The 254,670-nt window shown below is 51.1% G+C and overlaps 19 protein-coding genes, 1 long non-coding RNA gene and 1 other non-coding gene across 35 annotated transcripts; 11 read left to right on the top strand and 10 right to left on the bottom strand.

Annotated features, from left to right (window-relative positions):
* Positions 1 to 8,561: 8,561 nt before the first annotated feature.
* NOXO1 (NADPH oxidase organizer 1) lies at positions 8,562 to 12,632 on the top strand. Its single transcript, XM_040574399.1, has 8 exons — positions 8,562 to 8,680; positions 9,127 to 9,207; positions 9,310 to 9,385; positions 9,909 to 10,080; positions 10,340 to 10,530; positions 10,972 to 11,085; positions 11,299 to 11,416; positions 11,681 to 12,632. Exons 1-8 carry the CDS (start codon positions 8,621 to 8,623, stop codon positions 12,297 to 12,299), a joined length of 1,431 nt encoding a protein of 476 aa, XP_040430333.1. The 5' UTR covers positions 8,562 to 8,620; the 3' UTR covers positions 12,300 to 12,632.
* Positions 12,633 to 13,465: 833 nt separating this feature from the next.
* Positions 13,466 to 24,164, bottom strand: TBL3 (transducin beta like 3). The gene is made up of 22 exons (XM_040574398.1): positions 24,062 to 24,164; positions 23,914 to 23,965; positions 23,741 to 23,836; positions 23,486 to 23,533; positions 22,770 to 22,911; positions 22,172 to 22,256; positions 21,539 to 21,709; positions 21,081 to 21,156; positions 20,797 to 20,893; positions 20,277 to 20,482; positions 19,784 to 19,925; positions 19,250 to 19,308; positions 18,900 to 19,003; positions 18,081 to 18,231; positions 17,714 to 17,944; positions 17,004 to 17,074; positions 16,320 to 16,476; positions 15,832 to 15,890; positions 15,247 to 15,350; positions 14,788 to 14,859; positions 14,068 to 14,226; positions 13,466 to 13,688 (listed from the first exon to the last, which is right to left on the bottom strand). Exons 1-22 carry the CDS (start codon positions 24,094 to 24,096, stop codon positions 13,576 to 13,578), a joined length of 2,430 nt encoding a protein of 809 aa, XP_040430332.1. The 5' UTR covers positions 24,097 to 24,164; the 3' UTR covers positions 13,466 to 13,575.
* Positions 24,165 to 24,693: 529 nt separating this feature from the next.
* On the bottom strand, positions 24,694 to 24,820 carry LOC121078799. The gene has a single exon (XR_005824753.1). It is a non-coding gene; the product is annotated as a small nucleolar RNA ACA64 (small nucleolar RNA).
* Positions 24,821 to 25,130: 310 nt separating this feature from the next.
* On the top strand, positions 25,131 to 28,586 carry RPS2 (ribosomal protein S2). Its single transcript, XM_040574403.1, has 8 exons — positions 25,131 to 25,290; positions 25,491 to 25,649; positions 25,827 to 25,916; positions 26,360 to 26,467; positions 27,032 to 27,205; positions 27,280 to 27,439; positions 27,903 to 27,994; positions 28,463 to 28,586. The coding sequence occupies exons 2-8, from the start codon at positions 25,494 to 25,496 to the stop codon at positions 28,541 to 28,543; spliced, it is 861 nt and encodes a 286-aa protein (XP_040430337.1). The 5' UTR covers positions 25,131 to 25,290; positions 25,491 to 25,493; the 3' UTR covers positions 28,544 to 28,586.
* Positions 28,587 to 29,031: 445 nt separating this feature from the next.
* On the bottom strand, positions 29,032 to 30,732 carry NDUFB10 (NADH:ubiquinone oxidoreductase subunit B10). The gene is made up of 4 exons (XM_040574404.1): positions 30,514 to 30,732; positions 30,093 to 30,231; positions 29,597 to 29,736; positions 29,032 to 29,236 (listed from the first exon to the last, which is right to left on the bottom strand). Exons 1-4 carry the CDS (start codon positions 30,659 to 30,661, stop codon positions 29,139 to 29,141), a joined length of 525 nt encoding a protein of 174 aa, XP_040430338.1. The 5' UTR covers positions 30,662 to 30,732; the 3' UTR covers positions 29,032 to 29,138.
* Positions 30,711 to 40,088, top strand: RPL3L (ribosomal protein L3 like). Of its 2 annotated transcripts, none has more exons than XM_040574400.1 (10): positions 30,711 to 30,768; positions 32,363 to 32,555; positions 33,158 to 33,326; positions 34,210 to 34,345; positions 35,340 to 35,526; positions 36,060 to 36,220; positions 36,483 to 36,584; positions 37,223 to 37,318; positions 37,824 to 37,943; positions 39,447 to 40,088. In XM_040574400.1, the coding sequence occupies exons 1-10, from the start codon at positions 30,751 to 30,753 to the stop codon at positions 39,501 to 39,503; spliced, it is 1,239 nt and encodes a 412-aa protein (XP_040430334.1). In that variant the 5' UTR covers positions 30,711 to 30,750; the 3' UTR covers positions 39,504 to 40,088. The 2 variants fall into 2 exon arrangements, with proteins under 2 accessions (XP_040430334.1, XP_040430335.1); XM_040574401.1 differs by lacking the exon at positions 30,711 to 30,768 and adding an exon at positions 30,841 to 31,750.
* Positions 40,083 to 49,072, bottom strand: LOC121078651 (testis-expressed protein 2-like). Its single transcript, XM_040575039.1, has 14 exons — positions 48,993 to 49,072; positions 48,250 to 48,644; positions 45,770 to 45,910; positions 44,132 to 45,012; positions 43,816 to 44,016; positions 43,428 to 43,731; positions 42,933 to 43,150; positions 42,581 to 42,727; positions 42,361 to 42,460; positions 42,059 to 42,191; positions 41,816 to 41,953; positions 41,403 to 41,615; positions 41,184 to 41,304; positions 40,083 to 40,725 (listed from the first exon to the last, which is right to left on the bottom strand). The coding sequence occupies exons 1-14, from the start codon at positions 49,070 to 49,072 to the stop codon at positions 40,600 to 40,602; spliced, it is 3,198 nt and encodes a 1,065-aa protein (XP_040430973.1). The 3' UTR covers positions 40,083 to 40,599.
* Positions 49,025 to 51,784, top strand: MSRB1 (methionine sulfoxide reductase B1). Its single transcript, XM_040574397.1, has 4 exons — positions 49,025 to 49,125; positions 49,499 to 49,641; positions 49,745 to 49,859; positions 50,460 to 51,784. Exons 1-4 carry the CDS (start codon positions 49,071 to 49,073, stop codon positions 50,489 to 50,491), a joined length of 345 nt encoding a protein of 114 aa, XP_040430331.1. The 5' UTR covers positions 49,025 to 49,070; the 3' UTR covers positions 50,492 to 51,784.
* A 19,784-nt stretch (positions 51,785 to 71,568) lies between these two features.
* Positions 71,569 to 101,856, top strand: HS3ST6 (heparan sulfate-glucosamine 3-sulfotransferase 6). Its single transcript, XM_040574854.1, has 2 exons — positions 71,569 to 71,968; positions 101,109 to 101,856. The coding sequence occupies exons 1-2, from the start codon at positions 71,598 to 71,600 to the stop codon at positions 101,725 to 101,727; spliced, it is 990 nt and encodes a 329-aa protein (XP_040430788.1). The 5' UTR covers positions 71,569 to 71,597; the 3' UTR covers positions 101,728 to 101,856.
* A 14,471-nt stretch (positions 101,857 to 116,327) lies between these two features.
* MEIOB (meiosis specific with OB-fold) lies at positions 116,328 to 134,352 on the top strand. Of its 6 annotated transcripts, XM_040575047.1 has the most exons (16): positions 120,590 to 120,750; positions 120,891 to 120,987; positions 121,081 to 121,189; positions 122,279 to 122,351; positions 125,445 to 125,502; positions 126,853 to 126,984; positions 127,738 to 127,810; positions 128,544 to 128,739; positions 129,047 to 129,147; positions 130,828 to 130,880; positions 130,967 to 131,062; positions 131,443 to 131,544; positions 132,023 to 132,176; positions 132,515 to 132,698; positions 133,215 to 133,301; positions 133,851 to 134,352. In XM_040575047.1, the coding sequence occupies exons 4-16, from the start codon at positions 122,283 to 122,285 to the stop codon at positions 133,959 to 133,961; spliced, it is 1,416 nt and encodes a 471-aa protein (XP_040430981.1). In that variant the 5' UTR covers positions 120,590 to 120,750; positions 120,891 to 120,987; positions 121,081 to 121,189; positions 122,279 to 122,282; the 3' UTR covers positions 133,962 to 134,352. The 6 variants fall into 6 exon arrangements, with proteins under 6 accessions (XP_040430983.1, XP_040430986.1, XP_040430981.1 ...); XM_040575049.1 differs by lacking the exons at positions 120,590 to 120,750; positions 120,891 to 120,987 and adding an exon at positions 116,328 to 116,539; XM_040575052.1 differs by lacking the exon at positions 131,443 to 131,544 and having other exon boundaries at positions 120,589 to 120,750.
* A 2,599-nt stretch (positions 134,353 to 136,951) lies between these two features.
* Positions 136,952 to 138,196, bottom strand: FAHD1 (fumarylacetoacetate hydrolase domain containing 1). The gene has a single exon (XM_040574212.1). The coding sequence runs from the start codon at positions 138,035 to 138,037 to the stop codon at positions 137,366 to 137,368; it is 672 nt and encodes a 223-aa protein (XP_040430146.1). The 5' UTR covers positions 138,038 to 138,196; the 3' UTR covers positions 136,952 to 137,365.
* A 165-nt stretch (positions 138,197 to 138,361) lies between these two features.
* On the top strand, positions 138,362 to 149,071 carry LOC121078257 (hydroxyacylglutathione hydrolase, mitochondrial). 5 transcript variants are annotated; one of them, XM_040574208.1, is made up of 10 exons: positions 138,461 to 138,559; positions 138,873 to 138,914; positions 142,048 to 142,229; positions 142,682 to 142,746; positions 144,305 to 144,422; positions 145,473 to 145,581; positions 146,232 to 146,335; positions 146,806 to 146,907; positions 147,394 to 147,473; positions 148,025 to 149,071. In XM_040574208.1, the coding sequence occupies exons 3-10, from the start codon at positions 142,125 to 142,127 to the stop codon at positions 148,122 to 148,124; spliced, it is 783 nt and encodes a 260-aa protein (XP_040430142.1). In that variant the 5' UTR covers positions 138,461 to 138,559; positions 138,873 to 138,914; positions 142,048 to 142,124; the 3' UTR covers positions 148,125 to 149,071. The 5 variants fall into 5 exon arrangements, with proteins under 5 accessions (XP_040430139.1, XP_040430140.1, XP_040430142.1 ...); XM_040574209.1 differs by lacking the exon at positions 138,461 to 138,559 and adding an exon at positions 140,590 to 140,620; XM_040574205.1 differs by lacking the exon at positions 138,873 to 138,914 and having other exon boundaries at positions 138,362 to 138,473.
* Positions 149,072 to 150,179: 1,108 nt separating this feature from the next.
* Positions 150,180 to 153,393, top strand: LOC121078258 (hydroxyacylglutathione hydrolase-like protein). Of its 2 annotated transcripts, XM_040574211.1 has the most exons (8): positions 150,180 to 150,373; positions 151,119 to 151,183; positions 151,285 to 151,402; positions 151,680 to 151,788; positions 151,917 to 152,020; positions 152,181 to 152,282; positions 152,367 to 152,446; positions 152,795 to 153,393. In XM_040574211.1, the coding sequence occupies exons 1-8, from the start codon at positions 150,269 to 150,271 to the stop codon at positions 152,958 to 152,960; spliced, it is 849 nt and encodes a 282-aa protein (XP_040430145.1). In that variant the 5' UTR covers positions 150,180 to 150,268; the 3' UTR covers positions 152,961 to 153,393. The 2 variants fall into 2 exon arrangements, with proteins under 2 accessions (XP_040430145.1, XP_040430144.1); XM_040574210.1 differs by having other exon boundaries at positions 150,185 to 150,373; positions 152,181 to 152,446.
* Positions 153,394 to 153,521: 128 nt separating this feature from the next.
* Positions 153,522 to 168,946, bottom strand: CIAO3 (cytosolic iron-sulfur assembly component 3). Of its 2 annotated transcripts, none has more exons than XM_040574203.1 (11): positions 168,794 to 168,946; positions 167,361 to 167,456; positions 165,860 to 166,003; positions 165,395 to 165,527; positions 164,896 to 165,030; positions 164,418 to 164,536; positions 163,238 to 163,367; positions 162,955 to 163,027; positions 159,035 to 159,172; positions 157,824 to 157,981; positions 153,522 to 157,179 (listed from the first exon to the last, which is right to left on the bottom strand). In XM_040574203.1, exons 1-11 carry the CDS (start codon positions 168,857 to 168,859, stop codon positions 156,941 to 156,943), a joined length of 1,431 nt encoding a protein of 476 aa, XP_040430137.1. In that variant the 5' UTR covers positions 168,860 to 168,946; the 3' UTR covers positions 153,522 to 156,940. The 2 variants fall into 2 exon arrangements, with proteins under 2 accessions (XP_040430137.1, XP_040430138.1); XM_040574204.1 differs by lacking the exon at positions 168,794 to 168,946 and adding an exon at positions 167,648 to 167,818.
* LOC121078262 lies at positions 159,179 to 162,375 on the top strand. Its single transcript, XR_005824514.1, has 2 exons — positions 159,179 to 160,129; positions 161,745 to 162,375. It is a non-coding gene; the product is annotated as an uncharacterized LOC121078262 (long non-coding RNA).
* On the top strand, positions 168,236 to 193,556 carry LOC121078260 (mesothelin-like). Its single transcript, XM_040574213.1, is given in 28 exon segments — positions 168,236 to 168,372; positions 176,495 to 176,964; positions 178,008 to 178,113; positions 178,404 to 178,489; positions 180,688 to 180,728; positions 181,320 to 181,341; positions 181,454 to 181,481; positions 182,330 to 182,501; positions 182,836 to 183,051; positions 183,157 to 183,327; positions 184,351 to 184,494; positions 184,648 to 184,697; positions 185,514 to 185,634; positions 185,949 to 186,034; positions 186,592 to 186,721; position 186,761; positions 186,853 to 187,042; positions 187,800 to 187,890; positions 188,393 to 188,504; positions 188,749 to 188,817; positions 188,820 to 188,932; positions 189,728 to 189,748; positions 189,751 to 189,848; positions 190,061 to 190,240; positions 190,820 to 190,947; positions 191,568 to 191,662; positions 192,260 to 192,449; positions 193,007 to 193,556. Coding segments are annotated over 25 exon segments (2,634 nt in total). The 5' UTR covers positions 168,236 to 168,372; positions 176,495 to 176,964; positions 178,008 to 178,113; positions 178,404 to 178,419; the 3' UTR covers positions 193,102 to 193,556.
* An 800-nt stretch (positions 193,557 to 194,356) lies between these two features.
* On the bottom strand, positions 194,357 to 202,776 carry LOC121078655 (mesothelin-like protein). Of its 3 annotated transcripts, none has more exons than XM_040575045.1 (17): positions 202,633 to 202,776; positions 202,122 to 202,357; positions 201,821 to 201,852; positions 201,394 to 201,443; positions 200,654 to 200,774; positions 200,487 to 200,572; positions 199,954 to 200,080; positions 199,673 to 199,863; positions 199,489 to 199,579; positions 199,264 to 199,408; positions 198,552 to 198,736; positions 197,989 to 198,144; positions 197,701 to 197,834; positions 197,332 to 197,462; positions 197,060 to 197,154; positions 195,801 to 196,836; positions 194,357 to 195,059 (listed from the first exon to the last, which is right to left on the bottom strand). In XM_040575045.1, exons 2-17 carry the CDS (start codon positions 202,165 to 202,167, stop codon positions 194,977 to 194,979), a joined length of 2,709 nt encoding a protein of 902 aa, XP_040430979.1. In that variant the 5' UTR covers positions 202,168 to 202,357; positions 202,633 to 202,776; the 3' UTR covers positions 194,357 to 194,976. The 3 variants fall into 3 exon arrangements, with proteins under 3 accessions (XP_040430979.1, XP_040430978.1, XP_040430977.1); XM_040575044.1 differs by having other exon boundaries at positions 202,122 to 202,325; positions 202,624 to 202,765; XM_040575043.1 differs by having other exon boundaries at positions 202,624 to 202,763.
* Positions 202,777 to 205,015: 2,239 nt separating this feature from the next.
* RPUSD1 (RNA pseudouridine synthase domain containing 1) lies at positions 205,016 to 208,947 on the bottom strand. Its single transcript, XM_040574805.1, has 6 exons — positions 208,862 to 208,947; positions 208,518 to 208,709; positions 208,317 to 208,440; positions 208,068 to 208,170; positions 207,886 to 207,987; positions 205,016 to 207,608 (listed from the first exon to the last, which is right to left on the bottom strand). The coding sequence occupies exons 2-6, from the start codon at positions 208,697 to 208,699 to the stop codon at positions 207,208 to 207,210; spliced, it is 912 nt and encodes a 303-aa protein (XP_040430739.1). The 5' UTR covers positions 208,700 to 208,709; positions 208,862 to 208,947; the 3' UTR covers positions 205,016 to 207,207.
* A 112-nt stretch (positions 208,948 to 209,059) lies between these two features.
* On the top strand, positions 209,060 to 219,961 carry CHTF18 (chromosome transmission fidelity factor 18). Its single transcript, XM_040574881.1, has 22 exons — positions 209,060 to 209,214; positions 209,510 to 209,662; positions 209,798 to 209,939; positions 210,061 to 210,256; positions 210,389 to 210,478; positions 210,571 to 210,623; positions 210,785 to 210,920; positions 211,113 to 211,325; positions 212,026 to 212,123; positions 212,215 to 212,338; positions 212,491 to 212,618; positions 213,245 to 213,338; positions 213,415 to 213,513; positions 213,806 to 213,936; positions 214,214 to 214,376; positions 214,511 to 214,735; positions 214,846 to 214,995; positions 215,543 to 215,673; positions 217,130 to 217,274; positions 218,553 to 218,669; positions 219,262 to 219,319; positions 219,683 to 219,961. Exons 1-22 carry the CDS (start codon positions 209,109 to 209,111, stop codon positions 219,817 to 219,819), a joined length of 2,889 nt encoding a protein of 962 aa, XP_040430815.1. The 5' UTR covers positions 209,060 to 209,108; the 3' UTR covers positions 219,820 to 219,961.
* Positions 219,962 to 220,034: 73 nt separating this feature from the next.
* Positions 220,035 to 222,769, bottom strand: GNG13 (G protein subunit gamma 13). Its single transcript, XM_040574683.1, has 3 exons — positions 222,522 to 222,769; positions 221,231 to 221,371; positions 220,035 to 220,548 (listed from the first exon to the last, which is right to left on the bottom strand). The coding sequence occupies exons 2-3, from the start codon at positions 221,326 to 221,328 to the stop codon at positions 220,443 to 220,445; spliced, it is 204 nt and encodes a 67-aa protein (XP_040430617.1). The 5' UTR covers positions 221,329 to 221,371; positions 222,522 to 222,769; the 3' UTR covers positions 220,035 to 220,442.
* A 5,584-nt stretch (positions 222,770 to 228,353) lies between these two features.
* Positions 228,354 to 243,301, bottom strand: LOC121078480. The gene is made up of 20 exons (XM_040574726.1): positions 243,232 to 243,301; positions 242,710 to 242,841; positions 242,336 to 242,465; positions 242,081 to 242,174; positions 241,065 to 241,215; positions 240,505 to 240,667; positions 239,887 to 240,012; positions 238,627 to 238,689; positions 237,128 to 237,250; positions 236,638 to 236,793; positions 235,864 to 235,917; positions 235,391 to 235,608; positions 235,019 to 235,095; positions 234,197 to 234,307; positions 233,533 to 233,619; positions 232,557 to 232,664; positions 232,249 to 232,370; positions 230,969 to 231,091; positions 229,557 to 229,599; positions 228,354 to 229,383 (listed from the first exon to the last, which is right to left on the bottom strand). Exons 2-20 carry the CDS (start codon positions 242,810 to 242,812, stop codon positions 229,306 to 229,308), a joined length of 2,130 nt encoding a protein of 709 aa, XP_040430660.1. The 5' UTR covers positions 242,813 to 242,841; positions 243,232 to 243,301; the 3' UTR covers positions 228,354 to 229,305.
* Positions 243,302 to 254,670: the final 11,369 nt, after the last annotated feature.

The raw sequence follows: 254,670 nt of genomic DNA, 5'->3' as shown, positions 1-254,670 counted from the left end.
AAATGCAGAAATGTCTGTAAGACAAAGCAATGTCTTTGAATAGCTGTTAACAGTCTGTTTGCTTCCTCCACCATGATTTCATTTATATACTTAATTAAAATATAAGCAAGATTGATGTTTATTTGAAAGTAAATAGTTCATAAACTGGAAAGAAGCTGTTGCTTAAGGTGGGATTGGTACTCGATGTTGCTCCACCTGCATCTTTTCTGGTCAGCTATAAGAGCAGACCTGGCTCTCTAGGAAAAGCTGCTTCCAGTTTTCTGTGTTTAGCATCATCTCATCCAGAGCTGAAGAGGAAAAGCATGGAGAGATGCTCACACTCAGATCACAGCAAGGAAATCCACTCTCCTGTCTGACTGAATCCAGGTGCAGAGCCTGATCTGCCTTCCTTCACGGAGCGGCTGGGCCATCCCCTGCCCTGCCCTGCGGCCCCTTTTCGTGGGGTGGCTCTGTGCTGTTCTGTGAGGTGGCTCCTGGGCTGACCAAGGGGGCTGCATCCAGCTGGGGCTGCGGCACAGCTCGAGGAGCTCCTTTTGGAGGACTCCTACTCCAGATCTAGTGCAGACCTTGCTGACACTTGTCACATCTCCGCAGTGAGCCTCGGCAGGCTGAGATGGTGCATATTCCCACCTAGCACTTTGACTGAGGAGCTGGCGGTGTAATAAAGCCTGCTGCCAAGAATGTGTCTAAAAAGCCCCCTCCTAAGAGCAGTGGTCTCCTGCGACAAGGACGGAAGCATTGCCACGTGCTGCCTGCCTGAGGCTTCCTCACTCTGGCACCTGGTGCCTCTGGGCACTCCTGGGTGGGACTCTGCTAACAGTGCCCCTATGTTTTATTTAATGTAATTGTATCTGCAAGACAGGGCTCACCGAGGCCTACCAGACAGGTACCTCTTCTGAACAGCTGCCTGATCCGTGGCTGGAATAGGGTAACGTGCAGGGCTGTAACGACACTAATTACCAGGAAGCATTGGTAAACCCTGAACTTGAGAAAATGTGAAGGGTATGTTTGTGTTTCTCAGAGGAAGACTGCTGTTTGATGTTCTGCCCTTATCTCTGGCGGCCGCTAAACAAGAGCTTGTGAACTGGCAGCTGATGGTGCGTGCATGGGGGAGGAAGAAAAAACGGGAGATGATCTGTGCCTGAGGCCAGGCACGGAGCCCACTGCTCGCCCTCGAGCCAGCCAGGACTGGGCACCTCCAAGCCCTGCCATACAGCGGCAGCTCCCGGAGTGCAGGGGAGCAGGGTCTGAGAGCAGCGGCAAGGCAGGCAGGAGCACAGGAGGGGAGGCCCCAAGGAGGGGAGGCCCCAAGGAGTCTCCAGGCAGTTCTTCTTCCAGCAGCTGGACTCTTAGCAGTGTGCACGTGCGTGTGGGTATGGTTATGTCTACAGAAAAGCTGCTGATTTTTGTGGATAACTAGCACAATTAACAGAGAGATGAATCTCTGCTACCCTTATGGCCCATTTTCTAGGATGCAACAGGGTTGTATGGAAAGGTAACACCCAGCCCAGGCCACCTGCTGCCCTGCGCTTCTCTCTGTTGCTGTGCTTGGAAGTCAGGTTGTGACCAGAGAACAAGGAGTGATGACTGCAAAGGCTTTTGCTTCATCTGGGAATCTAAACAGCATCGACTTTTCATGAATTTATTTAGAGTGCTTTGGAAAATTTTCACAGACTGGTTGAGGTTGGCAGGGACCTCCGGGTCCATCTGGTGCAACCCCTGGTCCAGCAGGGCCACCCAGAGCTGGTGCCCAGCACCACGTCCAGGCAGCTTTGGGAGATCTCCAAGGAGGAGACTCCGCAACCTCTCTGGGCAGCCCTATGCCTCTCAGGATTTACCCCATATCTCTCAGGATTGTTACTGTGGTTTTTCTGTGATGGTTTATGGATACTTCCTGTTGAATATAACTGTTGCCCTCACCAGGGTGATATACTGCCAGGAAGCTGACATCTATGTACAGGTAAGGAAGTGAGCTTAAAGTCCAACCGGTTAGAAAGTCGACAACCTTAGGAATTCGTCATATAGTTTCATGTGAAAGTACGGTGAACTAGGAAATAGCAGCAGAAAATCATAATGTATATTTCCAGGTACATGAATCATTTATATCGATCAGCTTTGTTTGTATACAAGAAATGCATCACTTGCAGAATTTCCCAAGGCACGAATCTCGCTGTTATCAGGAAGGAGCCTGCTGCTGTGCTGGGACGCTTCAGTGCCAGGAATGGCAGAGCTGCCATAGGGCACGCATTTACAAGGGCGGGGATAGGGAGAAAAGTAAAAATTATTTTAAGCAAGTCAATACAGCCTTTCCTCTGATTCCTCGGTGTCACGCTCCATTCTTTGTCTCCTACATCCCAGGCTCTCCGTGGAATTAATTCTTGCATTCTGAGCACAAACACAAGCAAGTCTGGGGTTTTTATTTTGTGTTCTTGAAAAAGAATAAAACTCAAAACCTTCAGCAGGCAGCTTCCACTGCTCTCAGCGTCACTGCAAGGAGACTGGCCCAGCTGCTCTCTGTGAATGCCAGGAGAGCTCTGGGCCAGGCTGCAGCACAGGCATGGGCTTCTGTACCTGAACACACTCATTTTAGCAAGAAGATGCTATTTGAAGATAATTTTAAAATGTACATCTCTGGTACCATGCTGTTTTCCATGTGGATTTTGAGGGACCTTCCTTATCAGAGACTCCCTTTTTTTGCCTCCTAAAACTAACGATCCTTTTGTTACAAGAGCTGTGCTTTTAGAATAGCTTGCACCACGCAGGACAGGGGTACATGGGGTTCTGTCCTCTTCCTCACCTTTATGCAGCTCTCCCTGACTTACAGGTGATTCCTTTTTCTAGAAGCAGCTCAAAGCAAGTAAGTTTCAACTGGTGGTGGAGAAAGAGATTTTTCTCCGCCAACAATTGCTGTGAGAGTGTACTGACTTGCTAAGAATTAAACATTGCTGAAGCAACAGTTGGCCTTCCATACCACTCTTCTCTCTGCCAGGCTGTTGGCTAAGGATTAAATATTGTTTTTCCTGTTTGATGATGGGGAATGGGAACACGAAGACACTGTCTTCACTTTGAAATAAAGGTGAATTTTTAACTTAGGCTACCAGTGCTGGTAGAAACCCCAAGGAGATAAGGCACTTTGCGTATTCTGTTTATCGGTGGCAGTGGGGAATGAGGAAAAGAAAAGAGTGGGATGAGCACTTCTGACTAATCTGTGAAGATCACAACTGTCTTGCATGTGAGCAGATTTTATCATAGTCAGTGTGAAATAAGAATAGATTTTGCGGACACAAAACCAGTATTTCTGCCTATTTGCTCTGTTTCCCACTGGCCTTTTGGGATGGATTCCTGAGGGTTTCCCCGGAGGATGCCCAAGCATGCCGCCCGCCGCGCGGTGCCGAGGTGCAGCCTCCACTGCTTGGTCCCCGCGCGTACACACGCTGTGCTGGCCTCGCACCACAAAAAGCAGTCACCGAACACCTTTTGTCTCTTTGCTCTCTTTGCTCTAGGAAACCATGCAGGAAACTTTCTCTTGCACTGGCGTTAAGTTTCATTCTCATCCTTCCTGGAAGTTTTGTTCTTGAATCATGCCCTCGCCCTCTGCATAACCTCAGAAAAACAAGCAACTTTTACAAAGGAGCTGTGAAATTGTTGCCCCGGGGTGGTTGGTAAACGGCTGGGGGGTGTTTTACAGGCCACTAGGACACTTGAAAAAAAGCTGCTTTCTCCCCTGGGCTTGGCAGCTGGATCCCACAAGCATTTAAAGGGAAAACCAACCACTAAGCTCTGCTGCTGTCACCCTCCCAGCTGGCAGATGCGAGGTTTGGGGGCTTGCTGTGCTGCAATGTTTTATTTTTACTAGTTGCCTGACTGGGGCCCTGCTGCCAGCATACTGGGAGGGAACAGGACCCCAGTGCATGGGGGCAACAACCGAGGTGTCCCCAGCTCCAGCCCGTGGCAGGAGATCAGCCGGGACCAGGGGCTGGCAGTGGTGGAGGAAACCCTGTGGGGAAACAGAAGCGGGCTGCGAGGAGAAAGAGCCTTGCGGTGAGGAACAAGCCCAGTCTCAGGGCATCTCAGTCTCTGTAGCAGGAAGAAACTGCTATAACCTGAAGCAGTTTGCTGGAATCCAAAGGAAAACTCCGCGTATGGGTACCGAAAGCACTGGCACTGAGGAGGGATGTATATTTTCTGCAGCTCCCAAAATGCAGCCGGTCTTGGGGATGGAGAAGTGAGGCATTGTGCACAAAGTGCTTCTGAATCGGATTCTGCTGCCCACTGAAAAAAAAAATCCCTTATTTTGTGCAGCAGCTGCTCAAGTTAGAAGGAAATTAAATACCTTCCTCTAGATTAAATACTGTAAAATCTTTCATCCCAGCCTATGTGAATGTTCAACGGCTGAGTTTGTTTATGAGATGAAGGATATTTTTGTCAACTCCAGTGTTTGATTTTTTTTTTTCTTTTGATCAGGGCCTGTTTCTCTTTTTAATGGAAGTCTAAAACCTCTTTGTATTCTTAAAATCAGCTTTTAGCAGCTGGCCTTTTCATTAAAGGTGCTGATAGGTTATGTACTATCGCAGGTGACCTTCAAGAACAGCAAAGGGCAGGTTTTGATCCTGAAGGTGATGCTGGGAGGAGATTAAGGTCTCATGCAGGTGGCTTACCAGGCAAGGGCCCCCCTCTGCCATGCCCATGGCCCAGCAGCTTCGTTTCGCTATCCCTGCCTCGCAGCTGCAATATCTCAAGGGTGGCTTCAGGGCTTTTTCTCTCTGCCTTTCCCCAGCAAATTTGCAAGAGGTCAGTGAGTCAAACCAGCAGCAGCTCCTCCTGTGCTGGATGTAAAATGAGAAAGGCATGAGTTTGAGTCCCCCACACCTGCAGCCATGACCAACCCTTGCCTAAATCCTGTATGTGGTAGAGGATGCTCGTAACATGGCCCTTTCTCTTTTTTTTGTGTGTGTGTGTGAAACAAAAAGAAAATCATACCCTTAGTGTTTATTTGTCATGGACATTGTACATGTGGTGGAGGGAAGCTGCTCTTGTGATCGAAATAGGGCAGGGGGAAGCCCAGGAGGCCTGGGGCTTCGTGCGGCTCTGCTGTGCCTTGAAGGCACTGAATGATCTCTGTCTTTTCAGACCAAGGGCTCTCTGGGGCAGGTGCCCTGGTTCAGCTCCCCATGCCTGTACCTGGGGCCCGAACCCTTTCTCCTACACAATGCACTCAAAGCAGCTGTGCCGTGGCGGTAGCAATGTTTCCCACCTCTGCAAGGCACACGTGGGTTTCTGGAAGGGGGCTACAAAGCAGGCAGGGACAGAAGTTATTACTGAGAAAAACTTGTAATTGTGTTTTGCCTTCTCAAAGCAGGACAGCCCACTCCTAATATATATTTAATAATATTTAATATTAATAATATAATAATATTTGATAAATTAACAGGTAATATATTTACCGGTTAATTTATGATCTCTTTTGTACCCTATAAAATGATTAAAGAAAAAAAAAGTTAATGCTGTATCTCAAAATTTGTGTAAATAAATACTGATGAGGTAATCTGAGCACCCAGCAATGCTTGGACTCGATACTCTTCTTCCTGGCAGACCGCTCCTAGCCTTCCGTTAATAATTACCCACGGACAGGTACCAATCAGCGGCAGGATTATGTGGAGGTAGCGGAAGACACAAAACAAACACGACTTACTGTCAGGGAAATGGCTTTACTTTTTGAAGTGTGCCCGGAGGTCTCTGACACAGCAGTGGAGTTAATGGCTTCTGACCAGTTCTCCACCCGTCCCGCCAGCCACGGCACCAACCTGCGGCGCTTTTCCGGCCGCGGGGCAGTGCTGCTGGTGCTGGTGCTGATGCAGCCCGGCACAGCCCCTCCTGCTGTTTCTCGGATTTAGTCACTCCAGCCTACGTGACACACTAGGCGCATCTCCTGAGCGGACAGTTTCTTGACATCAGGCTCGACAATGACAACAAGGCAGTGATACTTCTACAACAAGTGCAGAGCCCGGAGTGGTGGGATGGCTCCAGAAACACTCGGTTATCCCCGGGTTCTGTCTGACCGCATCCCTTCCTCATATTGCTGCTCGATGTCGCAGTGACCTTAGCTTCTGCAGTACGTTTTCTCAAGAACTAGTCACTGAATTTGCAGTAGTTTTGCTCATGCTTTGCTCTGAGACCCCTGCCACCAAGCAGTCTCTTCCCAGGACACCAGCTCTCCAAACGGTCTGGCTGGATCGTCAGCCCCAGCTGACTGGCAAACCTCCACATGATCTCACCTTGCTGTTCTAGCAGTTGGTTGTATTTTCTTGTCTCACTTGTGCTTTGTAGCCACCCCTTCTGCACGATTTTCCTGAGAACTCTGAAATATAGCAAGGCTTTTGGAATTAGCAAGTGTCAAAACCGAGGCTATGTCCTACTCTTCTTCCTTTACTGGCATTTGCAGTGTTTGCAGACATGGAATGAAATGATGCGTGAGCTGCTTCTGCCCACTTTGCATGCACATAGAGATTTCGCTTCTTCTGAAGACTTCAATTGTGTTTTTTTTTCCATTCAGGGGAAACATTTTCAAACCTTTACGCTCTTGGAAATACATTGTGGTTTGTGTTTGCTCTGAGATGGGAGACCAACACGCTGTGCTTTGTTTAGAGTCCTGGCTCCAGCTCTTCCTGAGGGCCCCGTGCCAGCACAAGCACACGGAGCGTGGCCCCATCGAGGCAGCTGCCACGGCAGCGTGGCCATGCTGGCAGGAGGCGGAGGAGCATTTTGCCACCCCCTAGACTGTTGGCTTCCAGACATCAGCATCGTGAAGAAGAAGCTCTCTGGAGGCAGTGATTTCCCCCCTCTCCAAAAAAAGCCAGCCAGATTTAACAGCACGTGCTTTAGCTGGTCCCTTTGTGAACGGGGACGGAGGGTCTGATGCTGCTGGGGGTGCTCAGCGCAGCGAGCCCACGCTGTGGCGACTTTTGTGCAGCAGTTCCCGTGTCATTTTGTCAGCCAGGAAGTGCCCCGGGGATGGCACTGAAGGGGTTTTCCCAACTAATGCGGGCATGGCTCTGAAGCGCTCGCTGGATAACATTTCCTTCCCAAAGGAGAACCAGGATCCAGCAGCAATAGATCGAACTGCACTGAGAACACCTTTGTCTGCCGTCCTGCTGTGCAGGAGCAGCCTCACGTATTTTCATTAAATGCAAGCCAAGGCCCTAATCACTGTCTTTTCTAGCTGCTCAGAAGTAATCTTGTCTGGCTTCCTATTGGGATTCTGTTTTTTTTTTTCTTTTTTTTTCTTTTGTTTTTTGATAGATGAAAAGTCATCTGCACCTGTTGCTGAGGGTTTTAAGAAGCCCAGTGTAATTGGAAAATGAAAGGGAAGGCCGGGCTGAGCAATTTGGGCTCCAGTAATGATAATGATTCAATTCAGGCTTCATCAAAGAGGGGGAAGGAGGACAGAGAAGGCAGTCTGATCACACAGATGCCCATCGGCCTGGTTATAACCTGAGGCATGCCTCAGGCCAGCAGTTCAGGGAAAGGACAGCCTTCCCAGGGCTGTAATTACCAGTCACGCCATGCCTTGGGGCAGCAAGGAGCCAGTTTGCCGAAATGAAGCAATTCCTTCTCCTGGCTCTGCTTTTCCCCTGTGCAGGCTGTGCTGCGCAGCACCGCGCAGACCCGCTTCTGGATGGACACACAGCTCCGCTCCTCCCCGTGTCAGCCTTTGTGTCTGAGCCACGTCCCAGGAGCTCCCGGGGGTCTCCCAGCTGGGGTTCTCCATCTCCCTGCTCATCACCTTGGGTGGAGGTGGGCGCCCAGGCTTGATGTAGGACAGAGCACAAGGTACTCCGAGCTCAGTCTCTGTTGCATTTTCACACGTGAAAAGCTCTGGGACATTTCCAGTTACACCTGTGGGGATGTGTTCATCCTTTGCTCTGGCAGCGTTGGCATCAACACCTCCCATTTCTTTCTGAGAGCATGCGAATGTTGGTATAGCTACCAGAACTCCTTTTAAAGTCAAGTTCCTTTCACTTATCAAACGGGAATAATCAATAAAGAGAGATTTTTAACAGCTGGCACACACATGAAATCACGCCTGATTTCTGCTCTACAGCTGGCCATGTTGGTGAGCAGTTTTGGGGACTGATATGATCGCAGCCCAAGCTGTTATGGCTGCAGGCAGCTTTGATAGGGATGTTGGTGCAATGGAGCCATAAACACGTGCATCCCTGGAAGTGCTCTTCGCTTCCTGAGCCGCTGCTGCCCCAGGGGATTCCACTGACACCCAGAGATGAACTGCCCACAAGGCAGGGCTCCTTCCCAGCACTACTCTACCAAGCATGTGATAAGATAAGGCTCTTTTCCCCAACCATCTGAACTATGCCCCCGCCAGCTGCTCTCGGTAGTAGTTGCTTGTTACAGGCAGGCGCGCAGGTAAAAGGCACGCGGTAGCTTGCAAAATTAGGGAATTTCTCCTCGAGCTGCTGGGCGGAGGAGGAAGCGGGGAAGGCAGCGCACGTGTGTGTGTGCCCTCCCTCGGCCCCAGCATATTTAAGCTGCTGGAGGCTGTGCCTGGAGCTGTGCCTCTGCCAACCTCCAGCCACCAGCTGCAGGAGAAGCAGGTGTTGGGAAGATGAGCCGGTTCCCAGTGGATGTGAAAGCTGTAGGCTTGATGCAATGCAGAAAGCAGAAGGTATTTTAACCTGATTTTTTTTCTTCTTTTTCCTTAAATACTATTTACAAATCAGGAAACTAGAAAGCTTTTTGAGTTACTCTTACAGGAATACATTTGCTCATTTTCCTGCATCATTGGAACTAAAGCATTATTATCTAGGACAGGGGTCTCAGACGTGTTTTTGATGGTCCATCTCATAAGAAAATGATATCATGGACTTGCTCTCTTCCTCTTCATAACTTAAGAACTTCTTTCTGGTTTTAACAATAATTACTCATTTGGGACCCTAAAATTAAGGAAATATTTTTGTAGGTCTAGTCCTTAATTTCATTTTTCAGCTGACAGTCTTGCAGCCTGAAACCAGAACTAAACCACAGGTCCTGGCAAATGCTCATTGCTTGAAAGCATCCAATATTGAACATCGTGATAAAAAAATGCATTTCTTTTCCCTTTTATTTTTTCAGAAGTACATGATGTTTGTGTCCTGGTCAGATCAAAACAACATTCTCATCTACCGGACATTTGAAGAATTTAAGAGGCTCCACGTAAGTGAACAGCTCCCTGGAAATAATATCCACCTCCTGGGGAGGGAAAGGAGGAGCTCAGCCTTGTGAGCACCGTTATTCACTCCTTTGTTTCACTTCTAGAAAGAGCTGAAGAGAAAATTCCCCATTGAGAGTGGATCACTCAGGAGATCTGACAGGACTATACCCAAGTTTAAAGGTAAGGAGGAAAAATCTTTGATTTTTTTCAAAGATTGTGTGACAAACACGACGGAGCTGCTGGGAACAGCTGTAACTGGTGATGTAGGCTTTAGTCACTGAGTCTGACCTCCCTCTGGGACAGATCAACAGACAGCTCCCGCTGGGGGCATGGTTCAGCTGGGTTACATCAATGTGCTCGGCTCTATCACCGACTTAAAATAACCTAGAAACATTTTATTTTTTTGGTAAACAAATGCACTTGGTAAATTAATTTTACATTTTAAGTATTGGCTTAGGGTTCCTTGCAACATCTGAACAAAGACAAATGTTAGATATGTAAAAATTCTATCGGGAGCTATTTAAAATAGCAGCGAGGCAGAAGCAGCTGCTGTCTCAGCTACTTACAGCCCGGTTCCCTGCAGGGGAGGGTGGTAGGTGCGGGCCTGCTGTGCTCAGGCAAAAGGTGCTGCTCTGGAGGCATCCAGATCTGTTATTGTCTTGCATCAACTTTGCTTTTTTTTTTTTTTATTATTATTTTAAAGATGCAAATGTGAAGCAGAGGAAGATGAACAAGTTCCTGGAGAGACTGAAATTGCTGGAAACGTACTCCCAGGAACTGCTGAAAACGGATGCTAAGATCTCCCAGAGTGAAGATCTGATTCAGTTTTTCAGGGCGCAAACCCAAGACCTAGATCCTTGCTTTCCTGAAGACAGGTATGAAATCATATTTGTATTTTTTTGTTTGTGTATCTCTTCAAGAAACAGAAATGTTATAGAATATGGACAGAAGAGAAACATAAGTTAGTTTTTTGGGTAGCAGAACAGGAATGTTCTACTGAAAGCTTCAATGTGTAGTTTTTGATGCCTAAGCTTTCCTTAGCCTCATAAATAGACATGATTTTACTGAAATTAACACTAGACCCAACCTTTCATGGGAGTTCTCAGTAAATGGATATTAAACTTTGCTTTTCAGTGTTGTGATCATGCCTTCAGAAATTGGAGGGGAAAAGAAAAAGCAAGTGCAGCAGCAGCTCTCTATTACACACCCCCAGGCATCTCAGAGCTACAGATGCATCGAAACCTTTGAAACCAAAGACACAAAGAACCAGGCTTTCAAAGTCGCTCAGAAGGAAATTGTTGAAGTGTTACTCAAGGACATGACTGGTATGCTTGATAAGGATTTTCCAGTTTTGGGGATGGATGCTGTGAGATTTCTAGATCGATTTATGGCTTGGCAAATGCTACATCTGTAGCATCGGGCGTGTGGGTGATGTTTGAGCATGTGGGGCGCCCACCTGGATTTAGATGGGAGGAAAGAACAAGTGGTCTGGCCTTTTCTAATCAAGGGAGGCAAAAGTCTGAGCTGAGACCTGGGGCCTTATTTGTGGCCCAAGCAAAAAGCTTTTCACATTTTGCTTTGTGGACCCCAACACACTTGCATGGTGCAAACATGGGTCTAGATGGGACTCTGCCGGAGTGTCAGCACTGAGCTGGTCTGCAAAATGTCTCTCCTGTCTTACAGCTCTGGCTGCCCCTGCATCGGGATTTTATGATCACCTCTTTGCCTCTCGTAGGTTATAAACTCTCTTTTGCTGTTTGCTGCAGGTTGGTGGCTGGTGGAAAATGCAGACAAGCAGTTAGCCTGGTTCCCAGCCTCGTACCTGGAGGAGATCGACGTCCACGAGGACATCCAGGATGCCTTGAGCTCGAACGAGGAGGGTAAGTCTGCTTGTGCCCCCGGACCCAAGCAGCAGCTCTGGGTTCAGGACCACACCACATTCCTCCTTCAAAAAATGGGCCCTGAAAAGTCTCCCCCAGCCTCGGGTTGTGCTTCCACTCAGCAGATGGGCGAAGTTCGGGCCCACCTTCCTTGTGCGCTTGCCACAGCTTTCTCTCCAGAAGGCACTAACATCCTTCCCCCTCTCTCTCCAGGCAGCCTCTATTTCGTTATGCGGGCCTACGAGTCGCAGAAGGCAGACGAGCTCTCTCTCAACAGCGGGGTGGTCGTGGAGGTGGTCAGGAAGTCCGACAACGGCTGGTGGCTGATCCGGTAAGGAGGCCTCTCTGTGGCTCTCGTTTAGCGCTCCCAAGGCAGCCAGGTGCCTGCTGCAGGTGCTTCTCGCCTGGTAACTCTCCCCTGGCAGTGTGTGAGGAGCCCTCGCTGAGATAACCACCCCGTGGCCCTTCCTTACACCCTGCATGTGGCACTGCCGAGTCCTCCCCTGCTTCCACCCCACGCGCTGCCCCCTGCCCTTGGTCCAAGCTGGGAGAAGAGCCCCTCAGCTCAGTGCTTCTTTCCCCCCTTTCCCCTCAGATACAACGGGCGGACCGGCTACATGCCCTCCATGTGCCTCCAGCCCTACAAGAACCCTCACCACAGGCTGCAGACCATCATGAACTGCGGCCTCAACATCTCCACGCCCAACCTCTGCTCCTCCCCGCCGGCCCCCCAGCCCCAGGGCAAGGCGAGGGGAGGCAGCGTGGTGCGGGACCGCGCTTCCCAGGACCGGAGCGATGAGGACGTGAGCTCTTTGAGAAGCAGATCGAGATCCACGCCGGACCTGGAGTCGGACAGCTCCTCGCTCAGCTCGGGCAGCGGGCTGAGCTGGAAGCCCGACTTGTCACGGTCTCTGCCCGAGGTGGAGCAGGCCAGGAGCCCCCGCCTGGGGAACACCTCGGCCACGCACAGCAGCAAATCTCCACACCTCACCCACAAGGACAGGAACGATTCTGGCTTTGTGGAGCCATCTGCCGCCGATCTCAGTTGCTCCTTCGCTGACTCAGACACAGCTGCTGGCACCCCCAAGGTGCCCGTGCGCCCCTCGGCCCGCGAGATCCTCCAGAGGTGCAGCACGGTCACAAAGCGAGCCCTGCAGCAGTCCGCCCCCCGGCCAGCCCTCCAGGCCTTGTACCCGCTCCCCAATGTGCGCTAGCAGGGCCCCGGACCCCAATGGACCCTTGCCCAGTCCTGCAGGAACCACATCAGTGCTGGGGACCACCACGTTTCAAGGACACTGCTAGGTCCCGACGGAGCAGGCTTGCAGCCACTGCTTCACTAGGTTACCACTGGCTCATGCTGCAGCACAGGAGGGCCAGGATCAAGCGGTTTAACTAGGGCATGCCGCTGCTACCAGGAGAGCCACAGCAGCTGGGGTACCAGCACCTCCTGTGTAACTCAGGTCACTTTGGACTGAGGTAGTTCTCCCTCAGGCACGTATTTATCCTCCAGCATGGTTTGTGAAAATGTCATGATTTTCTTTCTTTATTCCCCACAACGCAGCTATGCAGCAGAGCGCTGCAGGGGAATGGAGTGAAACTCATAAAATCCATAGCTACTTATTTCTATTGGGTAGGGATGGGGTGATTCAGCCATGTGAATGTCATTTACCTGAATCCCTTTTTTTTTTTAATTGCATTTTTTGCTTTACAGTTAAATGAATTTGGGTAGTGGGGAAGTGGCTATCATGTATCTGAATGGGCTAGAGCCTCTGAACAACTGAGAGAACAAAACTGAGTTAGAAAACCTAGGACTTTTGTCTAGATTGCTACCTTTTAGTTAGTCTCCCATGTATGATTTTCTTTTTTGATGAAGGCAGTGTGTAAGGATTTGTGTTGTTCTAAGTTCTGTAGTTCTAAGTTTAATATATTTCTTTCTCTGAAATAAAATGCAGATAAAAATCTATAAAGGCTGCGTGGTTTTTATACTCTAAAGACTTTCTTGTTGGGTGATTAAAGTTGCACTCAGCTGCCAGGCAGCAGGCACAGGCGATACAGGACTTGGCCCAGGCTGCATTTTGTCCAAGCAGAGAGAATATTCAGTGCTTAGACAACACTGATCTACATACAGAACCTAGCTGGACTTTGGGATATGATACTACTGGCCATGTTGTATCTCCCACCTTTGTAGCCTTTAACTTGTACAGACAAACAGCTTGTTCACAGCCAGACTCCGTCTTATCTCTAAACTAAGCAATCTTAGCATCCAGGCCTCAAAATTCAGGGTGTGAAAATACAAAAGGGACACAGGGCTTGCCTAAGGGAATGGACCCTTCCTCTCATTAAGCTCCAAAGAGACTGAACAGTGGACTTGTTTTAAAAATTCAACTTTTAAAAATTTATTCTAAAATACAGGAATATTCCAGTTGCCATATCTGGTGGGAAAGCAGCCCAGATGGTCCCCTCAGGAAACAGCAGCTGGTGGGAGAAGGGTCACAAAGTCACATCTTCCTGCTGTGATGCATCGGCCAGCCTCATGTTTTGCCACATGAAGTCAATGAACATGGAGGCTTGCAGTAATCGGCTCAGTCTCTGAAAGTGGCGCTCTGCAAAGGAAGAAAACTGATGGTTGACATCAGAAGATGGAAAGTTCACCAAAAATGGGTACAAAATCTCTCTTCTATTTAGACCAAGGCAGAGAGGGAGCATTCACAACACAAGAGACTTCACAGACACACGGATTGTGAAAAGCTTTTTGTCCAGGCTGGTAACAAGAGGCCAGGAAGCACCAACATTCACATAACACCAGGATCCAGAGCACAAACCTGACAGAGCTCAGATCTCGAAGGAGCAGAGGGCAGCTGAGACTGTACAGTGAAATGCTGAGCACATCACCACCACAGGCACCTCCCAACAGCTCTATCTCAGACTAATCCACCCACACTAATCCACCCACTGCCCAAACATGCCCACACCACCACTCACCAGTGTAAGGCAGCAGGGATTCCACAGCAGATTTAATGCCCGAGTATTGCAAAAGGCTGTCTGGTGCTTCGTGCTTCAGGAGGGTTTCAATGACAGCTTGAGCCTCATGGCAGTTTCGAGAGTTCGTGTTCCATGTCACCAAGAATGCTAACACTGCCTCTAGGGAAGAAGGACATTTATACACACTGGCTGTTCAGCAGATGCTGAGTTAGAAAGTATCTCATCTCAGAGAAGTTCAGTTCCCACACAGCACTACTAACAAACCTAGAAAGGGCAGAACAACCACACATAGAATGGTTTCTCATCACAGGGACATCTTAAACAAGAGGGTGGTAAGACCAGGCAAGCCCCCCGCCCCCTCCGGGCAGTGGTAACTGAAGGAAATCAGACTGGGGAGGGACAAAGTCCTGGCATGGCCACTGGCTCAGTGCACTTGTCTCCCAGCTGCTGGATGGGCTCAGGGCATGCAGTAAGAGTGCCAAGTAGTACCAAGTAGCCCTGAAAGCCAGAGGCTGATGACTTCAAATAAGCTCAGAGCAGCTGCTGGTGAGCATGAGTAGCACAACAAAGAAGTTGGCCCAGGGCAGCAGTCCTGCTCAAGGCTGGTGGGAGCTCACTGGTAAAGACTGGGTCTAAGGAAACTCTTCTCCCTTTAATTTCAGTTAAGAAAACAAGCCCCAGATCTGAAAGGTTTTAGCACTAAACTATGTCACAACAAACCTTTCTGATCCTTCCTCAGCCGAACAATGTTCTCTTCCAAGTGCTTCCTCCCATCACTTTCCTTGAGGATGGCTGCAAAAGAAAGAAATGAAGAATTAGGGAGAGGAAAAAAAATAATTTCAAGAGAAATATCCATGTCTTCCTCCTACACTGAGGATTCTGTTGAAAATAACATCCCTTATGGCAGTTCCAAACCTGTAAGTTTCAATGTGATCTCATCCCTTCCAAAGTGCACCCATGGGCTAAGAGCAGGGAGACTATTTGTCATCAGCTCTGATTTCACTTAGGAAAATGGGAGTGATAAGAGAAGGGTAAAATAGAGGCTTTCAGACAATTTTACTTCATTAACTTTATTTTACTATGTAAAGACTTCAGACTATAGCCTGTGTCTACCTGGAAGAGATGCTCTGGAAAGCAGAGGGGGCAGAAAAACACCTTCAGAGTGTAACATGAACTCACCTTTAATGACTGTCAACACTGTGTGTGGGCGATCCAGAGAGATTGCCAACCCTAGTGCTTTGAGGTATCTTTTCTCATGAAGCAGGTTAGAAAGCTCTTGCTCTCTGAAAAACAGATCAAGAGAGTGAAACATATGTGGTTGGTGGAACAAAATCTTGTACAGAAAACAATGGATTTGGCAATAATGGTGTGCAGAGGTTTAATGCCAAGTGAATACTGCCTGGCAGTGAATGCCTCAGTGCCCTCATTGTGCAGATAATTTCCTTGGCACATTCAAGGACTCCCTGAACTAGTCGGTGCTGGCTGAAGCATGAGGGAATGAAAGTAGGTTTCAGCAGTTTGATGTGACTTATCTTGGTAGTATATAAACACAAAACTAATCCATTATCAGGCTGACAATATTACAGCAAGGATTTGCTTTAACTAAACATAAACCACAAAGTAGAAGACTACTGTGCCTTGACAACATCTAAATAGCTAAGTGACGTATACTTCAGAGTAGGTGGACCTGGATGGCTCTAGATGTGCAGTTTCACTGGACAGAACTCGCCTTTTACAGCCCACTACTGCCCAGGATCAACTTACTTCATAATCTGCTCCTCCTGTTTAGCTTGTGCTTCTTCCTGTTCAATTTCAGTGACATCCTATAACAAACCAAAACATGACCATCAAATCTTGCTTTAATACACATGATTTTTTATTCAGCCAACAAGTGAACAGAAGATCAGTTTCTGCAGTAAGATCTCCAGGTCAAATAATTTACACATTAAATCCAGCAACTCACAATTGCCCTCCCAGCCCCCCTTTAGAACACTAGCACTAGGCAGGCCAGTTAAAGCCCATCTCCTATTCCTTTTATAACATTAGCTACGAAAATTCAGTGTGGTCAAAAAACCAACCCAAACACACACAAACCAAAGAAAAGATATGCCTTACTGATGCGATTTCAAGTTGAAAAAATAAGGAGAGCATGTGTCATGTTGTAATGAGGAACAACCACCGGGATCCTCATCTCTGCAACTGCGTTCTGATCACTAACCCAGAGAGGGAAACAGAGAAACTCTGCATCATACCTTCCATAGCGTGATGGAGGAGTCACTGGATGCCGTCACAACCATGTCATCTTGCTTATTAGAGTGAAGACCCCAGATTTTATCTTCATGACCATCTAATGTTTTCACACACTCATTTGTTTTAATTGTCCATAGTTTTAAGAGACCATCAGAACCACTTTTGGAAGAGAAAAACAACAAACTTAACTCAGAGAATCACTGGATAGATCCATTCTTGCTCTGCCCCACCTGAAATACCGGATGAACTCATCCCATTCCAATGCCTGTCAAGCAGGAGCAGAATTAACCAAAAATCTTGAGAGCTTAAAAATTCCATTCTGCTCCCGGTACTACTAGCATCCCCTCAGGTGGCTCCATCATGGAAAGCCCTGTTACCTACATTTCCTCATACTCTCTAGTGGTATTCCCAGTCTCTTACATTTCAGCCTTTCGGTAAGAAAGGGTGATTCAAGAGAAAATGCATTCTTTCCTGCTACTAGCTGGAGAAACCCTTTGCAGGTACCAGTAACTGTTTAGCTCTGGCCAGTCTAGCCTCAAAGGCAGCAGGGTGAAAGGCACCCTTAGCTCTGCCCTGTGGCATATATCACTAACCCACCAGTGTCAATGTTTGCTGCCACCAGCTAAGAGATTTGTTCTCTGATGAGTTTCGGCATCTTTCTCTATGATTCTGATGTAAGCACTTACCTGCTGAGCAGCTGTGTTCCTTGGCTTACAAAAATGACTTTCAGTACAGAGGCGTCATGACCTTCAAAGGTCTGGAAAATGGAAAGGAAGCTCAGAAGTGTTAGAGCTGTTGCTAGGCCTTCAGAGAATCTTCTTTCAAGAGAATATTTACTCCCAAAGCCCAGGTAGGTAAATTCCAGAAAACAGCTTCTACCCTCAGGACTTTCTCTTAGTGCAGATTGAAGGGGCAATAGGAAATGACTGGCAGAAATAGCATTTCTTCCAACAAGCTGCTTGCTTGGACTTGTTGCCCAAGGTCAATTGCAAATGGCATGAACACAGAGACCAATGATTTAGCCATCTTCCAAAAGGCTAACACGCTTTAAGTGGCAGAACATGGGACAGAATTAGCAACTGCCTTCTCACTGTTTTAGCGAGACTATTGAGCCAGAAAAATAATTCTTGTATGAAGACTGGGCCTGAAATTTAAACTTGATTTTTTTTCATTCATGGCCACAGCTGTGTCAGACAAAGGCAACTTTTTTTCAATTACCTGAATGTTTTTCCCTTACAGTGAACCATACCAATCACTGGATAGCTAGAAAAGATCACCTTTTGCCCTGGAGTTTTGCATGCAGCTCATACATCCAATATCCTGGAGAATAAAGCTAGACCTAGCTAAATTTCACCTCTATTAACACTTTTTGTAGGCAGCTTTAATTCCACATTACCTTTAAACAGCTGAAGTCCTGAAGACCCCAAAGCTTTAGGGTCCCATCTGCCGAAGAGGTGGCCAGGATCTGATCCACTGGGGAGAACTGTACACACCAGATTCCACGCTTATGTCCAGTGAAGACACCCAGCAAAGAGCAATCTGAACAAGACCACAGCTTGGCCAGCCGATCCTGTGAGCCTGTGGCAATGAGCTTGTCATTCGGAGAAACTGCCACACTGTTTATGTCCTAGAAAAGTCACAAATACAGAGAGCACAAAGCAGTTTAAGCCTTTGCTTTCGCTTTGAGACAGCCATTATATGTAAGGTACAAAACAGGAGAGGATTTAAGTACTAAAAATATCTCACATGAGGTGGAGCTTTACCTTGTCATGACCCCTCTCAGTCACTTGTGCATGAAGGGTTTCTGGACTGGAGATCAAGGCTGCTTTTGCTTTGGAAGTGAGAGATTCCGGGATATTCCAGACCTTTATCGTGCAGTCCTGGCTGCTGGTCACTACGAAGCTTTCTTTCATTCTGAAAGGGAAAAAAGTGAAAAAGTGTCAACTGTGAGAAAGCAAAACAGTGGCTTCCCCTGCACCAGAAAAGGGCCCTCTCCTCGCCCCCATCGGAATTTATCCACATTGTCACACTGCTGTCATGCTAAACAGAGTGCTTTAATGGCTTCCAAACTGTCTTTCCATTTTACTCAAGTCACTGGGATAGCCCGCAGCAACTCAGGCATTAGCCAAGAGCACTGCTAGCTCTCTTCATTTATACATTAAGGTACATTGCATCTTTTGAACAAGCAAGTTGGGTTTCCAGACCGTTAGGCAGAATGAAGAAAGGAGAAAGGCTGATAAAACAGATTTGCTACTTAAGCAAACACCTTCATAGACCCATTCCCTCCATTCCCCAACCCTTCTCTCTAAATCAGTTGAGCTTATTTGGCAACTTATGCAGCTGCTGCTCTTTAAGGCAAAGAAGTAGACTGACAAAGAAATGCAAGCTTCACAACTTATGGATAGACTAATATGCATTCAAGAAAATTCTTCCTTCAAACTCAGAGCACCATGACAAATTGGAATCAAAAACGACAAAACATTGCTCAGAGGCAGGCATTCACCAAAACATTCACTCTGAGGATTAGCAAAGTAGCCATGCCTCATGTTTGCAAAGGTAAATCTTTGTCCAGTTTTTATTACCTTGAGCAAGAGACAGCGCCTACCCCACGTGCGTGACCCAGTCCTTGGGCCACACAGATCACCCTTCTGTCTTTGTTCATCCGCCACACCCGAATGCTTTTGTCCTGTAAAGGTAGAGGACATAAGCGATCAGTCTTCCACACATTTACCACATAAATAAGCCTGGCTATTTGCTGCTTTTTAAGCTTGAACATTTGCCTGCATTCATCAGAGCAGGGGAGCAATGTTAAAAACAAATCGTGGAAGAACCTTGCATTTTGGGGGTGTAGCAGTCAAGAACTGCATCTTACCAAAAGCCCTTTCTGGAGCACTATGAAGATCACTAACAATGAAGAAAAAGGTTTACGCACCTTAGCACAGCTTACAAACATCAGGCCTTTTCTGAAGACATCCAAAGCAAGAATCGTTTCTAAACAGAGGAAGAAAAAACAGCTGGATGCAAAGGAATACTGAAATCAGACAACAGAAATGCATGAATTAGTACGGAGTCCAACGCTTACTGACTTGGGGACAGGTCTTAGAGGCTCAGGAACACATCCACTCATTACTAGTGACTGCCCGCTTACGGCATTGGTGCAGGTCTGTCACTTCCAGCCACAAAATGGCATTCAGAGCTAGCACTCCCATACCTAGATATTTAACTCCATTTTTAATTGATCTCACTGCTAGTGAGAGGGACTGAACTGACAAACCCGGAAAAACGAAACTAGCATTTGGAAAATCAGGACTGCATAAATACACTTTTTCCACACAACTCAAAATATTGTGATGCTGCCCCAGACAAAACTCAAGCACTCCACTCTCCACATAAGAGTTGTGATTGAAGCTGGATAAAGAAATACCTTCACATCTTCCACCCACCCACATCAGAGCTGACCACGCACCTGTGTGACCATAGAGGATCTGGCAGTGTGATGTTGCCAGTTCAAACACTTTCAGCTGAGGGCTGTTGGTAGCCACAACGATGTGAGAATCACCAGGCCCAAGGAACTTCGCATCCAGAACCTCATCATTGTAACCTGTAAGCTGAGGACAGCAGAACAGGAACAGTTTAACAAGGAGAAGCCAACTGGTTAGAGAAGTACCCAGCGAAGCTGCATTCCTGTTACCTTTCACTTAATACTGCATGCAAAAAATCTTGTTAATCTGGAACGGACAGGATTTCTGGCTAGGTCTATTCTGCTTTCCTTTTGCCTGCATTTCTGTGCAACCTCTCTCCAAACAATCCCATGAGTTAAACTGGCTTTCTGGCTTGTAACCAAGGTACAGGTCAAGAACAGGAAGGAGAAGAACTCCTGGACTAAGCTTTCACCAGAAGCAGAGGTGATCCTAAAACACAGATAAAGGAAGAGGAAAGGGCATGCTGAAGGTTGTTACCTGCTTCCTGAGCTGAAGAGTCTGAGCATCATATAAAACAATATTGTGCTCCACAGACACTGTGACAACCTCGTTTCTCTCAGGCACAAGCATGCACTGGGTCAGACCGTGCTCACTGGCCTCTTCCTTCGACTCCACGGGCTCAAAGGGCACAGGCTGGGTATATACACAAGCAGCTGTGGCAACTTCCCAGACTTTCAGGACACCTAACACAAACAAATTTTCTGTCAGAGCCACTACTTTGGACCAACTGAAGTGGCATGTAGGGACCACAAGGCTTTTCTTCAGTTCAAACCACACTTTTTTTGCAGTTTGAAAACATGCATAGTCAAAACTCCACAGCAGGCCTGATCGGTTCTGCTCATCCATGACTGTCAGATGAACTCAGGAGACAGCTCTGCATCCCCCATGAGTTCATCCCAAGGCTTCTGCCACACAAATCATAATGCGCATCCCAGGAATAACAGCAACAGTCCTTTCTCAACCTCTAAATCCAGCAGCAACATGCCAAAACACTCACCTTTACTGCCAGCCGTGAGGAAGTGCAGCCCTTGTTTCTTCACACCCAGTTGAGAGAAGTCTCCTTTCTCAGGTAACAAGATGGCAGCTTCCACGCTCTGCAAGGATTGGCCAAACATCAGCTGAGCAGAAGGGACTGGCATCCCATTTTAGCAGACAGCTGAGTAACAGTCCACCAGCACTAACAAGCACCCACACCACACTCTGCTGCCTATGAAAAGCACTGAAACCATGACTACAAACAACAAAGGACCTCAAAGGAGTAAAAAAAAAAATGAACTTTACCTCGTAGACAGGAACAGTTCTTTTACTTTCTCTGGTTTCCAGGTTCCACACCATGCAGATTTTATCACGGCCGGAACTGCGAGTTAAAAAGAGCAGTTTCAATGCTAAAGCCATTCAACTCAGGCTCTGAATTCAGATTTAGAATTGCAGGAGTTGGACTCGACGATCCTTATGGGTCCCTTCCAACTTGGGATATTCTGTGATTCTAAGAGTTCAACACCTCTCTGAAGAGACCCATAACGAAAGAAGGCACCAGCCTAACTACAGCAGCACAGCATACTGCCCTGAACAGAGGTGCTAAAACCCTCAGTCAGCTCCTTGCACTGTCAAGCTGAGATTGAACGCTTTCTAGCGGTCCCTCGCCCCACAGGACAAACTTCCCAGACCTCACACAAGCACCCAGTCTGTCAGGGGCAGGGTAAACAGGAGAGAAAAGCTAAGCCTCTCTAGACCTGTACCTAATGAGCGTGTTCCCATCTGCAGCAAACGCCAGGGAGGTAACAGCACTGAAGTGGCCATCCAACACAGCGACACACTTGCTGGAATTCAGGTCCCAGATGCGGATTTTGTAGTCCATTGAGGAGGAGAGGAGTTGCAGACGGGAGATATCAGGGTGGAACTCAACAAGGCTAGAGGGAAGGAGATACACCTGAATGAGGCAGGAACATAATGTCTGGCACCCCCTCAGCATTAGCCCAACATTTCAATGAACTTTTATGTTCTACACCACAAATTTGACAGATCAATTGAGCTGAACTTACACTATGGCTTTCTTCATTCATATGGCAAGACTTCATTCCTCTTCCACCCACCAGGAAAATTTATAACTGGTCTTTGCCAGTCTTATATGTTCTTGAAATGCATCAAGAAGCACAGATATTTCACTTAAATCCCAAGACTTCCTGAACAAATCGTTTCCTCCCTGGGCTAAAGTCAATTACAGTCCTGCTCCTTCACAAAGTATTTCAAAAATCAGGAAACAAGAACCTGAATCCAAACAATCCTTTACATTCCATTAACTCAAGACATTTCACACCAGTCTCAGCATCCAAACAGCACGCTAACACCAGTGACTGCAAACATGTACTCACTGTACAACTCCTGACGATCCTTTCAGGTTGTGTGTGCAGTACTGTTTGATCATATCCCAGATCTTAATGGTGCTGTCGCATCCACCTTGGAGAAGGGTACATAAGAACGAACGACAGAGACACAAGAGGCCTAACATACCAGCGACTGTAAAATTTCATGGGTTGCAAAGGCAGCAAAAGAAAAATGAACCCAGTAACAGCCACCCACACCAAGAGAACTTCACGGAGCACCCTACAGTTCCAGAGAGCTGGGAAAAACCTGACTACTCGCAGACAAGAATCTTGAAGCACACTTAATAAGTTACAGTTCATGCCTGTCCTCCTCTAGAGTCCCAGGTGTACACTGGGATAACTGTGCCACATGTCTCACAGATCCCAGATATTTATGTGCACTTTACTACGTGTATTTTAGAACACTGGAAAAATTCTTATTAGTCCATTATCACCTTACTTCTATGTATGCATAACTACTTCTAGTTTTACCTGGATTCAGGAGATCACTACCACCCCAGACTGCATCAAGCTGGTGCAGTTTATTCAGAAGCAGAAGGACCACTCAGTACCATTCCCACTGTGGGAGAGCGAAGCAGGATCTTACCTGAGGCTAACAACGTTGAAGTAGAATCAAAGGCCATGCTAGCAACGGGTGCTACATGCACTGCTTTCCACGTGCGCACACACTTGTTCTCTCGCCAATTCCACTGCTTCAGCAGCAGGGCTCGGCTTCCTGTCACGAGAATCTGTGCAGAAGCAAGGCAAAAGAAAGCAAAATCAACAATTAGACTTTTGTTTCCTTCAGTGCCCAGACACAAAAAAAACAAGTATCAGTCACCATGACATTCCTGAAGCTCCATCTCTCAAAATTAATTCACAAGACTGTGTCTAACACCATAGCATAATAGAATAAACATTGGATTTTTAACAGACGTGCACAAAATCTTCTTCTAGGCTGACAAGCAATAGAAACAGCAGCAATTCTCTCCCAGAGCCTCTGACCTTCAGTGCTTAAGTGCATGGATGCATGAAAGCAGCCAGAAATAACTCTGGATTTAAATGAAACGTCAATTATTACAGTCCCTGCATATAGACAGAATAGATTAAAATACATTCCTGTTATCCCTGGATTTGTCCTTAGCTCCAAAAAGCCATCAGACAGCAACGGTTGCTATGTCTGACTCGAACACAGAAGAGGCGAGACCGCAGAGAGATCTCTGGAAGCATGGCGTACACCCAAGCAGAACAGCCTTCAGTCTTCACCAGGTTTGTCAGGAAGCCCAAGAGAGATTAACGTGAAGCAAACAGCCTGAGACGTACCTCATCGTCAGGGCTAAGAGCAAACGAGGTGACATCCTCTTGGTCGTCCTTCAGGAACGAAAGGAATAATCGCAGTTAGGCTGTTGGTGCGGTGCGTCAGTGCTCTCCATTCCCTGCAGCTGCTGCCGGGGGGGGATCACGCCCAGCAGCCCCCAGCTGCAGGGACAGACCCCGCGCAACCCCGCCGCGCTCCCGGTTGCCAGCCCCGTCCCCAGAGCTTCAGAGCAGCGCCCCGGGGCCCCGCCACGACCTCACCTGCTCGAGGCTGTGGAGCCGAGCCCCCGTCCCCAGGTCGATGACGTTGAGCCGGGCGCCGCAGGGGCAGAACATGGCGGTGCCGTCGCGGCTGACCTGGGGGCGAGAGAAGGAGCGGGGCTGCCGCGGGGGGAGCAGCAAGGCCCCGGCGGCGGGGGGCGGCCCACCCTTACCTGCACGCGGCCGCCCGTGTAGAAGGGCTCCATCCTCCTGGACACGGCGTAGCTGGAAGGGAAAGGGGAGAGGAAGAGAGGGACGTGGGGCCGGGCAGTCACGGCGAGGCCCCGCGCCAGGCCCCGCGCCCGCCCGCCCGCCGCTCACTTGCTCTTGAAGCGCAGGGGCCCGGCCGCCGCCATGCTGCCGGCCTTCCTCGTGCCGCCCGCCGGAGCGCGTCACTTCCGGCGCGTGCCGGGGACGTCACGAGGGCAAAGGAAGCCGGGAGCGCCACGGCGGCTATGGGCGGTGCGGCCCCGCTGGACGGAGCGGCTTCAAAGCGCCCGGCGCGGCACCGCAGCGTTCCCAGCGTCCCACCCCCCCCCGGGAGAGCCACCTGGGCTGTTTGGGCTACGCAAAGTACAAATGAGGGGACTGCAGTATGAACTCAAGCAGTTAAATCTTTATTGAAAAGACAGAACTCCAGAAGTACACGTATATCCCTCTGAGGATTCCTCAGAAACTCCAAAGCATTCCAGGTTTAAGTATGTCATGCTCTCCATGATGCAATTATTTGTCTTCTAAGGCTCATCTATAAGAGAAACATCAGCAAGATTTAAAAACTCCACTGAAGTTAGAGATAAGGACACTACTACACTACAGCTGGAAGCTCTCCCTCACGAAGGAGCAGAGGGCATCGTGCAGCAGGTACAGATCAGCCCCCCTAGAAACGCGAGGTGCCTAGGACTGTGTCACCGCACCTGCGGGCACAACCAGCCCCCAGCGGTTCTCGTTTGGCTGCTTGTAGGAACATGGGTTTCACTCCCCACACATCGTCACCGTGGGCAATAAGCTTAATGCTCCCCATGCTGTCGGCACAGTTACCTCACCAGGGCCACAGGAGAGCGGAGGTGACTTTCAGACCGTGCCAGGCGCTCCCAGACCCAGGCGCTCCCAGACCCAGGCGCACCCTCCCGGGCCCTCACCGGTAAGCCCACCACGGCCACCCAGCACCAGCGCGGACAGCAACACGAACGCAACAACCCCAGGTCACACTTAAAACCTCCACAAGCCCAAAAACAAAGGAAGCAAGACAGAACCCCACCGCTCGCTCCGCACACGAGACACCCCCCGCCCCACCTCACCTCTCCCCTCACACTGAGCGCACCCCCGCCACGTGCGCGCCTTTTATACCACGCGCTCCCGGCGCATGCGCACGGCCGCCTGCGGCCCGCCCGCCCCGCGCCCTGTATAACTGGTCAGGCGCCGCCCCCGCCCCCGGCGGCGCGTCCCGCATTCAGCGCGCGGGGCCGGCGGGGCGGGAGGAGCTCTCGCGAGACCTGGCTGGGTATAAATAGCGGGCGGCGCGACGGTGGGGCCTTCTACCCTGAGATCACGTAAGGCAGCTGTCGTGGCGGCGGGGCGGGATGGTGGCGGGGCGGCTTCCGCTCCATCCGCCGCCATCGGGGCCGCCGCTGGCTCGGGGGCAGCCGTACTTGGCCGATTGGGTGCCCGCCGGGCCCCGTCGCCTCGCCGCGCCGCCATTTCTCTTGGGGCGGCGGTGCCGGGGCTGAGATGCCTCTCTCTTGTGTTGTAGCAAATGGCGGACGACGCCGGTGCTGCGGGAGGGCCAGGAGCCGCCCGAGGGGGCTTCCGCGGAGGCTTCGGGACCGGGCTGCGGGGCCGCGGGCGCGGCAGAGGCAGAGGCCGAGGCAGAGGCCGTGGAGCCCGCGGAGGCAAGGCGGAGGATAAGGAAGTAAGGCCGGGAAGGGGGCTGCAGGGGGCTGGCCTGGGGGCAACGGCAGGGCTGGAGTCTGCGGGCACGGCCCCCAGCCGGTGTGAGGGGACCCCCTGGTGTCTCCCTGAGGGATGGGGCACGGGGCGCTGGCTCCTGGGGCGGCTGGTGAGCCGTTGTTGCTGCTTTTCTCCGTAGTGGATTCCTGTCACCAAACTTGGTCGCCTGGTCAAGGATATGAAGATCAAGTCTCTTGAGGAGATCTATCTCTTCTCGCTTCCCATCAAGGTAAGGCTTTGTGAATGCTGGTGAGCGGTAGAATCTTAATCTCAGCTCTGTAGCTTAGTTCAAGTACTATGTTTATCGTTCATAAAGCTCTTGTTAAGTGTGTTGTGATTTAAGGTGCAAATCAGTAGACGTTGTGGACTGCATTTATTTATTGTGAGGAGTAGCGAGATCTGTGTTGCCTTTTGTATTGTGTGCAGATGGTAGCACACTAGTCAAATGATTCTGATAGTTTAGCGATGGAAAAATAAAATTTTAGCTATATTATTGGACTGTCTGGCAAGGTAGAATAAGCTAATGCCCACAAAGCTGTGTGTATTTAAGCATTTATTGGCTAAATTGTGCTTATGTAGTTGACTTTAGTTTGTAGGGGTCTTGCTGGTTGCATTTAGGTGTGGTTGAAAAGTGTGGCTTTGTGTGATGAGTTAAACGATTGATTCTTGCAGGAGTCAGAGATCATTGATTTCTTCCTGGGGTCTTCTCTGAAAGATGAGGTTTTGAAGATTATGCCTGTCCAGAAACAGACTCGTGCTGGTCAGCGTACAAGGTTTAAGGTAACCTTTTCTGTTGTATTTTTTATCAACAACTTAGTTTTGGTTGTTGCTTTTTTGGGTGTCCTATTGATAAATGAGTCTGAATGCTTTGATATCCTTCTGTAGTATATAATATTATGTGACTGCAATTTTTTAGGTTATTGTATTAATTTTAAAACTATATTAGCATCTTTAAGCGTTATATTGTAACAGCCCTAGCACAAAATCCAGTTGCACACCTGCTGTGATGTTGGGCTTTTGGGGGTTGTGGTAGGTGAAGAGTTCTTCCCTGTGGACAGGGAATGCTCGTTGAAAACTGCTGGGATTTTGATGACTGTGGCTGTAGCAGGAGTCTAAATCCCATGTTTTGTTTCTGATCTATAGGACAAGTTTTAAGGGGAAAAATAGGCTTAAAACATATGAACTGTAAGTTTTAGGAGTTGTTCTAAAATGCGTGCATTTGGATGAGCCGTGACTTAACTGCTGAGCACGCACCTGGGGTTAGCTTTGGTCAGACCCTGATAGATTGTGGTCTGAGAGAATGTTCCCGCACAGCCACCAGTGACAACTTTTCTTCAACCGCAGGCTTTTGTCGCTATTGGAGACTACAATGGCCACGTTGGTCTTGGCGTGAAATGTTCTAAAGAAGTTGCCACTGCTATTCGTGGGGCCATCATTTTGGCCAAATTATCCATCGTACCAGTACGACGAGGCTATTGGGGGAACAAGATTGGCAAGCCCCACACTGTGCCTTGCAAGGTAAGAACAACTCGTGTGTTGTCTCAGTGCTGCGTGCGGTGTGTTGTGAGTTGTAACTGGGTGTCTTTGCGCAGGTTACTGGTCGGTGCGGATCTGTCCTGGTGCGGCTGATCCCAGCCCCTCGTGGCACAGGAATCGTGTCTGCCCCTGTTCCCAAGAAGCTGCTGATGATGGCTGGTATTGATGACTGTTATACCTCTGCCAGGGGCTGTACCGCCACACTGGGCAACTTCGGTAAGTGCTAGGCTGCTGCTTAATGGGTTAGATGTGTACGTATTGCCATTTTTCTGTTGCTGACAGAAAAATAATTTCTGTAGTATTTTTGAAACCTGTTGAATCAAAAGCTTCTAGTATTCAAGCAGGAATGCAGCCTTCTGCTGGTACCTTCTGTAATGCGGGCTACTCCTTTACTCCTGCTGTAGCTGATGCTGAAGTTCTACGAAGCTAATTATAAAATCCCATGTGCGTTGATGTAAAAAAAAGAAATCTCCCAATCTGCGCGGTTGCACTTGGTTGAAGTAGTGTAATTGTCGTAAATGGAGAGAGAAAGAAACTTGAATTTGGAATGTATAACAGAGGAACCCTGTTATGGTCTCCCTGTTTCTTCTGAAATTCTACACTTCTGGAGCTGCATAGGTGGGTGCAGGGGAGCAGTTTGCTGTAACCGTGATGTGCACTGTTTGCCTTCTGTCAATAGCCAAAGCCACCTTTGATGCCATCTCCAAGACCTACAGTTACCTGACTCCTGACCTCTGGAAAGAGACTGTGTTCACCAAGTCTCCTTACCAGGTAAGAGTACAGAATTTCTGCGGGCCAGGCACTGGAATGTGTTGCCCAGATTAGAGTCCATTCCTTGGAGATATCAGAACTTGACGGGATGTGGTCCTGGGCAGCCTGCTCCAGTTGACCCTGCTTGATGGGGGGGTCGAGTAGATAATTTCCGGAGCTGAAGTCCTTTCCAGCCTCAGCAATTCTGTGAACCAGCCTTATGCAACTGTACCTGTGGGCCTCCTGCTGCTAATGGCAGTTACCAGCCCCGTAGCAGAGGCGCAGCCCCTCTTCCCTGACTTGTTCTCCCACCTGAAATCCCCAGGCAGCAGGACCTCAGTCTGAGGTGTTACTCATACTCAGCACTTCAAAAACAAGCTGTATCTGAACACCCCCTCCTGCCCAATGCATGCACCTCGTTGAAAAGGGATGCAGTATTGAAGATGCTGTGATGGTGGTTTACAAAAACTAACCTTTTTTTTTTTGCAGGAGTTCACTGATCATCTGGCGAAGACCCACACCAGAGTCTCAGTGCAGAGAACCCAGGCAGCTGCTGTGGCAACTACCTAAGTGGTTTTTGTATGAGACAATAAAATGATCAGTGGACAAGAAATGGATTGGTTTGAATGCTTGGTGCGTTGGGCATGCAGATTAAATTTCTGCTGGGGATTTGAGTAGGCTTAAGTGGACTTTCTGTGGACTGGAATCGAAACATCTGTTGAATGAAATTGAATGTTACATTACACTAATCCTTGTTAATTATGTATTAATCCTAAATAGGGTCTAGAACCAGCTCTGAAGATGAAGGAATGTAACAGGCCTTTATACTGTCCTTCCACAGCACAATTTTCACTCTGAGGGAGGTCCCTACGAGGGCTGGGTAGAGCAGAACTGTGTCGCTTCATGGCAGCAGGGGAAGGGTCTGGCAGGGAAATGCTGGGTAACAGCTGGGGTGCCCATAGCCAGGGGCTGACCTGAGCGTGGCAGCAACCAATTAAGAGATGAATGCAGACCTGGAAATAGCTTTGCAAAGAATGAGACTAGTTGTAGGGCACATGTCTGGGTTGTACATTTATTGTAGAGGTCAATAGCATCACAGTTCAAAGACGCAACACAGTATTCAATGAGCACCAAGGAGGAGGTGCTAACCATTCTGTACCCAGAGCTAAGATGCGTTTGCTTGTGCCTTCCTCTCCTCGATCATCCTGTGCTTCTGCTTCATCAGGCATGTCCTGGCATTTCCATGGACACCGAGATCACCATCTAGAAAGAGATAATCAAGTGAAGGTCTGAAGCGTGTTCCTCACCTGTAAGGAACTAAGCTCCATGTGAATGCCTGGCACTTGAGCATCAGGGCAGTGAAAGCTGCAGTGCAGAGGCAGATGCACGCAGACCTGATGGCTTTGGCAGCAGCAGGAGTGGCAAACTACTCTGTGCTGCGCTTATTTAATGTCGCTGCCCAGGCCTAGTGGCTCCAGCACAGCTAAGCACCAAGCCCAGCCCTGCAGCATTTACCAAGAGGGAGTTTTTATCGCAAAGATTCCAAGCATGAATCTTGGTTCTGAACCTTTCCTCAGTGTCACAGCCCCACAGCAGGTGTGCGCGGGCTGGTGCCATACTCACATCTGTCCTGGTAGGCCTTGGTGACCTGTGTGAGCTGCTCCATCTCTTTGGCACAGTTCTGAAACTGGTTTGGACCTTCCCTCTGCTTGCATGCACCGAGCCTTTCCCGGACTATCTCCACAATTTGCTGGTCCACCATCCTGCGCAGGAGATGAGTATGAATGCAACCATAGCCAAATGGTCACAAGAGCTGAGCAAAGGTGTGATGATACCAGGTGGAAGTTCAGCTCTGGGTTTTTACAGTGTCCTGCATTGGCTCTGCAGGAGAACATCTGATGCCACCCTGCCCAGCCTAAGCAAGGTGCAGGGGACAGCAGAACTATGAACACCAATGTTCTGTAAGAAGGCGGGTGTGATTTAAGTGTACTAGGAAAACATTCAATGCCCCAAAATCCACTAAAATGGATTTTGGGTGAGTGAATTCCAGCCAGCCACTGCAGTCCCTGGGGCTGCCAGAGCGCTGTGGCTACCCAGCAGAGGCACCCCAGTGCCGTACCTGTCCCTCCTCCACTGCGCTTCAGCCTCGAAGAAGCAGAGGTGGTCGCCCTCCATGCACTCGCTCAGGTCGGGCACGCGGGGAAACTTCTGGTGGTAGTAGTAGAATTTGTTCTTGGCCTGACGGCTCTCGATCCACTCTGCGACGGCAGCGGGCAACGGCAGGGGTCAGGCACCCCCGTCCCAGCGTGCCCCCGTGTGTGTCTGTCTGTACCTCGGTGTGTCCGTCCCAGTGCCACCGTCCCCGTGCAGCCGTCCCAACGCCCGTGCCGTGCCCTTGCCTGTGCCCCCCCCCGTGTCGCGGCACCTCCGGTGCCCCCCGAGGCCCCCCTCCATCCCTGCCCCGTGCTCCCGGCCCTTTGCCCCAGGCCCCCTCAGCCCCGTCCCCGCTCCCGGGGCGGCCCGGCCCGGCCCGGCCGTACCGCGCACGAAGGTAACGGGCGCGTCGACGACATAGCTGAAGACGGCCTGGAAGAAGGTGACCGGGTTGGGCACCGCCGTCGTCCTGTCCGCCACGGGCGTGCGGGGCGGCGGCTCCGTGTACACGTCGCGGTCCCGGCCCTCCGCCATGGTGCCGCGGGCGGCGGGGACGCGCACAAAATGGCGGCGCCCTACACAGCGCCGGCGGACGGCGGCGGTCGGAGGGCGCCGCTCTGCGCATGCTCCGCCCGAGCCCGGTGCGTGCTGGGAGTTGTAGTCTCATCGGGGCTCGGGCGGGTGGGCGTGCTGCTGAAATGGCGGCTTGTTGTGGGGCGTTTTAGCCAGCTGGGGCAGCTCGGCTGGGATGGGAGATGGCCCTGTCTCTCCACTGGGCGTCTTCGTGCCGGGCCTGAGGTCACAGCCCTCAGCCTGGAGCGGCTGGGTTCACACTGTCAGCAGTGCCTGATGCTGTGAGCATCCTTGGTGCTGTGGCACTGGCTGGCTCGTTCACCCCTGAGCCTGCCACATGCAGTGTTGGCTTCACCTCCAAGCAGAATCACCAAGTCTTTATTGTCTATGCTGATGCATTTATTATTATTATTATTATTATTTTTAATCTGTCCCTATCCAAGAGCAGCCTGCTCAATGCACCAAATCTGGCTACTGGCTGTGCCCCGAGGGAGCTTTCCCAGCTTTGACTGAGTTGTGTCGTGGCTGGGAACCATTGTGATCGATTCCATTCACGTTCAAGTTGTTTAGGAGGGTGAGCAGTAAACTGAGACACCAGCAATTGACCTTTACCACATCCCAACTGTTAGAGTCAAACCTGCCAGCTTTGCTGAGTATGAAATGAATATAGCACCGAATGAAGCTAGTGGCTAAATTTGTGTCTTCAGACTGATAAACATCCCAAGTATTAGGCAGGGGAGGCACTTAGCGATAGCCTCTTCCCGCTGCTGACTTGGGCTGAAGACATCCCATGGTTTGTAAAGCTCGGCACGGCTACCTTTGGGATTGCATGGAGAGGGACAGCGAACAGGGCTGGGTTATTGGTTAAGTTAGCACAGCTGAAGTAGGGCTGGACCCAGCATAACTCCACTTGGGCTGGAAAATAAACTTGGTGGAAAGTGCAGCCAGGTACTGGAACTGGGCTCAGCAAGAAGGGAGCTGCAGCAGGCTAAGATCTAACTCCTCAGTGCTTGGAGTGACCCCCTAGCTTCCTGCCTTGATGCCAGTGCTGTAAGAATTTGTCCATGTCTCTCTAAAGTGCTGTTGCTTTTCTCTGTCTGGCACAACATGACCTTGGGATTGGGGTTTATGTATTTAGCTCTTCTAATTTGGTTTTCAAGGTAAATATTTAACCTGTGCATGTTATTGCTGATTCCTTTGGGCATCCTTTCTGGTTTCTTCGGATTGTTAGCTGTGCCTGTTCAGTGCCGTTTGCCTTGATGACACAAAGCATTGAACATGCCCCTGTGAATTGTGAGCAGGCCCTTTTGGTGCTTCTGAATATAAAATTAATAATTATAATTAACATCACAGTAGAGAAGACCTATTAAAGAACATACTTCTTGAAAGTCCTCAAGCAGAAAGGGGAGGTTAAGTTTTCAGTTAGTTTGCATCATTTGTCCAGAATCTTACTGATTTCTTTGATGCACGTGCTGGAAGCTTAAAGAGAAGCCCATGCTACTGCAAGTTATTTTTCTCAAGTTGGAAAGAAGGAAAAGCCCCAAATCCTTCCAGTGCTCACTTATGTTAAAGGGGAGATTTTCCATTGTTCTTTGGGCTTGGTTCCTTTGATGTCTTCCGGGGCAGAGTGAGGCTGATCGTCTTTGTTCTTCCTCTCCACAGTCCCACCGCAAGTTCTCTGCTCCCAGGCATGGCCACCTGGGCTTCCTCCCCCACAAGAGAAGCCGCCGCCACCGAGGGAAGGTGAAGACGTGGCCTAAGGATGATCCCAGCAAACCGGTCCACCTGACAGCTTTCCTGGGCTACAAAGCTGGCATGACGCATACCCTGCGGGAGGTGCACAGGCCCGGGCTCAGTAAGGCTTGGCTGAAGGAGGGGGGTCACATCCCGGAGGAGAGGGCATGGGCTTGTTGGTGGAAAGGCTGCTCATGGAAATAGGTGGCAGAGCACATAGCTTGTAGCCTATCTCCTGTAATGCTGTCCAGATCTTTGATGGCCAAAGGCCATAAAGGAGGTTCTGGGGAAGTCCCCACGCTAGTATGGTGGCTGGCGGTTTGTTGGACCCTGCTGGCAGAAGGACCCTGCAGACTAATTACCTGACAGATCCTGGGCACTGTGGAGCACCTTGATGGGGAGGTTTATAATGTTACTTTGTGGTATGCCCCTGGGATGGGAGCCAAACTTCAGGGCATCCAGCGTACTGCTCCCACCAACCTGGAGAAGATGTTAAAAGTGTGCTGGGCCGTAGGATCTAACCTAGTGGGTGCCTGGTGGTTGAACCTGTGTGGCCCTACTGTGGGGGCTTGTGGTGCTGGGAGACTGGAAGGGCTGAGGCTGGCCTTTAGACTGGAGTGTGATCTTGCCCTCAGCATATTCCTTGCTGAGTGGGCCACAGGGACAGGCCACGGATGGCTCTCAGGTGATGATCTGATTCCATTTCCCTTTGCTATCCCGCAGAGGTCTCCAAGAGGGAGGAGGTGGAGGCCGTGACCATCATTGAGACCCCCCCGATGGTGGTGGTGGGAGTCGTGGGATATGTAGAAACACCAAAGGGCTTGAGGAATTTCAAGACTGTTTTTGCTGAGCACATCAGCGATGAGTGCAGACGGCGTTTCTACAAGAACTGGTATGTGCCTCCCTGGCTGCGGTGGGTCACTGGGGTCCCCTGCACGTGGGGAGTCCCTTGCAGGCCTTTCCCCCAGGCTCTCTGTGGTGCCTAGCCATTGCAGACAGCTCAGCTACCGGCAGCTGGCTCTGGGGTGGAGTGAAACAACTATTCAGTCATGCACAGAGATACTGCAAACAGCTTGATGCTAGGAATCAGCATATGCATATGTAAATTTATTTTAGTAGTTGAACTATGTTAGCACTCTCCATGATATCATACGCAGTGTGTGCTGCAGGTCCGTTTCTCTTTGTGTAGGTTGGAACCATCTACTCCCCATTAAACTGGAATGTTTGAGCTTAGGTACCAAGCGAAGGGAGTAAAAACAGATTTTTCAGGGGGAATATCGATGCAGAATGTGACCCCTGTCCCTTGTAAACAGCAACACCGCAAATCCCACACTGGCAGAGAGGAAAATGGAAACACGAAATTTCATAACCATAGGAATCGTGTCTCCTGCAAAAGCGCCTGTTGGCCGTCAGATCCACCCACCACATGCCTCCGATCCCTGGTGGAGGCTGTTCTCCTTTCTCCACTAAGCTCCGATTTTGCGCTTGTATTTTGATGGCACTGAGCCAGTCAGTGGGAGACAACTGGATTCTTCATGCAGAAAGGTCTGAATTACCAGCCCTTTTTGCAGCTCATTACTCGCTTTCCTCTTCCCACCTCGGAGCCCCCTCTCATGGGGCAGGCAGCCAGGTATGGTGCAGGTACCCGCAGGTACCTGGTGCCTCCAGGAAGGTGCCTGGTGAGGTGATCTGTTCCTGTGCTGGTCTGTCTGCAGGGCACGGTGAAGAAACGCTTCACTGTTCAGCTCGATAGCTATTAAACACTTCTGTCGTAGGCACAAGAGCAAGAAGAAGGCTTTCACCAAGTACTGCAAAAAATGGCAGGATGAGGATGGCAAAAAACAGCTGGAGAAGGATTTTACAGCTATGAAAAAGTACTGCAAGGTCATTCGTGTCATTGTGCACACGCAGGTCAGAGCCTTACCCAGGGCAGTGGGCGAGGGGGCCTTGGGGTCTTCCTCAGAGTGTGGTTAGGGGCTGGGAGCCTGGAGCATGGGGGTGTCCTGGTGGGGTCACAGGAGACTGAGCAGCCACAGGCTGGTCAAAGGGTGTGGGACGGAGCATGCAGACGGTGGGGGGTGCTGGCTGACCTTTCCAGCTACCTCCTGACACCAGCCCCGTCCGTGTGAGCCAGGCTCAGCACAGCTCCCTGCCCAGAGATCAACGCAGGGTGAGCCCTGTGTCAGCAGTGGACCTCAGGCCTCATGATCACCTCAAATTAGCAACTGGTGTCAAGTGCTGGGGAAAAAAATAACCCACTGGCAGACACAGTTTTGCCAGATGCAGATTGCTGGATACACAGGGCCCATTTTCATACTGATCCCTGGAGTTAACAACTGCATCGGAGCCTGAGGCAGAGCTAAGCTGGCTTCATTTCTCTTGTGGCTGGTGCAGCCTTCAGAGAAAGTCCCACTGTGGGAATTTGGTGGAGGCTTTGCACAGGGAACTGGGACTGGGAGGGAGCGAGGGCACCTTGTGGCTGAAACTAGAAGTAATCGCTCAGTCTGGAAGCGGAGAGGGAGCATGACCAAAGGAGAGGGACTGACTCTGTTGCTTGTAGTGCAGAGCTGCATCCTGGCACGATGTTCAGCCCCAGATGTGTTCTGGTGATGGACACCTGTGGGGCATTTACCATGAGGGTGAGCTGGGGCTGGCTGGCCCCTGGACTAGCTGGCAAGAATGGGAGCAATTTAGCTTAAGAACAAGGTATGGGCTCCAAAAGATTCCAGATACCTGGGCTTGCAGACCCAGGTCCCTGACTGTCATAAAAGAGGTGGACAGTGTGATGGGGAGCTGGCCCCTGCTCACCCCCTGCACCTCTCACAGGTGGTGGGTGTTGCAGCCCTGCATGCGTGCTCACAGGGTGAGGGGCAACATTTTGCCCTAATGCACTGTTTTAACACAGATGAAGCTGCTCCCCCTGCGGCAGAAGAAGGCCCATGTGATGGAGATCCAGCTGAATGGTGGGACAGTGGCTGACAAGGTTGACTGGGTCCGTGAGAGGCTGGAGAAGCAGGTCTCCGTGCACAGCGTCTTCAGCCAGAATGAGATGATTGATGTCATTGGCGTGACCAAGGGGCATGGGATGAAAGGTACGGAGTAGGGGGACCCTTGTCGGGGGCTTGGCTCTGTCCTTCTCAGCTGATGCTGCCCATAAGGGAATGTTGGGGGCAGTGGAGTGTGAGCCACGCTGAGAATCCACCAACTTTTTGCAGAATTTGTAGCAAAGAGCCTCTTTACCTCAGCCATCATGTGCAGAGCTTGATGTCCTTTATGTCATATCGGTCATGCTGTCTGCCATGCCCAGAGCCCTCCCAGGCGGCTCAGGGGTGTCGCAGGGATGTAAAGGCATCGCACTTCTCACCAGCCCCACGTGTGCAGAGATGTGGGTGTTTGTGTGTGTGTGGATGTGCTCCACAGGAACATATCACAGTGATCAGATTCATGGGAAGTGAGAACAGTTCCATGCTCTGGGCCCTCGCTGTGGTGGCAGCTCTTGGTCTCCTTCCAACGCGGTGTCTTCTGAGAACCTCAGAAGGATGAAGAGGCTCTCTCCCCCCCTCGCATCTCCCCCCCTCGCATCTCCCCCCAGTGCTCAGGCGCCAGCCCTAAATCTCAATTGCAGGGGTGACGAGCCGATGGCACTCCAAGAAGCTCCCCAGGAAGACACACAAGGGCTTGCGTAAAGTTGCCTGCATCGGAGCCTGGCACCCAGCCCGGGTTGGCTACTCCATTGCTCGTGCTGGCCAGAAGGGCTACCACCACCGCACGGAGCTCAACAAGAAGGTATGGCCCAGCACCACTGCGCCTTCCTGCCTTCCTCCTGTGCTGCCTCCATCCTTTGCACAGTGGCCTCAGTTCCCTCGAGCTCCTCTGATGTTTCCATAGCGATCTGCAGGGCTGTCATTCCGCACGTCTCTGCAGGTGCTTGTTTCCTGCTCAAGAGGCACATCACAGGGGGACACATCTCAGTGACAAGCATGTTGTTCCTGCCATGTACATCAGTGTGGGGCCAGGAAAGTCACCGTCTCCATTTCCTTTCTTTTAGATTTACCGCATTGGCCATGGGATCCATGTGGAAGATGGCAAAGTGGTGAAGAACAATGCCTCAACGAACTACGATGTCACAGAAAAGACCATTACACCTCTGGTAAGGGGTGACAGAGCTGTGATGGCCTGATGTTACCCCACAGCAAGTGGCCCTGGCTGCAGCAATCTGGGCCAGGGAAGTAATTCTTTGACTGGACACAGTTGCATAGGAAATTATTTGAATTCCACTGAAGGAAATGCAGTAATTCCCTTTCTCTTGTTCTGGACATGGAAAAATATCTCTATGAGCATTTTTTAGGCCCACCATTTCACTTCCAGCTGATACCCTGGGCAGGAACTGAGACCATTGCTTAAAAAAAAGAACAGTACAAATGACATTTAAAAAATATACTCAACGGAGAAATGTTTGTTATTTGGTTAAAAAAATTCCCTTTAAAAAATCCCTTTTACATGTAAAATCTGCTAACTCAGGAGTCTGTCCAGCTCTGCTCTCTCTTTACCCACATCCTCCAGCAGGGTTCCTGCTTCCCCAACAATTACTGGGTGCTGCTTGGCTGAGATCATGCAGTCAGTGTGGCTCTGGTGATGCTGGGCAGGTGTCCTGAAGGGTGCAGAGCATCGTTAGCTGGAAGGACTGTCGGTCACTACCCTCTGCTTCCCTAGAAAATGTCACCAGTTTGTCACGCCTGCTCCCACCCAGCTCTGCTGCCTGCCAACCCTCTCTGCCTCTCCCCACAGGGCGGCTTTCCCCACTATGGGGAGGTCAACAACGACTTCCTCATGCTGAAGGGCTGCGTCGTGGGCACCAAGAAGCGTGTGCTCACCCTCCGGAAGGTGAGAGCGCAGCTGGTGCTGGGGAGGGACTGGCCGTAGCTCTCCACTAACAGATTCAGCACAGGGAGAACGCCGCTGCCCCAGGTGCTGGCAGGGAGATCGGTCAGGTCCTGATGCTGGGGAGCAGCGGGCATGTGGCACATGAGCACGGTGCTCAGTGAGAGCATTTGCAGCTAGGCTGATAGTGGCAGTGTGCAGGCAAATGTAGATGTGCTCTCTCTGGAGACAGAACCTGCGAGCCTTTGAGGTGGTGGGCCTGTGGGCGAAAACCTTGACCATGAGCAGATTGTGAGGAAATGAAAGAGCAGGCTCATTCAGGGCTGCCCTACAAGCCAAGGCATCACCTGCCAGCTGAGCGCCAGGGTGTTCCTCTGAGAAAGCAGATTTTCGTGGAGATAGTTATCTAATGGATGCACCTAGGATATTTCAACCCTGCTTCTGTCAGAGCAGATATCCAGATTTTCTGTAAATGTAAGCCTGATGCGTTGTGACTTCTCCCTTTCAGTCCCTTCTGGTGCATACCAGCCGGCGGGCTCAGGAAGCCATTGAACTCAAATTCATTGATACCACGTCCAAGTTTGGCCATGGCTGCTTCCAGACAGCTCAGGAGAAGCGGGCTTTCATGGTGAGTTACGCTTTGCACCGGGCCACGCTTGCAGCTGGGGCTAAAGCAACCGATTGAGTCCAGCCAAGCATCTGCTTCTAGATATAACAGCGGCCAAACGAGTGATCAGGACCATCTCGCATAAAAGACAGGCATGAATTCAACTCACACAGCAGATACTATGCTAAGGAAGAACACGATGGTCATGTGAGTGATCCAAGACAAGGCAGCTAGCAAATAATATACCACCATATGGCCAAACAGCTTCCATTCACCATGGGATGTTTTAAACAAGCAGTTACCTTGGCAGGCACTGTGCTGGACATATGGTCCCTTTCACCCGTAATTGTGCACTTCTTTGATTTGTTTGGAATGATTTATAACTTTAATGTTCTTAAGAGGAAAAGGTTGAGTCAAATTCAGCCACAAACTTGTGATTTTTCTGTCAGGAAGCTCCCAAAAAGGCCAAGCAGGATATTTTTCTCAAACCCAGGGCAGAAAAAAAAATCATCTAAATAAATCCAAAACAAATGGAGCTTCTTGAATAGTTCTGCAGCCTACACCAGGCTGGTGCCTAAGTCTGAGTGAGAAATGGAGGAAGTGCTTGGTGAGCTGGGCCTTCAGCTAGCAGCAAGGAACACAACTGCCTACATTCCCTGCCTGCCAGCCAGAAATCCCCTGTGAAACTAGCTAAGCCTCCTTAGCCCCCGGAAGGGGGATTGGTTATGCAGTGTCTTTGCAGGGCTCTTTTAGAGGTTAAGCCGTTTTCCTTTAGCTCAGCGTCAGGAGCTTGCTCTGCAGCGAGAGCGACGTGCGTGTCCTGCTTGTCTGCTGCTCTAAGTCCTGAGTAACCGTGGCAGGGACTTTAGGGACGGGCCATGGCTTTACCTGCTTGTGGAGGCTTTATTAGCCGTTTTCTCCATGGGGTGAGAGGTTCCCCCACATACAACGTGCTAAAACTTCACATTTGGCTAGGAGTATTTTGCCATGGAAGTAATTCTTGCGGCCTGTTCTCTCGGACTTAGTCCAAGAAAACCCCATTTCCTAGCTGGCAGGAACTCCTCAGGCTCGTTGAGCTGGCTGATGAGACTCTGTGCCTCTGGTCGCGGGAGGCCTCGCCTCGTCCAGGGCTCGTACAGCAGCCGGGGAGCTGCTCCCCATGGGGGGCTCCTGGCAGCGTTCGCCAGCACAATTACTGCTCCCCCCGGCATGCCTCGGGTGCAGGCCGGCCTGGCTCAGAGGTTGGTCGCTGCTGCTCTCTGGCAATGTCTGGTCCTGATAAACAAACCCTTTGTGCAAGGACCCTGATGTTCTGCTCCTGATGCCTTCGTGGCTAGGGAGGCCCCAGGGCTTGCTGGTGAATGGCAGCACAGGGCTACCAGATGGGGAGGAGGGACCAGGGCAGCCTTGTGAAGCAGAAAGGGGCCAGAGCTGCAGTTCTGCTCCACACAGCTCACATGCAGCCTTGAAAGCCATCTTTGTGTGTCACTAACAGCGAGACCTCTCCTTTCTGCTCTCTTGTAGGGCCCTCAGAAGAAACACTTGGTGAAAGGGAAGCCAGGTGTGCAAGAAGAGTCATAAGGGCTGCGATACACAAGGCTTCCTAATCGGGCACCTTCAATAAAGGGGTTTCAAACCGTGCCTGTTGCCTGTCTTCCTTCTGGAGGAGTGTCCCGCCTGTGTTCGGTGCCACCTGTGTGCAGCAGCGTGTCCTCGAGGCACCTCGCAGCTGGGGATGGGGCAGGTAACGCTCAGGACAGGCCCGTATGGAGGGGATTAACTGGGACAGCCAAGTGTCTGCTCTGTCCTGTGGATCCTCCCTTTTTGAATGATTTTTTTTCACTGCCTGTGAAAAAAAATCATTCTGCCAATCTGCCATCTTCACCTGAACCACGGTGAAGGGCTCTCCTTCCTCTTCCAGAGCAGAGCAGGTACCAAACAGCATTTCTGCCCAGTTGCTGCTGGGAGCACGGGGCCTCCCTGCTACCTGCCTCTGCCCAGCCTCACTGCCCAGCTCTCCCCTGACCATCTCTCGCGTGCACACCCCAGCACTTCTCCTGCCAAGCTGGAAGCACGATCCATGGCTTTCTCTCTCCAGGAACCCCACATGTGGCATCCATCCAGCCGTGGGAACGTGTGCGCAATAAGATGGCTGCTAGGTAAGACTGGGCAGTGACGGGTTTATTCAGGTTTTGGACTCGTTTCCCGCCCATGTTTTCCTTGCAGCCCAGCTGCCAGCGGGAAGGGTGTGATGTGTCCTGGAGTTGTGATGCCTTGGGTCAGTGGTGATCACAACTCCTTGACTGTGGAAGCTGTCTTTGCATCCTGCACCCTCTTTGGGAACCAGGCAGGGGAAAACCTGGCCCTCTGCTGGTCTGGAGCTGCCCTCTTGGCCAGAAGGAGTCCTGAGATGCTGGTGGGAGATACATGAAGTTCTTGGGTCTCCAGCAAACCCCTTTCCCCGGGGTCTGGTTCAGCTCCAAACATGTGCTTGCAATATTGAAGGAGGCGGCTCATCCGTGCAGGAGCAGGATGTTGAGGATGAGATGAACCAAGAAGCCCAGACCCCACGGCGTCGCACTGGGTGCTATCAGTGGCCAGGCCCCAGCTAACTCTGCATCCCAGCAAGGTCCCCGAGCCCTGTGCAGTGTCTCTGCCCTGCCCACGGGGCTGCACCTCAGAGCCTCCTCTCTCCCTTGGCCAGTAGGTCCCTGGGCAGCTCCCCAGCGGGTGGCTGAGGATCCAGGCCGGAGTTCATGATGGGAATGATGAGATCATCCATGTTAGGCATCACCAAAATTTTCTGTAAAGAGGAATCCAGAAAAACAAGAAAGTGGTTTTAAGTTCCACTACCTGAGTGCTGATGCTCTGGCCTGGAAGTGGCCGTGGCAGGAGCCACAGGAGCTTGGGGCAGAGATCAGGGCTGAGCACAGGGCCTGGGTTCCCATCCCCTCAGCAGCAGTGACCATGCCTGGCCCTAGAGAATTACCAGCTCCGGATATCTCTGGGTAGGAACAAGCAGGAGCAGTTTATCTTTGGGCAGCTCACCTGTATGGAGGGCTTCAGGAGTGGTTGTGGCAGAGGGCAGTGACAAGTGCCTTGAGGATATTCAAAGGGGTACTCTCTAGGGGCATTTGGGTACCTGAACATCTATGGGGAACCTTCTGTTCTTTGACCAGAGATCTCAAAGGTGAGAAGCAGAAAATAAACCAGCAGGGTTTGCTCAGCCCTTTAACAAACCCAGCCCTTTGGGACAGGCACCTGAAATTCATGCTGCAGCTTCTTCTCGATCCACTCGGTGACATGGAGGAACGTCACCTCCCGCTCACCCAGCTTGGGGCGCACCTTCAGCTCCAGCTGGGGTGGGACACGGAAGCTGTACCTGCGAGGGGAGAGGACAGCAGCAGAAAGCATCAAGCATCACGTCCCATGCACGTGGCACAGCTTGTGGACCCCCCCGGGAGGAAGGAGGGCAGGTACCAGACACGGTCTGTCGGCGGCGGGGGCACGTTCACGGCCAAGGTGCCCACCAGCTCCTGCACCTCCACCGTCAGCAGCAGCGGCGTGTTGGAAACTTCCTCGATCTTCTTTTTGATGAACTCATTTTCGGTGGCCTTCTGGAAGTACTTGGACTTGGCGATCTTATCCACAAAGCGCAGGATCTTCCGGCCTGTGCTGTTCCCACTGACGTGGCTAAAGTAAGGGTGGGCTTAAAGTAAGCCACAGGGTGAGACCCGGAACCGTGCTGGGGCCCGGCACCCCCCGCCACCTGCCACCAGCACCCCCCAGGGGTGGGACACCCTTGCCAAGGGCTGCCACGAAGCACCAGGGCCCCTGCCTGTGCCTCCCCCAGCACCTCCCTTTCTGCCCAGCGGCCCCGAGCAGCCCCTCACCCCTCGGTGCCGGGTGGGGGCACCCGCTCTCCCAGGGCTCCTGCGGGCTCTGCAGCAGCGATGTCCTCCTCGTCGGAGGAGCCGGCGCTGGACGACTCCGCGTCGCTGTCTGCCAGCAGGATCAGCCGAGGCCTGGCCCTGTGAGCCCCGGGCTGCATCAGTGGGTGCCCTGGCACCAGCACCCTCTCGCCTCACTCAGGTGGGAGGATGCGGATGCCGCCCAGCCATGCACGGTCACCTTACCCCTCTCCTCCTGCCTCCGCCGGGCCGCTGTCCTCTGCAGCACCCTCCTTCCCCAGCTTGCAGAGGTTCATCTTCGTCTCAAGGGTCATCTGCAAGGAGCCGCTGTAGGTGACCTCCATGTCCACCCAGAGCCCTGCTGGGGAGGGAAGGGGCGAGCCCCTGTCAATGCCACAGGGGCTGAGGGCTGCTCACGTGCCCACCGAAACCTCCCTGCTTTGGGGACGGGGCTGGCACCTCAGTAACAGCTGCTGTGGAGCCAGCCCTGGCATCCCTGCCGCTCTGCGAGGCTGCAGGGTTCGTACCTCGGTCGTTGATGGTGGGCTTGGAGGTGCTGAGGATGGAGGGGATGGACGTGCCCATGTCCAACTCTGTCAGCGTCAGCTCGTTCATGAAATATGGGAGCTGATGGAGGGAAACCACACGGGGATCGTCACCACAGCCTGGCACCCACCGTCGGGACAGGACGGGGCGCTCCTTGGTGCTGCCATCCCCCGTGACACCGGGGCCGTTCCTGTTTCTCACCTTGATCTTGCTTAACTTCTTCTGGATCTTGCTGGCCACCTGCTCGGCCCAGTACCGCTCCCGGAGGAAGTCCCAGAAGATGCGCCCCACCAGCGCGTTCACCCAGGCCGTGCACCCCTCGCCGCGCCCGGCCGCGTCCTCGCCGAGCTGCGGATGGGGAGAAGCCACGAGTGCCTGGAGCAGGGTGGGACCTGCAGGCTGGGGCTCTGCTCCCCAGCACCGCGGCTCGGCCGCTCAAACCGTGGTGCTGGGAGGGAGGAGATGAACAACAGGACCGGGAGGCACCAGCGCCTGTGCTTCATCGCCTCCGCTCAGCCTGGCCAGCTCCGAGGGCTGGATCTGCCCCACTCACCTTCACGAGCACGGGGCTGCTCAGCACGCTGTGAGGGGGGCTCTGCTCCGGGCTGCCCCCCGCCTCTGCCGGCACGAATCGGGCCATGTAGGTGCTGTAATCCAGAAAAATCTTCTGTCGGACATTTCCAGCCAGGTCCTTGGGTCTGATGGCAGAGGGGATGTCCTCGGTGCTCCCTCCACTGCTGCTGGCAGCGCTCTGTGGAGCTGGTCCCATCCCTGGGGACAAGGGGACGTGACCGGGCTGGCTGCAGCGAGGGGTGACATGGTGCCCAGCCACAATGCACGCACGGTGACGTGCCACCCACCCTCTGCCAGAGAAAGGGGATCCTCCAAGCTCCCCCTGCTGCTGCACAAACTCTAGGCTGCTGAGCCCTGTCCCAGCTCCTCCACCTCCCTCCCCGCTCCCAGCTGCCTACCCAGAGCCTGTCCTCCTGCAATGGGGCAGCTCCTAGCCCTGGATCGGTCCCGGTGCGGAGCAGTGGCCGCATCTCACCTGGCCTGGCTTCACCGCGGCTGCTGCTCGGGGTCCCGTGGCAGGCTCGCAGGAGGTGCTGGTACCACTCCTCCTTCTCCCTCCCCGTCCGTCCGAAGAGGTACAGGCACCTTTCCCTGCAGTCCCCCGGGACTTCCTGGATGGGCACCTGCGGCTTCTTCGTCCCTTCGTCCCCCTGCAGCTCTGTGCCATGTTCATCACTGCTCCTGTGCTCCGTGTCTGCGCGATCCGGGAAGAGGATGCAGATGGGGTATTTCTTGTTCCACAGCCGCTTTCGGGCTAGGCAGGGGGGGCAGAGGAAGACCTGCGACACCAAGAGTGACCGTGAGGCGCTGGGGATCCCTGCGAGGGGAGAGCCCCCCAGTCCCAAGAGCAGCTCCGCAGTCACCTTGGCATCGGTCATGTTGTAGCAGCGATGGCTGATGAAGGTGGCATCGAGGATTTCCTCCGCAAAGGTGGCCCGGCGCGGGATGTTGTTCTTGGGGTAGGAGAGCTTGAGGGTGGCCCCATCCAGAGTGGCCAGCACCGAGTGCGTGAGCGATGGGTGGTAGAGCTCGGGGTCGTAGACGTGCAGCTGGTTCAGCCAGCCCTGGAGGGGAGAGGATCTGGCTGCTCCGTGGTGCTGTGCAGGTTTGGGCAGCCCCAGCACTCAGCTCCTAGCACCCAGCCCCAGCACCCAGTGCCCGTGGCTGTCCCTCTCCTACCTGGAGGCCATGGGCTCCCCGCGGGCCCCCCGGGAGCAGCTCAGGGCGCAGGCGGCCCCGCGGCGGCGGAGGCTTCAGCAGGAGGAGCAGGATGGCGAGGAAGCCCAGCAGCAGCCCGCAGGTGAGCCCCAGGCAGAGGCCGGCGGCGTAGGGCGGCAGCGGCAGGACCAAGTAGCCGTAGGCGAGGAGCGCGACGCAGGCCAGGGCCCTGCCCGGCACCGAGCCCCCCGGGCGGGCTGCTGGCGGCTGCTCCGGGTGCTCGGCCTCCTGCTGCACGACCTCCACCACCTGGATGACGTCCCCGTAGGAGCAGATCTCGTAGCGGCAGTTCAGGCTGGGCTCCCAGGGGCTCCAGTCCCGCACCCGGCGGCCCCCAGTCCCTCGGCCCCCCGGCTCCCCTCGCCCGGGGCTGCCCCCTGCCTTCCCCCGTGCCGTGGGGCTGCTCTCCTCGGCCATGAGCCGGCTCAGCCGGCTGAGGGGCTCCTGCACGGCCTCCGACAGCCTCCTCTTGGTGTCCTCCAGCCTGGCCTCCCGCAGCCGGAGCAGGGCGGCGCGGCTCTCCGACGGGGAGACGCTGGGCGAGGACGGGGCCGTGCGGGACTTGGCCAGGCTCAGCCGTGGCTGCGGCCCCCGTGGGATGTCGGCCAGGAGCATCCCCGCGGGCTGGGGCGAAGGGAGAGGCTTCGTGTCCCCGTCCATGGGGAAAACGATCCCGCAGCCGTCCCGGCCGCCGCTGTCCTCCCTGGTGCTGGCGGGATGAGACTTCGTCCCATCGGCGTCCCTGTGCCAAGGAGAGCCTGGGGATGGTGCCAGGGCTGGGGAGGCGTCCGCTGCTGCCACAGCCTGCTCTGCCATCGCACGCATCGCCGGCGGTGCCGGTGCTGCCGAGGGAATGGGAGGGAGCAGCTCAGCCTGGCGCCACGTCGGGGCACAGCGACAGACGCGGGGCTGCCTGAACCCCTGAGCATGTGCGTGGTGTCAGGAGGAAGGATGGCAGCTGCAGGCCAGGCTCTCAGGACCATCGTGGGGCTGAGCCCAGCACCCAGAGCATGGGGCTGAGCACAGGGAGCTCGTCCTCCGCCCCCACCCCTCCTCTCACAGCGTCCCCACGGCAGGAGCGGCGCTGAGCAGGTCCCGGCTGCAGGTGGGTGCTGCCCCTCGGGCTGCCTCGTGCCTGGGATGAGCCTCACCCGGGATCTTCAAAGCACTTTCCTACCACGAATTAATTACAGGCTGCGTCGCAGCTGCCTCCAGCTCCATTTATGTAATCTCATGCTTTGCGGCTTTTGCTTTGCTTCTGATTTACACGCGCCAACTGTTAACCCCAAATAATCTGGGGGGATGCCCCGGGCTGGGGGGGAAGGGAGAGATCACAGCAGGTCCTGGGGCTGGCAGCCCACGGGGAGCGGTGCTGGGGAGCACCTTCCCTCGCCTGCAGCGATGCTCAGGCAGGATCTGCCCCTCTCAAGGGCGCGCTCCTCGCATTTACTCGGCAAACCCAGCACCAGGCTGGCACCACCCAGGGCTCCGGCACCCCCAACGCACCCGGAGCCTGGTGGCTCAGTGCCACAGCTGTCCCCAGTGCCACAGCTGTCCCCAGTGCTGTCCGTGGCCCCCCCCAGCCATGGCCGTGCCTACCAGAAAGCCCCAGTGCTGATCCGTGGCCCCGTTGGCTCAGGGGCTCAGCAGCTCCCCTGCGCGTGGCACGGGCTCGGTGCTCCGCTGCGCCGTGCCTGGCGTTTTGGTTACCTCTGCTCCGGTATTCCTGGGTTTTAAAAGCTAAAAAAAAAAAAAAAAAAAAGGGAAAAGAAAAAGTCTGTTTCCTGAGAGACCATTAGCAGAGTGGAAGACTGAGATAATAATAGCCTGGGTTTATATGGGAGTTTTCATCTGGCAGGGACACCAAGTACAGCGGGGGCTACGTGTACGCTGCTGAGATGCAGCCACCTCTGGGGAGCGTGGGTGGCCGGGGGGGTGCGGAGCGGGGGACAGACCCTGCTGGGTCCCACAGCGGGGCCACCAGCACCCTGAGACAGAGCAGTGGGGGCTCCGTGCGGGGCAGCCCCGGTGAAGGTCTCGGTGATGGTTTAGGGCTCAGAAAGCAAATATTGAGCCTGGAGGTGTCTCTGGAGACAGCTTCGGAGTCTTCTAATTTCTCTCTTTCTGGCTCAGGTGCAGGATCCTGACTTGACGTGGTGCAGAAGGAGACACAAGCACAGCCTGGACAGGGCGGTGTCCCCGAGCACCTCCCCATTGAACACCCCCTTCGCACGCACAAGGCAGCAAAAGTGTTCCTGCCGTGCTTCGCTGCCCGGCGCTGGCTCACGCCAACGAATGATACCTACACCCTCCCAGGTGGGCCATTGCCAAAATGGTGTTTGCTTTTGATGTAAAAACAAGGAGAGTTAATTGAAAAATTAATCTCCAGCAGCCCTCTGCAGCTAATGAGAGCTGCCGGTGGCTGCTGGAGGCGGGCTGGCACCGCTAGCGGGGATTGTGGCAGAGCTCTGCCTCCTCTCAGAGAGGTTTTTATCACCCAGCCAAACAAGTTGGAAATCCCTCGTCTAATTATCTTCACAACATACCGCTACAGAAACCAAATTGCTGTGGTTACGAGTGCTGTAGCTGGAGAGCTCCCTGCATTATCCTGTGATTAAGGAGCGCAGGGCTTTGAAGAAAGTCTCACTGCAACCTAAGGACATAAATTTTCTGCGTACTGCCATCTGACAAACGCAGACTGCTTCTAGGCAAAAACCGAGAGCTTTTAGTGCAGGCACGGCTTCACCTCCTGAAAAGGCTTCGGCTAGCAGAACAGGGGCTGGGTGGGTGATGCTGCCGCCACGCAGGGTCCCGGGGGCTGCTGCGGCTGCTCCCGGAGCCTGCCTGCTTTAGGCTGGCTGAAAACCTGCGCCTGGAACGCGTACGTGGTGCTGCAGCCTGCTTGGAGCCCTCCCCGGTGCCCCACTCGTTTGGTCTCAGTGGATCAGGAGAGGCACCTTCACGACCGCACGGCGCCCGCTCCCCGCACAGCACCACGGAGCGTCCTCGGCTCCCCGCCGCCCCAGCCCCAGGCTCGTCCTCCCTGCGCCTGCCACGAGCCATCAATCCCCTGGGCTCGAGCGGGAGCGCGGCTGAGCCCGCGACGCACGCCTGACCTAATTTAAAACGGCAGCATCCAGAGGGCAGGAGCAGTGGCCCGGCGCGGGGGGCTCCACGTGCCGGGCAGCTGCAGCCCCCCCGACAGCAGCCCCGGGGCTCTGCTCCGGGCCGAGGGACGTGGACGTGTCGCCGTCAGGAGGGACCGGAGCCCCTCTAAGCGCTCTGCTCCGGGCCTCGGGGCTCCTGCAGCTCCGTGGGACGGTCACCCACGTTTGCCTGAAGGGCCCCAGCTTTTTTCGCTCTTGCACCGAGGAGGGCGCAATCTGAGCGAGAGCCCGCAGACTGCATCATCCCGGAGTCCTCAGGTGAAGCGAGTGGGAAAGAGCCTCGTGGTGGTGCCTGGTGCTCCTGTAGGAAAGCTCATCGCCCCCCCCCGGGCCTGCCAAGGAGCCGGCTGGCTCCTGCTGCCTGCGGTTCACCTTCACAGCAAAGCTGTTACCTTGCAGCACGCCGGGCCGCTGCCGCCTCCTCCTCCGGGAGCCCCCGCGCTCCACGTACCCCACGGGGGGACACAGCTCACATCCCACACCACTTCCCCACGCCAACCCCACAGACCCAGGCCCAGCAGGGACGGTCCCCACAGGGGCTGCTGGAACCTGGGTGTCCCTTTGTCCCCCGCTCTTGGGGTGGCGGGACGGACCACCGTCCCCGCTGAGCCTGCAGCCCACAGCGACCCCCACTTTCTGCCCCGTGGTGCCCGCAGCGTGTCCCGCACCCCTCCCGCAGCGTGCAGGGCTCCCCGGGGGTGCCTGTTCCCCTGTCCCCCTGTCCCCCCGTCCCCCTGACCCCCCGTCCCCTCCGCTCTGGCCCGAGCCCTCCCCGGAGCCGCTCGCCGAGCCCCAGCCCACGGGGGAGCCCCCAGCCCCGTGCCGATCGCCGCCCGGCCTCCAGCACCGCTCCGGGCACCGGGGCTGCCCCCGGCCGCTCCCTGCGGGGCCCCGCTCCCGCAGCGCCCGTACCTGGCCCGGACTGCCGGGAAGGGTCGGTCCTGGGGCCGGGGGGCCGGGCTGGTGCCGGTACCGGGGGAGATCGGGGCCGGTGCCGGGGGAGGGGGCGGGCGGGGGGCAGCGCCGGTGCCGGTACCGAAGGGCTGATGCCGGTGGCGGTGCCGGTGCCGGAGGTGAGGGCTCGGCTGTGGTCCCGGTGCGGGGTCTGGGTGCCCGGTGCGGGGCCGGAGCTCGCCCCGCTCCCGCCGCCGGGGCCGGAGCATCCGCAGGACCGCGCCGGGCCCCGCTCCGCCCCGCCGAGCTCCGCCCCGGGGCCGGTCTCGGGGCCGGCTCCGTTCCGCTCAGCCGGCCCCGGTGCGGCGCCGGCGGTGCGAGGGGGGTGGGGGGGCACAGCCGGGACCCCCGTCCTGAGCCCGCACCGGGGCCGGTGCGGGCGGTGCCGCGGAGCCCCGGCAGGAGCCGCCCCCTCCCCTCTCCCGGGCCTTCGCGGCCCCGGGGAGGGGGGGGGGGGGCGGGCACCGGGGGTCGGGCCCGGGAGCACACGGGGGGGGGAACGGGGCCGGGCCCGCAGCACCGGAGCGGCCCCAAAACACCCCAGCACCGCGGGACGGGGCGGGGGGAGCGGCGGGGACCGGGGGAGATCCCTCGGTGGGACCCCCCCCCCCGGTGGCCCCGGGGCTCCGCGGCGGCTGCAGCGGCACGGGGCGGGCGGAGGGGGGGGGGCCTGGGGGGGGGGCGGGACAAGTGGGCGGGGCGTCAGGGGGCGTGGCAGGTGGGCGTGGTACGGGGAGGGGGGCGTGGTCAGTGGGCGGGGCGGCGGCGGGGGCTCCGCCATGTCGTTCTGCGCCTTCCTGGGGGGCGAGGCGTTCCGCGACCACTTCGAGCCGGGTGAGCGCGGCCGGGGGCGACCCGGGGGGCCGGGGGGGGAGGCCGGAGGGGTCGGGGGAGCCGCTTGTAAAGGGGATCGGGGGGGGGGGGGGGGGTGTGCAGCGCGTCCGGGGGGCTCCATCCTGCGGGGCTGGGCTGGGGGCGAGCCCCGGGGGGCCGGGGAGGTCCCGCTTCGGGTCGGGGGGAGGTTGGAGGGTCCGGGGGCGCTGGGCCGGGGGCGAGCCCAAAGCTCCCTCTCGGTGCCCGGCCCTGTGCTGTCGGCTGCGCCAAGGGGTAGAGCCCGAGTGCGCGGGTGTCCCGGGGCAGCTGCCGCGGCCCCGGGGCTGCTCGGGGGTCTCAGCGCTGAGCACCCCCCTGCCATCCCCCCCCCCAGGCATCTACGCCTGCGCCCGGTGCGGCTACGAGCTGTTCTCCAGCCGCACCAAGTACGAGCACTCCTCGCCCTGGCCGGCCTTCACCGAGACCATCCACGAGGACAGCGTGGCCAAGCGCAAGGAGCGCCCGGGGGCCTTCAAGGTGACGGTTCCGAAACTCTCGGGAAGGGGCAAAAAAAGCCCGTTTCTCATAGCAGGGCCCGTGCTGATGAAGGCCCCTTGTGACCCCCTCCTTGTGTTGCCAGGTGTCCTGTGGCAAGTGCGGCAACGGGCTGGGCCATGAGTTCCTCAATGACGGGCCCAAGAGGGGGCAGTCCCGTTTCTGAATATTCAGCAGCTCGCTGAAATTTATCCCGAAAGGTAAGGGCTGCGCCTCACCGGGCTGGCTCCGACCTCGTGGTTATTTGGGGGCCGCTGCCAGCCTGGCTGCACGGTGAGGGATGTGGTAAGCCCACAGCCACCCAGGCCCCCAGCAAATCCCACACGCCTCAGCCTGGTCTGTGGGTGGCTCTGTGGGGGCTCTGGGGGCTCTCTGACCTTGCACGGTGGAACGTGGGGCGTGCTGGAGGTGCCCCAGGTCCCCGTGTGTCAGGGGAGCAGCTGAACCGTGGAGGCATTCTGCTGGCGGTGCAGAGCCAGGGCAGGATGGCGCTGAGTTTGCTGGCTCGCTCCCCACAGTAGTCACGTGTGAGGTCTGAACGTTGCCTCTACTTTATGGTAGGGGAAGGCCAGTTCTTTCTCCTGGGGTTATTGTGTAGTTTGCTTCCCCAATGTCAGAAAAAGGCTTTGGGAGGCTGTGTCTGACCTCGGGGCAGCACCCCAGCCGTGTCTTGCTGTTCTGATTGTCCGACTGCGATGCTCGTGAAGCACGAGCTGTGTGTAGCAAAGTAACTATAAACTGGGCTGGGGGGTCTGGAGCAAGACACATGGGCCCTGATTTCTTTCCACCCCCTCTTCCAGGCAAAGCAGACAAGGACCCAAAGGAGAAGTAAGCGAGCTGCTCTACACGACATGCTGCTGGGGGCTGATCCTGTGTTCACATCTTGGGGTGCACTGGGAGCAAAAGGCCCCCCGACAAAGCTCCTGGTTCCCCCAGGCCGGCTCCATGCTCCAAGACATTTCCATTCTGGGTGCTGGGAGGGAGCTGGGAGGGGAGGGGGGGCTGCGGCGGCACTGCACTTGCCGGGGGCCGGGTTGCATGACCCGTGCCTGAGGTTATTTTGCACAGATTGAGCTGAAGGCTGCAGCTCTTCGTTTTACCTTCCCTTTCCCCCTCCCCGACCATCCCTTCCCCCAGACATCCCTGCCTCTGCCAGCAGCTGCCGCTGAGTCCTTTCTGCTTTGCCCACCGCAGCAGCACGTGTGCCTGCAGCCCTGCCTCTGCTGGGCGCTGGGGCAGTTCTGCTGGTGACCGGCAGAGCCGGGGCTGCCTCAGCGCCGTGGCCAAGATGGGCAGGCTCTGCCTTGCCACCGCTGCCACCCAGAGCCGCTCCGCTGACATCTCGGGGGGGCGGCGCTGGATTAGCGGGGAGCAGAGCCTGGGTTAATCTCTGGTGCTATTCTGGGCTGGGATCATGGTATGAATTGCCCTCTGTAAACCCTTCCAGGATGCTGGGGCAAGGATGTTCTGATGACCCTGCTGGACAACACCCAGGTGTTTCACCCCTTGACCCACCTTGCAGGCAGCAGAGGTGGTTCTGCATTTGCTGTGTCCTCTGGGCCTGGCTCTGGCTCTGCCTCGCAGCAGACCTATTATTACTGTGTTGTAACCCTCGCGGTGTTAACGGTTCCTCCTTGCTTTACGCTGCTGTAAGGGAGGCCAGAACCAGGCTCACCGACTGCACCTTGCACAACTCAGGCTTTAGGAGTCACGTTCGCGTTCTCTCTGCACTTAGAAGGGCTCTGACACTGATCTCTCCTTAATTCAGGGTCTGATTCGTGGCCTTCCCTCACTGTCCCACTTTGCTCACTGCCCAGAAACCAAATCCTCCTCTTTGGAATCGGTACAGCAGGGTTTCTGGGCATGGCAAACCTTTGACCCGTGGGTCCGGTGGTGTAACTGGTGCAGCACGTGAGCGGGGTGGTGCAGCCACGCTGCAGCGTTATGGTTCGGCTGCGCTCAGGGCTCTTTGGGGGCTTTTCTCCATGTGCTTTTGCCTCCTCAGGCCTCCTGGGCTAGAGGGAGCGGCACCGGCCACAAGTGCACTGTGCCAGCTCGTTCCCTGGAGCTCACTGCTCATCTTGTACCTCTTTGAACGCTGAAAATAAACCATTGATTCACTGTGTCAGAAAAATAGCCTTCTTATTTTGTCTTTTAAAAGCATTTCTGCTGGTGCCTGGGGAGCCCACCGTAGGCTTCCTCTCCGGGGGATTTCTTGGTGGTGGTCCCAAGGATGGGGAGGCGCCGGGTAAGGCAGGCTCGGGACACGAAGCACGGACACGTGGGCAGAGCTTGGCCCCTCTGGAAGCCTGGCCAGTGACCTGGGAGTGGGTTGCCCCCGGTGTCCCAGGGGTGCAGGGCTGGTGGCCGAGGTGCAGCACGGAGCAGCCGGGCGCCCGGCCTGCTGGGGGGTCCGCAGCCGGGGTGGTCCCCCTGAGGCTGGGGTGGGTTTGTGTCTTACCCTGGGTTTTGGATGGGAGGATGCGGATGCATTGGAAGTCTTTGGGCTTTGTGAGGGTCAAAACTTTAACCAGGGAAGGCTTTCTTTATCCTTAAATCATCATTTCAGCTCAACTGCAGGCGCTTTTAGGCTGTTTCAGTGTGTTCTTGGTAAATCATGGCCTCTGGCAGGGCGTTCTGGGAAGAAGGGACGAGTTTTAGCAGTGTCTCAGCAGTTTCCCTGTAAGAAGCCATATGTGAGGCTGGAAGCCACAGTTGGTGATGGCAGCTCTGCTGTCCCCTGCTCCCCAAAGGTCTCTTCATCCCGGCTTCATGGAGGCTGAAGGCTGAGCTGGCTTTTGCTGGACCCCTTGGCCCCCCCGGTGCTGCCTCCTGCCCGGTTGTCCCCAGGCGGACCCAGCACCTGACCGGCTCCGTTACGTTAATTGCTAATGAGATCCCGGCACGAGCTCCAAGCCGCTTTTCAGCTAATTAATCCCCCCGATCCGCTGCTATGCCTCCAGCCCGGTGCCCCCGAGCGAGGCCCGGAGGCCGGGGCAGGGCTGGGGCCTTCTCCCAGCGCCCAGGTGCCACCGGGAGGGGACGGGGGGGACATCCCCCTGCAGTTCGGATTGCCTGCAGTTCGGATTGCCTGCAGTTCGGATTGCCTGCAGTTCGGATTGCCTGCAGTTCGGGCCGCGGCCGCGGGAGGGTGCCCGCGGTGTTCCCAAGCCTCTGCTAAAGGCTGGCTCCTCGCCCGGCGGCTTCCCCCGGGGCCTCCCCCAGGGCGCGGGGCACGAGCAGGGGGCAGGCAGCGGCGCGTTCCCCTCGAGCGGGGAGGAGGAAAACCGCCCTGAGCCAAAAGGGGAAAAAAAGTGGGGGGGGAGGAAAAAAGAAGGGGAAAGGGAAGACAATGGGAAAAAGGGGAAAAAAGGGGAAAAAAGAAAAATGGGGAAAAAGGGGGGGAAAAGAAAGAAAAAAGGGAAAAAAAAAAGGGGAAAAAAGGAAAAAAGGGGAAAAGGGGAAAAAAGGAAAAAAGGAAAAAAAAAAAAGGAAAAAAAAAAAAAAAAAAAAAAAAAAAAAAAAGGGGAAAAAAAGGGAAAAAAAGGGGAAAAAGGGGAAAAAAAGGAAAAAAAAAAAAAAGGGGAAAAAAAAGGAAAAAGGGGGAAAAAGGGAAAAAAAAAGGGGAAAAAAAAGGGGAAAAAAAAAAAAAGAAAAAAGAAAAAAATGGGGGAAAAATGGGAAAAAAAAAAGAAAAAAAGGGAAAAAAAAAAAAAAAAAATGGGGAAAAAAGAAAAAAAAAAAAAAAAAAAAAAGGAAAAAAAACTGGGAAAAAACTGGGGAAAAACTGGGGAAAATGGGAAAAAAGGAGGGAAAAAGGGAAAAAGGGGAAAAAGAAGAAAAAAGGGAAAAAAATGGGAAAAAAGGAAAAAAAAGGGAAAAATGGGGAAAAAGGAAAAAAGGGGGAAAAGTGGGGAAAAATGGGCAAAAGGAAAAAAACAAAAGGGAAAAAAAATGAAAGAGGAATAACACCAGGAAAAAAGGGAAAAACTCGGGGAAAAACTGGGGGAAAACCTGGGGAAAATGGAAAAAGAAAAAAAGGGGACAAATGGGGAGAAAACAGGAAAAAAAGGGACAAAAATGGTGGGAAGGAGGAAAAAGGAAAATAAGGGGGAAAAATGGGGAAGGAAAATGGGAAAAAAGGAAAACAAGGGGAAAATGGGGGAAAGAAGCGGGAAGGGAAAAGGAAAAAAAGGGAAAAGGGAAAAAAGGGAAAAAAAGGGGGGAAAGGAAAAAAAGGGAAAAAGGGGGGGGGAAGGGAGAAAAGGGTTAAAGGGGGGGGAAGGAAAAAAAGGAAAAAAAAGGGGAAAAGGGAAAAAAAAAGGAAAAAAGGGAAAAAAGTGGGAAAAAATAATAAATAAATAAATAAAAAGCCCAGGATGCCCTCCCAGGGATGAGATGTTTCCCGACCTCTGGCTGGAGCTGCTGATGCCACAGAGCCTGTCAGGGGAGGCTCGAAGGCTTCAGGCACGGTGCTGTGGGTGCAGGATGTGGCCCACCAGGGACAGATTCCCCCCAAGCCTCCCCAACTCCTCCGGGCACCCCGGGTCCCCCGGCCCCGCAGCGAGGGGATCAGCCCCGGCCGTCCCTGCCTGCACGGCTGGCCTGGAGCAGCCCTTCCCCCGCCATTAATCCTAATTTTATTGTTGCGCTAATAGTCAATTCTGCCTTAATAAGAAGATTTTGCTTAGTTGGGCAAAAGAGGCCCCGTATTGGCGACGTGGGTTTAATGACATAAAGGGCTCTGAAGGCAGAAATTGAATTACGTTAGCAGGCCGACGTAAACTTCCCTGGTTGTTTAAAAAATCATTAATTTCCTCCCCCGTAGCCTCCAGCTGACCTCGCTTTTTAATTTTTTAATTTTTTTATTTGCATGACATGAGGTGGACTTGCCTCTTTGACCCTCCTCAGCATGGCTCCGGTGGAAAGCCGAGCGGCCAGGGCACAGCGAGATTCAGATTAATTCTCCTAATAAAGACGACAAGCCTTATAGAAATTACGTTACGCGAGGAAAAAGAAGATGACCTGGAGGCATTAGGAAGCTCTAATTACCGTTATTCTTTCGAGCAAGTGCCACAGGAAGAACAAGGAGGCTGCCCAGGGAGCCCTCCACCTGCAACGGGTTTCTTTTACCTTAAATTTTCAGTTTTATTTCAGTTTGGCCACTACCAGGTGAAGGGGCTCAGTGCTGCTGTGGGGGCCAAGGCTGGGTTCGGGTTGCCCCTGCAATCCTGATCCTTTGCAGGGTCCCAGCCCACTGGGTACCACGATCTGCAGGCACTTAGGAACACCGCTTCATTTAAAACGAATTGTTCCAATTCCTTGCGGGGCCATAAAACTGCAGTGAGGGCTGGAGCTGGTTTTGTGTCAACTGCAGAAAATAAAGTTATGGGAATTTAAAAAAAAAAAAAAAAAACACGCACCCCGCTGGCTTCCCTGGCACGCAGGGGGCTGTAAGGAGCCGAGGTGCTCCCCCCCAGCTCGCCTGCCAGCGCCCATCCCAAGAGCACACCTGTCAATAGGGCACATCCAGCAACAGCTGGGGAAAATTAAAGGCTTATTTCACTTCGTTTGCCGATAATAACTTCATCTATCTTTATTCCGGGCTGCCTCCCACCCGGCAGCCGTCGCTCGCCTGGTGGGAGGGAATCGCTGACCTATTTCGTGGAGTTTGCTTAATCCCAGTGAACCTTCCCAAGCCATGAGGTGAGGAGATTTGTTTTCAGTTTGCGGTGCGCGTTAATTAGGGAGATAATGACTGGAAACACTCGGAGCGAGTCTGAGCTCGACAGAAAAATGTTTAGCCCAAGGAAAATTTAAATCATTTTTTCTTCTTCCCTGGCTGCTGAGATCTGACTTTTTAAGGCAATTAGCGAGTGTTTATTTGTTAATCAGTCATACTTATACGCTTGCTTTGGGGTCTTATCTCACGCTCCCAAGTGCACATTGCTTCTAATCATAATCCGCATTTTTGATGTGTGAAATACCTGTCCTGGGATGCTGCGCGTGCTGCCGGCTGTGCCAGGATGCGGCGATGGGGCTGCCGCTCATCCTGCCCGGTCCTGTGCCTCCGCCTCTGCTTGCTTCTCCCCACGGAGCACCCAAAGATCCCTGGGCTCCCTCCGCATCCCAAGCGCATCCTGGTTTCTCGGGGGTACCTTTCCCCACATGGGTCTCCCACAGACTCTGCCCGGGCTGTGCCACGTCCCTCCCAGCTCACGGCGGGGCCGTGGGGGTGCAGGGGAGCTGTGGGCATCCTGTGCCCCCGCGTGGAGCTGCCGGAGGAACCCTCCCCAAGGCGCCCAGGAAAGCTGCTCTGGGATGCGCCAGCATCGCTCCAGCACTGCTGGGGGGAGCTTGGAGCAAACCTCCCCCTTCTGCAGGGTCCGGCACAGCCCCACGGCCGCCGCTTTCAGCAGCAGATCCCAAGCCCCCCAGTGACCTCGGCCCACTGAGAAATTTGACTTTTGCCTGAAAACGTGAAGGCAGCCACGCTCGTGCTGCTTTGTGGGGCATGCCGGACATCGGTGGCACTGGGGACCCGTGGAGACACCTTGGATGCAGCAGGACAGGGTTTGGGTGTCCCCCCGGGGGGCACAGGGCTCCCGTGGCGTTTCGGGTGCCCCGGCTGTGCCGTGCCCTGGCTGTGCCGTGCCCCAGAGCCGGCGATGCCGACGCCGGGCTCTCCCCTCTGCCCGGCCATGCGGTGCGCGCTTCTAAGCGCTGCGCTTCACTGTCTGCAGTAATGATTTGTTGCTTGTAAAACCACTGTGATTAACTACGGTTTAGCCTCCTAGTTTCATGTCTTATCATGTTTCATCTCACACAAAAGACATTTACAGTCTATTTTCAACTTCAAAGCAAATGCTTCTTGCGTGAGCATTAAGGAAGGCAAATATTTAAGCAGAACCTGTATGGTATTAGCGTCTCTTGATGTTCCCTGCTGAGCGAGGATTGATGGCTGCCTGAAAAGGCAGGTTTTTCCTATTGTTTTATGCACCAGTGATTAATATTTCATGTTCCCACTGTTACATATTTGCTGGCTGGCACTGGCCTACCCTGACAGTGCTTTCTCCGTGTTTTACATGTCTAGCTTTTATGCTCTTCAATATAGGAAGTGTGACTCTTGGCAGGGTCCCTTGGTCTTATTGAAGCCTCCTGACCAAGTTTTTCGAATTACTATCATCTTGATGGCATTAGGCTGATAGCATGTTTTCTCTTCCCCCTGGTATCTCTGTCCTGTCAGTTTGTGGTGCTCTGCCCCAGCTTTGGGGGTTGTTGTGGGATGGGGACAGCAGCATCTCTCCCTTCCTGGCCATGTGCCACCTTTCCCTGGCAGGGACATCGGGGACGGCACTGGGGCAGGGGCTGTGCCACCCCGCAGGGGTTTGCAGGGCTTGCACTGGACTCACCAACACTTTTGCACTGTGCAACCAAGCCCGCAGGGAAAAAACAAAACAAAACAAAAAAAAAAGCAAGTTCCCGGTCAACCTTGTCAAAGCAGTAGGAAAATAGCCCAGGACCAAATTCCTCTGCTTTGAACACGATGGCACACTGGTGTGCATTTGTCTGAATGCAAAACATATTAAGACCAGGAACTGCGAGGGACGGCTCTGCTTATCATCTAGCTTGGAGTTAATATAATTCAATTAGTATGAGCAGTAAATATAGCTCGTTTTAATTTAGATGGAGGGCTTGCTGCAGTTCTATCCTTTAATTTCAGGAGAGGGGAAGCTGTGGGAGGACTGCCAAGAATTTCTGCAAACCCCACATCGTCTCCAGGGCTGCGGGCGCTTGCTCCGGGTGCGGGGGCCACCTCCGAGTGGGCGCCCATCGAGGGGTCTTCCCCCGGGCCGCTGGAATACGGAGGCTGTAAACTGCACCAGCGTTGGATGCGAAATAGAGACTGGAAAGCCACCAGGAGGAATAAGCGGTGCAGGCTATTTAAAGAGGAAACGATCAGCTCGGGAGAGAGCTGCAGACATGTGTCTTCAGGGCTGTGCTGCATTCTTAGGAGATTATTTTAAATGTGTGCATCTTTTCTGCATCACGGTCTATCTTTGTTCCCCTCTGACGTCTTGAGTCGGGGATGGTATTTTATGGCCACGGCGGTGCCTGCCAGCAGCACGACAGTTCTGCTGGAAATTAACTTCTCCGAGCTTTAAAAACCTCGCAGCCATAAATTCAAGTAAGAGATCAAACCAGTTAAGCTCAGATTAATCTAAGCCACTGGCTCTGGCAGGCCCAGCATCTAAGCTCCGACGGGGGATGAAGTGCTCGGGAAGCGCTCGGCAGCGCCGGAGCAGGTGAGCTGCTGCCCTGCTTCTCGTAGCCACGTCCCGTGTCCGTCTGTCCGTCCGTCCCGGCACAGCATGCTCCCTGCTGTCCGTCCAGATGAGTTAACCCCGACCGTGGTGCTTCCTGCCCACCCACCTCGGACGGTGGGGCAGAAATCAGGTGGCTGGCTCTTTTTTGAGCGGGGTCTGCCTTGAGCTGAGTGGGGCTTGTGGGCGCGGCGTGCACGCGAGTGTGCAAACGTGCACACGGGGCGAGGTCGGTGCTGGGTCAGGGGCTAATGAAGCTCATGAAATACATCCTCCTCTGCTCACTAGGCCAAGTGGAGTGTTTTCTATCATCCCTCCTGACATTACCGCATAACTGAGATTGCACTTAATTAAAATAGCTCATTTAACTGATGGCTCCTCAGATGCAGTACTGGTGGTTGTCCGCTCTTCCTGAGCAGCCCCCGCGCAGCGCGGAGGTGCAATAAGCAGGCACGGCACGATGCACTGCTCCTGCTCCACCATGCTGTAAGGAAGGAACTGCTGCAAATGGCATCTGGGGGGCAATGAAAATGCAAAAATCCAATCCCCAGACCCGTGATTGGTATCGATCCCGGGTACCTGCAGCTTGCTCTGCGTGGGAGCAGCTGCCCAGGAAGGCGTGCAGCCCTGTGCCCCCATCCCATCCAGGGTGCAGGTTTTAGCTGGGTTTAGATGAACATCTCTGCCTGGGTATAGATGAAACAGAGGAAAGTAATGAGAAGCTGTAATTTGCCAATACACGCTGAAGGGCGAGACAGGTCGTGTCTTCAATTACAGCTGCTCACGTGCGTGAGTCGCCAAAATATGCAAGGTATTCATTTAATTTCTCCATTTGAGGCCAGCACGGTATCCTGATACTTATCAAAACAGAGGTTTGGATGTATGCTCTGGGGAGGAAACTTGCTCTTGCAGACAGCCCACGTCAAGCCAAGACACCACTTAAACCTTCACAACTGTGCCTAGATTGAACCTGTATGTGGGTGTGGGCTGGTCTCCTGGCGCGGGATCGTTTTTACCTGGTATTGTGCAGGATCTGAATTTCTCCTTTGCACAGCAGCAGAGATAAGTCCTTCCCGATCCCTTTCCCCAAGCCAGGGCAGTGCCCGTGGGAGCTGTGGCCACCCTAAGCTTGGCTTCCACTGGGCTCAGGAATTTTTCCCCGGCTGTCCCCGGTGCCTGGGGATGGGGCTGCCCCAGTGCTGCGGCTGCGCTGTCCCTGGGGAGACGTGGCAGAGCCACACCGGTGCCCTGCTGGCAGCTCTGGCTGCCGGGCTCCAGCCCACTGGGAAGGGTAAATGACTGCAAAGCCATAAAGAAGTCTGTAAAATTAGCGGCTAATTAGCAGTGACTGTGGTGTGCGCTGCCACGCTGCCGCTCCCTACGAGGGCGGTGCGCGCTGCACAGCTCTGCTCCCCAGACTGAGGCATTTGCATGTGCCTGTAGCCCAGAGCTACCAGTCTGTAATTGCAAAATTAGGACAAAACAAGTGATTTGTTGCTACAAATGATAGGAGCAAACAGAAACACCTCCCATCAGCGCTCTCGCAAGGCTGACATCTGCCTCCAGCCGCCTCCTGTTTCCATAGCTCTGGTCTGCGGGAGGTGACGGGGCGCACAGCAGGAGCAGGGCTGTGCCTCATCCCCCGGGCAGGATGGGCACTGCTTGTTCCAGGTGTCTGCAGAGATCAGCAAGGGTTTGGGTTCCTCTGCTCCCTGCGTGGAACGCAGCATGCAGGGATGGATGGGGGGGCTGGAAGTGGAGCTGGGGGCGGTGATGCGCCATGTGGTCCCCAGCCACATGTGGTCCCCTGCCGTGTTGTCCCCCTGCTGCCACAGCCCCAGTAAAGGCTCTCGCTGCCTCTGGGCCGCTGCTGGTGGTGCTGGCTGGGTATCGGGTTTGTGTCGGGGGATTTGCAGGGTCAGTGCTTTCCCTTCCCTCTGCTTTGCCTGCAGGCAGCCCCGAGCCAGGCAGCCACGGAGGCGAGCTGAACCGAGCACCGCAAAGCATTTGCCATAGAATCTGAAGAATTTGGAGTGAAACCCCCAAAGAAATTAAGCACAGATGGGTTACAGGGGAAAAAAGAAACCCGAATTCCTCCTGCCGCTCGGTGCTGCCTCAAGCACAGCCGCTCGTCCCTGCTGCAGCTCCGTGCTGGCCCTGGGACCGGACAGGCACCGTGCCGGGGTCACCGGCTCCTCCACTGGGGACGGTGCCAGGTGGCTCCCGGGGTGCCCTACAGCAGCCGGGGCTGTCGCTGCTTCCCCAGCCCCACGGGAGCCATCCGGAGCCCCACGCCTCTGCGCATCCGCTTCCCGCCGTCCCTCCCCGCCCTCCTGCCCACACTCTGTGCATTTTCCACCCCGAGCCCCCTGCAGCACGCCATTTCCTGGTGTCTGAATGCAGGGCCAGGCAGCCACAGCTGTCCCGCAGCAATGTGCTGTGTGCTGGCGGGCCCCTGGGTGCCAGCAGGATGGTTTGTCACCTGGAGGGGCGAGGACTGCCCCGCAGGGACTGCAGGTTCCCATCCCGCAGGTTCCCATCCCGCAGCCACACAGGGACTCCCTCCCCAAAGCATTGGCCCTCCAGAGCAGCAAAGCACGGGAGGAAATACGTGACAAGAATTAATCTTTCTTGTCCAATTAACAGCACAAGGAGAGGCCCTGGGGGTGCAGCTGAAGCAAGGTGCAAGGGGTGCTGGCGATCCCAGTCCCACACCAGCATTTCTGGGCCGTAATTACCGGGATTTGGGGCTTTCTGCTTGAGCTGGCGCGCTGCTGGGTGCTCCCCATGCTCCCACACCTGCCTGCTGCCTTCAGCTCCTCACATAGTTCCGACGCACCATCAGGGTTTTCTTTTACAGCAAGCTCAACGCTGTTGATTGTGTTAATGGGTAGAAATGAGGTCGAATTGTTCCTCTGTGTAAAATCCATCGGCAGAATAGCAGCGGCTTGGCTGCGAAGCTCGAGCTGTGGACGGCCACGACCTGATCCACCGTGGCTTCGTTGTGTGCTCACCAACGGAGCAAAGCTCCTCCGGCGAGACGTGACGCCAGGAGGAAGGGGCAGAGGAGGAAGGGCCAGGCCGTGGGGTATTTTTTCTTCTCTGAAGGTGCTGTGGATAATTGCCGTTGTGTCGGGCTGACGTTATTACGGTGCGTTCGGTACGTTCCCATGTGCGTAAACGACATCCAGATGAAGCGAGCGCCGGTGCAGGCTGGGAGCGGGGCCGGGCCGGAGGAAGGAGGAGTGTGCGCGGATGCGGCCCTCCAGATGCAAACAATAAGGCCAACGGGTCTTGATTTCATCTGTCAAGTAATTGGGCTGGAAGTCTGTGCATGCTAATGACTCCACATCAAGCGGCTTGGTGTTCAGATGTGACCCATCCCGCTCCGCGGGGAGCGCGGGGGGCTGCAGCCTGCGGTGGCCCTGATGAATAACCCCCAGATGTTATCCCATAGGGTAAGCGAGCCCCACACGTATGTTGTTAATAATGCCAAAGATCTGAGGTTAAAAATGACCAGGGGGCATCCACACGAGCCCGGGGATGGTGGCTCCCACGGGCTGGCCCTGCTGCGGGGGCGGCTGAGAGGGGCTGGGGCTTGGCCCTGTGCCGGGGCTCCCCGCTCTGGGGTGCCCTCTGGTCCCTGCTGTGCTCGGGCAGGTCAGTGCTACCCTGTGGGCGCTGCTGTTGATGCCTGGGGAGAAGAACTGTCCCTCTGCCCCAGGGTTTAGGGATCATTGGGTCTGTTCCCACCCAACACCTTGAAATCTCCATCCATCTCCCGCTGCATAGTGATATGGAGCACGGAGATTCTGCAGAGGCCTTGGAGATGGCTCCTTCTTGCCTGGCCAGTGACCATCCCAGCGGTGTTTTTAGTTTGATTTCACTGCTCTGGGATGCCTTGGAGCCAGCTGCGATGCTGAGCTGGATGATCCCCTGCACCACTGCTTGCTCAGCCCTGGGTCATGGGGCTGGTATCAGAGCTGAGCAAAGACCTCACCAGGCAGCTCACCCCTGCCCTGGGCTGTATGTCCCATCTGTCCTGCTCTCTGGCCCCACCCTGGCAGCCCAGGATGCAGAAGCAGCACGGGGACACACTTCTCCCAGTGCTGGACTGCTCCAGTCCCCTCCTGGTGCCGCTGCAGGGACCCAGCCCCAGGCGCAGGGAAGGGGGTGCCGGCCAGCCGTGTGTCCAGACTTCTTCCCATGGTGTGGCGCTAAAACCCACTGCCAGCATTTCAGATTTTAGGTTCTCTTGTATTTTTTTAGCCATGCTCAGGAGGTGAGAGTGGGGTGTTGGGGGAGACTCAGAGCAGGGCCATGCATGGCTGTGTGCTGCAGGGAGGGTGGCGGTGCAGCCACTGGCCCTTTTGCACCCACGGGCTGCATTGTGCCATTAGCCGCAGGCAGTAACGAGCTGCTCAGGGATGCTCCTGCACCCCCTCCAACATGAACCCCTTCTCAGGGGAGCACCCAGATATTCGGGTAACACTTTGCAGCCTGCTGTGGGATACTGGTCGATACCAGGAGCCCGCACAGGGCGATGCTGTTCCAGCAGTCCCGTGCTCCTGCGGGTGCCTGCAGAGCGGAGCCCCCCTGCTGCCCCCACTCGCTCACTCCGACGAGCCTCAGGTTACCGGCAGCTCCGGCCCGGCTCCATTTCTCCCAGACGCGCCAGGGCCCCGGTGATTTCCCTGAAAGCTCCTGTCGTCGGCCCGGCTCCAGACAAAGCCCCGCTCCTTCCCAGCGGGGCCGCGAAGCGCCGCGCGCTAACCTGCGTCGTGGGGAGGGGAGAGGGGGCCTGTGGGGTCAGGCAGCACATGTGGGTGCCTGCGCTATAGGAACCAGATGCCCACTGTCACCAGGAAAGGGGATCCTCGCCGAGAGGCTTTTGTCTCTGAACAGAGCCTTTTCCAAGCCTTTTCTCGCCACGTGTGAGGCAGGAGGGGGCCGGGCACCGGGGGCACGATCCAAACGCTACTGAGGCGCGCAGGCAGGCGCACGCAATCCCCCAGCACCTGCACTTTATTGGTGTGAAAGGTATTGCAGCCCGGGGCAGCGGGAGCGCAGGCGTACCCTGCGCCCTCATTTATTTGGAGCCTTTCCAGCCCTCCCCCCCGCCGATTGCTCCAGCATGTGCGTCGCAGATGAGGAGAGACGCACGGCACCGTCCCTTGCCCACCGGGCAGGGCAGGGCAGCCCACGGGGACCCGTGTCCTCTGCACCCAGCGGGCAGCAGGGCTCCCTGCCATGCCTCTCCTTTAGCTTCTTGTCACTCCCAGGTGACACCCAAAATGCCACCAGCAAGGTGGGTCCCTGGGTGCCCACCCGGAGCTCTCCCCTTGGCTCATGGCTCAGGCACAACCCGCCGACTGCCTGGGCTTTGATTTCTGCAGCTGCAATTCCGGAGGCGCATGATGCATGTGGCTATTGAGGGGAACGAGGGTATGAGATCGTTGTGTTCATTACCTGATTCATTAGGTGTTCATTAGCTGTTCTTAATGGTAAAGCATTTTGCTGTCGTAGGGGGTTTACAGAATTAAGGCTGGAATAGGCGATGAAAACGGACAAAGAGAACGCGTTGCCCGCGTGCAGGGCTTAACCACTCTTGAGGTGGCTTCTTGGGAAAAGGGCTCTGTATTGCCAGGGGCTAAAAGTGGGGGCTAAAAGTCAGGTTTCTGACCCAAAGTTTCAGTTGGCTTCTTCTGCTACTACTGAAAAACTACCGAAGTTTAGGCTTTCTCAAATTAAGCTCTGCAATCTGTGTTGCCCGTAGTGTTTTGCTGGGTCTGGGGGTGCAACCGCCAGGGTTGAATCCAGTGGTTACTTTTGCCTCCCCCTTCACCATGTTGTTTTTTTGCCCGTCTCCAAAGGCTGCACACGTGTACCCCAGAACGACACCTGGGAGGCTGTCTGCCCCCTCGCTGACAGCGGGGAATCCTTCCAACGCTGCTTTTTCTCCTCGATGCATTTGAGACATTTCTTTAAAGCTTCATGTTTCGTTATGGCTCAGCTCTGCTCCAGATGTTGCCGTTGTTGGTCCCACACCTTCCTCTCTGTTTGGCCACTGAAAATTTGGCTGAATTAGAGCCAAATGAAAGCTACCCCCCACCTGTGCAAGGAATTAGCAGTGGGCATGCCAGAGTTTCATAGACTCGTAAAATGTGGCCATCTGCACCTTGTGACATTTTGTTTCAAGATGAACAGCAAAACAACCCCCACTTTAAAATTTATTTATTTAATTATTTATTTTTCAAAAAAGAGGAAACTTGTAAACTGATTTGCTTGAAAAAAGCCGGTTCCCGCAGAGGCTGGGCACAGCGGTGTGGGGCTCACCAGCTGGGGCTTGGCGTGAGCAAACTTTGCTTGATGGAGAGCAGCTCTGCGCGCTCACGGGCTGATTTTGCAGGTGGTGAGGGCACAGTCTCCACCTCTACCCCCCAAAACCACAAGTTTTGCTGGTGTTTTATGGCACGGAGGTGCCCGGATGGGATCCAGCCCTCCCATCCTGCCCAAGTTGCTTCCAGAAGTGGTGGTTTTGGGGCTGCCTGGAGCCAAATTCTTGCTGCATCTCCCCCCGCCCCCGACCAAAAGGGGTGATGCCGGTGGTGCAGACCTGCAACAAGCTCCGGGTGCTGAAGCACCCGGCAGAAGGAGTACCTGTGCTCGTGTGCAGATCGATGGCTGCTGAGAGCCTTCTTTGGGATGCTTCCAAGCACATTAGAGATACATCTATCTGGCATGTAATTAACTCTAAATGAGATCGGCAATGAACACATAATTATGGTTCCACTGAGTTATTAAGCTCATAAAGAGCAGGTAAGCAGTTGTCGAGATACCCCCGGCCAGTCAGCAGCCGCTCGCCGTGCGGGCTGACGCAGCAGACAGGCAGAAATAACGGCGGGGGGATGAGGGGGGCTGCTAACAAGGGGCTGACGGTGGGGTGTGAGCCTGACCCTGTGCCAGCCTCGCTTCGTCTGGGAAAGGCAGAGGCGCCACGGGCTCTCCCACAAGTTGTGGCTCTGGGAGACCCATGGGGACTTTGCTGCCTTCCCAGCACCAAGCCCCCCTTGTCCTGAAGCTGTCTGGGCTGCAGATGCCCCGTAATGCCCCACCAGGGTCCCCAGGCACCGTACTGAAGGTCCCACTACGTCTCTGGGCTGCAGCTGGACGCGCTCCCGCACCATCAGCTTTGGCTATAGCAATATTTCCCCTGCAAATACAGTGATATTTCATGGTCTGGCTACATGGCGTCTTCAGGAGGTGACTTTCTCAGCTGGAAATGGCCTTTTGTCAGGCTGGGGCACCCAGCAGTGTGATGGCTGGGTCCTCTGATGAGCTGCCAGCTCCTTTTGGTTGCGTTTTTTCCCCATACATCTCCATAGGATAAAGAAATCCCCCTGCTCACATAGGGGGAGTGTGACCAGATGCTGGGGAACAACAAATCAAACAGAAAAAGCACCTTTGTGCATTATCCTCCCCCAATCCCCGTGTTTGTGCAGTTCCAGCGTGATGTCAAACTGTTGTCGCTGCTGTGTCTTCGCCCAGGAGGGCACCAATAAGGGAGTAATTGCAGTCAGCCCGAGTTTGTTTCTGCATGGAAAAACGAGAAGGAAAATGGGGCCGGGTGGGGCTGGGAAGCTGCGTGGAGGATGTCTGAGGGCTCTGGATGGCACAGTTAATAGCTGGAGTCCTGGGGACAGAGGTTTGGGTAGGAAGGGCTGCGTCTGATACCCTACAGCTCTGCCTACTCTCATAAAACTCGCACATTTCATATATATTATTTTTTTAAATTGAAGCCTTAAAAAAATCAGTGGGTTTTGGCTGCTTTATCCCCTTATTGGGATTATTTAAATCAAAAACAGAAATATGGGGCAGGGTCCCTTTGTAACCGCAGATGGCCCGCAGCCAGCTGCCTCAGTGCTGCTGCGGGCGGGCGGCGGATCCTGGGCGGGCACGGGCACGGCGGGGACCCGGGGATGGGGCCACCCCCCTGGGACCCCCGTCCTGCCCTGCCACCACCCCAAAGGCTATTTTGGAGAGAACAACATGGAGCTGAACCCTGGGCTGTTGGAGGGAGCTGGGACAGCACCGGGGGCTCAGGATAACCCTTCTCCTGCGTTGGGCACGCTGTGAGCAGGCTGTGAACGTTCCCGTTCAGGTTTTAAGGGACCGAACGGGTGGCACGGAGCGTGGCACAGGAGAGGCAGCTTGGGGATGTTTTTGTTGTGTAAACGCTCCCCGAGCGGGGCTGTCTCCAGCTCGCTGGTATTGCTATAGCTACGGGCAATTTTCTGCGTTCAAGTTTTGCAAAACCATATTAAGAAAAATCTCGCCCTGGCGCTGCTGGCTCTCCTCCAGGCTGGAAATTGCATTCCCCTGCTTGAAATTCCTCACGGAGTTTCAGATGGAGAATGTACAACTTCACTTTCCATCTCGAGCTGCTGTCACACATTTTAATAACAGGGGCTGTGCTACACCCCAGAGGTGGCTGCGTGCCAGTATTTTGAAGCGAACCCGTTGGAGCGGTTGCGGTGAAGGCTTGGACGGCGGCGCAGGCGCTGAGCGAACGGTGGAGGAGAAGGAGCCGCGGCTCCAGCCCAGCTCCAGCCGTGTGCCGTGTGGCCCCTTCTGCCTCCCGAGCCCCGCTCAGCCCCTCGAGCGGAGGTCGGAGTTTGCGGGTTATTTTCAGCCTCCCAGTGGCTGCGGTGATGAGCTCCCCACTGTCTCCTTCACCCCAGGTGATGGGACACCCCTGCTCTGGACAGGATCAGATCCGTTTGCTGCACCGTAGCACCCTTGATCCTGGTTAGGAAGAGACATGGTTCTTTCCTCCTTTATCCTCCTGACAGTCCCTGTGCTCACGTCCGTGAAAACAGCGAGGGCCTGGCCCTAATGAGCTCCAAGCTCCTGCAAAGCCATCCCAGGTCTCTCCCTGTAAAAGCTGCCTCTTCCCACAGGGAGGATTAGGGCAAATCCCCCCATGCTGTTATTTCAAGGTCGGGACACCTACAATGCCCAGAGGGCAAACCTCAAAACTCTCCAGGTCCCTGGGGAAAGACTCAGTAATGTCACAGAGTGGCTGAGCCTGGTGACAGGGGTGGCCTTTGCTGGGACCCTGCAGGGGTCCATCCCCAACCTGAACACCCCCAAGGAGACGTAACCCGCCTCCTTAGCTGGCCTGGGCTGCTTTAGGGACGGGCATGGGGCTGCTCTTCTGGGAAACATCACTATTCGCAGGACTCAGCCATCCCCAGCCCCATCCGTATCCGCATCCCGGGGCACAGGTCTGGGCTCTGCCTCCCCGAGCCTCTCCTGGCTGCAGGCACCGCCTCGCCCCTTACCAAGCCCCTTCTCTGGCTTGCTCTTTGAACCCGAGGAGCCGGGTGTATTTGTAAAACACACCGCCGTAATCAGGGAAACAGCCGTCCTAATTGGATTGGAAGGGCCCTGAGTAATTGGCTGTTTGGGAGCAGCCGTTTCGAATCAAGCTGTGCGCTCTTTAATAAGTTTACTCGCCTTTATCAGCTTGACGAACTCCGCTGCGGAGGTGACCTGTTAAATGATCTCCTGTGTTTCTAAAGCGCTTTTTATCCCCGCTGATCCCTTGAGCCATTTTCTTTCTTTCTTTGTAACAACAAACTTCAGGAGACCCACAGCGCCCGCGCTGCAGCTCCCGCCTGCGTGCTGCACGGGCCGGGGAGGTCCCAGGGGAAGGGGCTGGGTGGGGATGCTCCGACCACTATCCGGGACCCCATCCCGCCCAGAGGAGATGGTTCGGGGCTGGGGGAAGGATGGATGAGGGGAGCACCGAGCTCACACAGCGCCGTGCTGATGTTGCTCTGCGTGGACTGTGAAGGACCTCGGCTGCTTGAGTCCAAGGGCTCCAGGGGAGGTTGTAATAAAGGGAAAATGGGGGCGAGGGCTGGTGGAGGGTGCTCCAGGTGAACCCCTGCATGGGGCACAGGCAGTTTTGGGGAATGCTGCCCTGGGAGTTTGCTCTGTCCCGGTGTCAGGATAATCCCTGGTATGCTTCAGGGATGCTGGCAGGTATGGCCATGGGACAGGGCTGCCCAATGCACCTGGTCAGGGGGAGCCCTCCCCTACCCCCCAAAAAAAACAATTCAAACCACACGTATGTGCACCACAATGTCCGGTGGCAGCTCCTGAGCTCGGGGATGTGTCTCCCTCACCTCTTCTGCACTGACAGCCGCTAAAAGCTCCTTCGGCCACGATCCACGGAGCATCTTTGGCCATGCAGATGCACAGCCACTGTGCCACGGCTCACCCCGGCCTGTTGTTAGTCCCCCAGTCCCTGGGGAGCTGCCAAGCCTGCAGTCATCTCCCCTGGGACCCCCGGTTAGTCTGCCTGGCCCCAGGAACGATGACCCTTCCCTTCCTCAGTGCAGCCAGTCATCTCCAGGGCTCGAACACCCCTCGCCCCTGCCAGAGGTTGAGGTAGTGGTGATGTAGTGAGTGCAGCAGCCAGCCCTCGCATCTCATCAATCAGGGCTCGGAAGCGCGGAGGCTCCCTCCACATCCGCAGTGTCTGCACGACGCTCCCCGCGAGCGCTCGCAGCCCATCCATAACGCCGGTGACAGCCCGGAACACTTTCATCTGCATCTGCCAGGGCAGCCGGTGGCTCTCGTGCACCCCAGTGGCCCTGGGGACCGGCTGTGCTCAAGGGGTGCCCGCGGTGGCCCTTGGGGTGTGGAGAGGCTCCCCTCCACCCAGGTTTGGCTCCTTGGGGTGAGCACATCAGTGCCCATCGTGGTGGCATAGCTTGCTCCTGGCAAACGCGGCCCCATCCAGCTGGGCACCCGCGGCAGGGACCTTTCAACACGGTCGGGAAACTCTTGAAAAGCGGCGCTCTCCGGTGGGTTTTGTTATCGGAGCCGCAGATGAAGAAGTGCTAATGGAGGGAGAAGACAGGCAGCGTCCCGGCAGACAAGGTGGCCGGGAGATCAGAGAGGGCCCGGTCCGGATCCCGCATCCCGCTCAGCCTTCTGCGCTGACTGCAGCCACCGCCAGCCAGTGGCACTGCGCACAGGGACGTCGAAGCTGCTCATTTCAGAACAGCCTTTTTTCGGCTGAAGGCTGTGGAAATGCTGGCACCGAGACCCCCGGGCCCTTTCCTGGCTCACTGCCTGCACAGGACTCTGAAAGCGTGTCCCCAAAAATGAAGTGTTTTGTCCTTAAAAAGCTCCTCTACTCGATTTAAAATTATATTGAAATGACAGATTGGGAAGAAATCTCAAAGTGCTGAAAATTGCTACCCACCTATTTTGTTTCGAGTCAATTTGAATGTTCTAATTTTGCTGAAAAAGTTACTCCTGAGTGCTTGTTGCCTTCAGTTGTCTGAGCCTCCCGGCCCCAGCACCGAGCTCCAGGTCACCTTTTAGGCCTTTTCCCCCAGCCTGGCGGGCAGGCAAGGAAAAGGCGCTGCCCTTTGGGCCCTGCCCTGCTGTGCAGCGGGCAGATCGAGCAGTGCCAAGAGGCAGCAGCAAAAGGCAGCACCGCACCATCCTGCTGCACCATCCCCAGCCCGCTGGGATCCTCCCTGGGCTGAGGATGAGGACGGTGCGGGTGCCGCACTCCCCCACCTGCCTTTCCTGAGCCTCCCTGGCTGTGTTTAGACAGAATTTTGTCAAAATGCGTATATTCCTGCCAAACGTTTCCATTTTGACAAATTGGCATTTTCCAACAACAACAATTCCCCCCCCAACCCAAACACGGAGCTGGAAAAATTCCCACCAGCTCTAGCCCCGAGTGAAACAGTTCCTATTTCTAATCACTTACGTAAACTCAACAAGAGCTGGCAAGTGCCGCGCGGAAGATTTTGGATGCGTTTTTATTTATCAAACTGCTCCCGATAACAGATTCACTTCCTCGTCACAGCCTTCCCTTCGCGTTTTTCCCCGGGGAACCTTCCTGTTGTGAATTGGAAGGTTTCTCCGTCGCGCCCGAGCGTTTATTTCCTCTTGTTGAAAAGCTACCGTGCGCGACGGGCCAGGCAGCCCCCGCGCAGCCTCCTGCGAGCGCCAGCCACGAGAGGGCACAAAGCCCCCTCCCGCAGCCGGGCGACCTTGCAGCTTTGCCATTGTGCCACCACCCAACCGTGCTGAAGTGTGCATTCAGGTGCCCGTGGCACCGTGCAGCCTGCCACTTGTGCCACCGCCGCACAGGATTGTCACTGCTTGGTGGCGATGCCGCGGTGTTTGCGGAGCTCCGCACCCTCAGGTCTCGGGCCGTGCTCGCCCCCTCCCCGCAATGCTCTATCTCTTGGAAGACTCGGGGGATCTAATTATAAAAAGAGCTAATTATATTGATAGGTTAATTAAGGCACTGCTGATTTCAGAGAAAAAAAAAAAAAGGCTTTATCACAAGGCTGGAAGTGAGGCTCGGCATTTCAGGTGTGTGCCGGGGCAGATCCTTGGAGCGTTTCAATGAAGCCACAGCCAGGCTGGGGGGACAACGGCCCCCAGGGACACCCCCAGGCCGGGCCTGGGCTGGTTTGTGTCTGCTGCAGGTCCGTGCTGCCAGGAGGGCAGGGGTGAGCGGGACGGTGCCGCTGCTGCTCGCGAGGCCCAGGCCTGGCCAGCAGTGCCCGGGGATGCCACCCGCAGAGCCGCTCGCTGCAGGGTCACCGTGTGCCACCTGCGCTGCAGCACCGCTGGGGTTCACTTGGCACCTTGGTGCTTTGGGATGGGGGAATGGCGTTTCCCCAGCTGCTGCTGCCCCCATCCCACTGCTCATTTCACATGCACATTTTGGGGTGCAACACCTGAGCTGCTGCTTTGGGGCGCATTTCGCCAGGTGCAGGGCTGGCACCCCAGGTTCCTCCCATCCTAACCAAGAACTATACGCGCATGCTGGCTGCCTTTCCACGCTTGCAGCAGAGCCCGTGCAGCCCAATTAGCGCTGCCCCGGGGGTGCCGGCTGCTAATTGCGGGCCTTGGGGCTCCCAGCACGGCGAGCACTGGGTGCGAGTAGCGCAGCCCCCACCGGGACCCCGCTCCCGGGTGTGAGCGGCTGCAGCGCGGCTCCAGAAATGATAAAAGGAGGGGAAAAAAATGAAAAAGGGGAAAGAAAAAAAAAAAAAGGAGAAAGGGAAAAAAAAAGAAAAAGGAAAAAGGGAAAAGGGAAAAAAAAAAAGGAGAAAGGGAAAAAAAAAAGAAAAAGGGAAAAGGGAAAAGGGAAAAAAAAAAGAAAAAAAAAAAGGAAAAAGGGGAAAAAAAAGCAGCGGCTGGGAAATCGCCGCTCCCCGGCGGGGGCTGTCCCGGCGGGGTCTCTGCCCTCCCCGGGGGCTCCCCACGCGTGAGCCCCGTCCCCGGGCGGGGCCGCCCCACGCGCGCTCCCGCCTCCTCCCCGCGGGTGGGCGCGGGGGGCGGTGCGCGGAGGGCGGGAGGGGAGGGCTGGGACGGGCCGGGGGGGCGCGGAGCAGCGCGCAGGGGGGGCGCGGAGCGGAGCGGGGCCGAGCCGAGCCGAGCCGAGCCGTGCCGGGCAGGGCAGGGCAGGGCAGGGCAGGGCAGAGCGGCCGCACGGGATGCGCTGCCCGGCGGGGCGGCGGCGGCGGCGGCGGCGGGGGCGGGCTGCGCCGGGAGCGGCCCCCGATGGGATGTAGCGGGCGGCTGCTGGGACCCGTCGGGGGGCGCCGCGCCTCGCTGCTCCTCACCATGATCCTCTTCTTCACCTACTTCTTCTACTGCCTGCCCGGGCCCTGCGAACCGCTGCCCCCCGCCCTGCTGCTGCCGCCGCCCGCCGCTCTCCCCGACGGAGCGGCCCCGGGGGCGGCGGGGCCCGGGGGTCCGGGGGCGGCGGGCGGCGGCAGCCGGCGGTTCCCGCAGGCCATCATCGTGGGCGTGAAGAAGGGCGGGACGCGGGCGCTGCTGGAGTTCCTGCGGGTGCACCCCGGGGTGCGCGCCGTGGGCGCCGAGCCGCACTTCTTCGACAGGTGCTACGAGAAGGGGCTGCGCTGGTACAGGTAACGGCCCCCCCCCCCCCTTCCCCCGAGCCTCGGGAACGGGGGGGTGCGGAGCTGGCCTCGTGGCCCCCCCCCCTCGGGCAGGTGGCGGAGAGCTGGGCAGCGGGCGCTTGGCTTTTTTTGGTGACCCCCCCCGTTTGCGGTCGTGGCCCTACCGCTTTATTCGCAGCCGTCCCGTGGCTTTCACCCCGCCGACTTCCTCCTTTAGGGAGTTTTTTGGTTTTTTCTTAAATCTCGGTTTCTAAAACTAAAGGGAGCGAGGAGCTCCGCTCGCAGGACCTGGCTTGATCCCGGCGGATTTTGGCATTGAAACCTCGAACTGGCGCGGGAAGGTGAAGGGTAAAAGCGTATCACTTGAATTCCCCGGGCTGCTTGTGTCAAAGGGCAGAGCTGTATTGATTCAAGGGAGTTGTTTAGTTTTGAGGGTTTCAATGGAATTGAGCTCTTCGGGCGATAAAGCATCGGAAGAGCAGCTACCGTGCATGTGTTGTCCATTAAACTCCCGTATCGTGGCCAACTCCAAAGTGGCCAGCCAAACCTAGTCGGAGCGCTAAGCCCCTTGAAGCCAGCGAAAGAATCTGGTCCGTTATTTTGAAGACAGTCCAAGAGTACAGATTTATAAAAGCGCCGCGGTGTTCTCGCGAAACATCTGAAAACAATAAAAGGAGTAGCTCTCCCTGTCCTTCCTGCTCCTCCACCGGGCTCCCTCCAAACCCCGCAGGGATACTCCTTCTTACGTGTGCTTAATGGTTCGTTATGTTTTGGGGAAGGATGCAGCTTAGCAATGCTCGCCAAAATAATAACCTGTGAAAAATAAGCACGCTTAATGGGAAGCGTAATTTTAGTGGTAATTTTACCTGCAGAGTTTCGGCTCTGTAAGACCACATCTGGACTGTAAAGTTATTGACTTAACACACCTTCAAACGCAGTAAGTAGCACGCTTATTTTTATGACTGTATTAATATTGCCGTGATTTATTAGCTCATTTCTCAGTTCCATATGTATGTGCGGCGCACTAGGAACAATAATGATGATAACTAATTTTGGGGGGGTGAGGATTACAAGATAGATCTTGCTTGGCAGGATGGGAGTTTAATGACCGCAAGCACGTAATTAAAGTGTGGAAGATCGAACGCTTTCATATCATTTGCTGTAGTCCGGTGAGGCATTTGCAGGATGGACCATGGCAAGAGAAGAATAAATAAAACTCACTTTGGGATTGCTGCGTAGGGAGTTTTCAGTGCTCTGAGTGCTTGCAGGGAGCCCGGCCTGGAAGCAGCTAGATGATATAAGATGATTCTCTCTGTATGGCTATGGTAAATTTGGAGAAACAGAGCAGGGAACATTTTTGGTGCAGCCAAATGCAATGCAGGGAAGCGTACCGTGTGCTGGGAAGAAGTTGCATCCTTTCTAGTCGGGGGAAAAATTATTAGATGTTTTGGTTTAACTCTGCATAGAGCACGTGTGTTTTCAATCATATGCACAACAATTTTTCAGAGTTTCCTCTTTTCCTTGCCTCTCCTGTTTTGTCTTCTTACAAGATCCTGCTATACTGAGGGGTTTTTTTCCCCTTGAAAGCCAGACAGAGCTAATGTTTAAAGCTGGGGTGTGTTTGGGTGGAGGAAAATAGAAGTTGGACAGAAGTTCAGGTTTTTCCAATGATTATCTCAAAGTGGTGTAAACATTTTTAAAATATTTGAATGTGCTAGGAAACCAAAATTACACCAACTGCTTCTCATGCCAGGATATTTGGCCTGAAGGCACCTGTAGGTCGTTGCTTGTCTTAAGTCAATGTAAGGAGAAAAAAGGGAGAAGAAGGAAAAAACAACAACAACGACAACAAAAACTTAGAAATATTGCCACAGAATTTTCTTTCTTCATAGTTTAATCCCATAGGGATTTTGCTTCTGTGGAAGGAGTATCTTCTTGTGGGTGCCGAGTAGTTTACATTATAATGTAAGTCACTGACTGAAACCATTTGTTCTTACTGGAGCGTTTTATTTTATTTAAATTTGAAATAGCTCAAAACCCTCCTTTCCTTTTTTTTTTTTTTTTTTAAATAGTTCATTTTGCTGGTATGACGAAAATACTCGGTAAAAGCAGCAAGCATCTCATCTGAAATTCCTTGAGTTACTATCAGTTTAGCTAATTATAAGAAGATTAAACACCTTCTCTAGCCTGCAACATAAATTACCTAATGGATAATCCAAGCATGAAGTGAAATTTTATCCTAAAGCAAAACAGTGTTTTAACTTTTTTGGCACTTGGTGCTGCTTAGGGTAAACCCAAATAAAAAGAGAACGGGAGGGATATCCGTGGGCGTGCTCCTCTCCTATGCAGCGGTGCTGGGAGCGCGAGCGTCCTGCCGGGGAAGCTGGCGTGGTGCTGTGCCCCTTGCCGCTGGCTGCCCGCCCCTCCACTTTGTGGCAGCGTGGGCAAAGGCAAATGTAAGAACCGAATCTGAGACGTTTCCTGGTGGTATTTCAAAATTCATCACAAGCATGTGAAGCGGTGCTCGGTGTGATGGCACGGGGCTGATCCTGCCCTTGCTTGCGTGGATATAGAAAAGTTGTGCTCGCAGCGGGCTGAGCGGCTGCAGGCTGCCACGGCCATAAGCCAAGTGGTGCTTGTGGAGGCTGGGGTCGGAGCTGGGGGCATTTTCTCATTGTGGTGCCCATGTCAGGGCACAGCTGGGAACCTCCCACTGCCTTCCCAGTTACCAGAACCAGCCTCATTTCCCACTCGGCCGCCCAATGCGGCTGTGCCCGCAACCAGCATCCGTCTGTCCCGCACCTAACTCAGCGCAGCCTCTGCGGTTCTGGTGCTGCTGGGAAAAGGACGTGAGGAAGGGGGGACAAGAGCAGGCGTGGGGCATGAAGGCGGTGCAGGGAATGGTCTTTGCGGATGTGGTTTTGCATGAAAGGAAGTTTGGGGGAATGCACGTTGCGAGCACTCACTCTGCTGTCGCTCGTACAAAGTTCCCTTGTCTCCGTCCACTGACTCTTTGCAGTGGTAGCAGCTCCATCAGGCAGCTTTGCTCTGTCTTGTACTTCCTTGTATGATTTATGATCTGAGTCCTCTCTTCCCCGTCTCCTCTTCCTGTTTTTACCCAATATCTAAAGAAAGCGCCTCACAGCCGGAGGGCTGGGCCAGGGCTCCCGGTGGCCGTTCGCATCGCTGAGCCCAGCGCGTCGCACGAAAGCGGCCGTTGGCGTTGTGCTCCGCGAAACTGCGCTCTGCGTGATGGTGCATGCTGGATTTCATAGGAATTGCAATTCCTTCCTCATTTTCTTCCACATTGGGGCAGAGGTAATAAATCTATCCAGTGTGGGTTTGCTGGTAACAGTTGGCAAATGCCTCCATGTGAGTGTTAAGGCTCGAGCTCCGCAGCGGCGGCACACAGCTGGGTGGGCATGGCCAGCACTGCCGAGCAGCCCGGCGCTGCGCTCCTCTGCGGCTGGCTGCAACGATTCCTCCTCGGTTTGCCTTTTGACGGGCTGCAGCGCGTGCAGGTCTGCATGCTGGGGGCTGCGGGGGGAGGAACCCTTCATGTGGTTTGTCACGCTCGCGCTGTGCTTCTGTGCATGCATCGAGCAGCCGATGGATGCCGGGCTGCGCAGAGGGCGTCCCAGATTGGGAGCATGTGTGTGCGCCTGGCCGAGGTGGACGGGGAGCAAAAGCTGCCACATGCGATGTTTTCCCCCCTTCGAGCCCATTCATGGAAGCTAATAACGTTCTTGAAAGGCGCCCAGGATTTCTTGAGCCGGACTTTGTTATCTCCGGACCTTGCAGCCTTGGAGCCTTTGAGCGGCAGGGAAGGGACGCGGCTCCGGCGCTGCTCTTTTGACTTTTGCTGTGAGTGTTATTGGCAGCTGAAAAGTAGAGCTAAGTAGATGCCTTGAGGGGGTTTTGTGTGTGTTGTGGTTGTACAGACAGATCAAGACACTCTATAGCACAAGCTGTTGAATAAAACCCGGGCGTGGGGGCTACTCGGGAGTCACCAGGCTGCGTTTTGGCACGAAGCTCGGATCCCCTTCCAGGCAGAGCTTTTCACAGGCACATTTAAGAAACACATAGGTGGCAAGAGACAAAGGGATCTTGCGAGGAGTCAGATGGCGATGCACTGAGAGCTGCTCCGGGACATTATCTTTATTCATTGACGCCAGTTAATCTGCTCTCCTAATGGACTCGCGTTTCAGCACTCTGCGCCTCAAAGTGGCCCTTGTTTTTCCTTCGTGCGTTTGCAGAAACTCAGTCCTGGAGCGCGCTTCTTGGGTTTACTACTCTGATTTTGTGATCTCTCATTTCTTTTTTTGGTTTTCGTTGCAAAACAGGGCCTTTTTGTATCCGCTTCCTCTGTCCTCACCCCCATGTTTAAAAGATTAAGAGCAATCCTAAAATAAAAAGAAAAAAAAATGCAGGAAAGCTGAGGAAAAGCTGCAATTTTCTAACTACAAAGAAGATATTTTAATGCTTTATTTGGCGCAAGATAGTTCAGATTTGTCGTTAGATGGAGAAAAACATGTCCACGTGTACGGGGCTCTGTGTCCCTGCTGTATTGCTGGCTGTTGAGGCAATGCTTCAGCCCCAGCTCTTCGCCAAGAGGAGGGAGCAGGCGCTGTGCTAGCAGCAGGATGGGTCGGCCCCCGCCACCGCGTGCCCCGTCCCACGGCTGCCTGGTTGCAGCAGCGCGTCGCATGCACTGCGTGATACGTGCAGACTTAGGTCTGCTGCAAAGTGCTTTCACGTGGGATTAAAAATAGCTTTTATTGCCACGATGAGGAATTAACATTTGAAAACGTTTAAAGCGCTCGTAGGCAGCCACCACTGAGGGCAGCGGGGCTGGGCTGGGCTCCTGCTGCCTCGGGATCTTCTCCTGGCCCACCCTGCGCTGGGCAAGGAGCAGCAGGGACCCCTGGCTACCAGCTCCAGGCCACCGCTGGCCACCAGCTCAGGGCTTTGCTCCCACCCGCATCCTGCTGGAGCCTGTGTGGTGCTGCTCGCTGGTGCGGGCAGGTCTGAGCATCAGGGTTTGAGGCTGCGAGGCTCAGCTCGGGCTGGCTGCTCCGTGCTGTGGAGATAGCGCCAGGCGCAAGTGATTGAAGCTGCGTGTTAGTCTTGGCCCCGGGTTTTCTGATAGACGCTGTGACTCGTGGAGTGTAACGAGTCGTGGTCTTCCCGACTGAGGAATTCTTTCTCTGGTGCTGTCTCTTTTAAGTAAATGGTGGTTTTATATACATGCTGTGCACTGGAGTGTGTAGAAGTAACCCGAGTTTCTAAAAGATTTCAAGTATGCCAGCGTTGCTGTCCCAGGCTGCTTGAATAAATAGATAGGGCTGGGCACCTAGAAATCCTGGAACTGTTTTAAAAAATGAATATTGTATGAATCAGTGTCTTTGAAAAACACTTCCTCGGTCACGGCCCTTTCCTTGGGTTCCCCAGTTACTCTTTTGTAACCTCAGGGGCTGGACATTTAAGCACATAAATGTGGACATTTTTTATTACCCCCTTGTAACTCCGGAGAACTTTTGAGGCTGAATGTAAGAAATATTCATGGGCAGCAGTGGAAGCGGATGGGTTTCTAGGAGTGCAACTGCCAAGGGGCTGGAAAAGCATTTGTGGCAATGTGAGGGGCTTGGGGTGCTAATGTGGGGCTTTGGCGGCCTTGGCCACGCTCCAGATGAGGCCAGGGGGCTGCAGGGGCAGCCTGTGCAAACACCCCTTGCGGGGGGCTGCTGTGCTTCCTACCCACCCTGCTTGGGACAGGCAGGGTCCCCAGGCCCCCATCTGTATTGCAAATTGTCCCCTGTTTTGGCAACTTTGCATGGAACCCTGTGGCAGCGGCGTGCCCTGCAGCGTGCATCGCGTTGTGCCGACACCCAGCGAAGCCTCGCTCAGCACCACGGGGGTTTCTTCTTAAGAGCATTCTGTTTTTTTTTTCTTCCAGATTATTTTTAGACGCGGATTGTGACAGAAGGTGGAAAAGGCCAGGGGGTTTAGGGTGCTTTTATGCAAGGAGAGACTATTACTTAGGGGTGTTCAAAGCTTTTTACCAAACAGTAATTACCGTCCCTGGAGACGGAAGCGGGCAGCTCGCATCCAGTCGAGGAGGGAGTTACAATAGTTAATTGGCAAATATGCTTAAAAGCTTCTTCCTGACCTTTTAAAAAACTTTTCACTGAAACGGGCTCTGGTAGAGATTGAAAACCTGACTAATGAAAGGCCAGGTTTAATACCAGGACTTAGCTCTAAATGGCTTTTCAAAGGGCTTTGGAAATCCGCCTGCTTACAGAGCTGCTCGGCGGCAGCCCGATGCTCCCGTTTCTTTCCTGCAGGGCCGTGCTCTGCCCCGGAGCGAGAGCCGACACCGGGGACAACGCTCCGCTCCCTGCCCGGGGGTGGCCAAAGGGCTGAGCACCACGGCGGGCTCGGGTTCCTGCAGGCATCCAGCCCCGCAGCAAGAAGCCGGCTGCGGGGTGCCCGGGGTGCTCGCAGCCCTCGCAGCTCCAACGCCACCAGCGCCTGTGCCCGGGGGCGCGGCGAGGGGCTGGCGGTGCTGTGGGAGCCCCTGCTCTCCTCCCACCGCATTTTTCTGGCGCGTTTGTTTATAAATGTATCGAGTGAGGAGAAAAGGGATATTGTGAGCAGCTTTCTGCAGGGCTTTGAAAATCGTGGTGGCTGCACGCGAGAAATACATGGCAGCTGGCTGCAGCTGGGCTCAGAGGAGGAGGCCTGATCCTGCACCGCTCTGTTACTGGGGCTCTGCCCAAACTCGCGGGCATCACGCCTCTGGCCTCCCAGTGTGAGGGGCACTGCCCGTGCTGTGCAGGCAGGGACTGGTTTTGCAGCTGGGGTCCCCAACGCACTCTCTGGTCTCGCAGTGTGGCTGCCCAGGACTCAGCACGCTCTCGGTTGCTCACATTTCACGTGCTCACGTTTTGTGGGGATGGTCCTTGGCGAAAAATTTACAGCAGCTAATTCAATTTGGCCTCCTTCTCCCTCCGGGTGGGGACAGCTCGCAGATCACAGGAGTCTAAGCGTCTTCAAAATTATTCATGCATCTCTTAAGTGAGTCACTCTTGATCTGAAGAGTCATTTGAAATGCAAATGGTGAATATTGCAGTCAATCAGACCACTCTGCTGTCATTGGGGCACGGAGGCAGCGTGTCCAGCTAACCCAGCCTGAACATGCAAGCGATCCCAGTGTACAGGTTGTAAATGCCTGACCCCGAGGACTACTGCTATTTGCGGACCAGAGCGATGACTGTGTGCAGGAAACCCAGGCTTTGCCACGTGCCAGGTGCTGGAGAGCCAGAGACCAAAAAGAGCATCTATCCCTGCTCCAGCGCGCGCTGCTCGCCTGGCAGCCGGGGTTGCCACGCATCGCCCAGCACAGCAGCGCACAAAGCGCTCTGACCAACGCTGCTCACGTCTGAAATGTGGAGCAAAATGTTTGAAATCTGCATCTCCTAACCAGTTGCACTGAACTCCTGCAGCTGGGCTCCTCTCAGAGTGATTTTGCAAAAAATGGCACAGCCCGGCACGGACACGGCTCCGCGTTCCAGCCAGCAGCCCCGCGGTGGCTGGGGGCAGCACGGGGGATCTCAGTGTCAGAAGGAGCTGCGGATTTTAACACAGCAAATTGATTACAGGCAGGAGTGAATTACATTAATACATCCACTTGTCACCGAGGTCTTATTAGTAATCTCCGCTCATTAGTCTGGAGAGAATAAGGATGTGACCTTGTTAAGCATCCTTGCTGCTGGAAGGGCTGGCCACTTTGCTATCGATTTATTGCTCGGTCCCTAAGCAGCGCGAACAGCTCCGTCTTTTCATGCACACCTACGTGCACCCGTGGCTGCACAGGGGGCATTTGGGCGGTCGTGTTGGAGAATTTGTGATCTCGTGCCCGGCCACCACGCGCCCCTTGGGCTGGCCCAGCTGTGAGCTAGCAGCCACTGTCAGCAGGCACCGCGCTGTGCAGGGGAGGGAGCGGGCGCTGAGTGATGGGAACGCACAGGGAACGTGACGGGTCCTGTCCCCAGGGGCCACATCTCAGCTCTGCCTCCTGCCGGGGTGCAGCGGTGCCAGGGCCATGCTGCCGGAGCCCTCCTGCATCTCCCAGCTGCTCCAGAGCCCACAGCATCCCAGAACCTGGTCCTGGGGGCTGAGCTGCCTGCGCCCGGCCGAGGGCAGGACCTGCTGCTGCTGCTGCTGGTAAAATTAAGCCCACAGAGCAAAAGCCATGGCAGAGGAAGGTGGTGACCAGCTGGGGCCCAGGGGGCAGAGTCCCCTTTCCCTGCTCTAAATGAGGGCGGTGGTGCCAGGAGCCTCTTTTTGTTGCCTCTGCCTCTCTGCACCCACAGGGCAGGACACTGAAATATATCTGCTGTGTGTCTGGTCCAATGTGAGAGTTACATATTTTTACGTAGCTCCTTGGATGCTATTTGGCCATGTGCAGCCAGGTTTTGGGCTGGACCCTAAACCAGCAAGAGCAGCTCCAGCATCTCTCCTAACGTTGGAGCACTTTTCCAGCTGCTGGCGGTGCCCTGAAGGTTTCCCTTGCTTTTCCCTCTGGATGCTTTGCGCTGTGTGCCATGCCACTGTTACCAACCTTGCTTGTGCCATTCAGCTCTCCCATAGCTCCGAGTGGCAGCATACCCTGCTGGCACCCTGACGGGGAAAAACATCAATAACAGTGGAGCCGAAGAAATCCTCCAATTACTGGGAGCACTTGGGGCTGCCGTGGCGGCTGAAGGGGCTTCCTTCACTGTGCATTGATCAGGGCTCATCAGCACATCCCTCACTGCTGGCACTTGTCGATAGCTGCCGAGGTCCCCGGCCAGCGCAGCTGGGTGCTGCCGGGGCTGCCAGCGCCGTCCCTCCGAGTGACAGCTCCACGGGGGCTCCGTGCGATTGGCACCAGCCGGGGAGGGATGATTATTCTTCAACAAGAGCATCGGCCGCTTCCTCCGGCTGCCTTTATACTGCAGAAAGTCATGTTCCTAAGCCACACAAGCCATGAGGAAAAATTTCAAAGGGTCGCTGCCAAGTGCTTTGGCCTCAGAGTTTAGGTTTTGTTGAGGGAAGGGATCGTTTGTCTCCATGAAAAGCCTGTTTTGGGGGCCGGAAGGGGGTTGAACGTCCCCCGCGGTGTCAGAGACCCAGTGTGACAACCTGCATCCGCTCAGCTGCCGCTGGGATGTGGAGCTACTGCTGGTGCTGGCCCTTCCCAAAGGGGCTGCCGGGCAGGGTCTGGGCTGCTCCCAGCAGGAGGAGGGAGGGGGGCGTCCCCAGGGCCTGATCCTGCTGCAGGGAGGGTGAGTGGTGCTGCCAGGGCAGCATTCTGCATCAAGGTGAGGGAGGGAAGGGCCTGGCTGGGAGCATCCCAGCGCCTGGTCCGGGCAAGGCAGGACCCAGCTGGTGCCACGGCGCCGAGGTGCCGTTGTTGGAGAGGGGCTGATTGCTTCTCATCCCCAGGCATGAAACGCAGCCTGGTTCTTGCCCGGGCTGTTGGAGACCCCAGGGGCATCCCTGGCCCCAGGAACCCTGGCAGTGGGATGCTGGAGGTGGTGGCTGGCTCCTTGCACCAGCGGGTCCCTGAGCGCTGCCGCCTGATTTCCTGGCACGGAGCTGGGCGCCGTGGAGCCCGGCCGCCTCGTCCTCGCCTGCAGCGCTCTCGGTTTGAGCTGCTCTTGTTCCGTGGGTCACAAGGGACTGCCTTGTTCAGTTCTGGTCTTGTGTATATTCCAAATTAATATTCCTCCACTTCAGAGTGTATTGGGAAGTGTGCAAGGGCAGGACAGACCAGGGCTCTCTCTAAGGTCTCTATCGCATAAAAGGTTTGTAGAACTTGAACTACAGAGTGTGAAACTTGAGCAAGTGATTAATAGCATAAAGCAATTTAGCATAAAACATTCTGTTAGGGCAAGATCTCTTCTAAACCTGTTTCTAGGCAAACGTTAATTAAAATAAAAGGAGCTTAAGGCTGACTTTATGTGCTAGTCGCATCAAGGGCTGCCTTTAGCCCATCTGAAAACAGCCCTCAAAGCTTTGCTTCAAGTGAAGTTGGAGGTAAGTTCATGACAGAAAGAAGTACCATTAAAGCCATAGCTCCTGGAGTCATAGGATGGGGGAGAGCCTCAGTTCTTCCCTGAAGTGTGTCCTGAAGGTGAGAAACACGAGGGCTCAGGAACCAGAAGAAAGCTGTAAAGGACCGTAGTCTGTACGTATGTGCAAACTTGTGTTTGAAGACAATCCCATAAATCTTGGAACATGAGCTGTGATTGAGCTGAAGTTGCTTAGCGTTCTCACCTACAGCAGCACCTCTGCAGTTATTTCATGCAGTTACGAAGCCATCCAGAGACAGCTTACAAGCCCAAGATGAGCGCTAGCGACCAGTGGCTCCACCATGCTTTGTGCCTCTCCGTGGAGCAGGAGCGAGCGGTTCGGAGCAGCACAGTGCTGGATGGTGGTGTAAGGTCCTGAACAGGCCTCGCAGAGGCACACAGCTTCTGCAACTCCTCCTCGTCTCCGGGGTTTGAGGAGGACGCTGGACGCAGAAGGGGGAGGCTGCCGGGGCAGGGGCTGGGTGCTGTGGCCGCGGGCCCTGCACCAGCTGAGCTGCCTCGTCCCCAAAGGCTGTTGGCAAAAGGCACCGCACGTGCTGCACATTAGTTCCCCAAGTCACCGTGCAGGACATAGAGGAACAACTTTAAAGAACAAGTAAAACTGTTGCCACTTCAAAACTAGTCTCAGAATTGATGCCAGGACTCCAACAGACCGATGCTCCTTTATTCTCCTTTTAATTAATTCCTTTGCCTCCAGTGAATTTCCATCTTTTATTTCTGCTGCAATCAAAGGGCTGCAGCAAGGCTCCCATTAGGAACAGACTGATCCAACCTTTTTTTAATCTTCCCGTATCAGTTACTTGTCTCTTTCTTGCGCTGCCACGATGCATCTGAAGCACATATGCCAGGAGATGATTTGCTGAAGGAGAGATGGGGCACGAAAAGCCCCGTAGCTGCAGTTTGCTCCCAGCGGGTCTCCTTTGCTGGCAGTTTTTTTATGGCAGCAAGGAGTGAGAGGCCAGATAAGCTTGCTCGGATACACAAATGAGCAATTACGTGGTCACCTGAGAAGTGCCTGATGATTTATGGTGTTATTAAAAGGTGATGGTAAGAGTAGAAAAGATGTGTAACATCTGCATTGAAACCCCCAGCTCTGACCCTCGCACCCCAGATACCAACATATTAAATATCCAAACAGGCATTCGAGCCTGCAGATCACTCTGACAGAGATCCCTGCACATCTGGTAACACTTGGCCTGATACCCAAGCCCCTGGACAGTGTGTGAGCAAACGTAATTCACTCCTTGCCATGCTGTGGGCTCGAAGAGCACTGTTCCTGCTGGAGGGGTGGCCTTCAGGGAAGCCTCGTGAAGGAGGAATGTGCAGGCACTGCTGGCGTGGCGGTGGCATCCCATGAAGACGAAGAAGTGCTTGGCTGCAGGACAAGAGGCCTGGCGCAGGTGGCAGGAGAGCTGGGGCTGCCGTGCGGGTGTCTGTCAGCAAGCGAGGCCTGGTCTCAGCCAGCAGCTCCATCTCCTTGCTGGGCAGGGAGCAGTGGTGGCTGCAGCTCCAAAACAGCCCCTGTGGCTCGTGGGTCTGAGCAGACGTCCCTGAGCATGCTGTGGGGACTCCTCTTGCCCTCCAAAGACTGTAGTGGCCAGGGCCGCGATGGGCTTGGACAGTGGGAGCCTGCGTTGCTGGCGCTGCCCTGTGGTGCCACAGGCCTCCTTGTCCCTTTCCATCCGTTGTTTGCACTTCTGGCTTCTGATCCCCCTGGACACGTCTTCTGCTTGTTACAGGGAAGAAATCATGGCTGGAAGTGAGAGGTCCAAAGGGTGGGCTGATCAGAGAAGATGTTCTGTGGGACTACACCTAGCAGGGGCGGCCTGGGCACGCTGTTGCACTTGTTAGTGTGCTGCAGGGCCTGCACGTAGGGTGGTTGGGCAGCAGGGCAGTGCGTGTTCGTGCTTTGGCATAAGCAGGCGGTGATGTCCCCCAGGAGAATGGCACAGGAACCTTCATGGGCTCTGCTTCTCTACACCTGCTGCCAGACCTGGTGCTGCGGGCTTCAGGGGGCTGCTGCTGCTTGGCACAAGTGGGGTTTCCAACTCAAAACTCCGTCTCAGGCTGCCAAGGCTGCCTTGTTTTTGTGCAAACATTGATTTTTGGGTACAAGTGGGAGAAATGTGCTGGTGGAAGTGGCTGTGATGGGCATGTTCACTTGTTAGGAGCCCGCACTGTGTGTGGAACGCACAGCCTGTGCTTTGTGCTGTGCTGACAGCGAGCAGGATGGAGGATGCACATGTTTTCAGAGCACAGGGGAGAGCTGGCAGTTGTGGGGATAAAAGCAGCATATGTCTGATTGAATAAATGGAGAAATGCAGGCCAGATGGCTGGAAATGCTAGGAACTGTTTAATAATTTCTAAACTCTTTGCTCTCTAGAGCAAGATTACGGGCACTTGCAGTCTTTTCCTCTCTGCTCAATTTGCCTCCTGTGCTGGCTGCATTACTCTTGGCTTCACGTAGAACATTTAATATTGTTTGTGACCTTCACAAATTTATGGAATTATTATCTGGGGTATAACCTCTGAGCATCTTTCAGGGAGCAGCCAGTGATTTGTGAGGGTGTCTCCTCCGTGCCTGGGAGGTGGAGCTTTGGAAATGCCTCGTGGCTCCCCGATCCCACGTGCATTAACGGGTCCAAAACCAGCTCAGCAGTGCCTGGGGGGCATCCTGCATCCAATTCACGCCGACCTGGCTGGGTTGAAGTCAGGCTCTGGAGCAGCAGCCCCAAACACTGAAGTCGCAGGAGCTGTGCCTGGGACAAGCAGGCGCTGTTCCAGCTGCCGCACGGGAGCAGAGCTGGCTCTGGTACTCGCTGCCTCTCCTCTGGCTCCTACCAAATGCGTGACCCAACAGAGGAGCTTGGCTCAAACCGATCGCATCGCAGCCATCGTCTTTCCTGGGAGAGGGTTGGAAACTGTCTCTTACCAGGTGCCATCTCCCTGGCACTGGCTGAACCACACATTATGTGGGGAAAGGGAGGAGGGGGGATGTGTTTGGAGGGCTTTGGAGATGAAGGTGCTCACTGTGCTCCTGGGGATGGGTCCTCGGGACCCACTGAGTCACTTTCTTACTAGCAGGGGGATGAAGTAGTGCAGGAGGTGGATGGGGTGTGTGTGTGTGTGCAAGGACAGGAACCTGCCTCCTGGTCCCTGCTGTGAGGTTAGCCACTGGTTGGCTCCCTGGGTTTCCAAGTAGATCCTGAGGTGCCAAAATGAGATGGAAAATGCTGACCGAGCAGTATTGCTGGCAGGACCAGGAGAGGAGACGTTGCAGCATGGAGTGGAGCTGTGCTCTGCCACGGGCAGCAGCCAGCTCTACAGGTGGTGGAGCCCTGCGCTGTGCCCTGCGCAGCAGCCCAGGTGTGCTGTTGGTGCTGAGCACAGAAGGGGACCCAGCTTGTCCCCACACATATGCCACCGCAGGTGTGTTTCCCTATGGTGCTGGTCTCCAGGTGAGAGGTGCTGGGGTGAGGCAGGAGCTGCAGGTTCAGTCCGGGTCACTGTACAGTTTGCTTTGTTGTGGTCAAAAGCCCCATTTTCTCCAAAGCAGGATTTTGCTTTTATTTATTTATTTATTTTTGACAAATTAAGAAAGCAAAGAACTTCTGAGGAAAACCTTGAATTTAGTGTTTCAAAACCAGGAAGTTTTTGAGCAGAAATCTGACTTTTGTGTTTCAGGGGAACACTGATCTTTTTACTGCCTCAGTACCTTGTAATCGTCTGCAGGGTTTCTCTGTGGCCACTTGTAAAAGTAGTTGTATTTTTGCTAAAACACTTGTTACTTTGGGCCTGTGGAACTGGTGCAGAGCCCCAGCTTGTCTGCGCAGGGCCAGATCCAGCCCCTGGAAGAGGGGTGTGCTCCTCCCGCTGCAGAGGGGAGAAACTGGGATCGTGGGGTGATGGCGATTTAGAAAATAATAAGTCCTAGTGTTCCATGAGATGAAGAGCATGATAGGAACAGAAACTGCAATTCTAATAAGGTGGAAACCTGAAGTATTCCAAAAATAATGCAGGTTGCAGTTCTTGAAGGAACTTCCTTTCCTTGCGCAACTTGAGGGAGAAAAAAAACAACATATAAACTGTGTTTCAAGGAAAATGAAATGCAAATAAGAAAAAAACAAATTTGAGTTAATTCTTCTTTTTTTTTTTTTTTTTCAAGCACAGCTCCATTCAACATTTTAAAAGTCAAGGGATTTAGGGATCTGGAGAGAGCATCAATGTTTTTTGGTAACAAGTACAAACTGTAGTGGGTTGTAAGACTTCAGAAGCTGTTTCTGATTAGTATCTTTTCTTTTGACAACTTCTTTTCTTTTCAGAAGAAAAAAAAAAAGAAAGGAAAGGGTTTTTGTAACACAGTTGGGTTGGAGATGGGGGAAAATCTGTTTAAAATATGCAGGAACCTGAAAGAAAATCTTGAGTGAATAATAAGTTTAACTGACCTTAAAATATCCCATTGCCATGAGGGATTTGAGAGTAACACTTCAAATGGATTTTTGATGAGGCTCTCTAGGCTGTGGGGAATTGAACGTTTTACCCAACACGTTTCTGAGCTAAATTTTCATGATAACTAAGAGAAACTATTCTGAAATGCCTAAAGAAGTTTTTGTCTTGTTTTGTGTTGCTTTGTGGTGTGTTTTTTTGTTGTTGTTTTGTTTGTATTGTTTTTCCTTTAAAGCTACTGACAGAACAAGGAAAATCAATTTACAGAAAGGCGACTTTTCCGAACTGCTTTTTCACCGGGCTCAGTTTCATGCTGGAGCAGGATGTGTCCCGGCAGTGGGTGCTGTACTGGGTGCATCCTGCTCAGCTCTTAGCCTGGCTTCGCCTCTGAGCCAGGAGCTGCGGGGCTGCAGCTCCGTGCCCAAGGTGCTCTGTCCGGGTCTATCTGTCCGTCCGTCCATCCGAGGACAAAGCAGGGGATGGAAACCTGGAGCTGAGCGACTGCAAACGGGTCTGTCTCGGGGCTGAGCGCTGCGTGTCCCTCTGTCTGTCCGTCTCTCCCTGCAGGCCTTGGCGCTGCGTGTCCTGGGGCTCTGCATGCCCAGCGCTGGGGTACGGGATCGACCTGCATCGGGTTTGTCTGCACTCTCCGTCCCCATGCTGCAAGTCCCAGATTGTGCCCATCCCACGGTGCTGCTGCCACCAGAGCCCAGCACCATCCAAATTGCCCACTGCGAGCCTGCTTTGCCCGGCCCTGAGCCAGGAGGGGCCTCTGGCGCATGAGGATAAATTATTGTCTTTGCTGATAATTATTATCACTGCTGATAAATTGAGGTGTGACAACTGCAGGCTCTGAGCGAAGAGCTGAGCACTTGTGGAGCACCCCGCAGTGCCCGTGCCCCTCCAGCCCTGTCCTGGGGAGATGCCTTATTTACGGGCAGCTCGGATGTTGCAAAAAACAAATAACAAAAAAAAAACAAAAACATAAACAGGGAGGTCAATGTGTGCTGTGTGCTGGCCTTTGGGAAGGTTTTCAAACTTAGAAATAAAAGTCAGCCCCTCGCTTCCTGGAAGCACGTAAAAGTTGATGGCTGGAAGCAGGCCAAGTGAAATGAAATACGCGTTATTGTCCCTGCACCAGTGGAAAAGGCTGGGCAGGATTTGCTCCTCTCCTCTATGGGGGCCAAATGAATAGCAGCTTTCTGCTGTTGACAGCTTGCTGCGCTTCAGCCCTCGCTGCTCCGCTGGCCACCGGCTTCTGAAGGCTTAAGACTGTCTTGAGTACACATGATGGCACATAATAACTCGGGAGCAAATAATGTAGCCTTTGAATTCCTGTGCCGCTGGAGGTTCCCTCTTCCCAAAGCTTTGTGGGCTGTGAAGAAATGCCCTTTCTTTGCTGCTGCTCCTCTGCCCAGGGGTGAGGGCCGGGCGAGTCCATCCTGCTCGCACGTGTTGTCGCTGCTGATGGAGATGGTGTTGTGCCCTGCTGCCAGGTCTGCTCCTGCCCAGGGCTGGTCCCGCAGGGCTGGGCAGAGCTGCGGTGCTCCTGGGGACCGTGACAGCATGAGGACACGGGGCTGGGCGTGCTGGGATGCTCGTCCGTGTCTTGTGCGTGGGATGAGGCCAGCAAAGCGCTTTCCTGGTGGTGTTTTCCTGATGGGGCCGTGCTGGAGCTGCCTTTCCCCGAGCCAAGGGCAGCTGTCAGGGTCATGGCTCCTGCTTGGCTGCAGCTTTTCCTGGAAATGCGTAAAATTCCTAGTTTTGATCCTTCTCCATCAAATCAGATTGGAATGGGCCGGTGGGATCAGACGCGGCCGGGGGAAGACCAGCAGACAGGCGGGCGGATAGGCAGACAGACCGTGTGATTGCTTAAGCCACATTTCCTTAGGAAGCCAGGCTAAAAATAATAAAAATCCAGTCCTTTCCCACAAACAGCTCCGGTTGCCACAAACTGATGCTTTTCCAGTGCCGAAATGCTTTGTGAGAGAATTCCCAGTTGTTCCCGGGGAAGGGAGGACGTGGGGAGGGCCAAGAGTCTGGCTCCACTGCTGGGGTCTGGTGGAGCCCCCAGGCCCCATTGCTGGGCTGGTTTGGGATGGCAGGGGACCTGCAAATAGCCTGGCTGGGAGGGCAGGGATTTCCTGCACTGGGGACCAGCAGGACCCCCCCAGTGCCAGGCGAGAGGGACGGATGCAGCCCGGGGGGCACCAGAGCCACCCCTGTGGGCTTGGCTGCCTTTCTGAGGCTTCTCCAAGGAGGGAGCGGTTGTTGGCACACGTGGGGCGGGCTGCAGGTGGGTGAGAAAAGTCCCATGGATGCAGGGAAGAGGCTCAACTGCTTGCGAGGGAGGGGAGCCCTTGGGCAGCCCCTCGGGGCTGGTTCCCCCTTCCTTTCAGTGGATGCTGCAGATGGGTGATGCGGGATGCCCCTTGTCCCCGGCACGGCCCCGCACGGCACTGCTGAGCTCGGGGCGAAGCTCGCCTGCGCTCCTTGCCAGGAAACGGGGCTTTTTCTGATAGTAAAAAAAAAAAAAAAAAAAAAGAGCTAAATTTGTTTCCCATCTTCCCCGAGGCTGTATTACAAATTTGACACAGATGGGTTTTTTTTTTTGTTGTTGTTTTTTCATTTTTGTGGAAAATTGGATACGTTTTCCATCGCAACAAGAGCTTTTCTGTGGCAGCATGACAACGTTCTGCCCAAGAGCAGCACCAAGCAGCCCGGATGGGATTGTTTGTCGCTGACAGAGGCGGGGAGGGGACACGAGCCCCTCGAGCCCTGAGCTGTTGCGAACCCTCTCACAGGTAGCGCGGGCTCTGCAGGGCACAGGGTCTGCCTGGGTGCAGGGTCAGTGACTGTTACGGGCTGAGGGCTTAACTCAAAGCTTCCCTTGTTGAACCCACAGCCAGGGCCAGAGGCTCCAACCCGCAGCACCGGTGCCCTTCTCACAAACAGGGAGGATGCAGCAGCCACGCCATCGCCTGCTCGAGGTGTCGGGGACATCACTGGGGAGACGCCTCGGGGGGCACCGCCGCATCTCTGTGCACCCCCTGCCTGTGCACAGCTGCGGCATTGCTGTCTCCCCCCATGGGCAAGCAGCCCCGGTTCCCCGCACCGCAGCCGCTCGCGGGGCTGCTCCCACACCTGCTCCGTGCCCCGCCGAGAGCCGGAGCCGCAGCTGGTGCCGCTCACCTGCCAGCTACCGAACCCAGCCTGGCGGTGGGCACGGCGGGCACCCGCGGAGATGTGTGTAACCCAGGTAATTGCACCAATATGGTGCCCTTCCTCCCTTGGGCCGAGTCCTACAGCTCAGGCTCTGGTTTGGGCTGTGGAAGCTGCTGGCAGCAGCACCCGGCTGTTGTGGTGTCCTGGCTTCCTGCCCCGTCCTGCTGCCCGTCGCCGCCGGGGACGGGGGTCCAGTGGCAGATGGGTTTGGGGCACGCGGTCCCTTGTGCGCGGGGATGCTCGCCAGCAAGCTGGGGATGCAGAGGGCCGGGAGACGTGGAAGCACAGGGCAAAGCGAGGCACCAGCTCAGCTTCTGCTTCAAAACCCAACGCAGCGCTCGGTGTTGTTCTCAGGAAGGCCGGGGCGGCTGCCTGCAGGAGATCACCTTCCTGGGGGGATTTGGGTGCTCAGGTACCGGCGATCTCAGTGAGCGTTAGGTTCCCAAATACCTTTGTGGATCTGGCCAAACGAGCTTAAAACTGTCGCGGGAAACTTTCCCGATGGATCCCAAAGGCTTCGCCGCAGACCTCAGGCCTGGCTGCGGTCCAGGAGCGAGGACTGATTTATGTTTTAGTAGGTAGAAACGAGACAGTTCTGGATGCGTTTCAGAATGGCTGGCGGTTAGCTTGAACCTGCAGCTTCGAACAGGACCAGCGCTTGTTCAGCAGCGGGAAGCCAAGCCAGGAAAGCATTTCCGCAGAAGTCTCCGTGAAGTGGAACCGGTGGAGTTGCCACGTGCAAAACTGGCACACTGGTGGTGGGAGGGCATCGGTCCTATGGCAGCGGGCAGGCTCTCGCCTCACTGATAGCTTCTTTGACTTCTAACTCGTCACATCCCACTGCTGCAGTTCTAGACTGGATGCTGAAGGTGCTGTGGGCAGTGTAACTGTATTAAAATCACATTAGTTAAAGCAATTGAATTTGTTCAGTTTAAAATACAGATGGTGTGAGCAGCTTTTACTGCTTATGGTTTACCTACTGGAGTAGGACCCAGGGTCCTCGGTCAGGGTGTGCAGGTTTCACGCAGAGCCCGTAAGATCGTGCCATGGGCTTCCAAGCCCTGGGGAAGCCCTGGACTGGCGCAGATGTGTTCTGAGACCCCGGTCCTGTGTCACGGAAAAGAGCTGCTGTCCGTGGCTGGGTGAGGAGCGAGATGGGCCCGTCACTGCCGTGCTCCCTGGCCACGAGCCTCTGCGCACCCACCCGGGTTGTTTCCCCCTGGCTTTTTGTGCACGCAGAGGTTCCCAGCTGCGGGCTGGCCTGGCCTCCCTTTGGCATTAGGAGGGAACCTGCTGAAGAGGCAGGTCTTGTGGTTTTTTTCTTTGTCTTTTTTTTTTTTTTTTTTTTTTTTAACCCTGAACGAAGCTTCCAAGCAGCCTTCCCCACACCACCCACTGCGTTAAAAAATAAATAAAGCTGGCTCTGTCCCTTGGCCAAATCTGACAGCTTTTCCACACCAGATTAGCTAACCTGTCTCCGGAGCCTGCTCATGTTTCACGGAGCAGTTTCATCCCTAGGAGGAGAACGCCCGCCTGCACCGTGCTCTGCACGGGGACCGGGGACACTGCCCCTGCGTCCCGTGTGCAGGGCTGCACCTGCGGCCACCTGCACATTTCTTTTATCCTTATTTTCCCTGCCAATGCTCACATTTCTGGGTAGTCCCAGGGCATGCTCCCCACCTGCAGTGGCTGGCGATGAGATGCAGGGCCCTGCAGGACGGGGGCTGCTCGTGGCTGGAGATGCTGTCCTCCCCACACCCCCTGTCCCCATCCGATGCTCGGCAGTGTCACAGTGAGGGTTGCGTGTGCTGCAGGTGGCCCTATGCTGTCCCAAAGCCGCCCAGAGAGCAGCTGACAGCATCTCGGGGAGACCTCAGTGAGGGTTGTTCTCCATCCCTTCTGCCCACAGCATTTTCCTCGTGCTGCCTTGGCCTGGCTGCGGTCCTGCACCGCTGCCCAGCCCTGGCCATCGCTTCCCTGGATGCTGTGGTCCGGAGGCTGCCTCGGGCGGGTGGATCTGTGCCATACCACGGCGGGCTGTGGCCACTTAGTTACTCAGAAATGCATTCATTGTGCTCTACCGAGCATTGACTCGCTGATTGCAACAGAACCCGGTGGCCCTGGTGCAGAGCCTCCGCTCTCTGCTCGGGTCCAGAGTTCCCATTTCTATCCATGTAAAAGGGGAAATTAAAAATAAACAAGCGCTGGGCTCAGTTATGTTCATGCCATGCTCCCCGTGCCCCCCCAGCTGTGCAGGAGGTGCAGGTGCACGGGGGAAGAGCACCCAGCACCCTTCCCAGCCCCAGCGGGGCCGCGGGGCGCACAGCGCCGGATGGGGCGGCAGCGCCGGCCAGCCCCACGCTGAGATCAAATAAACACGAAGGCAGCGAAATTATTCATGGCTCTGGGGACTTCTCTTGATGCCTCGTCAGCATCTGCTGATCAAATCAAAGCATCTGTCGGTGCAGCGGCCGGCAGGAAGGTCTCGCTCTGGCAGACACGTGTGAATTCCTCCTTTCTTCCTCCCTCGCCTGCGCTCCCGCTGGTCCCGCACCTGCGGCGATGCTGGGGCCGCGGAGGGAGCCGTGGCGGACGCACCCTGTGCTGCTGCGGGACGGGCACACCCGGCACATTTGAGGATTTTGCCCGTTTTTTGTCCCCCTGTTGCAGCTGCTCAGTGAGGCTCGTGGGCGTGCAGTGCCCCAAGGCCCCGCAGGCAGAATTGCAAAATTATAGGGAAGTCAGCGTGGTTTTTTTTGTCTTTCCCCTCCCAAGGGCAGCTGATGCTGCAGGGAGAGGTTAACCCATGAGCGGTGCTGTGGGAGGGATGCGCTCCCCTCTGTTTTTTCACTGTGTGCCCGGGGCTGGCTCTTGGTGCACGCCTGCTTTCCTTTCACCTGCTTTGGCATCAGGATGCTGGGGAATTCCCGTTTATGTGGGAGCTGCCGGCCGTGTCCTGGGCTACCTGGCAGGAGCTGGGGTGCAAGCAGGACTCAGGCGGGAGACACGAGCCGTGCAACTTTAAAGCTGAAAAACTGAGATTTTGTGGTCTTTTTATTTCCTTCCTGAAACCAGGAAGGATCAGCCCATTGCTGCAAGAGGATACTTTAGTCAAAACTGATATGTGCGTTATTTTATTTGTAATTGTAAGCAAAGATTTTGTAAACTCCGGCTGTGCTTTGCCCACCTGGGGTGCGTGCCCCCCCCGCACTTCGTGCTGCCCTCCTACTCTCCCCTGGGCGTCTCACGGTGGTGATGCACAGCCCCAAGCCTGGCAGCCCCGCCGAGTTTTAAGAGGAAATTTTCCTTATTTATTGGAGCGCCCAAGGACCCGGTTACCGGAGGTATAAGATTTGTCACCGGTGCCTCCGTTCAGTTTGCAGCAGAGCATAATTTTTGTTTAGCTGCTCTCAGACGGCCCGTCGGGTATCTTCAGCCGGTCGTAAAACATAAGATGCACGGCCAGGGGAGAGCATATTTAAACGGCTGATTTCACTGAAAGGTGTAATAATCTGCTGGATTACTTGCTGGGGTAGCTGCAGGAAAATTTACTGCCTTGGAAAGAGATTACCAGCAGCCGCTGCAGGCAGCGGATTTCTTCCTTTTCTGCTATAAAGGGAAGGAAGCTTTTCATTGAATTCCTGCTGGTTGTGCCCGTGAGCGATGCTTCCCCTCCCGCAGTTACACTGGGTCAGCTCGCCGAACTCTGAAGGGAAGAAAACAACGTGGGCAATGCCTGATATTGCTGTTATCTCCTCTCTCGGGTGTTAGAGGGCAATTCCAGCCTGGCACAGCGAGGCGCTGCCTGCTGGGAGCTGTGGGGACCCTGCAGGACCTGGGGCGCCTGGTGCTGAGCACCCTGGTGCTGTGCTGCTGGAACGAGCTCTGTGCTGATTGCACCAGGGATAGCAAGCAGAGACCGAGGCCCCGATCTTCCCCTTCTGCGAGAGGGGAGAAAACCCGTTCCTGAGGGTCTGCACCTCCCCGTCCTTGCAGAAGGCAGAGCGAGAGCACCGTCCCGTGCCTGAGCTCAGCACCATTCGTGGGCTGAGTTTGCAAATCTCTTGTCATGCCCCAAACTGTACGCTGCAGGGATGGGGCTGTGGGGCGGTGGGGGCGTGTGGAGGGGTTGTTTTTGTTTTATTTCATTCCCCTGCAAGGGAGGAGGGCCGTGGCGGGCCCAGGCAGCTAAGCCCTTTAATTGTGTGCAATGAAGGCTGACAGTGGCGAGGCTCGGCCTTTAAAAGGGGTACTGAACCTTTAATTCCTGAATAAATCATCTCCAGTCTGCTGCTCCTTCATCTGCAAGCTGTTTGAGCGCGGGTACACATATTCACTGCTGGGCAGGGTCATTTGGAGATCAGAGCCCTCGGCTGACCCGGGTCACAGGCAAGACACCTGCCGCCGGCTGTCCCTGCGCCCCCGGGGCCGGGAATCAAAGGGGCGCGGGGAGCCAGCCGCCGGGGAGGGCTCTAATTGCGGCGCTGCGGCCGCGCTTCGCTCCGGAGGGAGCCCGCAGCATCCCCGCTCCCCGTGCAGGTGACCTGCCTGCCCGCTCTTTCTGGAGGTGTTTTTTTTGGGGGGGGGATTCCTGTTGCTATTCTGTTTTTCACCCGCTGTAACTGTAAAAGTGGGTTCAGCTGCTTTGGCACTGGTGGATGTTCAATAGGCGTCTTTGCTCACTGCACGTGAAGTGCCTCAGGGAACGGAGGAGCTTTTTCCTCCTGGTCTCTCTCCGGTCGTGGCAGCTGCGGGCTGCAGGCGTCCCCGTGCTGCTGTGGCACTGCAGGACCCTGCCTGGGGCGGCACTGCTGGATCCTCGTCCCCGTCCGGCCAGCTCGCAGTGCTTGTCTGGTGTATGTGCAGGAGCACGTGTGTGTGCAAGCAGCCAGGCTTGCGAGCAGGAGCGATTGTTTTGGGGCACCCCGTGCAGCACCCCCTGCCCACCCTGCGCTGAGCGGCTTCATCCAGCACTGCCGCTCTGGGGCCAGAGCTGCGCTCGCATTGTCTCTGGTTTCTGCTCTCCATAATGGTATGCGTTGGGTGTATTCACCAGTAGCCCTTTTGGCCTTAATGACCCTGCTGGAATAACCACGGAAAGAAAACACCGTAATCGCTCAAAAACCTTCAGGGCCTCGAGCTGCCCATAATTGCAATTCCCAGCCATAAACATGAGCGTGGTCCCAGTGCAGATGAAGTGCGGTGGAGGGGAGCAGGCGTGCGTGCCGGGGGGCTGTAGCTGCCCCATGGTGTTAGGGGAAACGTCCTTTTCCTCTTCTTATGGCCAGGATTTGAGACTTGGGGTGTGCAGAGGGCTGGATGGTTTTGTAGCCTGCAAAAGGGACATGATTTATTCTTTTGAATGGCTTCTGAAACGGCCCTGCTTCTTATCAGGGGCTAATAACCGGGTGTCGGGTGACTCGTAAAAGCAGCCACTTGATTAGAAATGCTAATGCTGGCTCAGGCTTCTCCCCTTTCCATCACTCCACATCCCCAAGAACAGGATGCTAAATGGGTCGGAAAGCCTAACACAACATTCCCCAGCTCCTGGCTCTTCCCTGAGCCCCTTCTGCTGCCTGGCCCGGGTGGCACCAGGCAGGGACCCATCGCTGAGGCTGGAGGAGCCGCGGGTCCTCTGCGTTAGCTCAGCACCTTCAGCCTGGTCCTGGGCCGCTGCGGGTGCTGGGGGCTGAACAGAGCAAACCTCTGGGTTGTTTCTTGTATCAGTCTGTAATTAGGTGCAGAGGGCGGGGGGGGGATGCAAAGGAGCATTAATAAATTATCTTCCTTGTTGTTAATTGACGTGTCTCGAGTCAGCCGATCACTGAGCCGAGGGCTTGGCTCCCCTTCCAGGCGCATCCCGGGCTCATTACTGCCGCCATTAGCATATTCAGGTTTCCCTGCTTAAAGCCAATTAGCTCATGGCCAGGCCCGATTGGGAAGCTGTGGCCTCATTTGCACATTTTTGAATCGGCGAAAGAATCAAAAATAATGGAGGCAGGCGGGGAGGCAAAGCGCCGCAGGGCTCTGCCCGCCGGTGGGGGCGATGACGGCCCCTCTGGCCCCTCCGAGGGGGTGACGGGGAAGGCGAGGGGAAGAGCGCAGTAATGAGGAGCAAACGTGGCCGCGGCCCTAATTTGCTCCCGGGCGGCTTGTCGGGCTGCGGAGGTTCAACAGATGCCTTGGGAGGAGGTGGTGGAGGGGACCATGGCAGGGACAGGCGGTGCTTTGGGGACGGGGGGGGTCCGGTGTGGCTGCCCCCATCCAACCCTGGCAGTCGTGGTCCTGCTGCAGCTCCGTGCCCGAGGACGTGTGGCTGGGTCCGTCCCTGTGATGTCCCAGCCCTTAATGTGTTCTCGCCCCGTTCTCCGGCAGAGGTGCCGCTATCCCGGCTGCCTTACGGAGCAGCCCAGTATCTGAGAGTATCGCTAACTGGTTCCAGTTTAACAACTTCATAGCCGCTGCTGCTGCCACCACAAAGGCCGCCTTGTCCCCGCCGGGTGAGATAAGCCTTCGGGGCGATTCATATGCAGATCCGGGTGGTAGGGGTGTCTGCGGGCAGAGGGTAAATCTGGATAAATCTGTCCCGGCCCTCACCCCTCTCCGGTTCCAAACTGTTTTACATTTACACAAAAAGGTGCTGGCCCCAGTGAGCCCGTGGGGCAGGCCGTCACCCTGATGTTTGGGGGGTGCCGCGTCCCCCGTGTCCCCACGGCTCCGTGCCCCCTGTCTGCACCGGCCGGGGCTGGGGAGGGCGACCCTAATCTGCGCCCATCCTGCTGGTTTTGTCCTCAGCATCACCCCTCGCCTTCCCGGCTGAGCGCCCTGAAAGAGTCGCTGTCTGTGGCGCTGCAGAAAGCTCTCAACCATGTCCACCCCAGCAAAAATCCCCTCGCCTTTCACTTGCTTTTGTCGGTGCCTTTTTTTTTTTTTTTTGTCAGTGCTCGTTTTTTTAATAATAATGGGGAGGTTTTGTTCCCCCTTTTCCCTTCCATGGGGTGGGTGATAATGCAGGACCTGCAAGCCCTGGTCCAACTGCCCCCATCACCCACGTCCGTGGTTTTTCTGGATTTTGAGGCCGTTTTTCACTCCTGGCATGGGCTGGGCCCCGCTAAAGATGCTGCCTGGCATCGCCCGTGGGAGGCTGTCGGGCTGGAGCCTTCCTTATCAGCGAGCTTGTCCCGGGCAGGCGCATCCATTACTTTACACTCAGCCCATTCCTGGGATGAGTTCTCCCTCCGTCTCCAGCAAAACCATCCCAGAGCTGAGGAATCCTCAACCAATTAACCCTGGGAAGTTATGTCGGCCCGGGATTTTGAAGTCTGCTCTGATTACCTGCCTGCTATGGCTGTTAATCTGTATTTCGTGCAGCTTTCTGCATTGTTATCAGGGCTGTGACTTACTGCACCTCGCTACCTCAAGAGAAGAGGTAATTAATCTAAGTGAGGGCCCCCGGGAGCACAGCCTTAACCCGCAGTTTCCCCCTGGCTATGAGAGCTGTGCCGTCCCAGGCAGGTTCGGCAGCGTGCCTCAGCCACGAGGGCACGCTCCAGACACGAGTCCCCCGGGGACCGACAGCCCCACGTGCCAGCACCCCGCGGCACATTTTGTACGTCTCCACATCTTGTACATCTCCACATAGGAAATCTTGTTTCCGATGCCTTTCAAGTGCCAGTCATCTTGATATTTATCAAAAATTGAAATCTATGGGCTTAATAGAGAAGCAGGACTTTTATCCCTCCTCCTGGGCGCGTGGTCTCTCTTGAAATACAACTTCCATCGAAGGCTGCCGGGTGCTCCCCCGTCGCGATGCCACGTTCCCGTGGGCAGTGCTTGGCGCGCCCAAGGAGCTCCCTCAAGGTCAACAAGAATTAGCTCCAAGTTTAAAGTTTCCAGTGCTTTTGCTAAAGTGGAGCACAACAGGAGCCCCGCCCTTCATTTACTGGTTTTAGCCAGATCTGGAAGCAGGCAGAGCTTATCAATAATTAACTGGGGTAATTCTTAGGGAGTTAATGAAAATGTGAAATAGCGTAATTATCTCGTAGGTAGCCGGGAGTCCGTGTGATGGAGCTGTGCAGAAGATACATGTCGTGCAGTTGTATGGCAGCCACCGTTCCTAACACTCTCTGAGCACCAACAAAACCAGAGAGGTGCTGGAGCCCCGTGGAGGGTCCGTGGTAGCGCTGCCGTGCAGGGGCTTTGCTTATGGCCCTGGGGGTCTGCGTGGGGCATCGCTGTCCCCAGCGGGGACGGTCCCCGCATCCCTCGCGCAGCCCTCGCTGCTGCTCCGGTGGTGCGGAGTTGGGAATCCCTGCCTTGGTGTGGGCTTTTATTAAAAATTCCACTTTAATTAAATTTTCCTTAAGCCTAAGGAGGGCGTGGTTGACTTTAATTAAAGCTGGGTTGCTCCTGCGTGCTGACAAGCCCCTGGTGGGCAGGACGCGTGCGGGGAAGGCACCGGTGGTGTCAGGCATGTGTCACCCCGCTTGTCAGCCCTGGCTGCTCTCCTGCGGGGAAGGAGAGGGCATAAAGCAGCTTTTGGAAAATATTTCCGGAAAGGCTTCTCTTGGGGTGTCCAGGCTTGCATCATTCCTCACGATCACCACGGCAGGGTGGGGGTCAGGTGGGGCCCAGGCACCTGTCCTGTTTTGGTGGACCTGGCCCCCCAGTCCGCAGAGAGCTCTGGGCAGGGATGTATTTTTATTTTATTTTTTTCCTAGAAATAACCCCTGGCAGCACAGATGGAGCGGCATGTGTTGGCACAGAAAATCTGGTAACTTTAAATGTTTTAGTGATTTTTTTTTCTCAAAACCCTACCTTCTGTTAACTTTTTTCTGTGGCCACCCAGGTGTGCTGTACTGTACCTGGAGGTAAATCCCATCTGGACTAGCAGTCTGGGTCTCCTCCTTTCTTCTTTTCTTTCAATTTGCTATTCACGTGCTGTAAGAAATGATCAATTTTTGGGGTTGCGGATGCCAAGATGGGTGTAGATGGCTCAGGGCATCCCCGCTGATGGCCCAGGGAGCTCGGTGGTGGCAGCTGCAGCAGGTTCAAAGCTCTGCCTCTAACAAAAGCAGAGCAGAACTTGAGTTCAGGTCAAACCAGCTCCAGTTTGTGGAGCACAGGCTGAGGAAAGCGGTATTTCAGTGTAACGTGGGCTCTCTGGCATCTCGGAGGGCGTCCTCCCAAATGTTGCATAACGAGCATTTTGTTGCACACAGGGGACAGTGACGGATTTAGGTCTTAAGCCCATGTGTGCTGAGAGCTTGAGCAGCACGTGGGAAGTCGCTCTCCTAGGCAGAAACACCAGCGGCGTCCCAGGGAAGCGCAGGCAGCTTGGGGACATTAGGGGACGTGGCTGGCCAGGAGCTGGGCTGGAGGTGCCCGTGTCCATCATCCCCCAGCCAGCTCTGAAGTGGCATCGTGGGCTTGGGTTTGGGATGTGTTTGGGGTTACAGGTACAGGGGAATGCGACAACCTGCCGGGCAGGAGCTTCTCCAGCCAGCTGTGCAGGCTCTGCAGGCTGCCCCGTCTCTGCTGATGGCCGGCGAGGCTGGGGACGAGAGGTGGCTCTGAGTGCTGTCACTGTCCAAAAAAATCCAACAAAATAAAGCTGCAAGTGGCTTCGCCTCTCGTTCGGGGGAGGGAGTTGTGTGGAGCCCAGCGTTGCTCGCAAATGCTTTTAATAAAGTGTTCTTTCCTGCGTCCAGGGGAAAAAACCTCCCCAAACCTCAAGCCTTTTCCCATTACGTAAGGAACACGTGCTGCTGGGCAGAGCCCTGGCGTGCCGGCAGCGTGGCCCAGGCTGCTGCGTGTGTCCCTGCCTGGGGACCAGGCACGGCCCAGCGGTGCCACCGGGTCCGGGCAGAGCCATCGGCATCCCCAGAGCACTGCCAGCTCCAGCAGCACGTGGGGGGATTGCCCGTGGGGTTTTTTATCCCTGACCATGGTTGGCATTTGGGGCCGGGCAGTCTTGGTGTGGGGAGGTGGCCGTGCGTTTGCTGGATGAACGCAGGCACCCGCTCAGCACCTCCTGCGCGCCGTGTCACTGCCGGGTGCCTCGGTGCCTCTGTAAAATAGCACCTGCCTGGGGCGGGGGGGCTGTGCTTCTGTATTCGTGTGTGCGGGTGGATGGGCAGTTCCTGCTTCAGGAGAACCCGCTGGAGTGGTTTGGTCATTCCCCACGTATTAAGCCAGCCTCTAGAAGCCAAGCACCCCATCCCTCCCTGCCCCTGCTGGGACGGGCACTGGGCAGCTCCGAGGTGACCCCGCTGTGGGCTCAGTCCTGCACAAACCAAGCCCCTTCTTCACCGGCTGCCCAGATGGGACGTGTCCACCCCCGAGAAGAAGGGGGACATGGGGGGCTCAGGGCAGGTGCTGTGCTGGTGCAGGGGGGCACCCTGCCGCAGCCCCCCCGAGCCTTCAGCCCATGGCTGCACATGCCTGTGACATGCCTGGGTAATTTCTCCAGCAATTAATGCCTCATTAAAGTGCACAAGGGAACAATCAGGGCAGTGAATTTTACACAACACAATGCCTGGGCCCTGAGAGGTTTTCCGCCTCTTTTTTTTAAAGGAAACAGTCTATTTCTGGCCTTAACTGCTTGCTGTCTGGAGGAGGTGGGAGCCTTGGTGGGCTTCTGCATCCCGGTTGGGTTGGGTTCGAGGTGGCTGGACTTAGACCCCAGGGTGCTCATCCCTGCTGCCAGGGCCGGGGGCTGGGGCTGTGCCAGGCCCCCAGGTTACCCCTTCATCCCTTTGCCCACCCAAATGGGTGCCCACATCCATGTTAAGGCTTACCTCTCCTCCTCTTTTCTCTTTGCAACCCTACGGAGCGTGTGAGCATCTGCAGTTGGTGTGCTCTGTTGGGTGGCCAGGACAAAAAAGTGTCCCCGTGCAGGAACAGGCATGGCACAGGGGCCTCTGCGTGGTCCTGGTTTGGGGCAGGTCCTGCGTCGGTGCCAGGGTGCTGTGCAGGAGGGTTCCACACCGTGCATCACACCGGCACCTCGACCCTGCAGGGCTCTCTGGGGCTTTTAACCCCGGCAGCTGGGTCGCTTTTAGTCGGGTTCCCTGCACGAGGTGCTCTAAGGAACCTCTCCTGCACCGTCCCACTGAGCCGTCGTTCCTCCCCGGTCTCAAGCTGGGACAGGCAGTGGGGTGTGAACAGGGCAGCGATGGGGAACCCCTTCCTGAGGACAGGCCTGGGGGGGCCGAGAGGGGTGAGCTGGTCAGGGGGGCTCCGAGGAAGGGGTCTGAGGACGAGGAGGTGACCGACGGGGTGTGACGGGGCAGGGTCACACAGCCGCCAGCTCTGACCGTGCCCCTTTCTCTCCCCAGGAGCCTGATGCCGCGGACGCTGGAGGGGCAGATCACGATGGAGAAGACCCCCAGCTACTTCGTCACCAAGGAGGCTCCGCGGCGCATCTACAACATGTCGCGGGACACCAAGCTGATCGTGGTGGTGCGCAACCCCGTCACCCGCGCCATCTCGGACTACACGCAGACGCTCTCCAAAAACCCCACCATCCCCAGCTTCCAGGCCCTGGCCTTCAAAAACGTCAGCACGGGGCTGATCGACACGAGCTGGAGCGCGGTGAGGATCGGGATCTACGCCAAGCACCTGGACAACTGGCTGCGGTACTTCCCCCTCTCCAAATTCCTCTTCGTCAGCGGGGAGCGGCTCGTCAGCGACCCGGCGGGAGAGATGGGCCGCGTCCAGGACTTTCTGGGTCTCAAGAGGGTGGTGACGGACAAGCATTTCTATTTCAACGAGACCAAGGGCTTTCCCTGCCTGAAGAAGCCGGAGGGCAGCAGCAAGCCCCGCTGCCTGGGGAAGTCCAAGGGGCGGCCGCACCCCAAAATCGACGGGCAGGTGGTGCAGCGCCTGCAGGAGTTTTACAGACCTTTCAACATGAAGTTTTACCAGATGACAGGGCAGGACTTCGGGTGGGACTGAGCCGTGCGCGGGGCCACCAGCAGCCTCCTCCCTTCGTTCTAATTTATATCGGACCTTTTCCGGCCAGAAACGGACCCTTCCGGAGTAGAGAGAAATATTTAAGAAATAAAAACGCAGATGACCCCTCTCCCCCTGACCAGATTAAATATTCTTCCATATAAATCTTGCTAATCTATGTTAACTGTGGCCGTGCTGGTGGCGAGAGGGAGGGTGTGGGTGCACGGGCGTGCGAGCGCTGGGAGCCAACCAGCCCTGGGGCACGCAGCCGGGGCTGGGCTGCTCCTGCCCTGGGGCTTCTGCCTGTGCCCATTCCAGCAAGGGAGGTGGCAAAAATAACTTCTATTTAATAACGTGTGAGCCCCTGTGCTTCCTTCAGAGGGTTACCCACTGATTTTACTGTGAGCAGTGTCAAGCCTTAGACTATAAATTATAGGTACATGTTTGCAGCAGTTGATGGCAGCTGCTTTTTCCCTCCTTGCTGGTTGCAAGTTCAGCCTCTGTGCTTCCCATCAGTTTCTCTTCTGGTTTTCATATCTAAAGGTGAGATCTGTGGGAGAAGGGCTGTGAAGGTGACTGCGATGAGCTTGCTCCTCCCTGCACCGATTTTCCCCAGTTTCCACATTCTGTTGATGGAAGTGTTGTTAAAACCAAAATGCTAAATACGGAGCCGTGCTGTTCCTGGACGTGGTGAGATAGTTTGGTAGCGTTGGTCAAGACTGGAAAAGCTCCGGGTGCAGATCCCCTCTGCTGAAACGATCCTATGTGCAAAAAGTAAAATAAAAAAAGAGGGAAAAAAGGGGTGCTGGTGCCAGGGCATGGTGGGTGCTCAGCTGTGCTCGCAGCCCCTTCCCAGCCCAGGGCGGCTGCATTCAGGCAATCATCCACACTGGGGCCAGCCGCCGGCTGCCATGGGGCTGAGGCTGGCAAAAGCAGCAAACCCAAAGCACGGGGTGTTTTCTGCAGACTGAGAATCATCTGAAGGAATCCTCTAGTTAAGGACAACAACTAACGGTGGTAGTTTGGAATAAGTGCCAGATTTGGGGCTGGGGACGGGGAGCTGTGTATCACATACCTTCCTATGCTCTTCGAGTAACCCAGATGATGAAGCGGGGCATTTCTCACCCGTAAGATAAAAATCCCTGCTTTCCCAGATTCACCCAAGCAGAGCAAACAAAAGCCCCAAACTCTGACCTTTGGGTTCAATTATCTCAATAGATTTTGAAATCTGCAGCCACAGAGAGCTATCACGGGAGGCTGCAGAAATTAGTTTAGTCTGAATTAACTAGTTTTCCCTTAATTAAATATGGGGAAAACATTTAATTAACCTTTAATATCTTATTAGTGACTTGTATTTGTTTCTTTAATGAGCTAATTGCGTGTTTTCAAGGGCCCTCGGGCCCCGCATTGTTTGCAAATAGGCTTTGGCTGTGGTTTCCCCCTCGTGCCGCATCCCCGCGCTGACTGTCCCTCCACGCCGCCTTCCCTTCTGAACCGCTCAGCACCTCCGCCACTGCATGGGGGCGATGGATGTGGAGGGTACCGCTTGTCCTGGGATGCACAGCAGGCACGGGAGCCTTCCCTCGCTGTTTTACACTGGCACCTTGTGCCTTGCCCCACGCAGCTCTCCCCATTCCCACGTCCCGGCTGCCAGGACACTCTTCGTGCCCCCTGGAGCTGGCACGTACTTTCCGTGCTGGTGTGCGGTCAGCACGTTTGCCCCTTTCAGCCCCTGGGCTCGTCTGGTCGATGCCAGGACAAGCGACACGCACGGGACAAGTGACACGAGTGGGATTAACGCGATGCGGGAACTAGACGCGTACAGTTGCCCGTTCCTGCGGGGAGAGCACCACTGGCTGTCCGTGTTTCCATCCCTGCGAGCATCCGTGAGCAGCTCCGCAGCAGCTGAAGATGCCGGGGCTGTGGTGCACAAGCCCGTGGGCTTATAAGGCAGGAATTGGGGAAGTTTTGAAGAAGTAGAAACAGGAGATGAGGGCCGGACGCGGCTCCTGCCGTAGCGCCCCGCGAGCTCGGCGCGAGGGACCGCGCTCTGCCGGCCGAGGTTTTGTTTCCAGCCACGATATTCGACCAAATTATTCTCCACGTAGGGCTTTAAAGTTTCCCAAGTGCCTGTGAAAGCCTGGAAACGCTGATAGTGATCCTATTTCCCAGCTGAGTGACTGCATTCAGCCCGAGCCGTATTGATATGCAAAACGCTAAGGGTCCCGGCTCTAAAGATGGTTTCTGTCTGTCCTGTGAAAGGGAGCCATACTTTTTTAAAGCCCGGGCCTTTCTAAAGCTACACAATACCATATAGACTATGCCATTTAAAGCATCTGAAGCGACCCAAAATGTATTGAAAGCTTGCTTTGCAGACTCATTAAGACTACTCAATAGGTTCTGGCAAATACCGTGCCAGGGCTGACCGCACGGATTAAGACTTTTGAAGTGTTACACAAACCCCCTGCTTAAACTAATTGCTGCCCCACGGCTCATGAGGTCAAGTATTTGTATTCATTGCCTCCGAGAGGAGCCACTTGTGGGTCTGTCCAGGTGAAGCCCGCACTTCATTACATCAAGACAATAAAAGCGGCCTCGGACAGGCAGGGGGAAGGTGCCCGGGATGAAATCGCCCGGATCTCGCTCTGAGAGCAGCGATTGCTTGAAATCCCCTGTGGTCACCACGCACTTCTCCACCGTGCCGTGCTTTAGGATGGCATCAGCTCAGGAAATCGGTGCTGTCCATGGCACAAGGCAATGGTGTCCCATGATGGTGTTGGGGCAATGTGTCCGGCAGAAGGACCAGCCTGAAGCATCCATCATGCTGCCCTGGTGGTGCACTGGTGGCCTCTCTGCGTGCGCATGGTTTTAGCCCTAAGCTGGGGAACTCCAGACTGCTGAGGGCAGGTGATGATCACTGGTGAAAGCCAAGATGAGATGGGTGAGTCGGAGCTGTTATTGGAGCCGTGGTAGCTCTGTGCCGTGTCCTTCCCCAGCGCCAGGTGGGTGCCGACCATCAGCAGGACAGGGAGCCCACCGTGTGCTGGTGCAGCGTGTCCCACGTCTATCCAGAGGAGAAACAGCCTTTGGCGTCGCTGCATCGCTGCCCTAATTAAAAAACGAGATTTAGGAAAAGTCAGCAGCTGATTTTCTGAAAGTGTCAGCTTCTACCTTGGTGGAGGCACAACACCTCGTGTGTACCAAGAGCTGAGAAAGGGAAACTCTGCCTCTTTATTTTAGCTGCCTTGGTAGAGTTCATGCAGCAGTGGGCTCTTAAGGAAATGTGAGTTGAGCTGCCCATCGCAGTGCCTTCTGTACACACCAGGATCAGCCCGTGGATGCAGTCTGGAAGTGGTGGAGAAGCTGCTGCCACTGCCAGGCTGGGGCGCCCGCGGTGCAGCACTTTGTGGGACCGACACAGGGGTGGAATAAAGCAGAGCTGTGTTCATGTCTCCTTGCGTGGTGCTGGTGTGGACTGGGGAGGGAAAACAGCCCCATGTGGGTGTGTTTATGACTTTTTTCCTTCTTTATGTCTATCTCAGGTTGCTAAAATCCAGAAGCTTGAAAGATGATGTTTTTCCCACAGGATGGCAGGTGCTGGAAGTCCGTGCTTGAGACCCCAGGAGCGCACCGGCAGCTATCGTTCCCCAGAACACTGCTGGCTCTTGCTCAGGGAAGGCACTTCTGAGCTACATGTCCATGTCTGCTCAATCTGGGGAGGATGCAAAGTTCCTCCGCTGCCAGAGCTGCAGAAATGCCTTTTGGGTACCAGGTCCCAGTGGATGTTAAACGGGGGAAGTGCCAGAGCAAGAGGGGGATGGAAATCCACAGAAGAATCCTCGGCTGCCAAGTGTGAAAAGAAGTTTTGTTCCCGGTCTCAGTTAAGCAGTTCCCATTTCTAACCCAATTTTTGTTTTTAAAAGTAACTCTCCAAAGTGTTGCTGTTCCCGTGCCCTGGGCCTCCCCATCTGCCCCGGCTGCTGCATACGCCAGGAAGAGCAGGGTTGCAAGAGCTTTCCAGAATTTTTATTTATGCATTTTTCTTCTTCTTTTATTCCAAATTTAGGAGGACAGAAGAGGGGGGAAAAAAAAAAAAAAGCTCCACAAGGAAGTAATTAAAACTTTCCAGTCTTTGTGTAGGTCTGGAGATCCAGGAGAGCTGATTTGCAATTACACTTCTCATCTTGGTGTGCCCTGGGAACACATTTTGTAACCTTTGACAAGGAAAGCCATGCTTTTCCCTGAAAACGCCCCCATCTACCCGCTCCCTGCCCGCTGCAGCATGTGGGGCTGCGTTCCCAGGTGGGGCTGCTGCTGCTGGGGTCCTGTGCACCTGCGGGCTATAAATGCAGGTGGTAAGGAGGCTGGCTCCTTGCTGCAGGATCTGCCCCAGCTGTGCAGGGGGCAGAGGAGGTGTCCTGGATCGGGGAAGGATGTGCCTGGTAAGAGGGGCAGAAGGCCGGCTGTGCTTGGTGCTGCGTGTAGAGCAGTGTGCCCCGGCAGGGTTTGGGGAGGGCAGTGTGGCTGCTCACGGTGACGGGCAGGGAGCACCTCTGTGTGCCTGGGCGTCTGTGAGATTTCCTGTGTTTGTGCCTGAGATCTGTGAGAGGAGCTGCCCCTGTCCCGTGGGGCAGTCCTGCTGCTCACTGGGGGTTTGAGCACTCACCCCAGGGCTGCTGGTGCACCGTTAGTGTGTGATGGGGGCAGCGATGGGGTTTGGGGCTACCAGAACTCAAATACAAGTAAAGGTGGAGCAGGGAGGGCTGAAGTTGCCCACCCAGCACAGAGGGGAGCCCTCACAGGGCCGTGCATCCCCTCAGAGCACCCTGCCTTCCCTGCCAGCTCCCCTGCCTGCTGCTTTGCTTTCCATCCTGACATAATCTCAACACGTGGAACAAACTCACGCCACGTTCCCCGATAGAAAAGAGAATGCCCACGCCGAGGCAGAGGCCGCTGTAACTGCAACCACGTGCCCTGCGGTGGCTTCCAAGCCATGTGACGTGCAGCCTGCATCACATGTGTGGGCACAGGCACCGCCAGGTGCAGCCAGCATCGTGGGTGTGCAAAGCAAACAGAGAGCATGGCACTCACCTCCAGCCCCGAGGGATTTGGGCTGCTTTGGTTCAACCTGTGCCACGACTGTGGGTGAGGTTATTCACTGGGTTAATTGGAATTAGGGTGAGACAAACGCGGCCTTTGTGTTCAGCCCCTCTGGAAGCGAGCGAGCAGGCAGCTAAGTGCTTTTAGGAAAGTTGTTGCTTACTGAAATAATTAACCAAATGATTTATCTGGGAGCAACCTGCTGGGATCAGTTCCTGTTCAAACTGGGACAGGGCACGCTGCTGGCACGTCCCCACCGCAAGTGTCTGGGGGTCCCGCTGCAAGCGAGGGCTGGAGCCCCCGCCCCACATCCCCCACAGCTCCAGAGAGCAAGCGTGGAAGGCGTGTAAATGGTGGCACTGCTGCGAGGAAACCAGCTCGACCAAGCTTATTTGCTTTTCTTGGGGCAAAACACGTTTTCTTTGAGCTATTTTGAAAGTCCAAGCTGCTTCTCTGCTCAGATCTTAAATCTTGCCTGTGCATTCAACCAGGAGCAGTGCCAGTCCCAGCCTCCTCCTGCGTGGGTTTAGCTCCATCTCAGGGCACATTTAAATGCTCCGGTCACCCCGTTCTTCCCAGGTGCTCGGGGTCATCCCCCTGGAAGAGGATGGGCTCCCTGGCTCGTGGCATCCCTTTTCCCCCCAGTGGTCGCGGTGGGTGAGGGGCCAGATCCCGGCCAGAGGCAGCACGGCCCCGTTGGGCTCTGCACCCTCGCACAGGCTGAGCGCTTTCCCTTGGCAGCACAACAGCTTCGGGGATCGTTGATTAGAAACAGCCCTCCAGTGCCTAGCTTAATCCATCAGTTTATAGCAATAGAAGGAATGAATTGGGGCCTTTCTAGCAAGCTCTGTCCCACGGGAGGCGAGCCCCAGGCCTTTGTCATGTACCCCCATCACTTCCCACAGGTGTGGGCACAGGGGGACACGTGGGTCTGGGCAGTGCCACCGCCTGGGGGACACAGGGCAGGGGAAGGAGCGGGGAAGCTGCAGCCATCGGGGCTGCCTCGTGCCATGGCACCAAGTGATGCTGCAGCTGGATTCTGGTGTTAGAGGCAAGTGATGGAGCTGGAGGGCCTCATCCAGCCCCATTTTCCCCTGGTTTACCATGGGGGGTGAGGAGTGGTGCAGAGCACAGCAAGATGACGAAGCTGATGGTCCCAGCACCTGGTTGGCATGGCCGTGCCGGCTTTGCACGGCAGGCAGCTGCTGCCTCCATCCATGCCTGAAAATCACAGAATATTTCACTTTTCCCCCTTGTGCTGTGAGTACGAGCTTCCCTTGCCTGCAGGGGCTGGGCGCCCCAGCACGCTGCTGGCAGGCGGCAGCGGGGAAGTGCAGGGGATGGAGGGCAGCGGGGGAGAGGCTGGGAAACTGGGAAAGGCTCCTGTGGGGATGGGAAAAGGGGCTTGTGCAACAGCCAGCCTTTAATTAAGGGTCTTTAAAGCGTTCTCGCAGCTGGTTACCATTGCCTTGCCATATTGGAGTGGTTTAGAAGCAGTGCTCCTCAGGAGTGCCTCCCTTCCTGTTGGCTCTGCTCGGGTGCCGCGTCCCCCCCACGCCTTCCCGGCAAACGGGGCTGAGGAGCGGGGCCGTGCGTGGGTGGAGGGGATGGGGAGCACACAAATATCTTTAATGCAGCTTCTGTGGTGTCCCGGGAGACTCGGGGCTCTGGTGTGGAGGAGCACACTGGGGGATGGCGTTGGTGTTGGGAGGGAAGGATGTGGTCTTGCACCTGGGGTGCAAAGCCTGTGGTGCTGGGGGGACTGGGAGAGCTGGGTCTGGCTCTGGGGTGGGTGCAGGAGCCAGCCCTGGGGCTGCGGGGAGCCTTCGGGGACAGGCAGAGAGGTCACAGCTGCACCGGAACCAGGTAACAACTGCAGTGCAGGAGCTCACCTGTCCAACAAGGTGGGCACGGTGCGGGTGCGTGAACACTGGTAGCAGGCAAATCCTGCTGGCCTGCTGTACCCGCGGCTGCACGGATGGTTTTGTATCGCCTCAAAGACCCCAAACCCAGCAGCAGCCTGCCCTGTGTCCTGCTGCCTCCCCTGGGGTGCAGCTGCTCGCGTTGTGCCGAGCGGGTAAGGCAGAGCCAGGGTGCCTCTGCGTGCCCAGCTGCTCTCGGGTTGGTGCCGTGGAGCTGTGCCCACCGCGGGGCACATCTGCTTTTGCTGACGGTGCTCAGCCCCTCTCTGCAGGCTTCTTGCACCTGGTGCTGCGCTGCCTTTGGATCTGCCAGCACAGCAGGTTTTACACGCGGAGATGCAGCCATGTGTTAAGAGTCCTCCCTGGAAGGCTTCTGCTCTGGTCTTGGTCTGGTCGCAGAGGGGGAAAAATGTATTGAGGGGCCCTTTCTGCTGCAGTTTTCACGCTGTTCCCTCCATGGGGTGATGCAGCTGCGCCATTCAGCCCTGCCTGTCCGTAGGGTGATGACAGGGCCCCTGCTCGAGCTAATGGCTCTGCCCCATTTCTTCCATCTGCAGTAAACTCAAAGAAATGAGCTTTTTGCCCACCTGCCAGCTGGGGGGAGACTGTTTTGCACCTAAACCTGCACAGAGGTGTTCATGCTGCGACTCCCCAGGGCTGTGTTTGCAGAGCGGGAAGCGATGCAGCCCCCTGCACCACCCTGGCTGTGAGTGAGCAGCCAGGGATATTTTGATCAGAATGCTGGAAAAAGGAACTTTTCACAAAACAGCCCCCGGCTGCTGGAGCAAGCAGCATCACTGCGGCTTGCTCTCCCAGCCCCACAATTGTCCCTTGATCAAAGCTGGGGCTGAGCAAGGGGACAGCTGAGCACCATCCTCCTCCTCTTCCTCGTGGCTGCTGCATACCCTGGCCTCACTGCAGCGCTTCTGGTTCAAGCCTGCCCGCCCTTTAATACCGTAATGTTAAACGGGGCTGAAAGAGAAGCGCTGGGAGAAAAGGGTGAGACAAGGGTTCCCAAGCATGGCTTGAAGGCTGCTCAGGGATGCAGTGGTAGGAAAAAACACTAAATCAATGTTTTCTGGGCTGTGCTGATGTGCTGAGCTTGGGCACAAGGCAGGACAAGGCTGGTACAGCAGAGCCTCCTATTGCCTCTAGGACAATTGGGGTGATTTAGACCTATCTGAGCTCAAGGCCCCTCTTGTAGCTGCTGGCAGGGGACACGATCCTGGTGCCAGCTGCAGGGGACATGATCGTGGTGCCAGTTGCCCAGGGACCGATTCCTGTGCCCAGCAGTGAGCAGGAGCGTGCCCGGCCAGGCACACAGACGTCGCTGCAGCTGCCTGGAGTGAGCGCCTGCAGACGGCAGAACAGGCTCGAGGTCCAGAGAGGCTTCGCAATAATTTCCACATTCCGTAATTTTTCTCAAGAGGGGAAGAAAGGCAAGCCTGAAATAATTACCCACACAAGCCGTCATTGAAATGTTCTTTACTGCGAGCACTGATCGCTTACTGTATTTAACAAGACAATTTTGGCTCTCGGCACATAAAAGCAAGCAATGATTAAAGCTCTTGTTTTCAGGATCTACGAGCCAGAGCACAAAAGTCTATCGCTAGATCCAAGCCTGAGCTTGGCAAACGGCTTTTGGCTGGGGAGGGAGCCAAGGTGAAGCGGCTCCTCTGGCTATCTGCAGGGCTGGGGAGCGCAGCGGGTGCTTGTCTCTGCCTGCCCCGGGCGCACAGGAGCATCCCAGGCAGCAGGGGCTCAGCCCTGGCAGCGAGCTGGGGGCTCTGCAGGAGGCTGGGGTTGTTGCAGCTCCTCGGGAAAATGGGAAAGGTTTCTCAGCGGTCGAAATGGGCAGGTGTTGTTTGAGGATAGCTTGGGAAGTGGGGCTGGTGGGGGTCTGCCGCTGTCTGCCTCCCTCTGAGGAGCAGGAGAGGACATTTGGGGGATCCCTGGGGAGGCAAAGAGCTTTGGTGTGCGCAGGCAGCAGCGCGAAGTGGGGACTTGCCTGGATGCGGTGACATCTGGCAGCACTGGATGCTGCGGGGCATCCTGCCACCACACTCCTGCTGGGCACCACGTGGGCTTTAACCCCCTGAGGCCATGGGTTTGTGCTTCCTGCAGCCGGGGATCCCACTTTGGTCTCCTCAGACCGTGCTCAGCCCTCTGGAACAGGGACCAGCTAAACTGGAAGGAGCCGAGCCCTGGTGAGAGGCTGCCTGGGTATCACGCTCGCCCCGGGGTGAATGTTAGAGCTGCTGAAAGCACCCCGTTGTTTCACGCTGTGTACCACCCTGCTCACACACACTGCCCCGGAATGAACTGGGATGAGCACGGCCAGAGCTGACAGCACCGCTGGGGGTGCTGCTGCAGCAGCCCCGTCCTGCAGCGATGAGCCGGGGGTGCTGTGAGGTGCTGGGGACGTGGGAATGCTCTGGGTGCCTCTGAAACTGCCTTCTTGCTGCCATAAATCAACCTCGCCTGGCTTGGTGCAGCTACGTGACTGAGACCAGGTCAAGGTCTGCTTCAGATCCTCCTACTTCGCTTGTTAAGCTTTTGTCCTTGAGGATGGTGCTGCTTCACCTTTGAGCCAAGGTAAATGAGTCCCAGTATAGCAACCCTAAATCTATCCAGCCTAGCACTTGGCTTTCCTGGGTCCCTTTTCTTACTGGGGGGTAGAGAGGGCTTCAAGGGAAATACTTGGGACAGCTGAGACACAGTTCTGCATGGATAGTGTTATGCAGATTCCCCCGTTGCCTTTCCCCTGGAAAAAGTGCAAGAATTCAGACATTGAATAAATTCCACAGGCATTAACTATGCTAATCAAGCAGCTGCTTATACACAGGGTTATGTACTGCCTTCCTCTTCTCCAGCGTGGTCAAATCAAACCAAAAAAATAAAATAAAATTCTCATAGAGACCTTTTATTTCTTGCAGTGGCCTCTGGACTCTCCTGGAGTGCGTGGTACTGTGGGAACCAGCTCCTGGTGTGGCTGTGTGTCCCTTGGACAGGGCAGAGTGGTTAGCTTTTGGCTGTCCCTATCCTTCTGGCATTAATCGGGAGCATCCCAGGGCAGGCTGCATCCTGTTTCCCCATGGATGTCCACCCAGCACTAGCCGGGCTGGCTGGAAGCCCTGTGCCAGCGCAGGGCACAGCTGTCACTGTCACCCACCCGGGGCTGCACTGGCCTTTTTGGCTTTGCTTTGTGTGAAAAAAGAGCATTTCAGGAGCTGCTTCACCGGCCCTGCTGGTGCAATCCTGCCAGCCCTGGCATATGGGCAGCCTTCAGCCACGTCCTCTACTCATTTGGAAAATTGTGCCTGTTGGAGTTATTTACTGCTCCGATCGATAATTAGCATAGGTAGTAGGATGTATTTCGTGAATGAAGTGCTATACTCGTGCCTCCTGCTGTATTTCGAGAGCATAAATAATGCTGGGGCATCAGCAGAAATTAAAAACAAACGGAGCAATTTACACCCCGAATTTCCCAACACAGGGAAGGGAGGAGGAGCAGCTTTGTGCAGCACCATTGGGCTCTGCCCCCGTTTAACCAAGCCTTTCCAGCTGATTGCGGGCAGGCAGAGGAGCCGTGGGCTGGCTTCCCTCTGTCAGAGGCAATACTGGGCATCTCCTGCCAGCAGGGGAGAGCCACCTGCTTTCCCCGAGTCCCCTCACACGTGGGGACCTGGGCTGGCTGCTGCCACATGCGATTTCAGAGCTGCCTTTGGCACGTCCCGCCTGCCATAGTGGTGCTCCGGCTGTGGCACACCAGTGTTTGTTTTGGTAGAGGGCACACAACCCAGCAGCATGTGCCGCAGCCACCAGGCTGTTTGTTTTCCTCCCAAATGTAATATAGAGCTAATTATATGGAAACAAAGCATAATAAATAGTTGGCTATGCAGTGCAGCCCCCAAGCACAGGCCACGAGCGCCCGGCTCCCCTTCCCTCTGGTAGCGTTTAACCATTTCCCCCGCATCGGTGACGCAGACGTTCTTCATAAATCAGCAGAGGTAGGAGCACATTTGCTCCCCCAGCTTTGAAGAGGCGTCAGATCTCCGAACAGAGGCTTCTTGCTGGGTGATCCTCCGGGGCTGGTTCTCATTTCCTTGTAGGAGGTGGGTCTGGAGCCCATTTTGTGCGTTTCGGAAGGCTCAGGGAGGGGGAAGGGGGAGAAAAATGAATGACTTCGCTTTGCTGACAAAAAAAAAAAAGTCTTGACACCACGAGCACTGTGCGCCATTAACATCCCACTGACACAATTATTTACCAAAAAGTCTCACGTATTGATTTGGCAGTAACAGCACATGCCACAGAGGCTGAGGGTGCGGCGATGCAGAAAGGCTCCGTAAGCGTTACCCAAGCTTGCTGCGGGCCTCAGTGGGGCCCGATCCTGCCTGGGTAAAGCCTAATGCTTAGGTATCGTTGTGCTTTTTCACCCCAGCCTTGCTGTGTGCTCAGCCCCCACGAGGAGGGCGGTGGCACCGAGGGATGTGTTGGAGGTAATTGGGAGCAGCTGCTGGTGACAAGGACGCAAGAGCCCTGCTCCCTTCCGAGTGCTGCCGATCATTTCTGGCAGGTCCATCTTCTTGGCACTCTGCCCGATGTCATTGGAGACCTTCACGGGATGTCAGTCCCTGTTGAGGACCTTCACCAGTGATTGCATGCACGGCTCTTGGAAGAGGGGGTGGTGAAGGCTGGGGAGAACCCAGGACATGTGCAGGTTCCTGGGTGGGTGACTGCTGTTTTCTACCGCAGGGTCCCTGCAGTGCTGGAGGGCTCGGGCAGGGTCCCCACAGCACATGAAGAGTCCCTGTGGCTGGTGCAGCAGGTGTTGGGGCTGGTGAGGGACGTGCATCCACGGTGGGAAGGGGCTGGTTGCTGTGGCTGCTGTCAGCCCTCGGGAAGAGCCTCAGGGTGCACCCAGTGCGGGGCTGCAGCTGCTCTCAGGTGGATGTTTTTCATGTGCCCCCCCAAGAGGCAGGGAGCGTTGGGAGGGTTGGTTGGACGTTGTCCTTGCTGCAACAGGGCTGGCCAAGTCGGGCATCTCCCCCGTGGGCACTCAGGGGTGCTGGGGAAGGGCAGCACCTCCTCTGTGCATTTGACCAGAACAGCTCTAGAGGTGAGGCATCAGAGCCCTGCAGCTTCTGGGAGCATGCTGCAGCTGAGATGAACGAGGGGGGAGGTTTCCCATTCAGCTGTATCCAATTTTCACTCTCTTGGAGCAAGAGTTTTAATGCATGATGGCTGCACCGTGGGATGAGGTGTCTATTTCTGTACCACGACCCCAGCCACTCTCGTGCCCCTCCTAAAATCCATCCTGGGTATGCAACAACTGGAAAGCACCATCACAGAGATGTGTCCCTGCACCAGCTTAGGCTCCACGTTAGGGACGTGTTGAAGAGGAGTGTAAGAGTCCTGTCCTGCTAGCCCAGCACATCTGCAGCGGCCTCAGAATGTGCTGGGCCACCAAGAAGCTGGGTGCTGAGAGATGAGACCCTGTGGACAAGCCCTGGGAGATACCTTCCCCCAGGAAGAGCTCGGGTGCTGCCCAGGAAAGCATCACTGGCCATGGTCGTGCACAGAGCCGCATCAGGTAGAAACTCCCTGGAGGAATTTTAAGGAATTTATCTGGCAGTTTTTTAAAGGTAATTGTAGCACGGAGGTTAAGCTGGAACATTTCTGCCTCACTGGGCTGTTTCTACCACGGAGCTGGCAGCAGGCAAGCTGCTGAGTGAGGAACTGGCGTTGCCATATGGAGCTCTGCTCTGGCTGCTTGCTCAAGAGAAAATCATACAGGGCCAGGACTTGGCAGCCCTTCTCCACAGAGACCACTTGTGTGAATGACTGTTACTCATTGGCGTTACTCAGTGCTACAGGATCTGGCCCGCAGTCATAAAGAAGAACTGCATTTGGCCATGGTTCAGCAAAGCACTCACATATGTGCTTAGTGCAAAGCACACCAGCGGTCCCAGTGACTCCCTGGGAGAAATTTTTTGCTTTAGCACACTCCTTGCTGGATCCACACTTCCATTGGACTTGTTTTTTGAATCTTAAATGTCCCTTAGCTTCCTCGGTGGAGGTAGCCTCCACGTTGGTGTCCCCATTGAGTTTGGCTGAGAAAGGAGCCCAACAAGAGGGGAGTGGGGGATTCGCAATGGAAGCAGGCTGGCAGGGCTGCATGTTATTTCTACTTGCTATTTCTCTTACGAGGAGCAGGGAAGAGGGAGGAAGATGCCTGGCCTGAACTGAAAAAGAACTGAATGCTGAAAGCCACAAACTCCTTGCTCGCATCCAACCCAATTTTCCGCAAGGTCCCTGCTGCTGCTGCTGAGGCTGTGGCTTTCTCCAGCAGACACCAGGACCAGTGAGATGGGCTTTCATCCACGTGGGGATGGCTGCCCCTTTGTCTCTGCGTTCATCTCCAATCCAACTCGACCCTCTACAGCGGAGCTGCAGCAGGGACACATTTGGCCTCCAGTATTTACACACACAAGTGCCAATTTCCCCTTTCATTTCATAAACGGGTAGTTAAGTACATTAGTGAGCCATGTGAACTGGGACAGCGATCATACAGGCAAGCTCCAGAAAAGGAAATACTAATGTACAGCAAGACGAGAACAAATTCAAAAGAATAGAATAAACTCTTGTTAGATATGAAGTGCCTTGCCAAGCCAGTGAATCTGGATGTAGTTAGAGAGGTGTACAGTATACAGAAGAAGTCTGTAATATTTTATTCCAGGGATATATGTTTCCGGGACAAGTTGTTAGGTTGACCTCTAGTGTTCATTTTCTTTACGGAAAATTTCTTGATAAAGTCCTGTTTTGATCAGGTCTTGTATCTTTGCACTCTGAAAAGGCTTTGGGGGGAGTTTTTGTTTTTCTAGCAAATGAAAACTGAAAATGTCAGTGTTGGGCTGCAGGAATTTTCTAACCAGCTGGCTGACAGGCAGCCAGGCGTACCGTGGAAATGTTGACACACCATTACCTATAGGAACGGGCTGGATGCAGTCCTGGCCCTCGGAGGCAGTGGGAGCCATGCCACCAGTGCCGGGGCCAAGCACTCAGCCAGGAGATCAAAGGTATATTTTTGCTGGAAAGTTTAGCTTGGACAGATCGTTTGCATTTCACTGATGTTCTGTTCACTGAATTCTGTGGTGGGGGAAAAAATGTTTTTTACTCTATGATTCCAGTTTTCTCTTACAGCCATCCCCATCTGTCTCTGAGATTCACATCCTAAATTTTCTTCCTTATGAACTGCTCGTGCATTGTGAAAAGGGATTGAGTTTTACACTTGGTTGGAAACCGAAGCAGCTGAAGTTTGGAAGGGTTTTCCCCCACATTTGTTGCTGGAAGACTCCCATCCCGTATGGTCTAATTGGTATTGTTGAGTATCATGTGTCTCAAACTGAAATCCAGATATAATTTATTTGGGTTTGGTTCATTGATTTCAATAGCTGAAAATGTTTGAATGGCAGCCAACCAATGTTAAATATCTTTTTTTTTCCTCCCAAAGCATTCTTCCCCAATGTCAGGGAGCTGTCAGTAAAACTAATTTTAATTGTTGTATTTTTGAATTCATAGAGTTTTGTTGGAAAATATTCATCGTTTGTTTGCTCATAGAGGGAGGAGGAAGTTCTGGTCTTGGGGAAAGTGATGAAAATCCAAGTAATTTCACTGACCTCACTTATATTTATTTGGAATTACGCAGGGGAGAGGTTATCCTCTATAGCCTGGGTGCTCTCATACTGCTCAGAGGCTCCAAAAAGAAGCACTTTTCACCTCTGCAATTTTAGGTAAGCTAAAGAGCAGAGTGATTTCTCTAAAGTCCTCAGCAGTTAAAGCCTGATCTGCAGAAAAGCAAGGTAGAATATTGTGTGGACAAAGACAGAAGTAAAGAAAACTATGTGCCAGTGTTTTCAAACAGTGAATTCCTACAAGCACATCTTATTTGGACTTTTTGGAATAGCAAAGGCACAGAAGGATTAGTTCTGAGATATGTTTATTTGCAAACTGCTGAAAATATACCAGCTACACAGTGATTATCCAGAAGGTCTTAGATTCTATTTTTTTTTCTCTAAAATTCTGCAATGGTCACTTGATGTGAGTAGGTTTCACAGCATGTTTTGGCCTTGAAGGTTTGGCCTCCTCGCTGGGCTTGCCCACGTTACGTGATGTTTCTGCTCCATCATTGTGTGAGTGTTACAGAAGGGATTAATTACTGCTGAAATGGTTATGAACTGAGGTTGCTGGTGAGCAGGCATCTGGGGCCGACTTTGCAGGGTGAGCCCTGCTGCCATCCCCCAGCACGGACCTCACTGCGCTCAGGCCCTCCAGATGCTGCTCACTCCTTGCCCAAGGGGAAAGCTGGATCTTGTTTTAAGGAGTTTCGTGTGAATTCACCAGAGAGAACAAGGAGATGTCTTGCAAGCATCTGTTGTTTCAAAACTGTCCTTCCCGGACAGCTGGAAAGGGGAACACTTGCATGTCCCAAATAGCTTTACACCTTCAAGATGGCTTTTTTTCTTCTTTGTCAGCAGTAGGGCAGAAGAGAGCCAGCGGCACCCCCACTCCAAGCCCTTGAGATGTAGGGCTCCATTGCTTATGCACACACACAAGCAGCGCTTGCACTGATGCTATGCAGATGCAGCAGCCTCAAGTCTTGGTGTCTTCCCTTGACCAAATCAGCTATAATAAGCACAGATTACACTGAAACCAGCCATGATTCATACTTATTTTTTTAAATAAAGCGCATGTTCTTGGGCTGCAGGAGGTTGCAGCACTCCTCAGAGTGAGGAAATCCCACTGGAACAGCACAGGGATGAGTCCAGTGCTGCAGACCAGGACTGGGGGTGATGCAGGGCAAAGCGAGAGATGAACAAAGACTTACTGCATGATGGGGAGAAATTTAGGTTAAATATCCCTCAACACACTGAGCACCTGTTGGCTGCATCAGCACCTGCACTACTTCTGCTAAAGATGTCCATCATTACTTCATCAGCATTCTCCATTCTCATCCAGGTCAGGTATCAGCTAAAGCCGCTGAAGAGAGAATACCTTTAACAACTTGAGGCTTTTAATGCATTCAGTCAGGCCAATTACATAAAATTATGGGTCTGCCCTTTTCATCTTACAGATTCTATTTGTCCTAAGAGTGTATAAACGTTAAATGAGCCCACTCTGTAAAAACTGTGGGCGGTGTAAAACTTGCAGAGCAAATATTTTGATATGTTCAAGCTCTGAAAATCTTTTTGAAGATAATTTTGGAGATGTCCTTCCTGTTGCTGGACAGAAACAGCTTCTCCTGCATGCAAACAGTACTGATCATCAAATAACAAATCACTAAGTGAATTATAAAATGGCATTTGCTCTCCTTGACCATGCCAATGAGTGTAACTTAAATAAATCCATTCATGAAGGCCTAATTAGCAGGGACCATTCAATTTGCAGCTGTGCACTGGAAGTCTTTGCTAATCACAGATTGAATCCGTCAGAGTGCTGAGTGCTGCTAAAGTTCTAGAGAGCTGAAATCACTCAGGGATCAAGCACTAGATCAGAAAAATACTAATTCTGTATTGGCACCCTCCTGCAGGGGCTGGTGCTCGTACTGGGCTGGATGTGCCCAGGGGTCCTTGTGTAGTACCTGGCCCTCAGGAAACTGCTCCTGGTCTTTCTCTTGCCTCTGTTTATTCAGCTGTCAAATGGACATAATGATGCTGATTTCTTTTATAAGACCACTTTGAGGTCAGTTGAGGAGAAAAGCTTGAGTAAAGCGAAGTAACTTTTGGTTTTGTAATCTCTCTTCAGTATCTCTGTTTAAAAATTTCTAACTTGGAGAAGCCGCTGATATTGCATATTAGTGGGAGACATTCAGGTTAGAAGACATTTGTTTATTATTAGCACTAATAAAGATGTTAGTTGTTTACAGTAACCTACAGGAGTCTGAATTGCTGACTGTCCCCTATTGTGACATGTGCCAGACAAATGGCAGAAGTCAGAATCGCTGTGAGACAGGTACATCAATTAAATGTATTCTTGTCTCCGTAGTTGCAAGTTAGAAATTCAGCACCTAATCACATCTTCCAGGGAAACATTTTGTTCTCACATTCACTCCCCCAGCAGCTTTGTGCCTGTGGATGGATGGGTGCACCCCTTTGTGATGCTCCTTGCATCTAGATACACCTGAGAATGTCTTCCTAGCAGGAGCTACCACGGGAAAGTAAATTTCAGCCTTTTTTCAAAATGTAGGTGTGCTGAAAATGAGAGCAGGGAGTGGGACTAGACCACAAGGCAAAAGCACATGTTTGTTAACCATCTCCGGAGGCTGTAGGGATGTGGAGGAGTGGTGCACAACAGCATCCTTGTTCTGGCGGCTTTGAGACCAAACAAAGCCTCAGCCCTGGGCCGGGAGCACCAGCCGCCTCAGGTTTCACCTGCCCTTTGTGCCTGTGGGAGAAAAGCAGCTCAATGGGACAAAACCTAAGGAAAGTGGTGCCCATGCCAGGGCAGTGGTGCAGAATCCCTGCTCAGTTTAGCGAAGTGGGTGCTCATGTCCCACCCAAACCTTGCTTGTATGCTGGACAAATCCAATGCCTATAAGTCTGCAGGGCGTGATTCTGCCTTGATCACCCTCTGCAGCAGTGCAGACCCTGCAGATATCATTTCAGATTTTTTTTTTTTTGGTTTGCCTTGCAGTCATGGTGGTAAGAATGAAGCATATACCTCCAGAAGCATTTTCCAGCTAGCGTACAAGTTCTCTTTCCCACTTGATTAGGGTCCCATCACCATATTTGTTATCTGCTGTTTGTTCATTAGCTTGAGGTAGTGAAAACAATGGAATTAACAGAAAAATGGCCTGTGGTCACATGTTCTTTCTCTTTTCTGGAGACTTCAAACCTATGGAACAGAGTTAGATCTATAGATCGTACTGTATAAAATGTGACCTACAAAACCTGAGAACCCAGGCTGTCAGTTCTCTGGCAAGCCATTTGTCATCAGCATGGTGTAATTATCATGGACTTTAGTGACACAATAAATATGAGAGCACAGGTGGTATCCATTTTCAGCTGTTTAATTGAAGAAATGAAAGATCCTGTAATACAGAACCAACACAGAGAATTTGTCAGGCTACACTAAAAACTTCAATAGCTATGACCTTGAGGTCATAAAATTACTGATCAGGAGTAGAATTTTTTATGACACAGAAGTGAAGAGTATCGATTAAAAAAAATTTATAATGCAATATAAATGGACAAAATGGCCCACTTCAGTCCTCTGCATGGCCTGAAAACCCAGGAATGCTGTGTGCAAATCAATACAAATAATGTCTTAAAACATAAATTTCAATTCATTTACAAAATGCAGGCTACATTTTTTTTCTCTTGGAGCTACCACAAAAAAGGGAAAAAAAAAAAAAAAAAAAGGAAAAAAAGCCACAGGGAATCATTCCTCTAATTTTCTGAAATTAGAATTCTGGTGTCTTTTGCATTTATAATTGTGGCAGAATGAGGCTGACTTTTGACTCCTGGGCCTCATCAGCTTCATGAACTCGAGGAGCTTGGTAAGAGTGCCCTTTGCTACAGCTAGGACTGCAGCCATGGACTGGAGGTGGACCAGGTTCAGCCCTGCAAATAAGAACATTTATAAATAATTCTGTGAAGTGAAACACAAGCTCTGCACCCTCAGCCAAGCTCTCTGACTGAAATTGAATGTGATGGCACTGTACTCCAGGCTGGTGCCTCTAGGTTGCTCACCGCTGGCCAGGCAGGTTAAAGCATTTGCCCTGAGACTTAAAATTTCTCAATTTTGTTTTGTTTTGTTTGTTTGTTTGTTTTTGGCAGCTGTTCCCTGAGGCCCAGAGCTGGCCCTTTAGGCTCGGTCACACATGGAGGGGCGCGAAGGCCTTTTCCCGCCCATGGCGCCCGCCGCCATTTTGTGTCTCAGTCCCCTCCCGGTCCCCTTCACCCTCCCGCCTTCTGTTTCCCTCTCAGCAGCTGGCAGGGCCATGGTAAGAAAATCTCTGGTGTCAGGCTTTGAGGGTGCCAGCTCACCCGCTGCCAGACACTGGTTTGGGATGGGATGGCATGGCAGTGCCTAAGGTTTCAATGGTTTTAGTTATTCTGGATTCTGTCTTCTCCTTTTCCTCAGAAGAGGGTCTGATCCTGGGTGGTGCTGAGCAGGTGCTAAGAGCAGGTTCCCTCCGCTGACCCCGGGAGCTTAGCTCGTGCCTCAGGATAAACGACCGGTACAACAGATACTGCGCTTCCCTGTTTGGGGCCTGAAGCACTTTAAATCTTTAATAGCCTCTCTAATTGTCCTTTGATCCATGTGTTCCCAGTGCTGTTGTCTTTCACCTGATTCAGTTGTGGTGTGAGGTACATCATTTAACAATATTTAACTGAGACAAGGATATTGACGTGCCTTGAAGGGATAGTTGACTTTCCTACATAAGTGAACATGCGTTCTTCCATGTAATGGGATGGCAGCAGGTTTGACAGCCACACGATTAAGTAGTTTTTATAAAGCAAATTTGCAGTATCTTTCTGTGAGAGATTAGTTTTAAATTCTCTTTTAGAGAAATCACTAGTCTCAGATAACTGCTTTATAGCCTGTCTACTTTTCTAGTGTATTCAACAGATCGTTATACCAATGACTAATGAAGTGTTTAACAGTTCTCACGCAGGGTGCCAGGTGTACAGGTAGCAAAAGCCATGCAAGATATTTGTTAAAGAGTTTGGAGTGGGTGTCCTCTGAAAACAACAGCAGTTCTCCAATATTAAAGGTTATTAACGTTTGGATAACTCGATGGTTCCTTTTACAAAAAAAGTAAAATCTGACAACTGTTCCCTAAATATCAGCGATGTCTCTGAGCATAGCCATGGAACTGAAATCCTGAAATAATGAAAGGCGTTCAGAGAGGCTGACAAAACAGCCGTAGCGCAATTTTGGCTTCAATGGAGGGGACATTGGTAGCTCACAGGAATGGGCCTGTAAGCCCACTGGCAGCCTGAAAATAATTGACTTGTTTTGTTTTTTTTTTAAAATAAATTCAAAACTTTTCCATTTTTGAGGAAGGGATGAACTCATGTTTTAAAGTAGTTTAATATTAAATCCAGAAATTCAACTAAGGTGATTTTCAATGCAGCACTTTTATTTCCTTCCATGTAAATGACCTTTCATATCCAAGCTGCCTTATTGAATTTGGTTGGATTTCCCAGACAGGAGAAGGAGAGTAAATATTTTTTCATGGCCTGTGCTAATGGAGTTATTTAATGCTTTACAGAAAAAACAACTACCAACCAACCAAACATTTGTTTGAGAAGCACAGGTAGCATAGTAAAACTCATGACTATTACATAGCTGAATACAAACAATAAAGAATTTTCTACTTTAGATGGCTTGAAATGCTTTTATTGAAGACATGCTATTTAGGTCAAAACATTTGTATTAAAAATGCTTGTTGTTCTCCTTATGAATAGTTTTAAGTGATTTGTTTAGATCTTTTTAAAATCTAAATTAATTTTCTCAAATTACAGATAAATGGCTTATTACAGTTCAACACGGGACTTTGTTGCACTTTCAGATCTGCATCCAAATCTTGCTCGTCCTGTAAGTCTCAGTGCCATAGTACTTTTGTTCTCAAGTGAAATTATATATGGCTGTATTACATTACTGCAGAATTATGTAATTAACATGTATTTAGATACTAATAGCATTAGTATAATTGTTAGATATAAGGTACCTTACTTTCTTTGTGCATAAACCAGGAAAATGAAAATTGATGCTGTTGTTGTCCATAATATGTGGATACTACAACTACAGATATTGACTGGACAATTCAATGTCTGAAAGTATCAGAGGTTTCTTTGTAATGTTTTAAATGGATTCTGAATTAGTAAAGGCATGTACAGAGTCAGCATTATGTAGTCACAGTACATCTGTAACCTACAATAGTCTTTCACAACAAGCTGTGAACATAAGGCCTGGTCCTGCAGTCTTTACTTGTGTGCTCAATCCCACTAAGCTAAGTAAGGTAGTCCTTAATTATTCAAACAAAAATCTTGTTGAATGGTATGGTCTTTTAACTGGATAAAAAATCTCACAATTACACATCAAATGGGATTGTTTCTGTTTCTTTAGAACAAAAAGCAGGTTTTGTGCTTGTCAGGCTATTAAGGTGCAAAGAATTTTGCTTGTGGGAGTATGGGCGAGTAGGATGAACCAAAAAGTAAATTTAGCAAACAGCAGAGTTTTGTACTTAGTAGTTCCATGCAAATGTTGGATGCCCATGTGTGATCTTTTTGTTGTTGTTGTCCTGATACAAATGAGGACTATTATCACAGAAGTAAAAGTTGAACAAAAAGGTGTGCAGTGTAACTCAATGTTTTTCTCCTTTGGGTTTTAGATGATTGAATTAAAAATAGAAAGTCTGGGGACCCAGTTTTTCATTCTTTGGTATCCAAGATTGTTTTAATACAAGAGGGAGAAGGCTACATGGCTCTCTCTTAATTATTTCCCACCCATCACTCTCTATAGCCCACCAGTGATAACATTTTTTTTAAATGTTTGGTGCTGCTGGGAGGTGGTGCCTGGAGAACAAAACAGAGAAGCTGCATTTCCACATGGATGCACTGCCAGCTGAGCTGCAGTGCCCTGCTACAGCTGCATCTCTCCACGAAGGGAAAAGTAGATGCACGCCTGCAGAGCTGTATCCCTCACGGAAGACCTGATGCATTGTGAGGAGCTGAAAACAAGTTTTCCTGTTGCCACAGCTTTTTGTTTAGAGGGGCACAGTTTACCACTTTTTTTTTTTTCTCATTTATTTTAAACATATGAAAGAGAAATCACGTTTTTTCCAACTTTTTATAAACTCCTTGTCTCCAGCAAAGTTAATCTGTGACTCACAGTTACTCACAACACAATGGTTCACTAACTCAGTTAAAAGCTTTTATTTTACAAATAAAACTAAATTTGAGTATTGCAATTAGCAAACATTAATAATAATAATAATAATAAATAATAATAAAAAAAAAACACAGCAACTTTCTTTACAATAACTCACCATTATCCGATGATAACCTCCTAAACACATACTGACCAGCCTAAAACAGCTGAGCTCTTGGCATTCAAAGTACCTAAATGTCATAATTTTTTACTTCGGAGTTTATTTTTTAAAAGTGAAAGAGACTTTTTGAAAAGTCTAAGAAGCTTGCAGTGTTGTAATGCTGTAGTCTCATGATTTGGTTGAGCAGTCTTAAGCAATGCTCTGCCAAAAAAGGCAGTGCAGCCCATTCCCTTGTGGCAGGCGTGTTTCACTCCTCCTCTTCTGGTGAAACTAACGCTTGTGTAGTTGCACAATAAAGTCGATCAAGGAAATGATCTCTGAAAGTTTTTATACCCCTTTCTCCCCCCATAGTTTTCAGCCAGATCGCTTCCTTCTGCCAGCTTGCTGTGCAGCCCTAGTACTAACATAAGAATGATGAATAAATTTGCAGCAGGGATAGTGGAGATCTCTTTTGGAAACTGCAGTTTTACATCAGCATAGTTTATGTAAAAAGTCATCCTAAATGTCAGTTCTTCCCACCAGTGGAGAGATACAGGGTATGTTGTAGTTTGATTTAATTGATTTTTTTTTAAAGAAGCAAAAGTAAAAATAGAAAAAATCCTAATTCATTACATATTGTGGATAGATAGAAAATACTCTGTGATAAAAAGATTGGAAGAACTAGAATGTTACACTATTTCCACATCCATCCTTCTAATGAGTTTATGTCCATCAGTGCAGGATAACACAGCTACCTTGCTCCATCTAGTGATTCAGAGTAAACTGGGAACATGAGACCTAATTTTTGAGCATGTACAGATATTGTACAGTTTTAGTGGAGTCAGTTAGGTTGTACTGCTTTGTGAACAGATAGAAAATTCAGCATGTGTTGATTATTAAATTGCTGAACTGTCCCTTACTGATTGACTGCTGTGGTTCCCCTGCTGGAACAAGCAAGTCACAGAGTACTGCAAGTAAACTTGGACGTGTGTGATGTGGAAGAGATGTGGCACACTTTGTGTTTTGAAGTACCCTTGGGAACTTAAGGCAAATACGGTAATCTGCTGAGAAATGAGTGTATGATGCTTATTTATGAAAGTCAGAAGTCGAAGATACCTCCGTAGCCTCAGAGCCTTGTCTTTCCACCTGTCTTTCTGCTGTGCTGCAGTGACAGTCACCCTTCCAGGCTTTGTTACCATACTGGCTTTCATTGCTTACCTCTTAAATTCCCAAACTAGCACTGCTGTGCTCTTCTCTCATGCTGAGGAGATTTTTTTTTTAAATACCACATAGATATATATTATAATACATATTATATATTATTCTACATCAACAACAACATCACTGCCTACCTGAGGAGAGGATACTATAAACGGCCAAAATTATGAATGTTTTGGGTTGAACTTTTGTCCTCTCATTGTCTTTACAAACAGAAACAGATGTATTTCCTTTAATATTTTTAGTCACATTTTTTAAAGTAAAATTGTATGTGTATGTTTTAGTCCTTAGTTCATACGATAATGTGGAATAAATAGATTAAAATGATTACCAGTCAGAAATATGTTTATTATCATCAGTAGAGTACAAGTCCATGAAATCTAATTCATCATATACATCTGTGTTTAATACTTGTATTCTATAATCTTTTTATTTTTTAGAATGTAATCGGTGTGGTTATTGGGAAAACAGATGTCAGAGGCTTTCCAGACAGAAAAAGTAGAGTCTTTTTTTTAACCGTTTTTACTTCATTTTCTTATGTGGTATAATTTGGCATGTATGACTGAAATCGATATTTAAATGATAAACAGACCTCTTAGTGTAAAGTGTATGGAATAGAAATGAAAAAAAAATAATTGTGGGGGATGGGAAACGAGGAGAGAGCAGCATTAGTTTGGGTAAACCTTATCAGTTAGAATTCATTCTAAAAAATTCCAGCATGGAAGTATTTCAGCATCTGAAGAAGATGGTACCATTTTGAACACGCTACTACTATAAATACTGTTGGAGTCAATTCTTCATATTCATTCTGTCTTAGAAATGTTAAGGAGATATCTTGAGTGAAATGGTCTGGGTAGCACCAAATTAATATTTCTCATGAAAAAATGGGAATAATACATTGTTAATACACTGTTAATTGGAAACTGAAATCATGTACCTACAGATTAGAGACAACACAGTGCTAGGAAGCACCTCCGGCCACAATCATTCCAGCTCTGTGTGAGGGGCTCAGTTATGCTGTTGGTACTGTCATCACTGAGCCTACTCTAGTGGTGAATTTTGGGGGGAAGTCATCCTCATGAGAAGCAATTCTACATCGCTGAGAAATGGGGTGGTTCATGTGGATGCGTCCATGGAACTACAGCCAGGTTGCGCTTACTGTATGCAGATGGCTCTACAATTGTTACTGATAATTTGAAAATAACATGTTGCAGGCTGCTGTATGATCCATGGAAAGCTTGTTAATTAGCTGTGAGGGAAAAGGGAGCGCAGCGTTTCTGACTCTCACTGATACCCTCTGAATCATGAACTTGTATAGGGCTGGAAACCCTTTGTTTTATTCAGTTAGACCCCTTAGTACTATCTGAACTGTAATACTGCCTGTAATCTGCAGCCGTGTATGTCATCTCGGTCTTCTCATACGTGGGCACAGCTGTCTAAAGACTGCCTTCCTACTAGAATATTTCTGCTAGTTCATACGCTCATTTATAACGTTGCCTGATGAGTTACCTTTGTTAATGTGTTTGGGTAGGATGACTGCTTTGAATGTTGTTCTGTACAGTTCTTTAATTTGTAAGCTTATATGGTGCTGCCTGACGTTAAGTGGTACGTGTATGTGGATAGTACGGTACGGGTACAGTTTATGTAGGAATTGTAGCTGTCCCCATTCATGAACACCAATGCGTTTACCAAAAAGTCTGCTGACCTCTAGTGGTATTCACCAGATTGCGGACGTCAATTCTTCATGACAAAATCTAGCCAAACCTTCTAATACAGATTTTATACATATGTTCCAGATTGAAACTAAGGTGTGCTACTGAATGCTAATAATACTGTTTGGTTTTGCAGACATTGGGTCTGAAAGATACACCTTCGGTTTCACTATTCGTGATTCACCAGCTTATTTTATCAATGTTAGTTCTTGGGGCAGAGAAGAATATATTAGATCGCTTTCAGAAAGCTTTAGAGTTGGTGACTGTGGTAAGTTGGAATTTTTCTCTTAACGTCTCTGTTTGAATGTGGATTTTTTTTCCCCCAGTAATTCAGTGTTATGTGTTTGTGGTTTTACTATATTTTTCTCTGAGGGCTTGGAAAACAGTCTAATTGGAAACAAATTGTTCAGTTAAGTATAAAGAGGAAGGGAATAAAATCTCTAGAATTTAAATTCAAAACCAGTAAATATGTAAACAAAAAGGCCAGATAGAAATCCACTGAATGCAGCCTCCCAGAACTTACCTATAGTTGAGTGGGTCTAAACTCTTACATTACATTCAGTTCTTACAAATTATGAAAAATAAACTCTGCAAAGTAGTTCAGTATTGTTTTTTGTTGTTGTTGTTTTCATTACTTATAGGTATTACTGTGATTGTCCATTAAAAACACAACAGCAACCTATTTATTTACAGTCTGTGCTTGTATATTAAGTTAATAAAAAACCTCTGCTGCCCACGATTGCTATATCAGAATGTTTGGATGAAACTCGTGAAAAGTATGCACACAAGAACGCTTAGTCATTTTATTTCAATTAGATGTCTAGAGGACACCTTTGGGACTTTGGCTATAATGTGAGCTGTCTGGACAGACACTGTTTTCAGTATGAAAGCATTTAACAGTTGTACCACATATCTGTTATTTTCCATATCCAACCTGGGAAGCAACCATTTTTAAAGCTACTTCTCTTTATATGTATCTGTTTGCAGCTTTCTAACATAACTTGTCAATGTTTTATTTCAGTTACAATTGAAAATCCTTTAGTCCAGTCAAAGGAAGGAGAAAGGGAAGAAAAATTCAACCCTGTAACTCCTAGGTAAATTTAAAGTGTAGACTGGTAGATCTTTCCAGTGAGATCACAGTTAATAATTTCTTTAATTGCCAGCTGATTGCAGCAGCATACGATTGGTAGAAGTTTTATGGTCTTGCTCACTCTTCATCTCTTAAGCTTTGTAGCAAGTGTATATCCATAGCAGTTACACTCACTACTTACTTTCTGGCTGAAAAGAAAGAAGTAATAGAACAAATGTCAGGTAGAATCTTCACTGGGGAAAGGAGCTGTAGACTGCATTTCTGTGAAATACATTTATCCAGAATATATTGATTATACCTTATTTCAATTGGCTAGCAGTGCATTTCAAATATTACTAAACTCCTTGGGCTATTTCTTTTGAAAACCTCCTATCAAATCCAATCCGACTGTAGTAGTCTTACTATGTCACAATGCCAAAACCTCTCAATTACCTAGATTACAGACGTTTCAGAATTTATTTTTAGTTATTGTTAAGAGCTGAGAGGCTTAGAAATATGTATTCTACGTTGCTAGCTGGCTTTTCAATTCTAAGTAAATATTAAGTACACAATAATAAATCTTCCGTAAGACGAAAGCTCTAAAATTATATTTAAAAATTACTGAAAAGTTGTAATTTATATATATCATTTGAGAAAACAAAGGAGAAAATCAGCAATTCTTTTCCCCTGTGAATTAACGTTTTAGACTGTTGATTAAGTGAAATGTGACTTGGTTTTGTTCTGTGCTTACTATCTAGTTGCTACAAATTACTGCTCAGTGAAAATCATTCAGTGGTGAAAACTTCTTCATGTTACGAAATGGACACCAAACTACTTTCACTGTTGCACCTACCTGTCAAGGACCCTCAGGATTATTATTCACTGGGTGATATTGTTGCAAACGGACAAAGCCTTGATGGAAGAATCCTTAATGTGCTTGCAGCTGTAATGTCAGTAAGTTAAGGTGCCACAGTGTTTTTCTACTTAGCATGGCTAACTTAATTGACTTGTGTGAATATTGATTTTGGGACTCAGTGACCAGGAATCAGTGTTGTTTGTTTAGGTTGGCAGTCATTTCAACTGTGTTGAAGTACAGTCTACTTAAAGTTTTCATCTACAACATGAGGGAGAAAATTAAGGGAATGGAAATGTCCTACAGAAGTTGCCTTTTTGAAATCATACGTGTGCAAGCAGTAGATAATTTGCAAATATGCAAAACATGGATTTTTATAAAAGTGTCATCTTCTCTTTCTTTCTAAAGGTTGGGGAGCCAAAGTATTTTATGACTTCAGACAAAAGAAAAGGTCAGAGATGTGAAGCGAAGCTGTATGATGAAACAGAGATGTCTTTTCCAATAGTATGGTAAAATGTTTTAATTTACTAAAATACACACATTCATACAAGAGTAGATAAAGAATGCATACTCTTTACAGTAGTCTTAAATGTGTTATTTGCGTAGCAATTGTGATGAGGCAGCAACATATATTAAACAGATAGTAGAGTAACCTTACATGTATTGTCTAGTTGTATGATGTACTGACAGACTGCTAGCTCACAGATGCCAAAATGAAACTTAATTCCAAATAATTACATTTTTTATTCAGAAATTCGAACTAATTCAGGAAGTGGGATTTAAAAAGAGTTACAAGGGCAGTTCATTTCTTCCACAAACTAATGGTGGGGGGAAGAGGAGTATGCTTCATTTTTAAAGCCAAGAAGAATTAAGAAGTGGAGTGGAGATAGGTTGTGGTTTTTTTTTTTTTTTGCTTGTTTGGTTTGTTTTGTTTAAAATATCACAGAAATGTTTTGATACTATTTGGCCATATTTTCAAACTGTATCCCATTTACAAACACGACAATGTCCATACAATTTATGCATGTGATATTTGTTTACATGGGAGCATTTGCATTTTGCCCATAGTTTTTTTCAATAAACTCATGGCTTATCTACATGCAAGGGTATGTGGGTATTCGTTTGCACTCAGTTTGCTGTCCCTTGGTTAAAATGACCTTTGTTCCCTAGGTAAAAGTAGCAAGGTAGCAGCATTGCATTCTGTGTCTGAGTTGAAATTGTATTGTCAGTCAGTGTAGTGTTTAGCAGAGTGTTTGTATGCTCGTGAACACTAGTAATTATCTATGGTGTGCAGTTTTCTAGCCCTTGAGCTGCCACCAGTGTTAATTTGCAGTGGCAACAGCTCTGTTATTCTTGTTCTAGTGCTGGTATGTAGTGATACAGAGCTGTGTGCTTTAGCAGTCCTCAGGAGAGACTAGGTGGAGTTCCTGTGGTTATCTTAAATAGTGCCTTTTGCTCTTTCATGGAGTTATAGGTAGAGTCAAAGATTTGAGGAAATCCTTGAGCAACAGCATTATAGTGAAGATATTTCAGAGGCCATCAGTGAACAGGTGGCTGAGCAATACTAGATGAAAAGTAAATATCTGAAACCTTTTTGCGGGGATTGAGAAAAACAGAACAGAGCTGTGCTTTGGCAGTATTCTTGCCATCCAAACTTAAGAGGAACTGCTTGAGATTTTATCAAGCATTTTCATTTTTGAGAGATAGCACTGACCTCACTCTAGGCTTATCCACAGTTTACAAGGGTTCCAGTGTTGGAAAGCTGGCTGAACATCTGGCCTAGTGATGTGAGCAATTGGCTTGTTCCCACAGAAAAGGCTCAGATGATAAGCAGCTACTTTCTTTCTGATTTGCTTTAATTAGAAATTACTTCAGTCAAAACTTTGAAATGCATATAGCATTTTTCCAAGTGTGTGTGACATTTAATCATTTTGAACAGCCTAATAGCCCTTTATTTTATTCTGTTTGGCATGGGATAATATAGGGACAGTATTGGATCATTCTTAAATCATCCTACTGGCTGTGAACTAGATGCACATGGATATATGCAGTATTTCATTTGCATGTGCATGTAATAAGCGAATTGTTCTCTTTGATCAGTTTAATTATAACTGTATTATTTGTTTTGTACTTAACAGTTCTAGTGCTTTTTCAAAAATGTTTTGACCCACTATTTTCTCTTGATTTAGTTGGGATAATGAGTCTATCCAGCTTGCACAAAGTTGGATCCCACGAAAAACAGGTATAATGTTCTCATTTTGATGTTTTTACTGTAGTTCTTAATGTGATGCATATTCTAAAGTAACAGATTTTTTATTTTGTTCCCAGTAATATTTGCAGCAGATGTGAGAATAAATTTTGACAAATTTAGGAACTGTATGACTGCAACTGTGATATCAAAGACCATTATTACAACTAATCCAGGTAAGAGCTATTGACGTATTGCTGTGGTGTTAGTAATCATTGTAGACTAGAAAGCATGAATGAATCCATCGGAGATCTGATTTCTTCTACCAGCTTGCCTCAGGAAGCTCCCTGCTTCTTGTCTGTTACATAGTGACCACGTTTTGGCTTCCATTTCATATACATATATATAATATAATAATATATATATATATAAAATCTAAGCAGCCTTCATATATTCCATGTATGACTAATGGTAAAAGAAAAAAAAAACAAAGAGAAAAGCATCCCTTGGCTAAATCTAAGAGACATGATAGTGCTACCAGAATTTAAGAAGTTATATATTTGTTATTTTTGCATATTACACATATTCGTAACTTAAATATATACATATTTTTAAGAAACTGCTGAAGCAAGTGTTCTCTTCAGCTTCATAAAAGAGAGTGCACAATCAGGAGCTTTGCATGATAAAATGGAGGAGCAATCAAAAGAATCCGTTAACTGTAAGTTAAAACACTGAACTAGATACTGTAGTTTCACAGTGCAGTTGAAATTTCAAGTTCTTTGTGTGTTCATAGAAACTAAGCTGGAGCCTGCCTGAGTACTTCAAGTTTGGATGTTACCGAGCTATCCCTTATGTTACTACTTATGTATCTTCAGGCGTGGTGACTATGTGAGCTTGTGTACTGACATGTTCTTTTCTGGCTTTAATAAGTAAGAAAGTTGGAGAGGGAAAGTTTTGATCAACTTTTGATCAACTTGTTTTGGGTTGATACAAAGATTAAGTATAAGATTTTCCTGATTTTTCTTTTATTATTTTTTTTCCTGTAATTATAAGCTTGCTCCAAAAGGTGTGCGGGGCTTTTCTGATGCTTTAGATTAAATCCTCTGTTCTTTACTACCTTGAAGTCCTTTTTTTCTGTTGTTGATCTTCTGTGATGTTTGTTTCTCAGACACCGAACATGTCTTTTAAATTTTTAGTGGAGACTATAGTTAACGTTTATACTGTGAAGCAGCTGAAAGAAAAAGCTTTACAGAGTGATGGGAAACTTGAACCAGTCTTTGGCATTATTTATGGCTACATTTCTACATTGGACATTGATGATAATGTATCTAAAGTTATTCGGAACAGATGGTAAGCAACTGTTTCTTTTAAGTTTGTATTTAAAAGTGTTTATCCTGCTACCCCTGGCCCAAATTAGAACAATATTTAGTCTAGTTCCAGACAAGAAGTAAAACTGCTCTGGAGGAGGACATGAATTTCTGTTGCGTAGACTTTTCAGCATTAGCAAGAAAGAGGAACTGGCTTTATGAAGGACTTTCTGGTCCTCGAGAAAAGAGGCCATTTCTTCTTGGATGGACTGAGTGCAGAAGATAAATTTTTTTTAAGAGTCTCTTGGGAAATCTCAGTCTAAAGAACAGGCTCAAGCAGGGAGGAATTACAAACATGCTTTAATTATCGTTGTGTTTCAGTTCAATATGCCATTTTGTGGTGAATGAAATGTCAAACACATGCACTTTCTGTGGTGACATCTCTTCAAATTCAGAGTCAACTTTTGCAAGCTTTGACATCCTCGTTAATCTGACAGACCATACAGGCACTCTTTACTCTTGTTACCTGTCTGACTGCGTAGCTGAGGAAACATTAGGCTGCACTGTAAGTAGAAACAAATGAGGTTGTTCTTATTTGATCTGAGCTGTGAAGCCTGATGAAAATTGCAAATTCATCTGACTGTTCTTCATATATACATATGTTCTTCATTTATATATGTGTGTGTATGTATATACATACAGTGGTTAAGCTGTGTACATATGGATATGTATCTATACTTAGATATATATACATACATGTGGTTTTTTTTAAAAGTCAAAACTTAGAAGTCATTGACTCCTAATAAGAAGAGACATGTTAAATGTAAGAGTGAATACCCTATTCAGAATACCACTTTATCTAAATTAATTTACACTTTTCTGAGAACACAATTGGAATTCCCTAACTTTGATTCTCAAAAACCCTGTAATTTATTGTGATTAATCTGACTGTCTAGGTATGTGTAACACGGCAAACACTATGTTAAAAGAGAAAAAATACAGCTTAAAATTAATCATCATTTTGTTGTGATGTTACAGTTATATGCTGAAGTAGTGTTCATTGATGTCATGTTATTAACAGGTTCATGAGTTCCTCACCCTAACAGAAGAGAAGAAGACTGCGTTGAAATGGCAACTTCTTCTGGAGCGAAGCAAGATTTATTTTAAAGTTGGTATTTAATATTAATTTCAAACAGTGGCTGTTTCCCATTAGGTAGTGTATGTCAGTTCTGCTGAACTTTTCAAAATAAGAATTGGTTTTTGTACACAGAATATTCCAAGTAAGTAGTTTTTGTCATAATTTCAGCATCGGATGATGTCTCTTCAGGAAGAAATGTACATTATTATTATTTATTTCATGCTTTATACTGGACTGGACTCCTTTTTTTCATAGAACTGCCTGTTTTAGGACAACTCTAAATTGACTCCCTGTTTATAAAGTTATCCTTCTTAGCAAAACTGTTCTTACTCTTCCTTCTCCTCCACCATCTGCTTCTATTTCCAGGAAATAATGAAAGTGTTTTACTTCAATAGTAAGAGGTATATAACATAAAATCTGTGTATTCATGTTTAAAATAATGTAAAATATGTATAAGTAAATCTGTCAATTAAATATGCTGTGTGATATTTGAAAATAATATATATCAACATACGATAAATCAGATTTAAAAAAAAAAAAGAAAAAAACAACAACAAAGACCTTGAATTATTTTTACAGATCACTTTGTCACCCAGTTGGAGGACTGGTCTGAAGGTGAATATACTTTCATGCAAACTGGCAGACCCTACAGAGGCAAGTCAGAGCTTGTTGGGAAAAAGAAAGAGATGAAACCATGTGGACTGATAACAGCTGGGAAGAGACCATTTCCTCACTACGTTATTAGACGTAGAAGGTTGTTGTTGTGTTTTGCTAAGTATGTTCTGATGGTAGAGAAGGAATATGCATTACTAATTGTTTTAAGTGGTCTTCTGTGGTGATATTTTTTTCGAGTGTTTGTACTTTGAAAAGTTGACTAAGTCCTTGGCCTAAGAAAAGTTAGTTCTGCTGAATTCGTCCCTTTGGGGGTGGGAAGTAGAAGCTTTCTTCACTCAGTTTAGAAAACGCTTGAAAAAAACAGAAATAACAATCATACAAGACAAATCTCTTGAGCTTTGTTTAACTGCTATGCTACTTTTGTGTTCCTTCTGTGTTGTTTCAATAAATAAATAAATAAAGTATATCCCCTTTCAAGTATTGTCTGTGTTTGTTATGTACATTGTTAAGTCCAAACACGGAACTTTTGGCAACTGAGGTGAGTTGGAAATAGACAAGATTTTTATAAGTCTGCTTTTCTTTAGGACAGGCTAAGTTTTATTAGAACAGACTAATAATTACCAGGGACCCCTGACAATCAACAAAACAAGTTAAGACTGTAGGTGGCAGAAAAGAGAGTGATTCTTCTTCCCCAGCACAGTTGTTTTTAGCTGAACATAAAGAACCCAGGTATGTAAATTTTGCCCTTCTCCAGGTATTTTTTTTTTTGTCTAAACAACATGGCAGAAAGGAAGCGATGGCAGAAACAGTGAATTTTGACAATCACTACACTCATATTGCACCTTTGCACTTCTGTGAGTCAGAACAAAGGTTTAAATGTACAAATACTGCATGTGTTGGGTCACTGCATCTCTGCTATTGCAGCAATAAACAACCGCAGACTATTAGCTGTTACATCCGGAAAGTGTTGAATGCTTCCAATAATTTTAATCACAACTCAGCTCTGCAATCGATACACGGTGTTTAAGACCAAATTACAAATAGTGCATTGTTGCTGTTGCCATAGACAGTAATGTTTTACAGGCACAAAGGAAAGGAAACAGTAAAGAGAGTGAGTTTCATCCTTTTTCCGTCAGAATTATTCACCCTAACTTCCCTGTTCAGACCAGCTCAGTTTGCTCACTTTGCTGTTTGGCCCAGCTTTTCATTGACTTGCAACAAATTCAGAGCACAGCGTTCCCTCTGACTCAAGGAACATTTTGATTTCTACAAGGCAGGGGCTGGTTTTGTTCAGAAGTAATAGCTGAATGTTTATTTCAATTGGCCTTGACTCCTTAAGCGTTGTTTACGTAAAATCTGAATTATGTTCACAGCATTTAGTTATTATAAGGTCTCATCATACAAAAAATTTTTACACACGCTTTAAGTCATTGGCTGATGTTAAAATGCAGAGAATTGAGATGTGTCTGTGTGTTGGCAGGATTAGTACCTGGTGGTGTTTGGGCATGCAGAGATGTGCTTAAGATGCATGCAGCTGGACAAGCAAAACAGAAATTGGTAGAAAAAAATACATGTTTTGTTATACAACGTGTACTGCTTTCTTTTACCTTATGATTGGCAGTATACTGGAGCATGCTGCTCTTTAACAGAGGTACTTGTCTTTGGGCTGCCATAATTTGGTCTGTAAGACTCCGAGTGTACATTTTGAAACAGAACTTCTAGCAGTTATTAAGATCTGGCTTCAGCATTTCGCTTCGGCATTCACAATTATTAAAAAAAAATCCATCTGTTTTTCTCAGAAATTGGATAAGTGTGCAGCCTTTGAAAGTGGTAAGTTTTGATGTTCATGGGGAGAGTTTTTTTATTAATATTTTATAACTTGTTTTGTCATTCCTTTGATTTGAAAGAGAGCTCACTGTCATGTAAACTGGTAGAGAGCATAAGATCAGTTGGAGTTTGGAAACGGGAGAAGTTACATGATGTGGCTTTTTAACAGCTGGAAATATTTTTTAAAAAACCTTAAAAAACTGTTGCACTGTGTTATGTAAGTAATGGCAATTGCTGCAGTTAGATTTTGATAAAGCATATTTAAATCAGCGAAAGTAAAGACAAGTTTACTGGTGATCTTTACCAATGAGCTTCTTTATTCTTTATCTTTTGTATTATTATACTTTTAGAAGTATATTTAAAGCTTAGTTTAAGAAAATAATCTGCCAGGCATCTGGCACACTTCTGCTGCATAACGCCCCTTGGAGTGGGAGGGAAAGCAATCCTCTTTTAATTTGTACACTCAAAAAATGCATGGAGGAATCATGAAACTACTGTGAAAAGCAAACATCTCTACATTGCAGAATACTCTGAGAGAGATTCTTTCTGAAGCTGTAATTCTTGGTTTACTATTACATATGCATCTTTGATTTCATATCACATGGGTGAGCCTTAGCTCCTAATTTTAATTTACAACCCCAAATCCTCAATCTTGGAAATAAAACCACTGAAAGGAGCCCCCACCCCATGTGACATGTGAACCTGGGCTTTGAGAATGCCCAAGCGTAACTTTCAAAGTGGTGGCCTACTAAGGGATTAATTAAAACCCTAGATATCTATGGTTTTATAGATTATTCACTGTAATGATGAAAACATATGCAGCGCTTTGCAAAGGCGCCTTTCCCCATAGGCTTTTCCATGTTTCATCACAGCTCTTTTCTGTTGCAGCTCCCCAGTGATGACGGGCCCCAGCACCCAGGTGCAGAGCACCTCTGACTGCTGTTTTGTCGCCCATGAGCCACCTGTTGGAGCACCCCCAGCTGCAAAGACCCCACCTTGACAGCTGCCAGGGCGTGTAGCTTCACACCCTGGGTGGATTCCAGTCCTCAGGTTAAACTTTTATCTCTCGTTGTGTACGTATGTTCTTGCTACTTTAATACCTCTGTGCAAGGAAGCCAAGCGTACGGGACACCTGGGAGCCAGGACATGGAAGCCTTCCTGCTAACAAGCAGGTACCATGGGGAGAGCTGCAGTCCTTACCAGGATCCCCGAGCATTTTCCATACATCACCATTTTAATGTTTCACTTTTTATTTTTTATTTTAAGGCAATATATAGAACAGAAGGGCGCGCACACACAGTGAGAGTCTTGCTGCTGCATTTCCTGCCCTGTTTTCATCTCCCAGCACAGTCTGCACAGAAAGTTCCAAGGTACCGTTTAGGTATTAACCAGCTGCCCCACGCTGGGTTCGACTCCTGGCCTGGTCTCTGCTGTACAGCCTCGGAGGAGGCTGAAACCTCCGTGGAAATGGGGTTGTTTTGGCCAAAGGTCTTCAGAGCTCATGAGCTAAGTGTCCTTGACAACTGACAGTCCAGTAGATGCTTAGGCCATATAAATTTAATTCACAGGACAGTTTGTGTGTCTCTTCATTCACCAGATACTCCCCAAAAGGCCTTCTCCTACGCAGACAGGGGTCCCAGCTGGGCTCTCTGCTAGGAACGACACGTTTGCTGTGCCACCTTGAACCGCATGGTCAGGATGTCGCTTATCCCAGCCTCTATCTCATCGTTCACTTGCACAGACCCAACTCCTTCAGGAGTCCCCGTCAGAATCAAATCCCCTTCTTCCAGGGTGACAATTTCGCTGATGTAGCTGATCAGGTAGGGGATGGAGAAGATCATAGAGGAGGTCTCCCCCTCCTGCCTCAGCTTTCCATTCACCTTGAGCCAGATCTTCAGCTTGTGAGGGTCCGGGATCTTCTCCTTGGGCACAAATTCACTGACCGGGCAGGACGTGTTGAAGGCCTTGGCCAAGGTCCAGGGCAAACCCTTCTTTTTACACTCTTCCTGGGTGTCCCTGGCGGTCATGTCCAAGCACAGGGCGTAGCCTGCCACATGCTCCATAGCGGCCTGCTGGGTCACGGCCTGGGCTCTCTTCCCGATCACCACCCCCAGCTCCACTTCGTGGTGCAGGCTGTCGCAGTAGTAAGGCCGGAGAATGGGGGATCCTTCCCGCAGGTAGGCAGAGGAGGGCTTGAGGAAGAAGAGGGGCTCTGAGGGCGGCGCGCTCCCCATCTCCTTGGCGTGCTCGGCATAGTTGCGCCCCACGCACACGATGTTCCTGCCCCACTCCCAGAAGCGGGCCAGGGGCCGGGAGGAGGCCATGGGCTCGGCGGCTCCTTCGCCGGGATGCCCTTGGGGTGTCCTTGCCGGGCCCGGAGGCGCAAACCCTGCCTGCAACGGCGAGCTCCGACCTCCTTCCTTCCTTCCTTCCTTCCTTCCCCTGCCTGCTGCCTTCCCTCCTTCCCCCGCCTGCTCCCTCCCAGGGACAGGCCGCCTACCCCCCCGCCTCCTTACCCAGCCCCTCCACGGGGGTTGGCAAATTGCTCGGTTGGGGAAAAAAAAAAAGGAAAAAAAAAAAAAAAAAAAAAAAAAAAAAAAAGGGCCTGGCCCGGGCGTGCAAGGAGGGGGCGGGCGGCGGCCGGGCGGGAGCAGCGCCGCCCCCGTTGTACGCCGGGGCCGGGGCCGGGGCTGGGGCCGGGCCGGCCGCTGGGGCTGCCGCCGCCGCCGCCTCCTCCTCCTCCCGGGGCGGGGAGCGAAGGTAACCGGGCCGGGCCTGCACCATGCGCGGCGGGGGCTGGCGGAGCCTCGGCACCGCCCTGCGAGCTGGGGCCCTGCTCCGAGCCGGTACGTGGGGAGGGAGGCTCGCCCGGAGCCCACCTGCCCCGGCGGGCACGGAGCGGAGGGCGGCCGGGGGCTGCCCTTGGGAGGGGGGCGGCCGGGGGTCCCCCTGCCTCCGGGGGGTCTCCTTGCTCAGGGGGGTCCCCTTACTCCCGGGGGTCCCTTCCTCCGGGGGTCCCCTTGCTCCGGGGCTGGGCTGGCGGCCTGGGGGGCGCAGCGGCCCCGCAGCCGGCCCCGGGGGGAACGTGGGTGCCTGCGGACCCCCCCCCGGCGAGCTGCCGAATTTGACGATGGTTTCTCTTCTCCTTTGCCCACTCAGGGGTGCGCAGAGCTTTTTAAGCTGACTCACAGCCCCAAGTAGGTCAGTATCTGCTTAGCTGGAGCCTGTCTCTGGTGGTGGTTGGTTTTCTTTTTTTTTTTCCCCCCACTGATAACTGATCTCAGGGCTCCTGGAGTTTCTGGACTGCCACGGGTGCTGGTTGTGGCTCTGGGGGACAGCGGGCTGGGAGCTGGAATTTTAACTGAGCTCAACGTGAAATTGTATCGGTAACGTTTAAAAAAAAAAAAAAAAGTCTGGGCTGTGCATTTAAATTTGCGGCCTAAATTCTGAAAGCGTCTCTTTGAACTGGAGCTTGGGCTGGGGCTTGACAGTGTCTCAGGCGAGTCTTGCCAGAGGCCTTTTGCATCACTCCAGCTTTAAGACCTGGCCTTCATGAGCAAGAATCCTTGGGAGCTACTGCCCGGCTTGGAAACCCTGATGCTATCTTGGGAACAAGCAAACCGAGGGCCTGGCAGACCAAATTCCCCCATCGCAGGGTGTGCACGGGTTCCCGGCCTGGCTGCTGGCGGGGAGCAGGGTTAAGGTGAGCCGCCGTTCCCCGGGGGTGTGCAGCCAACGCGAGCTCACCCAGTGTCCAAAAATATCTGCGTGCAGAGCAGATAAAAAAGTGAACGTAGTGTTTCTACTTATGTGGCAACGCAGGGATGTACATCTGGGGATGCATGGGCGGTCACTTTCGTGTCTGTGACAGCTACATTTGAAAGAGCAATTTTCCACTCTTTGCTGTAATTAAAAAAAGAGTAAAACAAAAATACTGTGGAGAAAATGTATAAAGCACCCCTTCGCTGCAGTAACCTATTATTAAACTGTGCTGCTGCCTGCTTGCCCCTAACCTCGAGCATGCATGTGATAACATTAATGCTTCCCATGTGCGAACCCTTCCTCTTGGCGAGTCGGGCCGCGCTGACGAGCCGTTCCAGAACACCAAGCGTGTGATCCAAAGGCCTCTGCTGCTCCGTGAGCCCCTGTCACCTCTGCTTCAGGCATCGAGCCAGCAGGGATGTGGCACAGAACGAGCGAAAACGAAATTATCGGACCGTAATTTTGGAGTAGCCCTGCGTGCATCACAGTGATCTCGAAATGAGACCATTTCGTTAGGTGCTGGGCCAGAGCAGGGGTTAGGTACTGCTTGGGGATCTGGCGTGAACAGAGCTGGGGCTGAGCCTGCTCCTCTCCTACAAGCGGTGCTGGGTGTGCGTGAGAGCTTTTGATCCGCTCGTCGAACGGGCAGACTGAAGAGGTGCAGCTCAGCTGCAGATGGGAATCAGAATGAGTTTCATGTTGCGTGGATGCTTTCTCCTTCCTTTGTTTAAATCGCATCTCAGAAAACATTTCCGTATGTGGCGTAGTTTGTTTGTTTGTTGTGCACGAATTGTGAGTTAAACATGCAAAGAGTCTTGAGGATCACGGCCAAGGTTAAAAATGGTTCATAGGAAGAAAGCATTTTAACTATGTGAATAATTCCTTTGAGTTCAAGCTAGGGTTGTGTTTTCTTTTGTTTTGATTTTTTTTTTATTTTCCAGTTGGCATCTACTATGCAAACAAACATACAGTAAACGTAGCTCTTGTGACTGATTACATCCAAAGGAAAAGTGCTCCATGTTATGCTAGAGCAGTTGAGGAGCAATTTCTTTTTTTTCCTATCAAGGAATAGTAAGGATTTGTTATTCTGTTGTTTTTTGTTTTTTTTTGAAAGGACTTTTCTGCTCCTAAGGACCGCTTGGCAGGTATGGATGCTTTCTTTAACACTACGTGCCTTCCATGTCGAATACCCAGAGCATGCCTACACTGTTGTGCCTTGGGATTTTTTTTTTTTGCATTTAATTTTACTACCATCTCCCCTCTATGCCTCCTTTCCAGTACAAGCAGGTGAGGTAGTGGATGCAGAAGGGGAAGACGTTTTGGGCAGGGTAGTGGTACTGGAGGGGCCCTGGGGGTGCTGCCACCCCTGTGCCTGGGTTTGCAGCTACACGCACAGCTGGGAGCTTTGGTCCTGGCTTTGCAGCACTGTTTGTCCGTCAGCCTCCGGAGCTCCGGGTGGGCTGCAGGCAGCCTGCAGGGCCTCAGCTCCCTGAAGCTGCCTCTTATCAGGACCGACCTGTTTTGAGAGTGGGCCAGGCTGATTAGAGCATGGTGACCCCTCCCTTTGGCACCCGTGGAGGTTACTGAGCACCAAGTGTTGGGCTGGAGGCAGTAGTGCAAAATGAACCAGGAGCTGAGCCAGCACGATTCAGAGCAATGCAGGCACCTTCAGTGGCATGTGAGGGCCTTGGGTGTTAAAGACAACTGATGTGTGATTTGTAGAGGCTTGTGCCTCTCGCCCTGCATGCGCATGGACCCAGGCCTGTGTTGTGGATTGCTGGCAGTGGAAGGCCTTGTTGTCTTTGTTTTCCTTCCTTTTTTTATGGCAGAGCTTCTTATGACTCAGTTGTTTCTTTAAGAACTGCATCTGTGAGTTAAAGAGTGGGGAAAAATGGAGCACAGGTTATTTGCATCTGGAATCAGATTTACTACTTGGATTTGATTAAACATTTAACCAAAAGCAAATAGGGAAGCACTGCTGTTGCATCAAGGTAGTCCGTGAGCAAGAACCCTTCTTGCAGTGCATGCCTGGTATCTGCCAGACAGGGAGCCTGGCCCTCCATGTACCTCCCCTCTCTCTGTAGCACTACGTAAGAAGTGATTTCCCCAATTAATGCACCACGTATTTCTGTTCTAGCAGTGTCTATATTTCTCCTTTTTTTTTTTTCTCCCTTTTGGTTGTAACATGGCATTTTGTGTTTTTGTTTTTTTTTTGCAAAGTCATTGTCCCAGGCTGACCTTTGTCCAAGTGCTCCCTCTCTGTTCTGCTTTCCTGCCCCTTGAAATCTCTCCAATCAAGGTACAGTGCTTTGCCTGCATGAGTAGATCCCCAGGAGCAGAGTCCCATCCCTCTTCTGTGAAGCTGCAGAGCACCAAGATCCTCCCATGCTGCAGGGCACAGGGTGACACAGCCAGGCACTAACGCTTTGTCCCGTGGTAGCCGCTCTCCTCTTCCTCTGAAGGAGACAGGTTGGGCTGTGCGTGCCCTTCTCCTTGGCTGCAGGCTGCAGGCCCTGCTGTGCAGTGTCCCACTCGTTCCCCTCCTGAGGTCTGGCTGTTTTTGGCTCCCCAGGTCCCGTGTGGCTGCGAGCTGTCTTCCTGCACACAGAGCACGAGCAGAGGAAGTCGAAGACGGTCACACAAGCCGACATGAAGGTGGAGCTCCTCCCGGCTCTCACAGACAACTACATGTACCTCCTCATCGATGAGGAGACGAAGGAGGCCGCAATAGTTGATCCCGTGCAGCCCCAGAAGGTAATGCCGTCTGCTGTCCCCAGGAGCGGGCTGCTTCTCTGGGAGATGCTTCCAGGCTGCCACGTACGCGAGGGAATTAGTCACGGGCTGACTCAGGCTTGGGGAAAGGCAGGAAATGCTGGCCTCTCCTATGTACAGATAAAGCTTCACTGAGCTTCTGAGCACAGACAGCTTCTCCCTGACTTCAAGAGTTACTGACCTGATTTTGTTCCCTCCCCTAGTTTGCTCTTACGCAAAAAAGAGGAAATGGGACTGAGGCCTGGCTGGATCAGAGACCTTGTGTCCTGATCTGTAACAACTCCCTGAAGAGGGATGGGCCCTCTGCAGAGTTGCTGGGGTGTTTGCATGCAGGTGTGGCTCTCAAACCCTGTAGTGGTTACACACAGGTGCCAGGTGTGCTGTTAAGTTGCTTCATGTGAGTTCTAATGCTCTCCTCGTGCCTGTGTCTGCAGGTTTTGGATGCAGTCAAAAAGCATGGCGTGAAGCTGACCACTGTCCTGACCACACACCATCACTGGTAACTTCATCTGCTGTAGTGGGATCGCCCTTTCCTCCGCATTAGCACAAGCAGTTAATAATTGTTTCTCTTCTGGATCAGATTTCTCTAGTCAGGAGCTTAGGCGTGAGGGGAGGATCAGAGCTCAGGCAGTGCCCCTCGGTCTGTCTGACACCAGGATACCATCTCTGTGCAGGGACACAGGTCCCTGGGTGTCCCGGTGGGCCTGGATTCAGCGTGCAGATGTGAGGACAGGAGTAAACAAGAAAGGCGCCAGCGGTGACAGTTCATCCTTGCATCTGGGCCTTGGTCATTGCCTTTCCTTTTTAACTGCTTTGGCAGTGATGCTTACTCATGTTATTGGTGGCTCAGCTGGAGCAGGCAGTCCTCCCAAATCTTCCTTGTAATGTAGAAAAGGGGCAAATGGAATAAGAGAAGTCTCTAAGAGAGGATGGCTCAAATCAGCACTCCGTTGTGTGCCCGTGGGGGACAGTCGCTGTGGCTGTTCCCTGCCTGCTTATTTGACCAGACAGCTTGGAGCTACGACTGATCAAACGTTAGCACAGACTCAGAAGCACGGTGGAGAAATAATTTGTGAGGCAAAGGAAGACACTCCCTCAATCGGAGGTTGGTAAAGGGCTGCTTTGAAGTTGTATGTCAAGATTTCTCCTAGAAGATGTCCCGGTGCTAGCAGACTGGACACACCCAGGCTATCCCAACTGCTTTTTGTTTGTTTGAATAGCTCTGCGGAAGGACAGTCTGGTCCTTACCTGGTCCAGAGGCATGGTGAGTACAGGAGAAAGTGAAGTGCAGAGGAACCCGTATGAAGTAGCCGAGTGCACAACGAAGATGGGGAAGTCTTCCTGTGGCTGGAGTCAAGCCAGACTTTCTTATGAGTAATTCTTGCTGTGGCCAGGCACATTGTTTAGACTACGAGTTCTCTGTGTTAGAGCCTTTAGCCTTCAAAATGCTGACTTCTTTTAGCTGGTCAGTGGAATAAATGTGTAGGTAGCTGGGGAGTGCAACACTGAGTTGCTGGGGCATGTCTCTGCGGCACGATACTTAGTCAGCACTTGTGGGAAGATTACCTGGGTTGCAGATTAACTCTGCCAGGGACGTAGAGATGAATGTTTTGCTTGAGCAGTTTTGCAGTGGTGAACCTGAGTCACCTCTCCCATGGGTCGTAGTGGAGCCACTGAATTGATAACTGTTATCCCAGTGATCTCAGTGTCTCAGTGCCCCAGTTACTGGAGAGGTGACTCTCATCCTCTGAGGCTGGTGTTTCCCAACCAGGTGTGAAGCTGACGGGGTTGCTGGAGAGACAGTGACCAAGGTCCTGTTTTGAAATCCTTCCTGAACGTGCTGCTCTACAGCCACCAGCACTTACTTAACTGGCATTTAAAGAAACTATCTCCACTAGTGCTGATGTAGCATGCTCTTTGATAGGAGGACGATGTTAGATGTCAGGATATTGTAAGACTAGTTGATCAGAAATGATCACTTGGAGGTTACCGTTGCAATATGAATTAAGATAAAATTGTGATCATCCTTACCAAAATCCCTTTTTCTGACCTTCCAGGGACCATGCTGGAGGAAACGAGAAGCTCGTTAAGATGGAGACGGGGTTGCGTGTGTATGGCGGGGACAGCAGAGTTGGAGCACTGACACAGAAGGTGTCTCACCTGACGACGCTCAAGGTAAAGGGAGTGATCTGTAGGACTGAGGACATCTTCCATTTGTGTCACAGCTTTGGAGGTGGACTGGTGTGGTCATGGCTGTTTTACCTTTTTAACATTTCTCAGAAGTAGTTGATGGTTTAACTACGTCTTTCCCCCTTTTCCTGCCCTATGAGCCATAGCCCCTCTGGCTCCTTTTAGCTGGTGAGACTTCTCTCATGGTAACATTGGCATGGCTCAGACACGTGTGTTGCCTGGGACATGCTGGGTGTCTGTCTGCTCTTTGACAGCTGCCTTAACTGGGGTGGTCAGAGCCAAAATGCGAAAGCACAGGGCTTGTGTTCTGCTTAGAGCCTGGGTAGCACTGAGGAAATGCAAACGGTGCTCTCTAAATGAAGGCTGAAATACAGGGAGAAGAGAAAGTGGGCCAGCAGGGCTAGCTGCCTTGCATTGCTTTTCCAGAGCTAAAGTGGCAAACCTTGTAACGTGGCTGTTTATAGACGAGCTGGCAGATTGCATAAACTGCTATGAAATTTGCAGGCTGGCATGAATGTCACTGCTATTCCTGCAACGCACCTTTTGCGGGGCAGTCAGAAGCAAGGAAGGGAGTACAGAAGAACATAGGAAGGTGCACAAATTTAGGCTGTGGGGTAAACATCCTCGTGAATGTGTTTAATCCCTCCCTTTTCTTGAGCGTCTTCCACTTCGACCCTTCAGCTTCATTTTTGTTTGGAGCTTTTTCCGCTTGATTAACTTTGTTTAGGATTTTGTATGGCTCTAGATCTGTTTTCCCTTGCTGCCAACCAGACGCTGAGTCACTCTGCATGCAAATGAAAGAATCTGGCAGTTCCCTTTGTAACAACACCTGCTAAGAGGAAACAGCTCCCTTCCAAGTCCTTGCCATAAAACTCTTTTGCTGGACTCTCAGGAAAAGAGCTGATGTTTACTGACCAGCTACGTGAGAATTTGCCTGTAGGACTACTAGGCCATTGTAATAGTTGCAATTCTTTTCTAATCGTACAAATGCTACCAAACAGTAGCTTAAGCTCCAGTCTTCTGCCTTCTTCTCAGGTGGGATCTCTTAATGTGAAATGCCTCTGTACGCCGTGTCACACTTCTGGACACATCTGTTATTATGTGACTAAGCCAAATAGCTCCGAGCCACCTGCTGTTTTTACAGGTGAGGAGTTGGGAGGTTACACCGCCGGCAGTCTGTGTTGCGAAGAAATAAGCTACCCCTCTGCCTGTGTGCTCCTGACTCTGGATGTGCATTCGTTCCTTATTACCCATGCAGCTAACTTAACTTCCACACCTTGTCCCCGCACCAAAAGCTACCTAGTAGTAATTGTAGATGAAACCGGTGAAACTCCTCTAGTTCTGTAAAGTATTGCTGGACACCCTGCAAGCAAAATCAAGAGTGAGCCCTGGATGAGTCCTACCTCTAGCGCTTTTTTTACAATGAAATGAGCTGGTTGTTGCTTTTTTGTTGTCCTCACAGTAAAGAGGACAAGTGTTCATTGTCCACTGTAGAAGGGACAAGAGCGGAGAGCAGACTTACAGGTAGGGAAGCTCTGGCATGGTGAGGCTGTGGGATTTCCTGCATAAGAAGCTGAGATTAGGTTAGAGAGGCATTTGTTGTGTGGGTTTATGTAGCACCGAGCCAGTGTGGGGCAGCAGTAAAGCCTGGCCGTCCCTGTGCCTTTCTGGTGAGGGCAGAGCAGTGTGAGCTGCAGTGAGGACAGCAATGGCAAGACTGAGCCCTCAGGGTGTTCACATCTGGGTGTGAAGAGTTCTGTCTGGTCCTGATGCCATGTCATGCCTTGCTTGCAGGTGACACGCTGTTCGTGGCTGGCTGTGGGAAATTCTTCGAAGGAACCCCAGAGGAAATGTACAGAGCGCTGATTGAGATTCTGGGCAGCTTGGAGCCTGAAACGGTATGAAACTCTTCTTTTATGCTAGTAAGGTAACCAGCCAGAAAGTACTACAGGCATCAGAAAAACCATCTTCCCAATAATACTGTTGTTCAATGAGACAATTTCTCGTGTTGAAGGAATGCACGCTTACTTCAGGAGTTGTCTTTGATGCTGAATAGCTGGAGTCCTTTGAGAAGGAAATGGGTACCCAAATACGCTTGTGTTCTGTGGGGAAAGTAGTCTGCTTTTTGAAACAAAGGCTGGAGAGCTTGGATGCCCCGGTTCTTTTATCAGACTTAGTGTTAAATTCGCACATAGTACTGGCTGATAACTCCCAGCACTTTGCATCTGTCTCTAGTAGAGAGTACGGTGTATCCTGGGGACTTGACTCTCTTGTTCCTGCTGTGTACAGTAACGTTGATGATGGTACTTGGCACTCCACCTTTGTGCCCTCAGAGTTACCATGTGTAACTCATCCTTTCTCTTCCTAGAGAGTTTACTGTGGTCATGAATACACTATCAACAATCTCAAATTTGCTCGGCATGTTGAACCCAATAATGTAACTATCCAGGAGAAGCTCGCTTGGGCCAAGGTAGGTTGGTTCATGCTTTTCCTAAACTTCTTGTGTGCTTTCGTGCAGGAAGAGCCACTCTGAGGAAATAGAGGAGAGGGGACAATGGTGGGGCTCAGGGAAGGTAGATACCAGTGAGAAGCTGCAGTTTGGTTGCGCATTCAGGGGAGCGATGTGTTGGGGAACAGGGTTGGGTGTGGGGCCCGGAGGAGACAGTTTGCTATCCTGTGGAGATGTGACCCTCCCTGAGAACTCCTTGGTACAATTACAGGCTGGTTGTCCACATCCATGTGGGAGGATCAGCTCTGTCCCACGAAAGCTATCACCCAGGTCTTTCTTTCCATGTGTGCTTCGGTCCTTGTCTGACTGTGTGGCTCTGCGAAGGGCCTGGCCTGAGAAGCAGTTCAGGCAATTTGGTGCAACACTAACCCATCATGGTTCGTACACGGGACATTCCTCATTCACCAAAACGTTCCTCATCAGGCAGAAATCTCTCCCTTGTTCTAGGCCAAGTACGACAGCGGCGAGCCAACCATACCCTCCACCATTGCAGAGGAGTTCACGTACAACCCCTTCATGCGAGTGAGGTAGGGAGGAGTGGGAACGGTCCCTCTGGCTTGGGGTGGAGGGGGGATGTGGGAAGGATGAGGTCTGTGAAGAAAGAGCCTTAAGTGTGAATTACTCTCCTGCTTCATACATTACTGTTCAGTGCCCTCAAGACTCTCCTTAAAGCATTTGCATTCCAAGAGTAAGTAAGGTAAAGTACTCGGTGTCCTGGCAGAAGGTTGTTGCAGTAAAATTTGAAGGGTTTTGGCGAGCATCTCTGCCAGTGCTGAAGTCCCTGACTCAGGAGCTAGAACAAGCTTTATTGTGTGATGATGTTCCTTCATCACGCAGGGTTGGGCAGACAGACGCAGTAAAAAGATGCCATTCAAGGCATAAAAGTGTTTGCAACTTCCTCTTGCCCATGAGTGTTTAAACCAAGAGAGCTGATAAGCCTGCGCCAAAGCCCCGAGTCCTTGATCTTAAACAGAACATATCCCCTTGATACAGGCAAAATGTGGCAGTAGTGACTTCATATCCGAGATTTTATCTTCCAGCCTTTGCATTTACTGTCCCTGGCGTTCCTTCCTGGCAGGGAGAAGACAGTTCAGCAGCACGCCGGTGAGACGGATCCTATCCGAACAATGGGAGCCATCAGAAAAGAGAAGGATAACTTCAGGGTCCCGAAGGACTGAGCACTCTGCCTAGGTCACTTTACTGTCAGTTTCATAGCAACGTAGATTATTCAGATGTCTTAGGAATTGAACGTTCTGTTGTGGTCGAGACAGTCTTATTTAGGTTTTTATTTTGTTTTGATTGAGGAAAAAAAAAAGCACTTTGCCCTTGTTGAGATACTCTACAGCATATTTATATTGAAGAATATTTATCCCTTTATTGCTGGCTCTCAAACTGTCACATGTCACACGCAGATCATTTTACAAGCGTTGGTACATAGCTCAGAGGCTGGGGTAGGGAAGGGCCAAGCCTTGAGGCCTAGGAAAAAAACTCCTGTTATTTTTGTAGGCGCCTAATGTGAATGCAGACAGTGGGATTGGGGCTGTTTTACATGAAGGTATTCGGTCTCTGTTTAAAACGGGCAAAATGCAGCTAACTGCATTGCCATCTGAAGACAGAAACTTTTCTTCCATGCTGCTACTTAAACTATTCTAAGTCTGTCACTTCTGGCTCTGCTAAAACCACTCTCAGTGACAGACCTGCTCTGCTGCAGCCAGTTTAGGGCATGGTTTGTAAAATATGCTGTGGCCTGACTCTTCAAATGGCACGCTGGGACTGTCCAGCTGTTTTGCAGGGATCTTCTCTTCTCTTTGACATTCCTTGTCACGGATCGCAGTAACTTTTCCAGGCAGCAGCATGCTGCCTCAGAGATTGCACTGTTGCTCATGCCCTTTCCCTGTTAACGTAAGCCTGCTTGCATGCACCTGCTTACTGCTCGTGGGTGTGATCTGTGTGTTACTTGTGTTAGTACCACAAAAACAAAGAAGGAATTTGCTGTTCCCTGAGAAGAAAGAACCTACCTAGTGTATAAGTGTCTTACAGGCTTGGCATCTGTCTTTAATGCATCTTCCTCCCAGGTATATTAAGTTCCTCGTTTCTTGATCTCAGTTGCATGCTGCGGATCTGCTCAAATACAAGAGATTTTTAAACGAATGTTTCACAGGTGAAACTGTAATAACAGATTTGAACAATTTTGGTTCCAGTTTCTCTCCCTAGTGCGCGCTGGTTGGTAAGTAATGCCAGGACGGAGTGCACTAGCGCCTGGATTTCACCTCTGTAACTTGGTCTGCTGTTCTAAAGAGCGTGCTGAGTGGCAGTGTAGGAGCGGAGTTTGGTGTAGCACCATTTGCTTTAAAAAAAAAAGGTAAATTTTATGTATTTTAGAAAAATGGTACCTAAAACTTTACTGACTCCTTAACTTGAATGCTGTGCTGCTACAACTAAGCATGACTGTACTGATGGCTGTTTGACAACTGAGGAAATAAATGCAGCTGTAAACAGTGTGGCAGTCTGGAAAAAAGTGGACCTCTTAAACTCTTATTTTTTTGTACTGGTGATTAAAGTCAGCGACCTTGTAGCAGCTTTCCTCTAAATCCCACTGGGGAGCAGGTAGGCATTTGGGGAACATCTGAGGCTTTATTCAAGGTCTTGTTAAGACTGTATTTTTATTTTAAACGGAGAACAAATGGGGCAGGGCTGGGGGGAGCCGAGGGATTGATGACCCCCTGCATTGAACCGGTGGCTGCGAGAGGAGCTGCCCCCTGCCCTGTGGCTGCATTGCACTGAGAGCTGGGGAAGGAGGGAGGGGAGGGGAAAAGGAGGGAGAGAAGGAAGAGGAAAAGGAGGGAGGGATGGGAAAAGGGAGAGAGAGAAGGAAATGAAAAAGGAGGGAAGGGAAAGGGAGGGAGGGAAGGGAATGGAAAAGAAGGGAGAGAAGGGAGAAGGAAGAGGAAAAGGAGAGAAGGGAAAAGGAGGAAGGGAAGGAAAAGGAGGGGAAGGAAAAGGGAGGGAGGGGATGGAAGGAAGAGGAAAAGGAGGGGAAGGGAAGGAAATGGAAAAGGAGGGAGGGAGGGCAGGAAGGAAGAAGAAGAGGAGGGAGGGAAGGGAAAAGGAGGGAGGGAAGGGGACGAGGTTGGCCACCCGGCTCCGTGGACGCCGCCCTCCCTCTCGCCGCGGCCCTTCCCCTCCCCTCCCCTCCCCTCCCCTCCCCTCCCCTCCCCTCCCCTCCCGTCCCGTCCCGTCCCGGCCCTTCCCCTCCCTCCCCGCCCGGCCCCGCCCGCAGGTAGCGGCCGCCTCCGCCGCCGGGGGGGGGTGGCCCGGGAGGATGAAGGTGAAGGTGATCTCGGTGCTGGAGGACAACTACATGTACCTGGTCATCGAGGAGCGCACCCGCGACGCCGTGGCCGTGGACGCCGCCGTGCCCAAAAGGGTGAGAGGCGCCGGGCCCTTCCCCTGCCCGGGGGGGGGGGGGTCCGGGGGGGGGGGCTCTGCCCGGAGCGGACCCCCCCCGGCCCCCCCCCCCCAGCCCGACCGGCCCCGATCGCTCCCCCCAAACAGCCCCCGTCCCCCCCCCGCTGCCGCAGGCACTGCAGGCGCCGGCGCTTTTTGTTTTGTTTTTCTTTTTTTTTTTTTTTTTTGTTTTTCTCCTTTTTTTTTTTTTAAGCGTTCGCCGCTTGCTCGCACGTTTCCTTCCTCCTCCGGGAGGGCAGCCCCGGGGGGGGGGGCTGGGGGCGCCGAATTTGGGCTCCCCGGGGAGGCTCCAGGCGGCCGAGCCCCGGCTGCAGCGCAGGAGCCGGGGGGGGGGGGGGGGGAGGGCGCGATGGGCCCAGAACGCCACCGGCCCCAAAATGACCCCGGCCCCAAAACAGCCCCCAGCCCCCCGGGAGCTGCCCCTTTGCACCCCCCTGCCCTGCTCTGGGCGATGGGTCCCGCACGTTGAGCCGTGCCTTGGGCCCCTGGCAGCCCCCCCACGCCGGGCCGTGCGTGGTTTTTGGGGTGCCTTTCCTTTTGCCGGGCCCCCGGTTTGTGGTGCAGGACTGATCCCGCGCTGCGCTGGGTGCCGGCTGCTCCGAGAGTGGCCGCGCTCTGCTGGGCGGCTGCGGGGCGTCGGGTGTGCGGCGTTGGGCGTTCATCACCTCCTGCGCTCACGTCCTGCTGCTCCTGGCCCCTTCCAGCTGCTGGAGATCGTCAGGAGGGAGGACGTGGTGCTGCGAGCCGTCCTCACCACCCACCACCACTGGTAAGTGCCTCTGGCCACCGCATGGGGTGCAGGCGGTGGCCGTAGCCATGGCCATGGCCAGCAGTGCCCAGCGGTGCCCATCGCCTCCTCTCCCCGCGCAGGGACCACGCGCGGGGCAATGAGGAGCTGGCGAGGCTGTGCCCCGGGCTGCGGGTGTACGGCGCCGATGAGCGGATCAGGGCCCTGACGCGCAAGGTGGCCCCCAACGAGGAGCTGACGGTGCGTGGCCCTGGGGGTGTTTGCGGGTGTGCAGCCCCTGGGGCGGTGCAGAGGTGGCACCGCTCACGTGGGGTGGGCACGCTGACCACGGGGAGAAGCCCTGTCCCCTTCCCGCCATGTTTGGGATGGCGCTGGGGCACCCCAAAGGCTGCGTCCCCCTTGGTGTTCCCCACCCCCCGGGCCCTGGGCAGGCAGCACAGGGGGGTTCGGGGAGGCCAGGGGTTCGCGGTGAGCCCGGAGAGCGCCTGGCCATGGCCCTGACCCTCCCTCCCCACAGTTCGGGGCCATCCGCGTGAGGTGCCTCTTCACCCCCTGCCACACCTCGGGCCACATGTGCTACTTCATGTGGGAGGACGGCTCCCCAGATGCACCAGCTCTCTTCTCAGGTACCCCCCACCCCGCTGCCGTGTACCCCACGCTGCCCACCCCATGCTCTTGGGGCAGATCTGCCGCGTACCCCTGTCCGGCTGCGGGTTTGGGGTCCGCCCCCATGCCCAGCCCCACGTCCCCGCAGGTGACACCCTGTTCGTGGGAGGCTGCGGGAAGTTCTTCGAGGGGACGGCGGAGCAGATGTACACCAACCTCACCCAAGTGCTGGGGGCGTTGCCGAAGGAGACGGTGAGCGCCCCGGATCTCAGCCTGGGGGGGGCGAAATGTTGGGGGGGGGCTGATGGGGAGGCAGCGCCCATCCCCAGGGCTGCATGCACTGGGGTGCAGCAGGGTCGGATCCGGCACCAGGAGCGTGTGTGACGCCGGGTGCTTCCCACTGCCATTGCAGAAGGTGTTCTGCGGCCACGAGTGCACCGTCCGAAACCTCAAGTTCGCCTTAAAAGTGGAACCGGAGAACGAAGTAGTGAAGAAGAAACTTGCGTGGGCCAAAGTAAGTGTCTGTGCCCCTGTGGGGGTGATGGCGGGGGGGATGTTGGGTGCCAGCAGGTTTTTGGACGCATCTGGTTCCTTGCAGCAGCGGGATGATGAGGACTTGCCCACGGTGCCCTCCACGCTGCAGGAGGAGTTCCTCTACAACCCCTTCCTGCGGGTCACGTAAGCAGATCCGGCAACTTGAGGGCACAAAGGGCCCCGCACGGGTCAGCCCGTAAACGGGGCCAGTGTCCATCCCTGTCCTGCTGCTCCCGGCCCCATACCTGCTCCCCCTTCCCCTCTGGCATCGCCCCTTCTCCCAGTGGCTTTGTTGGACAGTGGGAATTCCAAGCCCCGAGGGAGGGAAGGGTGCCTGCATGTGGGGTCCCGCGCTGCCACCGCAGGGTACCTGCAGACCAGCCCTGCGTGCCTGCAGTGCCCCCAGCATGAGGCTGTGCCCCCCACTGTCCTGGTGGAAAGCTGGGTCCCCATCCTGTCCCCGCCATCTCAGCGGAGCCGTTGCCCTTGCAGGGAGGAGGCCGTGCAGAAATTCACGGGCAAGACGGAGCCGGTGGAGGTGCTGAGGGCTCTCCGCACCGAGAAGGATAACTTCAAGAAGCCCAAGGAGCGGCCCCATCCCCAGGCCGTGCTGGCCTTCGACTGGGGACTTTTCAGCCCCTTCCTGGAGAAGAAGTGAGCCGCGGTGGCAGCAGGCGGCTCCCCGGTGCGGCCGTGGGCACGGCCACCAAAACGCAGCGTCCCGGTGGTGGCAGGGGCCTCGCCGCTGGGAAGGGGCTCCTGTCCCGAGCCTGCTCGTTTGCAGCCCAATCTGCTGTCGCTCCCTCCAATGCTGAGCCCGGCTCCTGCTGCCCTCGGGAGCTTTGGAAGCGTGTGGCTGCCTCCAGCGAGCAGCCACGCCGGTCAGCCCTGCGCCGCCGGGACGTGGGTGCTGCTGCAGAGGGTGAGGAGGCGTTTGGGGGAGCGGGGAGACCGGCAGCACCCAGCGGGCTCCAGACCCTTCTGCCTCCTCCAACTGCCTCGTGCTGCTCCGCTCGGGCATCCCCGTGCCCTGATCAGGCTCGGGGCAGGGACGGGTGCGAGGCCCTGGGGACGCGCAGGAGGAGCTGCCGCAGGGCTGGCCCTGGGCTCCCAGCGGCCAGGGGACAGGCGTCGAGCTGGAGGTCAGCAGCAGCTGCTGGACTTCAGAGCTGGGCTGACAGAAACCCTGCCTGCGTTGTGGTTTGTGTATTTTTCTTCCGTTTTTACTTTCTGGTTTTTGTAGGCAGTGTAGGAGATCATTTAGGGGTTTCTAAGGCAATTGCTGACTTACCGGAGCCATCCAAATTGCTTAAACCTTGCAGGATACATTCAGGTGGAGCTCAGGCATGGAGGAGGGCATGCTCTAAACCACTCTTTTTACAGTGCTTTTCAGGGTGGAAGAGCTTTTAGGCGGCAAGCAACAACATGCTGCTATGGATCCATTACATTTTTTTTTTTCCCCAAGATAGAATACTGAAAAAATACTGGGTGAAACTTACGTGTACCTCGCCTTTCCTCTAGAATAAGAGTGAGGGAGCAGCTGGGTCTCTTATGCCGCGTTTGCAGCCCTCATTGTTCAGTTTGTGCAAAATCAGTACTGTATTGCATTTTATTTTACTTTTTAAGTCTGAGAAATGTGTAGAGCTTTTATTTTGCAGGTGGTGGTGAGTTGTATTACAAAACTGAGTAACGTAGTTTTGTAGGGAAAAATAGGGCTTGGAGGTAGCTCTGTAAATAGCTGTGAAAATCCCTCCGATGGGTCTGGTTCGGGGCAGGTTGCTCCGTGTTGGGCAGTCACGCAAATCTCTTTTTTCCCTTTACTTCAGTTGTGCAATGTGTGTGTGGCTAGTTGTCTCGGTGTTGCTCAGTTTACCCCTAGTTCATGCAGATTAAATGAGAACAGAGAGGAGCAGAGGAGTTGGCCCCACAGCCCCATACCACAGGGGGTGTCCTTTTAAACAGCACTGATTACAAACTTTATAGCTCCTAACACTGGAATAGAGTTGACTTCAGGAGCTGTCGTGTGTGGACTGTGAATTGCATCTGTTAGCACTGAAGCCTGATTTACGGCCTTTTTTTCCCTTGCTAGAAACTTGACTAAGGTTTTCTTTTTGCCCTTTTTTTTTTTTAAGTTATATTGTTAGAATTTACTCTTCTGCACAGGAAGGGAAGAGTCAGTCCTGCTGCACAAGTTGCCTCGGTACTTATTGCCTCCCAGTTACTCAGTTCAGATGCAACGGTACAGTTTGTAGGTGATGCCCTGACAGGCATCTGTTACCTGGGGAGTGCCTGTGGAATATTATTTATACTGTGAGCGAAGACGCACTTGGGTGCGTGTGGGAGGGTTCCTGAACTACCACGGGGCCTGCTCGTGTTGACAGCAGCATGCAGCCCAAAGGCTGGGTGAAGCTGGAGCTGTTCTTGAGATCATGGCAAGAGCAGACACCTGGGAGAGTTTGTGGGAGCTGTGCTCTGGGTACGTTCTGGGTGGAGAGTCCTCTGACAGCTTTAGTAAGGTGCATGTTGGTAACCTGGTAACTGGAGGTGACAAAATGCAAATCCTCAGTTTAATCTACAGCTAATTCAGCTTTACTTGTGCACTTCTGGCTGGATGTGCATGTTCTCAACAGAAACAGAATGTGTTTCTTTTGCACTGATGTACGCAGTTTATGGTCTCAGCACTTCAGCATGTTGGACTTAGTTTGCATTAGCACTGGTATCTCTTCCTGTAGATAAAAATGTTATGATTTAGCCTAACACTGTGTTACAGAACTATGCCTGGAGAAGGGCATTCACTGCAACTACCAACTTGCTCGTGTATGACTAGGGAAGGGAGGGGGAAACGGGGGGAGATTTTTGCCTTATGAACACTGTGAATTCACTAATTGATCGGTAACACCTAAAATATGTAAAGCTTTTAATTAAAAAACATTAAAATTGTCTTTTACACTGTTGGCTTACTTCTAATGAATGCTGGGAGGCTTTGAGAAGGACACAGGGAAGTGTCAGAGAAGCTGTTGAGAAGCAGGTTAAGGTCTGGCAGCTTTGCCTTTTGCCAGCCCTGCAGTAACTGAGTGAGGGTTATCTCTGAAGAGGGTCTGGGCAAGGTTTCAGTTTGGGCTAGATGCAGTAATCAGCTCCGGCTGTTTGTATTTACTCTGAAGGAAGAAAGCAAAAGGGCAGCTTTGTGTTCAGTTCTCATCTACTTCACTGCTACGTGATGAAGAGTGACTCTGCAGAAAGGAACTTGGAAAAGGAGAAATATTTAAGTGAAGCAAGAACGTGATTTTTCAGTTCATTGTCACTTGCAGCTACAGCGGTCATGAGGAGATTCCACGTCTGCCCGTGTCCCTTCACCCTGAACTAAGGTAAAGCTGCAACTCCCCCCACTACCACTGTCCCCTTCCTATACACGTTGTCACTTTGTGAAACGACATTCAGATTAAATAGGCCAAAACAGAGTTAGTCATTCACAGTTTTTTTTTCTGTAAATAGTTCTGAAAACACCCATACGTAAAAATACAGATAGCGAGTCAAGCACACATCATCTCCCGTACCAAAAGACCAAATCTAGTTCACATCCACACGTGTTTTGGCAAAGCATCGTAATGCACCACATTAAATCAGATATATTTTTGCTAACCTCTTGGATTGTTCTGGTAAGCTGGGATAATGATTACATCCCACAGCCGCCTTTTTCTATGACCTTTTATAAATTAACACCTTTCAAAGACACCAAGGACTTTTGTCAAAAAGAAAAGTGGCAATAAATTCTTACTTGAAGCACTGTAAAAACTGTTTGTGCTGAGTTTAAGGATATTACTCATCAGTAACTGGCTGCTGAGGCCAGGGTAGATGTGACAGTTGTGTGTATCTCCATGTATTTATGGAGAGAGAGATGTAATTGCCCCCAGTTATGGACGATTGTTATAATCAAAGGAAAAAAACACATAGCTTTTTCTTCTTAAACATTCATTCGAGTCACATTTCAGCAGGCCACAGAACAGCCCTAGAGATGATGCTTCTCACATGATTACAGGCTGCTGCTACCCGCCCCCCTCTGCCAGTGCAGAGATGCTGCAGCTGGACTTCAAGGGCATCCAGTCAGGGGCAGAGAAACACAAAAACAAAACCCAAGGTCTAATTAGACCATTTATAACTAAACGAGGATGTCCCAAAAAAGACAGCCATAAAACTTAGTGCTGTGAAAAATACAGCAAAGCCTGGATGGGAAATACTCTTCAGGTAGCATAAAGCTCACCTCAGTGAGGTTACAGCGTACTGCAAGCCAAATCCTTCAGTACCTTAAATTTGTCACTTCTGTTAGGAATAGGATTGTAAAGGGAGTGCAGATTTAGTCGTTAAAGACTGCAGAGGCTAAGATACATTACTGCTTCTCTTAACATGTATTTAAGTCACTGTTTGTCGTTTATTCACATCATTATAATAATTATAAAGCTGTAGGAATTAGTACTGCCTGCCTATATGCACATTACCTTCTCCCAAGGAGAGTCAGAAAGTGCAGTTCACCAGTGATGGCGCAGAGCTCTACCTGTCTCTTGAGAATCTTAAATACAATCAACTTTAAAAGGCACTGAGTTTATCTGGGCTTCACAGATCTGCTTCCAGCATCAGTCTTCACCATTTGATGTTAAATCCGGTGCTTGTTTTCTCCACTGCGTGGTACTCCGTATGCAAAGCTTTCCCAGCCTTTTCTGACTCCGAGCCACCCAGCCACTGCTCATACAGTTCAGTTACAGTCCGGTTCTCCTCTGGAATTTCAGTCTTAAGAGAATTATACAGCTTCTCAACTTGCTGGAGCCAGTCCTTGCTGGATTCACCTTCCAGTTCAATCTGACCACCTCCATTTAAACAGCCTGCGTAAAGCAAAGTGGGAAAATATCACTGGGTTTAGAAATTACTGCAGTTTTATCAGGAAAACAAAACCAACTACAGTTAAGCTTACTTTCCACCTGCGAACAGCTGCAGAAATAAGAACACGCCCCCATTATCTAACAGCAGCAGGGCAGGCAGCAGCCCAAGAGGGGAGCTCATTGCCTGGTGTGACCCAATGCTAATTCAGCCCAGCTGTGACAGGGCTCCAAGGCTTCCTGGGAAGTGCCAGGGAGACAGAGATAAGAGGAAGCAAGGAGGGCTGGTTTTCTTCCTCTGTCGTCAGGGGAGGGGGGAAAAAAAAGAGAGTATCCAACCTAGGCAAAAACAGCCCTGCAGTCTCAACTGAAGGTAAGATAAGTATCTTGGGATATGTTCTGGATTTACTATTTCGACGTGAAATTTAACTGTAATTACTTAAATCCTGAAGAATTATTAGCTTCTGGGTGGAAAACATATATGCTCCCTTTGAAATCCCACGTTGTGACTATCCCATCTTAAGAATTTGAAGACTTCGCCACAACATTCACGGATGTGAGAAGCTGCTGCTGTCTCACATCTTAGTTATAGCTTCATATGGCTTCCTACACCTATAGACTGTAATAGTGAAATCCCTATGCAGCCTTACCTGATGGACAGGCCATGACTTCAACGTAGTGATACGGTGACTTCCCTCGTTTCAACTTTTGCACTAAGTTTTGTATGTTTCGAAACCCGTATGCCAAAGCAAACTGGAGCAGAACTACTCCATCCTTCTCCAGTGTCACCTCTTGGAAGTCCTTGTTTCTGAGGAACAAGAGCAGAGAATGTCTTATCAAAACTAACTTCTATTTTAAACTTCAAAGAAGCCTGTGTTGAAATGAAGTTCTTCATAGAGTCTTACTTGAGAAAGCTGTCCTAGTTCTTTACCACCCAAGCAAAACAGTTGGCAGAGCTAGCTTACAAATCCTTTTCAGATCCTGTTTGAGGACCTGCTGCTTGAACTCAGTTTCCTGAAGAACACCTGTATTGAATAAATCCTTAAAACCTAAGCAAATGGAGCCTAAACTGAAGTTTCACTGTGATAGGCCACCTGAGCTGGCTTCAGCCAACTTACACATCAGCGAGGCTACTGAAGGAAACTTAAATTGTAGTGGGTCATAAAACCATGGAGGAAGCTATCATTGAAGGCTTCCGGACTCCTAACATTAGTGGAAATACCTGTTCCTGGTAATAAGTAATTTGACTTTTATCAAGTGTTTTGTTTGAGACTGCGAGGAACTGTTTCTATATTCCTTCTGTTTCCTACACCAGAGAATCCTATCGTTAATCAGGGCAGTAACTTGCTATAAGTGGCACATTAAGTTTATACCTAGAAGGCAAGCAGGAATCTCAGCTAAATGTGCCTCTATACCCAAACTAAGTGACTTGTTTTCTGTCTTACCATAACACTGTTAAAACAGAGTTCCAAAATCCTGACATAAGGCTTTTTCTCTTCCATGATAGCTACATCAGTAACAAAGCTACATTATTGGCCTGACTGCAGGTGAGACAACTCAGATCCATGTGAGCTCTGACTTCTAAGTTGCTCTAAAATTATCTGAAACTTGATACTAGGAAAATCCATCAGGCCAAAATAAAATGTGTGGGTGGTGAAGGGGCTAGAAGTCTCCAAGGGCCAGGCTGCATGGAATGCTGGCTGATTTATTGCTCAGCAACTGTGGGAGTGAGAAGCCAATTCCCATGCCTCGAAGTAAAATGTTTAACATTGCAAAGAAAGTTTCGGCCCATCGGCAAGATAAAGCATAAACAGAATTGCAATAAAAATAGTGCTTTCTGTAAAAACTTTAAACTTCTTACTTTAAAGGTTTGTACTGAATTGTATCCACTTGAATTCCAAAGAGTTCCTTGGCTGCATACTTGTATATGTGCTCCAAATAACCACCAGAACCACCTCCTGAGTGGCTAGTGAGTTCCCCTTCTGCAGCACTACTAAACCTGAGGAAAGGAAGAAAGAAGCAATTTTAAGGGACTCTCCAACAAAACAGAACAGCCAGCACAAAGCCCACTGTTCCTTCAAACAGAAGTTTCATTATGCCAATGCTAACACAGCTTCAGTACTCCTAATAGAAGCATCATGTTGTTAGTCCTGTGCGGTTCTCTGATAGCAGAATTTTCATCCAGGGAATTCAAAAGCAATAGAACAAGCCACAGACCGGCTCCCTTTGAACTCCTAGCCTTTCCTTTTCTCCTGGGAAGAGACTATTTATAGCTCCAGGGCCCTGCAGATTTAACTCTATGCTGTCTAACATCCCTTGGGTCAAGCTCAATGGAAATACTGTCACATGCCCCCATAAGACCTGACCCCACTGCCAACTTAATCTTCGCACAACAAAACTACATTTGGGAACATTTGAGTTATGAGGGCAATTACCTGAGATGTCTAAGCGAATGCATTTTTTAGTTAGCTTCCTGTTTAATATCTCTACAAACATCCTGGGTTATACTTAGAAATGGGAGGAGGGAAATAATGAAGCACTGGGGGCATGGATCTGTGCAGCCTATGCTTCTCGTGGAGAACACAATCTAGAGTCAGTCAAGAGACATCGGTCATAAAGCTTTTCTGCAACATCAGCAAAAGCTGAGTTCATTATTTAAAGCTCTCTAGTTCTCTGTTACAACCTTTTTTTTTTTTTTTTTTTTTTTTTTGGAAAACGGGTACTTATATCTGGTTGCCAGGACATCAGAGAACGCTTCAGGGAGGTATCAGCGTTGTCTGTCCAAGCATGAAGAGATGAAACCTGTGTTGCTGTGGTTTCACGTGGCTATCAAAGTTGCAGAACATAAAGATGAACAAACCTAACACTGCCAGAGCATTTGCTCTGTACATGGTTGTCCTCAGCAAGAACCTGGTTCTAGTTCAACACGCCTCTGGTGTTGAATAACTGCGCTAACGTAAGTTCTGTTAATTCAAGTTCTGCACAAATAAGTCCATCTCACTGATATCCTAAAACACAACCAAGTACTTAGAGGTCAAGATAATGTTTCTTGAAAAACAGCTCACCAGATGGAAGCCACAACAATAGCTTTTGTTATAAGAGAATAATAAAATATGGGGTATGCTTATAAGCACTCATCAGGCAGTGACACTTGCATTCTCCTACTAACAGCTGCAGGAGGGAAAACACTTGAATTCAGGCCAAGCAGTTTCAAGTCAAATCGAAGATGTTGCCTCTTGCCGATAAAATCTTAGTTTTAGAAGAACTGCAGAAGGCAACACTTTAGCCTGTAATCACCTTCAGAAACTATTTTTAATTTGGTCTTGTTTACAGGAACTGAGCTTCATTAATGAAATGTTTCAGTGTGTCTGGCCTCACGTACTGCTACTCTCTTAAAACGAGGCTGCCAGTAAGCCTCAGCGCTGGCCTGGAGCAAACAGTTATACCAGCAAAAGTCCTCAGATTTCTGGCACTTTATCTCGTTCTTGCTGCCAAATATAATAACCTCTTAATGGGCTTTTCCACGTGCTGGAGGATAAAGCAGAACAACAGCCATTGGACTGCTTATGTTAATGCTCCAAGTTCTGATGAATACGTGCAGTTTGTAACCAGTCAATTTACTAAGTTAAAGCTAGCAAAAGGTTATAGAAGCACTTTATCACCGCAAGCATGAGGCCTAGTGCTCAGAATGTACTCCTAAGAAGTGAGCCAGAGATTTTTATCACGTAATTAGACATTTTGTTGTATGTTATAACTGACACCTCCATAATCTTATTTCCTAAGTGAATCCGAACACTTCAGAATGTTTTTTTTTTCCTCCTTGATATTCTGTTAATAGTATAGCAATAAAACAGGTAGAACAGAAGTGCTTGTTTACATGGGCAACTTCTGAAATTGTACCTTTGGGAATTAGCCATGCAGACGTTTATTACAGCTGAAGACGTTTTTTATTTTTTTGATGTGAAAGCAATTTGTGCATAAGCCATGTTAGAAAAAGGCAATACTGGAATAATTTATAAATTCAGAATGCACAAATACATCAAAATGCTTTACATGCATATGCATACGCTGATGTAAACTCATTCAATATGTTAAGTTTAACGGCAGCACTAAAAACATGTTTGCATCCATGCTATGCAGTCTCTCAGTTCCTAAAGTTTTATCAGTACTCCAGCCATGCATCACCTGATATTATTTATATCACCATGTCTTTCAAGGCAGATATAGTAGTGAAACAAGATCAATTACAGTAAATGAAAAAAGAGTGACTACTGTCTTGGTGTGCCTTAAGTTCCTTAAGGAAGTCCTTCTGAGCAATGTGAACGAGAGACTGAGTTCTACAGAACTGATTCAGTGTATTATTTGGAAAGTCTTCCTTCTGCTACGGATCAGTGGTAACCAAGGTTCTCTGAATGCACATTTTAAATTTACCTAAAAGTGCAGAAGTAGCTGTATAAGCTACAAATCTCATTTACTACGGTTTTTCTTTTTGAAAGTATCCCTTAAATAAGAGGGATCAGACTGCAGCAAACAATCTCTCTCACATTCTTTTTTTTTTTTTTTTTTTCCAGAAGCACAGGAACGACCAATGTTCGCAACAGTAAAAGCTAAACTGGGAAACAGGCCTCATGCAAGGATGCTTCTGTTCACAGCTCTGTCAACATACATGTGCTGTTCAGACAACTCCTGAGCAAAGGCTGCCCATGGCACTTAGTTGTACTAGAAAGACTTAAATCCTATTTAGAAATAAACTACATTTCAAAACAAGCGTCGTATCTGCAAAGGGTACAATTGAAAACAGACAAGTGCCAATTCCTATTCATGTGCTATATGCTGCATATTTGGGGTATGAAAATCTCTCCTGGAAACTTAGTCTGAACAGTAAACTTCTGAACTATATTGTTAATAATCTTTTAAAATTTCTAAAGGTTGCTACATACGTAGTGTGTTTATTATGGCACAAAGCGCTACAGAGACATTTCTTCTAAACTGATGAAGAGAATGCTTTGGTTTAATGATCAGTGTGGAACCACTACTGCATGTCAACTTAGAGGGATAAAATGTGATGTTAATGTTTCTATAATCTCTTAGATCTCTGCAGTTGTCACTTAACCAGATGTTTTCAGTTAATGCAACTGAAGTCTCATCTGGTTTGCATATGTTTAAGATCATGTTTTTGCAAATAAAGACTCCCAGAGATTAGCTGAGTGACCTAAATATATTTTTTTATGCTTTAATACTGGAATCCTTATAGTAGCTCAGATAACGAATAGACACACGCAAACTTCTGTTTGCAGACAGTGCAATAACAGGCGTTGTTTCAGCGAACTCTTTTATCACTGACCTAGATTATTTCATTCCTCTGAGTATGCAGGTAGATTTTCATAGGATACCACCGGTTATATTGTGAGTAAAAGTAATTAAACGACTGTGATGCAATTTGTACTTCTCTGCACAATTACTTTGCTGTTATACTCTTACTGAGCTAGTTATAGCAATCCTGATGATTTATGGTGAGAATTGCTAATCCTTTAACTACTAAAATCTAGCAAATAGTTACAGGTGCTCCAAAAGTGTAAATTTGTCACAGATTGCTAGAGTACTTCATGCAGAATTGTACCGATTCAAAATTAGTGATGCAAGAAAACAAATAAATGCAAACACGTGCAGCCTTGTACACAGCAGAACAGTAGTAGGAGGTAACTTATGTTGAAGACCTTGGTATGAATAGTGGATGAACAAGAACATGCCTGAAAGGTACAAATGAGATTTTGTTCTTACATGGTATCCAGAGGAGCAGGATCTACATCTGATAGAGATACTCCTTCTTGTTCCAGTAACTTTAGCACTTCTCCTAAAACAGAAGCACAGCATATTTTTGGGATAAAGGAAAACAACCTACAGATCAATACCTAAGCATATATCTGCAGTCTTTGCTAGGACACGATTTGTATTATTGAAGTGAAATTATACAGCAATATCCATGCATTACTTCCTCCATCACCAAAAAAAAATTATTAAAACCAGTCCAGAAATTATCTAGACTGTCTCTAGCTCTTCTTACCTGTGGTGATTACACAGTCCACGTCACGAGTTTGGTACTCTTGGTTGAAAAAGTCTGGCCTTGAAGCCTCTAGCTTTTTGTCATAACAGGGCATTACTGTTACATGGTATATCTGGTCAGGTGTTAAGTGCTGGAAAAAGACACAGCAATGTATCTGAAATGGTCAATATCAAACCTATCTTGTGCAAGATGTTTTCCAAGTACAAATGAGAATGAAGAAACTAATGCTGCCATGCCTCTGGAAATACTCTTGATTATTGAACATGAAAATATATTTTTCTTTTCTCTCATAGAACCCAACATAGAACCCAACTTCGTAGCAACTGTCAACAATATGGTCTTTCACAGTTCCCCCCCCCCACCTATTGCTAGTGCAGATGATCCAATCAGCGGAGAAATCCTATTCAGTTACATGACATGTTTCTAACACGCTACTAAACCCCTGCATCAGTAAGTGAGAAATAATGTAGAGTTATCCAAGAAATAAGTACAAGCTGAGGAAATAAGTCATTGACTCAAGGCCATTGTTTCGCTATCTTGTGCCAAATATTCTTAGTAGCTGCCAATTTTTGTAACAAGTATGCAGGTGTCAGCAATTATTTAATGCAAGCGTTAAACCACTGCTTGTTAATGGACAATAAATCATACAATGAGAAACGGTGCTTAATTGTGTTGCTGGACAACTCTGGGCTATTAGTATAACTCTAGTCTTTAAGTATCAAATTTACATTTGGAAAGATTCCAAAGGTTAAAGACTGAGAACAAAACTAAGTCAAACTGAAACAGAACATTAAGTTGGGAAAGAACAAGCAATTTTTAGACAAGACATGATCTGCACGTATACACTCACTGAAGTTTTGTCTTAGGTTAATTTATTTTAAGTTATTCACCAACTGTGAACAGCATGATAATACCACACAGTGGTATTTGAGATGTCAGCACAAGCACACTGAAAAATCAGATTCCCTAGCCTTCCTGAATAACATAGAGAGGTTTTAAGTACTCCATGAAGCTTAAGCTTAGTGTTACTGGCCCAGTGGCCAGCTTCTAACCAGCTGTGGAAGTGAGAGAGATGCTGCCTTTGCTGGCAACTTACAAGACAACTTTTTACTTTCAAGCTCTCTTGTAAAACACAAAGGAATATATATATATATATCAGATATTGTTCAATAGACCTTACCTGCTGTTCTGCAAAATGGCCCTTTATCAAGGAGCCCATGACTTGCTGCGGAGACTTGGTGGTGCTGATATAAGGAATGATGAAACTGCCATGGGTTTTCTCTGCATAGCAGATCCAACCTGAGGAGAGTCTAATTAGCAAACAGCTGCAATAAATAAAAAAACAACAAGCACCCCTTCAGGTGCCCACAGCCCCTCAACCCCATTACTACCCCCTCTTACTACCATTAATAACCATTTTCAGACTCACTTCAGTGCAAAAAGCAAAGGAAATGTAACACAATTCATTTTTGAAAGATCAGTAGGCAGCTGCCTAGACCATTATTGCTATTAACACCAAGATCTCTTTGTACTGAGAGGCAAGTAATCCTCTCAGTAAATTTATCCATGTGAACTTTTCTGACTAGCTTTCTGAATTCTTGTTTTGATGTACTTTAGTACGCCATTTTATTATTTCTGTAACCAATTTAATACCATACCTGGACAGGCAGAAGCTAGCATTGGCAAAGCCTTTTTGTCTTCAGATTGTTTTCGAAAGCGTTTTACAAACTCTTTTTGGCTCTCCAGCAGACTGAAGTTTCTTGAAAAGGTTGTATCAAATACGTAGTGCACACCTAGGCAATACAGCACACGTGTTAAAATTCACAGGGAAGATACAAGCAGCAAACTGCACATCATATCCACAGCTATCAACCTCTGCAGTTGCGAGTGAACTGTTTTCCCCAGCCTGTCAGCATAGACAAGACAGAAGTCACAGGAGAAATGTGAATCATTTAAAGTTCCTTCTCCCCATTACTCCAACTTTACTTTGTGACTGAAAATGCAGAATGCTTGCATTTTAGCTTAATGCGAAATACATAATGTTACGAATCCAGACGGAGGTTAATTTACATCACCCTTGTGAGCTCACGAAATTTGTACCTACCATGCATCCCAGCAGTCCCACCCGTGATTAACAGAACACATGACCACACTTGCCTAAACTCTTTAAGAATGCAGTCAACTTCTTTGCTGTTTCCAGAACACTCAATTTGCATCTCGCAGCCAGCGAAGCTCTGGACTGTGGTGAAACAGAAACCACCACCAACTTCTGTTCATTGGGAGCTGCAGTCTTAAAAAAAAAAAAAGTACCTGTTCAGACAGTACTAATAGAGCTCATGCAGTATTGTAGCACATTAGAACTTCACCAAGGATCTTCTAGTTTACCTCCCTAGTTACTAATGTAGGCTGGCAACACAAAAGGACATTTCCAAACCTATGATTACTTTCTAAAAAATTGGAAAATGCACCACACTGCACCGAGAACGTATTCAGATCCTTCCCATCTTTGAAACTAATTTTTGTGCGTGCTGTTTCCAAACATGCTTCTGCAGACGCATCATACCAAACTATTAAGACCTTATTAAAACTTTGCAGCCTACCTCCCCCTGTCTTGTCACCTACCTTGTTAGAAGCTAGTATTTTGCAGAGCTCTTCATGGCTCTGCTGAGTGATTAACACACTCTCCGCTGATGTAATGCAGCCACTACAAGCTAAACAGTCGTTCAGAGTAATTTTAGCCTTCTCCAGTTTTTGTGCTTCTCCATCCTAGGAAGAAACAGATTAGACTTGGTTTTGATCCCAATAGAGAATTAGGCAGGGTGGCAGTTTCTCACCTTTACTCTGTTTAGTAACAAAGATATTACTCCTTTTACCCCCCTGGTTTCTTTCTTTCTTTCTTTTTCAGCAAAATAAGGAGGAAGACCTGTATCTTTGAAGGCTGCTGATTTTAATGTGATTATTCGGCATACCCACGCAAACATGTTGAGGAACTTCAGGATAAACTTTAACAAGACCATGAACTTGTCAGCAAATACAGAACAGTTGCTGAGGCCACAGTTATTTCTGCTATCCGGTGGGCTGACATTGCTCCAAAACTCTGAAATTGTATACTTTCCCAGGAGCAAATACGGCCTGTCTTGCTTAGTTTTTCAGCTTATGGGTGGCTGAAGACTGGGCCGCCACGGCTGACATACTACAGACTGCAGCTGCAACTTTAACCACAGAATTGTAGACCACAGAGATCCTAAGCCTTTAGGAACCAACCTCCAGAGTGCACTGAACATTACGCTGGAGAAAGCACAACAGCTTTACCACCTCTATCAGACGCAGCTCGTATTATTGAATAGTGCTGGAGCTGTTTCTTCACAGGAGTCTTGAATTTCACTCCTGCTGAAGAAATCGTGTTACAACTACAACTTGCTAATATTTTTAGGTGACGCTGAATGTTCTGCAGATTTTGTGTGTGCAAAACTTACACAGACACTAAAAGGGAAACGTATGGCCGAGTATCATTGTGTGGTATGGCAATGGAAAGAAATATTTTTCATACTAATTGACCTGAGTAAGTCATTTTTCCAGTGAGACTCTCCCTTAAACTTCATTTCTCAATAAAGTCAGACACAGACAGAGCAATTAGGTTCTATTAAATTAAAAATGTTAATAAGAAATCAGGCTCCTTTAGAAGTGCTATATCCCCTGCTCCCCCTTTTTTAAGGTTAAAAGATCATCTAACCCAATTGAATCTCTTTGTAAGTAACACTGCACCGTACGAAATAGTGCTATAAAAAAAGACATTATCTCAAATAATCTAGGAATTATTAATGCTTAAGAATTGATGGCAAAAAAGACTTAGCTTATCTGCTCTTACACTAAAAATCACCACTACTTAACGTCAATGTTTCAGAGCACAATGATAGACACAAGATCAGAATTATTACTTGTAAAATGTAATCATTAAGAAGTTGGACTTTGGAAAACAGATGTGAGAATGCTGATGAAAAAAAGCAATGCTTAACACCTTGGTCCCCTCTGAGTACTTAAATAGGTTACAACTATTAATATGTAACAATACATTAGCATTTTCTTCATATTTTACACAATAATAAAGAAAAATCACAAATACCTGACCGATCTGAAAATAGCTCCCATCTGCTTCAATTCTGATCTTAGCTGCTGCTTTTCCAGGCTTTTTTTCCACCTTTACAGGCTTGATACATTCCTGAAAGAGAAATAAAACCCCAAAACGAGATGAGCAATGAAGCGTGGAAGGCTGGTTTCAAAGAAACGAAAATGATCAAACCCAAAGACTTGTTCTAGAGTGAACGCCTCTTGCTCTACTTTAAGCAATACTGGATATACTTACAGTGTTTATAACCACCAAGGGAAAACGTACCAGCAAAATCCGCTTACCCCTTTTTTACAGAAGGAACACTTTTTCAGCATCATACCAAAACCAGAGGAGAGTTTGTGTGTTCTTTCTCAAATAACACAGCTGTGTTTTCAGGAGCCTTGCCTGCAAAGTCCTCCTCTCTCGAATCTGACAGATGATCGTGCAGCCTTCATTGCGAATTTTAACCGATGGAGGCGTGGTCGCTACAGTCAACATGTGGCTAGTGCCAATGAAGTTTCATGCAATGTCGAAAGGACTCTGACGACCTCAGATGGACAGCTTCCAGTTTTCCGTATTGTTCTGTGATGAAGTCTCAGGGGTATTTTCACATTTTGTGCGATTTTTATTGTTTACGCACCTTATGACTCCTTGTCCTACTTCCACGGCTACAATTCGTTTTGCCTTTTAGCATCCTTGCTCTGCCAACACCTTTAAACAGAATCACCCCTAACTTAATCCAACCTTACTACATTTTTGTTCTGAATTTTGCCAGATTCAGAGACTGCAGGCACAAGTCTCTATGATTCTTCACTTCTGCTCAGTGAATAAATCAAGCACGGATCTCTATTTGAAGCCGAGCAGTGGGTCACATTATTTACGTGGGAGACTTCACTGGGAAACCCACAAATTACAGGGAGAGTTAACGGGATTTGCTCCACCCCATTCCATAGATTAAGGAGTTCTCTGCCCTATTTATCAGCAAACGTCTGGGATTTTGTACTTTTGCTGGTGCTCGAAGACTGTGGTAAGAAGACTCCGTGCCTCTGCTGCACTGCTCATTGCCCCCATGACCCCAGGCCTGCCAGGGGTGGCACAGGCCGACCTTTTGGGGTGGTTGGGTGACCTCTGGGGTGGCTCGGTGGCCCTTTGGGGGTGGTTTGATGACCCTTTGGGGTGGCTCGGTGACCTTTGGGGCGGTTCGGTGACCTCTGGGGTGGCTCTGTGACCCTTTAGGGTGGCATAGTGCCCGTGGCAGCGCCCCTGGGCCCAGGCCGCTGGGCCCAGCCCTGCCAACGCCCAGCACCCACGGGGGTGGCTGGCACCCATGGGGGCCGCTCCCCCCCCGCGCCCCCGGCCCCTGACGGCGCCTGGAGGACGCCACCTCCCTCCCACCTCCTCCCGGCCCTCACCACGGCCCCCCCGGCCCCGAGCCGCCCCCGGCCCACCTGCGAGGGCGCGATGTAGTCGTCCAGGCCCGCCAGCCGCAGCGCCCCGCTCAGCCGCGACGCCATCGCTGCCGTCAAGCGCGGCAGCCGCGGGGAGGGCGGCGCTGCCACACTGCCGCAAAAGGCGGCCGCCACGCTGCCGTCAAGCGAGGCGCGGCGTCGTGAAAGGGGCGGGCGTGCGCAGGGCTGCAGCGTGGTACCAAGGGGTTGGGGTGCGGGCGCCGTGAGGAGGGGGCTGGGCTGCGTTTATTTCTGTTTGATTAAAGTCCTACAACTGTGTCTCCAGATACAGATCCAAATAGAGATGTGTGTTTCACCCCCTGATGTTGCACATGGCTCAGACCTAGAATTCTCCCCCAGATGATCCTTGCTGTAGGAGATGGTGCCGCTGTGAGGAACCGCGGGCATCTTGTCCTTACTCATTAGTGCAGTGTAAAGCCCAGGAAGCTATCCAGTTTGCTTGGAAGCTGGTGCTAATTTTACTACTATTCAGTGCATAGACTCCAGCAATGTCCGGGTAAAAGGCTTGTCGTTCATTTAATTTAGCTCCTGAACACATCTCTCCCAGATTCTTTTGCGACCAGTCTTCAGTCCCGGTTGTTCCATCCTGGCATGCTGATCCTGTAAACAAAACAGACCCGCACAGTTAAAAGCCACAGCATATTCTGAAGGATGATGTGTCTAGGCATCCTTCCTCTGACTAATTGCTTAGCTGCTAACAGAAGAGTGGCTAATATTTGTACTGTTGCGGATGCAGGGTCTGGTCTGCTCTCTGATTCACTTTGAGACGGGAAATCACTACACCAAATGGAAATCTTATTTCTCTGCCTATCTCCCATTTATTCTGTCATATCACACCTCCTTGCACCAGTATTCCCTGTAGCCTCAAAAGGAGAAGCAATTTCCCTTTCTGTTTCCCAGTGTTGTTGTGAACTTATGCAGAAGTGACTGAATTGCAGCATTGGGAGGACGTGTGATCATTAGGTGTAAAAGAGTGAATGTTTGGAGTACGAACAAATACCACATACACGTACTAGTGCTTTACTGAGAGGTTATGTGTGGGCACCTTACCTGACTCCGTGAGCTGGGCTGTCAAATAGGCCTTCTGAAAATCATAAACAGCATGTTTCTTCCTTGCTGACAGTGCTGGATAGACTCCATCAATTGCTTCAATGCTGGGGAGCAAACCATACAACAGATCATTTCCATGTGAGTAAAGCAGCACAGATGGGTCTAGTGGGAACTTCTCTGAGGAGAAGTTCTTAATGTTGACAAACCAAAGGTGGCAGGTGCTAGTAGCTGGCCCATAGCATGTGACTAATGAGCTTTGTTTTCTGCTGGCTTGTATCATTTATGGTGTGCTTGAGAGATAAAGACCTAATATTTGGTAGCCCTCTACAAGAAAATGTTGCAATTAGAGCAGGGTCATTGACCGATTTTGATTATCTTCATGTTTTACACTGGGTGTAAAAAGCAGCCCTTGCCCAATCAATAAATGCTGGTGCAAGAGCGACTGCCCCCACAGCCACACAGGGCTAAGGCAGCTGCAGCCCTGCTGGGAGACACTCACAAAGCTTGGTAGGACGGGCACCGCATGCTGAGGGGCAGCAGCTCCACTCCTCACGTTCACACTGGGGAGCAAAATGTGCAGTCTGTGCAGCCACGCAGACGTGTCTTCCAGGGACATGTCAGGAATTTGTGGGAAGACAATCTCAGCTGCCTTCATTAGCATCGTGTCTCGAATTTGAGCACTTCCTAGGAAATCAGAGCTCTGAGGAAGGAGGAAGAAATTGAAGGTGATGAGCAGAGCTGTTAGAAAGCCCTGAATGTTGAAGCTAAGCAGGAAAAGTGGTGAAGGAAAAATTGGCAAAGTAACTGCAATTCCTCCTCTTTGCTGCTCCCCTCCCCTTCCTTCCTCCCCCTGTTTAACAATAAAAGTTGGGAATATGGCCCAACAGTGGCCTTGTTGGGGAATTGACCTTGGCAGTTCAGGTTTTCTTTTGTCAGCAGAGTTGGACAACAAAGCAAGCCAGGTGCTTGGATTTCCTCTCTCTTACACTCCCACGGCCACTGCTTTTGTTACAGCAGTCAGCAGAGTGGTCGTGCTATGTATAAAGTAAGGCTGGGGCAGGCTCAGGTTGCTCTGCTTAACTGAAGAGCCTCAGCTCAGCAGAGCTAGGACAAGCAGGAGAAGGTCTTTCTGACTCATACACACATGTTTTAAGGGATGTTAACAAGCTTAGGGGCCTGGTCGAAAGCTTTTTGTTAGTCATTAGGTAACCACAGATCAGCAATAGCGAAGCCCTTGCTGTTTACATCCTGGCTCTAGGCTGGACTGGTGGGTGTGCTTCCCGAAGTTCCTCTGAGGAAGAACCTTTTTTACATTGGTCTGTGCACAGAAGTTAAGCCAGAGTAAGGGCTGGACTGAGATCAAATCATGCTGGAGCAGGAGGAACTCCTTTCTGACACGTCTTCCAGACTGACTTTATGTCTGGCCATGAGGTTCCCGGAGTTCAAAGTCTGAGAGTTCACCTCTGACCTGCTGTGCTCCCAGGGACTTGATTATTGCAGGCACGTGGATTACTCACCTTCAGGACAAAAGTGTTGAAGTCCTTTAGGAAGGCACTGGAGAGGCTCTTCCTCGTTCCCAATTAGCACCAGCACCATCTGGATGGCTGAGGGGCTGTAGATGGTCTTGCTATGAGCAGAGAGCTGGGTCAGTGCCTGAGCAACAGAGAAAAGGAGGTAATCCAGTTGAACTCTGTTCCTGTCAGCTGGTTTCATGGCTAAGGATAAAATGTCAAATATTTTATATCTAGCCCTTGGCCCATGGAAGTTGTTTTTCATCAGACACATATGTGCAGTTTAAAGAGATTAAGGCTCCCTAGCCTGCCTTACAGAGCACTCACTGCAGGGGGCATGGCAAGGCAGGAGACTGGGAGCTGAAATAAATCCCTTGCAGGGCGTTGCAAGGTGCTACATGGGGGTGAGGAGAAGTTACTCGAAAAGGGTTTTTAAGGCTGGGGGCCTTTGGCTGATGGGCTTTAGGGAGAATGAGGGATGGGTTTCGGTCGTGCTACAGACTGAGTTAGGCTTTCCAGGTTGAGCGGGATCTCTGACTTTCACTAGGCAGGCTCTCTCTTTTTCCCTCTCTTTTAGGGCTGCGTGTGGTGTCACCATCTGTAGGTGACTGTGTACACACCTGTGCATGTATATCTGTATTTATATATAAAGAAGAGAGGGAGGTTAGGCTGCTCTGCTACATCACAAGGTATCAGCCTTGTTGTAAGGGGAAGCAACTAAGAACACGTGAAGTTTTTTAGCTGGCAGCTGACTCATACAGGAGACCATTTTCTTGAAGCTATGCAATACAGAGACAGAGCTTCTTTGTCCTTGAGAATAAGGAGTGCCTGTCAATTATAGCTATTTTTTGCTGCACTCGGGTGCATACTAGAGATGTCCAAGTGCTGATGGTACCTGCGGCAAGGCAAGATGGGCAGAAGCATTGCTGGACACCCACAGCACTCACCGTGGGAATACTCCCCCTTTCATGCCTGGCACTACAGAAGGTATGTGCTTTGGGAGGATCTGCTCGCCCAAAAGACATGGGAGTTGTGAGTCTGTGGCACAGCAGCTGACATAAGTAGCACTTTTCCAGAGTGCTGGATGCCAAATACTTCTAGTGCCTTGAGCACCATGGTAAAGCCAGAACTGATGGCTGAGGGGCCGGTGTCGTAACACCCTGCTTCTTCCTGAGCTGGGCTGGGCTCCTCGGAGCATTTGTCAGCTCCGAGCCTCCTCCTGCTGAAATGGGATCTTCCAGCAATGTCACTTACCTGAAACCTGGTCCTGCTTCTGACTGCTGGCTGCTGATGTGTCAGGAGAGCCTCTAAGACCAGGCCCGGATGGGCAGCTGAACTGGTAGGGTTAGGGGAGTGCTGAACTGGTAGGGTTAGGGGAGTGCTAAACACCGCTTCTGCTCTCTAGATCAACCAGTCAGTCACCAACACAAATAGAAACCTTGCCGAGAGAGGAAAATCAGACTGCAGAGTACTTCCTTTTTAGCTTTCTTAGGTTTTTAATTCAGGAGGTGTGAGTGTTAAATATAGGTGGTTTTTGAGTTCATGCGACAATATGATTGTAAGGAAGAAAGGGAGGTAGAAAATAAGCAAAATCTCTTGTGTAAACTTCTAGCAAGGTGTTAGCATGGAGGTTCAGTTGTACTTCTAGCTATAAACTGATATTTGATACTGTTTGGCCTTTTTATCCCAACTTTTACTCATCTCTGCTGCCTTTTTATTTATTTGTCTCCGTGATACTTCCTTTAGCAGTGTGCAGAGAATAGCTCTGGCAGTGCAAAGTGGTCAGAGCAGGGTTTGCTCTGGAGTTGGTGCAGTGGGAACAGATCAGGACTGAGTTTTAGTCCTGAGGTGGCCAAGGAGCCTGCGTGTTTGATGGTAGGCAGGTCTCTGAGACCCTCGACTTTCTTGTCTTCTCCTTGGCAATTTAGAAATAGCCTTAAGTGAAGGTTTGTTAGTGTAGGGGGTGAGGATCAAGTGACTTGCATGAGATGTCAGACACAAACCCTCACAGTCAGGTTCTTGTGACCCCACTGACATCTGTAGGTGTGGGCACAGTGACATCTCAAAGCCAATGATGTTTATTTTCACATTCTCTACTTGTAACTGAATGCTTAAGCAAGCAGAAGTGAGACAAGCTGTGTATTGAGCGAAATACTGCCTTGTTTATAAAAATCTCTAGCTGACATTTAACAAGCAGGTACACAATACCAAGTCACATAGCTGGATGTGACCTGTGTGCTTACGCATTCTTCTGAAGATCTTCTCTGCGATAAGAATCAGTCTTGTCAATTCAAAACCACACTTGCACTTGTAATAGATCTGAATGGAGAACTTTAGTACAGTTGCTTTCTGAACCAATGGTCACTTCTAGCATGTGCCACCTATTGAGACAAAGCCATGCAATTCAATTGCCTGTGTGAAGGGTCAGCTCCTCTCCTAGTCTGAACTGCCTCCGCTTGGTCCTTTTGAATCCATTGATGTGCAGAGAAAGGTGGCTATGGAGCCAAAATGGGCCAAAACGTCATAGCTGCCTATTTATGCTAAAGCTCTCTTCTTACCAACACTGACCAACACCATATTCAAGTGGAAAACCTTATTTGTAGGCTACCTGCAAGACAGAGCTTTCAGAAAATGCCTTAACCCAGAACCTTTCATGCTGCTGACCTGGAAGATTGCTCCAGGCCTCTTTGAGAGGCCTCTTGACTTTCTTTTCTGCAAGAAGCAAATAGCGACAGCGGTTGTGGTCCAGGGCTGCAGGAGCGAGGGCAGGACAGTTCTGCAGTGGAAACAGTGAGCAATGGGGCAATACCTGGTTTGTTATCAATGAAATCACAGTTCTCAGATGTGGACGTTTATTTAGCACTATTTCCTTGTTTGCATTTCTAGAGAGATAAGGAGAGGAGAGGTTTCGCGGAGGCTTAGTTCAGTTACTGGGGAGTCTTCCTTTGTGTGCCAAGTCCCAGTAAGCCTGAGATCTGTACAGGGAGGATAACAGAAGAGCTAAGTGCAAGTGATGACTGTGTTATAACACCACTTTTGTGGGCTTTGGTCTGTTTATACCTTAGGCCACAGGCTTTGCATCACTTCTGTCTTTATCCCTTCTGTCAACTCTAGACACAGCCCTTTGCAAGGGATTCACACAGCTCACCCGATTCTTACAGCAAGCTGGGCCTTTCCTTGCCCCGCCAAAGAGATTTGATCTAGGCTGAGACTTAACCTTATCCACCTTACTTTCTGTTTCTCTGTCCAGTCTCCCTTGGAGATCTTCTTAAAAGCTGCTGTTGTGCCTGTCACCTTCTGACCTGTTTGATGGGGATTCACCTGTGGTGCAAGTATCTACCTGCTGACCTGGCTCTGCTGCCCCAGGGTGCTGGACCGAACTGATGGGAGCCCTGGCTTTTCTGGGAGAGTGCAAAGGCCCTGTCATTCTGGGGAAGTCCAATGATTTGGGGCTGAACGGGGTGTGTGGCGTGCATGGTGGAGCTGGGATCGAGGGAGATTTACTGCCTGTTGCCACACCTGGCTTACCATGGCAGGAACACCTCGGCAACCAGTTGTACCATTTGGTGTTGCTGAAGAACTCGTGAGCGGCACTTGATGCTCCACATGCAGAGTCAGGCTGGGTGAGAAGAGGGTTGTCAGTGTGCCGACTCGTTTCTCCATGGTACAAACTGCAGCTTAGACCTGGCCTGCTCCTGCCCACCCTCTGCAGATTTCATTGACTTCCCTCCTGCCCTGACCCTTCAGTGTGAGCGATGAGAGATCAGGATGCAAAGCCGGGCTTCACTCCCCACTTGCTATCACAGGGAGATTCATGCATTTGAGAAGAGAGGGAGGTGACATGAAGGCTATTGGATTATTTTCCATTTCAGGAAACAGAGGGGGAGGAATGCAAGAGGAAAGAGAAGGCAGAAGGAGGTCTCCACAGTAATTGCAGCGAGCTAGAAGTGATTGTTTTTACAAGTGAGCTCTAAAATCCTCCTCACATGCCTATGCAATGGCCGGCTGGATGCACCTCTACCAGCCCAGGTATTTGCAGTTGCACCATGGCGCAAGGGGAGGGCTGAGACCTCTTCCAGCTCTTTGCTTCTTGGGCGAGAGGAGATCTCTGGTTGTCTCCCACTAAGAGGGAGTTTCACCAGCATTCCCATTGCATGCGCTCTGTTCCCATCTGTTTGCAAGAGACCTGAGGGGCCTGATGCTGCAAAATGAGAAAGGTTCATAGAGGGTGGGGAAAGCAGGGCTTAGGAAGGGAACGTGGTGCAAATGAAATTAATGACGGGGAGAGCTCTGCTTCAGGGGAGGTGGTAGCTGAGGGTGTGCTAGGCTCTGTCCCCTGAAAGACTTGTCTGCCCGGGTGCAGGCTGCAAATTCTTCCTTAGTCACAGTTGCTATCTGAATTGCTGCACGTTGCTAAGAACATTTTAGGAGTGAGGCTCCTAGACCACGTCCTCTCTGGTTAGCATGAAGGTTGTCATTGAATTATGGCGTAAAATCTGCTTTTCTAGAGTCGTGTCACTTTGTGAGAGGTTGTGATGTTCTCCTCTCTGGCCATCCATCACAGGGATCTTATCCTGCTCTGAAAGCAGTGCTGAGCCTCCTGCATTACTGTGGCTGTGTCCCAGGCTGGGGCAGGCTGGCATCTAGAAAGTGCAGGAAAACCTGCAAGAGGCCCAACTGATCCAGTGCTACAGAGTGGTGTGGCTGGAGGTGGCATCACAGCCCAAACCCTCTAGCTGGAAGCCTATTTCAGGAGGTTGCAGCTCTTATTTATTCTTACTCAAGCAGATACAATACCACAAATCATCTCCAGCCTTATCCTGTGTAATAATCTGAATTTTTCTTTGGTATGAACACAAATGCCAGGTACTAGATACTTCTGCTCAGCCACCTTGTGAACAGAGTTAAGAAAAATAGGTTTGTTTACAGACGAAAGTTCCTCCTTGCCTTTGTGAACTTTAGTTTCTCTCCCCAGAAGGGAGGGTGCTCTGCACACTTTTTAGGTATGCATGATTTCCTGACTAACATAAGCAGAAAATCCTGACACTCCGCGTTGCCCGTCTCCCCTGTTTTCCTCATCCGCAGCCGAGGCTCACTGTTGATTTTTTTTGCTTTTCAGCTCTTCCCTGTTTTTCTGATTCACCTCCTGATACCCTGGTGAAGAGCCATGGGTCTGGCTGCAGATGGCGGAGGCATGCTGTGCCATGTGCTCTTCGTTGCTTTCTTTGTGGACTCTTTTGTGGACCTGCAGTTCTCCAGCAGCACGACCAGGGCTCCAGAGCAATGTGTGCCTATCTGATCCCCCTTCCTGGCCAGCCTGCGTGCAATGCTGTCTTTCCAAAAGGCACAAGGCACTGAAAGCTGTGGTATTTGAAGCCTGATCAAAGGTTCTTCCATCCATCTCAAGGAGACTTCATTTGGATTTTCTGGAGAAGAGTCTTCTTGCTTTGAACTGGGAATCCACAAAGCTGACTATTTATAGAATTACGTGTTTCGAGTTTACATAGATAGAGGTAGCTTAGATGGGTGCTGAAGTGAGTTGCTTTCATGTTTGGCATCCTTTGGACTTCTGAGTCAGACAAACCACAAGTATGAATCAGTATTCTTATACTAGTTTCAAAATAGCTGATAAACATGTTAAGTGTGCTAAGAAAGCTGGGAGTGGGGAGGGAGCAGGGGTTTGGGTACGTGTCGTGAGTCAACACCGGCTTTTCTCCATGTTGCCACAAACACCTGAGTTGTAGGTGGGCATGATGGGACAAGCCGGAGTTTGGGACACAACTGGCTTTTCAAACTTCTCTTGAAAAGCATCAATAAAGTGACCAAACAAAGATTTTTTCAAATCTGAGTACACAGAATTACTCACTTGCATCCAGAGAAATCAAGAGTTACTGTGGGCAATTTCTTAGTGGCTTGAGGACTCGGTTCTAAGGTTCAGAGAAATGAAGTCTGAACTAGATGAAAAATAAGTTGATGTCCATTCCTTGTTGGAATTTGCAGCAGATCTCATTTTTATTGCAGATTTTGCTTGCCACATTTTTCTTGATGAAGTCCTTACAACTGACCTTTAGCTGAGAGAGAACACAAGTTCAATCGAGGAGATCCCCCTGGCTGCTGATGTGCCATTCTGGGGAGGTCATGGGGAACCCCATGTATTGTTCAGCCAAAGGAGCGGGGCAAACCCATCATGGCATTCCTCTGCATGCAGTTACTGCACACAGATCCCTTATAACCAAATGCAAGCTCTTTAAAAAGAACGTTGTTTACTTTTTGGAGTAGAGCAGCCTGCAGGACTGGAAAGCCCATAACGTTATGTTCTAGTAAATTTGCATGTTTGTTGAGGGAAAGGCCGTTTCTGGTGATAGGGAGACAGGGATCTCAGGGAGTACAATTCTGGAGCTGTAAGATTGTTGTGAATGGCAAATGGGTCCTGTGCAGGGCAAGGAAGGAATGCATCTATTCACTGCCCTTGTCCCTCCATGCAGCCTCGCTGTGGGCTCCGCGTTCCCTGTGGTGTCCTAGGGAATGGCAAGCATTAACAAATAACACACATTTATTTGTACTGTTGAACGTTTGCATCTTCAAGGACTTACAGGTGTGTCCAGCGCTCCAAATCCATCCTGTAATTTCAGATGTAGTTTTGAGAAGCCAGAGACACACCCTGGTTTGCTCAGTCAAAAGCAGCCCTCTACAACTGGAGACCTGCACATGAAGGACACAGCAACCAGCAGCTGGAAGGTGAGTGCCACCGGTAATCAGGGCTCTGCAAACCGATACTGTCTTCTCCCAGAGAGGAATCTAGCTTAACTAACTGAATTATCTCATGTAATGAAGTGTTTTGCCAGACGTAGCAGACCCTCAATAGTTTTGTGTGCTTTGGATCCAGTTTCAGATAGGTTTTGTGAAGTGTGTTGATATGTGTAAGTTTGCTTGCAAGATAGTTATTTGAACGAGCACCTTTCAACTCTCCTATTTTTATTTTTATAATTAAGTATTGTTCATGTTTGATTTTTCTTGGCTGAAATAAGGTGATTCCTTGTGTGCATGGGCACTCTAAAGACCTCTGCAGAAATGCTGCCCTTGCTCCCACGGCTTGGCTTCCTCCTTTTGGTTGGTGAGTATTACTGTGAGGGTGATGGGTGTCCTGGGAGGATTTTCCTTACAAACAGCTGAAGCTGAGATAGCCCTGAAAAGGGAAGATTGTGCTGAAATACCATTGAACATTACTTTGGTGGTTGCTTGAAATCCCCAGCCTTTAGTCCTGCTTATTATTGTGTCTGTGAACCAAAATATATTAGTTTCTATAGCAAACAGAATGGAAGTACAAAAATGGAATTCATTTTCCTCCCGTCATCGCAGAGCTGTCTGCTCACTGCTCCTTGTACTGGAATATGCAGGTGTCTCTGGGAAACCTGATGAAAATCTGATTTTCCAATTTTATATTGACATCTTGTACAGGGAGAGAAGTCTGTCCAGTAGAAGTACACAGGTTGCTTGTAAAAGTTAATGGCTCTTAATGCAATTGTTTTTAAGACTGACAGGTCAGTAATGCCTGTGGGTGACGGAGCTGGTCCTGTCCCTTACGGCTGCCGTGCCTGGGCACTAACAAGGCACAGGAGTGACAGCAGTGTTCTGGAAAAGCTTTGTTTCTAGAGCAATGAACACATATCTTTGATGATTCATGACACAAGAGGAGTCTGTAGCCCTTACATAGAATTAGGATTGTTGTGGTAGTGAGCTGGGGGCCTCCCTGATCTTGCAGAACGAGAAGCCAATCTTCCTCTTCCTCCTTTCCCACACGGATCTCTGAGCACTGCTCTTTCAGGTCAGTGGGATGATTTCCGTGCTTAAAGATAAACATATGTGTAAGACCTTTCCAAGGCTGGGGCCAGAGGGCTTGGCTATATTTTTCCAAGGTCCAATCCTGAGGTGAGGAGGAAATAATTATTATGGGTGGAAACAGTCCCAGCTCCGTCTGCAAGCAGGGAAGCATGGCCTCTGGCACTGAGCTCTTGATTACTTTGGTAACTCCTCTGGGACTTTATCTAGGAGTAAATCTAATGTATGTTAGGGTTAGAGGAACACACGTGGCCACCTATGGGTATGGTTCCTTTGCCTGTTACTTAGTGGCAGTTCTCTATTAATTAAACGATTAAGAAGGTGTAGCAAGTAGTAATCAAAAAAGCTGTTACACTAATTAGGGACTCCTCTAATCCATCCCTACAAGCTGTTTTACAATCCCTTTCTTAATGTGGGTCATTGTCTGGAGAACACATTCACACCCAGTAAGCCACTACCTTCCATCTCCTCCCCCTTCCCCATCGCAGGTCAGTGATAAGGGTCTCCCATCCTATTGATTTGTGCCCAAATATTGCCATGGGTTTGACTGGGACTGTCCTGGTGTTGCACAGCCTAGGCTTTTAGCCAGAGGGTGTGGAGGAACCACAGGTCACAACACCATGCGGTACATCAGCATTTGGGGATCTTCTCCCTCTTCCCCAGAAGGGAGAACACTCTTGTGTGAGAAGTACATGGACAAAAACAACTCGGCAGTGACTCGGCACCAGCCAAATCGTGCCTGTCAGCCCTCCAGTGTAACCTCAGGAGCTTAAATCATTGTCTTTTCCCTCTCCCTGCCTCTGGTTTCATGTAGCATTTGTTGCAGTCATTTGTTCTGTCCTGTCACAAACCAATGGAAGTCCCTGTCTTAACCTTTCTTTTTTTTTTCTTCTGTACACAAGAGATGCTGAGCTTGGCAGGTTTCTAATCTGAAGCAAATAATAGTAATGCCAAGGAGAATTGAGTTTGTGCATGCTGTTTTGATTTCTAAGCTCACATTTCACCATATTTTGAACTTCACAGTATTGGGAGGGGAGATGTAAGTTTACTTTGGGAACAATGTGTAGAGTAGGGAAGTTGTTGGGAAACAAAGTGTAGGGTAGTGGAGAGCTTGCACAGACCTGCCGAGAGCCAGCAGTGACAGGTTGGTTTCTTTTAGTAAATCCCTGCCGAGCTCTTAGGCAGGGCTGGAGCGAGGCCTGGCACACACGGGCATTGCCTGCGCCCTGTGCAGTCCTGCAGTGCTGGAGGGTTTTAATCCAGTGAAGGACTTAGCAGGAGAGGTGTGAAAAACAACAAAGGCTTGGCCACAGCTGACAGAAATGATTCTGTGAAATGTCGTGCCCAGAACGAAGAACAGAATAATGCAGTGAGATGAATGAGGTTCAGGACCTATTAAGCCAGCTGGGGGTTGGACTGAGAATGAACCTCTGTCCTGCATTTGCTGTTAAATCATATCACATTGTCTTCCAGGTTGGCTGGCAGCTGATACAGCTTCTGCTGAGACATACCTGGTAAGGCAAACTCTGTGTTTGAAGTGTCACCCATGTCTTTACTTGCAAAGCACGTGTGGGTTGGTGGTCCGCGTGGTCTCTCCTGATAGCAGGGCATTGATGGGCATCAGCTGCTACAAACCAAATCCAGAGTGTTGTGAGGGAGGTGGGTGCTAACCACCCTTCCCCTGAGTGGTGTCTCCCAAGTGCTGAGCACAGTGGGGATGGCTTCTCCAGGTCTTTGCAGGGCTGCGGCGCACGCACATCACCAGACACTGCAGGGAAGGTGGCACCCACTGACCACACTCAGATCTTGGGAGCAGTCCATCCCGTGGGCCTGATGCCTGAGCGACGGGAGGACTTGCATAACCCTGAACGTTCTGGCTGTTTAAAGTACAAAACGAGTAGTGATATCAACTTTGCAGATGGCAACTACCTAACATGTCAGGATAGGAGCTTTGGTTGTAGGTATTTGTGTGTTTTCAAGCCAGATCCAAGTACAAATGGTTGTAGCGTCCATGCTTCTCTGTATGAAATGATCACAGATAACACTGCATTAACGTCACTCTGCAGTTACACTGGTATCTCTTTTCTCTCTTTCTCCCTGCTCAGTGCTCCAGCTCCCCTGTCAATGGTGAGTTTCTTACCAAATAATTTCCCTACGGAAGATTCAAACATGGCTCTGTATAGGTTTTCCTATCACAGTGCCTTTATCTTTGTCTCTCTCTCTCTTTTTGGGAAATCAGAAACTGCCGTGTGTGCTTCAGTGAAAAGGTATGTGAACCATCAGCAAATTACCTTGGCACCATTTCCCTGGGGAGTGTTACTGGTTTGTTGGGGATGTCACTTTGGGTGGCAGGTAGCCTCTGAAACCTGGTATAGCACCTTCCTCCCCGCAAAGTCCCAGAGATGCCTTTGGGCAGGGAGAGCCCTTGTTTTGCTGGATTGAACTGCAAAGGGAAAATGGTTTCCTGGGGCTCAGTGTCTGTGCAGGGCAAAGAAAGGCAGGGCAAGTCCCTGATGTGCAAGACAGCCTGTCACAGGTGGGATTTACTGCTCCAAGAACCTTGGCAGTAGTGCTGAGCTTGGCTTAGCTGGTGATGGGGGCCTAGGACTCAGACAGGTCAGTTTCAAACCTTCATTTGATTTGATTTCTACCTAAGGGTAAACAGTTTACAAGTACCTTCTCCCTGCTCCCAAATGGTGCCAGCAAATAATTATCATCGGGGTTGTTCGTTTGCTCTTCTGCATTCATTTTTTGGGCTATGCCTCATTAAGGCTGCCTGGCATTAACGGGTGGGCCGGACCCTTTCCTGGAGGGTAGCAAATAGCTGTCCTGCTGCAGGTATTTGAATGAAGAAATATTCAGTGAGAAATGAGAATCATTGAGAAAGGATTGTCATGCAGTGCTGTTCAGCAGCGAATGACCAACTGCGCATCCTGCAGCTGGGCAGTTCTGCATGACACAGCTGTGCTCGCTGTAGACAGGAGCATCATCGGAGCTAAAACGAATCAGGGGAGATATGCACTGGAAATATGCACTGGAAAAGATCAAAAAGAGGAAAAATCAGAATCACTGCCTATCAGACCGGTAACCTCTCCTCCTTGTCTCCCACCTGCAGTCTCCCAGACAGATTTGTTTGCTACCTGAGCCCCTCCGCAGTGAACAACCTGAGCAGAGACGATGCTTTAAGCTTGGCCCACAGGATCACTAAGAACTGCCCGTTGAACGTGAAACACAGAGGAATAAATAGAGAGAGAGCTCCCTCCTTCCTGACGACAGAGGAACTGCAGGTAATCTGCTGTCCAGCCTCAACTCAGTTCTTCATTCACCTAGACAGTATTTTTGAGAATTGAGGATTCAACTCTTGTGCCTCCTCCCATATACACTCCTAGAGCTCACCTTGGGATTTTGCTTATTTATTTATTTTTATACAATAAATAAATGTCTGGCTGGTGTTTTATGATCTGCAAATCTCAGTGGTAGAGGCAGTCCATCAACTGGCATCGTCACACAAATTTTAGGCAGAAAATCCAGTGATTTAAGACATCCAAAGGCTGCAGGATCCAATAAGCTCATCTCATTATTCTTCTGACTTTCTTTTCTGTATGTGTGGGACCTCTGCAGGTTGCATCTTCCTTGGTGAGCAAGTTTGAGCATTTCACTCCTGCAATCCTGCGTGAATTGGGCCAGGTTGCTGTTGGGCTGTCCGTATCTGACATCGAAAATAAAATAAGTGATGAAGACCTTGAGGAATCTCTTCCTGCCCTGGGTGAAGTTCGTGGCTGGAATGCTGACCAGTCCAGTGCTATTATCAATAAACTGCTCCGCTCTGGCTATCAGGTACAAAGGATGAGGTCCAGAAATGCACCTTACACCCGGTATAGCTAGTTGCACAAATGATGTTTGGCCCTTTGTGTACTCATACCTGCATGTATTACCTTTCAGATTTCAGATGGACAGAGCTTGGCAAAGCTAGGGAGCTTGGTGGCTGGCCTCAGCAGCAGCACGCTTCAAAGTCTCCCTCCAGAAGTGATCTTGGAAGCCATTAAGTTGCCTGAGTTTGTCCAGCAGTTGGTGACCCTGCCCCCTGCTCTGAAAAGGACATTTGTGGAAATGGTGAAATTGTTTTTCTCTATGGACGTCACAAATTAGCAAAGCTCCCATGACTCGCAGCCAAGAACACTGGTTACCTGGGGCCAGGCATTGGCACATACCTGCACACACACAGCATTCCCTCGGGGGTGTTTGTCATTGCTAACCGGAGTGTGCAGCAGGACAGGCATCCCACGTCCCTATCCCTGGACCTGTGTAGATGTCCTTGGCTGACAGCCAGCGTGACCCACCAAGCCTCTTAGGGCCTGGGTCAGAAGAGACATTTTTTCTACAGGGTATACCTAGAAACTACTCCCCACTGACTTCATAAGATGCTGTCAGGGAAAGGTTATTGCCATGGCTTGGGGTGAGACCGTGTGAGAAGTGAAGGCTGCTCTCAGGAAGCCCCGTTTAGGACAGACTCTAGCAATGCACTATGCCATTTCCCTGTGTGACTGTACAGGTCTTGGACTTCTTTTCCCACTTTTCTCAGCCATGACTTTAACCTTCAAGTTGCATGTGCAGCATTTGAGTTTGTTGTTATTCGTGCTCCCTCCTGTAGGAAAGCCACTGACCCGTGTTTGGTATAGCCTGTAGCATGTGCTGGGGCAACGGGGCTGTCAGGGTTGTGTGTGATGCCTTAGGGAAATAACATCTCCTTCACCACAGAAGGCTCTGCAATGTGCCTTCAAGAGTTGAGTTATTGTTTGGGTTGTCAGAGAGGGAAGAAGTGTCCCTCCTCTCTGACCTACTAAAGGTTTTTAGGGCATAAAGCCAGGAGCCGGGGAAGTGATAGGGACAGAATCATTCCCTTTCATCAGGGCTTCAACTGTTAGCTCCATGCAGCTCTCCTAGTCTGATGCATGTGTCAAACAGGAAATATTTCATATTAGGTCTTTGACAAATGCCTAGATGATCAACAGAGGAATTTCCATGGCCTCTTTCCAAATTTTCATTTCTTCTACAGACATTGCTTATTTTAGCCACAGTGTTGGAATGATTTTATGTATATATGTGAATATATGTATGTATTGTTGTTGTTTTAAGATTTCTTCCAGTGTAAGCCACCCTGCTGAGTTGGTTAAACATATCCCTGATGCTCTGGCTAGTTACATCCCAAAATCATTGCTTGTTTTTGATGAGAAGCCCAGTATTGAAGATCTCAACAGAAAAATGTGGACCCGAGAACAGGTAATGTGCTAGAAGCTGGTGTCCTTCTCACCCCTCAGTGTCAGCCTTGGACATTGCAGAGCTATGAGACCACTCTGCAAATCTGTTTGAAAATACAGGTGAATGTTGCAGAAGAGCATGGTAAACCACTATCAATTTGGCTTTGCTCCACAGGCTGCCATGTTTTTCAGTGATGTGATAAAGAGAGAGCCCGACTTCAGCAGGTAGTGTTTTCTTACTCTCTGTTTTCCTTGTTTGCTTTGCTTGTGCTATCCATATTTCCTTTGTCCCAAATGGCTGTCCCATCGTTTTCAATCTATAGAAGGAGATGGGAAAATACCATGCAAACACAAACACAGGCATGTAGCACCAAGGCCTACCAGGGTTTTAGCTGCAAAATGTGCCTGTAAGCCAGACTTGCTTTCTAAAACTATGCTGCTGGCTCAGACTGCACTTGGGAACCTTGCTTCTTGACTGCCTGTGTGAAAGGCATTTCTAGTCAGATAGTGTGTCAGTCATATATAGTGTTCTTCCAGGGATTAAATAGTGTCTGTTGTCAGCTCGTGTATCTGAGAAGAAAAATGATGAAAACCTTGACACACATCTGGAAAAGCAGTTGAACTGACACCCATGTCATGCTGATTTCACAAGAGCAGTTTTTTCCATATAGGACTTCTCCCTGAGCTCTCCCAGGTCATACAGACTGTATTCTGTGATGAGAATCTGCACAGCTCCATTTCTGTTTTGATGTGTGGCACGTACTGAAAGCACATAGAGGAGACTGATCTTGTACATCAGGGTACAGCAGTACTGCTTGCTGCAGAGTCTCCAGACCATGTTTATTCAAGCAGTGATGGCTTTTTGATCTCCTACAAAATTCAAGACTAGCAATTTTGAGTGGATGGAATTTGGAGAGCGTTAAGATTTAAGGATGGGAGAGATTTATGCTTGTCATATTTGTCATGGTATATATAGGAGATAATCATTGACTTCTCTCCTGAAGTTCTCGCACCTCTGATTTGCTTTCTGTAAATGTTCAGGCTTTCTCAGTCAGTTCTCCAAGGCTACACATGCGCAGTTGCCAATGAAATAGGAATAGAAAGAGTTCAGCAGCTGGCCAAAGCCATGAAGAAGAAGAATGTCCAGCTAGGAGAAGACCAGGTCAGTTCCTGTGTTCCAAAATGCTGCATTTGATATTGCAATTGAGATATAAATTAGGATTGTTCAGCAAGAACAAGAATACTTTCAGCTTAAGGGACTAGAACAACTGGTCTTGGGTCTCGATCACACTGTTTTGAATTTCTTCAGGGGGAGGCAAAGTCAAAACCCAGTTGGCTAGGTGTCTCAGGAACCAAAATCTCCGATTTCTGTCTTTTTCTTTCTTTCTATAGAGTGGGGTAAAGTCTTCATGTTTATTTTTTTTTCTGTGTTCATGCTGTTTTCTTTCTCTGATATAAACTCCGGTATCCTTTCAGCTGAGTTGCTTAGTGAAGATGGTGACGCTGCATGGGATTCCCAAGGATTTAGATAGCTATCCAAAAGACCTGTTGCTATTTTTAAGGTAAATGTGCTATGGTTTTCATGTTGTTGTATTAGGCATTGGTGGGAAAAAAAAGGCATGACTTTACAAGCTAGCTGGTAATGACCAATTCATGTTTGACATACATTTCCAATTTGTTCAGGCATCCTTACAGAAAAAAAAAAAAATCATATTGTGGAAAGCTTTCAAAACAGTTTTAAGGTCCTTTCAGATTTAATCATCCTTTGTACTGGTAAAACAGAATGAAGCTCTTTTTAGATATTTCTGTCTTAATATGAAACCACCATGGCTTTTTAGTACTTTTTAGCCTCTCTGAGGGGGCTTTTCCCTTACAGCATCAGATGAAATAGACAGTAGAGTGGATTTCTTTGTTCCAGTAGCTATCCACTGTGGTTCTGTATCCAAATCTTGAACAATTTTAGCTGAGTCTCACAATAGAGTCCTTAAGGTGAAAACATGTTTTTGAAAAATGTGGACTTCAGTCTTTGAGAAGAGTTTAGACTGTGGGTGTGGAAGACATTATATTTGACCAATTGTTTGATCTCACCCAGCAGAATTCACAATGTTTGTCTTTCTAGTCCTTCAGACTACGCAGCAACAGGAAGCTGTAAGCAGTACTTTGCTAGTGTTGGGAAAGCCAATCTTGATCTTCTGCAAAGAGAGTCGCCTGAGCGAAAACAGCTGCTGTTGGAAGCTTTAGCATGTCTGGTATGTGGTCAGGGGACAACTCTGCTCAAAGCCGTAGAGAGTATGGGGTTGTCAGCTGTCAACAAGACCAAGAATGCTCTTCTACAATGGTATCCAGTTCTATTTAATGTCTCTGTCTTGTATTACTTCAGAAATTTCTGGAACACAAGTGAACGAGGAAAATGCAGAGATTCTGGGTCATCTGGTCTGTGACCTGGGTGAAGAGTACATTAGAAGTTCTGGTGGGAGTGTGCTGAAGCAGTTAAGCCAGTGTGAATCTTTCCTGCCTGATCAAGAAGAGGCTATTAAGAGTGTGATCAGCAGTGGTAACACTACATTTGGGTATGCATTTGTCTTCTTGGCATCAGCAAAACACTTCCCTAAAACAAAACCCTTGTCCTGTTGATACCTAAGTGAACTCCAGCTGACTAGCTTGATCATAAACTTGAATAATTTGTTTTAAATTTCATATTGGGCCTTTTACTTTGTTTATTTGAACTTCTTTCAGTTGAAAATTTAGCCTGGAATTCAACTGAAAAATATATAGTCATTTCTGTGTCTCACCTGCTGTAGTTATAAAACCATTTTTTGTGGTCTGTTTTTCACTAACCAAACTTCTCTGAGATGGTCTTGATGAACACAGGTGGGCTCTAGATGTTTGTCAGCTGACGGTTTTCAGAAAACATTCTGTTTCCACCTCCTAAACTGCCAGATGCTTAATAAGTCCCTTGCTGTCTCTAAGAGACATCATCCAAAGAGGCAAAATATTTTCCTTCCTGTGTCAAATGATCTAAGATCTTGGCACTGAATGGGCAGTGGTGAGCAGTAGATATTCTTTGGTTTTCATGCTTAAGAAAATAATGTGTTTGTTAAATGCCATTTTCTTATACAGCTGCCCCTATTCATGTTACTAACAGTTGCTTCTGCTCCACTGGAATTAAGGTTGGTGTAACAGGAAGTGACTGAGAAGTTTCAAGATATAAATCTTTTACTTTCTTAACTTAAAACGTTATAAAGGCGTAATGCTGGCAGCTTTTAAGTTCCTTTTTTTTTTTTTTTTAATCCTTGAAAGCTAATCCCTGCTAATTTTTGTATGCAGGCCTCCTTCAGTGTGGTCAGCTTCTACCTTGAATGAGCTTGGTGGGTTGATTCCTGTATTTGATCACAGCATCTTGCAGAGGATCCCCAAGGTGGGTTACTCATAGGGGTGTGAGAAGTTTGGAAAACACTCCTAGGTTCTGCAGTATAGTAGAAGTACGACGGGGTTGTTGACAGCAGTTGTTCATGCTTTCACTAGTATGTCTTCATCTAAAAACATGGTGACAAAGGGGCCAGATGGTCTATGAAAAGTGAGGATTAATCAAGTCAGATGGCCTGCAACTGCCAACCTAGATCACTATAATCTTCCTCCTATAACTGTCAGAAGAGGACCAGAGGTAGAAAGCAGTATTAACTATATACAGAGCTTTGTGAGGAGTTACAATCATTTACAGGGCATGGAATACAGCAGAGTTTAAGCATTTAGAAATTAGACTTTGGCAAACCAAGGAAACGTCTCTAAACTGCTAGCAGAAGTCTAGCTGCCCATAGTATTTCAACAATAAGGCTTCTCCCCTGTGTGAATAATCACTTATTATGCTGATGATATACCCAAGATTGGAAAATCTTCCTGATTAAACTTCTTCTTTGCAGAATGCTTTAACTCTTTGGCTGAAAAACTTTGCACATGATTCGCCTTTGTCAAGGGAACAGCTGGCCACCATTGTTGAAGAAATCCTGCCTTCTAGGCACAAGCGTGCTAGTGGTATGGGAGCCTTCTCTGATCCATAAACAGCAGGGTTCCCCCTGGTATCGGGGTTGACCCCAGTGCCTGTGGGACTCCCTGAATTTGTCTGAGTTGAGCTATGAAGCACTTGGTGGTAGGTTGCCCAGGGGGAGGGTGGAACAATGTATACCTGTCTATCTCCATAAAGGGAGCACTCAAAGCTTGAAGCAAAAGGATTTAACAAGGGCAGTGGTGTTAGTATATTTAATACTTTCTTCAACAGGTTGCCCAGATGACAAGAAGATAACAGAGGCAGTTCTTAACCAATGACCTGATGCCTATATGTATACACCTGAGAGTTACGTGCTTGCCTGAAGAATGTCTCTCTGGAGAATCACCTCTCTCAGATCCTGACCTATGCCTTCAGTAAAGAGCAATTGGCTGTGCTGAAGGAGAATCTGGATCAGGTAATGCCACGCTGAAGAATGCCAAATTATCCACTGATGAGATTGCTCAGGAACTTGTTCAGTTGAGTTTCAGTGTCTCGAAGGACTGAGACTCCACCATCTCTCTGCACTCCTCTTCCAATGTTTGACCACCTTTACTGTGAAAATAGATTTTTCTTAATACCTGTTCAGAATTCTCATTGCTTGTTGACCCTTATCATTTCACCATGCACCTCTGAGAAGACTGTGGTACCATTCACCCTATAATCTCCCAGTAAATAGTTGAAGATGGTAATTAAATCCTCTCCTAGCTTCCCTCTTGTTCAGATTGAAATAACCAGCTTCCTCAGCCCCACCACTCCACATCCTATGTTGTGCCTCCAGTCCCTCAACCAGCATGGACCTCTGCTAGACTTTCTAGTGTTTGCTAGACTTTGTCAAAGTCTTTATTGTATCAGGGAGTCCAAAACTGGATGTAGTATCTAGATGGGGTCTCACAAGAGCCAAATGGAGGGAATAATCACTTCTGATCTGCTGACTGTGCTGCTTGTCCAGTGTTTGGTTAGCCTTCACCGCTTCAAGGTACACCTCCACTCAGGTCTCTGTTGAGTCAGTTTGCATTGCTGCAGGTTTGTTCCCTCCCTGGGGCCTGCTTGCCTGAGCTATCATACAGAAAAATGCATGACAGATGTGCTCAAGTAATCTCACTGGCTTTGGTTCTTCCTTGCAGGCCTTTTAGGCTTTTCCACAGTAATCTTGCAAGGAGCATAGGCATGATAAAGAGCATTCATAGCAGTAACAACAGTCTTTCCACAGACATACCCTGATGGGTATCCTGACAGTCCTACTCTCCCAAACTGGGCCTCTTCATTAATTCTGCCACCGTGGAGGAAATTAAAAGATGGAGGATAACTTCACCTAACACTCTGGCTTTCTTGCTAGAACATCTGCCCAAGATAAACAGGTAGGGATTTGGATTTGCTTTTCTGCCTAGGTTTGCTTCCTTGTTTGGGAACTGCTGGTTTAGAACCAGCTTAGTGGTTTCAAAGATGGTTGGTCCATCTTTGAAGTCCAAACAAGTAGATTTAAATGTTTGGTTTTATTTTTGTAATTATTGCATTTGTTTTTCTTTTGAAGATGAAACCATAGATTCTGGCTAAAGTTAACTTCTGAAAAAAAATAATTGTGTTTCTAGGCTACTGCACTGATTGAACGTTATGTTGCCTTGGGAAATCCCTTGGACGCCACTGCACTGAAAGCAATTGATAGAAAACACTTGTGCCTTCTAAATGCAACTTTGCTGAATATGATAGACTCCAACAGCTTGAAGTGAGTCAAATATTGCGATGCTCTTGGCTGCTTGCAAAAACACTTTTGCATCAGCAAGTTCAGTTTAGTTTCTCTGCACTCAGTGAAAGGAAATCTAGGAAGCAACTCAGTACGTGCTTTGTGTCCTGGTTTAAAAGCCTGCTGTTCTCCATTCTGCAGGAAGGGCTCCAATTTGCAATCAAATTTTTTTATTGTACATCAGGTGACAACAAAAAACATGGTTTGCATGCATGCTTTATCTAAAGGCAAAACAGAGTTGATGACATTTACTTTCCTTTGAAAGACTCCTAATGAAATTAATTAAATAACTACATCTTTCAAACACACAAACTTATCATTACACAATCAGAGCCATCATTACTTAGAAGACATATCATATTGAGCAGTAGCCTGAGTCATTATTTTTTTAATTTAGCTTCTCTCCATACCTCTTCTATCTACTGGGAAATACCCAGGGTTATATGGAAGAGGAGGTAATCTGTCCTGTGTAGAGAAGCCCAGAGAGATACTCAGAATAGTTCAAAATTTATTCACATTGAAAATAATAAAAACTCTTCCTAAATATTCATTTTTCTACAGACTGGTTTCTCTGAATCTTTCATCCTGTTCACAGCTTACGAAAGACATCTTATATGCTAAAGCAAAACGTGCTTTCTCAGACCAGCACTATTTACCTTCTTACTATACGCACATTGAACCATATCTAGGTATGTAAAAGAACAATCTTTTACAGGGAAAGAGGGAGGTCGTAGCCAGAAGCTGAGTGGGGATCAAATACCATCTTAAGATTTGGGAATTTTCAAAGCCAAACTGTTAAAAGTTCTGGAGGGTCCACATCCTTTTCCAACTTGTAGGTGGCATTAAATATTCTTGAAGGAATCTGTACCTGATTTAAAATTCCCCAAATCAATTGCCCAACTGCCACAGGGAAAATCAGACTCGAGGCTTCTGGGATGGGTCTGCTAGGTCCCCTGGAAATCCAGCTGCTCATGCTTAATGCTTATCTCACAGCCATTCCCCATGTCAAAAACTTAGATTTTTCCTGTTAACCCAAGAATTTATTCACAGCCTGAGTGAACTCTTCTTCCCCCTCCATCTAGCATCTGGCTTTGATGCAGATTGATTTAATGGCCAACATCATAAAACCCTGCAACAAAATGAACTAGCATCCATATTTTTTTTGCAGTTGGAACTTACTCTTTTAGCAGCCCCAGCCTAATAAATTTAGAAGACGTCACTGTAGCTCCAGTCTATACAGATACACATCACTGCTACCTTGAGGGCTGATCTCCATGCTTGTAATAAAACATTCTCTTTTTGGTCGCAGGTGGTGCTCCTGGCGTGGATCTCAGAGCCCTAAGCAAGGACAACGTGAACATGAAAGTTGATACTCTGGCAAAGTTAAGAAGAGACTCTTTGATGGTGAGCTGAATGTTGAAATTGTTTGACTCCTTGCATGTATGTCATGCTCTAAGGGGTTGTTTCTGGTTGCATTGTCCATTGGTGTAAATCTGGAGTCATTCCATCACATTCAGAGTGATAGTTGACTAGTGGAAAGTGGAGAACCAACCTGGAACTTCTGAAGAAGTTTAATTTGGAGTCATACATGGATGCTTACCCAATCTCACCGGGGAATTTCTTTAGTCCAAGCTCTCAGAGCAGTAGTAGGAGCCTTCCACTAGGCTACAGTACACAGCTATGTGACAAATTTTCTAACAAGAGTGTTAGCAGTAATATCATCAATTTTGGAAGAAAGCCTACTGACCTGGGCAACGACTGGGCCCTCACTTGGGTCAAGGAGGTGTGTCATGAGAGGACAACAGAAAGAGGCTTTGAAGAATCACTGTGTTTATTCCCCTAACCTAAGGCAAGATTATTCCAACTGAAACTACTCACTAGAAGTTTGTCTTTCTGTTCTTAACACTTGGGCTAACATAAACTTCACCCGTTCCTTGATCAGAGGTATTGTTGCCATTCCTGCCTTTACAGCTGTAAGTCTTGCTGTTTGATTTCTCCTAGAGCCTGACGCCTGCTGAAGTTAAGGGCTTGCTGGGGGTAAATCTTCGTGATCTGGTGAAATGGCAGAACAAGGCTCCCATCCAGGAGTGGGTCCGAACACGGAAACAAGCAGAACTGGATAAACTGGGCATTGGGCTCACTGGGGGAACACAAGAAGGCTACATGATCGTCGTCACACCTCAATTTCAGCGTACGTAGTATGTTAGGGCCTCTGATCATTGTACTTTAAATATTTATTTTGGGGCCACAGTAAGGATAAACATCACCTTGTGGAAATGAGGTGCCTTTGGTCGTCTGTAAGAGAAGTGAGTGCACCAAGCTGATGTGGGCCCTGAATCAGGACCTTGCTTGAGGTGGTTGCCTTGGGCAGCACTGCCAAGCAGTTCTAGTCCTGCTCTCAGCTGTGCTTGTGCCAAGGCCTTGGACAGTCCTGCTAGCTACTCGTGTGTCCAGGAGAGCAGAGACTGTTGGTCTGGGCTACTGCAGACCCCTTCCAGTGGCACGTGTCACTGCCCTGCCACCCAGCCCCTCTAAAACGTTGGGTAGTGCTCACCTGCTCCCTTCGCCTCCCAGCATGGGGGGGAAGCAAATTCAGTTCTGCCAAGGATGATGGCTGCTTACCAGTTAGAAAGCCCTAGTCAGAAAGCCAAAGATCTTCCCCAGATGCGGCACAAAGAGATCTTCTCCCCATGGGAATGATTCAGTTGTTGGTTTCTTTGCACTGATGCCTCTCTCTTTTTCCTCTAGCACCATCCTCATCCGCTCTGGGCACTGTGGCTATGGCAGCCCACCTCTTGCCTGCTCTGCTTCTCAGTTTCCTGACGACAATGGCCTTGTCTTGAAAATCTTCCCTCAGCAGGCAGCAAGATGAGGGGGACCAGCCTGTGACCTGCTCTGAGGGAGGCCGGGGGGATAAAGGGGGACTCAGTGCTAGCAGGCAACTGCTACGTAGCCTGGTGCTCATTGCTAGGTGCTTTTCTCTTTCAAATCAATAAAAAAAAAAAAAGTGTTCTATCTGAAGGGAAGATTTCAGACTCTTCAGAGCAGGATCTTTTTTTCCCTTTGTACAGACCAAGCCCAAGTATACCCAGCCATATTGCTGCAACAAAACCAATATCAATATTTGACTGTGTAACCCTGGTGGGTGTAAGGGTGAGCAAATCAGCTGTTCTGCATGTTAACAATTACGTTTCTCAAAGAGCTTGATCTCTTGACACTGCCAGGACCTCTGAGTAGGAGTAAAGTTTTCCGGCTGGTTGTAAAGAAATGGTGGAACTAAGTAAAAAATGCCAGAAGCAAAATATGAGTTGCTGTTGTCTTCTCTTCGCACTGCCTGCACCTTACTGTCTGCAGGTATTGGATCAAATTAAGTGTCCAGGAGCCCCAGACAGGTCTGTTAGTTTTCTTTGGTGCTGACGGCTCAAATCTAAGGGGCTCAGTCTGTTCTCAGCTTCCTCATGGAAAGGGCGTAAGAACTTTGTATAAGGCTTTCAGCATAATTTTTCCACTCATTGGGGATTTCTGTCTGAAAAAGCCTTAGTGCAAACTGTACTTTGTCAGAATCTAGCCCTTGAAATCCCTTTTTCTTTCCTGCAAAGACATCATAAATGTTTATTGTCCGTGGTTTACAGAAAAAGAATGTGAGTGACTGGTCTGTCCATCATTGCAGATTTCGGTGTGGCAAGAGACATTTCCCCACTGTCTGCATCCAGTGGTGCTGGGGCACTACCTAGGCTGGGAGGGAAGGGGATGGGATTCCAAGTAAGGCAGCCCACATTTTTAACAGCATTTCCCCAAATCCTGATCCCTTAATAGAAATCTTAATTTGTTTCCTCATGCCTTGACTCACTCAATAAATGACATGTGAGAGTCTTCTCAGCCTGTGAAGAATTAAATTGGTGAGGTCTGCAAGCTGGAGGGAGAAATGCTTGCTTGCAGAAGAGCTATGAGAGAAGACAGAAGGAAGTCAGAGCAAAAGAAGTGGAAACTGTTCGGGTTTGTTAGCCAGAAAAAACAAAACAAACAAACAAACAAACAAACAAAAACAACAAAGCACTAAACACATCAAAGGACACATTTGATTAGGGGAAGAAAAAAAAAGTTGATTGATATTTTATTATATAGCATTGCAACAGTAATCAAGACAAACTATCTTCAGTTAATCTTCCCTCTAATCAGGCTTGGCGTAGTTTGAACAAACATTGATGAAAACTCTCATACGTTCATGAAGTGAGTTAAATGCAGTTTAGTAGATTTCTGGCCGAGCTTTCTGGCAGCATTCCTGGGCCATATTTTACCTATCTTGCAGTGGCCAGTAACTTGAATCCCTGAGTTTTCCCACTGTTTTCAACAACTCCCAGTGGGACTGCTTAGAAGTAAAACGCCACCCCGTGTGAGTGAAGCTGTCAGAACTGTACCCGCTGTCAGCATTAATGCATTGCCAGCTCAGTCAATGTTACTGATACTTGTACTATATAGAGCATCTAGGTAGTAATTATCTGTTGGGCTGCTTTGGGATGGAAAATCATCTGTCCTCCTTTCACTTCCCAGCTTCAAAAATAATGAGCAAATTCCTTGCTGGAAGCAAACAGACAAACTTTTACTTTCCTGAGTTTCTGTGTTTCAGCAGGGAGCTTGCCAGCACCATTATTTTGCAGAATGGTGAAAATTTTAAGGAGGGATCTAGTGAGTATGGTGCTAGAGGTGGTGGTGTAGTGTCAGAGAAGCCCTTGCAGCAGTGGTAAGCCCACGGCTGTGATCAGTATGTGCACCACGCAGGAGGAGAGCCTGGATCCTGATCCTGGAGAGAGAACACAGATGAGAAATAACTGGATTATCCATATCAATAGCACATGTGAGCTGTTAGGGCTGTAGAATTAATTGCTTTGGGGTTCAGGTGCCCTGGGGGACTGCATGTGTAGGACAACACTTTTCTGCCTTTTGTGACGTTGGCCATACCCTGCACCTTCAGGCAGGAACCTGCACCCCAGCTGCAAATACCACCTTGCCATGAACAGTCAGGAGGACTGAGTCTTCTCTTAATTTTGCTAATGTAAAACAGGAGTAAATCTGCCTGAGTCAATAAAACTACTGAAGTAGCTCTGTCAGGATACAGAACTTTAGATTTTAGGGCTTCTACAGTAATTCCTATTCAAGAAGACCATGTGCAGCTAAAATATGGAAGGCCTGTATCCTTGCCCTGTGAAAAATAAAGCAGAGCACTGGCATTCCTGCAATTTCTCCAGCTTTCTGCAGAGCGGCTGAGGGCTGCTGTGCTCTCAGAACATTACAAGACTTCTTAAGATGCACCTTGCTGGACTTGCAGGATCTGAAGGCAGTATGCTGCAGACCCAGGGGCTATAAGGCCCTGTGGAGACACACTGCTACCTGACGTGCCAGGAACTATCTGGGGTTTCTTGTGGACAGCAGCATGCCAGTATTGAACCTGGCAAGGAAAAAGGCGGATCAGCTGCTCTGGTCAGTGAAGATTTCTGCCTTGGCGTCGATTCCTAAGCCTTTCCTGACTCTTAACATGCCTTACCAGGTTCAGGTTGCAGATTGATGTATCCACCGGGGGTTGGTTTTGGTGGCTCTGGCACACCTGTGGGTGTTTTCTTGGTGTTCTCACTGCTGGAGGTGGTGGAAGAGGGTCCGAGCAGTGCCGGAGGGCCACCATTGCAAGCAAATGTTGTAGTCTTGACCGTTGAGGAGCTGCCACCCTTTTGGGTGGACACAGTGGTGTTGGGAACTGGGGTGGGCTTGTGGGGAAGGTTCGTTTCTGTGGCTGTGATGGCAGCAGGTGCAGCGGTCGACTTTGGGACAAGGGCACTGGGAGCACTGGGGGTGCTCGGGATGGTGGTGGTATGGGTGGCAGGAGCTGGGCTGGTGGTGCCCCCGGGTGCTGGGGCGTTACTGGGCACCAGCACGGTGCTGGTGCCGTGGGTGCTAACAGCCGGGTTGGTGACACGAGTGCTGGGGGGGGCACTGCCTGTGGCAGCTGGTGTGGGGACAGAGCTCAGAGAAGTGGCACTGGGGTTGGTGGCAGCAAGGATGGTGGCGAGGAGGGTGACAGCCGGGGTGCTGGTGGTCTTCTTTGGGGTGGCGGACTGGTGGTTGAGGCACGGGGCGATGGAGCCAGGGGCTGGAGCAGGCCGGGCTGTGGGGGTGGCAGCGGGACCCAGAGCGGTGCTGGGCCGGGGGGTGGAAGCGTGTGGGGCAGTGCTGGTAGGGAGGGTCGGGCTGACAGCGTTTGGGGTGGGGGTCTTGGGGCTGGTGTTTGGCGTACTAGGAGGGCGGCTGCTCGTGGCAATGGGGCTGGGGGAAGCGAGGAGGGTGGTGGTGGGGGGGGCGGTGGTCGTGGGGGCGATACTGGCCGAGGTGGTGGGGTGAGGCGGGGTGGTGGTCCCCGTGGGGCTGGGCTCCTCCATCCCCCCGTGCAGGCCGATTCCCAGGATTCGGTCCAGTTCCTCCTGGGACTGTTTCTTGATCCAGCAGAGCACGGCGGTCTGATTTTCGGCTTTCTTCAGTTCTTCAACTTCTGTCCCAAGCAGGTTTTTGACATCCATGACACTGAGTTTCTGCAATACACATACAGCGCCTCTGGTCAGCCCCACAGCTGACACTGCCACAGAGTGCTTTTCTAACAGGGTGCAGAGCAAGGAATAACTTTAACAAGGACAAAAAGGTAAAAAATAGAGCCTTGGTGATTTGATGGGACTGCAGCCTTGAGCCCCACAGCTCTGCCCTCGACTGGCCCTTCCCTTCAGCAGGGAAAAGAGCAACAACGCACCAGGAACGTACCTGCAGTTCATTGGGATTTAGGGCAAGAAAAGTGTCGATGCTGATGGTGATGCCAGCGTTAGCCAAGTCCTTCAGGTCCTTTACTGGAGCTCCACCTTGAAGAAAGCATATGGGGCTCCTAAATACCTGCAAACACTTCCAATGCTGCAAGACAGGCTTTGGTGGCTGTTGGATGTCTTTACCTTGTCTAACCCCCACACACCCCCCAAACCAAGGATGACATCCCCATGCCTTGTTGCCGTGGGGAGGAAGGTGAAGGCTGGAGCACCTACCCAGGTAGGGCCGGATCTGGCAGTAATAGGCTCTGGTGCCAGCCTGGCCAGCAAAAGCCTCCCGGGCTGTTCTGTACAGCTGGTCCTTCTTGCTTTGAGAGCAAGAGGAAACGTCCAGTTCTCCGGCGCTCCTGGGGAAGGGAGGGTCACAGGTCAGAGCAGGGGGCAGCACCCAAACCACAGCAAAAGCCCTTTGGATGGCTGGGGGGGACAAGTGGTTTGGCTCAGGCGGGAGCTGACAGGGGGACATCGCAGAGCCAGAATGGAGGTGGGAACATGCTGCCCCTCTGCCCTCCTCCCCCGTGATCCCAGGTGCTGACAAGTACCCCTATAAAAAGGACTGACAAATACCCCTATAAAGTGCTTTACCCGATTGCTTCTGGGGTTACTTTCTTGATCTGCTCCTCACTCAGGCTACACAGGCATCTCCCACCGATTTTCTGAAGCAAGGGGCCGGTTAGTTTGCCCCCTAGCTCCAGGTACCTTGCGATAAGCTGCTGCTTCTAGAAAACACAATCCACAGGGTTGTGGGTATCTGGAGGAGGAAAACGCTCCTGGGGGGAACGCGTGCGAGCTGCAAAACCCCCCTGTGCCATGCTTGGGCACCGCCTTTGCTGCCACCGGCTGTCCCCCCATGTCCCCCAGCAGCACAGGTACCTGGGCAGCGCTCCACGTGCCGTCCAGGGGGCTGAGCAGGGCGCAGAGCGTGTCGCTGGAGGTCACCTGCCACTGGCTGATCTCCTGCGCCGTGTACTGCCGGGACAGCGGCCCCAGCAGCCTCAGCTGGTCATCCGGGATCCCCGCGGGGTAGACCTGTACGGCCAGGCCAGCGGGTCAGAAAAGAGGGTCGGGAATGGGGGATGCTTCTCTCGTTGTCTATGTTAAGACAGGAGGTGCTCTCCATATCCCAAGGCAAACTCCAGCAGCCCAACAAGCACTGAGAAACCCCTGTCTGAACAAACACCACCCTTCTGCTTTCTGCCACGCATTCTTCACCCAGCTCATTTCACCACCTATTTCCCCACCCTGCTGCCGCTCTGCCTTGCCCACGCCGTCCCCAGCCCACAAACTCCTTGGTGCTTTGCGGGGCACAAAGGGACATCACACCAAGCACCAGCCCACCCAGTGAGCACCTCCTGCTCCCAGCAGCGCCCAGACCCCGGTCCCAACCGTGCCAACCAGGGGCCGAGCAGCAGTCCCTGCCCTGCTTTATCCATCACCTCCTGCAGCTTTTTCTTCACCATCTGGAGGTAGTCCGTGGTGAGTGGCTGCTCCAGCACAAGTGCCAGGCTGTTTTTCAGAACCGGAACGCTCAGGCAGAGGTAGAACTGCTCGGGGGTGTCATAGTCAATGAGCAGGAAGCTGTCAGAGAGGGTGCTGGGGGTGATGGGCTTGGACATGCAGCCTGCAGGTGGGGAGGACAAGTTAGGGGTCGGCGTTTTCGCCCCACACCTGGCCCTGATCTCATCATGGGGCCTCAGAGCCACCCAGAAAAGCCCTATGGAACAGGCAGGTTATTGCAATAATGCTGCTCGAACCACCTCGTAGGGCAGGACTGTGGTCAGCTTCCCGTCCCCCAGTTCTCCCTCTCACTCTTGTGGCTTATTCACTTTCATTCGTCAGTTTTAAAGTTATTCCTGGAGAACGTGTTTATGTTTCTGCAGGCCATGTGTGCTTTGCTTTGTCTTGTTAAAGTCAATTAAAAGCTCTCTGGTACAGCACAGCCACGCGAGCTGCACAGGTCCCACAGCGCTGTCCCCCCGCCGCTGCCCCCAACATGCGGAAGGAACATTTCCCACATTTCCCCCATCTCCCCAGTTCCTTTATGGGCAATCTCCACTTTCTGCCTGTCCTCTCCCCCTCCCTGGGGGCATTTTTCACCCCACGAGCTTTGAGCAACCGAATGGATCCAGAGTGAAGGGAAAGGCTCACGGTCTGTGCTCCGCTTCAGCCGCGGGCGAGAGGCTGCTGAGGCCGCTGCGAAGGCGCTCAGGAGGGTCAGGGACTTCTCCCGCTGGGACCACCCCTGGCTGCTGTAGGTGGTCGCGATGCTCCTGGCAAACGCCTCCCTCACCGCCTGCCAGGGGAGGGCAGAGGGTGCTGGGTCCCACGGCCGTGGGTTGGCCCCAGTAGATGGGCACTTTGGGGTCGGCTTACCTTGGCCACCAGGCTCAGCGTGGTCTGGTTCAAAGCCAGCACGAGCGGCCCCAAACTTTGCAGAGTCTGCAAATCCCAGCCCAAAGGATCTCTGCAGCCGACAGAAGGCACGGTCCAGCATCCTCACAGGTACACCCCCCCCCCCCGGCTCCTGCTCACCGCCCGGCAAGCGGGGCCTCCTCACCCATACGCCGTGCTGCCCCCGAGGAGGGCGGCATTGAGAGCACCCCGCTGAGCCCCCGTCAGCGCTGTGCAGAGCTTCAGGTTCTCCAGGATGCTGGGATCCGAGGCCGTGATGGTGTCCGGCTCCATGTCACACACCAGCGCCCCGAGGCTGCCCAGCTGCTCGGGGCGCAGGTGGGAGCTGCTCGCGCCCTGGGAGAGGGACGTGGTGCTTGTCCTATGCCCGGCACTGGGGACCCTCACCATCCCCAGCGCAGAGCCCGCGGCACGGCCCCCACTCACCACACAGGCCAGAGCCCCGTGCAGGATTGCCCTGCGCCGTGCTGAGCCCCGGGGCAGCAGCTCCAGGTTCCCGCGGGCAGCCAGGGAATAAAACTCCTCGCAGGTCTCGCTGCGCACCTCAGCCACACTGCGGGGAGCAAGAGTCAGCGGTGTGGGGAGGGGTGGCCTGGAAATGGGGGCACAGAGGCTGCGCTGCCCCCTTTTTGGGGGTGTGGGGAGAGTTGTTTAAGGCGTCCCTCCCTTCTGAGCAATGAGAGGCATGGGGTGAGCTTGTGCGTTGGCCCGTGCTGGGGGTCTCCTCTTGCCCTGGGCAGGATGGGGGACCCGCACACCCCACGCCGCAGCCAGCGTGGTGCGGCCACACGCTGCTTTGCCTGGCCTTGGAGAGGAGCAGGGTGAGGAAGGGGCTGGGGGTCTGCGGGGCTGGGATTGCCCCATGTTGGTCTAAAGATGCCACCAGCAGCAGGCGATTTTCATCACGTCCTTCCCCGCACGGAGCTCCCAAGGAGCACCAGGACACCCTCGGTACTCACTCGAAGAAGAGCAGCAGGTCAGGCGGGTAGCTGCTGAAGTTGGCCGTCAGGTTGTTGGCAGCGAGCAGCCGGGCCAGGCACGACAGCTGGGCAAAGAAACGCTTTTATTAACCACGCCGAGCAGGTGCGAGCCCCCCCCCCCCACTCCAGCAGCCCCCCCTGCCCACCTGGGCGCTGCTCAGCTCCACGCTTTTGTTCCGCATCTCCCGGGTGAGCGCGAGGACGGCGGCAGCAGGCAGGTGGTGGGCCTGGGAGCACCGGAATCCTTGCAGGACCGAGGCTGGAAGGCTGCATCGGGCAGGTACAGCTGCATCGCACCCCTCTTTTGGGTGTCCTCCCTTCCCTCTTCCCCCCTGGCAGGGTGAACCTGCTCTACCCTTCGGGAAATTCCCCTTTGCCTTGTCTGTGGTTGCATGGGGCAAGTGGGCAGAGATGCCGTGACAAAGAAAATGCCCTTTCAAAAGAGATGCCCTGACAAAAGAGATGCCTTGACAAAAGGGATGCCGTGACAAAGGAGATGCCCTACAGCCACAGGCACGTCTCCCCTGCAGCCTGGGGCGGTGCGGGTGCTCCAGCTGCAGCAGGGTGTCCTGGGCTGTGGGTAAGGCAGAAACCAGCAGAGCCCGGATTTTGGCCCAGGGGAGGCTCCTGTTGTGCCTGTACCAGCCCGGTAAAGGGAACGGCATTTTTTGTCTGTTTGTGCTACAACACAAGACGATGCAGCTGAAATCCTAGCCCAGTACCAGAACCGGCTGCACAAGGTTTTAAATCTTCTCCAGCCCAAGTTCCCTGTCACGGCGGTGGTGACGCACGCGGGGAGAAATGCGACATCCACCCCAGCCAGGAACCCCCGGCCGCACCCTGCGCCCCCCGCGCTCGCGGAGCCCTGCCAGGGGCCGGTACTTACTCGGCAAAGGGCTCGGTGGCGGACAGGACGGTGCCGAAGAGCAGGGCAGCCTGGGGGGAGGACAGGCAGACATCAGCTGCAAGGAGCCCGAAATCTGCCGGGGCTGGGCAGCACTCCCAGCCTGCCTGCTGTGCCCGCAAGCCGCAGCCCTGGGGATGCTCCAGGTCACGTGCAGGTGTGAAAGCCACCAGAGCCCGTGTCGAGGTCGGGGACCAACCCTTCAGCAGCGAGGCTCCCCCTGCTTCCCCTGGGACCCCCTCCCTTGGACTGGGAGCAGCACGGGGAGGCTGCGGGGCAGCTGTGAGCAAGCACTGTGGGGTCATAGCAGAGCCGGGATGGGGATGGGGCCAGGGCATGGTGACAGCTCTGCTGCTTTTGGGCCACTGCCGTGCCTTTGGAGCCCCTGAGACAACCCGCAGGGACTTACCGGTGCGGCTTGCGCCAGGCCCGTGGAAAATCCTGCAACAAAGCGAGACGGTGTTATAAAACGGGCGGGAGCGCATGTAGAGGTGATGGGGGTCTGTTCTGGATCAGCTCCAGCTTTACAAGCAGGAAAGATTTCCTTTCTCAGTTTAGCAATGTTTAGTAAATGCCGGGCCCCGATGTGGAGCCAGCTGCGGGCTGGCCAAAGCTCCCCCAGCCGCGGCTGCTGATGGCAGAGCCCGGGGAGCGCCAGCGCCGGGGGCTCGCGGAGGCCGAGCACAGCCCGGAGGCAGGCGGTGACTCACGGAGGCTGAGGACGAGGGTGGCCAGGGCGGGGGCCGCCAGCACCATCCTGCCTGCGCCGGGGCTTCGTCTGCAGCTGGGCACCGAGCGGGGGGCTGCGGCTGGGGGGTCCTGGTGCTGGTTGCTTCCGTCCGGAGCTGGGGCTGGAGCTGAGCCCCAGTGCTGCCTGCACAGGTCCTCGCGCAGCCGCGGGAGGTTTCTGAATCCTGTATAGTGGGTGACAGGTCTCGTTCTCTACCTGTTATTAAAATGAACTCCGTAAGGAGATGTCCTCGCTGGCACCCAGAGCTGGGTTCCCCGCGGTCCCTTGGCTCTGCACGGGGCCACGCCAGTGCAGGCGGGGAGAAATCCAGCACGAGGCGGCAGTCAGCCCCACACGAAGCCCGTGGGGCACACAAGCAGGTGCTGCACCCCCTGCATCCCGACCCCGAGAGCCCCCCCTACAGAAAATAAGTCCCTGCTCCAGAAGCTGGATCAGCAGACTGTAGCACCGCACAGAATTACCTTACTGACCTTGGAGCTTTGCTCTGCCGTGGGTTTCAGGCCCCCACCTGCACCGGGAGCCCGCCTGCCCCGTGCCAGCCACCAGGGATGAGCAGCGCCGGGGAGCGGTGCAGCCCTTATCTCCTGCGGGGTGGGGATGGTGCTCTGAAAAACGGGGTGTGACGGAGGCAGTTTCTCAACAGTGTTTTGTAAAGTTGCTTTCTTTCCTTTCCCCGTTTTCATTCTCCCCTCCTTTTTTTTTTTTTTTTTTTTTTTTTTTTAATTTTAAATTTATGTAAAGGGTCACTTTGAACTTTGGGGCTAATGAATTAATGCCTCTGGGCTGGCGGCTCCTGTGCTCCTCATGGAGACAAAGGTCCTCTGGGTTAGCCACAACCCCTGAGCTACTCAGGGATATATTTTATGGGGCAGCTGGGGTTCAGAACACAGCAGTCCTCAGGTAAGGGCTCAGAACCCCTTTTCCTCACTGTTATCCTCTTGCCCTGGTGTTGGACAATCTCTGTTTCCTTTCTTACAGTTTTCTCCCCGGAATTTCTGGTCGTGCTCCGTGATGCCATCCAGCACATGAAAAAAGGTGTAGAAAAAGAGGAAGCGAAGCCTTTCCAAGGAGATGCAATGAAAAGCCAGAGGGAAATGATGACGCAAGACAGCAAATGCAGTGCCTGTGACCTTCTCTGAGACCCGGGAGGAGACGGCAGCTGGGCAGTGGTGGGGTCCAGCTGCCCGTCCCAGTGAGGTGGAAGCTCCCCCTGCCCCTGGGTGCATTTTGGGGAACGTCAGCCTTCGCAGAGGGACCTCGCTCCCCTCCCTGCAGCTCCTGTTCGAGGGATGTGGGGGTCCTGTCCTGGTGCTGTCAGGGCTGGGGGCTGCTCGCTGCGGGGCCATGCGGCGCTCGCTGCCCCCCATGTCCCCCCGCCCCCGAGCCGGCGAACCGGTCCCGCAGCACAGGGGCTCGGGCAGCTGCTGGCAGGGGTTTCTGGTTTCTATTTCAGAAGGATCCGTGATAAAAATAGCTGCCGCTGGAATGGTGCAATTACAGAAACTTGCTTGTGTGGGGCTGCTGCCAGGATGGGGCCACCGCCCCAGCCTTCCTGGCCGGTGGTGGGGGCACCGTGGGCTCCTGTGCGGGGCACCACGGACACGGGATCTGCTCAGGGCTCAAACCTGGCCCTGAAACAACCTCGGGGGGCTGTGCAGGACCCATCACGGGAGGTGGCCACAGACCCCACGTGCTGGGGGCCTTTGCATTTCGGCAGGCAGCGCTGGGGACGCTGCATCCCCAGCCTCCCGCGTCAGGAGGCAGCAGGAGAGCCCCCGCTCCTGGCGGCTGCTTACCCGCTGCGGCCAGATCTACAACCCTAGAGGCTCACAACCTGAAAGCTGCACGTAATCTCTCTGGATCTTTGTTTCTCCAGCTGCACCAAGCTGAGGAATGAACTACTGATGTAAAAGTGTCACCGAAAAACGACGCCTGTAGGCAGCGCTTCCCACGACCCCTACAGACCCCAGCAGTGTGGGGCTGCGCTGCTCCCGCCCGTCCTTGCCAGAGGTCTGCACTCTTCAGCACTTAGGAGAAACTTTCCTTCCACCTCTGTTGTTTGGTTTGGGACAGCCCCAGCCGCCGGTGTTGTCAGTCAGGTGCTTTTTGTTGGGTGACGCAGAGTTCTGGTTCTGGCATAACACTGCCAGAGGCTGCGGGGGGAAGAGGAGCCGGAGCGGCTGCGGCAGGGAGAGGCCAGAGGGGGCTGCGCCCACCCCGGGGCATGTGTGCAGGAGGGGACAGAGCCCCAGGTGGCACCCGGGGTCCCAAACCCCTCCATGCCCTCAGGGACATGGGGGGCTCAACCAGTGCCAATGCCAGTGCCAGGGCTGGGACCCAGAGCACGAAATGGGGTGGAACCGCGGGTATTTGAGATGGAAAAGGTCCCCGGGGAAGAATTGTGCAAGCGAGGACAACCAACCCTCCCAGCTCCCATCCCTGGGGACCCCATCTCTGCGGACGGCACTGTGGGGTGGCACAGGGGGCCCGAGGTTTGGGCTGGGGAAGGGCCAGGCAGCAGCATCTGCCCCAACATCCCCGTGCATCCTCACCGCCTGCATGGGAGCTACCGAATCCCCCGCGGTGGCGGAGCTGCTCCAAGCTCCTCTGCCCTCCCGGGAGGGCTTTTGGGCGGACAATCCTGCTGGTTTCGGCCAGGGGGGTTTCACCAGGGTGAGGATGAAAGCCGGTGCCCTCACGAAAGTGGGTGCTCGCAGGACAGGTTGGCCGGGTTGCAGCCCCGGGGCCGGCCCCGCTGTGCCGGTCCGTGCTCATTCCTGAGAGCCCCTGGGCTTGCCTGGCAGCGCACGGTGCAGCGCGGGGTGAAGGAGGAGACCACAGGGGGAACTGCCGTGCCTGTAGGTGACGGTTTACTATGGTGATGTCCACAAACACACAACAAATAAGGGTTACTCCCAGAGGTACAGAATGTCACGAAACACGCACACCCGACCACAACCCCCCCACACTGCACATGCACGAGTGGATTCACACAAGATGCAGCAAATGCCCCGTGGAAGTGAGTGCGGACAGCACTGCCCACCGGTGCACGAGGGAGAGCAGGGGCAGGGCTCCGGTGACCCCCTCTCTGGGTAAGGAAAATACAGATTTCTCCGGTTCCTGCAACATCAAGTAAAAGTGCAACACACGACGGACGGTGCGGGATGCAGGGGCTCCTCTGGTGCTTCCAGGTGAATGCTGGGCGCCAGCCCCTGGCCTTGATGGTCTGTGTGACCATCCCTGTGTGCAGGGGCACAGTGTGTCCCCACGCGGCCGAGGGCAGCCCCTGTCCCTGCAGCCACCAGTGGCAGCGGGGACGTCCCCACCCAGGACCTGCACGATGGGCGCATCCTGGCTCCGAGGCAGCAAACCTCACCCGTAACCTTTTGGGCCCTGCTGGGCACATCGCTGACGCTAATTCTTTGGCAAACAGTTCATGTCATCAATTCACAGCCTTCCGACCCGCCTGTGGCTGCTTCCCCGGCCACACCTGGAGGTGGGGATGGTACCTGGCAGGGAGGAGATGGCTCCAGCGAGCCTTCTGCCACCGCAGCAGCACCTCCCGAGCCCCCGGTGCCCGCTCGGTGCCCGCTCGGTGCCCGAGCCGTGCGCCCATCCTGACCCCCAGCAGCTTCGCGCCGAGCAGGGTGAGGGCCACGTGCGATGCAAGACCCCATGCAGGGTTTCGGGCTGCTCTGTTCACCCACTGGCTAGGTGCGTTGTATGAGATTTTACACGGCGCATTGTACACAGACCAGGGCTTCTCGTGGGCTGGTGGGACCTGCGGCACGTGCAGCTTGGTGCCCGGGGCTCTGGCGCTCGGCGCGCAGGAACACGTTTCAGTGGTTCCGGTCCCTTCAGGCACCGTGGCCCACGCGCTGTCTCTCCTCATCCCACTCAAGCTGATCTGCTCTCTTCGTTTTCGCCAAGGGCTGCAGGGAAGCGGGGTGGAAACTGGAGAGCAAAGCAGGACGAAGCTGGCCGGCGAAGCAAGGGCGTTTTTGCAGAAACGAATCTTGGCATGTTGCAAACCTGAGCGCCAACGTGAGAGACAAGCTCCTTCCCGCTGCCTGCAGCAGTCTTCAGCTTTTCTTTTCGCTTCAGCCATCTCATCCGCTCCTCTTGCTGCTCCAGAGCCCTAAAAAAAGCCTAAGCAAAGGGCCTGTCTCCGGCACCACCTAGTGCCAACAGCCCCGCAGCGACCCGCTGGGCAGGCGGTGAAGCAGTAGGACCAAAACGTGGTAACTACTCCCCTTCGTTAGGGTAAAGCAGAAAGAAGCTTCTATCTTCTGATCTGTCTCACCAGGAGTTACCTCCACATCCAGGGAAAAGGTGGGCGCTAAGAAAAGGAAACGCTAGTAGAAAGAATAGTGGGATCTATTAGAAAAAGCTGAGGGACGCTGGCAAATTTAATACAAGGGAAGTACTAAAAATACGCGCATCTCTGGGACCATCGGTATTCAGAACTGCTAAAAGACTAGATTCTTCTCATAAAAACCTGAAAAAAGTTTAAAATCTCTTAGTATCAACTCATCCATCTTCAATAAGCCTTTAAAAAAACGCAGCGAGGGGGTGAGGAGGGGTTGGGCAGCGCGTCCCCTGCACTGGGGGCCCTGCCGCTGACCGCAGGCGCAGACCTCATGGATCCCGCGGCTGCACCCAGCACGTCCTGGTGGGCTGCCTTTCAGATCCCAGCACGGGTGGGCTCTGGAGCTGCCCTCCACGTTCCCGGCAAAGCCAGCGGCCGTGCCCCAGCCCCGGCACAGGGCTGTGAAGCTCTGGGGTCACTCTAAGCTGGCGCGTGACGCAGTGGCGGCTGCTAGGCACACAATTAGAAAAGGGGCGTCCGGTGGCCAGATGGGTGATGGGTACGTTAAAAAAATAAACCGATCCTAATTGCTGCTAAAACCTGCCTAATCCCAGCCCCAGAAGTGAGGGATGCCACGGCATACGGAAAGTGCGGATGCGGAGTCAGTGCTGGGTTCTGGGACCCATCGGGACAAAAATGGAGCAGTGGGTTGGAAATGCAGGAACGTGGCTGGTGCTCACTCCAGCGCCCACTCGGCCAGCCACTGCTCACACCGGGCTCGCTGCTCCTCTGTCTCCGGGCTCTTAGCTTTACTCAGCACCTCCTCTCCCCTGTCCTCAAGCACGGCTTTCTGGCTCTCCTCCGCTTCCCCCTTCTGCATCGCCTTGTCCTTTAGCTCCTGGATGGTGTCGTCCAGCCGGTGGGTGACGTGCTGGGGCACCCAGTTGCTGTCCATCGCGGTGACGAAGGGGTCGGGCGCGCAGACCTCGATGAGCTCCTTGCCGGTGGGGATGCGCAGGTAGTAGGCGTGGAGCATCATCCTGTAGGGGCTGCTGTCCTTCTTGTGGCTGTAGGTGAAGTCCCCCACGATGGGGTGTCCGATGGCGCTGCAGTGAACGCGGAGCTGATGGGTGCGCCCTGGGGGGAAAGCACGAGCAGGAACACAGGTTATCACCCAATTCCCAAATGGCGTTAATGCCCCCCAGCCAGAGAATTCAAATCCTCCATGAGCAACCAGCTCTGCTTGGCCCTTTCTAGTCTTTGCTTTGCATCATGCGGCCACTCTGCAGCCAAGCCCCATGGCTGCAAGCGCAGGTCCCACTGCAGGACCCGTCCAGCCTCAGCACCCTGCACTAAGGTCACAAGCACCATACTGGGTGAGCCCCCACCACTGCAGCCGTCCCTTGGCTCCCACCTGTTAGCGGCTGCAGCAGCACTTTGGTCACGGGGTCTCCGCTGTAGGAGCCGTGCTCCAGCACGATCAGCTCCGACTGGCAGGGCTTGGGATTTTCGCAGCCTGCAACGAGATCCGCAGGGGTCAGCTCTGCGCAGCCCTCCGGGGGAGGGCGGTGGGGGCAGCGCGGGCAGGGCGCTCACCCTCGGTCCCGTCGATGCACATCATGTGGGTCATGCCCTCGGTGGTGTTCTTCCCGATGGCGTACCGGATCGTCATGCGGCTCTGGGCGACGTGGCCCCTCACCTGCAGGGAGAGGGGACGAGGCAGCCCACGGGGCGAGCCCAGCACCGACACTCACTCCTCAGCGGCACGGGGATGAGCAAGCAGAGGCCAAGCTACAGTGAGCACGGTGAGACACCCAGGAGCAGGAGCTGTTGGGAGGCGCTTACCAGGGCGAGATAGGCTTTGGTCACCAGCCGGTCCTTAAAGCATTTGTAGGCGCTCCCTGCCGCCGCCTTGTTGAGCGCGACGCAGAGGGCCCCGCTGGTGGAGAAGTCGAGCTGGTGGCAGAACCTGGGAGCAGAGGGCAGGCGGGAGCACCCGGCCGCTCGGCCACCGCCGCACGGCCCTGGGCAGGGCCCGGCGCTCACCTGAAGCCGTAGTAGGTGTCGGGGTCGGCCAGCTCGGGGAAGCGGCGCTTGAGCTGGCCCTGCAGGGTGAGGGTCTCGTACCACATCTTGCTGTCGATGCGCACGTCCCAGTGCTTGTTGACCACGATGAAGTCGGGGCTCTGGTACAGGATGCACAGGTTGTCGATGGTGCCCGGCTCCATGGCGAGCGCCCTGCGGGGACAGCAGCGGGGCTGGGGGCTGGCACCGGGACCGGCACCGGGGCCGGCACCGGGGCCGTTTGCCCGCCGCAGCCCCGCACGCCCGTCCCGGGGCGGGGGTCCCGCGGCTCCCCCGGCCCCGCTCGCGGCCCCCTCCCGGCCCACCTGCGGCGCGGCCCGGCCCGGCCGGGCGGAGCGGCCGCAGCGCGTCACCTCGGCGCCGAGCGCGGATCGCGCCGGAACCAATCAGCGCCTCCTCCTCCGGCCTCGCCGCGCGGCGCAGCCAATCAGCGCTCCCCCCGCCGGCCGAGAGGCGCGCCGCAACCAATCAGCGGCCGTGCCGGCGAGCGGCGCGGCGGGAGGAAGCTCGGGGCGGGCAGCGGGCGGCCCCGGGGAGCGGCGCGGCGGGGCCATGGAGGGACCCGTGGAGGGGCCCGGGGACAGCCCCGGGGACGGAGCCGGGGACGACTTCTACGAGCGGTTCGCCGCCGAGCTGGAGGTGCTGGCCGAGCTGGAAGGTGCCGGGGCCGGGGCCGCGCGGTGCCCGGGAGGAGAGCGGCGGGGAGCGGGGAGCGGCCCCGGGGGGCTGCGACTGCGGGGCCGGGCTCCTGGCGGCGGGGCCAGGAGGCAGCGGGCACGAACCGGAGCCCAGGAGGCTCCCTCTGGCCGTGCCGGAGGTGCGATGCCGTCCCCGGAGCTGTCCCAGCGCCGCTGGCTGGGACACCAGCTCCGGGTGGCCCCGCTGGGCTTGCCCCGGACGGAGCCGGAGGTGCCCGCCAGCCCCAAGCAGCCTCGTTCCGCGCTGCCCCGCAGGTTACCCGTCCCCGCCTGCCGGCCCCAAAATCTCCCAGTTCCGGAGCAGGAGGCAGCCGCTGGAGGAGACGGAGCCAGCCGGGGGGGGCAACCCCAGGAAGAGGGGCCAGGAGTGTGCCCTGCGTGGGTCCCCGGAGCCGCCCGTGGCCCTCAGTAGGTTTCGCTGAACCGGTGCTGGTTGTGGGGTGTGCTGGGGGCTCTGTGGGGCCCTGCTGCACCCGAGCCTGCTCTGGCGGGCTTCGGTCCGTGCCGCATCTCACAGCTTTCTCCTGCCTCCATCTCACGCAGCTCCTAAGCCGAAGCGGCAGCGGCTGGAAGCCGTGAAGAAGCTGAACTTTGATGTGGACGATGAGTTGGTTCCCGATGTCCTGCAGGATGCTGCCACATTCGTGCCTAGCCCAGAGGCGCTGGGAGCTCCCCAGGCTGCCAGGTTGGCCGGTTCCCCTGGCGGCTTCATTGCTGCCCCTCTGTCACCATGATTCGCTCAGAGAGCCTTTTGGGTCTGCCCTTGGGTGGGGTCTGAGCGCTCCTCGTCTTGCCCCCCGCTAAAGGAGCCTGTTGTCCAGCTCGGAGCGCCTGGAGGTGAGCGGCATGGTGCCCCTGCAGGTCACGCCGCCCTCCCACAAGAACCCAAAGCGGGTCCTCAAGCGGCCGCCCATCCTGGAGGACTACATCAACGTGACGTCCACCGAAGGCACCAGGGTCTTCATGGCTGTGAGGGAAGATCCCTCCAGGACAGGAGTGGAGGTGAGGGGGGTCTGGAGGCCAGGCTTGCTCAACTCTGCTACTTTCTGCGACCTCCATTTGGTTCAGGAGTGGAGCTTTGATGAAGCACAAAACATCCGTGCTGAGCATCGCTGTGCCCTCTGCTTCTCACAGCTCCCCGACTCCTTGGGCTGGAACGCGCGCAGGCCGCTCCACTTGCTGGGGGTCCCCTTCTCCTACCTGAAGGAACAAGTGAACGAAGAGGTATCGCACCTTACTGCCCTGCCAGCCTTTGGCCCCTGCTGCTCCGTTAGCAGCCTGTCTCTGACCCCTCTCTTGCCCTGTTCGTCCCCAAGCATCGGAGGCGTGCTCTGGAGGCGTCGCAGCAGTTGACGGAGATAATAAACAGGTGAGGTGTGGGCAGCTGCTGGCCTGCTGCGCTCAGATGTGGCCCCTGAGATGCTCTCGTGGGTCTGCCCCCAGCACCCTCAGCTTGGGAAGGCTGGGTTTAGTTCCCAGCCCTGCCCTGGCTCCCTGCGTGGTCTGGGACGTGTTAATCCTTCCTCGCAGTTGCCTTGAGACCTGTGACGACACCGTGGAGCCTCAGGAGGCAGCAGAGGCAGCAGACAAGGAGGAGTCCACACTGCACTGCCTCTGGGTGGACAAGTTTACTCCCCGGCGCTACATGGAGCTGCTCAGTGATGATGTGAGCTCCTAGGATAAGTGAGGTTCGGGGGGGTTATCACTTGTAGCTCTCCTTTAATGCTGTGGGTTGTTGGGTTTGCTTCTTGTGCACGCCACACAGGCGTTAAGCCGTGAAGGACAGAGCCCTGTGTCTGTCCTTACTGGGTGCTCCTCAGATCCCAGCGTGACTGCTCGCTCTGTTGTCTGCCACCAGTACACAAACCGCTGCCTCCTGAAGTGGCTCAAGCTCTGGGACACGGTGGTGTTCGGGAGGGAGAAGCCCGTGAATAAGGCAAAGTCCAGCGCTGAGGCTCATCCCCCGTTCAGACAGTCCAAGGAGCAGCAGAATAAGTGGAAGACGAAGGCCCAGCTCACGGAGGAGATTCTGGAGGCTGAGTTGGACCAGCACAAGAGACCCAAATACAAGGTAGGCAGGACAGGACGCAGCTGTGGTGAGCCTCCTTTCCTAACCCCACCACCGTGGTGAGCAGCAGGGTCTTCCTTTTCTCTTCTTTTCCAGTACAGATCCAGTAAAAAACTGATTCCCTGGTTCTCATTTAGAAATATATCTTTTTCTCATTTCTTCTGCTGTTTCAGCTTAAGTAATATGATAACAAGGGGAGGGGAACAGGTTTGAAGAGACTTGCTCCAGCCAGATTAAGTGGGCTGGTAGAGGAAAGAAGTGCCCTTTTTATCAGAGGTTGGTCTGGACTTCATTCATGAGGGGCTAACGCGTCATGTCTTTGAGTAAGAGTTTCTGCATCTGGAAAAGAGCAATGGTGCTGAAACAGTAAAAGGAATGGAGATAACTACCTGTTTTACCAGACTGTTTTTCAACATATCCAGTGAAAGGATATAAAAACCAGGGAAACAAAAATTAGATGCTAAAAATGTAAAAGTGTTGTTTCTTGGGAGTGTTATTCTGGAAGGGGATTCTCCATTTTCTATCATCCTATAAACTTACAAAATGCATGAGAGGTCCACCTGCTAGCCAGGATGACTGTTACCTCCAAGAGCTCCTGTTACATTCCCCTTCCTCCAGTGACCTTCCCTGCTCCCAGTGCCCCTCCAGGTGCCCCAGCCAGCGCAGGGGCTTGCAGGGGCTGAATGTCCCCTCTGTGCCGCAGGTGGCCCTGCTCTGTGGCCCGCCCGGCCTGGGGAAGACCACGCTGGCCCACATCATCGCGAAGCACGCGGGGTACAACGTGGTGGAGATGAACGCCAGGTGAGGCTCGCCTCTGCCCGGCCCTGCTCAGCCCTGAAAGCCGCTGGCGGTGGTGCCGCGCCGAGCCTCCCGCCATGGTCTTCTCCTGCAGCGACGACCGCAGCCCGGAGGTTTTCAAGACCCGCATCGAAGCTGCCACCCAGATGAAGTCAGTGCTGGGCGCCGACGAGAAGCCCAACTGCCTGATCATCGATGAGATAGACGGCGCGCCCACCGTAAGCCCTCGCCGCTGCCCAGCCTGGATCTGGCCACCTATTGCTTAATTCTTAACCCCGTTAGCGGCTCATCCTCTGCTCTATTTTATTACCTGTTCCTTGCTTCTGAACAGCAAGCATTCGTTCCCTTTTGTCCCTTAATTTTCCCCAAGGCGTCCATCACCGTGCTGCTGAACATCATCAACAGCAAGGAGGCAGAGGGCGAGGCGGCGCCGGGCCGGCGGAGGCGGCGCGAGGGCGGTCTGCTGCTGAGGCCCATCGTCTGCATCTGCAACGACCAGTGTGTGCCACTCGTCCTCCGGGGTGGGAAAGGGGACGGGTGGGGAGCTGAAATCCCTGCCCCGAGCGAGGTGACGGGTGCTGGTGTGACTTTCGGCTAGGTGTGGATGTACACAGAATCACCGAATTGTAGCGGTTGGGAGGGACCTCAAAAGATCATTGGGTCCAACCCCCCTGCCAAAGCAGGTTCCCTAGAGCAGGTTGCCCAGGTAGGCGTCCAGACAGGCCTTGAATATCTCCAGAGAAGGAGACCCCACAACCTCCCTGGGCAGCCTGTCCCAGTGCTCCGTCACCCTCACCGTGAAGAAGTTCCTTCGCATGTTGGTGCGGAACTGCCTGTGCTCCATTTTGTGGCCATTGCCCCTTGTCCTGTCCCCACAAACCACTGAAAAGAGGTTGGCCAAATCCCTCTGTCTCCCACACTTAAGATATTTGTAAACATTGATAAGATCCCCTCTCAGTCTTCTCCTCTCAAGGCCGAACAGCCCCAGGTACGGTAGCCTTGGCGCATGCACCGACGTGCAGCACTGTACATCTTTTAAGCACCACGTTTCTTCGGAGGGCAGCGTTAGTGGCTGGATTTCTTCTGTTGGGGGGGCTCAGACACCCTCTGCTTCCTTTTTCCAGGTTCGTGCCAGCCCTCAGACCGCTGCGGCAGCAAGCTTTCCTGCTCAGCTTCCCCCGCACGGCCCCGTCCCGGCTGGCCCAGCGGCTCGGCGAGGTGCGCGCAGCCCCGAGCTCCTCTCCCCGCGCGGTGGCTGCGCGGCCGGGGCCCCGCTCACCTCCCTTCCCTTCAGATCGCCCTCCTGCAGGGCATGAGGGCGGACACGGGAGCGCTGCTGGCACTCTGCGAGAAGACGGAGAACGACATCCGCTCGTGCATAAACACCTTGCAGGTATTTGTAGCAGCAGGAGGTCTCGGGGGGGGATGAAGGCTTGCTGCTTTGCTTGACCTGATCTGGATTCAGGTGGGGATTAAGGGAAAAACTGTGTTCCAGGCAGGTCCCTAAAGTGTCAGTCCTGTCCCTGGTGTTATTTTTAACCTCGATTCTGCTACAGTGTGAGGAAGAACGAGGTGCCTTTGTCTCGGGCTGTTCCCAGCACCACAGAGCTACTGCTGGCACCCCCTTTCTCCTCCCGTTGCCCTTCTCCCCCTGCGTGGCACGCAGCCCCCTGCTTGTGTTGCAGTTCCTGCACGGCCGAGGCCAGAAGGAGCTGAACGTGCAGATGGTGCAGACGATGAAGATCGGCTTGAAGGACCAAAACAAGGGGCTTTTCTCCATCTGGCAAGAGATCTTCCAGCTCCCACGGGTTCAAAGGTAAACGGGGAATTTGTTAGGTCTGTCTGGCACACGCTGCTTTGTGGGCCCTGCTTGCAGGACGTGCAGTGGAGAAACCTGAACCATGCTGGAGACCAGGCTTGGTTTCAGCAAATTTATGTACTCTAGATGCTCTTTTAGCGCCCAATAATTTGATATTGGTATTGCCTTCAGTCTGGTTTAAAAGGGTCCAAATACTCCTTGCTGGTCCATCCAGCACTGCACTTTCTGTGCGTGGCCCGGGCCCCCCGAGCCCTGTCCTTGCTGCTCTCCGCAGGCACAGGATAGGGATGGACCCCACGCTGCCAAACCAGCTGCTGGGGGACGAGGACGACCTGTCGCACCTTGGCGTGAAGGCCGGCCTCAACGCGTCCTCCCACCGCTTCCACCGCGTCTTGCACCTCGCCAGCTCCTCAGGGGAGCAGGAGAAGCTCGCCCAGGTAGAGCAGCCTGGAGGGGAGAGCCAGGCGTGTGAGTCCTTGTCCATGCTCCTTTTGGATGGGGTACCAGGCTTAAAATCATCAGATGGGGCCATTGCCAGTCTCTAACCCTGCTCTCGCCCGGCCGCCTGCAGGGTCTGTACGACAACTTCCTGAACATGAAGCTGCGGGATTCCAGTTTCAGCTCGGTGTGCTTGGCCCTGGAGTGGCTGGGCTTCTCCGACATGCTGAGCAGGGCCGTGCTGCACAGGCAGAGCTTCCAGCTGATGCGCTACCTGCCCTTCCTGCCCGTGGCCTTCCACCTGCTCTTCGCAGCCACCAGCATCCCCCGGCTCGCTTACCCCAGCAGCCAGCACGAGGCAAGCCAAGCCCCGGGTGGGCACGGTGGCGATCGGGCTCCAGCGGGGAACCGTGGGGACACCTGCGCTCGTGGCCAAGGCTGAGCTGTCCCGGCCCTGTCTCCCGCCAGGCCCTGGCCAAACAGAACCACATGCAGAACCTCATCGTGTCCATGGTCTCGGGGATAACGCCCAGCGCTCGCAGCCGCACCGGGCAGCAGTCCCTCGTCTTGGAGGTGCTCTGCCTGCTGCTGGACATCCTCACCCCGAAGCTCCGGCCGGTGAGTGCCTGCTGGCCCCTTCTGGCTGCTCTGGTCCTGGGTGCTGGGTCCCCTCTGCAAGTGGCTCCTAGGGGGGCTGGGACACGTCCCCTGCGCTGCCCTGCCCTGGTGTGGGCTGAGCTGACGTCCCAGACCTCTACGTCCCCAGTTCAGGGTTGGTTTGGAATTGCACCCAATGCAGAAGTCAGAGGGGATGTGGCACTCAAACACCTGGCTGTGGGTGCACCTCCAGGAGCTGGGGCTGGGGGCTTGGCGCAAGTGAGGATTTTGGAGGCCTGGTTCAACCAGAACCACTCCTGCTCCCTTGGCACGGTCACCCTTCGGGCTGATGCAGGAGGCTCCCCTGCCCTGAAGCACAGGGTGTCCCTAATAGGAGACCGAACGTTTCTCCTCCCTAGTCGTATCCTCACGGGCATTCGCTATCTGTTCTCATATTGAGACAAGAAGCCTGCTTTGGGTTATTTTTGTGTTGCGAAGCTGCTCTAGATATCTTGAGTTGCGCTTTCCCCTTGCTCACCTCCCCAGTGGGCCCCGCTCTCCTCCCCAGGTGAACACGCAGCTCTACAGCCTCAAGGAGAAGCAGCAGCTCGCCGACCTCATCAGCACCATGCTGGCCTACAACCTCACCTACCACCAGGAGCGCCTGCCCGAGGGCCAGTACGTCTACAAGCTTGACCCGTAAGTCTCGAGTGACTGCTGTACCTCTGCCCAGTCCTCTTTCTGCCAGCCAGGAGCTCGTGGGTGCTGTACCAGGATGAGAAAATGAGTGCGCTGTCCTGGTTTCATGTGATGAACTTGTGCATTAGTAGCCTGCCATTGCTGGACTTGAGTCTTCGCTGTGTTTTAGGGATCTTCTGAGCTGTAAATGCTCCCAAGGCTTTGGTGAAATAATACAGACCCGACCAGAGCTAGGAGCAAAGCTAATGTCTTCCTGGTACAAAGTTAATTACAGAAATTAGCCTCTGTTAAATCAAGCCGCTGTATCTAATTACAGTGAAGCATTTTATTTTTTTTTCTACGGAAACGCCTGCGGGACCTGCTTGGGTTGCGGCGAGGCATCGCTCTCCTGCCCCCTGAGCCCGGCTGCTCCGAAAAGCCGCCGGCAGGGTGCTGGAGCAGCGTGGAGCAGCACCTGGTGTGCTGTGCAGCAATGACTGGTGCTGCAGGGAGGTGCCGTGTCCTGCTGGCACCCCTCGAAAATGTCCCAGTGTCTGGCAAACAGAGCTGTTTTAACAGCAAAACCTTTTGTTTTCTCTGAGCTGTCACAAGCTGTTTTCTCTTGCAGTATATAGGCAGAGTGGTTTTGGAGATGGCAGTACCTAGAAGGACAGGAGCTGGGTTTTTACAGGGAAGCTCAGTGTCTGCACTGTTTGCTTTTCCTGCAGCAGCCTGTTCTGGTGCTGCCTTGTCACTACTGCTGCTCTTTAAAGGCAGCTGAGGGACCATGTGAGGAAACACACGAAGAAAAATGACTTTTTAAATAGCAGATTTGACAGCTAACTTCTAAACAGCTGCAAATCCATCTGACATGCAAGTGCGTTCCCATTATTTGAAGGGAAATAATACTGAATGTGAATAAAGCATGGAATGGTCTGAATGGCAGACAAAGGAAACCAGACAGGTGCTCGGGCTGGGCTTTAACTGTGCCGAAAAAGGCTTAACTGATGTGCCAGCCCCGTTAAGAACCAAACTGCTCTGCTTTGCCCAAATGCCCACTCCTGGCTGCGTCCCCCTGGGGGGGCTCCCTGCGGCCCCCCTGGTTCATGGCAAGGAACCTGCTGCCGCCTCTGCCTCAGCTCCGACCCTGTGGCTTGGGCTTTTTCAGGGCAGTCTGTTTGGCACAAACCTGTGTAATTTCCTGTTCTTGCACTCAAAACAAGATTAAAAAGTGTGTAATCTCCTGGGGATTGTCATTCAGCTGCGCTGTACCAGAGCAGCCTGGGTCTGCACGTCCAGCACCGCCTGCTGGGCATCTTCTAACGCTGCCGGCGCCCGCTGGGAGGGCAGTGGTGGGGAACATGCCCGGGGTGGGACAGAAAGGGGACAGGGGTGGCAGTGCTGCAGGTCTCGCCATGCACGGTGATGGATTTATTTTCTCTCCTCCTTGCCCCCATGCACCTGGCTACTTCTGAAGGAACGTGGAGGATGTCTGCCGGTTCCCGGACCTGCCGGCTCGCAAGCAGCTGACCTACCAGGCCAAGCAGCTCATCGCCAGGGAGATCGAGCTGGAAAAGATGAGGAGGATGGAGGCTCTGCTGCAGGCGCGAAACCTCAGCGAGGTAGGGAGGTGGAGAGCAGGTGTGGGCTTTCAGGGCGCCTGTGGTGGTGGGTCTGTCGCCTGGGGTGCAGGTGGGCGATGGGGATAAATGAAGTCCTTAGGGCTGGTGTGGGGAAGGGGTCTTCCCAAAGCAGGAGGTGGTTGTCAGTGCATGCACAGACCCTGTTAGGGGGCCCAGCTGCAGCTGGAGAGGGCCTGGGAGGATGTCTCATCTCGGCTGTGTCCCCCCTGTCCCACAGTCTGGGGTTACAAAATGCCCCTGCCCACCATCCCTGCCCCTACTAGCCGCCTATGCCTGCTGATGGCAGCAGAGGCACACAGAGGCTGATGGCTTTTGCTCTGCCAGTGGAAATCCAGGATTAACCCCCCAGGTCCCTGCAGCCTGCCTGCCCCCCCTGCCCCTGCACATCTGCCTTGGGCTGACAGCAGGCGTGGGGCAGCACATCAGCCTTGCGTGTGGCAAGCCCGAACAGCTCATCTTTTTGTATGAATTCTGGAAATACTCCCTCTGAGTATAAGCTATAAACCCTTAACCTCTCTAACTAGGGATGGGAATTTCAGTTGACCTGGCTGTGACTTATACACATCAGTGAAGGAGGTGACCTGCTCTTTCCTGCCTGCACATTCCTGTTGCTTCACTTTGATCCTCCGGAGGATGCCAGAGCACCCTGGGAGGAGCAGAGCTCCTTTGCCCACTGCCAAAACCCTCCACTGCACGGAGCAGTGGGCATGAGGCAGGAGAAGGTGGAAGTGGGCAAATGTGGAGGCTGAGAAACAGCCCTGGTTTGGTTTGTGTAACTGCTGACTGCCTTGCCCTGGTGCCAGGGGGATAATTGATCCCTGGGAGCCCCTTCTTGCAGCAGAGGCGGTTCCTCAGGGGACACCTGTGGCAGAGAGATGGTGTAAAAACATCTCTGAAGGCTTTTTGTTTACGTGGTGCCAACCACAAAGTCCCAAGCAAAGGATCAGCACACACAGCGTGCCCGAAGTGCTGCCTTGGGCTAATCTGGAGCTGCTGCTGGGAGATAACATGATGAAAAACATTTATAACGAAGTATTGTTATCCAAATAGGTGGCAAATAGACCCCAGACTACAGCATAAAGATGACTATATCTGTAACAAAACCCATGAAATCCTCCTGCGTTTCCCAGGTGGGAACAGTCAGGTGTTTGTGTGTTGAAGGAAAAAGGCAGAGGTCCTCAGCTTGGGGCTTTCTCCCTGGTCTGGGCACCCAGGAGCAGCCCAGAGAGGACGTGCTCAGGGGTCTTTCCCCCACAGGAGCCAGCAAGAGGCCCCAGTGAGCCAGCAGAGAGCAGGGACATGGGGCCGGCAGCGCCCCAAAACCACCAGCAGCGCCTGGAGCACATTGTGAGGAGGGCAGCGGTGGAGGACAAGGTGAGGGGGGGACACAGTTATCAGCAGTAAGGTCGGAGGGCCCTTTACCCATCAGCGGGCTGTGCAATGTGTCCCCGGGGTGTTTCTCCTGCAGCCATGTGGCCACAAAACCCCTGTGGCTGCTCCGTTCCCTGCACCTGGGGATATTGGTACCTGGGGAGGTGGATCCTGCAGCCCACCCCCTGAAGGCCCCATCCATGGCATCCATGGCCTTCAGCACAGCCCACGTACGCCTGTATCGAAGCACCCAAACCCCCATCTGGCTGCAGCCAGGGAGGTCGGTGGGGAGCAGCAGGAGCAGCGCCAGGGACCAACTGGGCACCGTGGGGCTGCCCTGGTCCCGTGCCACTGTCCTTTGCCCTGGACTGAACTTCAGACTTTAGCCCTCAGCAAAACCCTGTTTAACACAGCAACCCCTAACATTTGTCTTTTCCTACTGATTTTGAATGTTGTTTGCATTTTACCAAGGCCACTCGCCCTTTCTGCAGGATTTGCATTCAGCTCCTGCTCGGTGGCTTCCTGTTCCTGCGCCGGGGGTTGGAGCAGGCACCAGCAGGGCTGCGCTGACCCCCACCCTGTTTGTTTTTCACAGCCTGAGACTGACTTCTTCGGGCGGCCTCTTCTGCGGCAGAGGGTGTCCACAGCCCCGGGTAGGTGGCAGGGGGACGGGGTGCCCACAGGTGCTGCCAGGGGTCCCTGTATTTGCAGTGCTTGGACCCCACATGCACGGGTCCCCAACTGGGTGTTCTGTCCCTAAGCCCTGTCCCTAGTCTGGGGGAATGTTGGTGGGGTAGGAAAGGGAAATTGGGAAATGAACTGAGCTGGGGAGTGGGGTTATGGGGTCCTGCAAGTGTCTGTGGGAGCTGAGTCATGGCATCAGCTGTGTGCCTGCAACCACCCCTGTGTGCAGTGTGAGCTCCCCTCTTGGCATCAGTGGGGCTCATGACAATAAAGGGGGGGGCTCATGACATGTTCCTTACCCCCGGTCTTCCTCCCCGTCCCCTGCCCTGCAGCCGCTCAGCCCTCTGAGCAAGATTCAGTCGAGAGACAGATGGGAAAGGCCGTGGGCAACAGCGACGTCTGGTTCCGATTTAATGAAGGGGTTTCAAACGCGGTCAGGAGGAACCTCTACATCAAGGACCTGCTCTAGCAGGGACCAGAGGGAACCCAGGAAATACCGGAGAGAGGAGCGAAATGATAAGCTGCCTTTTAGCTGTCTCACCCTTGAATGGAGTGGGTGCAGGTGGTGCTGATATTTTTTTAATAACCAGTTGTTTTGTTTAAAAAAAATAAAATATAAAAATTAATAAAATCTTGAAATATTGCTGTTTATTTCATTTATAAACCCTTAGTTGCCATATTTTGCCTGTTGTGCTGCAAAACTGCATAGCCTACAATATACAAAAGAGTAAAATCATTGCAAATGTTTTATAAAAGTTTTTTTCCTTTGCCTTTACAAGTTGAAAAATCGGTCACGTTCACAGAAGGGGGGCAGAAGCAGGTGGAAGGCTGTACCTGCCTCCCAGAGAAACTTTCACTCCTCCTGTACCCCTCTGCTTCGACCCACACCTCTCGGCCACCTTGCCCACCCCGTGTCTGTTTTCCCAGGCACCCCATATAAAAAAGAAAACGCTTTTACTACTAAAAATAAAAAGACAAGATGAGGGTAGGGTTTTTCAGTTAGTCGTATTCGGAAGCTACCTAATAAAAAAGTGTACATTCACCGTTAGGCCGGGCGCCCGGCAGGCCTGAGCCGCTGCCGGCCCGCGGCCCTCAGAGGATGCTGCACTTCCCCTTCTCCACCCAGGGGTTGTTCTTCATCAGCTCCGGGTTCAGGAAGGGATCTTCTGGGATGCCGTCCTCGATCCACTTCACAAACCTGCGGGAGGGGTTGGGGGACGTTACACAGCCTGGCTTTTTGGGGCTGCTGTGCACAAACCCTCCCTGATTTGCTCTGCACCGAAGCGAGGCCTGCACACGGTGGGCCCAGGGCAGTGTTTTGCTGTGGGAGCCATCGGGCCGGGGCCCCCAGCTCTCCGAGACCTCAGCAGCTGCCTCCTGTCCCCAGTGCCTGTGGCTGCCGTGTGCTGCCGGCCTCGGCACCGCCCTGTGAACCGTGCTCAGGTCGCCCTTTTCCTCTCCCCCCCTCACCATGTAAGAGGGAGGCCGTGGGGATGGGCCGAGCCCCTTCATGGTGGGCAGCAGCGAGGTGCGAGCCATGCAGAAATGCCCCTTCATGACTGCGTTACACGTTTCATTTCCAGCTTTGCTTTGCAGCCTCTGGGCACCCACCCTCACACCCACAGCCCCATTTTGCCCTCCCCAGTCAGCTCAGGCTTTGGTCCTGCAGCCCCCAGCCACCCCCCCTGGCAGCCCCAGTGCCCTGGCAGCGTTTGGGTGCGTGGCAGCATGCACGAGCACCTGTGGGGGGGTCTGGAGAGGCTTCAGCAGCTGGGGCTTGGGTGACCGCGGGGGGACGATTTCTGAACTCGTTTGGGGAGGAGATTTGGAGGGGGCAGGGGGAGGAAGCCCCGCTGTTGCTCCCCGCCATGCCCACTCACTCGGGTATCGTCTTGGAGGACATCTCCCGCTTGTAGGCCAGCTGGTACTTGAGGCTCTCCACCTCCTTCTTCCACTGCGGCAGGTCCCACTCGTCCATGGCACCTGGGCTCGGCGGGGGCTCGGCACGGCAGTGGCAGGGGCTGAAAGGCAGGGTGTCCGCGCTGTGTCTCCGGCTGCCCCCCGCCCCATCCCCGTGCTCCCTGAGCTCCCGGGGACCTTCCCAATCCCACCCATTGTGGACCTGTGGCTCCAAGAGATTTTGGGAGGTTTTGCTGCCTCGGCTGGTGGCGAGGGCTGCACTTACCTACCTCAGTGGCACGGCCGGGCACAGTGGCGAGTGCCTGATGCCGCACTCTCGTAGCCACGCTGAGTCCGCAGGCACATGCAAAGCCTGCCCGGAGAGCCAGGCTGGATTTGACTGTGATTTGGCTGTTGGTGTGTGCAAATAACAAACCGGAGACTCTCTGGGGCGGGGGGCAGCGTTCTCCTGCCTGGCTGTGGCCGTGAGCGAGGGGCAGGAGGGATTTTGGCCCTCCACAGCCCTGGAGAAGTCTCAGTGGGGCATTTGGTGAGGATGTATTGCAGCCCCTAGGCCAGTATTTGGGGCTGGGTTGAGAACCAACCCCCCCTCCCAGCCTCACCCCCGGGCTGCAGCAGCCCCCAAGGGCAGCACCGAGTGGCACCACCCACCAGGGAAGGAGGCCCTGTGGCCCCGGGGAGAGCTGGTGGGGGTGAGGGGAGCAAAGCACCGAGCACCCCACAGCAACACAGCTAATAGTGGGGACATGGTGGGGAAACTGAGGCACGGCACCCAATTGGGCACAAGCTGTGACCACAGCTGCGTGAGTCCCCACTCCCCATGCTGGCCCAGGGATGGGTGGCACAAGGGGACGTTTCCTCCTGCCCGTGGCCAGCCACGACCCCAGCAAAGCCTGGGGCCGTGCTCTGTCCGGCACAGGGCAGCACCAGGCCCACCCGGCAGCATCACTTTGCATCAGGGTGACCAAAGCAGGGACACCCCGCATCCCGGGCCAGCCTCAGCCCCCACGCAGGGCAGGGCTCAGCAGCTCAGTGCTTCTGCTGAGCAGCCACAGGAAAAATAACCGGCACGGCCAGGAGGAGGGTGAGCACCCAGCGCCCAGCATCCCTGTGTGCCCGCGGTCCGGCCTCCCCGCTGCTCCCGCTCCCGCTCCCTCCGGCGGCTCTCCCGGTGGAGAAGCATCCCCGGCCCCGCTCCAGCCATCCCAGCAGCATCCCAGTGCCACGGCCACGACTGAGCTCTCCACCTACCTCGGCTGGAAAAGGTGTTAGCAGGAGCGGGGGCTGCGTCCGTCCCCGCCGGCTCGGCAAGCTGCGCTGGCCTCGCCTCCCGCTAGCGCTGCCCTCGCTGTCAGCAAGCCCAAATCCTCTGTGTAATCTATTAATGCACGGCCCGTCCAGCTGCCTCCGACACGGCAAGAGCCGGATAATGAGAGCGTCCTCCCCCCCGCTGCTCCCAGGGGATTTGGCTCCGCTGAACGTGAGCTCCGGGACGAAGGCAGCGTGCTGGTACCGGGGCTGCGGCGGCCGTGCTGCCGAAACGGGGCTACCCCGGCCTCGGCTGAGCTGTAAGGGATGGATGGGCCCCGGGGGGACACGTGTGGGCCGAGTGCTGGGACATAGCAGCCCCCCAGGGCTGCATCCCTGCCCGTGTCCCTGTATCTGTGCATATATCTGTGCCCACATCCCTGCCTGCACCTCTGCCCATGTCTGTGCCTGAATCCCTGCCTGCATCCCTGCTCACATCCCTGCCTGAATCCTTGCAAAGCTTTCCTGGGTGCCATCAGCAAGGACTTCCCCATATGTAAACCCCAAGACCCACGGCATTGCTTTCCCCTGGCTGGTGGCTCTGTGCTGCTCCTGGTTTTCTTGCACCTTCCCATTTTCCTGGTGCTGGCAGGGCCAGGAGGCAGGGATTTGCAGGGGTGCACATGGGGATGGCTTACAAAGAAGAAAAAAAAAACAACAAATAAAATAAAATACAAAAGCTGAGCAGTTGGAAACTAAATATTTGGCCAGGGTGAAGGGCAGGGGAAGCACAAGTTGAACAACAGCATTAAAAAGCAGCAATTAGTGTAACTTACAGGGAGGAAAAAGATAAAGCAACACTAAGTGTTGTTAACTGATTAAAATCACCGTAATTGAAGCAAAAGCAAAACCGCAAAGGAAAAAACAAACAGAACAAAACAAAACAAACAAAAAACCCACCCACATTAAGCAACCATTAAAAAAAAAAAAAAAAAGCAGATAACTATGATGACAGCAGATTTTTGCTGCTTTAAAAAAAAAAAAAAAAAACACAGACAAGCTGCCCAAGCCCTGCCCCAGGGCAGTCTGCATGGGCACTAAGTGCCCTCCTTTGTGCCAGTCCTGGGCTGCTCCTCCTGCACCCACCGGAGCTGCACCCACCGGAGCCCGAGGCGCCTGCCCGAGGTGTCCCGGTCTCAGGGGACCCAGCAGGGCCACACGCCCATGGGGTGCTCCAGGGGGTGCAGGGCGATGCCGCAGGGTGAGCAGGGACCCCCCCCCCCCAAACAAAACCGTATGCTGAGCCTGGTGTCTGCCGATCACCTCCTCTGTCATATGGCAGTCCAAGCACATTTTTGCTTACTTTTTTTTTTTTCTTTTCCCCCAAAAACATACCCATTCAGGCCAGTATTTGTGACCTGGGAGACACCGTTTGCTTTTCTACATCCCTGCAGGCACAGAGGGAACATTTCCAGGAAGGGTGAATGCAGTAATTTCTTTCTCACCAGCCCGAGACACTGCTGACACTTTGTGTCTCCAGCCCCTCGTGCACCTTGCAGGCTGTGCTGACCTCTTAACGCCACGCACGAGAAAGGGGTCCCCTGGCAGGGGCGGTGGGGAGCACCCCTACCCTGCCGGGGGGACGGCCAGCACGGCTCCGGCCTAGAGTTTGTCCCAGACACTGAGCTCACGAGCACAGCAGCAGCCTCCTGCTCTGCTGCATCTGCCCAATTCCACCCCAAAGAGATGAGCCTGGTGTTGCCAAGCTGAGGGGTTCCCTGTGTGCTGGGGGCTCAGGGAGCAAATTCCCTGCATTGGCCTGAGTGCCTGAGGAAAGGGAGGTGAAAAAAAATAAATAATATATATATACACAATAATCGCTTGTATATATATTGTATATATACACAATGATCTCTTGGGGTCCCTTCCAACCCCTACAATTCTGTGATTCTGTGAATAATAAAATATGAAATAAATATGTACACTAGAAATATAGTAGACCATTTAGCATATAAAATGATATAAATATAATAAAACGTAAAGTATAATTAATATGTATTATATATTATAGAGGATGTTTGGTTGATTGGGCATGGGTTCTAATCCGTGTTATTAGAAGATAGTTACCGTTATTACATACTGTAAGGCGTAGTTATTACAAAATCAAGTGTGAATCTTCAGAGGAAGACATTTTCTCATATGGAGATGACCGTGTCATTATCTATAGCTTAATCCTCATGATAAGAACTTTACTCTTTGCTGCTATCCATATCTCTCTTACACAAAGGCTGCACCTTGGATGCCTCTGGCAGCGCAGAAGCCCCTGCAGCCACCCGGGTGCCCTGTCCCAAAAGCTTTGCTGCTCCCTGCATGCAGCTGGCGCCCGCAGCCAGGCTGGCCGTGCTCTGCTGGCCCATCCCCAGCCTCTGCGGGCAGCCTCCACCGAAGATCGATAGCACTAACGGCCTCCCCGGCCGCCTAATGGGCTCACCGCTCCTCTCCCCTGCCCCGGGAGGATGCTGCAGGGAGCGGGGCTGGGCTGCAGCCAGCGATCGATGGATGGAGCCGCCCGGGGCCGGCGGTGGGATGCTGAGCCGGCAGCACGAGGAGGTGGCCCAGAGGCAGCGGTGCCTGTGCGTGTTTGTTGGGACACCAGCGCTGGGTGCTCTGCGAACGGCTCCGTGGTGGTGGCCTCCTTGGGTCGCCACCGCCCGGCCTTTTGCAAATGGCACCATCCGCCTGAAGGAGGTCAGCGATACGGCGTGCTGGCCCCCAGATTATCTAGCTGTTGACATCAGTCATAATCTCCCAGCGCTGCCTCCAAACAATTATGGGAAAGGCTGGGGTTTAGCGATAAAATGACACTGGAGACGGGTTATTGGATTTCCGTGGATTTTCTGCAATCTGACTGCAGCGGTGGCTGAGCGGGGCCGGGCAGAGCTGCCAGGGATGGCACAGGCAGTGCCCAGCGAATTTCAGAGCCATCGACACCATCCCAAAGCCGAGGGGGCCCTGAAGCTCATCCCCTCCTATAGCCATGGTCACCCTGGCACCTTTTCTTGGCAGGCTTTGGGCAGGGAGCAGGACAAGTGCCCCACGTGCCAAATCCCCAAGGGCCCACTGAGGACCCGGCTGTGCAGCCCCCGCCGTGCCCACCCTGCGCAGCAGATTGCAGGGCTCGCATTAGCAACCCCGCCTGGCTTTGTAGATTAAAGAATTATGAACTCCTGAAGTTTTGCAATATTAATGATTGTAGCCATCTGTTAATCTGGCAGCCAGCAACAAGCTGTTTTTTTTTTTTTACTTTGCTTAGTCCAGTTATTAAAATGGAGTATTTTTGGTCTGGCAGGCAGCTGGGAGAAAGCTACTCCTCGATGGTGTCCTGAGGTGGCTGAGCAGTGACTTCACCCCTTCGTTATCAGTGTCATCAGTGGGCAGCACCAGCACTGGTGGGCAGGAGCCCACATGCAGGGGACACAGCCCATGCCCAGCACAGCCTGGGGTGTGGGGTAAGAATGGAGAAAATACCTTGAACCCCTCATCTCAGACAGGGTTTGGAGCCTGGAGAAATGTGTCTCAGGGCCAGGAAGGTAAGCGGCAGCTTTGTGCTCTCACGCCAGGAGCCAGCAGGGATGGGATCTGTCTCAGCGATGTAGGCAAATGTGAGGTCAGCGCTGGGATGGACCAGCACCAGGATGCTTTCTGAACAGGGGGATGTGGCAGGGAGCCTGCTGTGGGGCATGGGAGAGTGGGCAAGGACATTTGACATGGAGCTACTGTGGCAGCAACCACATTTAGCTGCTGCCTGGTTTCGGCTTCTTCTGGGACCGAAGCCCCACGTCTGCAGACCTGGAGAGCAGGGAAGGGATGCTGTGCCTGTCAAACACAGCCAGGTGCTGCACAAGCACCCACGGAAGGACGACATGTGCCAAGCACAGCGTTGGAGGGCAAAGTCCCACAACAGCAGCAAGGCACCAGCCCCCATCCACCCCCCAGAAAGCAGGGGTCTGCCCTCAGCACAGGCTGCTAATTAAGGCTCTCTTTGGAATGGTATTTTAGATAACTCAGTTCCCCAGTACACACTCTGAAGGGATAAACTCATTTAGCAGGTTAATTAGTGTCCTTGGCAGAAACAGCACCAGCTCTCTCCCAGCCCACTGAGCAGAGACAAGGCTGGGAAGCAGAGGGAGAATGAAGCAGCGCACATGGGGTTGGTCCTGTGCCCTCACCCACATTACTCCACTGTCTCCTTGGCCATGAACTCGCCTACTTGCCCTTTTCTCATACCAATCCACCCCGAGCATGAAGTTACTCATGTCAGGCTTGAGGTGGTGGGGTCCCAGTTGGCATTTTCTATTCAGATCTAGAAATAGCCCAGCCCTGCTGTGTGAGCTTAGGGTAGTGTGATTTGCAGCACCACTGCCCCAGAGCACAAGTAAGAATGACAGAAGTTTATGGCTGGCGCAAGGTAACTTTTTTTTTCTTCCCTTAAATATTACACTAGAGGACAAGTTTTTAAACAATTAGTTTATTAGCCACGTATTTTAGAAATCTTACCCTGATAAACTCAATTTATGTCTGCTGATCACAACCAAGCACACATGAACCTTACGCTCCTGGGCTGAACGATGGCATTCCCTTTCCAAACATTATGAATCTCAAACAATTTCATTAGTTCCAGGCAAAATTTTATTTTCAATGCATGTGCTTACTTGCAAGTGTTCTACTTAGTGTTTGGCACTAGCAGCTGTATGTACTCTTGCTAAAACGGCAGAGTTCTGTTTGCTAAAATACAATATCTGGATCAGACAGCTTTAGATGCACATTTTCTACTCCGAAGTATAGATTTCAATTTTTAATGAGCTCTGTTCATCTCAATTATACCTGGAGCAAAGCAGGGAAAAAAAAAAGCCTTAAATTTACCTTTGAGGTTACACTAGTCAGTCTCAGGGTACCAGGAAGATGTTTTCTGCTGTGGTTGATTGGGCACGGGTTGGATAGACAGGTACAGTTATTACAAAGTCAAGTGCTAATCTGCAGAGAAAGTCATTTTCTCATACATAAAAGATTATATCATTATCTGTAGTATAATCCTCACTATAAGGGCTTTACTCATTGCTGCTATAATTCATTAAAATTCAGCTGCAGATAAATAATGAATAAACATGCTATTTACTTACTGCAGTAGAAGCAGTTCCTGCCCTTCCTTGTGATGGTAAATGCAGACTGTGCAGGGTAAGGAAGCACTGCCCTCACCTGCTCCCGCTCCCTCCCCTGCCCAGCCCCGCTCCAGGCACCAACAGGATGGCACCGAGGAGCCCACACACTTCAAGCTGCGATGGCTTACCTGGCCTTGCACTTGTCTTTTTACATCCGCAGAGAAGTGAAACAAAGCGTGAGCGACACCACGCAGGCTGCCCAGCCCCACCGCAGGCTGGAAAGGAAGGCTTGTAGAGCAGGGCGCTGCAGAGAGCCCAGACACCTTGAATGACGACTACAAAGAAGCTTAGCGGTTGCAGTCTCCTTCCCCACCTCTGTTACACGAGGAATGGAAGCCTTCTACTCATGTAGATGGGGTGAGAAAGATCACAGCATTAGGAACACACAAAAAAAGACCTCTCTGGGAAACCAGGATGAAAGACCACGCTGCACGGGCCCAGGCCAGAAGAGAACAAACACCACGTGGTCACCCCTGCCACCACCCAACAGAACCACGTTCACCTGCAGCAGGGGACTTTACTGACCCCTGACAGCACAAGATAAAGGCACAGCAACTGCTTAAAAACACAACAAAAGAAACAAACAACAAAAACTCACAGAACTGACAACATGATGTGATTTCTACAAAAGTTTTATTAAACCTCAAGTAATTTTAGATGCATGTATTTTTTTTTTGTGGAAGACTTGAATAACAACTCGTTTTGGATAACAAAATACGGTATAACAACTTTATCCCAACTGCCAAACCAATGCAGACAGGTAGCAGGCAGGGGGCAAAGAACAGTACAACAAGGCTAGAAATATTTCTATTTCTACCTTCACAGTTCAGGCTTCAAAAAAAAAAAAACACAAGACAGCCATCAGCACCAGTTTGTCACCTATTGTAGAATATAAAAAAGCCCCACAATTAGAAAACCTCAAAAAACTAGATTTTTTTTTAAGTACAAAAAACAGGTTATGGCTTTCTTGATTCTGATTTCTTGCAGCAAATAAGAAAGCTTGAGGCTGAACCACACTAACTGAAGAGTGGTTTATTTTTATAATTATGCACTAAAGAAAACCAAGGAGTGCAAACAGCATTAATGTATACTGTTGTACACCTGTGGAGAGGCAATTTTCCTCACTGGAGAAGCTTTTCTAACTGTTCTCTTAGCAGTTGCTCTGCCGCAGCTTTCTCACCCAGAACACAACTATCCACCTGTGCAACTCAAAAGCAAAAACTTCTGGTGCTTTGTTTTGTCCGTGTTTCTCTCCTCTCATACCTCTTGCATCCGCCGCCTCGGATCAGCATCTCTCTGTAGGCCAGCTCTTCCTACAGTGTATAGCTCTTGCCTCTTTAAATGACAGCTTAATACACATGCCTGAAAAAAGGACATTTCCAGAACATATCTGCTGAAATACAGCCACTATTCACCACCTAAATCTAAAATTTTTGGATTTGTCTGGTCAGTTCTTAGGTGAACGTTTTTAAGTGAGGGAAGAGATGACAAAACAGAAAATGAAGAACCCAGCAAGAGATATGTCCAGTCAATACAAGTTGAAAAATATGCTTGAAAGTTTTGGCAAATTATAGTTTTTCAAAAATGCTTATGAACTTTGAGACTTCATGATGAGCTGCAGTGCCAAGGGGCAGATACCTTAATCCCTGTGCAGACAAAAAAGATAATATACATAAGTAATTTGTCAATTTTACAATAAATGACGTTACTAAATATTTCAAATATTTATCAATTATCACATATCTAATACATCATATATCAATGATGTATTTGTCATTTATATGCTTTATTGTTAATTCTAAGATACAGAGATACTTACCACATTGTGAAAGAATCTGCAAAGGTGCTTTGCCCATGGACACCTGAAAAACAGATTTAGATATATAATTCTTAATCCATTTTCCACAGGGACAGACCTACCCCCCAGTTTCAGCCACACTAACAATTCAGCTTCCAAATAGAGAGTACTCCAGCATCAGATGTACAGTAAAAAAAAAAAGAGATAGACCATAACAGAAAGGATCTAATCAGATTCTCTTGGATTACTGCTAGAGCGTACTGTAAAACCTCACAAAATCTGAGATAAAAAGAGGCATTTATTAGAACCGCAAGTTTTTATATGAGCTGAGTTATATTTAACAACTGAGTGAAGTTAGGACTTTTGTTTCCTAAGATACATACAACAAAGGCTTGGGGGGGGGGGGGAAAGCATTTTACAAGGTAAGTTAACTCACATATTCATGATTTCTACTTAAGAGAGTTACTAAAAAGTGAATTTTCAACATTACTCTGCTGCCATCTGCTACGTGTGAATTAAAAGTGCCAGAGCAGGCAGTTATTCTGCCTTCTGGTATGCAAGCATCGAGTCATTTCTTTTTAAAACTATTATGTCAATACATTATAGGATGTAAGGTGATAGAAGTTAATATTTTCCTGCACAACCCAGGAGAGCAAGGATTATATTTAGGAATATCTAGTGGTCTCCATAGTGACTTATCAGTGTTTTATCATCATTTGTAATCTAAACATAGTACTCAGACATTTTCAGAGCTGTTTTCCACTCCAGCAGCTTTGTGCTGCTGATCAAATAGCCTCTTTTTTTAAACAGGATAAGACGGACGAGCACAAACTTAATCCTGTCCTCAGTTTGCATTACAGTGCCCAGATGTTCCTGAGTCTAGTTTTTAATAGGGATTTACTCCCTCACCACCACGTGAAACATCTTTTACAAGTTTAAAAGAAACGTTGACATCTGTACACCCATTGTACTCTGGCAGATACACAACAATATACATTTTGAGCTAATTTGAACTATTTTCTCTAAACGAAGTTTTATGCAACATTATACCTCCTAGAGTCCAGTGTCTAAGTTCCAACTAAGGTTTTTGTTGTTGTTTTTATAAACCTAAATAGAATGAAAGGAGATGACAGTGACATTAAACTAACAGAACTAGACTGCACCTTATGATACCTTGACTGGTTACGGTTGCACAGAGCAGACACAACATAGGGCACTGGGAAGTTAGAAGGCCATTTGGTTGAACAGGAACATAGAATAATTTCAAATCTACTCAAACTATCACATTCAGTACCTTTACCATTGCTAATAATAAGGAAGTATATAAACCAGTAATTAATTTTGAGTTAAGCCTGTTAATTAAGAGAAAGCTACCAGCACTGTTGCAATGTATAATGATTTGCCGTTTGGCTATGATAAAGATTAACACTTACACATGCAGGTTTTCTGTAATTATATTCAGAGCGAACAGACCGATAGATTGCATCTTCTTATGTCTGCAAGTCAGGAACAGGCAAAGGAATTCACCCACATACTGGGGACCAAGGTTTTGCCACCTAAACAACATAAAACCAAGAAACAGAACATACCTGTTCAACAACAAAGACAAATGGCAATATCTGCGCTGCTTCTCTCTTGATGCTACTTTCTCATACTTCAATCTGCTTTAAAAACAGTAGCATCTCATTATAGGAATGCAAAAAATCACAATTTCTACTTAAAACCTTCTGATTAACAGTACATCTATTACATAGACATAGCAATACCATGACCAGGCATTCTTTTTCCAGCTGGAACTATTTCACCGTGATAGGGGTTCCCATCAAGGAAAGAGACTTCAGATTGCTGCAGCTATTCCAGATGTACCTTTACTTGGCCAATAAGCATTACTGCTTATTAAGAAATACTACAAAGCTTTATCGCTATATGAACAGCTGCACTGGGTCAGGTCAATGGCCCATCTAACTCAGTATCCTCCCTTTACAACAACCGCGATATTTATTTTGGCCTTCTGCAAACCAGACACACAGAAGGAGATGCCCTAGATACCTCTTGTTTAAAGGAACAGATAAGGAATAGTGCTAGCTCATACAGATCTGAAGGAAATTAATTGTTGTCTAAGTACACTCTTATCTTCAACAGCTCATGAACCACCTCCTTAGGTCTGGAGTGCTATTTTCATGCTGGTTGTACTTGAGTCTTACAGCAATTTGCTTAATTGCTTTTCAGTCCGTATATACTTTGTTTCCACAACATTCTCTGTCATCCAAATTCACTCCTCCAAGTGATACAACCTTAATCCATCTTGTTTTGCCACCTCAGATTTCCTTTAAGCCCCCTGGTTCTTGATCTGTGAACAATTATTCCCTGGTCACCTTCAGCACAGAAAGCGTGATTTTATAGACCGTTATCATAACTCCAGACTCCGATGGCTGAGTCAGGTTAACCAATTCCTCTCACAGAGGTCATTCTATACCTTGAGAAGAGGTATTAGGATCACGCACAATATTCAAAACAGATGCATCATTTATGTAAGTGTTCTATTGTCTATTATTTCCCATTGATTCCTAGCATCTTATTTGCATTCTCGACTTAGAACACTAGGCTGGCCATTTTCAAAGAGCTAAGGATTGTATCTTTGCTAAATGCTACTGCTTCGGGATTGCTGTTAATGTTTTCATAAACAGATCTCAGGAAGCAAGTGTTTACTCACAGTTTTAGCATTGTTGCTTTCTGACGACTCAGATCTCTCAAAATCAGATTGACAGTGCCATGGAGAATGTGCTCCTGATAGGAAAGATGATCCAATAACAGCCTCAGAGCCCAGAAGTTATTCTAGGAAAAGAAAAAATAAGGGCACTGATTTAACTTAATTGCCTATCATTTCTTAAAAAAAAAAATACGTAGAAGAAATTAAAGGTCAGAAAAGCTTAAGGGGAACAACACCAGGTTGGTGTTACACAGATTTTAAATATAATCTGCTTTAATTTCTTAGAATAGAAGCCAATATCTAGGACTCACCCCAAAAGCCAGGGCTATCTCTAGGAAGGAAGTCAAGTATGGGAGATCACAGAAAAGCATCTGTTGTACTGCTTGCACTGCGAGAATAAGACAAGCCTCATGGTGTAACTGCAGGAAGAGATATCCACAAGAAGAGACGTGTATTTAGAAGTCTGTTTTCCCACTACTTGCATATCACATCCAATCAAACCAGCACTAAGTTACTACCATTCCAAGCACACAGGCTGGATGATAGACACAACATCCAGAAGAATCTTACAGTGACCAAAAGATGGGGAATAAAACAAGTATTTCTGTTTCTATAGCATGTTTCACCTGGGGCTTTCAAAGTCCTCACAGAAACATGAAGTCTCATACCATCACAGTCAAGCAGAAGTGGAAGAATTAAGGGGAAAAAACCTCTGGCCCAGGAGTCATGTACTTGGAGAATAACCTAACTGCAGTTTCCTCAAGAGAGATAAAACAGAGTAAGATTGCTCCTTAGATAGGTGATTGTATTTAATAAATAACCCATTTCAAGCCACTTTTAAACATGCTCCACACCTGAAACCATTGTTCAAAACAAATTGGGAAATTCCGTGCTATTCTGAGTTTTGAGACAAACACACTGTTAGTATCAAAGGATAGTTTCTAATTTGAATCAAACAACACGAGATTATTCTATGTGAGAGGTTAATACAGAATCAGTGATTACCAACCCTCGCTTTATAGATGCATAAATTTGGACAGCGACGAATTTAAATTTCTCCTGAATTGAAGATTTTCTTAGAGTCAGACCAAAGCAGGCCCTAATAATTTCCTTACCTTCCAAGATTCCTGCTCTAACCTTTGGACTATGTGAAGAACAACAATCTTATGCCATTTCCCAAAAATCTTCAAGCCCCCTCTTAAAAGCTTTTCGTAATAATACAACTGCAGTATCTTTGAGAGCTATAAACCAAGTTGTCAATTTCCTTATTGCCAGATGCACACTTACTTGAGGAGAGAAAATAGCAGGTGGTAAAGAAACATTAACTTTTGCCTTCAATTCCTGCAAGAGACTGCCACTGGCAGCCAGCACCCCCTGCAAAAGAAGTAATGAGTCACAAATCAAAGAGGATGCCTAGCTACTCTACAAACAAACTGCCCAAGACGATCTCCTTTAAAGTGCTTTTACTTATTTTTCAGCATTTTTACAGATGCAGTTGACTGTTCAACAGCATACACAAGGAAAGCTGAGGCTCTGCAACACTAACTAAACATATCATCATTTTAACCTACTATGCTTAGCAGACACTTATTTCTGTTCTTATCAAGAAAACACCCAGATACTGTCTCAGGACTATTTGAACACATTTTTCTTAAACGGCTTTCCTATCCATTTTGCTGTTGTCTGATTCATCTCAACATTAAACAATATAGAATTAGTATTCAGCACTGAGCTGCAAAAGGAGTTAATCTATTCCCTGTTGCACTTAATATTCCCGAATCACAATTTTTCCAAAGTCTTACGTTTGGCACATACTATAAGAATATTTGATGAAGTAATGTAACATTAACCTTATTATTTAAAAGGATGAGGCAATGCCCACATCCAGTTATGTCTTGCATAGCCAGCAAAGACAACAGATTCTTCCATCTCAAAGCCCCATTTCGGTTACCTCTTGGAAGTCAAGCGGTGGCTCTTTCAGGGACAGAGGATGTAGGTGCCCACTTTTTTCTAGCAAACGGCTACTACCCAAAATCATGATGAGGGAACTCCAGCATTTAGGCTGAAACACAGCAGAACATTTGTTTTACTGAGTCAAATCCACGCTTAGCAAGCTTTAGCGATCAGAATAAGTCCCCTTGACATGCGGACTTGCATTCATTCTTCTTCCTCTCTCTAATGGAACACCCAGGCAAAACTACACCCAAATTACATGTTAATGCTTGGGGTTTCCCAACCTCATTTGTCAGGTTGCAAAACAGCCCACCTATTTTCCCTCACCTGCAGTAAAAGAGGCTTTTTTCACTTGTTTTATTTCTATTCTATGGCCCATCAACAGACATGCTGCTGGTGTAATCATTACAGCCCCACTGTAAATAATCATAGCAGTAAGAACGTATACATATAGCAAATTTGATTATCCTTACATTGGCATACTGCTCAACTCAGTAAATTTACACAAGCTCTATACATACAACATTTGCCATAATTTTATCAGAAAGGTTCCAGCTAAATCATTTACAAAACTTGACATGGTTTTGTGACAGAACGCAGAACTATTATCTGAGAAAAGAGTTTGTTTTCTCCTCTCCCCCAAACAAGACTTTTTAAATGATCAAGAACCCCACAAGTAAAACAAAAGTCTCACAAAGGTATGAACTATTCAGAGAAAAGGGTCCTGACAGTAAATCCTTTCATTGAAGAAGTAACTGGACAAAACAGATAATGTACAAAACCACTCAATGGGGCACAGAAAGTTTTAATACAGACTCACATTCCTGTATAGTGACAGATTGCTGTACAGGAGTTTGAGCGCCTGCTTAATTAGAACACCATCCTTCAATGGAGACCCTGCAAGAAGAAAAAATCCAAGATGTTTTTTTTTATTGCCTGAATAACTACAGAGTATGGATAAAACCAAGATAATAATTTAGTTATAGATAGGTTTCTACAAAAACCGAAAGAAAAAAAAACAAGCATCTACAGCTATTTTTTAGAATATTTTGCTGTAGTTTTTCTATTCAGAACCTACATGCTATCCTAGAAAGCTGTAAAAAAACTGAATGAAGTTTAGATTTTAGAATGTTATTAAAATAAAAGCTGTCATTAAGATTCTAAACATTTGAAAGCAAGAAGTTACACTTGCCGGTTGTAATCCAGGGCGCAGGGTCTTGAATATCCTTTCCAGTGGGGACACTGCCTGTTCTGAACATCTTCAGGTAGGCCTCAAACTGAAAAGGTGTTAGCCGACAGGCAGTGCAGCACGCAAGGCTATTGACGGGAAACAACAGAGAATGCGCAGCATCAAGGAAGTCTCCAGTTTTACACAAATAGAACGGGATTTTATCTCGAAGGTCTCTTAACCTGGAAAAAAGAAGTGAACGAATACTTGATTTTTGTTCACTGGAAGTTTTACAATGTGTATGTATATACCTGATTAAGTTTGAAAACTAATAAGTTACATCCAACAAGGCAGAATTTAGCTGCAGTACGGTATTATTTTCACTTGGTAAACAGCTGCCAAAATCCTGCTTTTCGTTCTGCCATTTTATTAGGCATTGAATAAAAGGACAGACTGGGACACAAACCTAAGACAAAGAAACAAAAATAGCTATTTACCCTTTGGTATCATTGCATTTCACAGCTCTCAGGTAGCGAACAACTTCTTTATAGCTGGGGAGAGAAAAAACAAGTGGGTAGGAAAAGAAAGGAAGTGTTAAGCTGTGTACATGTCAAATATTACAATTAATGAAGCAAAACAGTAGTTCTTCCCACATAAGAGATATTGCAAAAATAGGATGGAAATACAACTGGCAGGAAGAGAGACTGTTGGAAATAAGTTCTATAAAGCCACTTCTGAACACAGCAGATATCTGAATGAAGGAGCTATCCACAGATCATCTCTGCACTCTAGAAAAATAGAACAGGAGGCTGAGAACAGGAGCATCTTGAAGTGGACTATATTCTTTTGAACAGAAACTACAGAAGACTCAGACCAGAACACGCTTTTTTTCTTTTTTCTTTTTCTGTCTTCCATCTAGTCAGCCTTTGACAAACAGAGCACATTTTAAACATCAACATCTAAAACCTAGTGAGATTATAGAAACAATGAAGTTTTCCACTTCTACATTCCTTTCAGGTCATGAAGTGTTCAAATGTCTTGATTCTATTATGAACAACTTCAAAAAGTAATGGCTTTGTTGACAGGAAGTAATAGGAATGAGCAGCTTCAAATATATATATATATATATATATATTTTTTTTTTTTTTTGCATGTTTCCCCATAATGCAAAACTGCTACAGATGTTAGGAAAAGACTACATTGCAGTTAATAACAAAGTTGAAATTATAAAATGAGAAAACCAAAACAAAACAAGACTAAACCAATCTCACTTCATTTTGTCTACTAATTTCTCCACTCGAGCCTGTATGACAGGAAGCGCTTCCCACAGAAATATTTTTCTTCCTTTCTGTGTTCTTTGTCCAGTGGTATTCTGGCCTTTTAGAACAGTGGTTAGCAAGACATGATCCCATGGCACAACGTTCAAGCTAGAAGCACAAAAAGAAACGTTAAGTGTATTTTGTTGGTGTGCCACAAAATATTTCCCTTAAGTAACATGAAGACTTACTAATAAAACATTTGAAGTTTACAGTTCAATTTGAGGGAAAGAAACAAAATTATCAATATACACTTCGCAATAGCATCAAACAACAATTTCTTACTACGGTAAGGACAGGATATGAAGTAGCTAATACCGAAACCTTCCAATAAAACGCACACATCTCCAGCACCATCAATGAAAGAACCATTCTGTACAGCTGTTTTCAGATCAGCCAACTGTATGAAAATATATTTTGTAAACAAAAAGCAAAAAGAACATACCTATTTGAGAAGCCAAAACAGTGACACGGAAGTGAAATGGACTGGAAAAAGTTAATAAACTTCTCATATAAATTTTTTGGGAAGTCACACAACACCAGCATCCTCTGAAGTTGTGTTGTGATCCTGTTTTAAATAGGAAAACAAAAATAAAATGCTAAAGTTAAATAGAATTTTTATTTAAATTTGTAAAAAAAAAATCCCGTGGGAAACTACTTTACAGAGAGTATATACAGATTTCTTTGGTTAAGTGTCAGACAGTTTGGATCTATAAGCTTGTGCTTTAAGATTTGCAGTAAATACGGATATTGCTTTTATATTATTAATTTTAAACATCAATGAAAGCATGTATTCTGTGGTCTTATGTTTTAAAGAAGATCCCCGCTGAGTGTGCAAGAAACATTGCAGCAACGAACTGTAAGCTCGATAAGGAAGCTGATCAACCTGAGCTCCTGGCAGCTTCAAAGCTTGTGAAACCATTTTTGTCTTGACTGAAAACTGAAGATAACACACTGACACAAAGAAGAGCTTAATTCTTTTGAAACTGGGGGAGGGAGGCAAAGAAAATCCTTTTACTGTTCTTTTAAAGTAAAAAATTAATAAATTCAAGAATAGTCATTTAAAATGAAAACTGATATAGGATTTAGGTTATACCTGTCATAGAGGTGAGAATATTAATTGTTTTTGAGTGCTCCTAAAAAAAAGTTAATTCTTAATTCATTAACCTTCTGTTGCAAGTGAATTTGAGGTTAAAGGTGAAAAGCTAAAATGAGAAATGAATTAAGCCAAGTGAGCGAGATGTCCTCATTCGTTAACCTCTGGGGGAACTTTACTATGTTACATCCCCAACTACTCCATCCCCGTGGAGGACTACAAGGCTGCTGTTTTGATTCTGAACAGATGCTATTTACTCTTAGGCTTACTAACCACAAGTAGCTACCCAACACCATCTTCTGGTCTGGCCCTACAGAACACTCCTAGATTACAGTCTAAAAGTAATCCATCTTCTTGGCTTTGAGCTCGCTATCAAGTTAGTCTCCTCTGAGGCAACAAAGAAGAGTTGAGTGTTTATGTGGCTCTAAATAAGGCAGATACTGCTCTTGTCCTTCACAGAAAGGGACTAATATGTAGAGATGCTAAAAACCCTGATGTGTTGCATACAATCGTAGAATATGAAAGCACGCTGAGGTCCCTGCTTATCAGGCTGACTGGTGTGTGTAGTTTTTTATACTCTTCTGTCCGTCCCTACACATCTGCAGTCTTCACACATGCTTCCAGCTCTCCATACTCTGCTCAAACAAACCAGTGCCTAACATAGTGTATTTAGGTCCTGTTCCCTGGTGCTACAGAACCATAAGACTCCATACCTTTATTTTAGAGCTGTGCAAGTTTACTTACGGCTTTTAAAAGCTAAAGCATGCACTCAAACCTCAAGCGTAAGCAGAATGCTTGCATCTAGCAACCATCTCATTGCCATCTCAGCTTTATGCGATAAGTCTTACCTTTGCAACAAATACGGGACAGCAAGCTTTAGCGAATCAATATGACCAAGGTTCTGCCAGCTTCTAAGAGGGGCACAGATGGGGTGGGGGAAAGAAAAGCACTAATTAATTGGTTTTGTTTTTTCCTGCCTTCTCACCTTCTCTGTACACAACTGTTTTAGACAACACTTTCTTCTTAAAGAGCATTGGGAGCTATCATGCTAATAATCACTCCAAATTGATAAAACAAGTGATCGAAGCGTAAAACATTCTAGATTTAAGTTTTTCAGCAGTACCTAACCAACTACAGCACAACCCCTCCCGCCCAGTCACAGGAAAGCAGTACCTAACCTTCTAACCTGTTGTATTAGATCACTGCAGGCACATCTGTGCTTGCACGGGGCTGTGTATCAGCCCACAAGAGGGCTGAACCACATCCCATGTGAATACGGTGAATCCTGTGGGACTCACAGTAAGCGTACAGAGAAACCTACCCAAACAATGGTTCCAACCTTGGTAACTCCTCAAAAATAACTGCAGAGGAGCTGCTGTTTCTGGCCTGTTGAACTAATCCACACCACATTTACTGCTGCTTTTTAAGAAGCCTTGAATTCTAGCTCCAAAATATTTAGATTCTGTTAAGCAAAGTTCCAGGACCTTGCTCAAGCCAGACAGCAATCAAGTATGAACCAGCCATAATATAAGCATGAAAATAAAAAACAGACTTTAAACACTGTGCTGTTTATTTATTGTTCAGTCCTCCCAGTGAAACAGGTCAGTTTCCACCAGACTTATGGGACAGCTCTAAGACTTACTACCTGAAAAACATCACGTCCTCCCTTCCAGTTCAGAAGCAGATGTTTCCTCACATAATGCAACTTGCACACATTTCTTTCAGGAAGGCTCCCCTGCCTTTTACCTTCTCCCTTAGAATTGACTCCCACCTGCCACCACCTGCTGTCTGTTACCCTCCCTGCTTCCAGTTCCCATCTCAAATTCCTTCATCGGAGATCATCTCTCTCCCTCACGACTCAATCCCATGCAACTTCTTCCTCCCACACGCAACCTTTATCATTCTATGTTCCCCAGAATCCCTCCCTGCAGTCAGGCTCATTTCCTCCTCACGCATACTCATTTTCCTCTCGCTGTGCTGCAACCAGGGCTATGACCTTTACACTGTTCCTACCCTTAATAAATGGAAAACCAGAACTCTCTCACTTAATCTCCCCGTTTTGAGGAGCAAACAGAGATCACACACTAGATATGGAACCGGATACTTACAAAGCAGGGTCTTTATGAAGGGCTAGCTCTTTAGCTGCTCCCAGAAGCATGACAGCAGTAGCTTTAGGATTCTCTCTTTCTGCCTGATTTAAAAATCTTGTTACCAGTGCAAAAACTCCAGAGTACCTAAGAAAGTTAAGCAGTCCATAAGATAAAGTGTCTGGAACGAAATACTTTGTAAACAAATAGCAATTATGACTGTCCTACAGTTGGAAAGCAAACTAACTTGCCTTTCCTTGAGAATCTACGACACGGTAACATGGCATTTGCATGTTTGCATTTGAAAAACTTTCAGTATTTCAAAGGCATATACCACTGAGTAAAAGCTAAACCCAATCCTGACAAATTAGTAAAAATACCGACTTTAGTTTCATGCTTTCCCAAACTGTCATAATGAGGAATATTAGCAACTGTCTTCACATAGCACAAGAGACATATTTAAAAATATACTTAAAGGAGTTTTTGAATTGAACTGGATGTAGTTTAATTGCCCACTGACCAGTCAGGTTCCCTCAGTTGTTTCTGCTATCTCAGGTGCCATGATTCTAACTAGCATGTAACTAAAGGAAAGCAAACCTGCACTGACCAGTCCGTACTGCTAGTTCTGTTGTCACTTACTTGTATACAACCTCCGGGTTGCGTGATCTGCAGATATTGCATTGGCCAGGAGGTAACTTTGGGAGACAAAAGCATTCATGTTGTATGGGAGGTATTTTTTCTCCAATCAAATACTTATTATATTCCACAGAAAGTTCCTGGATAAAATTTATTAGAAGACTTCCTAAGAGGGCAGGCAGAGATGTGAAACTGTTAGTGCATCAGTTTTCTTCAAAACTAAAAACTAAAAGAAACAGCAAGACATTCAGAGGTACCCTACGCGAAATATTTGTCAAATCCCCTGCATGCAATCTTAATGGCCAGGCATGCTTTGGTGCTTCTTCCAGGGGGAGAAAAGCAGGAAGCAAAAAAACAGACCTGCAGATCTGTCTGGTCTGCGTACGGCCCAGGAAGGGGATAGCAAAGAAAAGTTGCTACCTAAATAATTCACCAAGCCTTTGCAAGGACAGCTGCAGTTCGGACAAGTGGTCCTCATAGACTGTAAGTATCACTGAGCCACAGACTGAGCAGACACAGCGAGCCACAGGTCTCCCAAGACAGTATAAGTGCACTGTGCTTACCACCATGCCGAAGGTCTGCGTCTATTTCCGTGAGCTCCAATTTGAACATTACAAGAACACCAGCCAAGGCAAAATCACGCTGGTCCTTCCAGAATTTGCTTTTGTTATGTGCATTGCAGTGACAGAGGGAAGGGGTCGTCCAATTCTGGCACTATTTCATGAAAAGGGAAAAACAGGGAAAAGTGTTTTTTTTTTTCCTCATCCCAAGTTAAGCAGACAAAAAGTTGTTCCTCTACCTTAGTGAAGGACTAGAATTCATTTCATGCTTTACACAGCTAGTCAAAGCCACAAAGAGATATTCTGACAGCTGAAGCAAGAGACCAATATGGCAATAACTTGTTATCGTGGCTTTAAAAGAAGGAAAAAAAGCCAGGCCCTCCCTCTTCCCCCCAGGTTTACCCTCATTAGTGAGCACCTTACAGGCAGTTAGGGTTCACACCCTCCCCATTGTAAACTGGTAACAGAGGATTGTTTTTGCATGTTTAGGCCAACTTTACTCAAAGTAAAGTTTGCGGAATTCTAAAAAACAAAAGCGAAACAAACAAAAGATACACAAAATCCCTCCCTCTAAAACAAAATAAAAAAAACACACCAGAGAAACAAACAAACAAAAAAACAACCCAAAACAATGCTCCCCCCTACTTCACCCCCTACTTTGGTTAGGAACATCTAAAGTTTGACCTTTGCCTAGGGCAGTGAGAATCAGTCCGATTTAGTGCAATGATTCCATGAAATACACCATGTACCCAAGGAAAACAGGAGGTACATTTGTTTTTATCAAATGAGTATCTACCCCAACAACTTACTGGAGCACTAGAAATAAATCCAGACACTGGCCATGTGTTAGTAGTGCTGTGAAGCTGACTGAGATGAACATTTAGGAGAGGAACTGTTAAAATAATCAAATTTTACGTTTTGTTTATTGTTTTAGTGTGAATAAGACTGATGTCTTTTAAAGACTTAAGGAATTCAGTTTACTCAAAGTTGTGCATTTTTTTACTACAGTTCTTCCTTACCTCAGAAGCTAGTTTATCACAAATGTAGCAGTAGCACTGACTGCAAAAATCAGCATTTTTTCCAAGAGGCAAGCACGTATCACATTCCATTCTCCTGCAGAGTTAAAAAACAGAACATTACTTACAAAGCTGCTTGTGACCTTACCCAACTCTTTCTGTTTGTTAGCTGTTAAAATGCTAACAAGGTTACTTGACAAGGTGGATTAAATGTAGGAAAGGAAACCCCCGTATCATCCTCCACATCAGGGAACATACTCAAACGGGTGTAGCGTACAGTCGTATCTGGCGTGGGGCATCACATTTGCTTGTTTACAGAATGTAACCATGAGGTCACATTCCTCGTCTACGACCTCTTCAGTTTTCTCCTCTTCCACGGTGGTCTTTTCTGTATAAAAAAGTCTAAATTAATAGAAAGGTAACTACAACCGGATAACAAAGTCATCAGCTACTGACAATTATTCTTTAAAACACTTTAAGATGCAAGTTTTCTTATAGTTTCATATGGCACAAATGGCACACAGGCCTGGGACAAAAGACTTGAAAACACTACCCAAAGAGCGGTAGGAGAGGTTTTTACAGACCTCTCTTGTAAGGAGAGCTTCGCAAGTGAAGAAGAGCCCAGTACTTACCTGACGGGTCTACTAACAGAACCGAACTCCCAAGCGTGCTCTCAGTTTCGTCGTCGCTGATCAGGATCACACCCTGCTCCTCGTCCCCTTTTGAGGACCCCATGGTTACCGAAGTTTGAAGGAAGCGCCACGCTGTTTGGCAGCAAGCAGGACAGCAAGCTAGCCCCCACTTCCCTCAGAAAGACCCCAAAACGCCTCCCCCAAGCCCCAAACCCTCCGAGCCACCCTAGGGACAGCAACGCCCAGCCCCGATCACAACCAGCAGCTCCCAAAACTCCCCGTTTTCCACCCAAATTTCAAAGAACGCCAAAAACAAGGAGGGGAGGAACAAAAAAAGGCACAGAAGGGCGGGAGCTGCCCCCCGTTGGCGGGACGGCCGTCGGAACCACCGCTCACCGCCCCGGCCCCCACCGCCCCAGGCCCCAGGCGCCCCCCTCAGGCCGCCCCCTCACGGCCCGTCCCCGTCCCCGTCCCCGTCCCCGTCCCCGTCCCCGTCCCCGCGCTCCCCACCGCGCTCCCCACCGCGCTCCTCAGCGCCCCGCCGGGCCCCGCCACTCTTTGAACCTACAACCGCTTCCGAGGCGGCGACCCTATTAGGGCAGCCCGCCCTGAAGCCGCCCGGCGCTACTTCCGCCCTGACAGCGGGCTGGGAGGGCCCTGAGGGGCCGCCATCTTTGGTGTGGGCAGGGGTGGGTGTGTGTGTCTGTGTGTCTGTCTGTCTGTGTCGTTCCTGGGGGCATGGCTGGCCCCCGGGGTGGAAATAAACCCCTCGTCCTTCACAGCAAGGGGGAGAACCGGCATCAGGGCAAGGAGTGCCCTGTGGTGTGCGAGGCCTTGTAGGAGGAGAAGTGGGAGGCTGCCTCTCACGCCTATGGCAGCCTCCTTTTGGATCTAATTTAATTACTTTATATTTAAAGACACCCGTGGCGTCTCCTTTTGGGGGTCTCCGTGACTGAACCCCACAGATGTGGCCCCAAACACCCAGTGAAAGAGTCGCTTCCCTTCCAGCCAGGCCCAGCATACGCCATCATGGCAGCTGCTCACGGAGCTTTGCTGCTTTGGTCATCGCCAGGTTTCTGGAAAAATCTCACGGCAGATTTCTCCTGCTGCCAACCCAGCAGGTGATCAGCGAGGAAAGGCCCACGTCCAGCAGATGTTTGGGATTTCCCAGTAACGCTAGATGGTACCAGAGCTCCACACTGAGGCCCCGGCAAGCATCAGCCAGTGGGACCGAAAGTGCCTCAAAAGTGGAAATTCTGATACACAGGAAGCTGAAGATGTAAAGCTGTAATATATTCATAAGCTGTTGGCAAAATAATCGCCTTTTCTATGGGAAAAATCAGACAGGGTAATTGTGAATGAAATAAGGACACTTTTCACGTTTCAGGACAAGCGTAACATAGTACTGTCGGTTAAAAATTATCAGCAAACTGAAGGTATTACAGAACCTGTTAGGAGAGCATATTAGGACTAATACCCATGGAATGGAAATTTTTCATTACTAGTAGTTAATAGTACAAGGAAAATCTAGGAAGTATTTTGATTTAAGCTGAAATTGCCATTAAGTCATAAAAACGTACTACTTTTCTGGTATTGTTAATAATAAAAACTATTGAAACAACACTTGGAATATGATTACCTTTTTCTGTAAGAGGCTGCACACATTGCAACACGCTGCTTGAAATATTAATGCATTAAAAAAATGCCTTCCTGCAAATGAATATTTATTTCATGAATAATCTTTAATGTCTTCGTAGCTTTCAACGCATTTGGGCAAAGTGTTTCAAGTTTCTGTGCTTACAAGGAAAAATTTAAACCTGACACCTAAATAGGTGGCCTGATTTCAGCTGCGTGGAGCACTTTCTGTGGAGCCATCATTTCCTTCACATAGTTGCCTCTGTAGCATGACAGCATTTTAACAGCCCAGAGTAACTCAACACAGCAATTTAGGTGATGAAATGAAGTATTGAGATAGCAAGGAGAAATAATAAAGGCAGAACTGGCACTTGGCCAGCAGAATTTTTTGAAAACTCCGCTCTCATGCAGCAGTCCTGGGAGATGATCTTATGGCCAAATATGGTCAGGACTCAGTGCTGTGTTTCATCCAAAACACAGCAACACTGGTGTTTCCTCTCTTTCCAGATGAAGAGTTGGCGTCGGTGTCCTATTTTTAGTGGTGTGGGTGTAAAGTATGTTGGTTAAATTTCGTATCGCCTCAGCTCAGTCTGCTCTGCCACGCAGCGTTTCATGCCCAGACCTAGCAAAGCTCTCAGTCTGGGACTGACACCACAGGCTTCTGCTTCATGGTCTTCATCTTGTAGGTCAGTGACTTTTGCATTTGGGGTGAAGAGACAGCTTTCCTGCTCCTTGAGCCCATAAGCCAGACACAACTCCCCATCCTCTGTTAAGACAGAACAATGAGAAAGCATCTGGTGAACTCCCATGGCCACTGCAAGAGTACCGTATAATACCACTGATTTAGGCTGGCATGCAATGCATTTCAATTCCAACACACCTGGAAATGCAAATGTATTCTTCTCTTTTTATCTCTAGCACATGAGAGAAGTAGCTTCCCCATCACCTCAGAGCACTGACTGCTTTGCTGTGCACTTGTCCCTGCCCTTTCTGTGCAAAGGCAGCAGGAACCTTGTTCTGCTGCTTGCTGGGGCTTGGCACAGCGTGGGCTCGTGTTTGTCAGGTGCCCGGAATGGGAATAAAAATTTATATAGGTGTATATTTGGGGTAACTGGTAGTCTCAAAATAAAGAAGTGGAATATAGGCAATAATTAGCAGCAGGTTGGGAAGTGAAACCTTAAGGGAGGAATGGACCAGTCTGGACCAGGTCAAGGAATAACTGAAGATGCAGAAGACTTCAGCTCAGTGGGAGTGAGCTACTGGGGACCAGGGGAATGGATTTCTACCTCCGGCTCCTGAAGTAGAGGTGGAATTCCTCTCTGACTGCAACATCAGAGCTGTAGAGCAAACAGACCATTAAAACATCCATTCAAAAAAAAAAATATATTCGCGTCCCATTTATATTTACTGCTGCTTCATTCTGTTGAAAGTCAAAGGCCCATTTGTATCCGATGAAAGGCTTGGGATAGATCAGTCGGCTGGAAAAGGCTCAGAGGATTGAGACCTACAATTGCCCTTGGACGAGTGCTAATCCATCAGCCTGCTGCGCCCGAGCAAGGTGCCGCAGATCTGTGCTGGCACTGCGAGCTGACTCCCCCTCGAGCTTGTTGGCCCCGAAAAGGATGTTCAGTGCTAGAGCTGTGAAAGAGATTCTCCTAACGGAGCTGCTGGGAAAAGGCTTGCGGTCATTTCCAGCTACCTTTGGCGTCTCGGCAGAGTTGTTGCCTCTGTTACGGGCAAACTTTCCACGGTGCCTTGAAGGCGGTCCCCCCTCCCCTTGATCTTTGAAGTGCCTCCGAGCATTGCAATGGGCTGACGAAGTGTCGTCTGCTGTGTGGCAGCAGCTCTGCTCAGGTTTCATACGGAAACAAGGCTTACGTGGTTATAATGTGTGCGTGAGTGAATGACGGGCCCTGTTTGTGTCCAGAAGTCACCAAGGTGGGAGGGAGCCATCCTTGTTCTCCAAAAGCTAGGGTCCAAGAGGGAGGGCTGAAAAAAACCAAGCCTCACTGTGCGTTAGCAGCTCTATACCTCTGTCTAAAGCAGATCAAGCTTTTACTTGAACCCTGATTTTGTGAGGACATGAGATGCATGTGGTGACAGCCCACATACAAATGCGACCCCCGGTAATTACTGAGCTCTGGTGCTGATTTCAACCAAATGTACGGCAGGTAGAAGTTCCAAAAATGTAGTGATAAGAGATGTGTGTGTGTGAGGGAGGAACCCTCGGTTTATGCCTTTCCTGAATTCAACCCTGATCCAAAACCTTCAAATCTGGGAAGAGGTGGGGCAAAATTCCCCATCTGTGGAGAAGCCTTGGTAGCGTTCATGCCTGTGCACCACCCATGTCCCCAAGCAGGAGAAGCCAGCGGAGAAGTAGTGTCCCCTACAAAGGGGGACAGCCCTAATACTGTTTGGTTTTTAAGCCCATCAGCCATGAAGAACGAGTCTGTCGGAAACCAGGCTCCCTTGCTTCCAGCACTCACAGGATGACCCGACTTTTTCATGCTTGGAAGAAAACGGTTCGGTTAGCTCCTTCCTATTGTAATTTCTTCCCTTCCCCAAGATCAAATAAAGCAGAAATGAGATGCCGTGAGAAGGACCGCTCTCGGGGTATTTCGGGCCCTGTAAAAGCGGTCTGGTTTGTTGGCTTTTGGGGGGACCCCAGCGGGCCAGGGCAGGGGGACCACAGGGACACAGCCGCGCTGAGTTGCTGCTGGCGGCGCGGTGGGGACAGAGGAGGTGGAGATGCTCCCCTCCACGGCAGCCAGCAACTCGCGATTTAAGAAACAGATGAACATGAACAGCGTTGGAATGCCTTCAAAAATCTGCTAGCACTCTCCTCCCTGCCGAAAACTGAATAAATCCCCTTCGTATTCCAGGCTCCTAGCGAGACCCTGAAATATTATCAGTGCTCTTTGACACCCTACCTGCCCCTCATCCCACCTGGCTTTCCACAAAACACATTTCCTCTGCTTTCAGGAAAAAAAAAGCCAGGTTCGCTCAAGCTCTGACACTTCTCTAGCACTGGGGTGATCGAGTCTCCTCTGTTTTATATTTGGTATTTTAATAGAGTTTCCTTTTAGACCTTTAATGAGTTTTTATTCCCCTTTGTATATCAGACGCTTCAGTCCGACCGACAGTTTTACTCACCCCATGTGGAGTAATCTGAACAGCCAGGACAACCTCTTATTCCTGTGGCAAGGCTTCCCCTGCCAACATTCCTCCTTTGCTCACAGCCAGGAGGATGTTTTGACCCTTTCCTCGCCACTGTCCCTCCCACCTCCAGCCCCCGCAGGGACCTTCCCGTGATGCAGCACCAGGAGCGTGCCCAGCGCACAAGTGCCTGCAGCTCTTTTTCAGGGAAGGAAAAAAAAACAAAACAAAAAACACAAATTAAGACAAAACAAAAGCTCACGGGATGTGTAGCCTTGTGGCCATGCTGGGGAGCTTTTATAATTTGCACAATGCACATCGATGAGCAAACAGCTGGAGAACAGGTCTGGCTATGGCTGCTTCATTTATTTGTAATGCATCCTGGAGCCCAGTGCAGGGCGAGAATAAAACACAGGACAAGGATGCGAGCCTGAGCAGCACGGGGGATGAGGCCGTCCCCAGGTCCCCATCCCTTCAGCCAGGGATGGACAGCACGGTGAGGGCTGCTGCAGGATGCCTAGGATGTATGGGACTGCATACATGGGTGTTTTAATGGCCAATTTGGGGTGCAGATAGACATTTTCCTTTGAGTGCCAATCTGTGAACAGATTTTTAGTTTTGTTCTGCATTTGGGACAACGTAGGTGCCTTCTCCTTGCTGCAAGGCAAGCAGAGTGGTTACAGGCATTTCTTGTGCTTAATTACACACGTCCAGTGGAGTCGTATAATTTAAAAACATATGCCATTAAAGGTTACATATTAAGCACAGCCTTGGCTTTTTGATGTTGCAGAAGTCTTAGACTCATCTGCTGAGAATTAGGAGGTTATTATTCTGCGGAAGCTAATCCAAATTGCTTATTATCCATAGGCAGAAAATTAAAGGAATATTTAAGCCCATTCCACAGATTGCAAACTTGGTGGCATAGCTCTGCAACCAGTAGTATTAGTATCTTGCATTTGATAGCTGCCAATAATTTAAGTCAACTGTTTAACATCTGGCATTACTATATAATGTCTGGCTTAAGCTGTAACCCTTTTTTCCCCCTGCTTTTAGAAAAGGTTTTTCTGCTTTGAGAGAATTTTGATTACTAAAGCCCTTCCTAGGACAGATTTATCCTGTGATTTAACATTTTGTGATGGAGTCTCATTTTGAATCAGTTGAGTAATTGGCAGTGACTTTGGTATTAAACTGATTCATGATGTACATCCAGGCCCTTAAATAATTTACCATTATTGTCTTTATAATTGAAGCTCCTTTTTGCCCATTAAAAACTATTGGAAACAGCCTAGTGATCTGCTTTGATTAAAAATAAAGTGCAGAGGATTGGGAACGATTAGAGACGGCCAGCCTTCCCCTCGGGCTCCTTCCAGTCCTCGTGCTTCCCGGGCACTGCACGTCTTAAATAACCACCAACAAGCCAGGCTGCACGGCACGAAATGAACCTGGAGGGTCTCAGCCCAAGTGGTAAATAGGAAACCCACCCTGCCTGGCACCGGCAAGGCCTGGCTGCTGGCATAGTCCCGGTGAGCTGGGCCCTGGGATGAGCCCCGCTGCCACCCGGTGAGGAAGGCTCGGCGTCGCTCGGCCTCGGCACGCTGAATTCAAAGCTGTCCGCTTCACACCCCACTCTTCCCCCGGCCTTTGGCAGGGGCTATGATATAACAGGTTTTGCATAGCTGCTAGACATCTTCCTAATAGTATCCCCTGTGAATTCTAAATTTCAGTCACAGCCTCTAAATTTTCATTAAGAGCAGTCACACTGAGAGAATGATGGATTAGATTTTATTGTTGGAAAATCTCCAGATAAAATTAAAGTGCTTCTTTCTTTTCTGAAACCTTTACCTTTCCCCTGTGGTGCCCTATAAATAAGGTATCAAATAATGTTTATCCTTTTGAATTCTGCAATCTTACATGTTTCATGCTTACTCCTGACCACTTTCCTGCCTCTTCAGAGCTGTCACTCGTCAGCTGAAGCTCACGAGCAGACACACAACCTCACGGAGCTTGCTTTACTATAAAGCAGCCTGGCGTTGTGTTCCAGTAGCATTTCGGGGACTTTGCTTAAGCACAGGTACACACTTGTAAATACAGGGTTGCCTTCTTCCCTTTCCTGGAAGTCTTTCCTTTATTTCCCTTCTCCCTCTGCCCTGGCTCTCTGCAGCCTGCGGGGCCAGCAGACGAGGCTCCGCGTTGGTTCACGGGCTGCTTCTGCTGCGGCCAGGCTGGGAGAAGTGCTGTCCGTCCCAGATTCTTATAGCAGATGCTGTTTCCTTCTGCAGTGAAAAGATGAAAAAAGTGTTCTTTTTGCACAGAGCTCTTAAGCAGTTGTAGCTGCTTTTAGTCTTCGCTTTAAATAAGAAAGCAAGAGCCCTGCGGGCAGTTGGTAGGACGTGTTCAAGAGCTGGTGGTGCTGGCATGGTTCATACTGGTGTCAGCTCCTTTAAATTAAATTCCATGGAGATTTATCCAGCAAAGGCTCCGAACAAGTTTTAGACAGCATTCCCCACCCCACCCCTCTCACTTCACAGCATTTTAAATTAATGCAGGGCAGAGCCAAGGGCTGGACCAGGGCACAGGGCTGGTCCCCTGCCGCCTCCGCCTGCATCCCTCGGGAGATGTCCCCTGTCCCCAGCAGGGCTGCAGCCAGCAGCAGGCCTCTCCCCTCCCCAAAAGACACTGGCTGGCCTTTTTGAGAAGGAGAAAGGATTTCTGAGAGCGAAAAAGCACCCTTCTTCTCTTTATTGCACCTCTTGCCAGAAGCATGCGAGTGAGCTACCATCACAGGTGATCTGTGCATGTCGAGCTCATTAAAATGATAAAAGTTTGACTAAGTAGCATCAGCTGGGCATCAGGCCTGTGGCTCTCACTCCAGTTTTGATGAGCAACCACTGCCCAAGAGGCTGGTACCTGAGCAGGGACCCCAGGCTGACCCACCAGCACCCGCGGCAGTTGTCTCTGTAACTATTTTCCCTTTAAAAAAATTCCTCTTCTTGCACCAGTGGAAAAATTATCCAATGGCTGGGAACCAAATAGGAAAGGATCCGAGTCTCATCCTCTCTGCTGCGCTGTAATGTCATCCCAAAGGAAGCGGCGCTGCCTTGGCCACTTGCAGCAGAGGAAAGAAACGTCGCGGAGTTTATTGGCTGGTTTTATTGGTTTGTCTGTGCCACGTTTCGCAGGTGGCTGTGCCAAGAAAACACCGCGGCTTCCCAGAGACAAGGCCTCAGCGAGGCAAAGGTAAGCCCAGGAGAAGAGTGAAAGGCTTGGAAGGAGGAACCTTGTAAATTTGGTACCAGCATGGATGGAGTGGGGCCAAAGCTGACCGAAATCTGCCACGAAGCAAATGAGAGCGCAGCCTTCCCTGCACAGAAGTCATGACGCCCACAGCTGGGAGAGTGGCCAGTGTTATTTTTGGGCAAGCTTTACGCAAGTTCCAAGCAGAGTCTCAGCAAAAAGAAAGCAAGGGGGAGAGATGGAGGCTTCTTTTTAACAGGGAGGTGCTGGGAAGACATGGAAGGAAGAAGACATGGAAGCAGTGAGCAGTGAGCAAAGAGCTACGGCACCTACCATGGACAGGCCAGGGGCAGCCCGAACCTGGCTGCGGTTTGGCAAGGCCCCAGCACTCTGCAAACACAATTCAGCTCAGCAGAGACAGAGAGGGGCAGGATTTGGCCGTGTGCTATAAAGTCCTTCAGGAGGAGCGGAGCAAGGGGCACAGGCTAGCGCAGGACCTTTAACTCCATTTCCATTTGGGAGGGAGGTGCTGACATTTTAAATGCCGCAGATGATAGAGAATTGGCAGTGTCTTGGATTCATGAAGTCACTGAAAAGCGAAAAAAAACCAAACCTTTTTTTTGCTGCCTGTGGTAACAGTCCAGCACTGGGCTATGAGCGGCGGCGCGGCATGCCGGGAGCTGGGGAGCTCGGTGGCATTTCGCAAGGGTCAGCTGGGCATGGCCCCACTGTTGTGCTGCTGCTGAACTCATTGTGGTTTTGTGTCCCAAACCCACCCTGCTCCCAGGGGATGGGGCAGAGCAGCTGCAGCTCCATGCACCAGGCACAGCACCCCTCCTCTGCTTCTCCGCCACCTCCCTGGGGCCCCGGTGTCCCCAGGGAGAGGTGTGGGCTGCCCAGGCCGCGCTCCTCACCTTGTGCCAAGCTCACAGAGCTGAGCAGAGGTGGGCCAGGAGCAGTTCCTAGCTGGGGGATTGTGCTTGTGGGGCTGCCGATGGCTCCACGCAGGACCACCAGAGGTGCCACCACTCAGCATGCTGTGAAGGTGGGACGTGGTCCTTGCTAGGAGCAGGATGTGCAGGGACATAGCAGAAGTCCCGAGAAATTCAAACCCTGGGGATTAAGGAGCAATCTGTATGTTGTTTTGCCAACATCCCCTAATTGTGTCCCTCTCTGGCTAATTCTGATCTTAGGTACACTCAGATAAGCCCCAAGACATTGTGCTGAAAGAAACAGCTAGCTCAAAGGACACGTGTGGCCTTATCTCCTCCCTGCATTCATTTGAATAAATCCTTCCAAAGATACTTTACATAAATACATTATGGACAAACCTTGGCTCACCTCTAGGGACTCCGTGTTATCAGTCAGGGCTGTGGGAGGCTTTTAACTGACTTACAAGGGCACCGCCGTTGCCCTTAGGAAAATGCACTGAAAGCCGAAACCCCCGGACCTGATTCCACTTGCGCTCTACCAAACCAGCCGTCCTCCGGTGCATAGTTTTCCTGTTCATAAAACCCGAGTAATTAATGCTGAGTAACCGCCGAGGGATTTTACAAGTCTCCGTCAAAGATCTGTTATTTACTGAGACGTGGAAGTTCACCTCGGAGAACATCACATGAAAGCCGGTGTGAGAGCAATGCTTTAAGGATGTTTTTATCAAGTGGAAACTAAATGGTTTGTGGCAATGAGGGATATCAAAAAATATCAAATGGAAGCTATTCCTAGGTAATTAGCTGGAGCAGATATATTGTTGTTTTAATATGGAGATGTGTATGAGACAAAGACCAAAACCAACCGTATATCCATATATCAGTAAGAACAAACGTCTTTGCTAAGGAACTCATTGTGGACTTTTAGAAAGAAAGCCACTTTAAGGGAAACCATCCCCACAATGTATTTTTTTTCTTCATCCAAAATACGGTTCTGATTTTTACCAACAACAATAATTTTCAGAAAGACCTGGATTACCTCGAAAGCTATTTCACTTTCACTCCATTCCTTTTGCCCCTCCACAGGGAAATCCTCAGTGCACAGTTTCCAAATGTTAATGAACACCAGTCCTGTCTCTGTACCTTTCAGGCCCTGATTCACCATGATCATCCATAAATATTACTTTAAAAACTTTCCCGAGGAGCTCCCGGGGGCTGTGAGAGCAGCCGATGTCAGGAAATGTCAGATATTTCTCCCTCTCCTCCTCGAGATGCTGGTAGCGTGGTTGGAAAAGAACAGATGCGTTAAATGCTGGGAGATTTACAGCCCCCCCACCACACGGGAACCATAAAACGACAATTTGTTCAATTTCAAAAGCAGACCTCTGCCCGTTGCAGGACCTTTCATCACTGTTTATAAAGCTGGGCTTAAAAAGCCCAGGATCTTTTATGATAAAGCGGACACAAAGTTCATTTTTCAACCGTTGCAGTGCCTGGAGGATGGAGACATCGGCAGCTGCAGGGAGCAGGGGACAAGGTGCTCGCAGCAGCCCTTCATGGCTCCATCCTGCTCTGGGCTGGCTCCTGCTTCTCCTGGGCACAGAGGTGTCCCTCACTGGGCAGATTTTGGGTAACAGGGCCAGGAGAGGTTGGGAAGCCCGGTGTGGCAGCTTGAATGCTGCACAAGGTCTGCTGCCAGACTGCCTGAGTCTCGGGCGACCACCGATGGCCCTTGTACCTGATCCCACCTCCAGTGGGCACGGGGAGGGCAGAAAGCCACCAAGAAGTTGTTTGGTGCCACAACATGACAGTGACAGTCCCGCCTGTAAAACCTGCCCTTGAAGAAACTGTTTGCACAAACACCTGCAGACCGAAATCGCCATCCTTCCTCTTGCTCTTCACCTAGGTCCTCCTTCACCTCTGCCTCTAGGATCAGCGCTGAGTAGCCAGGATGCCACACATCTTTCCAGAGTCCGACATATCACCAGCCACAAATTAAAAGGAGATTTGGGGATTTGACTCGGACAGTTTCCTCGCCTCCACAGAGCCCACAAGGGTTTAGTTTTGGTCCCAGATCCAAGTGGTCCCAAACTAAAGCCCCAGACCACCCCACCTCCCTACCACAGGCCTGTAGTCTCCACAGTGTTGATTTGTCTCTGAATTTGGGGCTGGGCCTTCCTCTGGCATCCCAGCCCTGGAAACCAAGCGAGGAGCGAAGCAACCCTACCCACGTAATGGGTGAGTAAGAGCAGAGCTCTGCATTTATTGCTTAAGTAGTTGGAAGTGATTGTAATGCAGCCAGATTTATTCCTTATATACAGTGGTGGGCTTATTAAACTTAAAGGAGCTCTTTAAGCTGTCATTTGGGGTTTAATTGCAGAACACAACTACCTGCTGCTCAAAGGTGGCTACGCACCAGTCTTCCTCTCACACACATGGTTCTTCTGCTCAGGAGGAGAAGATCCCCCAAAGCACAAAGGGTTAAAACTGGCCTGCCTCATCCAGTCCACCCCCACCTCCTCCAGTTTGCAAATGGTAGAAAGGAAAGGATTAGGGAGGAGAGATTTATGGGGTAGCCCATCACCGAGCCTCAGTTCGCACTTTGATGCTGGGGGACAGCCCCTCTCCAACAAAGGGGCCGTAAAGCATGCCCACCGGTGAGCCATCTACCGGGGGGAGCCAAATCCCTCCTTGGATTATTAGGGGCTCTGCGAGTCCTTGGGAAGAAAGGCTGCACCTTTTTTATTGCCGCGTTATTAATAAAGAGCTGGTGAAATACTTACTGCTGCTCCGTAAATCTTCCCAGGGCAGCAGTCGGCTGCGCAGACGTTAGGGCTGGAAGGAAACGGAGGGGCCGCTGGGCCTGACCTGCATCCCCCATCCCCGTCATGGTGTCTCCGGACAGCCCAGCCCTGCTCCCAGCTGGCCACACGCAGGGACTGTCCTCGAGGCCTGACATCCCCCGAGGTGTCCCCTCATCCCCGGGGTGCTGCGGCTGAAGCTGTGC

Source organism: Cygnus olor, chromosome 15, assembly GCF_009769625.2.
Source record: "Cygnus olor isolate bCygOlo1 chromosome 15, bCygOlo1.pri.v2, whole genome shotgun sequence".
Lineage (NCBI taxonomy): Eukaryota > Metazoa > Chordata > Aves > Anseriformes > Anatidae > Cygnus > Cygnus olor.
The sequence above is the reverse complement of the archived record's forward strand: the minus strand, read 5'-3'. Positions and strand labels throughout refer to the sequence as shown.

Bases quoted from the DNA above. Each gene is read 5' to 3' on its own strand.
- NOXO1 (XM_040574399.1), top strand. From the start codon at position 8,621: ATGAGCCGGTTCCCAGTGGATGTGAAAGCTGTAGGCTTGATGCAATGC. The intron at 9,386-9,908 runs GTAAGGAGGAAA...ATTATTTTAAAG, and splicing joins GACTATACCCAAGTTTAAAG to ATGCAAATGTGAAGCAGAGG. The intron at 11,417-11,680 runs GTAAGGAGGCCT...CTTTCCCCTCAG, and splicing joins AACGGCTGGTGGCTGATCCG to ATACAACGGGCGGACCGGCT.
- TBL3 (XM_040574398.1), bottom strand. From the start codon at position 24,096: ATGGCGGCGGCCGGGCCCCTGCGCTTCAAGAGCAA. The intron at 17,945-18,080 runs GTAAAGCTCCAC...TGACTTTTCTAG, and splicing joins CTGAGAGGGGTCATGACAAG to GACATAAACAGTGTGGCAGT. The intron at 14,227-14,787 runs GTTTGTTGTGAC...CTTCTTCCCTAG, and splicing joins GCTGAGGAAGGATCAGAAAG to AGGCAGTGTTAGCATTCTTG.
- RPS2 (XM_040574403.1), top strand. From the start codon at position 25,494: ATGGCGGACGACGCCGGTGCTGCGGGAGGGCCAGGAGCCGCCCGAGGG. The intron at 25,650-25,826 runs GTAAGGCCGGGA...TTTTCTCCGTAG, and splicing joins GCAAGGCGGAGGATAAGGAA to TGGATTCCTGTCACCAAACT. The intron at 27,206-27,279 runs GTAAGAACAACT...GTCTTTGCGCAG, and splicing joins CCCACACTGTGCCTTGCAAG to GTTACTGGTCGGTGCGGATC.
- NDUFB10 (XM_040574404.1), bottom strand. From the start codon at position 30,661: ATGGCGGAGGGCCGGGACCGCGACGTGTACACGGAGCCGCCGCCCCGC. The intron at 29,737-30,092 runs GTACGGCACTGG...TCTCCTGCGCAG, and splicing joins GCGCAGTGGAGGAGGGACAG to GATGGTGGACCAGCAAATTG. The intron at 29,237-29,596 runs GTGAGTATGGCA...ATCTCTTTCTAG, and splicing joins CAAGGCCTACCAGGACAGAT to ATGGTGATCTCGGTGTCCAT.
- RPL3L (XM_040574400.1), top strand. The intron at 32,556-33,157 runs GTAAGGCTTGGC...GCTATCCCGCAG, and splicing joins GGTGCACAGGCCCGGGCTCA to AGGTCTCCAAGAGGGAGGAG. The intron at 37,944-39,446 runs GTGAGTTACGCT...GCTCTCTTGTAG, and splicing joins AGGAGAAGCGGGCTTTCATG to GGCCCTCAGAAGAAACACTT.
- LOC121078651 (XM_040575039.1), bottom strand. From the start codon at position 49,072: ATGGCGGAGCCCCCGCCGCCGCCCCGCCCACTGACCACGCCCCCCTCC. The intron at 42,728-42,932 runs GTGAGTGGGGCA...CCCCATCCGCAG, and splicing joins GCAGCCCCGTGCTCGTGAAG to CTCGGCGAGGACGCGGCCGG. The intron at 40,726-41,183 runs GTGCCTGTCCCA...TCCTCTTTACAG, and splicing joins AGCTGCAGCATGAATTTCAG to AAAATTTTGGTGATGCCTAA.
- HS3ST6 (XM_040574854.1), top strand. From the start codon at position 71,598: ATGGGATGTAGCGGGCGGCTGCTGGGACCCGTCGGGGGGCGCCGCGCC. The intron at 71,969-101,108 runs GTAACGGCCCCC...TTCTCTCCCCAG, and splicing joins AAGGGGCTGCGCTGGTACAG to GAGCCTGATGCCGCGGACGC.
- MEIOB (XM_040575049.1), top strand. From the start codon at position 122,283: ATGGCTTATTACAGTTCAACACGGGACTTTGTTGCACTTTCAGATCTG. The intron at 125,503-126,852 runs GTAGAGTCTTTT...TTGGTTTTGCAG, and splicing joins AGGCTTTCCAGACAGAAAAA to ACATTGGGTCTGAAAGATAC. The intron at 129,148-130,827 runs GTAAAATGTTTT...CTCTTGATTTAG, and splicing joins ATGTCTTTTCCAATAGTATG to TTGGGATAATGAGTCTATCC.
- FAHD1 (XM_040574212.1), bottom strand. From the start codon at position 138,037: ATGGCCTCCTCCCGGCCCCTGGCCCGCTTCTGGGAGTGGGGCAGGAAC.
- LOC121078257 (XM_040574206.1), top strand. From the start codon at position 138,496: ATGCGCGGCGGGGGCTGGCGGAGCCTCGGCACCGCCCTGCGAGCTGGG. The intron at 142,230-142,681 runs GTAATGCCGTCT...CTGTGTCTGCAG, and splicing joins ATCCCGTGCAGCCCCAGAAG to GTTTTGGATGCAGTCAAAAA. The intron at 144,423-145,472 runs GTAAAGGGAGTG...CCTTCTTCTCAG, and splicing joins CTCACCTGACGACGCTCAAG to GTGGGATCTCTTAATGTGAA.
- LOC121078258 (XM_040574210.1), top strand. From the start codon at position 150,269: ATGAAGGTGAAGGTGATCTCGGTGCTGGAGGACAACTACATGTACCTG. The intron at 152,021-152,180 runs GTGAGCGCCCCG...CTGCCATTGCAG, and splicing joins GGGCGTTGCCGAAGGAGACG to AAGGTGTTCTGCGGCCACGA. The intron at 152,447-152,794 runs GTAAGCAGATCC...TTGCCCTTGCAG, and splicing joins AACCCCTTCCTGCGGGTCAC to GGAGGAGGCCGTGCAGAAAT.
- CIAO3 (XM_040574203.1), bottom strand. From the start codon at position 168,859: ATGGCGTCGCGGCTGAGCGGGGCGCTGCGGCTGGCGGGCCTGGACGAC. The intron at 163,028-163,237 runs GTAAGAAGAGCT...CTTCTGTTTTAG, and splicing joins GGACTGTGTAATCACCACAG to GAGAAGTGCTAAAGTTACTG. The intron at 159,173-162,954 runs GTAAGAACAAAA...TCCTTTCCTCAG, and splicing joins CCTGCTCCTCTGGATACCAT to GTTTAGTAGTGCTGCAGAAG.
- LOC121078655 (XM_040575045.1), bottom strand. From the start codon at position 202,167: ATGGTGCTGGCGGCCCCCGCCCTGGCCACCCTCGTCCTCAGCCTCC. The intron at 199,409-199,488 runs GTAAGCCGACCC...CTCCCCTGGCAG, and splicing joins CGCTGAGCCTGGTGGCCAAG to GCGGTGAGGGAGGCGTTTGC. The intron at 195,060-195,800 runs GTAAGGCATGTT...TTCTCTCTCCAG, and splicing joins CAATCTGCAACCTGAACCTG to GATCAGGATCCAGGCTCTCC.
- RPUSD1 (XM_040574805.1), bottom strand. From the start codon at position 208,699: ATGGAGCCGGGCACCATCGACAACCTGTGCATCCTGTACCAGAGCCCC. The intron at 208,171-208,316 runs GTAAGCGCCTCC...CTCTCCCTGCAG, and splicing joins CCAAAGCCTATCTCGCCCTG to GTGAGGGGCCACGTCGCCCA. The intron at 207,609-207,885 runs GTGGGAGCCAAG...CTTTCCCCCCAG, and splicing joins GCTGCTGCAGCCGCTAACAG to GGCGCACCCATCAGCTCCGC.
- CHTF18 (XM_040574881.1), top strand. From the start codon at position 209,109: ATGGAGGGACCCGTGGAGGGGCCCGGGGACAGCCCCGGGGACGGAGCC. The intron at 209,215-209,509 runs GTGCCGGGGCCG...GCTGCCCCGCAG, and splicing joins GGTGCTGGCCGAGCTGGAAG to GTTACCCGTCCCCGCCTGCC. The intron at 213,514-213,805 runs GTATTTGTAGCA...CTTGTGTTGCAG, and splicing joins CGTGCATAAACACCTTGCAG to TTCCTGCACGGCCGAGGCCA.
- GNG13 (XM_040574683.1), bottom strand. From the start codon at position 221,328: ATGGACGAGTGGGACCTGCCGCAGTGGAAGAAGGAGGTGGAGAGCCTC. The intron at 220,549-221,230 runs GTGAGTGGGCAT...CCCCTCCCGCAG, and splicing joins TCCTCCAAGACGATACCCGA to GTTTGTGAAGTGGATCGAGG.
- LOC121078480 (XM_040574726.1), bottom strand. From the start codon at position 242,812: ATGGGGTCCTCAAAAGGGGACGAGGAGCAGGGTGTGATCCTGATCAGC. The intron at 241,216-242,080 runs GTAAGGAAGAAC...TTCATGAAATAG, and splicing joins GTGATAAACTAGCTTCTGAG to TGCCAGAATTGGACGACCCC. The intron at 232,371-232,556 runs GTGAGTCCTAGA...TTCTTTTCCTAG, and splicing joins AGATAGCCCTGGCTTTTGGG to AATAACTTCTGGGCTCTGAG.